This window comes from Haliotis rufescens, unplaced genomic scaffold (genome assembly GCF_023055435.1).
Source record: "Haliotis rufescens isolate VD_foot unplaced genomic scaffold, xgHalRufe1.0.p SCAF_5, whole genome shotgun sequence".
NCBI classification, from domain to species: Eukaryota; Metazoa; Mollusca; class Gastropoda; order Lepetellida; family Haliotidae; genus Haliotis; species Haliotis rufescens.
Genome location: NW_025964223.1, coordinates 26297336 through 26585693, shown reverse-complemented (window position 1 = coordinate 26585693; position 288358 = coordinate 26297336). Strand labels below are relative to the sequence as shown.

The window sequence follows — 288358 nt, the reverse complement described above, 5'->3', positions numbered from 1 at the left end:
GAACCGGATTTCCAGAATCGGGAGACGGAAGGTTATTAATGTGCACTCCCAGGTACAATGAATAGTTTTGTTTATTCTTTCTAGTGTTTTATCATTCTTAAACAAGCTATATTAGATTTCAATAAAGGACAGAGTTTCGGAGTATAATATATTGTTCCTGGGTCTTTCTGTGCAAACGGCTACATAGGTTATAAATGAAACTATCAATTGAGAGCATTGTGACTTGCACGGAACGAAAAGGTCGATATTCATGAATGTGATGTGTTTGGCATCATTTAAGGAAAACAATGCATCTATGTCCCTTATGCAGCAAAACATATCAAAATTGAGTTAGAAACTGTTTTTATATGAAAAATGACAACGTTCAGGAATGTTTTTTCATGCCTTTAAGGATTTGCATCTCTAATAAAGTATTACTTGCCACGTAGAAGAATCTTTTCTTTTTATTTATTGATGTGTATCACATGTGGACTATATAACAGCAATACATCAATCATCTCTTTTGGGTGCCATTGGAATATTTGCAGAAATGTTGTAACACCCATTGAATGTTATGGTGTGCACAATATGAAACGATTGACGTTGAAGGTAAGTGAATTCAGGCCTACATGGCTGTTTACTTGGGGTGTCAGGGGACAAGCTTTGTCCCGCTAAAGGATGAGACTCTGCATTAGATTACCAACATCTGTGTTCTGTATAACTTCCTGAAACATGCAATCAATCTCCCTACGGTCACTTATCAAAACAAACGTTGAAAAGATGGAATGCGTAAATATCCAAATAAGGAGCGAGAGAGTATTGTTTACGCCGCCATTTGTACTTTTCCAGCCTGGCACGACATGAGACATCAAGGTTAAACTTCACGTTTCGGACTCGCGTATTTGGCTTGACAAGTGAGCGCTGTAACAAGTAGACTTATGGTAACCGTAAAGATCCGGGGTAGAATAGGTCTTCAGCAACCCATGCTTGCCGTAAAAGCCAACTGTTCTTGTCGTAAAAGGGGACTAACGGGATCGGGTGGTCATGCTCGCTGACTTGTAGATGTATGTCATCGTATCTCAATTGCGTAGATCGATGCTCGTGATGTCAATCACTGGACTGTCTCGTCCAGACTCGATTATTTACAGACCGCCGTCATATAGCTGGAATCTTGCTCAGTGCGGTGTTAAACAACACACAAACAAACAAACAAACAAAATAGGCTTATTACTGTTACTATACATTTCCATAGGGAATGAACACAATGGTCACTTATATAACACGGATGAACCTGTATGTGAACTGAATGTGACATGTTGACAATTTTCAGTGAAATTTGTTATATAACCTCAGGACATTACTGATATTATTCTATTTTACTTCTCTTTTCTACCCATACTGTTTGGAATTTCATGTATATCGTTTGTCCTTTCAATTCTTTTCACATTGCATAGATGCCAGAATACAAATCCAGGTGACAAATGCCAGTACAGAATATTCAGTTAAATGGGTGAATCAATGTTGTTTAACGCCGCAGTCGACAATGTTTCAGCCTTGCTACGGATATCCGTAAATGAGTGAATGAGTATGGTTTTACGCCCCTTTTATTAATATTCCAGCAATATCGCGGCGAGGGACACCAGAAATGGGCTTCACACATTGTACCCATGTCAGGAATCGAACCCGGGTCTTCGGCGTGACGAGCGAAGGCTTTAACCACTAGGCTACCTGACCGCCCCTCCGTAAATAAGAGATAATGTATCGTGCTGGGAAGAATGAGAAACGTAGACGACTATATATGTTCGAATATAAAGGATATATCGCTCTTCTTGTTAAATAAACCTCATTGAGTTGCTTGACACAATTGATATTTTCATGAGTGAGGCAGTCCAAGCGGAACTGTCACATTTTAGGTCACAAGATAAAAAAACTAATGTCATGCTATTCGACAAGAAGAGCTAAATGTTCTGACTGACCTTTATCGTAAATCATTTTGACAATTTCAATGTATTTTACTCGAGCTAGATATCGATTATGTATTTTCAGATGATTATAGAATTTTTTCATTAAATACATATGGAATGTATGTAGTGGCAGTTCATATGCCGGTGCCCTAAGAAGATAATCCACATTTCCGCTTAAATGCAAATTCAAGACTCTCGTCACAACGCAAAAACAAGTGCTTCTACCATTGTAACCAGCGGATGTAGCCGTGTATAGATCTTTGCGAGGGCACGCCCTTACTTAAAATATCCTAATGAACACACAGCTATTTACGCTCACAAATGATAAGATTAGCTAAGATACGGCATAATATGATCGTTCTCTGACACACAAGGAGCGTCAAAGCAAGGTTATTGTGTTCCAGCCTGAACTGATGACACTGGGTTGGCATTGAGACGGTTATCTGTGCATTTGTAACATTTTTATACGTCAACAAAAACAAGTGCATTCTGGAACCAGCCCGAATACAAGAAATATATATTAAAATAGGTATAACAAAATATTCTTGAGATACAGAAACCATCAAGAAAGGTCATTGTTACCAAGCATGGGAATTGTTCAAGAAAGTATTGCATACCAGATTCAACATGCATAACCTGTTCATTCCATTAATACCGCACAACTGCATAAATGGCAAGGGCTGCCAAATCTGCAGTAGCTACTTCAAATAAAACAAAGTTGTTCATTTACATCAGGCTTTTATGACCTCAACATCTCATTCACTTAAAATAACTTCATCGTGTGTGTTCTGGATTAGCACAGACAGGCATGCACACACAGCTATAGGTTTGCGGCGTGCATTATGATTGGTTAATCGTGGCCATCGATTCTCCACAAGTATAATATCTTATCTACCCGCCTGTTTTTAAAGTACTATATGATTTCAAAACTTCTTATCCACGGTGATTTTCTATTTTAATTCTGGTGCCCAATCTCAAAAGTAAACAAAAAACGATTCAACTTGTGATCTTGTCTTATAGGTCATGAATGGCCAGTAAAGTGAATATCCTAATCTTAAGTCTCAAATAACGTATTAGGGTTATAAACTGTGCGTTTGTTTTGAAAGTTGAGATACTGGATTACAATGCCAATCGCACGCCAAAGGGAACCCTTTTGTAGATATACAGCTGAATCCGAAGTACTAACCTCTGTCTGTCTATTTTGATTTTCCAAAATTAAAACCCTTACTTCATTGCCACGACGAGTCTTATGAATAATATCTTAACATTTGAAATTATGTTTTTAGGCGAAGGTATTAATCTTGGGATTGCGGGCTAATTTCAAAATGGTTGCAACCAGAGACACGTAGGACCTGTTCATATTACCTCACCAACAAGTGAGGGGAATCGATATAATTGTGTGGGAGATATTTAACTTTAAGGATACAAAAGTAATTCTTGATTTACCACTCTAATGGTATTATGATGTTCTTGATCCAACACACATCCACCGTATGAAATCTTGATGAAAGAATGCTATACAACTCAATTGTTAAAAGTAGTGGCTGTACTTAAGATCAAACGGGAATGAAAACCAAATTTCGACTGTTTCAACAAATGTAGTACGCAAATGCGAGCAATTTACAGGTTATATGAGCCTAAGATAGCCCGGGCGTGTCATTATATGTAGTGAGGAGAAAAGATAAAACACATTGTATTGATTTAATTGACAAAACTTCCAACATGGATCCCATTACCCCTGTTACCTGGCAGGTGAACACGACAGGCGGACAAAAGGTTTAAACAAGTACTACTCCAACTCTGATACCAACTGATGATCAGTTTTCTCCTTGAATGCCTTTTGGCAAAAAATCTTTGATTACTGGATTTTGGTGTTAAGACCATTTTGTGCAAGTACTTCATCACTGCACATTCCTCAACTTTGTCCATTTTCCAAAGGTCACAGACGCCTGCTTATTTCACTGACGTGTGACAACGAAACACTTTTTTTCAAATGACTCAAGTTTTTGTGGATGTACCTCAATGACATCGTGTAATGACTACACTAAAAGATTTCACTGTTAAGCAATAATTCCTTCTATGTGAGGCTCCCTCGTAGATTATAATAAGGTGCCAATAATCCTCCCACACTTTTTATCCATACAGGTAACCTAGGTTACTGAAGCTGGAACAGATTCCTTGCAGGAATCGACGCACTAAATTCTTTGCTTTTTCTTGAAGTGATCAGAGTATGTCTTAAAAAAAATTTAAACAGTAGGGTTTCATTCAACGAAGTTTATCATTTCAGTATCCTACTTAGAAACTGTTAGAAATATTGCAAACTTTAGGCTTTCTCGGCACATGTGCGTCATTAAAGTGGCTAATATTTTCTTATTCTTATTGCACCGATTAAATTGAGCCGATTCAATGTCCGATTAACACTTAAACCACGTTTAAATTTGTTGTTTAACACATATCAATTATGCGTTAAACTAAATAATAGAACCCAAATAATCTATCGAAAACGTACGAAGTACATGTTCATACAGCATCTAATGCGTTATACTTCCCTTTGTGACAGTTTTGAAACAAGCATTTTATTCTCGGCAGATGGTCAATTTGATATTCTGTGTAAGCTGTTTGTCTGTAAATTCCGTCTCCTTACTTCCCCTCGAGTCAACGCAGCAGATATTGTTCCTATAACACAAGATCAGTTTACATTGCTGGATCTTAGTAACAGCTGAACAAAGATTTGAGCTCAATGTATTGGAATGCTTTATTGCCAATTAAATGGTAGACACGATAACTAAACGGTATTGTTTCTTGATTTATTTGTTAAAAGTGTGATTTCAGATGGCAGTTATAGATGTTTGAGATAATATATATTTAGATAGATCCCCAACTTTTATAATTGCCGATTATCTAAGTTTGTAGTTATTTCAAAATCAAAATATAAAGCACACTTTTAGGACATTAAGTTCCTGGATACACGAAACAATGATTAAACACATATGTTTCCTACAATTTCCAAACATATAAATTAAATTTTCGTTTGGTGTTTGTGGTACCTTATGTATTACCAGTAACATGTTATTTGAAGACCATGTTTGTTTGTTTGTTTGTTTGTTTGCTTGTTTGTTAATTGTTTATTGCTACAATCTAGTAACAGAATCGACTCTGGACCAGACTAACCAATGATTGATATGATTGCAACGTTCCATGCCGTCGCATTACGAGCATATACAATCATCAAAGCCTGACCACCCAATCCTTGGTTTGCTTGGGACCTATACTTACCTGACGGGGTAACGGACAATGGACAAAGATAATAATGCTTACGATATGTGATTTACATGATGAAAGAATGAACATATTGTGATATTGCTCTGTAATTAAAGCCTTCCTCGTTATGTTACCATGCATGTTAGTGTGGAATGTCAAGGATGAGGCAAAGGACGTTACTCCTCTGGTGAAGTGAGTGGACGTACATAAAGAAAACAGTAACTTTTACCAACCATATAGAGTACTTGAACTACAAACGGTCGTCTTATTTTACCCACGGTTCGTCAAGAATGTCAAGGATGACACCTGTAAATTAGTTTAATGCCGCACACAGCAATATTCCTGAGATGGCCTGTAAAGAACCGAGTCTGGACCAGACAGGCCAGGTAATGAAAGCATGCCCTACACTATCGGGGCGCAAACATACACAGGTCACAAAGCTTGGCTATTCGATCCTTTCACTCGACTCCTACAACGAGCGGGGGATCCTGGGGAACTGTTCTTCCCCTGGGTCTCCACGGGGCCATCACACACAAAAGGTTGGTTCACTAATAACACTGATGCCAACTAAATAACCGTAGACTATACAAGAAGATCATAATGTCTGGATGAGCATGTTATTTACTGTGCTATCGGTACCTTCGCAACTGTGTTCTTATCGTTGTTTGAGGTAAAGTTTTGCTTACTGTACACCTACTGTATATATTTTACTGCTATCCATATTAAAAGGAAGCTATATCGAACCGCTCCACTTTACATTGCTTATGAGGTGAAACCACTTTACCTGTGACCATATGGCGAGTGAATAGCCATGAGCTGCAAACACCGTCTAAAACATCAATACTGAATTCGGTGAATTGGACAACACTACGAAGTTGTTTGTTAACAAATTGAGATTTATGGTTTCAAAATAAGCACCGCACCAATTTCCTGCTCATACAAATACTCAACGAAGCCATGTCACCACTGTCCATGGTATAGCCCCAGGTCCGAACTGTGGGTTCCGGTTGGGCTTTTTTTGCATTTTCTTTGTTCCTTCTGGAACTGATTGGTTCTGAGAATAAACCGCTGAAAGTACTTAATTAATGGGACTGTTCTGGCAACAAACTTAATATTACCCAGTTATATTATACATAATTCCATTATATACACGAAAGGGGTATACAGAAGTAAAGTGCATTTTCCTAAGAGGGCATATAGGTTATGCTTGGCAGCAATTAAAGATTAATTGATATTTTCACTGCAACATCTATCGGAATTTCTTGATGCTTGAACTTGATTAATTGAATTTGTGACTGGGGGTATTATTTCAGTTGGTGAAATATAAATCGCTTTCAGCAAGTATCTATTCCAAACGCAGCGTTGTGATGCAAAGGTTGCTATAAATGAAATCACTTCCCGAAACATAAAATATTTAAGGTGAGGAAATTCAGCGGTTGTATCGCTATTTTGAGCTCTGTTTTATGTAAATCACTACGTATCAGTATAATGTGGTAGTGATGCAGGTCATAGGTGAAACCCACGAGTTTGGTGTTGACTAATCAAAGATTATAACAAAAATGGATATCAATTATTTCCTTGTTCTCATTCATACTAATAACGCATTAGTAAACAAGATAAAACATTGTAATTTCAACACATAATCACAATTTATGAAACACATAATGTTTTACAGATATTTTAAAATCAGATGCCCGCTTACACTGGTAAACAGATCTCTCAACTGTACTTCTTTATAGTACGAACCCTTTCGACTGCAATGTTATAATGTTATTTTAACGTATTGATTATGGTTTTATATGTAAGGACAACCAATAAGAATATTTCAGGTCATATTTCCAAAGTAATAATTGAACCTTTCTTCTGCTCCTTTTCAATTACGGAAACTATGCATTGTATTCACACACACACACACACACACACACACACACACACACACACACACACACACACACACACACACACACACACACATCATATATATATATACATATATATATATATATATATATATATATATATATATATATATATATATATATATATATATACAAAAGCGGCGTTAAACCCAACCCACTCACTATGGTATATAGCATCGATAATTAAATTATTAAAAGCTCACAAAGGGTTGTGGTCATATTGGTTGTTTGATCAGGCCTCAGTAAATCGTTCAAAAGATCAATGGTAGAAATATGGAGGACATTTCAAAAGTGTATGCATCTGATGAGAGAAGAGAGAGGTTGGGTGATCCTGGCACAGTCAGGCCGGTAAAGGCTTATCATTAGCTCTGGGCCCTTACCCTCTCTCCACACAGCCCAGACAGCGAATGGGAATACCTCCCGGGAAGCGCTGCCTAGTCGAACCCACCAAGAACTTTCCAGAGAATATGGAACATATTCTCCAACATAGCAGCCTGATTATCAGAAGAGCTGTGGTCTCGGAGGAGAACCCGGGCACACACCCCTTATCTGATTTACCGAATCTTGTCAAGGGGTAGTAGTAGTAGTAGTAGTAGTAGTAGTAGTAGTAGTAGTAGTAGTAGTAGCAGCAGAAGAGTGTTTTGGCAGTAATACAATGTCGTGCCGGCTGATTGTGGAAGAAAAGCCCCAGGTGACGGAGGTTGTTGATGTTCACTCTTGTGAAACCCAGTAGAACGCGTATATCGCTGAAAAACCAAGTATAATGATTATCTAAAGTACACTTGAAAGAGTAATTCTTTTTGTATCATATATATTCATTGACGTTGGATTTCTTTAACTCCCCGGTAATAGTTCAATTTTTGACTGGTACTTTCAAGAAACTTTGGGTTTGGGGGTGGCATATTTTAGCAGGTAGTACTAGTAGGCATCTTATGGGCACCAGTTGTACTCTCCTCTTTTCTGATCTCTTTCTTTATGCATTTGTGAATACGAATTTCTGCTTAAATTTGAAAAAAACATGGTAATTTGGCCAAGAATAACTTAAGCGTCAGGTATATTGATGATCTTGATGATCCACAAGACTGTCTGACAACTGGGTTTTCTTTAACTTTCCAATAGTCAACTTCCCTTAATGTCGAGCAATATTCCAGCAGCCCCTGCCTTTGGTGTCTACATTTCACAATTTTTGAGGTACGATCGTGCATTCTACAAAGATTACAAAAAGCGTCAAAAGTTCTTGTTCAAAACTGGTTTCATCAAGTCCTTAGAAAAGCTTTCAAAAATGTTTTATGATTGACATGTGCATGATATTTCCAAATTTGACCAAATTGTCTAATGCACTTCTCTATTTGACTTGTTCCATATGTTCCCGTGGTTTTTATGTGAATAACTGACTTTCCTTTGCATGTGTTTGGGACGGTTGCCGGTGGTGGGGCAGGTAACGCTCACCTATCATCATTATTTGTTCGTGATTCGTAAACATGTACTTAAGATATGATCGGCATGCTATAAAACTGAGATTTCTTAAGGCCCCAGTCAAACAGTCAGGATATTTACTGCTGTCCTTGATAAGACCCTTCCCGATTAAAATTTGTCAAAAGTCTGATCAAGATCCTGTGATTCGTGGCGGGAAATTCACAAACAATCAGATATTGTTCAGCAAGTGTCCCGATTCAGCCGTTTCAAGCCGAATTCGTCCCGATTCACCCGTTCTCAATCCGAATGCGATCCAACCGCGATCAGACAGTGACCGGACAGTGAACCGACAAAGACAGTTCGTATTAGGCAAGATCTGGACGCAATCTAGACTCAGTCGACAAGAAACGGCAATGAACAATTCATGCCCGTTCATCACGACAGCGTCCCGATCCACAGGACACCGTTCAGACAACACAGGACATTGTTACGATTTTGATCCGATACAGCAGAATCTGTCCCGACATAGTCACGATTGTAATCCGACAAGACAAAATCGGCTGAGTTTCCCGAATGTTACGGGACGCACCATACTGTCGGGAGTGCTTGGCCGACCTCTCTGGACCTTTCCCGATCCGTAGGACTCTGTTGCGAACGAATACGACTGCGTTTAGACAATGATAGGACATTCAAAATCACTGAGGATAGTAACCCGACTTTTTCACTTTTCGTGTGGTAGCGCTGTCTGATCTCAAACGGGCGCCATAATCGGCACTGTGTGAACCTGGTCTAAAGAAATGTTGTTTTTTCGCTTTTTTAGCGAGACGAAGCCAACGAAAGATGAACGATCATTGTAATTTGGGTCGAGGGTGATGAGACTATGAACATTAATTGTAGTCCGCACCCTGAGGATCAATGACAGGATGTCAGACATCGTAACCTAGGACTTGGCGACACAGAGTGGGGACGCTAAGGAGAAAAATGTCTCCTAAATTAAAAAAAATGCTCAGCTGATGAATGATAAAAGGGAATATCAAAATCAGACAAGCATAGGCTATTACAACTCGGTGCAAAAATAGCGCCGCCAGTTAGCATTACGGATAAAACATTCAATACCCCTCGGATGACCAAGCCAGAACTAACCATGGCATTTGTCAATTTGGAAAAAGATATCGCAAAAATAACCTCCATGGGACCTGCTATTACAGTTCATTTAGCTTGCGGCGCCGGGACACGAATGCGCAATCTACAAATGAAAAGTAGCCATTCAATTGGCGGGTGGTGAGCGGGCACGGACCTCTTTCAGTCTCGCACGCGCCACACGCCCCGACAGAGTGACATAACCACAAAAGGAGGGCGTGTGTCCTAAGTCCGATTGGAATCGCAGCAGAGGCGACTAGATCCACTCCATAAATGCCATGATAACGCTATATATCTCAATGCCAAAGAAATTTAGCTTTATTTCCCTGAAGATTAGAAAGTGAAGATTACATTTAAGTCGTGACTTTTAGATTTCCACTGAGACCTCCTCTCACAACTTCTGAGCTTGTGCGTCCTCTTTTTGTTCGCCCTTTTGGCTTGACAATCCTTATTTTATTGTTCCATCATTACAGCTAATGGCAAACGGTCGAGTACATAGCGGTGAAAAGGGACTGCCCATGTTGCAAGCTTTTCTACTTACAATCAAATCTCAAAGGTGAGATTGAACGTGATTCCAAAATCCTCATCTAATTCATTGTATCAGACATACATTTCTCTGACGCTGCTGGTAATGCATTTCTTTACTAGTCTCAAGGGATTCCCCACCTGTCGACAGAGTGACAACTCTCAGTATTTGTTCGCTTTGAATGTAAAGTACATCGATTGTATTAACAGTGCCGTGTGTCTGAAACCTTCGCTGCCTTGAACACATCACCCAAAGGATAACTATTACTGTTTGCTTGAAATCTTTGTCCCCGCGGAAGACATCGACCACAGGTAAAAGTGACTACTGTTTATCCGCGACATGCTGTTTTAAAGACGCCAAATCACACTTATGTGCACATGACGGATTGTCCAAGACTGCCGCTGTATTCAAGACACCAGCCACAGATAAATACACTAATGATTGTCTAAGACGCACTCTGTATTCAAGACACCAACCACTGGTGAGTACAATAGTGATTGTCCAAGACTGCCGCTGTATTCAAGACACCAGCCACTGGTGAGTACACTAGTGATTGTCCAAGACGCCCGCTGTATTCAAGACACCAAACAGTGGTGAGTAAACTACCATTTGGCCAAGACGCCTGCTGTATTCAAGACACCAGCCACTGGTGAGTACACTAGTGATTGTCTAAGACGCACTCTGTATTCAAGACACCAACCACTGGTGAGTACACTAGTGATTGTCCAAGACGCCCGCTGTATTCAAGACACCAACCACTGGTGAGTACACTACCATTTGGCCAAGACGCCTTCTGACACCAACCACTGGTGAATACACAAATGATTGTCCAAGACGCTCGCTGTATTTAAGACACCAACCACTAATGAATGCACTACTACCATTTGGCCAAGAGGCCCGCTGTGTTCAGGACACCAACCATTGGTGAGTACACTTATGATTGTCCAAGACGCCCGTTGTATTCAAGACACAAACCACTGGTGAATACATTAATGATTGTCCAAGACGCCGTTGTATTCAGGACACCAACCACTGGTGAATACATTAATGATTGTCCAAGACGCCCGTTGTATTCAGGACACCAACGACTGGTGAATACACTACCATTTGTCCAAGACGTCCGCTATTGTAAAGAACCAATCACATGGACCCATTAATGATTGACCAAGACATCTGCTGCCTTCAAGACATCAACCACATGTGAATACACTACTGTTGTCCAAGAGGCCCGCTGTATTATCCCAGACGCCAACACTACTGATTCTAGAGAGTATAACTCATCCACTCAACGTACGACTAAATGCGACAAAACCATTTCAATATTCCTAAAAATCTCTTATAGAGTCCATTCATGAAATGGGAAATTTAACGTATTTTGTACATGTACATGCACGTATGTTAGGTCCAAAACCAGTGGGCCAAAACTGTCTAAAATATAATCCAGGAAAGCGTCCGTGTATGTATGAATGTGTTCAGGACAAAATCCGAATTGACTCGAATTAAACGTCTGTCTAGATCGATTAAAAATTCTTTGATTAGGGTTACAAAAGTCAAAGAATTGGAAAAACTTTCAACTTGAGTTAACCCCAACTCACTCATTCACTGTCTACAAAGATTTCAAAGAGAGTCATTTGCTCAAAACATATTTGATCAGGTTTACAAACTTCAAGGTCCTAGTAAAGTTTTCCAAATGCTTCACGGTGGACAAATGGTATACATTTCCAGATGTAACGCATCAATGACAAGAATGATGTCTGATGCAAGTTCCCATCTGGACCTGTACCATATGTTCCTGTGTTTTTTCCAAATGAACTATAGACTTGCATGTGCACGGGGAAGGTGGGGAAAGATATGCTCATCTTTTCGCGAACACCAGGTTTCATAACCTTTTGATGGATTCATAAACACGTGCTTACGATGTAATAGGAATCGTACAATGGACGTTTTAAACAAACGCATGCAGTTATATTCATATATGTATTGTTGTTCATTAAAACACAATCAGGGACAACCATATCAACATGAAACTGTAAACTACCACGAGTGGTGTTACCCTACAAAGACATCACATTAGCAGTGATCGATATTGAACCATTACGGTTATAAATTGTCGACAATATAAGTCATGATACCGGAGAATACTGTTTTCACAAAGTGGCATTTATGAGGTTTGCCAGACATTTCTAATGATCATAACTTCGTTTTCCTTTTCATTTGACAGGGCCTTTTGGTGTAAAAACAATATAGAAATCACAAATTGTTATCAATATACGGATAGCCATTAACTTCACAGTCCTGTCAAGGGTTGACATTCGTCAATTTTACAAATGACAAATTGGACAAATGCGTTTCTGTTTTTTACATACCACTGCCCATAATGGTGTCCTTGTTGTCTCATTTTTACCGAAATGCGCTTTTCAGGGTATTGACAAAAAGCTCAACAGAAGAAACTTTATGACCATTTTAATCACCAGCTCGTAAAAGCTGAGTTTGTGGAAGACATAATGTGGCTAAAGAGATGGCGCAATGAAAGGTAATATGATTTAGCTATTTGGTCTTTGAGCGCACATGGTTTGGGTCAGTCGTGATAGTCATTAGTCGTTTTGCTGTTTCGTTCCACATGCGCCTTTCGCTTAGCAATTACTTGAAGGTCACATTTGCCTCAGTCGAGCCTTTGCTGATCTGATGCTGCTGTTTTGGCATCCGGGAATTTATATTATAAACACTGGACGACATTTAAATCTTTGCTGAATGACAAACTAGGCAACGGCCGACGTTTGCTGATTCTCGAAAGATCAACATCGTTTCAGTCCCTAAGGGAATGTAAAGTTGAAATCATACTGACAAATTCAGCAATATATATTCATGTTGCCTCCTATCAAAGAAAGGGTAATATGGACAGTGCATGTACCCTGGGAAGACACTGATTCGATCGGTCCTGTTTCTTCTCGAACGTGACAGGAATGAACGTTTGGGAAATGTCCTGATTCCTAAAATGTGCAACAGTTTAAAGTTTACAGAGAATTAAACTTAATAGTGTTCGTTCTCGTTAGATTTAAGGGCAAACGTAACAGTCTTATCTAACTCTGCAACATTAAAGGCCTGCCTGTATCATACTTCCATCAGTTGCCGGTAATCACGGATGCTCTGTCACTGTCTGTTACATGGCGGTTTAGCAGTTACAAAAAAAGCGATATCTCTGATTCAATTTGGTCTTGCAAATCGTTAAAACAAAATTCTTTCGAAAAAATGACAAATTTACTTTAGTTCAGAAAAAGCATGAAGTAAAACAAACTTCGAGCAAGAATAAAACAATGATCAATTTACACGTTTTGAATAAACTGTTTATCACAGTTATATAAAATAACAGCAATGCAATATTCCTAAACACAATTACTGGCGTGAATATGCCAGGACGATTCTAAATTGACGCGTCTATGCAAAAGTTGCAAACACGAGCATTAATCACTGTGGTAACAAGCATTGTGGAGCTTTTCATAGCAATTTGTCCTTTTAAGTCATTTGGGCATTTTGTGCTCATTGTGGTGTTTGCAGCTGAACATTTAGCCGCTTAAAAGCTCAGGCGAAAATACAGTGACCGGGTCAAACGGCAATAAACATTAGCTTTATTGGTGTCTTCGCGAAGACATGACACTTTTTTATGGATAACAACATCTAAGCCCTGAAACACGAAGGGCCAAATAGTAGCCCTGAAACGTCGTGACAAACAATAGAGAAGATGTTTTCCATAGAGTTCAACTAACTTCCAAGTGCTAATCAAAGATTTGTATTTTCTCTCTTGACATTCAACGGTACGAAACTCTTTGTCAATTCATTGTTTTCAAATTAGGTGGATTTGTGTTGTGCTTTGTGCCTTTTTTTCTTAGAGAACAAGAAATATTGTGTTAATAATTGTAATCACATCATAATTTAAATATAGATAGCTTTCCATGTATGGGGAACAAAAATAAATCACATAGTTGTCTTGGCATTTTGCGAGCCGATACATACGAATATGCCTACGCACTTCGGTATTAATAATTCAGTCGTGAATACAGTTCCAAACTCATTTCCTCTGGGCCAGTCCGTATTTACATGTCGGTGTTGCTTAGGTCTGAGTAGGAACGTCTCACCGTCTCACCACACGTGTACGTCATGGAGGGATGCTGGGGAAATACCACGCTGACCTTTAACGCAATTTAAGTTAAAAGTATTGAAGTCCATATTGTGTCTATGCTGGTGCATAATTCCGATGGCAGAGACACAGGTGTGGGGTATCGATGAGCTTGGGAAGTGTTATGGTTGCTAGCATTGGTGATGTTAAATAGTTTACGATAGTTCTTCCAGTGGTATAAGCTTGCTTGTCACGCCAACGAACATGGTTCGATTCCCAGCCTGGGTATAATTTGTAAAGATCAAGCTTCATGTTAGTTCACCCGCCGTAATATGGCAGGAATATTGCTGAAAGTAATATATACCATATTCCTGCCCTCGTTACCCTCGAGGCAGACGGGCGGGTGGGTGGGTAACCTAGTGGTGAAAGCGTTCGCTCGTCACGCCGAAGACCGGGGTTCGATTACCGACATTGGTACAATGTGTGAAACCCATTTCTCGTGTCCCCTGCCGTGATATTGCTTGAATGTTGCTAAAAGCGGCGTTAAACTATACTCACTCACCGATGGCAGACAAAATGGCAGAAACGTCGTATGTTCTATGGTGCATTATGATTCTAGGTATTGTACTATTTATCTGGATAAAGTTATTATTTTTAAATCCAAATTAACTGTCTTTCTGTAGTCTGTACCAACAAAACACAGCCTGTAAATTATCACTCAATTACCACAAAGATGCAAGTGACCTTCAATAGGTCAAAGCAGGGCTACGACCCAAGCTCTTGGCATCGTGTATCTGTGAAATGATTTCTCTCAACCTGAATTGATGAACTGAACTCTACAATCCTTTCAACACTCATGGCAGCTTCCGAAACAGAATTATTTCTAGTAAATTAATTTCCTCGTCTCCTCTTATTGTACATCGCGTGCTATTGTCTTATATCTTGGAGTGAACAGCCTTGAAAGACATGATAGCAGGTCTCTATGTAGTCAGGACTTCCTTGGGGAACCTGGCCTTAGAAGCTGCCAGATTGGAGTAGTTTTCAGGACCTTCCCAGTAATGGCAAAACAATATTGTGAAAGGTTATTGCCAAAGTTGTGTTTTTTTCTATCGCTTACTGCTGCCACGAGACACATTTATTCCCGTGATAACAAGAAAAACAAACGAGGAGTTAGAGAGGTTCAACTTCTAATTATCTCACATTCGCTTCATGAATACTGTTCTATGTCGTTATCCTGTTGGTTAGAAATATACGAAACAACTTCATTTGTGCCTTTTACGGCCAGGAAGTTAATTACAAGTTCCTGCTTTGTCATTTTTTTGTAAAATTAATTGTTCTTGTGATTCGTACTAAGCCCTTTTACGAATAAATTGATATTGAAGTGCAGCTTAACTGGGCGTGAGTGGCAAACAGACAAGACTGTTGGTGAACACGAGGTGAGGTGAGGTGAGGTGAAATGGGGTTTAGACGTCACGTTCAAGATTATTGAAATAGAGTGTGTGTGTGTGTGTGATTGTACTATTTTAGCGTTAGGGTTACAACAAGTACCATCTCATGACGTCTTTTTGTATGACGCGGCCGGGGATCGAACGATCTACCACAAGACCACGGAGGCGGTCGGAACAACAAGAATAACACGTGAACGCATATTGGAGAACGGGTGAAAATACACTTACAAAACAGTAATAGCCACTTTTTTTCCATAAGACAAATTAACAGTTTGCATTATTCCTGAGTTCTTGTATATTTTCACCATTGTTTCTCATTGACATTGTCCCTCAACGGCTAGAGGCAGACAGTTCACCTACAGAAACAGTGAAGGTAATTATCCTAATCAAGTTGTTGAAGCTGTAATGAGGTCATTAAGACAGTATCGGGTCTGAGATGGTAGTCTACAGTTCCCTAGGTACAGATCACACTACGAAAGGCCGACCAATTAGTCTGACCTGATTACCATAGTGATTAATACAATAAAGTCTCAAAGGTCAACGTCTTAAATAAATCATTTACAGTCGATCGAGTATCCGTGGTTCAATTTTCTTTGACAAAACGTTAACTATCGCTCAATTATGCTCTTACCCATATATTAGTTATTTAAATGAAATTAGTTTCATTTGACGTTCTAATGATTTTGGATCTCAATTAGAATAACATGTACTGGGAAAATCATTAAACGTTACGCTACGTGTATATTGGTGTTTGGGTCCTGAACTAACTACTGTAATACTTCAAGCCACGGAAGCAATCAGGATGCTTCACATGGTAATGTTAAAGATGCTGATTTAAATTATACTTATTAAATTATATCTGTTGGAGTATCAGTTGTAACGTTGCGTGAGTCTGTAATTTAATTACTAGTATCAATATGACAAATGCATAATTTAGAGGCTATGTATTCTGCATACATATGCAGTCAAATTATCAATAGGCAACAGCAAAAAGTTAATTCGTTCTTCAGATCTCCCCATCTCTTTTTATTTCAGTGGATAATTTTTAGTTGTGTCTCTCTTTTCAGGTAATTAACAATTCCCCTTTTTTTAATGAATATGGTTTAATTCCGCTTTTAGCATTATAATGGACTTCACACATTGTTTCCATTGCGGGTTGTCAAGAAGACACACCGTGGTTCTCTTCAATGTTGATTTGAGACAACAATTAGATTCTCAGGCAACAACACCTGACCAAGACAACACACGTGTCTGAATGTGATCAGTCTGTGTTGAGATATCCCTTGACCTATGACCTGAAAGAGATAATCTGGCCAGTCTGGGTCCCTAAGTACCTCTGTACCAAGAGGAAGGTAATTGTAAAAGAATGTTGATGTCCCAAGGGGTCTGTCGTCATGTCCGCCACATGCCTGCGATGACAGAAGGGGAGCACTGTGAGGGCGGTTCAGGTGTAGAGCTGCTGGGGGTCTTCTTGTTATTGAGAACGAGAAAAGTCGTCACAGGAAATTAGATATTTCCTATTTCCTGTGGAGAATAAATGGCTGTTGTAATGCTGCATATGATGCTATGGGCATCTATTGTTATTGGTATTGTTGTCGGCATTGAGTGTTGTGGTGATTACAGACCTCTTACTGTAATATTTCAAGGTTACATTATGCATAACACCCATTCAGTTCATCTGTAGTGTGTAAATCGGACCGTCAGCACCAGAGATTGAATATCATATAAGGCTATTACACATGAATTCAGAGAAAGGAATAACACCAGCCATGCCATCGACCCAAGGCTGATAAACCCTTTCAGAGGGCTAATCCAATCTGGAAGGTCGCTACGCCTGTGGCTCGAGCTCGCACATTCCCACAGTGAACCTATAGAGAACTTGTTACCAACAGTCTCAAACGTGACAGATCTGATGGACTCGGCTGTTTCGAATTAATTATCTTTTGAGTACGTAGTTTATTCCTTTATTTTAGGATTTTTAAACTGTATTTGATAAACTGGGGTTTTCCATCTGGAAGTCCTCGGCATCTTTTGTACCTTTCTTAAAGGGAGACGCGAACTCAAACCCCAAACGCGGAATAAGTATTGTGAGGTGATTTGTAAACTCTTTACATTTATTTTTCATCAAAGAAAAAGTCATTTGAAAATAATGATATACCTGACTCTCAGTTCAGCTTTCAAATACCTTTAAACAGAACGTGTGCATTTTGACATCCATTTAATAGATAATTCATTTTGTTCAAAGAGCGGCGTTTTTGTTCATTTATGTATTTCAATTCTGTTAATCAATATAAACTATGATATAAATATAATATATAGAGATAAAAGGTAGCATCTGGGTAACCATTCTTTCAAGTAAAGGTGTAAATAGCAATGGCTTCTAAGTACTTCAAGAACAGTCATGGTTTGATTCAAGGAGAAGTCTCATCTCCGATGTTTTTATTGTATGTTAACATGATTAATGCAATGAGCCTAGAAATTTTGAAAATACCACTTCAAGAGAAATGGTTTAATAATAGGAAACATATCAAGGGAGTTGAAAAACTCTAATATTTCGTAATCTTATGTGAAATATTCATGCTTAATAATGTTCAATCAGTATTGAGAATTTAATTGACACCTTTGGGGATTCCAGGTTAGAATTAGTCCCCGGCAACCTAATATGCTTGTCGTACCAGTCGACTTACTGTATCGGGTTTTCAAGCTCGCTGACTTGATTGACTGCGTGCACCGTTGCTCATAATATTAATCACTGATCTGGTCCAGTCAGAACATTGCCGCGTGTTGCGTAAAACAACAAACATATTTATATTAATAATTGAGTAGAATATTTATGCATTGCAGTTCCATTTCTCTGAATCCCATTTTATGTGTGAACTAAACGCTATGACAGATCCTGTTACCATTTATGTCTTCACGTTACACACCACTGACATTCAGGCTCGGTTTCAAATAACCAGGTCCACAACATATTTTCAAAACCATAGGGTCAGTGGGCATGTTTAGTATCTGATCAGAATTTTGGGCACGCCTTAGCTGAGATCGCTGAAACTCTTCAAAGGCCTTGTAGTAGTTTCAGATGGGATGTCGAAAATGTGAAAGTTAAAGATGGATGGACGGACGGACTGACGGATGGACGACGGACAAATCGCCGCAACATAAAGGGAGAACTGTTAGCCAATTAAATATAAGTGACAAAACCATTTCCATAATCATGAGAAATATCTGCTTAAAGCAGAGTCAGTTGTAGGATTCCCTACGTATCACAAACATGTGTTCGTGAATCGTTATCAAGTAGTGTTTCTACAAGGTGTTCTCGAAAAGGTGCAAACGCATGCAAAGGCAAGTCAAGAGTTTATGTTAACAAGTCAAACTAGGGAATTGCATCGGACATAGTTTTTTTGGCCACTAGTGCGTCAGATTTGGAAATGTTCTCCACATGTCTACGTTTTGAAAGGACTTGAATCCTGTAAATAAATGCGACAAAACCCTTTCCATATTCATAAGAAATCTCTTCTCAAGACATGAGCATGTGTTTATGAATCACTATCAGATAGTGATGATAGCAGGTTTTCGAAAAAAGGTGCGCGTATCCCGCCCCACCCTAGGCACCCGTCACAAACAAACACAAAGGAAATAAACTGTCCACCTGATAAAACATGGATATGGTACGAATCAAAAGGAGGAATTGCGTCGGGCGACAAATTTAGAAATGTCTTGATAAAACGTTTTGAAAGCGTTACTGAGGCCTTGACTATTAATAACCCTAGTCAAACACCTTCTGAGCAAGAGTCGTATGACCCCTTGAAAGTTTCTATAGCATTTACGATAGTAAACACCGAAGGTTAGAGCTGTTGGAATATTGTTCGACATAAAGAGAAAGCTGAAGTCATTCCTCTAGTCACGCACTATTGTTGAGAGGGTTGTGCAAGTCTGCATCTTTATACACAGATGTAAATATGAACCAGACGAGGCGGTCTGCTTCATTTCAAGTTCAGGTGAGTAAATCAGTGAAAGGGAATTATTTGATGATTATTTGAACGATATCAGATCATCGATAAACCTGAATCTTAAGTTAAACCTCTTCGTCAGATCCCTTACTTTTGACTTCACTAATCCGAGCAGAAATTCCGATTCTTATGCATAAAGAAACAAATCAGCAAGAAGAGGGGTACAACTGGTGCCAATGGGGATGCATACTTCTTGCCTAGATTCACACACACACACACACACACACACACACACACACACACACACACACACACACACACACACACACACACACACACACACACACACACACAAATTTGACATACATGGCTTATCATTGACGAAGTCTCAGTCAACTCAGATGGCATTTGCTATAATTTTGTCCTGAAGCTCTGAAGATAGATATGTAACTGTATCGGAGATCACCCCGGTTTGTAACAAAAGCAACATGGATCAAGAAACGAAGGTTTTTCCTTAGGTTTGTCAAGTGAGACAGTTGTGTACAAAGTTGAAAAATCAAATGTGTTGACAGAATTGAACTTGGTTCTTTTTCTGGGATTGCAAGAAGCAAATCCTTTGAGTTTGTGAGAATCCACATGGTATTGTCTCCGGTACTTTTTGAACCCTGATCAAACAACTTTTGAGCAAGAGGCGTATGGCGCTCTCTGAAATCTCGCTTGTACCCATAACGCCGTACGTTGTTGCTGCAGTACAAGCGTCTTCCAAGACTGCCCTTCGTTTTTGGCCCTGCAACTGTTGTTGCATGTACATAGTATGCATAACAGTCACGCGCTTACATTCCTCTGTCTACGAAGGGAAGAATGTTTTTTTTCCAATTCTTGCTGCATTCACCATATAAAAAAATCGAGATTATCAAACTTTGTTTATGTTTCTGACACACGCATATAAAAGAACGTGATGTTCCCGGTACTGATACAAGCATTTATATCATGCATACATTATATGTACAGAAACGTCACACAGGTGGAAACAATGAGTGAGTGAATACAGCTGAATGCCGTTTTATAACGGACGTCAGGTACATCAGGGCTTGTGCAAGCTTTAGGATGGATGGAAGACGACATGTACCAGACTGCTGAAGTTTACCACGCGACAATCATTGAACCACAAATAGGACGAGAATCGAACCACAACCAGCGTATCGCCCCACTTCAACCACAACCAGCGTATCACCACAGCAAAGTTTGTTTGTTTGTTTGTTTGTTTATCGCCGCACTCAGCAATATTCCAGCTATATGGCTGCGGTCCACACATGTAAATAATCGAGTCTGGACCAGACAATCCAGTGATAATGAGCATCGATCTGCGCAATTTGGATGAGATGACATGCATCAACCAAGTCAGCGAGCCTGACCACCCGATCCAGTTGCCTTTTACAGCAAGCATGGGTTGCTGAAGACCTCTTCTATCCCGGATCTTCACGGGCCACCACAGCAAAGTGCGGTCCTTTAAACTCATGGGACGCGAGTGCCTGTCATCAAGAATGATGCAACGTAAGCTTCAATGCCTCTTAAATTTATACTCAAAATGTGATTGGTCGGTTGTTGAATATTGTATGTCAGGATGAGGTGCGTTGGCTATGCTTCATAACAACACCTCCACTGATTGGCCCAGTGTGTCTTCACCTTTCCTTTGAATGGGCATATTAAACAGAATGCTCCCCTTGCATTTATCAGTCTGTTGTCTGTTTCTATATAAAGCGATCAAATGCTAACCTACCTAATTGTCTCAGCGCTGATATCAAAATAACTGCCTAATACAATTGAGTCTGGAGTCGCGGTTGATCTGAACACTAAAGGCAGATTATGTGTTGCAAGCCGAGGTTCAGACAGTAGAATGTAAGGGCGACACAGCTTGATATACAACCTAATTGGTCTACGATGTGCTAATAACGCACATCTGACTGAGGAGAACACCTCAGGAGAAAGCAATATGTATTTGTGATAAATATATCGATCCAGTTTGCTGCTGAACGCCATGGGTGACAGGATGTGTAAGCGAAACCTTGTCATTGTGATTGGCACACTGGAAACACTATTAACTGACTATTTAAGGACCTCCACTTGACTTCATCCAATTCGTGGCGACCATTACAGGTCACTACATAAAACGCTGCCAACAGGCTAGGTTCATAATTTGCTTGTTTTCTGGGGCCTCACATCCTCCATGACACCCTGGTGACGTTACTTCGATAGTGGACAAAAGTGCAAATTCTAGAATTATCAAATTAGTTCTGTTCACTTTACGAAAGCTTGTTGAAGTGATCGTTACCTTATGACTGACAAATACCCAAGTTATTTCCGTCATGGTCAGGTTTTGTACTCACAGCATCCAAGCGAACTATACCCGAGCTCGTGGGTTTCACCAAAGTGGTTCACTGTGAAACCTGCATCAACTATCACAGTAAGCTCATATAACTGCAATACTGTTCAAAGCGACGTTAAACACAACTCACCTACGCACCAACAAGAGTACATGTATGGCTGAATATGTTGTAAAACATCTGGAAGACATCTTGTTTCTCTGAGCAAATGTGTGACTCAAGAAAAACGTTTCTCCATACAGTTACACTGTCATTACCTACGTCCATTGAAACAATGCCTTTGTTTCAAGTGTTTCTTTGATTGGCATTCTAGAAGCCTGTGAGTAAATAAGAACACATACAACCTTATGGATAACACGTTTCTGGTTTATTGCATATAGTGACGTATCCATGCAGATTCTGACACCATGATCTAGCTTGGTAACGGTGTAAGCATCCTCGTCGAAACGTCGCTATATGCAATAAACCAGACGTTGTTATCCATAAAGTTGTACGTTTTTCTTATTCAAGTATAATTTTGCTATAAATCTTTGAAAAAATGTGTCCGGGAGCATCTGAAATAAAGTCTTTTTGACACATTGTAATCACGCGTCGTGTAAAACAGGAAATCAATGGTGGAGTTCCAGTAGAACTGTATCACTCTGTAACGTAGTACATCGGCCGTGTTTATGTGCAACATTCTGGAGACATTAGAGCACGTGTTACATCACAAGAATGTGGTATTTTACCTTGGGCCTGAAGTAACGGGCAAGTTGCTGGGTGCAGGGAGGCTCGCATTGTTTCCCTGGGCAGTATAAACACGAAGACACGCTCACTCCTGTAGCCGGATATTTTAAACACAATATCTGAAGGTTTCAGTAAGATTAATTCACACATACATTTGAATTGAAATAGACATTATCGTAGGACATTTTTACATTTTCTCATTAAAAACTCGTGGAACTGTGTAACGTCGGATATGTATCAGTTGTATCCAATTATCCGTAGTTCGAGACAGGCACTGTGCTAATATATGGTAATGTGTCTATTTGGGTTGAATTAAAACCATAAACTCAGATCGACTTAAAGGATACATCGACTTAATTGAGTTCCAGTTCATGAAGTGTCATGGCATGATACAAATCATTCTGATAACGTACGTAGGTAAAATGCTAATGGTAAAATGGAAAATTTAAAACTTCCATATTCTGGGAGGTACATGTAGCTGAATCCCACGTCTTTAGACTATTATATTCATCGATGATGTTGCTGTGTTGCTGTCACTGATACACCGTTGGTGACACCCATCCCTCAATTGTTATGACTCTTTAAAATAGTTCAGGGGGTTATCTATCGCATACCTTTGTAAGTTAGACCATACTGTTTGAGCCAATTGTCATTGTTGACGTTGACGCTATATGGATAGATTCACATCAGATATTCACTAAATACCGTCAGATGTCAAACACTGAAAATGACTAGAGTATGGCCGAATAGATTTATCAGACAGTCATCCATACTTTCTTCGTACTTACTCCTTCAATTCCTCAACTACTAGATACTACATGCCTTCAGTTGTTATCTTAATCTCAACAAACATACACAAATTTCTAAAATATATATCCCTTGTACAGTCAGTCTAGGCAGAGTCACCGGACATCCCCTCACCATCCCACACATGGACGTCACGTGACTTAAAGTGCTGCCCTCTATCGGACTCCTCATGATAATCACATGCTTTCAAAGACATTGATACGCATCCTCCTGGTGCCAATTAGTAGTGGTATTTCTCCCACATTTTCACCAGAACGCCACCTACTGGTGAGATTCCCACTGTGGTGTTCCTACTGACCTCATCAGGCGGTCTTGGTGATCCCGATTACTGCTTACAATCATTCAAGTCCTTCTTGAGTTTTTTCTTTGCCCGTTTTACTTCAATCCAAGATGCAATTATTATTTTAAACATATGCCCAGGCTGTTTGTTTCCCATGTGTAACTTTCACCCAGTCTTTTTATAGCAGAAATTGTGTGCTTCACATTTTTACCTGTCTCTTGTTCTGTATCAGGTTTTTGCCAAGGTTACATAATCGAGATCACTTATGCCTTTCCTTTTTGCGTAGGGAGATCTTAATAAACTAAGATTAACTTTAACACTTCAACTGTTTTATAGTACAGAGACATGCTCGGTAGGATGAGGAAAAAGTATAATTGCACATTCTCTATTTTTCATTTGGCTTTTAAGTGAGTTAACTGTTTATATGGGAACAAAGCCACACACTGCTTCCAAGTACCAGCAAAGTAAGGTATAAAATTCGTATTGGCTAAATCTTTTGAACGAACAGTTGCGGGTCATTGAGCATATTTCTCTTGTCTGGGTCAGGCAGGAATAAAATTTGTGATTCTTTTCTTTATGAGTGTGATCATCAGGCTAGGCGATTCTTGGAATTCTATTTTTTCTCATCGTGTATATTTTGATGGGTGGTTCCGTAAACTAAGTAATAGAACATAGGCGCCTAGGTACCTGACTTTAACGCTCCAGTACTTCGCTACAACTGTGTAGGAATACGTCTCTTCCATTCTACTTGTGCTCATGCACAATTTAGGACCGCCTCCGTGGTCTAGTGGTAGAATGTCTGCCCGGAGAACGAAAGGTGGTCGGTTCGATCCCCGGCCGCATCATACAAAAAGACGTTAAAATATGGCACTTGTTGTTGCCCTGCCTGGCGCTCAGCATTAAGGGACTCTAACAAGGACTGGTCGGCTCGGAGTCCGTACACTGTGTCTGATTGGGGTATTCGTGTTGAACTGCGGCATGATATCTTACAGATCCTAATACAAATATATATCAAATACAGCCCATGCAAGTCTATAATGTTTGGCAAGTCTAGATTACTGCAGTATCAGAAAATTTCTGAAAATGAAGAGAGTCTCTGGGCTCCCTTTTATCATATTTTCATTAAGATAATTGAACAACTGTTTTGTTTCTGTACGATATGTTCATTTCAGAGACTATATGTTAGTCTAGGTATCTCAGTGGGCTAGCACTATAAAATCAGCATTCGTCCGGACCAGTACAAGCAGCCGAACACACACACACACACACACACACACACACACACACACACACACGTGCATGCAAGACGTTATATAAGTGCAATTATCTTGAACGCGGCGTTAAACCCCATTTCACCTCACCTCGTTAATTTTGAGTGTAAATGTAAGTTTAGAAACGACTCACAGTCGATTGCGGTGTAGGTGTAGAATATGGATAAAATTTAAGAATAAATATGCAATATGTTAATTAAAAATCGTTTCAAAGACATTTCAAATATATTCCTGATAGAACATACCCACGGTAGGATTTACCTATATTTACATTTGCTGCTGTCTTGAATAGCTCTTATTGTGACGTGAGGGCATCAAAATGTCTTGCCTCCTACATTCCGGAAGTTGCCGCTAGATGGCGCAACAGATGGCATGTAAACACTTCCGGTGTAAACAGTCTGTATCTCCTGAGGTTCCTTGTAAGCTGGCGGGCGTTGAAATTTACCCTGCCAAGAAAAACGTCCCTGTGTTTACTTGTTTATTTATGGAGATTCTCCTTTTCTTTCAGAACTATAAACCCAGGTAGCTTTCAAACAAGATTCTAGTTTATGAAAATAAGCCTGTCTATATTTTTTATCTGTCATATATGTGCCTGTTCTCTGAACAAATGAAGCCCGTGTCGTCCACATGAGCTGATCTATCGCATAGAGCCTACACTGGATATGCAAACAAACACAGCTTAGCAACGGATAAAAATGCTGGTATATATACTTGGGCTACATGCGCGTCTTCTATAGCACCAACATCTACCTCCCTCTGAGATGCTCCAAAGCTTTGCTGTCTATCAAAACATGCTTTGGAACTTTACCTTGAACAAAGTTTACTTCCAAGATAAAATATGAAAATATATCTCATGAGACGTATGGAATATAGAAAAATTCACATATTTACCCATTTTTTCTGTTTCCTGCCAAGACGACGGCCATTTCAATACACGAAGGAGATTTCTCACAATCCCGGTCTCCGCTGATCTTGTCTTCACGCCTGTGGGTAATTTAGTTTTATTAAACTGACTAATCTGCGAGTGTCTCAAACTCTGCCAAATGTTTGCACTCTGTAATTAAATCACGTTCTGGCGAGCGTTTTATTTTCAATTTAAGTGTTTTCAGTATATTATAACATTAGGACCTCGATGCAAAAACAAACAAATTAATAAGCGTTCTTTTCCATCCCGTGAATGTATTGAGTAACACAGATGTTTCAGTTGCTTGCCGAGTTTACTTTGCTGTCTGACACTGTCATTCAATATGTGTATTTTATACATGCCTTCATCACTGCTGTAACAGCTATGGTAAGATCATCTATTTATGTTCTTGAAAGTAGGGATGGTTAGAAACTGGGACGTGTAACAACCAAAGCAAGGGTTATTTTTTATAGATGTTATTGAGGTTTTCACTAGCATTATCAGGGAGTATTCTGTTATCTTTTATCACTATCATCGAGGGGTAAACAAAAACGATTTAATTAAATGTGCGTCAGGCATGCGCCTGGCATAAGCAGTGAAGATTGTGGTTGCTTTTGAGTAGTGAGACACCTAGGGATCTAACTGTCTTCAGTCATTCTTAGAGAAGGGGGTAGCATGGCAGGCGATGAATCAGTGGGTGAGTAGGTTGGGTTTAACGCCGCTTTGAACAGCATTCCAGTTATATCACGGCGTGGCAGCTTCATGTGCAAAGAAAGCCCGAAGTGATGCAGATCTCAGACGTTTACCACTTCGGTGAAACCAATGTGTATAACGCAGACAAACCTGGAAACATAATCGGGGCGGAGCGGGAATCGAACCCACGATCATAAGTTTCTGGCGTGCCCAAGGGACACAACCCTGCAGTGCGAATTGCGGCGTCGTTGACGTCTGTGCCAACCGTGCCCCTGCAGGCGAGAAAACAAGACCCATTTGTTCCAAGGACAGAATAGTAATGAGGTCACGTGATGACTGCGGAGAGATGTTTTTCTTTTCTGATCACTGATTGGGAAATTATCAGCGGTGGTTAATTATGACGTCAAGTTTCATGTCTTCTACTTTAAGGTCTGACCGTTTCGTGCAGGATTGATAAAGAGGAGAAGATCATTCGAGCCACACGCAACCGTTGGCTTTATTATACTTGCCTTGCACATTTCTGACAGTTTTGTAACACTTCTAGTTAACTATATCAAGGGAAAAAAATTAAAAAAACAATCACTAAACATCAGTGAAAATATGCATACAGATACTGGGGAATGGGGGAACCTGCAAAAAACAGTTTTATTGCCTTTACGTCATCGCCAACTCTTGTTTAATTGCATTTTTAGTGGAATAAAAATTCATAATTGTGTTGTTGATCAACTTCATTTCCAACAAGGGGACACGGGTGGCCCAGTCGTCTAAAGCGCCGCGATTCGCTGTGCAGAGTTGCGTCCCTTTGGCACGCCAGAAACCTACGATTGTGGGTTCGAATCCCGGTTCATCCAGATTATATTTCTAGGTTTGTCAGCACCATACCCGTGCTCGTGGGTTTGACCGAAGTGGTAAACGTCTGAGACCTACATCACTTCGGGCTTTCCTCCCACATTAAGCTGACACGCGATATAACTAGAATACTATTAAAAGCGGCGTTAAACCCAACTCACTCACTCACCGATTTCTAGCATTGTTCATTATCTGACTCCGATATATAACTGACAAGGACAGATTTCTCCAAAGTACCCATTTAAACGGCCACATGAAGCATGGTGGTCTTGAATCAAGTTTGTGTGGGATGTTTTGGAGCGGATGGAGCGCTGCCTTGTTGGAAAGTCCACTACTGACTATGAACATACTCTTCGTCCTTTTGGACACAAAGAAATCAACTAGGTTTACCTGTGTTGAAACATCCCCAACAACATAATACAGATAAAGCCGTACGCAACAGAGTAGACAAAATGCCAACGCGTCTCCTTGTACAAGGTCTTTATCGTAGAAGAATTTTTGAAAAGGCCGTAGATTGTTTCAGTACCGATGGCAGACTAGATGAGACATGTTCATTCCAGTTTGGTCTGCCTTCATCCAAAGCAAACAAGTGGTTGTAGACTGGGGGAATTCAGATGAAGAGGCGGGGCGCCGAGGGATGCTTCAAACATCTGCCACATTCGAGCAATGCAAGACACGCACATGAAAGGTTTGTGAAAGGTGTGTTCCTCAGTCAGGGGGGTAACTCCCGCGGTGATGAGATGGGATGAATGTCGGGTGTACTAGCAGGAATGGGTTGTCCGTCTTGTACACTCATGTCTAAAGGGAATAACCTCATGTGTGGCTTGATCAGACATATTAATGAACGTTTTAGGATATGTTAGGATATGTATCATGGTGGTTATGTAAGACACGCATGTTTTCGTTTGTACAAACCCAAACAAGCACACATTGGCTGTTAGTCTTCGCAGATTAGCATACAGTAAACTTTGAGAAACAATGTCAGACACATAGACGGAAAAAACCCAGTTGGAGCGCTCCAGCATTCACATAAACTGGCATGTTTGTGTGGATAGCTAATTTAAGATGGAAAGATTAAAATGTGTTTGGGGTCCATTCTTTATCCAAAATTGACATGATTTACAGACTTGCCACCATGGTTGTATCCGAGAGTTATGGGTCGTTTATACTAATGCCAATATGTAGATAACGGTTGTCACCCGAAAATGTATCGGCTTTTTGGCAATATTCAATTTGGGGAATATTCAGTTAAGTCATATCGTTAACTAGAGTCTGTTTCATGCCAAACAAAGCGGTTTGGAACTTTCGCACGAGAAGGCAATCCATCCCTATTTTTTCGTAACTTGTAAAGTAATGTCCAAAGATTTCATCTGAAGATCATTGTTTTGTTAATGCATTAAAAAAAAGAGGCCCAAACAAGCATGAAACTTTCATATGTTAACAAGAGGCTGTTTACATCGGTGCCTGTTTCAAATGTTAACAAGAGGGTGTTTACATCGGTGCCTGTTTCATATGTTAACAAGAGGGTGTTTACATCGGTGCCTGTTTCAAATGTTAAGAAGAGGGTAGTTTACATCAATGCCTAGTTCAAATGTTAACAAGAGGGTGTTTACATCAATGCCTAGTTCAAATGTTAGCAAGAGGGTGTTTACATAATGCCTAGTTCAAATGTAAACAAGAGGGTGTTTACATCAATGCCTAGTTCAAATGTAAACAAGAGGGTGTTTACATCAATGCCTAGTTCAAATGTTAACAAGAGGGTGTTTACATCGGCGCCTGTTTCAAATGCTAACAAGAAGGTATGTACATCAGTGGTCTGGTTCAAATGTAAACAAGAAGGCGTGTATTATCAGTGGTCTAGTTCAAATGTTAACATCGGTACCTTGTTCACATGCTAACAAGAAGGTGTACACATCAGTGGTCTAATTCAAATGTTACCAGGAAGGTGTATACATCTGTGGTCTGTTACAAATGTTAACAATAGGGTGTTGACATCGGTGCCAAGTTCAAATGTTAGCAAGAAGGTGTGTGTATCAGTGATTTATTTCAAATGTTGACAACAGTGGATGTATCGGTGCCTAGTTCAAATGTTAACAGGATGATGTGTGTATATAGCTGCCAAGTTCAAATGTTAAGAAAGGGTGTGTGTATATTGATGCTAAGTTCAAATGTTAACAAGATGCTATGTATATCGGTGCCTGGACCACAACAGCAGACACCTCGATCAATGTTGTCTTCATTGGAACAGAAGGAAAATGGAAACATATTTTTAACAAATATCTATCTTCAAAAAGTTAAATAAATGTATAATATATCAACGGACCCCTCCCTCATAATACAGCATAACATAATGTGTTATTTGGATCTACAGATATGTCTACTTTAAAGGTCAACAAATTGGAGCGGAAGGGTTTTTATCATAACAGAATTTATATACAATGCACCATATAAGTGAGATGATTATGTGAAAATGTGGCATAACTCAAGACTCTGGTATCCTCTTGGTCAACTATAAACACTGCACTGATTCACGGTTCTACTCTGTATTGAAAGATGGTGAGGAAGAGGAAGCACACAAAGAGACACGTGTCAGATACCCGGCGAATCTGTGTATGGAAGCAGACTAGTTTCCATTTTTATGCAAGTATGTCAGGCCAACATTGTCACTATCAATACCATGTCTTAATGTTATCACAAAACGTATGATTGCAGGTGCTACTCGTTCAAACTTTCTACATCAATTTGAGAACTAGAGTTGATGTTCTGTACTTGTACAAGATCCAATTCCCACATTAATCAAATCAAACGTTATAAAAAATGAATATAGCTTCATACATAAGGTTTATCTCACATCTAAACATCATCCGGAAAGTTCAATATGCAACTCACGTTGTAAGACATTCGTAATAGTGGTCTCAAACATACATTCATCTTCTGCTGAAAACTATCTTTACGAACGAATTCTCTTTGATGGTCCACAAGGGACCAAACTCCAATATTTACCAAAAAACTGATGATATTTATCTCATCCAATAGTGTGGTGATAAATTATTGCCATTCAGTAGCAGTAGGCATCTAGCCTTCAGAAACATCAGGGCTTTTCGTCATACTGTGCTTGAAAGAAGTCGAAAGGGAAATTAAGAATGGATGCCTTCTACAGTAGTAGATCAACCTCCGGCATTAAATGTCAACGCATATATGATAAACTGTCCATGAAACGTATCTTTTTATCAAATTAAAAAAACTAGATAATAAATGTTCAGGCATTGTTCCAATAACTGAATGGCATCGTCGCTCAGAGCACCAAGTTTATGTTCTCCAACTACGGCGGTTCAGCAGCCAGGGGCTAGGATAATAAGCAATACAATTTGTTCGGAAAATGTATAGTGCTTTGAGACTTAGATAGCATCAAATTTGACATGATTACACACACTGGTTAGTATGGGCGGCAATCAAGTGCATCATCCACTCTACAGTACCAGGGGGCACTGTAGCTCACCTTCAATCAACGGAAACAGATCAGCCTCAAGAGACCCCTGAATCTGGGCTTTGTTATATAGGGCCCTGTGTAAGCTTGATATCTCGACATCGATTTTATTTGTTATGAAAATCGGATCACGAATTATCAGTTAACGCAATATTCTTTCTTTCCATTCGAGCACAAATTCCAGATTGATTTTTTTAAATGTCTATGTATACGCTTTTACAGGATATGTTCTTAAACATGTGTCGAATCTGTTGACTAGGATGTAGGTTTTATGTTCGTGAAAATATGGACACTTCATGAAGACGTCAGTTTGTTCTATGACACCAAAATCTTCATCTTCATCATTTGTTTGTTTGTTTGTTTGTTTGTTAACTATGCTCTATGACGGTGGTCTGTAAATAATCGAGTCTGGACCTGACAATCAAGTTATTGACATCAGGAGCATCGATCTACGCAATTGGGATAATATGACATGAATCAACCATGTCAGCGAGCCTATCTATTCCAATCCCGAACTTCATGGGGTTAGATGTGAGTGGAAAGTCAACACTGTTGACTGTTCACCAATATCAGTATTCACTTATATCTTACTACTTCAGCCCCACACTCCCTCCTTGTCTGTGGGCCATTTTCTCTTTTTCCCAATGACCACATGCTGCTGCCTGTTCATCATTAATCCGGGGCGGTCGGGTAGCCTAGTGGTTAAAGCGTTCGCTCGTCACGCTGAAGACCCGGGTTCGATTCCCGACATGGGAACAATGTGTGAAGACCATTTCTGGTGTCCCCCGCGGTGATATTGGTGGAATATTGCTAAAAGCGGCGGAAAACCATACTCACTCACTCATCATTAATCCATTAAGTAGTCATCCTACCAGATAGTCGCCCCTTACGGCAAGCACGGGTTGCTGAAGACCTATTCTAACCTGGAATCTCCAACGTGTAATGTCATGTTGTTGACATATGATGCAATAATGACACTGTTATTATAGAGTTGATAGTATTATGCTGATGATAAAAACATACAATGATGAAAACTGTCAATTTTATATTGTACATTTATGAATTCATATCCGCATTACATGAAATGTAATTTATGTTTTAACTTACGTTAATTATCCTTTCATTTAACACAGTAGTATTGTTATTACTATAGCAGCTATTTCGTAAGCTTTCGGAAAATATATTTTGTCTGGTTTTACAGCCCAAACCAATGCCATTTAGTATTCGAATTTGCATATCGAAGAGAAATCATCCAAACAATACTGAAACAACAACACATAGAAACTGACAGTCACAAATCACTGTGAAGTGATAACACCAGGTGTTCGTGAATTGCATAACCATATCCTGCCCTTCCAAAAGTACCCGTCAAGGTGAAAGAAGGTCAAGGTCACGATACAGATAGCTAAAGGAAATAGTGTTCCCTCAAATTATTTGAGAATGATAACATATAACATCGATCAATTGCTAATCTTAAAGTGTGACAGAGCATCGATATGTGTTGCAGGAGGTTTGATGAACTGTTTCCCCATGAATAGGTTCATCCGATCTTCAAACCTGGAATTGATAGCCTTGTCGAAGTATTTGGAAAATAAATTGTACTTTATCCAACACGGTATTACAAAAAAAACACGGAAAAAATCACGAATTGGATGTATTGTGAAACGCTCTTGGTATTTGGTGAATACATAATTTAGTAAATGGTTCGATTCAGATACAATACTTGCATGTTTATGCCCTTGCATACTATTTCCATGTGCATGAATAGTTAAGAAATCAGTTTGGTGTATCATGTGCATGGTATAATATATTAAGTAATATAGATGGATGGATTTGGGTGGATGGATGATAGATGGATGGATGGGTTGTGCGGGTGGGCAGATGTCTGGTTGGGAGGGTGGATGATGGATGGGAGGGTTGATGATGGATGGGAGGGTGGATGGGAAAGTGATGGATGATGGGAGTGTGGATTGGTGGATGGGTGGCTGGATTGGTGGATGGATGGATGGATGGATGGATGGATGGGAAGGTTGATTGATGATGGAAGGATGGGTGGGCGGATGGATGATGGACGGATTGGAGGTAGGGTGGATAAATGGATGGGAAGTCGGTGAATGATGAGAGGGCGGATTGATGGATGGATGATGGATAGGAAGGTGGATTGATGATGGAAGGATGGGTGGGCGGGTGGATGGATGGGAGGTAGGATCGATGGATGATGGAAGGACGGGTGGGCGGATGGATGATGGACGGATGGATGAGGGACGGATTGGAGGTAGGATGGATGATGGGTGGATGAATGGATGGGAAGGTGGATGAATGATGGGAGGGTGGATGGATGGATGGATGGGTGGTGGATTAATGGATTGATGGATGGGTGGATTAATAGATGGATGGATGGATGGGAAGGTTGATTGATGCTGGAAGGATGGGTGGGCGGGTGGATGATGGAAGGGTGGATGGATGGATGATGGAAGGATTGATTGGTGGGTGGGTGGATGGGAGGGTGGATTGGTGGATGGATGGATGGATGGGAAGGTTGATTGATGATGGAAGGATGGGTGGGCGGATGGATGATGGACGGATTGGAGGTTGGGTGGATAAATGGATGGGAAGGTGGGTGAATGATGGGAGGGCGGATTGATGGATCGATGATGGATGGGAAGGTGGATTGATGATGGAAGGATGGGTGGGCGGGTGGATGGATGGGAGGTAGGATCGATGGATGATGGAAGGACGGGTGGGCGGATGGATGATGGACGGATGGATGATGGACGGATTGGAGGTAGGATGGATGATGGGTGGATGAATGGATGGGAAGGTGGATGAATGATGGGAGGGTGGATGGATGGATGGATGGGTGGTGGATTAATGGATTGATGGATGGGTGGATTAATAGATGGATGGATGGATGGATGGGAAGGTGGATTGATGCTGGAAGGATGGGTGGGTGGATGATGGAAGGGTGGATGGATGGATGATGGAAGGATGGGTGGGCGGGTGGATGGTTGTGTGGGTCAACGAATGGATGATTGGTAGGTAGGTGGATGGATGGCGGATTGGTGAGTGGGTGGGTGGGTGGAATGGTGAACGGACAGATAGTCAGACAGATATATAAGTTAAATAACTGACCCACAAGGTGACGCTATTACTCAGTTCAATCAAACACGTCTTTCTTTACGGGTCAAAGGTGCGTTGACGTTCAAGATAACTGAATGGAAAAGCCGTGCGCCAAAGATTAATCTTTAAATTACATCTTTGAGGATAAACAGTTTTGAGTGTATTACATGAATATTGATTCGATGCTTCCATTCATTCTCTTGAGATTTTAAAATTGTACATTAGATTGTAGTTGTAAGGTCTGATACCGCAAGATATAGTATTCAAGAAAGCAACAGAAGGCCACTTTCAAGCGATAGACACTGTTTAAGTTTATGCATTACTATATGCGTTTACAGATCGTTGTCTAGCCCAATGATTAAAGCGTTGGCCCGTCGACGTCATGCCGAAGTTCCGCGTTCAAATCCTGATATTGGCACCGCATGTACGGCCAATTATTGGTGTCTTCCGCCTTGATATGGCCTGAATAATGTCACTCACTCAGTCACTCACCCAATCACTCACTCACTCACTCTCTCACCCAGTCACTCACCACCACCCTACCATCCCACCACCCATCCCACACACACATCTCACTCACCCACATTACCCCACACACCAAACCAAATCACTCTCACCCACATACCTACCCACTCACTCACTACTCACTATCAGTACGAATAATATAGATGTTGCAGATACAGATCCATACAATTACACAGTCTTAGATGCTCTATCGAGTTAATGGAGCTAACATGTACGTAGCGTCATTGTATACATCCCTGTTGACCTATGGGTACTTCGAGTATTGGGCACTTCCAGCTATAGGACCAGTGCCAGGTTCTGAGCCAGCTTTTGTGTGCTAATGGCAGTTGCATGTGTTCACGCCCGTTATGCAAACCAGGGAGGTCCTCCGGTGGGTGGATGTGCTAGCCGACCCCGGGGTCTATGCAGGGCCATGCCCCACATCCCTGCTCGCGTGCTTGGGAAGCCACTGGCCCCTGGTATTGATTGGCTTTATTGGTATACAGTTGGAGGATTTACCCTCCCTCGGTTGACTGACCGACAGATTAACAATTATTTGAGGAACAATTTGCCTGAACGTTGCTGTATGGATTGTGGCAGGGATAGTCCTGAGATGTGAGCTCGCTGTCTTCTCCACTTTGTTCTGATGGCAGCCAGGAAGAAATCAGGAGAGGCTCATCAGGATATTACCTGTTGGTATTTATCTTGGAGTGATTTAAATGATTAGTATGTATGGTGCTGTTCGAGACAACCAATAGTAGGTGCTGGTCCATCTTCCCGAGGCAAGTGAGTTTTAAAGTCCAGTTCCCACCCTTGCCGAACTAGGCTGGTATTATGGAGTTAGATTTTGGCTGGCCTAACGAGTCTATGCATAGTTCAATCAAATCGAGCAACGAAATCGAAATCCTGTTCCTAAACTGTCATGCAGATTTCGGTCGATTGAAAGATTTGCAAAACATGTGTACCACCAACTCGTTGTCAACAGATATTATCTAAATCTTTTCATGTTTTTAATCAAGGTGCTCACGTGATTTGATGCACTTCGTGATGTAAGACTCATTTTATCACAATATAGATCTTGATTATCGATTAGATCGTCTTGACTGGGCGTCGCCATTTGTTTGAAGAAATGCAAGTGATACGAGAGGTGGAATCTGATTGGTCCATAGGAGAGGCATGGAAGGGACATAGCTCGTAATAGCCAAAGGTAGCGCTGCGATCGAGCCGAGGAATTCAAGCCTAGCTCGGCAAGGGTGGAAACTGTACTTTTTAAGTCGGTTAACTCTCTTGCCTCGGGAAGATGGTGCTGGTTAGGGTTACGGAAAACTTATGATTATAATTGTAGTTGTTGGTGATGTTATTGAAAGTGTCAAAACGTCAAAATTAACATTCGAACTTACATTCAATGCACCCAACATAAATGTGTCAGTGTTAGTGAGTGAAGGACATGGGGGTTGACGACGTTTGTGTAAGTGAGTGAAAATGGGTTTATACCGCTTTTAACATTCCAATATTCTAGTAATATCACAGCAGGGGACATCAGAATGATGACGTCTGTACAATGATGTCTGTATTGCAGTAAAATCATGCCATTACTCTTTAGGAAAGCCACGTTTAGGAGACCCAAGAGCATGGATAATGTGCTGATAAACCAAGGATAACAATCGGGACAAATATGGGATTGGAACCACGATCAGCGGATCTTCACAGCTGTGAAAAAGTAGATGTCATTTTACTGTTGTGGGTGTGTCTACCAAAAGAAGCACTTTATAAGGTTCATTATAGACGGAATAGTTCTATCTTTGTTATAAGTTTTCGAAATAACCATTATTGATGACGCATTTAGGTAGTTTCACAGTCAACAGGTTATCATAAAAATCCTACATGTTGTTTACACTGACACAAACAGTGCCATGCACACGAAGACACACACAACTACCTGACCACTCAGACGTACAGACATTCACAATTCCACGTACACATACACAATTCCACGCACACATACACAATTCAACGTAGACATGCACAAGTCCATGTACACATACACAAGTCCACGCACACATACACAATTCAACGTAGACATACACAACTCCACGCACACATACACAAGTCCACACACACATACACAGGTCAACGTACACACACACGTCCAAGCACACACACACAAGCCTACGTACACATACACAAGCCCACGCACACATACACAAGTCCACGCGCACACACACAAGCCTACGTACACATACACAAGTCCACGTACACACACACACACAAGTCCACGCGCACACACACAAGCCTACGTACACATACACAAGTCCACGTACACACACACACACAAGTACACCTACACATACACAAGTCCACGCACACATACACAAGTCCACGTACATATACACAAGTCCAAGTACACATACACAACTCCACGAACACACACACACAAGTCCACGCACACATACACAAGTCCACGTACACACACACAAGTCCACGTACACACACACAAGTCCACGTACACATACACAAGCCTACGTACACATACACAAGCCCACGTACACATACACAAGTCCACTACACACACACAAGTCCACGTACACATACACAAGTCCACGTACATATACACAAGTCCACGTACACACACACAAGTCCACGTACACACACACAAGTCCACGTACACACATACAAGTCCACGTACACACACACAAGTCCACGTACACATACACAAGCCTACGCACACATACACAAGTCCACGCACACACACAAGTCCACGCACACACACACACACAAACAAGCCCACGCACACATACACTAGTCCACGCACACACACACACACAAACAAGCCCACGCACACACACACAAGTCCACGCACACACACACACACAAACAAGCCCACGCACACACGCACACACACACAAGTCCACGCACACACACACACACAAACAAGCCCACGCACACATACACTAGTCCACGCACACATACATAAGTCCACGCACACACACAAGTCCATGCACACATACACAAGTCTACGCACACATACATAAGTCCACGCACACATACACAAGTTCACGCACACATACACAAGTCTACGCACACACACACAAGTCCACGCACACACACACAAGCCCACGCACACATACATAAGTTCACACACACATACACAACCCACGTACACACACACACAAGTCCACGTACACATACACAAGTCCACGCACACATACCCAAGTCTACGTACACATACACAAACCCACGCACACATACACACAAGTCCACGTACACATACACAAGTCTACGCACACATACACAAGTCTACGCACACATACACAAACCCACGTACACACACACAAGTCCACGTACACATACACAAGTCTACGCACACATACACATGTCCACGTACACATACGCAAGTCCACGTACACATACACAAGTCCGAACACACATACACAAGTCCACGTACACAAACACAAGTCCATGCACACATACACAAGTCCACCTACACATATACAAGTCCACGCACACATACACAAACCAACGCACACACACAAGTCCACGCACACATACACAAGTCCACGCACACATACCCAAGTCAACGCACACACACACAAGTCCACGCACACACACACAAGCCCACGCACACATACACACAAGTCCACGTACACACACAAGTCCACGCACACATACACAAACCCACGTACACACACACAAGTCCACGTAAACATACACAACTCCACGCACACATACCAAGTCTACGCACACATGCACAAGTCCACGTACACACACACAAGTCCACGCCCACATACACAAGTCCACGTACACACACACAAGTCCACGCACACACACACAAGCCCACGCACACACACACACAAGTCCACACACACAAGCCCAGGCACACATACACAAGTCCACGTACACATACACAAGTGCACACACACACACAAGCCCACGCACACACACACACACACACACACACACACACAAGTCCACGCACACACACACACAAGCCCAGGCACACATACACAAGTCCACGCACACACACACACACACACACAAGCCCAAGCACACACACACACACACACAAGTCCACGCACACACACACACAAGCCCAGGCACACATACACAAGTCCACGTACACATACACAAGTGCACACACACACACAAGCCCACGCACACACACACACACACACACACACATACACAAGTCCACGTACACATGCACAAGTCCACGCACACACACACAAGTCCACGTACACACACACAAGCCCACGCACAAAGAAATGTACCCCCCATTCCCGTTCAAACATAAGCACAAGCGCACAGTTATACCCCTACGCCTACAAGCATACATACAGACACGTCCGAAATTTATTCGGATAAACTAAACGCAAATATAGTCATCATACAACAGTTTCTGTAGCAACAGAACTCATTTTGTTCCGATACCACCCATGGCATGTCGATCCAAGGCTCGTAAATACTAAATCGGTTTCTATTTCCAATACTTAAAAATACACTAATGTCAAACCCACGATGCATTTCACGTTATGGAATTATTATCTCGTAATCAGTCCAATATGAAATATTACTTACAACACCTAACACCACATATATATCAATATCCCAGCAAATGCCTAAAACGATCTTGCCCCAAGCTTGATTTGATGCAAATGATGTGGACATACGCAGTTAAAGCAACCTCTTTAATTGTTTATGCGAAAATGATATGATCGTGATTTATACCTTTCATTTTGTAGTAATTATGGCCTGGCTTGTTATCTGGTCATCAGGAAGATGCAGCTGATGTTTCCGTCAGCAAACACGTTTAATAACTTGAGCAGTAATTGACTGACCTCTGGGGGGAGGTTTTATTATGTAAACTGACTCTTTTATATCTGTTTGAACACAGCTGATGCAAACACATGAGACATCTGGTTATCGATCCATACATTGATGTCCCCCGTGGTAACGTGGCCTGCATACAGACTACACCGACACAACTGGGCCAGCACGACACACAGCAGTTGTACATGGCCTTCCGGCAAAACACTAAGTAAATGTTCGTCAGCTTTATTTAATTTTCACATTATACATGTTATAGTTCTTGGAGTTTTCCCGTGGTATTAAACCCCATAGCCGAGTATAATCAGGATTAGGATTAGGTTTCCAAATTTGAAATAAAAAATTAATATCGAAAATGATGTCAGTTGTAATTTCTTATTTTGACTGGAACATGTGATTGTGATTGGTGACAGCAGTGGGGCAGAATACGCTGATAGTGACAGATAAACACACGATTGGGATTGGGAGTCGTACAATGAACTCTACGTATTTGTAAAGATTTCTAAAATGATGGGAATGGTTTTTTTTGTTTTTATGTAGGACCTGGCAGGGTGTGTCACCACCCTACAGCGGTGTGGATCGATGCTCGATGCTCCTACTGGTGACAATTGACTTGTCTGGTCCAGACTTGATCAATTGAGTGTTACAGTTGACATATTTTGCGGCTCAAAATTCATACATTCACTCTTCCGATTGATAAACCTTGCTCAATAGTGATGGAAGACAAGGGGGCAGCAAGTTCTGTCTCAGCCGGACAGCTGTGTATCAAAGGACTGATATACCGTAGTTGTGTTGACGTGTATGCTTTAAGAACGTACTGTTTTGGATAATATGCATCTTTACACCCCCTGCAGCTCTACAGTAAACCTGCTCTACATCAAGGATAGACGATACCCATATAGGAACTGCATCTCTGATTGTAGTCTTGAGGAGCCAGCCTGGTGCCTTGGTGGTTACAGTGTTCGTTCGCCACGCAGAAGACCTAGTTCGTTTCCCCACTTTGATACAATGGGTGACGCCCTTTTATTGTGTATATTGCTGAAATACAGCGAGGCTTGTTACGGCCACCCACGGTCACTGACCAAATAGTACATTCTTGACCTTGGCAATGCTGATGTGTCTTTGTGATTGATAAACTACCAAATTAGCCGAACCATACTCTAATAAGGAGGTCATGGGCCTAACTGTACCAGCCCAGGCCTGATGTCGCCTATTGCACTTGTCCCAGTGATTGAACCAATTGAATAAAAAGATGCACGAACTAACCTATAAAAAAAACCCATCTAGTGTTGTTTGTTAATCTTCTTAATACCAATGCTTTCTAAATTGTGTAGTTAAAAACGTTGCTATGGAAACATAAACTACCAGCATTATTTGCAATGTTGTAAGGACTTTCCAAAATTTCCATTAAGGTACTGTAGCATTAATAACCTTATCAAATAAAAAGTGAATACAGAACCTTTGAGTGTAAAGATCTAACGCATGCAGCATGGCGTGTTGCCCCCGTCGCATCAAGTCCCGCGACAGCCGGTTTAACCCTGATATGCCGCCAGTGTCCATGCTGCTTGTCTTCATGTGGCTGTTACTGACTTATCGCTGGAACGAGACACATCTGGAAGTTTTCTGGTACGCGAAAAGACGTTTTCTGCTATAGTGCTAGGTTTGTTGGACAGATTGACTGCTGCAGCTCCTGATAACTTTCCGTTGGCTAAGTGATATTCATTCCTAATAGGTCAGAACAGCCCTCCTGGGAGGTTCCGGGACGAGCAACCACCGGGTAATGGGGGAAAATATCACAATGACTTGCTCAACATTGCATAGATAGGTGCGCTAACATTTACATGCAGGTAGAACCAGGTCGCTGCCAGATACAGGCCAAGACAAACGTAAGTGACAGTATGTCGGAATGACTTGCTCAACGTTGCATAGATAGGTGCGCTAACATTTACATGCAGTTGGGACCAGGTCGCTGCCAGATACAGACGAAGACAAACGTAAGTGACACTGTAGAGCTATAACATGCTATAAATCCAAGTTCATATCACAAAGAAATTACTAAATTACAGTTAAATGATATTAGACAATAGTAGCACCATCTCAAAAGTTATTAAACAACCTTGCAGTACATTGAAAACACAATCAAAGTGTCAACTGTCCTCTGTCGAAAATGTATTGAAACAAGACTTTGAAGGAATATTGAAGGAACCACAGTTTTTATTACCTACATTTCTTGTTTGTTTGTTTTCTGTTATTAAAAAGTGACCGTGACTGAGAGAGAAAAAAAAACTGTTTCAATCAGCGGTTGCAATTGTGATTTGAAATTCCTGACTGACCAATCAGAAGTGAGTATTTTCCTTATTCCAAAACCCATTTCATACAAGAATACTGAGATGTAACAAGCACAGCATCAAAGATTTATTGCCCTTGTTCTCATACCCAACATTGTTCTGAGCAAGCCACGTGTCTAGTGAAGTATTCCATGTTTCTGATAGTTAAGTTTAAAAAAATATGCATCTCTGTATGGTGTGCGCTTGATTCATTGTTTTCAATTTACAGAACGGCAATTCTCACACGTGAGCGTTTGCTCCAGGGAAATTATTTTCTTTGAAAAGGAATAGTAAATGTATCTAAAAACAGGTAGAACGTGATATATGACAGTTTTTTCAATTAGTGCTATTTTCTCCCCTGGAGTGTAGAACAATGATTTTTTACTCAATGGCGAACTATGTGTCTCGCGGCTGCGTTTTAACCTGTATCTGTTATGAAACTCCATCTGCGTTGTCTATTAAAGATAAAACGGGGAGGAAGCATTATGGGTGTAAGATGTACAATATACCAGTACATACTAAGACATTTTTAGGGGCTTTCTCATTTATTGTGTCATAAACATTTTGGAACTTCATGCAAATATGACATTAATCCGGATAGCAGACTTCGTGTGTAAGCATCTAAACAATTCCCTGAAATGTAATGAGTTTCAGTGATCATGAAAGGCAGTCGGCCCGTTTGGGAATTTGTCCTTTAAATGTTAAAGAGTGCGTTGTGGCCCAGTAGTAGAAGGCCACGCAATTCGCTTGTGCAGAGTTGCGTTTCTTATTTTTGCTAAAACATGCTGATCGTTCGATCATACATGCTTCCCGTTTCTCGAAAGTATGCCTCGTATATAAGGACACTGTTAGGGTGACCTGTCCATAGAGTTTTCATTTCCTCAAGAACACTAACACTTTCAGGCTTAATTAGTGTGTTTCGTAACGTTTGACCTAGCTTGTCAGTTTTTAGCCGGGAAAGGGAAAGGTTTATGTTTGAAATGACACCGAGTGTAACAAACGGTTTTTTTTATTACCAATAAATACCGCAGAAAACGCCCCCGAATCTAATTTCTGTCAGCGATCGAAATTTGCCCAATTTGACCGTGCGGTTCGTTTACAAGCGACACTAGCTTTGCACATATTCAACAAGAAATATATTAAAGTTAATCAGCTTTGAATTAAATTGGCTGCCACCTCCTACTTCAAAGGGGTTTTATTTGGCCGAGTACGATGTATTGACTTACCATGGATACGTGGCATCTTCAATTGAGATCCGGAATAGGAGAGAAATACTGCTGGCGGGCATTGTTACGGAAACCCAATACTGGAGCTGAATCAAAATACCCAAAGATAATGTGTCTACCTTTCCTTGTGTTAATGTTGGGACGTATTGCTGGTGGTGAGCATTTCACCATCGCTCTTGAGCATATTGGTGCTGCCGGGGAGCATAGTTGTTGTGACGATGATCCTTGTCTGTCTGCATCATACTCATGATCGTTGGTTTCATCAAAGAAATAAAGTTTGTGGCTTGTGTCACCCTGGTTTCCCTCGTATTTAAGCTGGTACGCCGGGATATAACTGAAATACAGTTCAAAGCTGTTAAAACCGAATTCACTCCTTGGTATAAGAAACTCATTAACATGAATGTGCCCAGTATTTTGAAGGAGGTGAAATATGTGGATTCCTGTAAATAAAAGTGTGAAAACAATTTCCTTATCATAAGAAGTTTATTGTACGATTCCGACTATATCACAAGCATGTGTTTATTAAATCATTATGAACTAGTGATGATGTTGGGTGTTCGCGGAAAGGTTGGCATATCGTTCCCCACCGGTAGTACCCATCACAAACACATGCAAAGGCAAGGCAAGAGTTCACTAGAACAAACACGAAAACATTTATGGTACAAGTCAAAATAGGGCATTGCTTCGGACATCATTTTGGTCAATGATGCGTCAAATTGTGAAATGTCCTCCTCCAACTTTCTGATAGCTTGGCCGAGGCCATTGTGCAACCTTATTAAAACAACCTTTGTGCAAGAGTATGACGATATTTGAAATCTTCGCAGAAAGAGCAGGCTTAAGTGCTGGAATATTGGTGGACATAAATTGAAAGTTGCCGATTGGAAGGTTGAAGTCATCCCTCTTGTCATACAGTCTTGTGGAGAGTCTTTTGTCTAAATATGAAACAGATCAGGCGATTTCTAGTTCTGGTGGGTAAATCAGTGGAAGGGTATTGGCCATTTGATCATTTGTGATATATACTTGAAGCTTAGGTTAACCTTGGCCAAATTACCTTGTTTTTAATTTGCCACTCGGTACAAATATTCTGATTCAAATGCATTAAAGAAACAGTTCAAACAAGGAGGGGAGCAGAATTGGTGCCCATGGGGATGCCTTCTTCTTGCCTAAATGTATTTTCCCAAATTTCATATAGATGGTATCAAAAAGAAAATACATAATTGTTTTCTGAGTAAACTTCAGATGACATTTGCTTCCATTTTTATCAAATTGTCCTGAACCTCTGAAGATATGTAACTATATCTATGGTCACCACGTTAAGATATGTAACTATATCTATGGTCACCACGTTAAGATATGTAACTATATCTATGGTCACCACGTTAAGATATGTAACTATATCTATGGCCAAGGATCAAGGAATGAAGCTGTTAAGTTTATCGCGTGTGGTAGCGATGTACAAAGTAGATAAATCAAATTATTTGACATAATTGAACTTGTTTCTTTTCTGATACTGTAAATTCAAACGAATTCTTTGAGTTTTTTAGGATCCACATGGTATTAATGTCACTTGTTTCAAATACGTTCTTATTTGAGGCCTTGTCATTTGGAATACGTACAAACCGTTCATGTAGGGCAGCCAGACTTTGGATGACAGCTCGCTGGATGGGTTTATTCCAGTTTTGTTTCCTCTGTTTTACTTTGTGCATGTTACCATGACAACATCACGCTCCGACGTCTTCCACTCTAAAAGACATTCAACAGGTTCATCTTCTCTTTTGGCGCATTGTTTTTGCATATCTTCGACGGTAGCGGTAGCCATAATGATTTAACACTTTTGGTTATATGAACAACAGATTGGTAAGATGAATCTTGGCAGTATAATTTACATCATGACAAGTCCACGTTCTGCAATACGTTTCTGTAACTGAACAACTTGGATGAAATTCTGTTCGTATAGGACAATGACACGGTTGGTGGTTCCTGAAATTTGAAATATTGTGGGACATTTAGGGAAAACTTTTTTCTGAGATTGTTACCTTAATTTAAAGCTTCAGTTCAAATTTTTAATTCTGTTTTCTGAACGGAGTGATTTTCTGATTTGGCCAAACGTTTGAAGCAATATTAAGAACTATACTTTCTAGACGACACTGGGCTCTTCCTATGTGTACGTGTGTCGATTCATTTCTTTCAACAGCACAAAGTATAGTCTTGTTCTTACTTTGTGCAGTCACAATGGTTCCTGGAGGAGAGGAAAATCTTCCAAAAGAATGGTACATTTTATCATGACATCCATAGGATATGGCTGTACACAACAGTCGAAAGACTTTCTCTGGACATCCTTTTAGGTCGACTGCATTTAAGGCTATCAGATGGTTGGTATATTTTCTCTAATATCCTAACTAAGATGCAAATGATGGAGTGACTTTCAGAATTGAAATGTTGGTCGGCACAACTGAAAACATTCCTGTTGATGCCCGATCTGTGCTGGCCAACTCGTGCCGATAATGTCTGTTGCGTCTCACAATTAATTCACAATTGCTATTGTGTCCACTCTTGTGGATTCCGGGATAGAATTGGTACAGATCCTTGGAGATTCTGGGAAAGAATTGGTACTGGCTCTTGGGGATTCTGGGTTATAATTTGTACTGACCCTTTTGGGACTCTGGGATAGAATTGGTATTGACCCTTAAGGATTCCTGGTTATAATTGTATTGACCCTTGGGGATTCCGGGTAAGAATTGGTACTGGCCCTTGGGGATTCTGAGTTAGAATTAGTACTGACCCTTGGGAAGTCTGGGTTAGTATCGACCCCCAGCAACCAGTGTTTGTCGTTCTAGGCAGCTTAATGGATCGGGTGGTCAGGCTCGGTGACTTGTTGATTGTGCGTCATCGTACCATCAAGGCGTGTATCGTTGCTCATGATATCGATTACTGGGTTGTCTGGTGCAGACCAGGTTCGATTCACAACCAATTAAACGCCCGAAGTTAATTCTTTGTATCCCCGTCGCGATATGGCTGGAATATTGCTAAAACTGTATTACTCAAAAGATTTCCCTTTTAGAAGAATATGATTTTGTCTGTGTTCTTCTTATTTCGATGACTGACCTGGGGTTTTGAAAATGAATAAACCAAAAAATAAAAAGCTTCCACAGTAACTCGGTTTAATATATGTGGTATAAACATAACATGCGTCATCACTGAGGATATGGCCTTTGAGTTGATCCCCATGATTTAGAGTCATGGTAAGAATGGGATGCAAAGCGGCCCTGTTCGACCTTCCCTCCCATTTCCATACCAGTCTGCCCTTAGAACAAGGTTAAAGCTTCCATGTACATGATTCGTCTTAACAGACACATTCATCATGACAATACCGGACCTTTGGTCTCACAGACTATACGAAGCGACGTCTTCCAGGAATTCAATTTTCACGTGGTCATAATCCATGTTATCCTTGTCCGCCATCTTGTAATTGACAGAAGCAACATGGCGGCCGTCTGCAGCATCATATGACAGATGCATGTCACAATGGGTTCGCCTCCACTGTTTATGTATAATGTCACCACCAGGAATATGTTCTTCAGAGCAGGCTGTCGCAGAGTATCGTCATGAGGATTATTGGTTCTTTCATCAGAACGGAACATATTATATTCCAATGGTAACCATGGTGATGTAGATATGTTCAAAGATTGGAGCTAAGTGGATAAATCGCTTCAAACCAAATGTTACTCATCTCGGTGTTCGGTTCTATTAAGTAAATCTTTATTTATCATGAATAACTAGAGAGTTGAATGCGGTGCGGACTATCACATCTCTTGGCTAGAACTGAAATGATCTGGAAAAAAAACTACAGTCCCATGTCCATATAGTAGCCTTAACGCTACAATGATTTTAACTTTTAGTTGCACAAAATGGTTATCATTAAGCAAGAATCTACACACAGTGTGTATTGGATCTGACCTTGTATGGCCAAGTCTGACTGAAAACACTGCAGTCCGTGGCACAAGGAACTGATGCTTTCAGGCGGTCCCGTTCACACATTTGAATGAGTGAGTGAGTATGGTTGTAACCCGCGTTTGAACAGTATTCCAGCAATATAGAGGCGGGGACACAGGAAAAGGGGTTTCACGTGATCTGGGGAATCGAGTCTAGGCTTTTAGCGTTACTACTCCGTCCAAAAAGAGAGCGGGAGGGCGGACTGAGACAGACAGAGAAGGTCGAGAGAGAAATTCACACACACAGACTACCGTACACCTTGACAGAGAGGCGTGAGAGAGAAACTCACGCACACAGACTACCACACACCTTGACAGAGAGGCGTGAGAGAGAAACTCACGCACACAGACTACCACACACCTTGACAGAGAGGGTGGAGAGAGATATTCACGCACACAGACTACCACACACCTTGACAGTGAGGGTGGGGAGAGATATTCACGCACACACCTTGACAGAGAGGGTGGAGAAAGATATTCACGCACACTACCACGCACCTTGACATAGAAGGTGGAGAGAGAAACTCACGCACACAGACTAACACACACCTCGGGAGAGAATGAAGAGAGAGAAACTTACGCACACAGACTACCGCACACTTAGAGAGAGAATGAAGAGAGAGAAACTCACGCACACACCTTGACAGAGAGGGTGGAGAGAGATATTCACGCACACAGACTACCACACACTTAGAGAGAGAATGAAGAGAGAGACACTCACGCACACACCTTGACAGAGAGGGTGGAGAGAGGTATTCACGCACACAGACTACCACACACCTTGACAGTGAGGGTGGAGAGAGATATTCACGCACACAGACTACCACGCACTTAGAGAGAAAATGTGTAGGGTGAAACTCACGCACACAGACTACCACACACTTAGAGAGAGAATGAAGAGAGAGACACTCACGCACACACCTTGACAGAGAGGATGGAGAAAGATATTCACGTACACTACCACGCACCTTGACAGAGAAGGTGGGGAGAGAAACTCACGCGCACTGACTACCACACACTTAGAGAGAGAATGAAGAGAGAGACACTCACGCACACACCTTGACAGAGAGGGTGTAGAGAGATATTCACGCACACAGACTACCACGCACCTTGACAGAGAGGGTGGAGAGAGATATTTACGCACACAGACTACCACACACCTTGACAGAGAGGGTGGAGAGAGATATTCACGCACACAGACTACCACGCACCTTGACAGAGAGGGTGGAGAGAGATATTTACGCACACAGACTACCACACACCTTGACAGAGAGGGTGGAGAGAGATATTCACGCACACAGACTACCACGCACCTTGACAGAGAGGGTGTAGAGAAATATTCACGCACACAGACTACCACGCACCTTGACAGAGCGGGTGGAGAGAGATATTCACGCACACAGACTACCACGCACCTTGACAGAGAGGATGGAGAGAGATATTCACGCACACAGACTACCACACACTTAGAGAGAGAATGAAGAGAGAGACACTCACGCACACACCTTGACAGAGAGGGTGTAGAGAGATATTCACGCACACAGACTACGACACGCCTTGGCAGAGAGGGTGGAGAGAAATATTCACGCACACAGACTACCACACACCTAGGGAGAGAATGAAGAGAGAGAAACTCACGCACACAAACACCTACACTACATACGAATGAATTGTACCGTACACTACAACGCCTCTCAAGTCAATAAAGGTTCAATAGATATGGTTACAAGTGTCCAAGAAGCTATATCACAAACACGAGAGTTAAATGAAGTATACCAAATACGCTCACTAGATTCTGTGTCGCGGTCCACGAGCGTCTAATCGTCCTCCCAACATCCGCCCCTCTCATTAGGGCTTCCACCCCACGTACCGACCTGGTGATTCCGTATTCTGACCAGCCTTCCTATCCCCCGGGGTTTTGCGTGCGAATGACCGTTGTAGACGGCGAAAGGTCGCGTCCACCTTGATTACACATTTGAACATTTCAAAGACAGACAGGAGCCAAACAAATTTTCATTACCGACTTACATGCATGTGAAAGTAAGAGACAATTACAACGAGCGGGTTATGCCATTTTGAACCTGGGTAGGCGAAGTCCCTTATTCACGGAAGCCATATCACTTAAAAGGACTAGGTAACGTAGTTTTCAGCATGATTGGAGGGGCTCATTGTGTTAGGTTGGTTGCCCATGTCATATGAAATGAGATCTAATTTGAAAGTAGTCTGGATTGAGTCAGTGATTATCGTGAAAGCAGTGCCTCTGTAATTGTCTAGGCTGGTGGGTCAGGAACACTCCGTGTACTCCAAGTTGGTGTTAATATGTCTCGGAGAAGCGCAACAACCTCTGTCAAGAGAAGAAAATTACAAGCAGAGTGTTTTGTGAGGAAACAATCTCGTCATTTTACATTAACCATGTCCGCTTTATTCTTCTACTGAAGTATTTTCACCAAACAAAGGGCAGTAATTCTTTCTGAATTTCGGTCCTCCTTGGTCACCTATAAGACCGTAAGTTCAGTATCTTCTGTGGTAACTTGCCGTCCCAAACGCGGGAAAATGTGACTGAAGTTGATAGAAGTGTTTGTTAAGTTTAGAATTTCAATGATGTATTTATAAAAAGTTATGATATATGAAAGGTCAGTGCTATTTATTGCCACTAATATCATTCACTTTTGTGAGTGAGTGAGTGAGTTCGGTTTAACGACGCTTTGAACAGTATTCCAGTTATAACAGGGCATGCAAGCTTGATGCGAGAGGAAAGGCCGAAGTCATGCAGGTATAAGACGTTTACCACATGGTTGAAACGAGCACGGGTATGGTGCTGATTAACTTGAAACATAATCAGAGCGAATCTTGATTTGAACCCACATCCATTCCTGGCACACCTAAGAGACGCAACTCTGTATAGTGAAATGTGACGATTTGGACGACTGGCCCCCGCTAGGGAAAAGATATAAAACGGGTAATGAAAAAAAGAAAGATCTAATTATCCATTTTGTTACTCCCATTAAGGTGTTCTAGTGCTTGGGCATTCGCTTCATGTTGAAAATACCATCACGTCAATGTCTCGTCCCGTCGTTACACTCAATGTCAGTTAAAACAGTGTTTACGGCCTAGCAATCCGTCGTTTCCTTATCTCTGCAGATATAAAGTCTTGATCGTGCGTCTCAATTAAAGAGACTAAAGTTACCGACCTGTCTCTCTTCTGCCGAATTAGATATCGGTCCTTTCTGACATAAGTGTGACCGGTCATTTATTATAGGGGGAGCGGGTCAGAGGGAATCAAGGGAGGGTTGCCAAATACTATAACAAAATAATACACATATTAGGAGAGCGTCATAAAAAAATATGTAATGCCCTTAAAGAAATTATGGATGAGATGAGGTGAAATCCCGTCGGGAATCCAGGGTCACCAGTACTCCATTCTTGTTGTTAGAGGCGGCTAATGTGTATCGGGTGGCCACGATGTCTCCGCTGGTTCGTTGTGCGCCACTGTAGCCTTTTGGTGTTGATCGTTGACAATGCTGTCATCCACATGCATGCCTGACTCAGACTCGACTACTTTCAGGTGATGTAACTTGAATATGGTCGACAACTTTTACTCATCATTGTAGAATGAAAAGATACCTGAGACTATCCTGAGAGTGAAACCAGAGTCTGCTGTAAGTGAGCCAGGAACAACCTGTTTATACCTGTAGTAATCAATCTACCAAAGACGTAATATGAGGCTTCTTTTAATTAAGTTTCAACGTTCCAATAACTTAAAGAGTATAGCTTATAGTTTACTTTGAAATGTGATCTTCAGACGTACACTCGTGACAATAAACAATACTTCGTGTTACCAGCGGTGCACAATGTCCACCAAACGTGACTCGTCAACTTCAGATATCATTTCAAAAGCACGCTGTTTCATGTAGCTAGGAAATTCAGTATTTCCAACCTTTAGTGACAAACACATCATGGTCTTCCTGCCATGCCATCGTTATAGCATCATGCACCCAATCCAATTCTGTTCCATTGTATCGGCCATGTATGTTTCTCAATGACGATCATTTGATTTTTTTAACAACTCTATATAATATACATCACAACATATACGGGAATGATTATAGCCGAAGACTGACTGTGGACTACCTATCTGGGCAGGTGTAATGACATAAATGGCTGATCGAATCTTAAATTGCAAGAATGTATTATGATATTGGCTAAAGTACTGTATCATTTGCCACATTAGTACAGACTGTTCCCTAGCCATGCTCCAGCTGCATTGATCATAATACTAACTGGAAGACAGGAATTTGAGTCCAGCCATCACCACAGTTAACTATATTTGTGCAGAGCTAATGTATGAAAACCCAATTAGACATAAACCATGAAATGGCTACACTGAGTTTTCACCTTACGAACTAGTCAAGTCAACACCTCGAGTAGAGGCCATATGTATCAACTTATGTTGTGACAATAGTCTCCCACTCAGTCAAAACAAGAAGCTTTCATGACACCACCTGATTGTGCTGAAGCTGATAGCATGCTTGATCCAGTCTGTGTTTTACACATTCAGATCATGTGCCTGGCTTGTCAGTGCTGTGACAGCCATTGTCATTGTTTAATAAGGACTTCTGTGCAAAATGATCTGCTCTGAACACTGTAAACAATACCAACATTCATGCATGGCATCGCTGTCAGTGCTGATGATCCCTGCACCCAGTCAAATTAGTATCAATTTAAAACGAAAACAAGCAAAGGAGAAATTATGTGACTTTGGTTCTATCTTTTTCATCAGCTGAATCATATTGACTTCCAGCATCACAGCCATCTGGTAGGATGACTTCTTAATGGATTAATGATGAACATCTGAAAGGCAGCATGTGGTCCTTGGGAAAAAGAGATAGTGGCCCACAGACAAGGTGGGAGTGTGGGGCTGAAGTAGTAAGACATAAGTGAATACTGATATTGGTGAACAGTCAACAGTGTTGACTTTCCACACACATCTAACCATAACCCCATGAAGATTTGGGTTAGAATAGAACTTCAGCAACCCATGCTTGCAAGAAAAGGTGACTAAAGGGATCGGGTTGTCAGGCTCGCTGACTTGGTAGATGCATGTCACTGTATCCCAACTGCATGGATCAATGCTCATGATGTCAATCACTGGATTGTCTGGGCCAGACTCGATTATTTACAAACCGCCATCCTACAGCAGGAAAATTGCTGAGTGCGGCGTTAAACAAACAAACCAACAAACAAAACATCTAACCATAAGTAACTTCAAAAACACTTCTCAACTACAAGCAATTCTAAAAGTAATTTATTGTACATTTATTTACATTTCATTTTACATCACCATAGCACTATGATGTTTTGCAATTAAGCAAAATAAGAATGTGCTTTGATAAAACAAAGAATATTAAAAGACAGTTCATGTGGTAGCTTCTGGTACAGCAATGGTCATTTCTCCATGTCCTACAGTGGACAGTAAAACCTGTCCTGTTGAGGATTTGCGTAGCACCATCAAAGGTAAAGCGTGACAAAGACCAACCAAAACAAGAACACTTTGTCAAGTAATCTGACAGTGACAGCTAATTACTTGTCCATACCAGTGTTAGTGTTTTAATCAAGTAATGTTTATCTCCAGGTGTATGACAAGGACCCCTTGACTTTGATTTATCATTCCTTGCACTCCATACCATCAGAAGATAGTTCATGTGATGCCATATTAAAAATAACAATATTCCAATATATCCATGTATCCTTCTATACCAACAGTAACATCAACAATAGAGAAGTTTCCTGGTGCCACATGGAAATTTCTTTTTATTTCCTCTTCAGAAAAATATATGCCTACATAGGACATTCTATCTCCTATATAATACATTCAAGACTACTCCTACAAAGGTCTTTAATCTCCTACATTGGTCTCCTACTTAGGACGTTTTATCTCCTACATGGGTCTTTTTGATGACACCCTGAAGATTAGGTCTTCAGGTTTTCAGCAACCCATGCTTGCCGTTAAAGGCGACTAACAGGATCCGGTGGTCAGGCTCGGTGACTTGGTTGATCATATCCCAATTGTGTGGATCGATGCTCATGATGTCAATCACTGGACTGTCTGGTCCAGACCCGATTATTTACAGACCAGTGTCATGTAGCTGGAATATTGCTGAGTGAGGGGTCAAACAACAAGCAAACCAACTTTTGGATCAAGCTGAGGATCTCTTAATGGTGTTTTATCAGTAAAACACATGCTCATACTGAAGTGAAGTGGTATATACCAGTGTACATTGGTCATTGAGCAATGTTTCCTTTTTGTTCCAAAAGTATCCAAAAGATCAAAAGTCCTTCGAATGAGGTAAAACTATTTCTACATATGGCATTAGGGTGCTTTCATACTACAGCCCTAGCATCACAAAGTATTTGGGTTGTAGATGAAGAAGTTAGTGTCAAAGTGTCAGTCACATGATCCACAAAACAGAACATTGTCTCTGGGGGTGATAAAATTACATCAGAGCGATTTACCTGTAACATTCTGCTGATATTTCTCAAGACAAAATACTATCTGTGTGCAAAATTAAGATATTCCTACAAAGATCTACAGTGACAACAACAAGGAAAGATGAAGATGTTAACCATCCCGGGTAGATGAACTTCAAGCCTGGTAGTGTGGTCATGGTCACAAACAGACAAGCCTACAGATAATAGTAAGAATTCTCATATTTTTTAATATTTTATACAAATTTGATTTTGAGGGAGTTGATATCAGGTAGGCATGGAGCTAAGCTGTCAGGAAATATCAAATGTCTTGAAATAAAGGACATCATTCAACACGAAAAAGTTTAGATCACATCAAGCGGAAATCACACAACATTATGTATATGTAATTCCCACTGTAAGAGTCAGGTTTTCTGTTAGGTCATCATCTACAGTCGGCAACACTGTCATACTGTCTGGTTGCTGTGACAACATGCACACAGGTAGCTCTACAAAATGGCTGCACTGTCTCTCAGGAACAGCCTTCAAAAAGCTGTCAGTTACAGCTGACTTTCTCAACATCATACAACAAACAAATGCATGAACAATTCATCCACCACTAGTCTTTTAAAGTTACTCTCTGTTTCTGCATATTCCTGCAGGTTAGCACACACACACACACACACGCAAGATCATTCCATATCCTTAGAGCAGCTAAGTAGGTGGTACAAATCTTCTGGCTTGATTTTGACGTATTTCTTCCACTTGTTGCTTTAGACTTCTGTGAGCAGCCAGTAGACTCTCCTGAAAAGGGAACAGAAATGTCACAATATTCACTCTACTTTATACTCTGTCCAAAATACCATACTCTACCCTAGAGATACATTTGTTGTAGCACTAAGATTGCTATCTTGCCTTTTATGACCAACAGAATCTGTTTAGCAGATCATTGAGACTGAATATTCTGTGGTGTTGAGGTTTCATATTTTTTAAAAGTGAGTGAGTGAATATGGTTTGTTGAAGCTTTTTTAGCAATATTCCAGTGATATCACGGCTGGGGACATCAAAATTGGCTTCACACATTGTACCCATGTTGGGAATTGAACCTAGGTCTTCAGCATGACTAGCAAATGCTTTCACCACTAGGATACCCCACCGCCCCTTAGTTGTAGTGAGGATTTCGGTTCCATTCAAAGCATTTAACACGTGTTTTTTTAATTCCTACCAAGGCAGCCTGTAAATTAATCTGGACAACACAAACCAGTGACTGAAAACATGAGCAACTACATTAAACTTATACACATTAAAAAAATTGTTCTCCGACTTCATGGTAACTATTACTTCAGAATGAAACAACATTAACAAAAAAAACTTAGGGATTGGTAATTCAATATCAAATGACTTTATCAAGGGAATATTTTTGTCACTTAATAATGTCAATTGAAATATTGGCAACATTTGGAAATCCTTTTCTCTCCTTGAAAAGATTGAGGAAGGAGAAAAAACATAATAATTGCATAACAGCCGACAAAGGTGAAGTTGTTGGAAAAGGCCTTTGGAGAGAAAAGTCCATTATTTAAAGCTGAAGACAGCTTTTCTTTTTACAACGAGCAAGCCCAGCCATTGATTAAATTCTTATGGTGATATCTAAGTTGTCATCATTCACGTTACAATGAAAACATCATGACACCATATTCCCCCAAGGAATGAAAGGTTATCACCAAGACATGAGAACGTAATTTACCACTGATTAAATCAGAAAATAAAAGAGTTTGTTAAACTATGGACAATATAAAGTTTGAATTACACCATCCTTCCTGCATTTGTAATACACCCGCATTTTACATCATACAAATAGACCAAAAAGAATTCTTGTCTGTTAAAAGAACAAAAATATTTTACATAAACACAACAATCACAGCATGTAATAGGCTGCCACTGTTTTCAACAGAATGCATATGTTAGGAGAAAGTACCACATAAAAACTTCAAATCAACAATTTCATTGTAATTTTCCCCAAAAAGAAAGATTCAACACAATTCGTTACTGAATTGATTTGTTTTAGATGTTGTTGTTTGAAAACTATTTTCCTAAAACAAATCAGAAAATGTTAATATACTTCAGACTTCTTCCATGCTACACTGGAGTGTTGACACAGCAAACATTCCATTATAAATGCTTCTGCTATCTGTACACTAACATTTTCTTTGTTTTCTGTCACACCAGTGTGCCGCTGCTGTTTGTGTTGGGCAAGCTAGAAGCACTACAACATGTTTACATACATAACAGTTTGTGTGTCTTGAGCTGTTATCTATTTACTGTTAATTGCGTATGATATATTTCTGACAAGATGTATGACAGGAACTGTTCCTAAAAAAACCAAATAGTTAAGAAGGAAAGAAGCCTCCAAAATGATGATGTTCAGAGAAATGAGATGGTTACTACTGAGGGCAGACTAAGGAGAACACCTCCTTCCTAACAGCACCTATTGATAGAGAACACTTTGTACCTAGTAACACCTATTGATAAAGAATACCTCCTTCCTAACAGCACCTATTGATAAAGAACACCTCCTTCCTAACAGCACCTATTGATAGATAACACCTCCTTCCTAACAGCACCTATTGATAGATAACACCACCTTCCTAACAGCACCTATTGATAGATAACACCTCCTTCCTAATAGCACCTATTCATAGATAACACCTCCTTCCTAATAGAACCTATTGATAGATAACACCTCCTTCCTAATAGCACCTATTCATAGATAACACCTCCTTCCTAATAGAGCCTATTGATAGATAACACCTCCTTCCTAATAGCACCTATTGATAGATAACACCTCCTATGTAGTAACACCTATTGATAGAGAACACCTCCTATGTAGTAACACCTATTGATAGAGAACACCTTGTACCTAGTAACACCTATTGATAGAGAACACCTCCTTCCTAACAGCACCATTTGATAGAAAACACCTCCTACCTAGTAACACCTATTGATAGAGAACACCTCCTACCTAGTAGCACCTATTGAAAGATAACACCTGCTACCTAGAAACACCTATTGATAGAGAACACCTCCTATGTAGTAACACCTATTGATAGAGAACACCTTGTACCTAGTAACACCTATTGATAGAGAACACCTCCTTCCTAACAGCACCTATTGATAGGTAACACCTCGTACCTAGTAACACCTATTGATAGCAAACACCTCCTTCCTAACAGCACCTATTGATAGTTAACACCTCGTACCTAATAACACCTATTGATAGCGAACACCTCCTTCCTAACAGCACCTATTGATAGATAACACCCCGTACCTAGTAACACCTATTGATAGCGAACACCTGCTACCTAGTAACACCTATTGATAGAGAACACCTCCTACCTAGTTACACCTATTGATAGAGAACACCTTGTACCTAGTAACACCTATTGATAGAGAACACCTTGTACCTAGTAACACTATTGATAGAGAACACCTCCTATGTAGTAACACCTATTGATAGAGAACACCTCCTACCTAGTAGCACCTATTGATAGAGAACACCTCCTACCTAGTAACACCTATTGATAGAGAACACCTCCTACCTAGTAACACCTATTGATAGAGAACACCTCCTATGTAGTAACACCTATTGATAGAGAACACCTCCTATGTAGTAACACCTATTGATAGAGAACACCTCCTACCTAGTAACACCTATTGATAGAGAACACATCATATGAAGTAACACCTATTGATAGAGAACATCTATCTGGTAACCTCTATTGATGGAGAGTCTAAGCCTAACTGAACGGACAAAATTACCTGGCACACTATTTTTTAGTTTTCTGGTACATTTGCAATCTCTTGTCCAAAAGCCAATTCAAGATACACACAATTTACTTGATCATTTCAGGAAATAAAATTCCCATCATATTCATATTTTTTTTCTTAAATAAATAAATGCATATTGAATAGTTAAATTTCTTAAAAAAACAATAGGTGGATATTCTGTACCTGATTTTAAAAGTCTTGAGTGAGTGAGTGAGTGAGTGAGTGAGTTGGGCCTAACACCACTTTTAACAGTATTCCAATTATATCATGGCATATCAGCTTAATGTGGGAGGAAAGCCCGAAGTGATGCAGGTCTCTGACGTTTACCACTTCGCTGAACCCACAAGCATGGGTATGGTGCTGACGAACCTAGAAACATAATCGGGGCGAACTGGGATTCGAACCCATAATCACAGGTTTCTGGCGTGCCCAAGGGACACAACTCTGCACAGCGAATCACAGAGCCTTGGACGACTGGGCCACCCGTGCCCCCTTAAAAGTCTTAGGACATAAGCACGATATTTTTCACAGATATAACAATTATTAGGGATGGTTGCAAAAGAAACAAAAGCACAAAATTGTAAACAATTGTATACTTTGATGAGATAATCCAAATTTTAAAAATTAAGAAATGGTAGGATGAAGAAAAAATTATACAGGTTCATAGAGAAGCATCCCATAACTTAGGAATTTAAAAGAAATTCCATAAAACGCCAGAAGAGAACTATTTTAATGAACTCTTGTTCTCCACCTTATGACACTGCAAAGTACTTCAGCAGTCTAAGGGTTAAGTGGTAAAGGAGGCTGTAAATTTCGTCAATTCAATGAAAACAGACATTCATGCCTGAAACTAATCAAAATCATCACCACAATAGATAGGTCGGGCAAAATCTCAAGTTAATCTTCCAACTTTCTTCATTAGTGGCCCCACAACGGGTAATTACAAAGTGACAATTTGTCTTGGGGGAGGGGGAGTGTTGGTTCAGACCCAGTTACAATGAGGGATGGCCGCACCAACACATGAATATCAATTTCAACAACTGGAGCTCAAGATGTTCACAGATTGGCCAGAGCAGACACCTTTATTGACTTGAGGACTACTGGTGCTAATTTACCTACTTCCTCTGTCTTGCCAGCTAATTAATGGTCTTTGATGAAGGAGATGGAAGCAGACCTACAATTGTATATGGCTTTACCATGATGATGCAGGCCATTTCTGTTCATGTATCTACTGGACCATGTGGTTCTAGTTCACACCTTGGGGCACAGCTAAGTTAGAAAACATGATTCCCATCAACTCGGCAGGCATACATATCCATCAATCACATGTGATGTTTAATTCAATGAGGAGGAAAACAATCTGTTTTTTGCCTATTACACATTGCACTTAAACTTTCAGATATGTATGGGTCATTGAAAGGACTTTTGATGTTAACATATACAAACAATCTAAACTCAAATGATGTGAGAAAAATGAAGTCACCACCTCTTCATGTCTCATCTAAAATAGTAAAACATCTTGTATACTTTTTGTTCACTAGAAATGTTTGAAAGTGTTTTTTTTAAAGTGGTACAAGAAACTGTGTTGGTTGCTCCTTAACAATGAAATGAAATAAAACTTCATTTTAATCAAACAGAATTGCAAATATTAACTTAATAAAAAATTAAGAAGTTAATGGTCTTCATGAAGATAACCATCTTCCGTAGGCAAGGGAGTTTACAGACTATTAAAGTCCAGTTTCCACCTAGGCTGGAATTATGGAGTTTTGTTTTGGCTAGACTAATGAATCTATGCCATAGTCCAATACAAAAACGTGTATCAAAATCAACATCCGGTGCAGGATTTGCACAGCATGTGTTCCACCAACTCGGCGTCAACAGATATTTCCCAAATCCTTTCATGTTTCTAATTTGATGCACTTCATGAAGTAAGACCCATTTTATCACAATACAGATTTTGATTAATGATCAGATCGTCTTCACTGGGTGCTACCATTTTGTTTGAAGCAAATGCAAGTGATATGAGAGGTGGAGTGATATCTAATTGGTCAAGAGGAGGGACACAGGAGGGACATAACTCATAATAGCCACTGGTGGCACTACGATCGAGCCCAGAAATCCCAGCCTCGTTTGGCAAGGGTTAAAATTGGACTTTTGGAGTCAATTAACTCCTTTGCCTCGGGAAGATGGCAGAACAACAAAATTTCATGCAGTAAAACGTAATGTAAACTGATATCCATAATTCAAACTATGTATCAACAACAGTGTTATCATTGTATCATGTAATGATGAGATAGGGTCACACAACACGGGTTTTAGTTGTGTGTCTGAATGTCACATTATGGAAACATAACACAGGTTCACTGATGACCAACTCCTGAAGGCACAGACCAACACTCACATTCTCCGAAGACAGTTGCGTGAACTCCTCCACCATCTTCGACCGCGTCACCGACTGCTGTTCCTTCTCCTCCTGTTCGAACTCTTTGATGAGCTCATGTCTGCAAAACAAACACACTAACACTACAATAACAGTTTCAACTGCCTAATAACCCCTCTCCTGTTGACATTTGTCCTAGTCCCCAATCAAGTTAATATTAATTCTCCCACGGTTCTTATCCCCTTCACAGATCATGTGCATCCTTCAAGCTATTTTGCAACACACGTCTAATCTCCTTTGACTTCAAACAACATTTAAATGATTAAATTTAACCTCATGCCTTGTTAGAGTAGTTTCACAAAGGTTTCACCCAAATCCCTGCATCAAGGCTGCATTCCAGCTCTAGTCTTGCCGACTTCAGAGGATGGAATTGATTTGGCTAATGTCCTTAGTTTGACTTTGCGATTTATGATTCTTTGCAAGATTTGAATCAGAAGCTTTATCAAAACTCAAATCAAAACCAATTCGAACTTGTACAAACCTCCAAACCAAACCAGTCGGGGAAACTGCAGGATATTTACACAAACTCCTTGGCTTTGTTAATGAAAGAAACTTGAATGCAATGGTTCAAACAGTTCCCAATAAAGTCCTAATAGTTTGGTAAGGACACAATATCAGATTTAGCCAATATATTATTCATTCAACCTGACTGGCAATGTAAAAAATGAATGAGATGAGTGTGATGAGTTTTGATGCTTTTAGCATTTTTCAAGCCATATCACAGCCAAGGATAGCAAGAAAGGTCTTCACACATTGTACCTATTTGGTGAATCGAACCCAGCACTTGTGCCTGATGTTACAATGCTTTAACCACAAGGTTACCCTTACACCTAAGAAATCAAAGAAATGAAGGTACATGTATATTGATTGCCTTACTTAAGGTGTACAGTCTACAACCCAGGCACTTCATAAGGTTCAGATGCCACAACACCTGTCTGGATCTCAGGATGATAAAAAGTAACCTCATTCTACTCTCAGCAGAGGCAACAAAAAAAATCCAATAAAAATAGGGAAATACATGTTTCACAGTTCCTCAAGCTCTAAGTCATCCACATCAGAAAAAGGTTTATTATTACCATGCTCAGAGAGACAAACATGTCAATTTTAGTAACCGCACAAAAACAATCTCTCTTCAATATTTATGAACACTTTACATGAGTTGGCGCAGGCTAGCATCAACAGCATCTGATAAGGAGTCACTAATTTAGACTATTTGTTTGCACAGCTGTAATTGTCGGTTGTATCAGAAATGGTTTTTTCTCCTTTTTCTGTTTAAAAAAAGTGGAATTGGTGGGGAGTTTTTTCACATTCAGTGTGTGATATATTTCCAGCCCCAAGACAATCATGTATCTAGCCCAAGTTGAATGTCACTCCGACCTTCATGAAATACAAGGGGCTTTCAAGTGCACTGAATGATCATATGTGTGATTTATTATGGCAGAATTTTAAATAAATTCTTAAATTCTTTAATTCTTTGCCAGGTCTCTTTACATTTTAAGTGCATTCAATGACCATATGTGTGACTTTTTATGACAGAATTCTTAACAAATTCCCCAATTGTTGAATTCTTTGTCAAGTCTCTTGGCACTGCTCCATAACAACTCCATCAAGGTCCAAACCAAGTTGTTTATTGAATGATGTCCTGAGATGTTTGGTTTATGTTCACACCAAAAAATGAAGACGAAGGAAATGAATATTTTTCAACTAACTTGTCCTCATAATGATCATGAGGTTAATTTTCAGCAGCCAAACACAGTTTATGACTGTGTATCAACTTAATGTGGGGGAAAGTCCAAAGTGCCTCAAGCCATCGAAGTTTGCCACTTTGATAAACCCCACCAGCATGTGTATGGTGCTGGCAGATCAAGAATAAGTGAGTGAGTGAGTGAGTTGGGTTTAACGCCACTTTTAACAGTATTCCAGTTATATCACGGCGTGTCAGCTTAATGTGGAAGGAAAGCCCCAAGTGATGCAGGTCTTAGACGTTTACCACTTCGGTGAAACCCACGAGCACGGGTATGGTGCTGACAAACCTAGAAACATAATCGGGGCGAACCAGTATTCGAACCCACAATCATAGGTTTCTGGCCTGTCCAAGGGATGCAACTCTGCACAGCGAATTGTGGCGCCTTAGACAACTGGGCCACCCGTGCCCCTTCAAGAATAAGTAATAAGGGAAAATCTGGTGAGGATCCTGCAATAATTAGGAGACACAACTCTACACAGCAATTGCCGTTATTCAGAAGACTGTGCCACCCATGCCTTGTGATTTTACAGAGACAAAATGAATAAAATGGCTTTGAACAAAAGCTCAGGACAATGAAACACCATAAAAAAACATCAATGCTGGAGGACAATCAGTTTCTATCATCTCCCGAAACAGATTCCTTTGGGTGTAAAAGACTCAAGAGTGGTGAAAAGTATATTAATGGATCACTGAATATCAATGACACCAGGTGTTCGTGAAAGGGAAAGCATGTGCTGCTCTACAAGTAGGACCTTCCTGTCCCAGTGTTTGTGATTGTGTTTGTTTGACTTGTGATAGTGGACCAGACAATCCAGTGATACGACAGCATGTTTACTGATTTTGCGGAAATTAAAGCGATATGTTAATTTTGAATTACGCCCACTGCATAAAAGTGCAGCGAATCTGCTGCTTACAAGAAAAGAGAAAAACTTAAGAAATCTGAAAGGTTCAACTACAAGCCGTAATTCCAACACCGGTACCATTATTAATGCTTCTGTTCTCAGAACACATACATACTCTCCTTGTCTTCATCATGGACCTCAAATAAAGTGCCCATGGCAGGCAAATTGCCATATATTCTGTATTTCAACATCACATGCAATAGAAATGGAAACAAAGTAGTAATACTTTTTTATATTGGTCTGTTATTAATTAATTAGGTACATGAGACCTTTGCAAAGCAAGTTATGAGTTTCATATAGATAATATAATCTGAATTCAATTTCTGTTTAATTCTAATTTTGGCACTTGTACCATCATCCGGTGTATGCTGGGCTGAATATCAGTCTGTGAAAATGTCTGCAGGGAAGTCCATGACAATACACACAACACATCTGAGATGCCGGTGCCAGTAATTCAGGACAGAATATTTCCAATCAATAATTTCTACATTTTTTATATTTCCTCCTTCCTACGTACCTTCCGTGATTCAATGCTGACCAAAAAAAGAGAGCGCTTCTGTGTGTTAATTTGATACAGACACAAGAAGTCAATGTTTTGATTAATAGTTTTCGTCTCTACAAAAAGAGAGAAATCTGATGGCTCTAACATATATATATCAAGCTAAAAAATATCATGTCCCCCAAAGGAATCTTGACAACACTTGATATTAGAGAATAAATAGAGGATATTTCATGTGTCGAGTAAAATATCATTTTTAGCTCGTCAAGTGACGAGGGGAAAGGAGATATTTCCACAAGTGGCGTAGAGAGAAACATGATACATGGAATATCACATTTATTATATACTGTTTGTGTAGTTGTCTACCGGAAAACTAGATTATTTTATTACAAATGTAAAACCTTGAAACATAAATTCTCCCTACCCATGGTAATACACAGGGATGGTTCACCACCCCTTGTATTTGACACTAAAGAAGTAGTCTCAAAAAAATATTAAGGGTCACGCAAATTCTGTATCATACATATAGATATGATTATATACAAAATCAATTTTAACAAAACATATTCCTGGGCCACGTTCCACAAAGCGATCTTAGGGCTAAGTTGATTTTAACTCACTAAGTATGCGATCTTAAATTTTTGTTACGATAAGCCGCCCGTTCCACAAAGCAATCTTAACTAAGAGAGTTGTAAGTTAAGATCAAAATGCTAAAATGCTCCGGACCAACTTAGGATTGCTGCTAAAATCGATCTTAAATATTGTACCATAACAACAAAGATGGCGACTTTTATTATGGTGTGCAAGGAAATGCGCCATCTGCTAAACATGACCAAGGGAAAATTTCGTATCTTTATGGCTGAAGATTCCGATCTTTGTTAAGATCGGCTACTTAAGAACTTGTAATGTTACAATCGCCCTAAGATCGCTTTGTGGAACGGTTGTAAACTTTAGCTAAGACAATTTTAGAATCGACGTAAGTCTCTAAGATTGATTGTAGTTACGATAGCTTTGTGGAACAGGGCCCTGGAAACTAGGAGACTGCCAGGGAAGGGAAAGAATACACGCTGGTCAAGCAAACAAAAATGGCCCTTTGCGAAACAAAATTTATCAAGGGTTATGTTCAGAGCAATAATAATATCACTTTTCTCAACTTCAGAAAACTCAGTCTTTCACACTTAAGTATGTAATAAAACACATAGAAAAATGTTCCACAATCAGATTTTTCATGTTGTGAATAACTGGATAAATCAGTATACCCCAGATATTGGGCAAATCAAAAAGAAGAACAGTATGTTTATTGTTTTGTGTGTTTGCTGTTTAACACTGCAAACAACATTGCTCAGCAATATTCAGGCCATTAAACAGTGGCTTGTAAATAATCAAGTCTGGATATGAGAAATCAGTGATTGATATGCTGAGCAAGAATTCACGCTATCGGGGTACGATGACACACAATCAAACAAGTCAATGAGCCTGATCACCCCATCCATAAAGTCACCACATTCGACAAGTATTGATTGCTGGTGACCAATTCAAACCTGTAATCACCAAGGGGCATATTTCCATTTACAGTCTACCATAAAGATATTGGAACCAATGACACTGCTTTAGTATTTGTGTGATATTACGTCCATCATCAGAATGACCATATTGCCACTTCCAAGCAAACTGCATGAAAAAAAATTCAGATCAAATAGTGATGACACCAGTTGTTCACAAAAAGGTGAGCGTATCCTGCCCCACTGATGACACCCATCACAAACACATGCAAAGGAAAGTAAATAGTTCTCCTAAACATGAGAACATATGTACAAGTCAAATAGGGAATTGCATCAGACATCATTTTTTGTCACTGATGTATCAAATTTGGAAATGTCCTCCGAATGTCTACCATGTATCTTTTTGAAAGCTTCACTGACGCCTTGAATGTTGTAACATTGATCATACAACTTCTGAGCAAGAGTCGTATGACGCTCTTTGAAATCTTGGTGGAAAGAGCATGCCCGATTGTATTTCAAAAGTTGTGAAATGTAAACACCAAAGGCTGGAGCTGCAGGACTACTGCTGGAAATGATGGGAAAGTTGACTATTGGAAAATTGAAGTCATCCCTCGTGTCATACAGTCTTGTGGAGAGTGTTTTGTCATTCCCAATCTTTATGCATAGATCTAAATATGAAACAGATGAGGTGATCTCACTGGTCTCCTTTATTTCTAGTTCAAGTGAGTAAATCAGTGAGGGGAAGAGGCAAAATCCTGATGGTTATTGATGGTGATATTAGATTATGGATATACCTGAAGCTTAAGTTAAAATTCTTGCCCAAATTACCTTGATCACTGAATGAAGGAACTTTATTGATTTCCTCCTTCTTAGTTTTCATAATGTTTTGTTTTTTAGTTTCATGAAAAAAATTGGACATTTTAGTAAAAAAAAATTATTTATATACTTATCCTATCCCACACTATACATATCTTCTTTCTTCTTCGATCGTATGTGGAAACATGTTTGAATGACGAGAATGAGATGGTAGAGAGACGTACATGGTCAAAGTGTGGCAGGTTACCATATACGAGAGCATGTATTGAACCCTAGAGATGCTGGGGTGTGTTCAGGTGAATGTTTTTGTTTTAGAAGCTGGAAACACGGTTCAAGCACATTTCATCATAGGAATGAAGAAGAAAGAAGATATGCATAGTGAGATTCAAAATTCAAAATTTAAATACTGCAACTCTGTTACAGAGGCTCCTGCTTAAGATGCAAAATGAGGCAATACATTGAGATGAAAAGCAAAACGGACTGATCCACTTCAATCTCTAAACATATTCCAATTAGTGTCAAACCAGTTTACCTCACCATGAATATTCAAGACACAGTGTAATTAAGTCATTCCATTTGCAAACTGCCATGTTTTCTACAGTTCCATTATTCCTCCCTGTGCCCTCGTACAGGTCCTTGTGTTAGGCCCCAAACTTCTGATGGCTTTTCCAACCCTCACTCTTCAACATTGACTTTTTGTCAATGGAAACGTCCTGTACTCGAAGATAGTTGTGCACAACATGCAATTTAATGGCTGGATTTCTTTCTTGTTTCAACGCCTTGCATTACACCTTCATACAAGGAAGAACCCATTTCCGTATTTACAGACCCACATCTGTTTTCTTTCAATTCTGTGCAAGAAAACGAATGCAATCATCATGGCAATGTTACGGTTGAAGGATTAGACGATGCTTCCTACACAACTATCTGTTCTTCAACTCTCTTGTACTGCAGATACCTCAAGTGTGGTCTTGAGGTTATACCATCTTCATCTATAGACCTCCTTAGTCCTAACGTTACTAAAATGATCTTATGACCTTGAGGATCATCCATAATTTTGAACCCTGTTGGGAGTCTTAATTAAAATATAGGTCCCCAGTAACCTATGCTTACCGTAAGGGGTGACTAAATGGATCAGGTGGTCACTTTGGTTGACAATCACTGGACTGTCTGGCCAGGACAGCTATAATACTGCTGAGTTTGGTGTTAAACAACAAACAATCCATATTTTTCAACATTGCCCTAATGTTGTAAACAGAATTAAACAATATCACCCATCAGGTCTTTCAATGAGTTGAGGTTAAGCACGTTCACCAGCCTCTAGTAACATCAGGGTGTGTCAGATTGATGTAGGGGGATAGCCCGACACTGACACAAGTCATGGTGCTTACTGCTTCTGGTGAAACCCCAGAGTATGGGTATGATGCTGATATGATAAGAGACCGGGCATCATGATCAATGTGAATGGTTCGAACCAAGACCTTGATGCAGCTCTGTATAGCAAGTAGCCCTTTAATACATACATGGAATAACCCACTCACAACTATGTTGAAATTGAGAGCGTACATATGATTGCTTGTAAACAGTTTTTAGGAGTTGGAAACTCAACCTCAAATCACGGTGTGAGAGGTGAATGTGGACGTTATCCGCTGTATATTATGTGTATAAAATACTTATAAATACTGGTGTAATATTTTGAAAATGCCAGACTCATGATATGTCAAAAAAAATTATAACATGCAACTTCAGGCATTCAAAAATGGTAAAATTAATTGGGCTTCAAAAATTAGAAGTATTATTCAGCTTACAGGTTTTGGCCTTGTGTGCGAGCACAAATGTATTACGAATATCCCCATGTTTATAAATGAATTTCTATGTAGATATAAATCTTCATATGAACAAGACTGGCATGCAACTCTTTCAGAAAGCTCAAAATCATATAACTATTCATTGTGTAAGCAAACATTTGGCCTGGAAATATATATTAGTATGTTACCACAAGAGAAATTTAGACATGCTCTGGGTAGATAATGGTGTAGTTCCCATCATCTTTGGATCGAATCAGGTAGACACAAAACGGAACCTAGAGTGGAACGAGTTTGCAAAGCATGTTAATACAATTATGTTGAAGATGAGTACCATTTTATTCTAAAATGCAAATGTAACCAGATTCTGAGGGCAGAATTTATACCAAGAAAATATCATGAATTCCCAACAAGGCAAAAGTTCAACATCCGAATGTCATCTGTCCATCGAGCAACCGAACAAAGTCTTTCTTAGTTTATTGTTAAAGCCATATATCTTAGACAATCATTGTAAAATACATAAATGTGATCCTCGAACTTCCACTGTACATTTTACCGTTTGTATCATGGGCCTACGGCCTACAATACACTTGAATAAAGACTACAGTACATACATGAAATAACCCACTCACAACTCTACATTTGTGATTCACAGTCCCTTGTGAATTAATGTTGAATCATTAAAAGAATTCACAATGGAAAGGCAATCCACATATTATCTGGTAGCCTGAAAGTTCTTCTCTAATTATCCCACCTAATTTGTTTCACTTCTCTAATTCATTTTCATAATAAAAGTACATTCTCTTCCTCAACATTTCATGGAACAAAGACGTACTATAACCCTGCTTGAGACAGACAGAAATTGATACAACAAACGATTTAACCTCCTTGGGCTACAATGTCTTAATGATATTTTCAACTCAGATACAACACTACCTTATATTCTCTTTTCTTTGTTCAAAGGGTTGGAAAATAGCATAGTCTGTTTGGGTGAAATGCAGAGATTCCTGTCTACTAAAAGCAGTTCTGATATTAACCATGAAAGTCAGACCAGACATATATTACATGTCAAGGGGTGTGTTGAAAGATGATCAATTACACAGAAATAAAAATATTAATATATAAACACATAGGATCATAATTTTAAGATTGCTGTCCATTAAAATACTTCACGTCTTATTTACATCAAAACATTAAGGATTTCAAAATGTGAACACAATTCCAGGTACAAGGTTGCATGTCTTAGGGAAGGCTCATGCGTAAAACAGAGAAACAAACTGATCTTGTCGTGATTGTAAAAGAATCATATTAATGTCAAGGCGACAATTATCAACTTAATCCGTGTATAGTTATGCATATAACATTCAGTCAACAAAAACCTCCATCATCTCGTTGTCTTGGCAATCAATACAGGTACTGAATAACACATGTACAAAAACATAACTTGAACTTGTCAGAAGGATGTGTTGCATGGCATCTCGAGTAACGGTTCACCTTGAGCACTGTTATCAATCTACAGCAACATAAGATATATGAAGACACTTAGGAACCTTAAAAGTGTTGTGTCTATCACAAACAGGCCTCCCCACCACATACATCTAATTAGGCACTGGCAGCTAGCACATATCACCAGTAAAGTTAGCCTGACATCAGCCAACATTCAAGAAGACTTCAAAGCCATGTTGCTAAGGGATTCCCTGCTGGAGGTGGCTGATTATGCCTCAATTAAGTTCAAGTTGAAATCAGAAGCCCAAACCAAGATATATACTCATGGAAGGGTTTACCTTATCAGAGGCTGTGATTATTCACTTAGTAGGAAAGTCTGCAATTAAATTACACTTTTATCATGTTTACTTTCAAACATTCCTGTAACAATGTACTAGTAGTCTAAACTCTACCTATAATTTTAGCTTCTATTAAACTCAAATTCTTCCTTGAAATCCATTTTGAAAATTTAACATCAAAGGCTGGTTTTGGAAAACTTCAAAGGATTTCTTAGGCTTGTTATTCTGTTATTAATATAGTCTTAATTAATGTGGAATAATTCTCGTTATCTTTTGAGGCACTGTGTACTCAAGTAATGTATTGTTTCGTATTTTTTCCATGAAATATTGTGTCAGGGATTAGGAGTGTTTGGAAATCTCCAGCTATCTTCTATTTCACCCCCCCGTTATTCACAAAACCAAATGAACCTAAAGAATACCAAGCTTGATGCTATAAAAGGATAAAGCAGAGGTCAACAAGGAAACAATTTTGACCTATAAATTGGCTAAGAAATTGTCAAGAAATTGTCATGAAAATAAACAATAATAATCAGAAAACTGTTTTGACGTAATGTGTGCCCCAAGTTCAGAGATGGCCAAAATGTGGGAAAAGACAAACTTAAACTTTTTGAAGTAAAACCCTCTGAGCTAGGCCATCTATAGTGATAGATGTCAGCAGAGGTCAGATACTTAATCATGTCACAAAAGTAAAACAAACACTTTGCAAAATTCTATTAAATAATCCTTTTTCACACTTGCTGGTTCTACCTCCGGTTCTTATGTGGTTACAGGCTCACAATGTGGAAGTGTTAAAAGGAAAAACCTCCAGCTGTCAGTCATATGCACACTTTCAAAGATCGTGAAACGATTCTAAAAAGTTTTACCAAGTCTAAAATCTGGCATTGCCAAAAAAGGCCTTTATCAAGTCAATATGGTTACTGTTGCAATCACCATGCCCTTTATCTTCATACAGAATTAAAAACATGACTGATTTTCCCAGCCACAAGTTGACAGAGAGAATTCTGTGCAGCAATTAGTAAATTTGCAGCCATGAAAATACACACTGAAGAACATTTACCTAAAACACACACCACAGTGTTCTTACAAGAACAGGTATCGGACCATACACAAATTACTTGATAACACATTGCAGATGTGTCTTGACTCATGGGAAGTCCATCTTTTTTTCACATACAAAAGATAAATAATTTGTTCCCCCAAAGTCTTCAGTGTCTTATCATACTCATGAAGAAAGTGGTAGACGGATAGGTGTCCACGATGTTGAAATGTTTTTGTTGTGTGAAAAGTTGAATGAAAATCCACAAATAAAAACAATGTACTCACTTTCTCTGGATGAGGAGGGCGATCTCTGCCTGCACATGTACATACTGTTCAGCCAGCTGAAAAAAACAACACCAAATGTTCAGAAAAGTTGCTGAAACACTTTTCAAGATCAATTGACAGTAAGACAATGGCTAAAGTGAAAAGAAAACATGAAGTAAGATGGCAACGGGAGCCTAGCCTTGCTCCAACACTGTACTAAACAAACAAACAATGCCAAGGCACTGTAGCTCACCTGGATATGTAGTCAATAGTTTAAAACGACAACACCTGACAAGCAGACCAGTCCCATGTCATTCAGTTAATGCGTTTTGGTAATTAGCAAGTCAAGATAGGCCTAGATCTTTTGCTGGCACTCTTTTATGGGAACAAAACAATTTCTGTTTTGTTTAATCTAAATCAGGCACAAGTGAAACATTATAATGTATTCTTCATGTATCTGGTTATATCACATAAAAAAACAGTGGACTAGTAGTATTTGGTGGATCAGTGTTTCAAACTCCTTGTATTAGAATGGCAATGTCCCATCCTGAAGATCACACTCAGTACATATGTTGTAACAAACACATATGTGATGTGTACTACAGGAATCCAGCAATAATGACTCATGCACTAGTAGACTGGGCAACCACTCGGATAATGACAACCACAAGATGAGGTAAGGTGAAATGGAGTTTAACATTGTGTCCAAGATTATTGCACTATTATGGTGATGTGCATGCATGTGTGTGTTTGTGTGGCTGCTTGTACTAGTCCGGACTGATGCCAATTTTATAGTTCTAGCCCACTGACATACCATGCCTCAGTTTAACATGTATATCCCACTCAGACACAGTATACTGAGTCTGGAGCCCACCAGTCCTTGTTTTAGCCTCCTGTGCCAATCACAAAGCAGGGCAACAACAAGTACCATCTTTTACCATCTCTTGGGATGAAGCGGCCAGGGATCATACCCCCGACTTTCCTCTCTCCGGGCGGACTCTCTACCACTAGACCACGGACCATTTACAAAATTTACCTGGGAATTCAGAAATTGAAAGGGCCATCAATGACAATGAAAAGGATGGTGGCAATCTTTCTAAATTACATTTGCTTATATCCAAGTTAGAAGACAAATGAAAAGTATTCTTCTTGTTGGCACACTAAAAGTCTAAATTTTAATATCTTTGAGAGCGCCCTGTGCAAAAATGCCATGGCAGACTTTCATATATTTCCATCCCTGTACATGTTGCCTACCCCTGCCATGGTTAGAAACAAAGGGGTGCTTAATAGTCTTTTAGATGCTGAGTAGCAGCACCTTAATACCATGACCTCTTAAACTTTAACAATCACATGAGGATTATGACAAGGGACACTGTACTTAAAACAGCCAAGACATGATTAAGAAAATAGCCAGACTCAGACATATTTTCTGCAGAAAAAAACCCTCTCTATGAAAAATGACAAGTTTCAAACGGTGCCTGACAGCTTTAGTGATGACAAATGTCTCCTTCATGTAAGCCTCTCTTGGCATCAGCACCAGCACCTTGGGCTGGGACAACACAAACATGGCTTTTTCAAATAGCCATGTCAATTTTCAAAGAGGATGAACAATCGTGATGGAAGGAAATAAATCCAATGCCATAAATTGCTTCAGTCCCATAGATATGTATTCTAGAAATTAATATTATTTGTGCCAGAGTATGTGATTTCTATTTTTGTAACATCACCTTTTCATTTCAGCGTACTCAACACAGATTCATATGATTCCCCACCTCATAAACTCTCCAACTCTCATAACAATGTTTCAAATTACATGGACAATGTAATAACAGACTATTTCCAGTATATTCTTCATTATAATCTCCTGCATCGTATGTCATGAAGCAAGTCCCATGTCCACTTCATTGTATGAAATGTAATCTCTTGAATTCCCAGCTAAATCCCACAAACATGTATTCCTGAAAACTAGCACAACAGATTCATGAAAGCCTATCTTGTGACTCTTCTTAGTCTAACACAACACTCTACCATGACTTCGGAAAAAATGATTCTGACTAGTCAAATCACAATAACCAGTTCTGATTTAAACAGTGATTTGACAGCAGAATCACCAAAGACACTAATATTGTCAGAAAAGTACTTCTTTCTCAATCATTGTCAGTAGGCATTTTGAAACAAAGACATGTACAAGTCCCAACTACAAGTGTGTGTGTCAATACATTCTGGGAAGAAAACACAATAGTCATCAACTCAGAGAGTTAAAAGACATTGGAGAAAGAGCTTCAAAATTGGTGCTTTTCTATATGCAAATGTGTCATAATATATGAACATTCAGTTCTAAATTCAGTTTAGCAAGGTATAATCTACAGTGTGCTTATTTCCCTAGTTTAGAATAAAGAGCAAGAGGACACTGAATGAATTGATATTTTCTTCATTTCATACCACCTAATACAGGTTAGTGAGTGACCAGATAGACAGTTTCTGGCATGAGATTCACTAATACAGGTTAGTGAGTGACCAGATAGACAGTTTCTGGCATGAGATTCACCAATACAGGTTAGTGAGTGACCAGATAGACAGTTTCTGGCATGAGATTCACCAATACAGGTTAGTGAGTGACCAGATAGACAGTTTCTGGCATGAGATTCACCAATACAGGTTAGTGAGTGACCAGATAGACAGTTTCTGGCATGAGATTCACCAATACAGGTTAGTGAGTGACCAGATAGACAGTTTCTGGCATGAGATTCACCAATACAGGTTAGTGAGTGACCAGATAGACAGTTTCTGGCATGAGATTCACCAATACAGGTTAGTGAGTGACCAGATAGACAGTTTCTGGCATGAGATTCACCAATACAGGTTAGTGAGTGACCAGATAGACAGTTTCTGGCATGAGATTCACCAATACAGGTTAGTGAGTGACCAGATAGACAGTTTCTGGCATGAGATTCACCAATACAGGTTAGTGAGTGACCAGATAGACAGTTTCTGGCATGAGATTCACCAATACAGGTTAGTGAGTGACCAGATAGACAGTTTCTGGCATGAGATTCACCAATACAGGTTAGTGAGTGACCAGATAGACAGTTTCTGGCATGAGATTCACCAATACAGGTTAGTGAGTGACCAGATAGACAGTTTCTGGCATGAGATTCACCAATACAGGTTAGTGAGTGACCAGATAGACAGTTTCTGGCATGAGATTCACAGCATGTGTGTTGTTGACAATCTTTGTATTAAATATATAATAATATGTACAACAGTTTCATTTCAGCTTCAAGAATTGTTCATCTATTTGCCTGAGGACATTTTCAGAACTCTTTTACTGTCTTTGATCAAGTTTTGATTGGAAAATCTACTTCACATTATAAATTACTAAAATAAATTGAAAACAATCTGCCTATGTCCTAAATTATGGACTAATTTGAAACTATGACTGTTTGCAAAAGAAATTCTTTCAGCATCCATGAAGGAAAAATGTCAGTGAACCAATCTTGAGATATTCATCTTTCAAGATATTCATATCTTATAATTTTGTATTAGCTAGCTTACTGAATGACAAAAAATGATATTAGAACAAAAATAAAAAGGTAAATCAGGCACTGACTGTTGTAATTAGTAATTCTAAGAACGTGATAGAATTCATAACCGAGGATAAAACACGAATTGATGGCTCCAGGAATTAATTGTTGACAAAAGAAACCCCCCTAAATTAGTATTGTAACTGGATATTGATAAACCAGTGTATGTCAACTCAGGCGACTAGGCCTCCATTACTGAATGAACCCGTCTTTCACCACCACCTGGGTGTCCCATGATGCATCATCACTAACAGAGTGAGTGAGTGAAAGTGGACACCAGTAGTTGCTACTTCAGTCCTTTTTTCAGCTGTTCACCACAGGCATATTACTCCCAGAAAGACAAACTCCTTTCCAAATTTTCATCCAAGATCTAGCAGACGGATGTTAACATCCCAAACAGCATAGCAATGATGACCCCGGAACAGGCCTCCGCATAGCTAATTGTGTTCTGATGGGAAATGCAGTGTTCCATGATGTATGAGGCTTTTGACTTAATCTGTCCAGCATTTCTGTTTGGCTTCCCCTGCTGGCTGCAATGCCATGGTATGATGGCAACAACTCACACGGAAACATGGGCATGGTGGGAGTGACATACACCACCACTACACTCTCCTCCATGCTACTGTGTCTTACACACTACTCTTGTCTTACACATCTAGCTGCCTGTCTGTACACAAGTCCAGGACAGTGGGGGTAAACAGATCTTTGAAATGACACAAATTATTCTTATTTGAAAGCAAAGAAAAAATGACTAAATACCAAATTTAAGATTATTGTTCTTAAAATATATGTTAAATTCATATTGATTAGTAAATGAACATCAATTAATCTTTTTATATGAGGCAGTTAAAATTCAGTTACCATAAAGCAGAATATTATAAAAAATATATATATATATTTTGTATAATTTTCAAAATATTTTATTTCTTAACGATTTACTCAAAGATGGGCAAGGGGACCCATTTTATTGCCATTATTTTATTAGTTAAATCACTCAAAGGTACAAGGAAATGAAATCATTTTGCATATGGTCTGTCACTAAACAGTACTTTGAAAAGTATTTGACATTAAGTGCCAGCTTAATGTGGGAGGAAAGTGGGACATGGTATGAGAAGTACTCAATTGCAAGAGCACTAGTGGATGCCAACAGACAAAGTATCATAATCTTGGATTCAAACCCACAACCAGTGGATCCTGGCACAGTTAAGGGATGCAATTCTGAATACAGTGCCTAAGACCACAAGTGCCTCCATTTTATGTTATGCCATATATTTTTTAAATGTATGAATAACTTTTATTGTGAAGTTCTTATTTATGTATGTACAATATTCAACTTATAAGATCAGTATATTCAATAATCCATCAGGCTCATTTATATTTTGGCCACACATTTTTTATTTTTCACTTCACAGGACTGCCGCCCCTGCCAAAAAACAACTGGAAAAGAAATAAATTAAACAATAAAACTATTGATTTTATTATGTCTCCCAATAGTAATATAGCCCCTCTAATACAATATAAAATGTTGTGTATAAATTCCATGTCTACATCACTATTAGTGATTTAAGAAGTCAGGTGCAGTTTTAACTCCACAGCAGAATGGTTTTCACTAAAATAGATAAATGATTGACATAGCTATTTATTTTATATTTTATTTCGCTCGACCTAGATTGGAACAAATCTGTAAAACATAAACTTAAAAGAAAGTGTGGCCTTAATGCCAGCTCAGCAATGTATCTACAGTCTAAATAATGTAGATAATGAAGTCCAGATCTGACAAACCAGTGGTTGACAGCATGAGCAACAATCTACGCCATAAGGGGGGCAATGATCATCACAAGCAGTCTAGTAACATAATACTACAAAGCTGCAATATTGCTGACCGAATTATGAAACAAGATTCACCCACTCACACACTACACCCTCCACTCTGCAATGTGTCCTACACAAATCATGCTTTCATGGCTTCAACTTTCAAAGACAAAAATCATCAATGCCACATAAAAGCTGGAGCTGAAAACAGGAACTATGGATCGTATACTCTCCCTTAATTGACACCGTTCTGCATAGTTACAGACGAAAATAATATCTGTTACCATCTTGGATGAGGTACGGATACTTCAGATGATAGATATCAGCTGTGTCAGTCAGGTTTGTTTCTCTAGGGATTTAAACAAACCTAAGTAGGCAGTGTTCTCTAAAATACACAGAGCACTGAACTATAAAAGCTTCAAACGAAAGTTATTGAGTGCTGCCTAACACTGCAATAATGCAAGCTGTGCCACAGCAGACTGTAAATACAGGAAATACTAGAACTGGCTGGGCAACAAGCGGTTGATAGCATGAGCAAGGATACAGAGTGTCGGGGCACAATGTCACACCATCAACCAGGTCATATCACCATCCTATCCTTGCTGCAGTTGGCTCTTCAGACAATATGGGTACTTTCACAGCACAGCATTGTTGCATTTGATAGCCAACATCTGACTCACTACATCACCCAATAGGAATATCCGTTCGTCTGGATGGAAGCATTTACAATGAAGATATCCAGACTAAGGAATCCTGATGACGGAGTAATGTAGATTGTACACATGGAGGAGTCCCTGCTGCAACATGGGATTTCAGCATTCAGACAGATGGTTTCACTACTTTCTGAACCTGAAGTATCCATCTTAATCCTGGCTTCATTTATCAACATGATTGTACATCAGATGCTCCTATTGGAAAGAGAGATAACTCTGTATTTCTATAATGAAATGTTAAGTTAGGAAAAAATAATGTTATCCCTTTATGATGCAGTAAAAATCAAAATTTAAAGTTGCTTGGTTGGTGATGCAGTAATAATCAAATTTTCGAGTTGCTTGTTTGGTTGGTTTGTTGTTTTACTCCGCACTCAGCAATATTACAACTATATGACGACGGTCTGTAAATAATCGAGGCTAGACCAGACAATCCAGGGATTAATGTCATGAGCATCGATCCACGCAATTGGTTACATGCATCAGCCAAGTCAGCAAGCCTGACCACCCTATCCTGTTAGTCGCCGCTTACGACAAGCATAGACCGGAGATTCAGGGTCATCACCGACTTGTTCATATTAACATACTGTACATATGCTTTCTCATCTAAATCAGTCTTCCTTGCTTTTTTCAATCATGCCAGAAGAATTAATGTTAACTTTAAACTTTCAAAAGAAAAACAGTAGTTGTCAATTATAGGAATGCTTTCCACAACTTTCAGAACATGTCTAATGTTTTCATCTAAAATTTAGTAGTTCTGGTTTTCCAATACCGACTATGTCCTTTATGAAAGAACCCAAGCATGTTCATCACGCCGGTAAACTGATTACTTTGGAAGTGATGGTTTCCCCACTGATGTGAGATTACAACGCTACACATCCACCAGTTGAAGAAACAAGCCCAATGTGATGTCACAACTGCCGAGAGGTTCATCAGTCACTAGGTCCATACTTCACTCTGGTCAGTCAGCTTCACAGCAGTCAGAAACTGGGGAATTCATCAGGTTTACATTTGGAAATATTCAAGTCAGTCTAAGTCTGTGCAATGTAGTGTGATTTGATGTATGACAAGACATATTCAATTGTCGATGAAACTTGAGCCATCCCCTGAGAATGTAATGTCTGTAACAATGCTAGCCCCTACCATAATGCAGACAAATTGTTCCACGTTTTGAGCTGGTACATTATGAGACCAGAAATGTTAGAGATCCCCTAAGTCATTGTGAATGTCTTGGGTGAATGGTATCTTACATTAAGCGCCATTTGCTTTGTGTCAGAACACTATGGGAGGTGATCATTTGAAACATATGGAGGAACTAATCTGTATTGCATGTTCATGAGTTCCATATGACACATGGAGATGTCAGTTTGATGGTGTGAGTGAGTGAGTGAGTGAGTGAGTTTGGGAGGGAGGGTTTGAAGGAGGTAGGGGCGGACGGAAGGACGAAAGGATGGAGAGTGAGTGAGTGAGGTTTGGTGGGTTGGTGAGAGAGGGAGGTAGGGTTTGTGGAAGCGTTTGAGGGATGGACGGAAGGACGGAGTGTGAGTGAGTGAGTGAGTGAATGAGGGAGTATGATTGGGTTGGTGGGTAGACATACAGACAGGCGGACAAACGGTGAGAGTGAGTGAGTGAGTGAGTGTATTACTATATTCCACTGAATATGGTTACAAAGTTCACTGAAGGCCACACCACTGCACACAAAGCAGCCGAAATGGCTCACATTCCAACTACTAATGGGGCATGGGGGTTGGGAAAAGTCCCTGCCAATTCTGAAATAATAAATACATTGCACAAACATTCCACAAAAACATACCTCCAAATCATGCATCTATTATTGATGACCCATTACAACCTCCTGATGGGGCCCAGTTCCTCAAAGCAATCTTAGTGCTAAAGTGATCACAACTCCCCTACTTTAACATGGCGCTAAGATCGCTTTGTTTGCTGCTAATCTAAAATGTACAACAAATGAAAAACAATCTGTTCCTCAGAATGTTTTTACATAAAAAACCCTTCAATTAAAGGTTAATAAAACAGAATATTATTTTATCTATAATGTGTTAAAAGTAATAGTGCCTGATACCCCCAACGTACCACCGTGACACAATCCACAACTGTTTTTAAGCCATGTGCACTGGCATAATGAATTTATTCACTGAAAGTAACAAATTAAACACACTGCATGACTAATTAGATTCCATTGTCTCCACTCAACCCAACACCATAGCTGATTATAACTGCATTATGAAGCTGACGTGTTGGTAGAAACACTTTATACACTGCATACCGGTGTATCTCAGGGACAGAGAGCGCAGTGCTGCCACCAATCCTACAAGATAACATCAGCCAGAGGAAGTGCGGTGATATCTTTATTAGTTTGCAGCTTGTGTGTGAATACTATCTGAGACCCTGTGTGACAGTTGCTTGCAAAGGGCACCTTTCAGACACCAGGGAGCCTGGGCAACAATGTTCAATAAACTCCTGCACTCACAGGATGCCATGGCGTCCTGAAGGTTGATCATCCCTGCCTGATATATTCACAGCAAAACAAGGATTCCCTTAAATGCATCACAGGATGCAATCATTGGTTTGCAACAAATCCCTGAGAACATCTAACAAAAACTGAGTGAGTGAGTGAGTGAGTGAGTGAGTGAGTGAGTGAGTGAGTGAGTGAGTGAGTGAGTGAGTGAGTTAGTTTAACACTGCTTTGAAAACTATTCCAGTTATATCATGGCATGTCAGCTTCATATGGGAGGAAGGGACAAAACTGAGACCTCTTGTCTACTTTATGATTTTGTTAATAACAGTAAGGTTTTTGTTTACAATCCAATAACCCTAGGACTCAGAAATGTTGCGAAAAAATATTCCAGTTTTTTACTGACCCTGATGACCTACTTATCAAACTGGTTTTTTTTAATTCCTTGCTTAAAAAAGACAAATGATACTTTCTTGAAGACATAAATGTTAGGTCAACGTTTGAGATGCAGTCACCATGAATACCATATATAGCTTCACTGGTACTCCAAGACATGTGATACTTTCTCTAAGACCCATCATTTTTAGGATTAAGCTTGAGATGCAGCCACCAAGAATACCAATGACAGCTTCACTGGTACTCCAAGACATGTGATACTTTCTCTAAGACCCATCATTTTTAGGATTAAGCTTGAGATGCAGCCACCATGAATACCAATGACAGCTTCACTGGTACTCCAAGACATGTGATACTTTCTCTAAGACCCATCATTGTTAGGACAAAGCTTGAGATACAGCCACCACGAATACCATTGACAGCTTCACTGGTCCTCCAAGCAGCAGTGTGTCTTTGTTCCAATGTAAATGCTAAAAAACTAAAACGACAAACGAAAAATGAATAATTTGAATTTATTCGTTTTGCACCCTACCAACTTTATTCCTTTACAAAATAATGTTTTACTAGGTTTAATTTCATCAATGTTTTAGTGTGTGATATAAAATTATGCATGCCAAATGAACTTTCTGGTAAATTTGTAAAATTCCCAGTTCCAAATTAACTTTTTCGTGTGGTGTAAAACTTATGGTATCAACTTTTTGGTATGTAGTGTAAAATTCCCTATAGCAAATTTAGTTTCTGGTATGTTGTAAAATTTTCTATGCAAAATTAACTTTTTGATGTTTACATGAAATTGCCTATGCCAAATTAACCTTTCAGTGTCTTGTGTAAAATTCTCTATACCAAATAAACATTTTTTAGGTGTGGTTAATATTCCCTATCCCCAATTAACTTTCAGGTGTGATGTGTCTATTCTCAAAGCCAATACAACTTTGGGGAGTGTTGCATGTGGTCCCTGGTGCCTGTGTCAATGAAGTGTAGTGTTTCCAACCCCATGTACCAATGTTAACTTTGGGGAGTGTTGCATGTGGTCCCTGGTGCCAGTGTTAATGAAGTGTAGTGTTTCCAACCCCATGTACCAATGTTAACTTTGGGGAGTGTTGCATGTGGTCCCTGGTGCCTGTGTTAATGAAGTGTAGTGTTTCCAACCCCATGTACCAATGTTAACTTTGGGGAGTGTTGCATGTGGTCCCTGGTGCCAGTGTTAATGAAGTGTAGTGTTTCCAACCCCATGTACCAATGTTAACTTTGGGGAGTGTTGCATGTGGTCCCTGGTGCCTGTGTCAATGAAGTGTAGTGTTTCCAACCCCATGTACCAATGTTAACTTTGGGGAGTGTTGCATGTGGTCCCTGGTGCCAGTGTTAATGAAGTGTAGTGTTTCCAACCCCATGTACCAATGTTAACTTTGGGGAGTGTTGCATGTGGTCCCTGGTGCCTGTGTCAATGAAGTGTAGTGTTTCCAACCCCATGTACCAATGTTTACTTTGGGGAGTATTGCATGTGGTCCCTGGTGCCTGTGTTAATGAAGTGTAGTGTTTCCAACCCCATGTACCAATGTTAACTTTGGGGAGTGTTGCATGTGGTCCCTGGTGCCAGTGTTAATGAAGTGTAGTGTTTCCAACCCCATGTACCAATGTTTACTTTGGGGAGTGTTGCATGTGGTCCCTGGTGCCTGTGTTAATGAAGTGTAGTGTTTCCAACCCCATGTACCAATGTTAACTTTGGGGTGAAATGTCACATCCATCATCTAATGTTTGCCTACAAATCAAAGAAAGACAAAGTTCTAATTCAGTAATTGGGACTCAATGCTCCATTATACCAAAGGGATCTGATAACTTGTCGCTGCGGTAATCCACTGCTTATAAGCTGATGTATGCAAATTGTGCCCCTTTCCCCAGCACTGTGAACACCAGCATGACAACTGACAGCTGCCAAATTCATCTCTCGAATACAAAATACTCAACTCGAATGGTCTTGAGCATGTTGAGTGGCAGGGCATAGCTAACCGTTTTATCAACCAGAATAAAACCTTTCAAATCAATCTCAACTTTAAATGAGGTTTATGGAAATCTGAGTGAGAAAAGAACAATTCTGATTTTTGTGGGAAAAGAATAAAGAGAAGAGGTTATCTTATTTTCAGTTTCAGCTTCTCAGTTTCAGCAAGCTGACAAATAACTTTCTTTCCTTCGATGTCAGATTTCAGAGCCAATATCAGAAACAATCCACCATTTTGAGGGGAGATGCACATCAGTATGATGCAGGATATTGCAGTGTATACTGTTGCTGTCACAACAATGATTGGTAGCATCCCAGAAGTGCAGATTTTTGGGCAATTAGGAACCCTAACAGTGTGAATCTCAGGTCATGGCAATATATCCCACAGCATGCTCATCAAAACAGCCAAAAATCCCTTTCCTTGAAAGTAAACCCAAGTGACAGTTTTTCCAATGATCCATCAATTCTTGAATTTCATGAAAAACAATTCTCAACAGACCCATAGCTTAAAGTCTGCTCTTGCTGGAGGCCAATAACAAATTGTTTGTCGATGAACTACTATAATTTTTGCTATTACAGTCCGTTTTTTACTCTGTAGCTCTAGACAGTGCCGACAAATGTTGGTTAAAAAAAGGGTTCAACAGCAACAACCAGTTTCAAGGTTAAATGAGTGTTGAAGACAAACGAAAACCAGTAGCCTCTCTCTTCCCGCAGTGATAGACTTGATGGATTAGGTAAAAACCATTTACAACAGATAGGAGGTTCTTTGTTGCCGATCCCTGTCAGGTTTCATTTGGGTTTCCTTGTGATTTCGCAGGATTACTCATTGAGAAACATCTGCTGACTGTTTCCAACTGCCCCTGCTACCTTCAGCCCAGACACACACCAACTCTTCCAGGGTTGTAACTCAGACATTGGAACATTTTAGGGCAAATCAATACCTTACAAATTAAAGACTTCCAGTGAACGTTCACATTTCATCAATTCCAATCAGGGAATGGAGAGGTAAAAGTATGTTTATTCACACTGCTGAAAGCTGGAGTTGATCCAAGCTACTATGACAGTTACTGCAAGGGTACAAAGTTGATGCAAGCTACTATGACAGTTACTGCAAGGGGACCAAGTTGATACAAGCTACTATGACAGTTACCACAATGGGACCAAGTTGATCCAAGCTACTATGACAGTTACCACAAGGGGACCAAGTTGATCCAAGCTACTATGACAGTTGCCACAAGGGGACCAAGTTGATCCAAGCTACTATGACAGTTACCACAAGGGGACCAAGTTGATCCAAACTACTATGACAGTTACCACAAGGGGACCAAGTTGATCCAAGCTACTATGACAGTTACCACAATGGAACCAAGTTAATACAAGCTACTATGACAGTTACCACAAGGGGACCAAGTTGATCCAAGCTACTATGACAGTTACTGCAAGGGTACAAAGTTGATCCAAACTACTATGACAGTTACCACAAGGGGACCAAGTTGATCCAAACTACTATGACAGTTACCACAAGGGGACCAAGTTGATCCAAGCTACTATGACAGTTACCACAATGGAACCAAGTTAATACAAGCTACTATGACAGTTACCACAAGGGGACCAAGTTGATCCAAGCTACTATGACAGTTACTGCAAGGGTACAAAGTTGATCCAAACTACTATGACAGTTACCACAAGGGGACCAAGTTGATCCAAGTTACTATGACAGTTACCACAAGGGGACCAAGTTGATCCAAGCTACTATGACAGTTACTGCAAGGGTACAAAGTTGATCCAAACTACTATGACAGTTACCACAAGGGGACCAAGTTGATCCAAGCTACTATGACAGTTACTGCAAGGGTACAAAGTTGATCCAAACTACTATGACAGTTACCACAAGGGGACCAAGTTGATCCAAGCTACTATGACAGTTACCACAAGGGGACAAAGTTGATCCAAACTACTATGACAGTTACCACAAGGGGGCCAAGTTGATCCAAACTACTATGACAGTTACCACAAGGGGACCAAGTTGATCCAAGCTACTATGACAGTTACCACAAGGGGACCAAGTTGATCCAAACTACTGTGACAGTTACCACAAGGGGACCAAGTTGATCCAAACTACTATGACAGTTACCACAAGGGGACCAAGTTGATCCAAACTACTATGACAGTTACCACAAGGGGACCAAGTTGATCCAAACTACTATGACAGTTACCACAAGGGGACCAAGTTGATCCAAGTTACTATGACAGTTACCACAAGGGGACCAAGTTGATCCAAGCTACTATGACAGTTACCACAAGGGGACCAAGTTGTTCCAAACTACTGTGACAGTTACCACAAGGGGACCAAGTTGATCCAAACTACTATGACAGTTACCACAAGGGGACCAAGTTGATCCAAACTACTATGACAGTTACTGCAAGGGGACCAAGTTGATCCAACCTACTATGACAGTTACCACAAGGGGACCAAGTTGATCCAACCTACTATGACAGTTACCACAAGGGGACCAAGTTGATCCAACCTACTATGACAGTTACCACAAGGGGACCAAGTTGATCCAAGCTACTATGACAGATACCACAAGGGGACCAAGTTGATCCAAGCTACTATGACAGTTACTGAAAGCAGACTTCATTCAGGCTACTTCTCCAGCTACAATGCAAGTGTTACTAAAAGTGGACCATGTTGATTCAAGCTACAATCAAGCCAGACTTACTAAATGAGGAACAAGTTGATAAGCGACTATTAAAGCTACCATGCCAGAGTTATTGAACATATGAGGCAGATCAAGTGAAACATCAAATTTCTTTAAATGTCTACAAAGCATAACTACTGCATAACACCCTCCAAAAATACGCAAGTCTGTCCAAGCTAATCTATCATTAGTCATTCCTAGTTTTGTATGCCTGTATTTGATTGGTTGAAATTGGTAACCCCAGTCTTTCAGTGTGTAATCAAGTATCACAGATCTTGCCACATCCTTGATTCTGCAGGGTATTAAATCTCCATTCTCTTATAACAAATACCCTGGGTCGATTTGCCACCATGGCTTCATTTGACCTAATTAGAATGTCACGATGCTAAAATAGCCATCCAATCATATTACTCACACGAGCGAGAGAAAGTCCGTACTATGACATCACATCTGGAAAGGAGCTATACTGGCAAATGAATCCAGGGTTTTTATCATAATAGAATAGAAACATAATACACTGGTTAATGGAGGTAGGTTCTCTTGACAGAGTGAGCATCACCTGAACCAACTGAGGAAATATAAGTGATAAGTAATCTGTCCTATCAGGGGCAGACCAGAAAAAAACACCTATCAATGTTTTATGTCAGTGACTGCATACTGGTTTACTTTCCATCAATTACAAAAAGTCCCAAGTGACATGAACACAGATAGATCTGAGCAGATGCGTAACAGGCTAAAGTTCTATTCTGATAGCAGTGTGCAGAAAGCACAGACATCCTCATCATTAAAACATAAACTACTGACTGACTTCACAACCATGAGCATCAGTTCTCCCCAGCACTGTAACCTGGTGGGATTCTTTAAAAAAGCACACTTGAGTAGTGGAAGGTAAGATGCTCGGTTCTGTTGGATCTCCTCGCAAATTCTCTTGGAAGACCTGACTCTGACTTGGAACATCGCAAAAAAACATCTTCTTAAATTACAAATTTAGGTAATATTGCAGCTGCCTTTATATCCTCAAAATCAAATTCAAAATCTATCTAACTGTGATAAAAAAAAACTCTTTCGGTATTTTCTTAGCTTATGGTACTAATCTGGTGGCAGACTAAACAATAATGACTTTTTTTAAATATAAAGGATTAAAAACAGAATCTGTTTGACTTCAATGTAATTAATGATGTAGATTTAAACACAAAGGTCACACAAACATTAATCAAACTCAGTATTTATAAATTGTCTCCACTTATATTTGCAAACTTTCAATCATCTCAGGCAGTCTCTCCTAACAAATTACATTTAATAATCCATGATATGAATAAAAAATAATTAAAAAATAATCTAATTTAAATGTTCTGTCAAATGAGATTGGCCACCTGACACATAATCTTAACAAGAATGACAGAACTTAAGTTTCAGACAAAACTGCTCCAGATGAGCTTGAGAAACCTGAACAAATCAATCTACATGAGACAGGAAACAATACATCAGGACACTTCAAGTAACTCAGAAGAAAGCCCCACCAGCCCTTACACAACAGGTGACCTGGTTCGGGAGAAAGACCCAGGAACACAGCAATGGTATCAGTATCTGCTCATGGTCCATCCTTCTGTCCGTCAGCTTCGGTAAGCAGCATTTCCGCGACAGACATTTATTTCCTACCACAGGACCAGCAGTAGCCTGGGGGTTGGATCGGAAGCGGCCTTATGTCTAATTTGTAGAAGCAACAATTGACTGTAGGGTGTTCTGAGACTGCTGAGGGGCCAGTTAGCCTCCTTCTGCCCTCTATGGACGGCGGTCAAGGGAAATCACCAACGACAACGTTCTGGACACGACTTCCACAAATCTAGCAATCGCGGCGACATTTTACCACAAACTGCTGGAAGCAAGGACCTAATCAATAGGCAATCATGTATCGCTTCAGTTTGGAAGTTGTGGGATAAAGGAACTCACAAAGACATTCAGAACTTTGTTGTTGAAAAAACTGAGCCAGGGCTCTAAAACCAATCATGTAGTGATTCAGCTTGCGTTGCCCTAAGTTAGATGAATTGCTGCTTCACGACCAAGACTTTTTAGGACCAACATTTTGAAAGGTTTCTTCCTTTTTTTCTGCAGTGATACATATCAATTTTAAAATCAATTATAGTAAAGTGCTGGTAAAGTTTCAATTGAAATCTAACTGTAAAAAGTCATCATGCAAAGGAGATACGATTTGTTAATGGAACATTGTCAGTGACCATGTATGTGAGAATATTTTGACATGTAGGCTTCAAAAGATAAGTAAGTACAAGCACAATGATGTATGTGTGAGGACCCTAATTAGACCTGTAGGAATATCAAGGTTTTATCATATTACCCATAATTCATCAATCTTTCATACTTCTATGCTGTAAATACCACTGCTGCAGTTTCAACATATTCATCAGCATGTCACAGAAAGAAATCATCGTCACTCTTCCTCATGTGAACTGTATAAGTGAGTGAATGTTGTAGCAGCAATACTCTACCGGTATCATGGTAGTTTGTAAATTCTCCTTGGCCCATTTCAAAAAGCGATCTTAGCGCCATAACTGTCATAAATCTGTGTCAAAGTATGGCATTACGGTTATCTTGGCCCCAAGACTGCTTTGTGGGACAGGGCCTCGGCCAGGCAAACCAGTGTTTGCTATAATGAGCAATGATCTACAACATCCACACACAAAGACACAATAAGACCAGTTACATTTATCTTGACTCTTAAAAAAACACTCAACTTGTAAAAGGATTATCTGTTCCAAATCAAAAAGTGGGTTCTTACAGTGCAGCAGCCCCTCTACCCTTGAAGCTCATTAGAATATTTATTAAATAGTGACTCCCTACCAATCTCTACCTGAGAATGCCATCAGGGGATCCTGTGAATTGCTTGAAGAAAACATTAACCGATAACCATAAGCACTACTAAATTTCAACCTTACTGGATACAACCGAGTGTAAAGGAGAAGAACAACAACCACATCCTACCCATCTGAACTGGTCCATTTCCATGTATCCTGCAGGAAAGCCAGTTCACCCAATCTCATTCACAATGCAGCTTACCCCAGTAATTCACAAACTAACATGTTTCTGTTTGCATAATCCATTACAAGAGTGCAAATCACAGCACCCAAACCTTAACAACAGTCCAACTTCTTTATGCCCCTGCCTAAACAGTTATGTAAATTAAAGCTGTTTGGGTATCTCACCATGTGGGCATGGTGCAGTCGTTGGCAGCCATGAGATAATTGATTTCTTGTGCAGACCCAGTTGGGATAACTCCCTGCGATAGATCTGACACAATCAACAACATATTCACAAATCAATGAGTGAGTGAATGTTGTTTAACGATGCAGTCATATTCCTGCAACATTGCAGCAGCCAGTAAATAATCAGATCTGGGTCTGAAAGCAGGAACGAGAAACTATGCCATGATGACAAGCAATCCCCCAAGACAACAAGCTTGGTCATCTAATCCTCATCTTCCTGAGGCAAGGGAGTTAACTCACTATTAAAGTCCAGGTTCCACCCATGCCGACTAGACTGGAAGACTGGAGTTACATTTTGGCTGGAATAACGAGTGTATGCATAGTCCAATCAAAATCGTGTAACGAACTAGACATCCAGTTCATAAACAACATGGATTTCAACACGCAGATTTCTGTCAACTGCAGGAATTACAAAACATGGGTACCGTCCAAGGGGCTTCGACAGATATTTTCCAAATGTTTTCATGTTTTTAATCAAGATGCTCAAGTGATTTGATGCAATTTGGGAGGTAAGACCCGTCTTATTACAATATAGATCTTGATTAGTGATCAAATTGTCTTAACTGGGTGCCGCCATTTTGTTTGAAGCAAATGCAAGTGATGTGAGTGATGCAATCTGATTGGTCAATAGAAGGGACATAGAAGGGACGTAACTTGTAATAGCCTGTGGTGGCACAACGATCGAACCACAAAATTCCAGCCTAGTTAGGCAAGGGTGGAAACTCGACTTCTATAGTCAGATAACGCCATTGCCTCAGGAAGATATTCAATCCTCCTAAGCGTTGATGAGAAGCCTAAGATATTGGAGATCTATTCTTCATCTTTCATATTCCAATCTTAACCATGTTGAGTTTTCAGTTACAAAACCATATCAAAAATGATTTTTTCAGAGATATCACTATGTTAAGCAATCTGTGAAGACCCCACACAATATGTAGGAATATTCCTCTCAAAAGTGAAGGTGTACAAATACAACTACTAATACATTCAATAAGAGTTGCCTCAAACTAACCAACCTGCTTCTGTGAAGTCTTTCAGTACATTGACACTGTTACCATGGTTACAGGAAACAAACATCCCAGATAGTCTGATTACATGTCATTTCTTCAACAGGAAGGGAATTGACTGAGATTCAGCCTGGAAGACCAGCCTATCTAACCTATGAGAACAGCCCAATATAGGATCCACACATGCCAACATACCAAGTGTCATCTGGATTTCATAAAGGCAGATTTTTTATTGGTTATTGTCCAAAATTCCTGTAAAAAGTCTCTTTATCTGTGCATTTGAAAACAAGGATCCCATCTGATGGCAAATGCTACAATAGTTTACCTTGGCCCCAAGCTCTGCACACTGGCATATCTTAGGACACAGTGGTCCTGCTTGGAGGGAGGAGCCACATGCTTACCTGGTGGCGATGAGCTTTAATGTCGACTGATGTTACGACCAGTGCAGCTCTACAGCATAACAAGGGCTCTTTCTTGATAAGAAATAAATTGTCAGCATCTGACTGAAAGACATACCAAATTATTTTTCATCCTTCACAGGATTCCAGATGAAATTGATCATGATATAGAAAAGCCAGAACCCCTTGCAGACCATGGACCCAGGTGCATCAAGAGCCAGAGACCCAGCCATGCTTGTAATAGCCGTGCTGCCTTTGTCAGAACACACTCAAACTTCAAAGGTCTTTCACCTGAGAGATACTAGGTTTTGTTAATCACGACCAGTGTTTTTTATTTTATTTTAATTTAAACACTCTCATCTTACTTGCATATCTGACTTTTGAATGTTGCACATTGATACTGACAATAATATGAAGCATTCACATTTGAATGTGGAATGACATTGAAGCACACATTCTGACATGATATTGAAGCATACCTAACCCCTTGATACCAATAGGATACTAAATCATACTGAACACCTTGAAACCCACACGACTATGACTAATATCGAACACCTTATAATATAATTGTATAAAATACACCCATCTACATGTCCCGCTGAAAGTAAATATCATACTCAATCGATAACATATTGCGAGAATCCTGCGAGGCTGCTGACTCGGCAGAACACAGCACCTTAATACTGACATAACATTAAATCATACTGAACACCTTGATACTGACATAACATTAAATCATACTGAACACCTTGATACTGACATAACATTAAATCATACTGAACACCATAATACTGACATAGCATTAAATCATACTGAACACTTTGGTACTGACCTGACATTGAAGCATACTGAACACCTTGATACTGTCATAACATTAAATCATACAGAACACCTTGATACTGTCATAACATTAAATCATACTGAACACCTTGATACTGTCATAACAGTAAATCATACAGAACACCTTGATACTGAACTGACATTGAAGCAGACTGAATACCTTGATACTGACATAACATTAAATAATACTGAACATCTTCATACTGACATGACATTGAAGCATACAGACCACCTTGATACTGACCTGGCATTGAAGCAGACTGAAAACCATAATACTGACATAACATTAAATAATACTGAACATCTTCATACTGATATGACATTGAAGCATACAGACCACCTTGATACTGACCTGGCATTGAAGCAGACTGAACACCTTGATACTGACATGACATTAAATCATACTGAACACCTTGATACTGACCTGGGATTGAAGCAGACTGAACACCTTGATACTGACGTGACATTGAAGCATACTGAACACCTTGATACTGACCTGACATTGAAGCATACTGAACACCTTGATACTGAACTGACATTGAAGCAGACTGAACACCTTGATACTGAACTGACATTGAAGCATACTAAACACCTTGATACTGACATAACATTAAATCATACTGAACACCATAATACTGACATAACATTGAAGCATACTGTACACCATAATACTGACATAACATTAAATCATACTGAACACCTTGATACTGAACTGGCATTGAAGCAGACTGAACACCTTGATACTGACCTGACATTGAAGCATACTGAACACCTTGATACTGACCTGACATTGAAGCATACTGAACACCTTGATACTGACACAACAATAAATCATACTGAACACCTTGATACTGAACAGACATTGAAGCATACTGAACACCTTGATACTGACATAACATTAAATCATACTGAACACCTTGATACTGACCTGACATTGAAGCAGACTGAACACCTGGATACTGACCTGACATTGAAGCATACTGAACACCTTGATACTGTCATAACATTAAATCATACAGAACACCTTGATACTGACCTGACATTGAAGCAGACTGAACACCTTGATACTGAGCTGACATTGAAGCATACTGAACACCTTGATACTGTCATAACATTAAATCATACTGAACACCTTGATTCTGAACTGACATTGAAGCATACTGAACACCTTGATACTGACCTGACATTGAAGCATACTGAACACCTTGATACTGACCAGGCACTGAAGCATACTGAACACCTTGATACTGAACTGACATTGAAGCAGACTGAACACCTTGATACTGAACTGACATTGAAGCATACTAAACTCCTTGATACTGACATAACATTAAATCATACTGATCACCATAATACTGACATAACATTGAAGCATACTGTACACCATAATACTGACATAACATTAAATCATACTGAACACCTTGATACTGAACTGGCATTGAAGCAGACTGAACACCTTGATTCTGAACTGACATTGAAGCATACTGAACACCTTGATACTGACCTGACATTGAAGCATACTGAACATCTTGATACTGACCTGACATTGAAGCATACTGAACACCTTGATACTGACACAACAATAAATCATACTGAACACCTTGATACTGAACTGACATTGAAGCATACTGAACACCTTGATACTGACACAACAATAAATCATACTGAACACCTTGATACTGAACTGACATTGAAGCATACTGAACACCTTGATACTGACCTGACATTGAAGCAGATTGAACACCTGGATACTGACCTGACATTGAAGCATACTGAACACCTTGATACTGTCATAACATTAAATCATACAGACCACCTTGATACTGACATGACATTGAAGCAGACTGAACACCTTGATACTGAGCTGACATTGAAGCATACTGAACACCTTGATACTGACATAACATTAAATAATACTGAACACCTTGATACTGACCTGACATTGAAGCATACTGAACACCTTGATACTGACCTGGCACTGAAGCAGACTGAACACCTTGATACTGACATGACATTGAAGAATACTGAACACCTTGATACTGACATAACATTAAATCATACTGAACACCTTGATACTGAACTGACATTGAAGCATACTGAACACCTTGATACTGACCTGACATTGAAGCATACTGAACACCTTGATACTGTCATAACATTTAATCATACTGAACACCTTGATACTGAACTGACATTGAAGCATACTGAACACCATAATACTGACATAACATTAAATCATTCTGAACACCTTGATACTGACATGACATTGAAGCATAATGAACACCTTGATACTGACATGACATTGAAGCATACAGACCACCTTGATACTGACCTGACATTGAAGCATACAGAACACCTTGCTACTGACCTGGCATTGAAGCATACTGAACACCATAATACTGACATAACATTAAATCATACTGATCACCTTGATACTGACATGACATTGAAGCATACAGACCACCTTGATACTGACATGACATTGAAGCATAATGAACACCTTGATACTGACAAAACATTGAAGCATACTGAACACCTTGATACTGACATGACATTGAAGCATACTGAACACCCTGATATATTGTTTACAAAACAAATCACAACAAATACCAAGTTCTGACAAGAAGAAAGATGACCAATTAATATGAACATGTATTTTTGCCATTGGCATAATTATGAGAAATGAATTAAATTATTACAAAACATCTCACACAACACAGAGAACTTTGACAACAGACGTAGTTGCCATGGCATGACAGTACAAAGAAATTCTCTACACCTTTATGTTTAAAACATCCCATTGTTCATTAATTCAACATTACCCTACTTTCCTCAAAAAGAGCACACAAAACATAATTCAAGATATTGCTGCAACTTCTTTATGCCTATTCATGACTACCTCTTCAGAATGTGTGTCAAATCACTTCCCATGTGACAATCATGATTGAAAGCATGTGGCCTTGTGTGCGCCAACCAGTCCTGTTGACTGGGGCAGTTGTGAACTGAGGCTTTAAATGAGGAATCACTATCAACAGCTGTTTGCTTCACATTACGCTAACAACAGCTTTGTTGATGAGTCTTCAAACAAAGCTTGACACCACATCCATTTCATTATAGGTGTGATAGTTTGTTACCTCATAAACTAACACTGGCACAGGACAGTGTCCGAAGCAGTGAAAGGGAGACAACTCTGTCTTACTATGTTCAGCATTATCAAATGGTGTGAATGTGTTTCAAGCTACAGTAAAATATTGCAAGGGGTCCACACCATGAGCACATCATCCAATCAGTTTACAGTTCATGTCACACAGGTTGGTATGTATCATTACGACATCTCAAGGGAAGACTATAGTCTAACTAGAGTACTTGTGACCATGAAGAACTTTGACAGGAATTCCATGCCTGTCTACTACATTTAATGTCTGTTGCTTTTAGCCAATGTGTGTATTTGCTGAACAGAATTTTAAAAAATTAAAATAGTGATGGCTCTTTATATGGTTGAAATGAGTGAGTATGCTTTTATGTCACTTTTACCAATATTCCAGCAATATCATGGCAGAGTACACCAGAAAATGGGCTTCACATGTTGGACTCATGTGAGGAACTGAACCCGGATCTTTGGCATGACAAGCAAACGGTTTAACCACAAGGCTACCACACCGACCATACATGGTTGAAGACCAATTGCTTATGAATGTTCATAAACACACATGTTTGTGCAACTCCTTGAGGGATTTTTGAAATGGTTGAATTCTCCCATACAGCGCATTGTAATCCGTTGCAGTCTGGTTTACAATAATTGTAAACCCTCCTTTGAGGGCTTACAATGATTGAATGTAAACCCTCCTACAAGGGTTACAATCATTGTAAACTCTCCTATGAGGAGTTAATATAACTTCTATACTTAAAAATTTGTGTTTCAAACGTCCGATGTTCTAAAATAGAAGATAAGAAATGGAGGTTTCATTATGGATGATGGGAATCGAAACTGCAACCTCAGGGCAGAAGATGAAAAGTTGTTCAATTTTACATGTCATGAATCAAGTTGGTCCATCTTGAACGTGTTTTTTCTCTCGCACGCTTTGATTGAATAGCTTTTATACCACGACACCCTGTATTGTTTCACTGTAAGGTCTCTTGATGTTTTCTTATTATCTATGTGATGAGTCGCTTCAAAAACCCTGACAGGAGGGAAGCATACCAAGGAGGCCAAGGTATGCTCCCAAATGTCAGGGTTTACAATCTCAAACAATCCCTAGGCGAAGTGGGTTACAAAGGCACTGAAAAAGGAAAATATGACAAAACCAACAACAATAAAATATGTTCATAAACTTGTCATTCCTAATATGATAATGACTGATGATCCATTAAATCCCAAGCCAAACAATATTGCTGCTGCTGCTCTAAACAATATTTCAGTCATATCACAGTGTTTCAGCTTGATGTGGGAGGAAAGCCTGAAGTGATGCAGGTCTTAGACTTTTACCATTTTGGTGATACCAACAAGCATCTTTTTGGCTCTGACAAACATAAAAACATTAGCAGGGTGAATCATGGAATTAAACCCCAAATCATAGATGTCTGGCATGACGTGGGGACCAACCCTGCACAGCCATCTGCACCACCTTCGTCAATAGGGCCACCCGTGCCTAATTGCTGTGAACACAATGACGTACATACAAATACAACTGATGGAGTGATAAAGCTCCAACAATCAACACCCTTATCATTTGTGATGATGTATTCACTCCACTCCTCCATATATCATCCATGCTTCCTAACCATTTGACAGCTAGATAACCAGCCAACAAATGAACGCCTGAGGTAAAAGAATCAGGGAATAACATTCCCATCAATTCATTGCCAGTTTTCAAACCTGGTATTCAAAAGGACTCATAAATGTTTTCATCCTTGTCTATTTGCTGCCACTGTGAGGGTAAACACATTCCCCTATATATTCAGGTCATATTCATACATTCTTTAAAATCAGTTCCCATGGAAGATATATTTGGTCTTTACATTCTAGGCCTTGTATTGCTGCTCCTGATGGATAGTTAGGGGTCTCCAAGCTCTCCTCATCCCTGTGATGAAAGCTGATACAAGGATTCACTATATGCTACTCAAAATAAATTAAGGTCCATCCGATTCTTTCATACTACTGCCATGACCGATTAACTATAGTAATATGACAGAATCTGGTAGGCATTAACTTGTTTTAGTAGTATATATGCCCATGTGATATGTTTACGAGCTTCACCTATTTTCAAGCCCCTAAAGAATACGTAACCACGCAGTTAATGCTGTAATCAAAGGAGACAGTTCAGAGCCCACTGAACACATCAAAGTGTTTGCCACTTGCCCCTGAAGTCATGTTATATATTAAGCTACATGAGGTAAGATATTCAGTAATGAAAACATACCTCAAAACATACTTTTTCACAAATGCACATTTCAATCAAACTTGATCTGATGATAATTTTGCTTCTGAACAATCGTATGCACCGATGATGTATCAGCTGCTGTTTGTAAACGTCCTGTGTGTAATGTCATGTGATCATGTTGTGCATCTATGTTCAACTTGACTGTCATGGAGGGGCTGAAAATCAGGTGATGGTAACAAGATGGTGCCTGATCGACTCGTCGCACTCGACGAGGCATTATCGCAATAAAATCAAGACATGGTCATTTGACTATCCAAGTGCTAACAGTGATAAATGTTCTCAAAGGTAAGACCTAATTTTAATGTATGGGTATTGTTATTGGACATGTAATCAAAAATACTTCTTAGGGGCTCGAAAACCTATAACACGAAGATATATATGCACTCAGTTGGGAACATGCTACTTCCTCAGCAGAGTGTCAGTGGCTGGACATTCTATGGAGTGAATCATGACACTGACTAAGAAGCATAATGGTACATGGAGGAAGGTAGTGTACAATGAGAGAAAAGCATCAGTGTCCTACCTTGCAGTGTTGTTCATACATGGCCATAGAGTCAGAGTTAGCAACACATGGGGCCAGAGGCTGCAAACACAACACAGTCATATACATAGTGAGGTACAGTGAGGTACATTCATGTAGTTCCTCGACAGCAACATACGATACAATCCTAAAACCAATATCACCCAATAATAAATTACCAGTCGCTAATACAAATCTTGTATTCTCCAATGCTTACATTACCTTTGTGATACAAACCTGCTGTTCCCACATATACCAAGTTTGTGCCCCCACATTAATAGTTCCTATGCCATACAAACCTTGAATCTCTTCATGCTTAAACCAACTACGGGGTAAATTATCTGATTGTAATGAGACTGACAGTACCTTCGTCTGACTAAAGCATTTCATCACTCTCAAAAGGAAATATTCCGTTTGTCTGATATTGAGGTGAAGCTCACATCTACATGTACCATATTTGACGTAATAAACGCCCACGATGATAATGGCTAATATATAGGCTGGTGAACAATCCCAATTAGCACCCCATCCCATTGATCAATGTACACAAGACTTCTTTATTCGTGTATAATACACTCGTGTGTTATATGCACCCTTAATTACGGGCAATTAAATTCTGGAAAAATATATCTATCGTGTTGTATCATTTCAGGCTGTAAGAATAAACTACGAAATTTACAATCTTTCAACTCACCAAATTATATTCGAATAAGAGCCCCTTATTTCTAATTTTGAAACCGCCCTGGGCGCTTATTACGTAGAATACGGTAGTATGAAATAAACTGTCCAAATCTGGGACAGAATAAGCACTGACAAAGAAAGAGTGTATGTAGCTGTTGTATGACAAAAAGGCTTGAACAGAAATTTCCAGAAATGAAGTATGGTGTGTGTATTGCAGGTCTGGATAGACATGAAGCTGCTGTTTGTTCAGTCTGGACCCCAGGGGCTGTCGTCCATGGTCTGTAGGCCAGTTACTAAACTTTCATTTGGATGCACGGCACACATTAATCAACACAGGACGTCTTACATTTGAAACTATTATATCAACATTCATGTAACAAAAGGTCCTGGTGACATCTAAAGAGGATTTGATGTCTTAATATTTACCTGTTGATCAGTAGGGTTTGTGTAAGGATTGATTTCTTAATATTTACCTGTTGATCAGTAGGGTTTGTGTAAGGATTGATGTCTTAATATTTACCTGTTGATCAGTAGGGTTTGTGTAAGGATTGATTTCTTAATATTTACCTGTTGATCAGTAGGGTTTGTGTAAGGATTGATTTCTTAATATTTACCTGTTGATCAGTAGGGTTTGTGTAAGGATTGATGTCTTAATATTTACCTGTTGATCAGTAGGGTTTGTGTAAGGATTGATTTCTTAATATTTACCTGTTGATCAGTAGGGTTTGTGTAAGGATTGATGTCTTAATATTTACCTGTTGATCAGTAGGGTTTGTGTAAGGATTGATTTCTTAATATTTACCTGTTGATCAGTAGGGTTTGTGGAAGGATTGGTTTCTTAAAACATGACTTTGTTGATCAGCAAATTGTTTTTTCCTCAAGTCTTCCCATGACATACATGAACAAATAGCTTAGATATGTAAAATACATTTTGAAAACATTACATCAATATCATACTTTAAAGAAACCAAATGGTGGGAATCAATTAGGATATAATCATTGATCATGTGCCATCAATGAACAGCTCAAACTGCTCAAGTACTGATCATAATTACATTGACATAACACAGGTAATACCTAACACAGCCATAGTGTCTGGAAATAACACAGCCATAGTGTCTGGAAATTACACAGCCATAGTGTCTGGAAATAACACAGCCACAGTGTCTGGAAATAACACAGCCATAGTGTCTGGAAATTACACAGCCATAGTGTCTGGAAATTACACAGCCATAGTGTCTGGAAATAACACAGCCATAGTGTCTGGAAATAACACAGCCATAGTGTCTGGAAATTACACAGCCATAGTGTCTGGAAATAACACAGCCATAGTGTCTGGAAATTACACAGCCATAGTGTCTGGAAATTACACAGCCAAAGTGTGTCTGATACTAACACAGCCATTGTGTCTGGTACTAACACAGCCACAGAGTCTGGTACTAACACAGCCACAGTGTCTGGTACTAACACAGCCACAGTGTCTGGAAATAACACAGCCACAGTGTCTGGTACTAACACAGCCACAGTGTCTGAAAACAACACAGCCATTGTGTCTGGAAATACCACAGCCATAGTGTCTGGAAATAACACAGCCACAGTGTCTGGTACTAACACAGCCACAGTGTCTGGAAATACCACAGCCACAGTGTCTGGAAATAACACAGCCACAGTGTCTGGTACTAACACAGCCACAGTGTCTGGAAATAACACAGCCATAGTGTCTGGAAATAACACAGCCACAGTGTCTGGTACTAACACAGCCACAGTGTCTGAAAATAACACAGCCATTGTGTCTGGAAATACCACAGCCATAGTGTCTCGAAATACCACAGCCATAGAGTCTCGAAATAACACAGCCATAATATCTGGAAATAACCAGCCATAATGTGTCTGGAAATAACACAGGCAAAAGGCATCTAGAAATAACACAGCCACAGTGTGTCTGGAAATCACAGAGCCAAAGTGTCTGGAAATAACACAGCCATTGTGTGTCTGGAAAAAACACAGCCACAGTGTGTCTGGAAATAACACAGCCACATTGTGTCTGGAAATAACACAGCCATAGTGTCTGGAAATAACACAGCCACAGTGTCTGGAAATAACACAGCCACAGTGTGTCTGGAAATAACACAGCCATAGTGTGTCTGGAAATAACACAGCCACAGTGTCTGGAAATAACACAGCCACAGTGTGTCTGGACCATAGTGTGTCTGGATATAACAAAGCCACAGTGTGTCGAGAAATAACACAGCCACAGTGTGTCTAGAAAAATAAAGCCACAGTGTATCTGGAAGTAACACAGCCACTGTGTGTCTGGAAATAACACAGCCACAGTGTGTCTGGAAATAACACAGCCACAGTGTCTGGTACTAACACAGACATAGTGTCTGGAAATAACACAGCCACAGTGTCTGGAAATAACACAGCCATAGTGTCTGGAAATAACACAGCCATAGTGTCTGGAAATAACACAGACACAGTGTCTGGTACTAACACAGACATAGTGTCTGGTACTAACACAGACATAGTGTCTGGAAATAACACAGCCACAGTGTCTGGAAATAACACAGCCATAGTGTCTGGAAATAACACAGCCATAGTGTCTGGAAATAACACAGCCACAGTGTCTGGAAATTACACAGCCATAGTGTCTGGAAATAACACAGCCATAGTGTCTGGAAATAACACAGCCACAGTGTCTGGAAATAACACAGCCACAGTGTCTGGAAATAACACAGCAATAGTGTCTGGAAATAACACAGCCATAGTGTCTGGAAATAACACAGCCACAGTGTCTGGTACTAACACAGACATAGTGTCTGGTACTAACACAGACATAGTGTCTGGAAATAACACAGCCACAGTGTCTGGAAATAACACAGCCATAGTGTCTGGAAATAACACAGCCATAGTGTCTGGTACTAACACAGACATAGTGTCTGGAAATAACACAGCCATAGCGTCTGGTACTAACACAGCCATAGTGTCTGGTACTTACACAGACATAGTGTCTGGAAATAACACAGCCACAGTGTGTCTAGAAGGAACTTCAAACAGGAAAATCTACCAATCACAACAACAACAAAGAGATAAAATATATTTAAGAAAAGAACCAAAATGAAAATCGCTTTTGCATTTAAATAGGAAAGGAAAGGGAAAATGCATGTTCCATGTAAATGACTTGATGCGACAGTAACAACTACAACTACACATGGTGGACAGTGACAAATGGATCTATGGGTCAAGGCGAAAGAACCTTAAGTATTATTTGTACTCAAACTTGTGTTTGTACCAATACCTTAAGTCAGTTTTTCATCTAGAATGTGTTATGGGTGGGCCATGTAACCCTTCCAATGGGGTATACAATAAAATAAAAGTCAAACATCATAACACCGAACATGAAAATGGAGGTTTAATCTTATGGAAACAATGTAAAAAATAATCATATTAAAACTAAATACTAATCTAACCAATTTCTAGAAAATAATGGAGACATTTTGGGTTTTTATACTTTTTTACCATGATCTGATTTATCTGCAATTTTGTTTTCAACATCAGAATCTGAATTGATAAGTGCAGATTCACCGCCATTTTCTCTGTCAGTACCACCAATCACATTCATCTTATTACATGCAAAACCAGGTTGCACTTGTCCCATAAATTTATCAAAGTTAAAACATATACAAATAATCTTGAAGTGCCCACAGTTTGATGACGTCAAGCCCCCAAAAGTATGACAAAAATTACACAGGCATTACTGATGTAGTATGGTATATGAAGCTTAGAGGTAATGAATGTGTTCAAAGATTGATGTTGTGTGGACAAGTAAGACACAAATTTGAGACTTTTTGACATAAATATTAATATGCATTTTTCAATAAAATGTTTTATATGTTTCATATTGCTAAATCAAGCCCTGCATCTACATGTGACAGTCGGTCATGAAAGGATGCTGGTACTATCTATCGCTCTATCAAGCTCATCTATGTGAGCTCATCTGAAAGGCAAGAGGCAACATTAAGACAAACTGCAATAATGATCTTCAATTATCTGTGTTCCCTAGAAAATCAAGAAGATAGGTCTATGATAGCAAGTGTTATTATGACTGGCATATCTTGTTAATGGCATCAGCTTACTTTACTAGATGGTCTAAATAACAATCTACAGTATATTTTCTTAGTAATGACTACACACTTTACACACGTAAAGATCCCATTCCCTTCTTTTTATCCATCACCACATCTGAAATTATATACATTAGTACTTCAACCTTTCATGATGTTACACCTTAGCCTGTATCAATAATACTAGCAGCATGAATATATCATCTCATAATAATCAATATTGACATTTTCAGAACATGAAGATCTGCCCTGGTGACCATTTAAGAAAATTGACAAGTCAAGCACAGTTCAAATAATGCTTCACTTTTAATGTTTTACGTACTTAGGATAAATGTTTGTTGTTTGGAGAGCTGCTCAGATATAGGGGAGTCACAATGTGCCTTCCTTGCATATGCCTTAACAGGGATTTATCTGGACAAGCAAAGAGGCAGATATTTGACCCCAAGTCTGCAGCAAATGTCAGCAAAAATTACCAATTTGAATAAGAAATGTCCCCATACCTCAGAATTTACGAAATTAAAAACAGAAAATAAAAATCTAATTTTGAAGAATATCCTGATTGTTTCACCAATTAGGGCACTAAGATTGGAATCCTAGATAACTTCCTGCTTAGTGTTTACTATAATCCCCTTAATGGTCACCAGGTCATATTAATAATATACACAGAATAGATCTGTACAGTCAACTCATGGTCTATTTCTCAATTAATACCATTATCCTGATTAGAATCCTTTTAAAACTATATAATAAGGGTAGACTGATAATCTGAGAGTTTGTTGTACAGTGTGATCGAGATCACAGGGAGCGGGGTCATGAAAGGTGGAACTGTTGTCATAGTCTGAGATAACATGAGTTGACTGTACAACATATGAATGGCAATCACACTGTGCATAACATGCAGATGTATGAGCTTGTAACATTCCCTTCCAGCTGCCATGTTAGTCTACAACCGATGAAGGACTGGGGCGGACAAACTTCCCATGTAGCCTTGCTAGCAGGGAGACGTGGTCCAGTACACCAACACCACAGAAAATTCAAAATTTGTTCAAATAATTTCCATTTCCTTCTTGTCATGGATGGAAGGATGCTATGCTTTATGATGAAGCTTCAGTCACCATATTTAGCTACATTAGCAAATCCCAGTCAAAATATACTCCCTATCAAGGTTCTGAGAAATTAACAATCAGAACTTTATTACCCCTTAATGTTTACAATAATTGTACAATACTTACATAAAGATGAAATTTGTGTACCGTATTTGACGCAATAAGCGCCCCACTCTAATAAGCGCCCACAGCGATATTTGCTAATATATTGGCTATTGAACAATCCCAATTAGCACCCCTTCCGATTGATCAATGTGCAAAAGACTTATTTATTCGTGTATAATACACACTCATGTGGTATATGCACCCTTAAATGTGGGCAAATAAATTCTGGAAAAAATATCTGTCGTATGAAAACATTTTCTTTTCTTTTTTCAGCAAAATAATAATCTAATGAGAGTCCCCTTATTTATGATTTTGAGAGCACCCTGGGCACTTATTACGTCGAATACGGAATCTTATTTTCATGAGGAATTTGTTGTCTGACTACTCAAGTTCGAAATAGATCAGTTTGAGTTTAAGATCCAACAATTTATACTACACTTTTGAAACAGTTGCTCATTATCATACATCTTGACTACTCATGCAATACGACTTTATTACAAGCAAGCAGTGCCATAGTGATGATGAGACAGAGATGGCAACAATGCTACTGTTGACATGGTTAATGAACCTGGAAGACCAAGTACATGGAAGGAATGAGATCTAATGATAAAAAAGTTCTTTCTAATAAAAGAAACAATGTGTGGCAAACAAACATGGAGAGTTGTATGCATATGTGGTAGATGATAGATGTACCATGCGTTTATGTACCAAACATACTCTCACTTCTACATGTGTTAAAAATGGAACAAGAAATCTAATAATTTGAAACAAGGCTTTGCAAAATCCCTTCCCCATAATCACTACAATCAAATAAATCATAGAGTAAAAAGTAAGGCAAAAATAACATGCATGGAGAAAATATTCCTCAATAACCAAAACTATTTTGTCAAGAACTCCAGAAAATCAGAAATGTTTGGCTTCCTACAAAAGTTGGCAGAACAACGTTAGCTAAAACACAACGCGTTTAACTTGTCAAAACAAAATTTAAATGTGTTGTTTCTGCCCAAACCAACTCAACCACCAGTTTGCATATGATTTCATTCTTTTTGTCTGCAGAATTATTATTTTTCTATTTTCTTTTCTTCATAACATAATCTGTGATGTTCAGCCATGTTCAGTGGATGTCAAGGTACAACAGGAATCCAGGGATAGTGACTCCCATGTTTTTCCTCACCCAAATTATGACAACATAAAGAAAGCTATCAAAAGATATTTCACTTTTCAAAAGGACGCTTTAAATGAGGAGCAGATTGTTCAAGTGAGTAGGCAATTTTCTGCCAGTTAATTAGTTATTGAATTGAATATTTTACTTGTGCATTCAAAAAACCCAACCAAACTGACCCAGGACAGAAGCCCACATGCAAGGTGTGCATGCACATGCATGGAGACATCAAATTGAAGTAGTACCCGGCATAACTCTGGTATTTTGTCTGGGTCAAAGCCGGAGGGGGTTGTATTCAACCAACGCTCCACTGATGGATTGCCAGTGGTGTCTGATCTCACCTGTAACTGGTGGTCCAGAGATAGATAGACCATGTTCATAGCAGAGGCAGGGATGTTTACATCAGGAGCCACTGGAAACACAGCAATGAAATACACATTAGTACATCGTGTTGACGTCAGGTGATACTGGAAACACAGCAATGAAAATACACATTAGTACATCGTGTTGACGTCAGGTGATACTGGAAACACAGCGATGAAAATACACATAAGTACTTCTTGTTGACGTCAGGTGATACTGGAAACACAGCAATGAAAATACACATTAGTACATCGTGTTGACGTCAGGTAATACTGGAAACAAGCAATGAAAATACACTTTAGTACATCTTGTTGACGTAAGGTGATACTGGAAACACAGCAATGAAAATACACCTTAGTACATCATGTTGACGTCAGGTGACACTGGAACCACAGCAATGAAAATATATGTTAGTACATCATGTTGACGTCAGCAGCCACTGGAATCATGGCATAAAAATACATGTCTGTAAATCATGTTGACGTACGAGAACAATATTAGTACATTGTGCTGACATCAGGTGATATTGGAAATTCCTTTAAAAAATAACTTTTTATTTTGTTGTTAGTACATCATGTTGAAATCAGGTGACACTGGAAACACAGCATAAAAATGCATGTTAGTACATTGTGTTGACATTAAGTGAGTATACAAAATAAAATCACATTTGTGTAACATTTTTTTCATCAGATACCACAGGAAATAAAGCAATGACATATATTTTTAAATATAGAAGTACATCATGTTGACATCAGGTGATACTGGAAATACATAATAAAAATAAACATAAGTGTTTATGTTAGGTGTCACAAATACACAGACACAAGGATTTCTGCAGAGACTCAACTCTAGCTGAATATTTTTATCAGTAAAACAGTATGACAAAATATGTTACAGACTCAAGTTTCCACATTCAAACATACATAAAATGTGACTGGAAGTACACAAACACAGAAGCAATTAGCAATCACTGACAGAGTTCAACTTTCATGGCTGCAGCTCAGAGAGAAAGAGTTATGCACAGAAGGTTAATGTCATAACCAAACAAGTTCTCTCAACAGACATACCCCCTCCCACGCCACTGTGTAATGATTGCCCAGGACAAGACAGTGGACAGCAGCCATCACATCAGTGTCATAGTCCTCAGTCAATTCACATTAATGGTCCCGAACAGCTCCGTGTATATGTCACTTAAGTCACAGCCATTCCAGTATCAGCTACCGTATTCACTGTATTAAACACTCTGCTCCAATAAGCTCCCCATGACCAACTTCTAGACCAATCTGTAAGCAATTGCCCAGAACTAAACCTGAAAATTTACATGATAGTCTGAATTTTCCTGTGTATATTAAATATTTTTTACAGAAAACAGCAGGGCAGAAGGGGTATGTATATAATTGCCGTGCAATATTATTATCTAAAAACATTTTAGTTTAGTTTTGGTGACGTTTAAACCATGGAAGCCCATCTTGTTCACTACCGATCGATTTCTGAAACAAACTTTATTTCATGTATTGTTTTGATAAGCACTCCCCATTTCCATTTTCTGAGCCCAGGGTGCTTATTACGGTGAATACAGTAACTCATATGATGTAAACAGAATCATTCCAAACTTTGTCATGTATATGCCAAGCTTTCAGAAAATTCAACATCTTCGAAGCTTCTTGCAACTTTTACCATGCTTCTCAATGTTGAGCATGCCCCGAAGCTTCCTCAATGAGCTCCCAATCAAAGCTTACACACATAACATACCAACTTGCAGCAGAACCACCGTTGTGTTCAGAAGTCTGACTTATCGCAGTAAGTACTAACATGAGAAGGACCTTTCCTATAACTGTCTGTAATCTGACGATGGATTTTCACAGACATGTTCGCTGATAAAAAGTATAAAAAAAATGCACGAGAAATTTGTGGAATGAAAGTTGTACCAGACAAACAAGAAAATACTATCTTATCACTATTCCCTGCCACGGGGCACATTAGAATTATGTTTGTTCATATAGTAGAGAATATAAACAGTGACTATATATAAGAGTCCTATATAGGCTGAAGTGTGAGTGAGTGAGTGAGTGAGTTTGATTTTATGCTACTTTTAGCAATATTCAAGCAATATCACTGCGGGGAACACCAGAAATGGGCTTCACACATTGTACCAATGTTGGGAATCGAACCCGGGTCTTCGGCGTGACGGGCGAATGCTTCAACCACAAGGCTACCCGACCGCCGCATAAAGCCTTAAGAAGAGAAAACTTGGGCCGCTTTATGTCATCAGAAAAATGATTCAATGTGAAAGTAATACACACAAAAGGCTCCTTTACTCAGTCATGATAAGTAAAATTACCATAACTCTGTAAAAACATAATTTACGTGACCAATTTTAGAACTCAGTCTTGACAAATATCTCTCACATAAGCATGCAAACTCTCATTTATGCAACTTCAGTAGTTTCTGAGGACACTTGTCCCCATTGCGCACACTATGCACCAAGTAAAATAACATGGACCAAGGGCCATAACTCTGTAAGATCAGAGTGTAAAATTTCATGTCTATGACTTAAATAGTTTTTGAGAAAATTTGTCCACTTTGAGAAGTGAAATGAGAGATGGATGGAAGGACAGATGGACAGACAGACATATGTACTCCGTTCCTATATCCTCTGCCCCAGTTCATGGCAGGGGATAATAACTCCTACTGTAATATGAGAATAGTTGTTTTAATACGAGTGCCTTGTATCTCGTAAAATATTCAACAAATGGCACAATTCACTTCTCTAATGATGTTTAGACGAACATTAAGTTTTCGAAATACAGTTACGTATAAGTTTAAGAAAAACAATTCTATATAGGAATCCTAGAGTATTCCAGGACCTGATGAGGGTGGAAAGTGAGTGAATGGATTATTAAATATTCATTCTTGGGTCTCTGAGGACTAAATAATGTCATATTGTTGCACATACTCTGAAGCCTTACACTCAGCATTGAAGGGTGTTTCATTCTTCAACACAACTTTGAGTGAAGGAAGTCAGCCCCGGACAGTGAGAACTAGGATTGTATAATATTTATTTCCAGAAAAGACATGTCATGTGCAACAGGCATCTTTTTCAAATGGATTAGTTTTATATGATTCAAAGCAACACAATTTTGCATTCCATACACAATGCAAATTATCTATTCTCGGTTTATATGATCTTAGAGCACAATGTTTTGTGACGTTTCACTAGGTCGAGACAGACAAGGCTGTTGCTCAGTGTGTCATAACACATGAAACATGTCAAGACATCTGAAGGAAAGGAAGTTAGCAGTAGTAGGAGATAAATATTGCTATATCTGGATTAACTCCAACAGACTAGGACTTTTACTGATTCCAACCAGCCTCAGGAAAGTGTTGGGGGTCATATGCTGACTTACACCTGTCCAAAAGGTTTTCCAAATGTTTTTAGTTTCAAAGTTTTTCAATTTTGCCCTTCACTCACACCTAAATACTGTATAGGTGAAATCATTATGCCTTTTTCCTTTAAATGAGGAGGGACTGCTTGTCCCTTAACTACGTTGGTGTAGCGAGTGGTCAGGTACCCAAACATGCACTTAAGATGCAACAATGTTAAAGTTAAAAATGAACTTACCTCAGTATTTGTCAAGAACAAGAAAATGTCAGAACATCATCAAATTTCTGTAGTCTTTTTACTGCTTTACAAGCTCATTTGCTATCATAAATAACTTTGTCAATTAATCCCAAATGAACAAACATTGTACTTGTAGTAAGTCTGATCACGTTCCAGAAGAAAGGTATTCTCGTGCTCAATGGACAAGTGAAGGTACTGGCAACACAGGAAGAACACAATGTCCTATGACTATCTCAAACAGTGAACTCTGCCTGATTATTTTACTGGCCTATTTCAGTGTGGGAATATTACAGTGAAAAGTACTACAACTTAAAGTACTGTTATAAGTTTACTATATTATTAGTGGTATGCAATAAGGGCTACAAGAGTTATGTCCCTTTGTAAACAGACAGTTTGTTCCATCTGACAAAGGGTAGAATGTATGATCATGTATCCTTAGTTATTGTATGTAGATATGTTCTTCTTGATTGTGATGTCCTGTACATGTGTTTAATGTTGTGCTGGGAATGCCAGTGAGGACTTAGTTGTGACTGAGGATTTAGAAAAGATACCAGGTTATGACTACAGTCATAAGTGTCATTATTGACTAATGATTTAAGACGAGGTGTAACAGTACTATACTATAAGGCCGGAAGGTACAATGGTCTGGTGCAGATAAACCAGTGCCTGTGGGCACAGATCCTAGTTGCCATACAGCAGGAAGATCACTGGCTTCAGACATTAAAGAGTGAGAAAGTTCATCACTGCATTGATGTAGCTTAATGTAGAAGGAACGCCCAAAGTGGCACAGATCATAGAAGTCTGCTACTTTGGTGACCCAAGTGTGGTGCAAGTGAGGCAGAAATGTGAGATTCAAACCCTCAACCACTTGATCCCAGCAGCTCAGGAGCAGCTTAGACCACTGGGCCACTGGATCCCCTCCAGAACATAGTCTGCATGTTACACTGACAACCAATCAGCTTTTGTTATAAATGAATAAGTGAATTCTGATTATTGACCCATCTTCTAAATACCAACCAATCATCAAGGAAGAGTCAGTCTACATGAGAGAGCTACCCCTCGGAGGGACAAGGACACATAAAATGGAGAACATTGTGACTCTCCGTCACCAAAACATGACCATGATAAAGTTCCAGTACCTGATGTAGGCATCTGCCCTGGTGTTTCTGACGCCGTCCATGACGAGCTCTGCGGGGGCTGGTGTGAGATGGAGCGTGTGGGTGGGGACATGCTCTGCCCCACCTGGTTCAGTTGGCCGGGGTAGGTGCTGCAGTGGGTCACCCCTGTGGCCGGCATACGGGCGGGGCTGGCTGTGCGGGGAGTGGAGGATGCACTGGATGTCCCCGTGATGTGTGTGTACTCGTCCGATCCTATTCTTCGGTGTCCTCGGCCTGGGTGGAAGGTGGGGGGTTTCATTATAATCAAGGATCATGTTCAGTGTTGAGAAGGGACTTGAAATGTTACTTGTAAGCGTGGAAGGGAAAGGTGTCAACTGACACAAGGATCTATAACTATTACAATCCATGCAGGCAAAAATTTGTCATGTGAAGTTGTTATACAGCCTAGCATGCAGTAGACCGATGAAGACAGACAATGAGAAATTATGTTCAGAAAATGCCAATCATGTGATGACAGCTGCCACTCCTGTGACAACCACAATACAACATAAAACTCTGCACTTTGGGCCATGCAAATAAATAGCTTTAGTATGTTATAATCTTGCAGCTTCATTGGAAATATTATAATTTATCAGTTGCATCACTGAATTATTTTGACTTGGAGCAAAGTTTCACAAACTGACAATCTGTCTCATGATTTTATGCTTATGGAAAGGTGTTTACTGAGGCTTCAACAAGAGTGTGTGAGTTGGATTTAACGCCACTTTGAACAGTATTCCAGTTATATCATGGCATGTCAGCTTAATGTGAGAGGAAAGCCTGAAGTGATGCAGGTCTCAGAAATTTACCACTTTGGTGAAACCCATGAGCATAGGTATGGTGCTGACAAACCTAGAAAAAATCGTGGCGAATCGGGATTCGAACCCAAATTGGCTTCTTGAGTGCCCAAGGGACGCAACTCTGCACAGCAAATTGTGACCCCTTAGAAGCCATTCATGCCACCACTTCAGCAAGAGTGTATGAGAGATTAACACTTTTATGTCTACTTCATACACCATAACAGCACAAGCATTAAGCTTCTGTAACCAGCAGCTCCTTTTCACATTCTGTCCTAACATCCTAACATCTAACAGACCCACACTTACTGCTTATACATTAGGAACTATTAAAAACTGTTTCAGTGCAGGATCTCACAAGAGATGAATATTCCATCCCAAGTAACTTTAGTGTAAGCTCTGATATTTGAAAGTTACATAAAATATATTTACCGATTGGATTCCATTTATGACATTATGTTCGAAACACTTTCAAGTTATTCAAGTAACAATTACCAATATAATGAACAGGATTAAGCATGAACGTCCATCAAGCTCCATGTTGGAGGACCTGATTGGCTGAGGTACATAACTGGAGGGAAAAGTGTGCAACGCAAGTGAATGATAAACAAAACTGAAAATATATGATTTGAAAATGATTATGGATACATATCGTAATAATATTCACCAATGATAAAACAAGAAGTCAATTTCTCCTTGGTACAGACTGAGGAGTGAGAAGTGCAAGACGTGCCCACATTGCATGCAGCTGAAAGTGTCCTGTATGTCCAAAGCATGATACCCCACCAAGCATTCACACTATGTGATGAATTGTTTCATAATATGCAAAAATGATGACCGTAAACACATACTTTTCGTATTCTATATATTTTCCCTGTGGAAAATTCAAATCTCTTTCTTTCCCATAATTAATTTGTGGTGAGAATATTTTATGATGCTTTTTAGAAATATTCCAGCACCATTGCAGAGAGACACCAAGTTTTAGGTGTGACTTTAACAGTGAGGCTACCCCTGCACCCCTGCAATGATAACTTGACATATAGAAACTATCACCTGTACTCTCCCCACCCCCCCTTCACGGCACTACATAATCTAGGTGTGTCATAATCATCACTGAACAAGATGGTTTACAATTTAAACTTTATGTTAATATATCCATTGAAAAAAAATGTGATGAAAAAGGAGACAAAAGTGAAGTATAAAAAATTGCCAGCACCAACTGATACCTTGAGAGAGCAAGAAACTAGGTTTTGGTGGCCGAGCTGGAGGAAGGAGAGCATCAAATGAGCCAAACCTTCCCAGTGCTATAGTCCCAGCAGCATGGAGAGAGAGGAGGAAATCACACACATTAAATCACAGTTCTCCTACAATCTTACTTCAACATGTTCAAATGCTTACCTCCTAATTTCACAAACTGTTAAAATATTTTGCGTGTATGTTTTAACCATTGCAATCTGGATTCTTTTGAAACTTACGTGACAAAGCATACGAATATATACAGCATTATCCTCTTGTTTGTTTTAATATTTACCTGCTGTAATTTAGGCTATGGCTTATCTAAAGACTTTTCATTCATTTTTAACAATTTCACTAAAGTTTCGAAAATTAAACCTTCACATTCTGAAATGAGTACAAGTGTCTGAAGTTTGAGAGGAAATTACGATCCCAAAACTAATATAAGTTCAGCTTGAATCTCTGTAATTGTATGACTGGATGGTTTGAGTCTACAGTAAATACAGTACGCTAGGACCAACACAATCATAACATATCAGCAACGTCATGCCAAACACATGCATAAACAAAAGGGACACAGATACTTAGGGTAATAACAAGACTGTGCACTGAAAACACTGTCAGGACTGTGGGTTGACAGGGACTGAGGAACTACTTTGTAGGCAGTGTTCTACTGACTGTATTAGTAGGAATAGTTAGTGCCTGTATACTGACAGAAGTGGCATGCCAAATAAGAGCATAACAGTGTTTCCTTACACAGGTACATAAAAGGAAAATCAAATGTTCAACCCGTCAAAGGTTCCCCATTATCTTACATCTGTTGTATCAAATTTAATGGGACTGGAGAAACCTTTCACCTCCTAAAGTTGTTTCGTCAAAATTACTCGAGCAACTTGTTTATTAGGCTACTGAGGTAGGACAAATACACCAGGCCCTTGTTGTGACTGATGGCACAATCAGTCCTGAAACATCTCTGTGATTTATCTCAATAAAGGTTTCAAGGTCAACCTAATATCCGCTGATGGAAAAAGTTCACCTCGTAACCAGACTCCCAGAAGACTGGTGACGCAAAGCTTGAGGGGTCTAACCAACAGCTTGGGCTGTGAACTCTCAAGGGATCTGAGCAGGTAGTCTGACAAGGCACAGGACAGGGGCATAAATAACACTGTGTTGCAGTATGAGGGGGTTTGAGTGCTATCATCTCCTAGCGTAGATGTTGTTGGACAAGCCTGCTACCATGACAATCAATGCTTCAGTATCCTCACCTGCTTGGTTTGTCTGATTAAAGGTGATGCCAGCTGTGGCGAAGTTGGCAGGGGTGCCATGTGACCCCGATCGTCGGTGACCTAGCACTGGTAGTACGAGATGCATGGGAATTAAACGATGATGTCAACAACAACACATGCTACACACTCGCACACATCACACAGCGAGAGGGAAGTAAGTGCCAGATGCAAGTATGTATTGGAAACTCTGCAACGTCTAGATTTGAATTCCATTAAGAATGAATGTATTTAGCTGATTAAGTGTTTTCAAGGCATAAAAGAACTCTAATAGTAAAATGTTCATGAACCACACATCAACATTTTAGCACAGTAGTGATTTCTACAACATACTGTAACTAGTGTAGTTTGATGTTTCCAGCACCTCCATGCTCTGGCACATACCTTGAGAGCAGCAAGCATTACTTAGTGCGAATACAGACATCATAATGTGTACACATGTGTATAAGCAGCCAGACATTTCTTGATACTCTGTCGTCAACCCATAACACTGACTGACTGACTTTCTCAACCAAGGAACATGTGTTACTAGTGTCAGGTCCAGGTTCATCATAGCCTAAGCTTGTAGTTGTCGTGAAAAGTTGGGGTATTTATTAGGCTCCTTTTAAACAATGTCATTCACATACAACTTGCATATTCAGACACTTTCTATTCTATATCCCAAACCCTTTTTGGGATGTTTAGTATTTCATGAATGTGATAATTTCTTTTTCCAAATGTCACCAATTGTTGATTTTCAAACTGGTTGCCCAAGTGTTTACACAAAAATGCAAGGCTATCATTATAAATACGAAATGCTTGGATACATCTATATATATCTTTCCTTATCCATACATGAGATAATATCTTTTACAAGAGCCACTTATTGCAGCATCAGCCCCAACTGTTCCACCTGAGTCCATGACATCACAAGGGAAAGGGGCTGCCTGTGAACACCACCTACTTGGTCTTAACCTTCAAGGTTACAATTGTGAACAAGACCATATATATTCCCAGACTTTCACATTTCAAGTGCTATATTAGTACTCTACACTTTCCCTGGGGCTCTGTGATGTGACCACAAATTAGTCATGCAGGTGTGGTTATCTTGAGGATTATTGTGGTCTACAACATAAGTAATTTGTGTCCAAATAAAACACGTAAACAAACAAGCAGACACAAGTAATCAACTGAAAAACGTTTGAAATACTGAGGTGAAAAGAGATGATATTGTGAAGGGTTTCATATTACCTCCTTCACAAGAATGCAGAAGTATTAAATAACAGTTGGAAAGCTTGTTGCAGCATATATAGACATCTAGCTTTCAGCAAGGCTAACTTAACACGTTTGTGGCTTCCACTGCCATGATTACAGGCCTAACATCATAAGGCTACATCCGAATATTATAACATTTGTTTCTCTTCTCAACTATTTTTATTGATATCCTAAACATTTCTGTCCTACAACAGTCTTGTACGAGGCTAGGAACCGGGAAAACTAACCCAAAGACCATTTAAAGTCAAAATTAAGAAACTTCTTGTGAAATAAAAAGGTTTGAGAAAACATATTTGATTCATTTTTCAAATAAGTGGTTGAAACAGGTCAGAAAAAATATAGTTGAAAATAGTATAAAATTCTTTAGCCACCTCTCTGTGGGTTGCTGGCCTGGTTCCGCTGTTGAGATGAGATGTCGTATTCATCCAGTTTGCTCAGATCAGCTGAATATCGTTTGTAATGGTCAACAGGTGTCCCTGACCTTGACCCTCGGGGGTCATGGAGACTTTCTCGACTGGCAGCAAGGGATGGAGGTGCACTCTGCTGGCCTCTGTGTCTCTCCTCCTGAAATTGGTTTACGTGAACAAGCTGTGAGTGAAGGATGTTTAAAGCAAAAATTAAAGGAGCATTACACATATCATATATAATATACAAAGCCTGCTACTATAGTGTGCAATATCAATAACACAGAGTGAAAACAGCTTCCACAGATACACTCCAGAACTTGAACTTCCTCTTGCTTTAAGTGGACTGGGAAGACAGTGGAAGGCAGGAGGGGAGATTGGGGGTGCCTTTCTCCTGTCATGCAGGCTAAGTATACAATTCACTGAATACTCCGATTATTACTATCCTGCAATGATTGTGTGCAGTTATTACACAGAAGAGCAGCAGGGCTATAGACTGCTATGACACTGTTGTATCAGATCCGAGCACATACAAGGATATATCTGATCAATTCATTGATGATTGTCACTGTGTGATTTGTCACACAGTGCATTTCAACTACCATGACTACAGTATATTATAAGATAATGGCCAAGTTCTAAAGTAAACATTCTGTCGGACAATATCCTATACCAGCATTCTTTGAAAGTATTTTCTAGCTACACCAGTCCACAGTAGTTTAGCAACAGAAATTTGCAAATGAATATTTTTACTATCTATTGCCTGTATATATAAAACATTTATACAAAACTTGCACAAAATATCAATCCAAACATATAGTGTATACGGTTTATTGTGGGGTCAACCTTTTTCATAGGCATATCATTTTGGCAGTGGTTCCAAGGATCATGCCGGGGTTGGCCAATACCCAATAACCTAAATATACTGTAGATTATCAGTCGGAAAACGGTAAAAATGAAGTCAATATGGTTGTAGTACCTCCACAACGATGGGGGCATGTCTGGCCATGCTGGGCAGGAAGAGAGGCACGTGGTCCGGCCGGTCAGCACCATACTTGACAGTATCACTATTGGTGACAGCTCTGGACTCGCTGGTAGGGGGCGACACTGAATGGGAGTGTACCGTGCTGGGAGGTGTGTTGGAGAACGTGATTGGTGGTGTCATAGGAGCTGCAACAAAATATCATTCTAATGTCTCTAATCGTTGTACACAAAATCATTCAAATTAGAGGCGTCACTATATGGTGGATTGCAACACAATACATATCTCGACACTAAAGGTGCAATACAATTTTCATCCCTATACAATACTTTTATTTCTGAAGTTAATATTCTTCATTCTGCAGGTGAATCACAACCCTGAATCATTTGTTAATAAATTTCAGAGATAAAAGATGGGATGTTGTAGGAAAGAATTGGTAGAAGGCACTGTGAATGTTATGCTATATTTGTCCAACCATGAAATGCTAGACAATCTGCATAAGCTGGTGGTTGAACAGTTTGTTATTATTCACATATTTTAAACCAATATAACTTGAAATGAAATGTATCACATGTATCGCAATACAGGGTCATAAATCGATGTATTGTATCGTGGCCCTTGTTTCGGGATATGATACTGTATCGGAGTATTGTTACACCACTAATTTAAAGCATACAAACAATGAGGTCTTATGATGATGTAAATGAGCATGTGTGACGATCACAAAGATACTTGTACATGTATTTATATTATTCAGTCTTTTGTCCAAAGCCCTCCAAGAAAAATGTGTTTGGCTGGAAAGTTCAGTTTACAATACTTCATATATCCACATACAAGTCAACAAAAATGATATATATCCACATAAATGTCAACAAAAATGATATATATCCACATAAATGTCAAAAAAATGATATCAAGCTGTTATGGCACAGTAGTGATTTTGTATATATATGTTCCCCTCAAAACACAACAGTTGCATCCACAAATCTCCCATTCTTATGAATATCACTTCTATATGCCTATTCAATATGTAATCATTCAACGTGAACACTTCTTGTTTCTGTATTTAGGCAACACCTTATCTAAGACATCTGACCGGTCCGTCTGCACACAACAAGAATGTAAGCAGAGGGGCCTACTTGTACAAAACACATCAGATATGTACATACTTGTACCCAAATGTGTACCCAGTGTTAAAATAGCTGCTGGCCCTCTAGACAAATGCAAGTGACTTATAAATTGGGCAAGTAACATTTCCGTAAAGCTGGCCTGACTGTCCATTTGAAAAATACATACTTATTTATACAAATGATCAACTAAGTTAGGGCAAAGTCAGACATCATTTTGTTTTCATTTTGTATTTTATCAGAAACCCATGTGAACTAGAAAACTGGGTTTTCGCTGTTCACTGATTATGACTGACATACATGTAGGTGCATTATTAGTATGTATGTGAAAGTCTAAGAACCACAAACGACAGACAAAAGTATTGTACAAAGCAGCCAATCAGCTTTGCTGTTGTTTAACACAATGGTCTCAAAACACACAACATACATTTAGGTTAACGCATGGTATGTAGGCTGTAGCCACGAAGTTGGGCTAGTAAGATATATTTGTTTGTTTGTTTTGTTTGTTTGTTGTTTTACGCCGCACTCAGCAATATTCCAGTTATATGACGGCGGTCTCTTAATAATCGAGTCTGGACCAGACAGTCCAGTGATTGAAATCATGAGCATCGATCCACGCAATTGGGATACGATGACATGCATCAATGGGGCCCTGGGGACGTATTGTGACACCTTCAGTTCATGCACCTACCACTGCTAGGGTACAGCTCCTCGTCCGAGTCACTGGCTGGCGGATACACCAAGGGTTCCTCAGCACCTCGGAAAAACTAAAACAACAATATGCGAGGGAACAATGTTTTAATGTGTTAAATTGCTAACATGGTTAAGAAACAATACATCATTTCATGAATTTACTCTCACCATGGTTAGTGTCCGTGATAAACGTGATGAGTGTCACCAAATTTGAATTAATTCCTACTACTACAGCAGGGATATATGCAGGCCATTCTATCTATGAGTTCTGGGGACTCATGCTTTTGGGGGTCCCAGGCATTATAATGGGGGTCCCATGCAGGGATTAGACTACTTAGACCTACCAGTACACAGAGGCCGATGTTCAGCCCCAAGGAAATGTCACTCAACATACCCAAATTGGGATTAAAAGTTACCACTTCATGTTAACGAAGTTAGAACTAAAGTTATGGCTTTGTAGAGGTGACTTGTATTTCACTGATAACAGGACCAATGAACAGGAACAGGTTGGAATGCTTAATTTTACAATGTTCAAATACCTCTGAATTTTGTAAAATAGGAACTTTTCAAAATGTAAATTTTGAATAAAATTATGATGTTTTTTCCCAAATTGCCTGCCAAGGGCACTTAGTTTAGAATCCTACATTAATCCCTGCAAGGTGACCACTACTAGCAACAAATGGAATATGAAGTACCTGTGGAGCCAAACACTAAATACAGGTGTGACTTTTCTTGTTTGAAACCAAACATTTTGATTTAGCAAGAAAAATTGGCCATCGACAGTAAAATTTCACATGCATGCTACTTTCCATGGCCATAGTTAAATTGCCTATAGAGATATCTCTGCATCCCATTGAATCCCATATAGAAATTATTTGCTGTTTTGAGTATAGGTTGCAATGTTTTGCATCCAGTATAGATGGTATAACCCTGCAACAGCAAGTTAATACAAAGGGTTAGAGTTGTAAGACCTTTGATAACTTGAGCAAAAATAAACACTGTTGGGGTAGATACATAAAACCAGCCTTGTACCCGCTCCACAAAGCAATCTTTGAGCTAAGACTGTCTTAAGTCTAAGTTAAAGTATGAGCATGACTATTGTCTTAGCACTACGACTGTCTTAAGTCTATGTTAAAGTATGGGTGTTACTATCGTCTCACCGCTATGACTGTCTTATGTCTTTATTATAGTATGGGAGTTACTATCGTCTCACCGCTATGACTGTCTTATGTCTTTATTATAGTATGGGAGTTACTATCATCTAACCGCTATGACTGTCTTACGTCTTTATTATAGTATGGGAGTTACTATTGTCTCACCGCTATGACTGTCTTACGTCTTTAGTATAGTATGGGAGTTACTATCGTCTCACCACTATGACTGTCTTACGTCTTTATTATAGTATGGGAGTTACTATCACCTCACCGCTTTGATTGTCTTACGTCTTTATTAAACTATGGAAGTTACTATTGTCTTAGCACTACGACTGTCTTAAGTCTTTATTATAGTATGGGAGTTACTATCGTCTCACCGCTATGACTGTCTTACGTCTTTATTATAGTATGGGAGTTACTATCGTCTCACCGCTATGACTGTCTTACGTCTTTAGTATAGTATGGGAGTTACTATCGTCTCACCACTATGACTGTCTTACGTCTTTATTATAGTATGGGAGTTACTATCACCTCACCGCTTTGATTGTCTTACGTCTTTATTAAACTATGGAAGTTACTATTGTCTTAGCGCTACAACTGTCTTAAGTTTATGTTAAAGAATGGGAGTTACTATCATCTTAGCACTAAGATCGCTTTGTGACAAGGGTCCCAGCTCATGTACTGTGCCCATCTATTCCCCCTGTTTGTGATTTCTCACGGCAAGCAAGGGCTGCTGGGTACATAGCTCCTCGGAATCCAGAACTAGTTCTCTATACATCAAGGTTGAAACAACACCATTAAACCACACCCATTCCTTCCCCTCATACTGAATATTCCTTCTCTTCATCTTTCATATCATCAGCATCTGTTCTGGATCCAGCAGACACTTACCTGAAACAGGTGAGTCATCACTCGGTCCACCTCCGCCATCGACGGCCTCTCAGTGGGGTTCCCGGACCAGCACCTGAGTTCAACATGTGTAGATGAAGCAACAATACCATCGTTAGGGGAAAGAGGGAACGGTGGCCAATTCCACTAAGGCGCTGGTAATCACTGTGCATAGTTGCGTCTCTTAATTTAATTAGGCGTGTCAAAAATCTGTGATCGTGTTTAAATCCTGATTTTTCCTGATTATATTCCTAGGTTTGTCAGCATCATACCAGTAACATAACCGAAACGCTCTTCAAAGCAGAGTTAACTTTCACTCTCACTCACTCACTTACTCACTGTGTGGGAAACAGAGGGGCACATTCAGCTCATACCTTGTTAATACAATAGCGGTTATATTCATACAGATTTATACACTACTCAAAAAAGTAAAGGACCACCCTAATCTTACATTTAACTTTAGTTAATCTGCCAGAATCAGGTGGTCCACAACCCTTTTCAGTAGTATATGTATTAAAGGGCAAGTTCACACGGAAATGAACATAATTTTCTTGTACTTTTTCCACAATAAAAGTGTTAACCTAGAAGTGTCATAGACAAAAATATAAAAATATCACAATTAATTAACATATGTTTTGCATTAAAACGATTTATATTTTTCACATTTACCAAGTGTTCTATTTCCATAACAAAAACACCATGGCTTATGCCCCTTGCAATATGACGTCATTGGTGCCAATTGATAAACATTATGACGTCATCATGCTTTGTTAGAGCCGCTTCACGTGGTGTAGGTACAGGTGTGTGATTCTAGCGTCTCAGATGCCAGCCAGCATAGTGTTATGCTGAGTCACCACTGCGTCGGAGTGTGTCGTAGGCCATGTCGTTTTTACCGAAAACTTGTACTTGATATCTTTTACGTTCAGAATAGACAGGGACCCAGTTGAATTGGCACCAATTACGTCATAATCTAAGGGGGATAACTCAGGCCTGTTTAGCTCGAAAAACGAAGGCCTCATAACGGCATATCATTTTCACACTATTGTGAGCTTCCTACTTTCACTGTGAAAAAAATGAGTGTATATTTTCAAACACAGATACCAACTTATTCTAAAATTGCGTTTTGTTAAGAAAAAGAAAGACAGTAATTTTTGTACACTTCCCCTTTAAATGAGGACATGATATGAGTGAGGTTTAACAATGCCTTGGCAATTGTGAAAAATTGGCAAAGTTTCAAAGATGAAACTCCAAGGGTATAAGTAGGGAGATCACACAATATCCTTAACAACACATTCTTTGAAAGTATTATGCAGGTTCACCAATCTACTGAGCGACAGAAATCTGCCTCTGGATATCTTAACAGTATGTTGCCTGTATATGTAATAATAGCTATGTAACATACATTGATTTATAGGAGTGCAGTAACTGTTAACCACAAGGCTACTCCCAAATGGCTTGCATTACAAGCCAATGCAGTAACTGTGTTAACCACAAGGCTACTCCAACTGGCTTGCATTACAAGCCAATGCAGTAACTGTGTTGACCACAAGGCTACTCTAACTGGCTTGCATTACAAGCCAATGCAGTAACTGTGTTACCCACAAGGCTACTCTAACTGGCTTGCACTACAAGCCAATACAGTAACTGTGTTACCCACAAGGCTACTCCAACTGGCTTGCACTACAAGCCAATGCAGTAACTGTGTTACCCACAAGGCTACTCCAACTGGCTTGCATTACAAGCCAATGCAGTAACTGTGTTAACCACAAGGCTACTCCAACTGGCTTGCACTACAAGCCAATACAGTAACTGTGTTAACCACAAGGCTACTCCAACTGGCTTGCACTACAAGCCAATACAGTAACTGTGTTGACCACAAGGCTACTCCAACTGGCTTGCACTACAAGCCAATGCAGTAACTGTGTTAACCACAAGGCTACTCCAACTGGCTTGCACTACAAGCCAATACAGTAACTGTGTTACCCACAAGGCTACTCCAACTGGCTTGCACTACAAGCCAATACAGTAACTGTGTTGACCACAAGGCTACTCCAACTGGCTTGCACTACAAGCCAATGCAGTAACTGTGTTAACCACAAGGCTACTCCAACTGGCTTGCACTACAAGCCAATACAGTAACTGTGTTGACCACAAGGCTACTCCAACTGGCTTGCACTACAAGCCAATACAGTAACTGTGTTAACCACAAGGCTACTCCAACTGGCTTGCACTACAAGCCAATACAGTAACTGTGTTGACCACAAGGCTACTCCAACTGGCTTGCACTACAAGCCAATGCAGTAACTGTGTTAACCACAAGGCTACTCCAACTGGCTTGCACTACAAGCCAATACAGTAACTGTGTTGACCACAAGGCTACTCCAACTGGCTTGCACTACAAGCCAATGCAGTAACTGTGTTAACCACAAGGCTACTCCAACTGGCTTGCACTACAAGCCAATGCAGTAACTGTGTTACCCACAAGGCTACTCCAACTGGCTTGCACTACAAGCCAATACAGTAACTGTGTTGACCACAAGGCTACTCCAACTGGCTTGCACTACAAGCCAATGCAGTAACTGTGTTAACCACAAGGCTACTCCAACTGGCTTGCACTACAAGCCAATACAGTAACTGTGTTGACCACAAGGCTACTCCAACTGGCTTGCACTACAAGCCAATACAGTAACTGTGTTAACCACAAGGCTACTCCAACTGGCTTGCACTACAAGCCAATACAGTAACTGTGTTGACCACAAGGCTACTCCAACTGGCTTGCACTACAAGCCAATGCAGTAACTGTGTTACCCACAAGGCTACTCCAACTGGCTTGCACTACAAGCCAATGCAGTAACTGTGTTGACCACAAGGCTACTCCAACTGGCTTGCACTACAAGCCAATGCAGTAACTGTGTTAACCACAAGGCTATTCCAACTGGCTTGCACTACAAGCCAATACAGTAACTGTGTTAACCACAAGGCTACTCCAACTGGCTTGGACTACAAGCCAATGCAGTAACTGTGTTAACCACAAGGCTATTCCAACTGGTTTGCACTACAAGCCAATGCAGTGACTGTGTTACCCACAAGGCTACTCCAACTGGTTTGCACTACAAGCCAATGCAGTGACTGTGTTGACCACAAGGCTACTCCAACTGGCTTGCACTACAAGTCAATACAGTAACTGTGTTAACCACAAGGCTACTCCTACTGGCTTGCACTACAAGCCAATGCAGTAACTGTGTTACCCACAAGGCTACTCCAACTGGCTTGCACTACAAGCCAATGCAGTAACTGTGTTACCCACAAGGCTACTCCAACTGGCTTGCACTACAAGCCAATGCAGTAACTGTGTTAACCACAAGGCTACTCCAACTGGCTTGCACTACAAGCCAATGCAGTAACTGTGTTGACCACAAGGCTACTCCCAACTGGCTTGCACTACAAGCCAATGCAGTAACTGTGTTAACCACAAGGCTACTCCAACTGGCTTGCACTACAAGCCAATGCAGTAACTGTGTTGACCACAAGGCTACTCCAACTGGCTTGCACTACAAGCCAATACAGTAACTGTGTTAACCACAAGGCTACTCCAACTGGCTTGCACTACAAGCCAATGCAGTAACTGTGTTGACCACAAGGCTACTCCAACTGGCTTGCACTACAAGCCAATGCAGTAACTGTGTTACCCACAAGGCTACTCCAACTGGCTTGCACTACAAGCCAATGCAGTGACTGTGTTAACCACAAGGCTATTCCCAACTGGCTTGCACTACAAGCCAATACAGTAACTGTGTTGACCACGAGGATACTCCAACTGGCTTGCACTACAAGCCAATGCAGTAACTGTGTTACCCACAAGGCTACTCCAACTGGCTTGCACTACAAGCCAATGCAGTGACTGTGTTAACCACAAGGCTATTCCCAACTGGCTTGCACTACAAGCCAATACAGTAACTGTGTTGACCACGAGGATACTCCAACTGGCTTGCACTACAAGCCAATGCAGTAACTGTGTTGACCACAAGGCTACTCCAACTGGCTTGCACTACAAGCCAATACAGTAACTGTGTTGACCACAAGGCTACTCCAACTGGCTTGCACTACAAGCCAATGCAGTAACTGTGATGACCACAAGGCTACTCCAACTGGCTTGCACTACAAGCCAATACAGTAACTGTGTTAACCACAAGGCTACTCCAACTGGCTTGCACTACAAGCCAATGCAGTAACTGTGTTGACCACAAGGCTACTCCCAACTGGCTTGCACTACAAGCCAATGCAGTAACTGTGTTAACCACAAGGCTACTCCAACTGGCTTGCACTACAAGCCAATGCAGTAACTGTGTTGACCACAAGGCTACTCCTACTGGCTTGCACTACAAGCCAATGCAGTAACTGTGTTGACCACAAGGCTACTCCTACTGGCTTGCACTACAAGCCAATGCAGTAACTGTGTTGACCACAAGGCTACTCCTACTGGCTTGCACTACAAGCCAATGCAGTAACTGTGTTACCCACAAGGCTACTCCTACTGGCTTGCACTACAAGCCAATACAGTAACTGTGATGACCACAAGGATACTCCAACTGCTTTGCACTACAAGCCAATGCAGTAACTGTGATGACCACAAGGCTACTCCAACTGGCTTGCACTACAAGCCAATGCAGTGACTGTGTTACCCACAAGGCTACTCCAACTGGCTTGCACTACAAGCCAATGCAGTAACTGTGTTAACCACAAGGCTACTCTAACTGGTTTGCACTACAAGCCAATGCAGTAACTGTGTTAACCACAAGGCTACTCTAACTGGTTTGCACTACAAGCCAATGCAGTAACTGTGTTAACCACAAGGCTACTCCAACTGGCTTGCACTACAAGCCAATACAGTAACTGTGTTACCCACAAGGCTACTCCAACTGGCTTGCACTACAAGCCAATGCAGTAACTGTGTTACCCACAAGGCTACTCCAACTGGTTTGGACTACAAGCCAATGCAGTAACTGTGTTGACCACAAGGCTACTCCAACTGGCTTGCACTACAAGCCAATACAGTCACTGTGTTGACCACAAGGCTACTCCAACTGGCTTGCACTACAAGCCAATACAGTAACTGTGTTAACCACAAGGATACTCTAACTGGCTTGGACTACAAGCCAATGCAGTAACTGTGTTAACCACAAGGCTACTCCAACTGGCTTGCACTACAAGCCAATACAGTAACTGTGTTAACCACAAGGCTACTCCAACTGGCTTGCACTACAAGCCAATGCAGTAACTGTGTTACCCACAAGGCTACTCCAACTGGCTTGCACTACAAGCCAATGCAGTAACTGTGTTACCCACAAGGCTACTCCAACTGGCTTGCACTACAAGCCAATACAGTAACTGTGTTGACCACAAGGCTACTCCAACTGGCTTGCACTACAAGCCAATGCAGTAACTGTGTTGACCACAAGGCTACTCCAACTGGCTTGCACTACAAGCCAATGCAGTAACTGTGTTAACCACAAGGCTACTCCAACTGGCTTGCACTACAAGCCAATGCAGTAACTGTGTTACCCACAAGGCTACTCCAACTGGCTTGCACTACAAGCCAATACAGTAACTGTGTTGACCACAAGGCTACTCCAACTGGCTTGCACTACAAGCCAATGCAGTAACTGTGTTGACCACAAGGCTACTCCAACTGGCTTGCACTACAAGCCAATGCAGTAACTGTGTTACCCACAAGGCTACTCCAACTGGCTTGCACTACAAGTCAATACAGTAACTGTGTTAACCACAAGGATACTCCAACTGGCTTGCACTACAAGCCAATACAGTAACTGTGTTGACCACAAGGCTACTCCAACTGGCTTGCACTACAAGCCAATGCAGTAACTGTGTTGACCACAAGGCTACTCCAACTGGCTTGCACTACAAGCCAATGCAGTAACTGTGTTACCCACAAGGCTACTCCAACTGGCTTGCACTACAAGCCAATGCAGTAACTGTGTTACCCACAAGGCTACTCCAACTGGCTTGCACTACAAGCCAATGCAGTAACTGTGTTACCCACAAGGCTACTCCAACTGGCTTGCACTACAAGCCAATGCAGTAACTGTGTTGACCACAAGGCTACTCCAACTGGCTTGCACTACAAGCCAATGCAGTAACTGTGTTACCCACAAGGCTACTCCAACTGGCTTGCACTACAAGCCAATGCAGTAACTGTGTTACCCACAAGGCTACTCCAACTGGCTTGCACTACAAGCCAATGCAGTAACTGTGTTGACCACGAGGCTACTCCAACTGGCTTGCACTACAAGCCAATGCAGTAACTGTGTTGACCACAAGGCTACTCCAACTGGCTTGCACTACAAGCCAATGCAGTAACTGTGTTGACCACAAGGCTACTCCAACTGGCTTGCACTACAAGCCAATACAGTCACTGTGTTGACCACAAGGCTACTCCAACTGGCTTGCACTACAAGCCAATACAGTAACTGTGTTGACCACAAGGCTACTCCTACTGGCTTGGACTACAAGCCAATGCAGTAACTGTGTTAACCACAAGGCTACTCTAACTGGCTTGCACTACAAGCCAATGCAGTAACTGTGTTGACCACAAGGCTACTCCAACTGGCTTGCACTACAAGCCAATACAGTAACTGTGTTAACCACAAGGCTATTCCCAACTGGCTTGCACTACAAGCCAATGCAGTAACTGTGTTACCCACAAGGCTACTCCAACTGGCTTGCACTACAAGCCAATGCCGTAACTGTGTTGACCACAAGGCTACTCCCAACTGGCTTGCACTACAAGCCAATGCAGTAACTGTGTTAACCACAAGGCTACTCTAACTGGCTTGCACTACAAGCCAATGCAGTAACTGTGTTACCCACAAGGCTACTCCAACTGTCTTGGACTACAAGCCAATGCAGTAACTGTGTTACCCACAAGGCTACTCCAACTGTCTTGGACTACAAGCCAATACAGTAACTGTGTTGACCACAAGGCTACTCCAACTGGCTTGGACTACAAGCCAATGCAGTAACTGTGTTGACCACAAGGCTACTCCAACTGGCTTGCATTACAAGCCAATGCAGTAACTGTGTTACCCACAAGGCTACTCCAACTGGCTTGCACTACAAGCCAATGCAGTAACTGTGTTGACCACAAGGCTACTCCAACTGGCTTGCACTACAAGCCAATGCAGTAACTGTGTTAACCACAAGGCTACTCCAACTGGCTTGCACTACAAGCCAATGCAGTAACTGTGTTGACCACAAGGCTACTCCAACTGGCTTGCACTACAAGCCAATACAGTAACTGTGTTAACCACAAGGCTATTCCCAACTGGCTTGCATTACAAGCCAATGCAGTAACTGTGTTAACCACAAGGCTACTCCAACTGGCTTGCACTACAAGCCAATGCAGTCACTGTGTTGACCACAAGGCTACTCCCAACTGGCTTGCACTACAAGCCAATACAGTAACTGTGTTAACCACAAGGCTATTCCCAACTGGCTTGCACTACAAGCCAATACAGTAACTGTGTTAACCACAAGGCTACTCCAACTGGCTTGGACTACAAGCCAATACAGTAACTGTGTTGACCACAAGGCTACTCCAACTGGCTTGCACTACAAGCCAATGCAGTCACTGTGTTGACCACAAGGCTACTCCCTGCAGAGATAAGGTGTTTACTTTACAGTATTATTCATATGTAAACCAGTCCCCTGTGTCCCTGTTTTATGGTCACGGACCTACTGCTATCTGTTCAGGAACAATAGTGATGCATCTATAGTAGGTTCAATCAATGGCTACACCTGGACAATCTTGTTATATCAATATATAGCTGGTTCCATTCATGATTTGGATGTTCTGTCAATGCCCATTCCTGGTGTTCCCCTGCTATGAGAGTGCTTAACGCAGCTTAAACCCCAATCTGACTCACTCATTAACTCACTCAGCGACATGAAGGATAGATTTCTGTCCAACACAAAAGTGGCATTGACACATACCTCTGCATGAGTATATCCAATGGTTTGGGTATATTCCTTATCGGTGGTGGCCTTTTACCTGGAACATAAAAGTTAGCAATATGACAGCAGCAGTAGAAACAGACATTTTTTAGTCCACAGGTCCTTAAAATGATAAACATACAGCAAAACCCTACTCGTCCTTATGATACCTTAACTATTGGGCAGTTTGGCAAGGACTACAGGACCAGTGCCAGTTTCTAATGCTGTCCAGTTATAATACTTTGCCAACCAATCATTCAAATCTGGATCAGACGAGTGGTCAGTCATGTGCATCAGTTCCCAGTGTTGGATTGATGACACACAGTTAGCCACATGGCAGTTTGTCTTCCCTGGAGTTTGTCAGCCACTACCATGTGTAGTCCACAGTCATTACAGACAGCTAATCCCCAGTTTAGTCGCCTCTTACCACCATTCGGATGTGGGGAGCTGTTCAGTCACATACCTTCCCACAGAGTAACACTGAGGTAACCAAGATGACGAACTAGCATACAGGTTCTACAACAAAACCTCTTTTGTTTTGTAGCGCAACGCAAAAGTCATCTTCTTGAGACAAGGGTGTTAACTCACTATAAAAGTCTGGTTTCCACCCTTGCCAAACTAGGCTGGTATTTTGTGGCTCGATCATAGCACCACCAGTGGCCATTACGTGTTATGTCCCTTGTATGTCCCTCCTATTTAAAAATCAGATTCCACCTCTCCTATTAAGCATTGGCTTCAAACAAAATGGTGACACCTAGTCAATACGATCTGATCGGAAACAAAGATCTATATTGCAATAAAACACGGGTCTTGCCTCATGAAGTGCATGAAATCACTTGTGCACCTTGATTAAATAATGAAAAGATTTGTAATTGATGGTAAACATGCTTTTCAAATCCTGCAATCGACCGAAATCTGAACGGCAGTAATACTGTTTACAACCCGGATGTTGGTTTTGTTGCCCGTATTTTTGATTGGACTACACATAGACTTGTTAGGCCAGGCAAATAATGTTCCATCTGTCCCTGCCCACAAAGCCCAGCAAATTGCTCCATCTGCAGTCAGCTATTTTACATCAGTATCCTCCATAGTAGCTCTTCATTTCTTAAAGTTGTTGCCAAGCTTCACATCAGCTTAACCTGTTATGTTATGTTTACAAAAGGATTTAACTTCATGAAATTCACTTGTTGAAGAAATACATTAACAATTGCTCAATATCTAGAAGCTAATGAACTGTCTAGTGCCCAGTCCAGTCTGTTCCGGTTCTGGTTGACAGATGGACACATTGCTTTACTCACCATTGTGAACAGCCCACATGATCCTGAATGCTGGCCCACCGATCTCGTCAAACGGTTTCCGCCTGGTGATCACCTCCCACAGAATGATACCCCAGCTGAACACATCACACTTCTCGCTGTAGTTGCACCCTGGATAAAAGCAACTTTTCATGTCTAATGCTGAAGCCATTGATCAAATAAAAGGGCAAGGCAGACAGTCAAAATAGTTTGTTTCGGAACTGGTTAATTATCATAGGGGTGGGGTGAGATTGGTCTTATGACCATATCATATCTTGCTGCCCTCCACCCATCCCCCATTTTATGTTTCAGTTTCGCATGGCCCTCCTAAAAATATTTTTTCATGACCAGCAATAAATGAACAGTCCCTAAATAGTGTTCAAATTCATTACTTATTTATTATCATTATTATTTATCACCTGTGTTCATATAAACATGATAAATATTAATCATAGTTTCCTCATATTGAGACTCGAACTTGAACAACAACAAATGTACAGCCAAAGCTGAATAAAACCAGGTAATTTTTATGCTTTTTTTTATTTGCTAAGAGTTGGGACTGACAAAATTTATTTAGGGACTGGTAATTTTTAGAGTTGCTAGTCCTGGTGGACTGGTAGTTTCAAAAGTCAATGGGAACACTGACACATTATAGGTTATTATCTGTGAATATTTCTGGGAGTGAAAAATATCACAAGTGTCACCTGACAAATGACGTGACTGATGCCAGGAACTAGTCCCCACTTGATCCAACTAGAACCTGGAACGCTACAAATACCATGTTGAAAGATGCTACATGACTGACTGACTGACTGAGTATGGTTTTACGCCGCTTTTAGCGATATTCCAGCAATATCACGGCGGGGGACACCAGATGCTACATGAAAGGGAGGTCCACTCGTCATCACCAGCTCACCTTCAAACACCTCTGGCGCCATCCAAGCGGCGCTCCCCTTGTTGTTGGTCATATGAGTCTGGATATCACAGGCCGTGCCAAAATCACAAATTTTCAGCACAGTGCCACCCAAAATCAACAAGAGACTGCAGACAGAAATGGTATTACTTGATTAGATTTCTATCAAACATGACAAATACAGATGACAAATATAGTTTATCCCAATTATTTAATACAGTCTAACCCTGTTAATCAAGACACTGAAATTGTGCAGAATAACAAATTTCTGAATTAACAAATTCTTATTAGGATATGTAAGAAGCAATGTCTTGTGAACATTTGGAGAGGTTCTTTACAGTTATCATACAGGTGGGTCTTCTGGTTTAGCATGAATTCCAGATTAGCAGGTTTTCCACAATAGCAGGTTTTCCACAATAGCAGGATTTCCACATAAGGTATGTAAGTGTGTTTTCCACATTAGCTCGTTTTCTGGATCAACATGATTAAAGGGATCTGGAGTTACAGGTTTCACTGTTTCACTAAATGACACATCATATAATCTTTAAACATGGTAAATAACTGCATACTATCACATGTAAAATATTTGTCATTTGTCTGAAGAACTAATAATACCCAAGATATCATGCTGATTATTCCCAGATGTAAAATATGTAAGCAGGCTATGGGTCCTGAACATGGGGAAAGTTCTGATTACATTTACTCAACCGCACAGAAACACAAGTCAAATTTGTTTTTTTGTGAAATGCACAAAATAGTAATTTGTGAAAAGAAATGTAAACAAAAGTAAAGAGACGCATTGAAGAAACACTGTTCACTATATACAGCATTCATTTTGAGTACACTGCAGGAGCGCAGTCGACGGCTCGTTTGACGTTTTTTGCACGTGAAGCACACATCAAATGCAAAAATATGTGCCAGCATATAAAAAAGACACCAAGCATTTCACACTCGCCTTTGAAAAAGGACAGAAAACAAGGTTTGATTAACTGAACTCCAGAGAGGCGTTGTCACTGGATGCTACAGGCCGGATCAACATCAACTGCAGTGGCGAGGCACTTTGAAAGTCATCTGTCTACCATCACCAGATTGGTCGCATCAACTACAGGCAGTGTCCAAGAGGCCTCATGGACGGCCGATGGCCGACTAATCCTGCACGGGACCATAACATCCGGGTGACACATCTGTATGACCGACAGTGACGAGCAACACAGACAGCTGCAACCAATCATGGCCCACGTCATCCCGTGTCAGCTGACACAGAGCAACGGGAATCAGAAGTTCTTACGTCAGGGCTGACTCAACATCACAGCCAACAACGTCTGCAGTGGGCCCAACAGCACCTACATTGATGAGGTCAACAGAGGCAACAAGTTCAACCTTTCTCACGCCGACGGACGCATCAGAGTGTTGAGACGAAGTAATAAGCGCTACGCTAACTCCTGTGTCTTACAGGCCGACCGGTGGGGAGGAGGAAGCATCATGGTGTGGGGAGGCTTCAGTTATCATCACATGACCCCTCTACACATGTTTTGTCAGCTTGTGACTGCTGTCGTGCACAGGGATGATGTTCTTCGTAATCACATCAGACCTCTCTTCCTGGTTCAACCTCAACTCCAGGTCTTTCCGCCGGACAAGCTCGTCCCCATACAGCACGGGTCTCTATGGATCTTCTCAGAGTGAATAACATTCCTGTAATGCCCTGGCCTTCTTTGTAACTGGACATGGCCCCAAATGAGCATGTCTGGGACAAGATTGGGAGACGTCTTGAGGCTGCATGGCAGCAACATATACTTCAGGAACTGGAAGACTTTATGGTGCGGCAATTGAACAGGATTCTTCAAGCCTCCTTCCAAAGACTAGTCTACTCAAAGAGACGTTGATGTGCGGCCTGCATCGCACCTAACGGAGGCCACACAGGCTACTGATAGTCACAACCAATACCAATTTTCTGTTTCGGGGGTACCCTGTTTTCGGGGGGATTTTTCAATAAACACAGATGGTTATTATCAAACAAATGTTTTTCTCTGTTATCATTTCTTTATATTATCTACATATCTTTTATGGTCTTAATGATATCCGCATGTTATGTACAACTTGAGTACATATTTCCATCTGGCCTCGTCACTTACTTCGGTGGTTTGAGATCTCTGTGAATGAGAGCCTTGGGTCTCATGTTGTGTAAGTACGCTACTCCACGGGCACACTGCAGGGCCCAACTCATGGCATGGGCACTCGTATAGCTCGGCTGGCGACCAGAGCCATGTAGCACTGAAATAGGAGATACATTCAGTACAATACATTCTTCAGCTTGTCTCATTGATCACTGGATATAATCCATTTGTTCCGACTGATCAATCATTGATCATAATCAGAAGCAACCTATTAGCAGAATATGGGTCGGGAAGGAAAACTAAAATATCAGGTTGACCAAAACCATGATAAATAAAAAAAAGTATGTGGTGTTGTTAATCTCACCATTCAGAATGGCTAAACAGAGCTAGTGGTGTTGTTAATCTCACCATTCAGAATGGCTAAACTGAGCTGGTGGTGTTATTAATCTCACCCTTCAGAATGGCTAAACAGAGCTGGTGGTTTTGTTAATCTCACCATTCAGAATGGCTAAACTGAGCTCATGGTATTGTTAATCTCACCATTCAGAATGGCTAAACTGAGCTGGTGGTGTTATTAATCTCACCCTTCAGAATGGCTAAACAGAGCTGGTGGTTTTGTTAATCTCACCATTCAGAATGGCTAAATTGAGCTCATGGTATTGTTAATCTCACCATTCAGAATGGCTAAACTGAGCTGGTGGTGTTATTAATCTCACCATTCAGAATGGCTAAAAAGAGCTGGTGGTTTTGTTAATCTCACCATTCAGAATGGCTAAACTGAGCTGGTGGTGTTATTAATCTCACCATTCAGAATGGCTAAACTGAGCTCATGGTATTGTGAATCTCACCATTCAGAATGGTTAAACTTGGTATCTTACCAAATTGAGGTTAAAAATGTTTCTCTATTTTACCAATTATCATTTGGGCTGGATCATAAACATGGTATCTGTTACTAAAACAACATAATTATTGCATACTTCACTGTTATGTATAATACTGAAGCTTGTGAGGTGTGCTAATTAGTATTAACATCTCTCCTGTAACCACCATTTCAGTGTGGTAACCCAAAACACAGGAACAGCATCAAGCGACTTCACGCCAAACATGATGATGTCATGATATCCTCCATACAGGCCATCAAGCCATCTTTTTTAAAAGACTGTGACTGGCTGATCAGACAGTTAGATTATTTAATGATGAAACGTAGTATATGTGACATACCATTGTAGAGAGAGCCACCCTCTGCATACTCCATAACAAGACAAACCTGCAAAATAACGGCCATCTTTCAAAACCATTTCTTGTTATTCCACAACTATCAACCAGGTGAAACTGTGGTGACAGCATACATTACTTCAGAACAGATGCCCCACAACCGAAGAGAAATGGAGATATGTGACTATAATACACACACCAGGACTTCAAGACGACACACTGATAATCTGCTGTTCTCAGGAGAATGATTTCAGTTGCTTTCAGTGTAAGTGGACATGAAGGAAATGTTCATGTAGTATATCCTACAATAGCATCATGGACCTACTACACAACTGTCAGAAAACTAGGGAATGCTGAAGTCTTTTTTCTATGAATGTTTTATGGCAAAATCTTCAATTTTTTCATTTCAATACTGTGTTTTCCACTCAAATAAAAAAAGCCTTTTGATCCAAATTTGTTTTTGTGTTTTAAAACAAGGCACTAAATCAAAAATAATACATTACCCATTTTTCAAAGAATCGGTCATAGAAATCTGATAACATTAAATCCCCTCCAACACAGCAACATCAAAGTCTGTGGGAAAGCACTGACAATGTCTGGTTGCTGCTCTATGCATATCCATTTCAAGGAGGACTGTGAGGATTCAAAATTCTGCAGACTTGACTGAAAAACACACCTGTTACCATGGTCAAGCATATTACCCACTCAAAGGGACAAAAGAAAATTCTGTAATATTCTGAGTGAGTGAGTTGGGTTTAAGGCCGCTTTAAACAGTATTCCAGTCATATTGCGGTGTCAGCTTAACTTGGGAGGAATCCAAATAAGAAACAACAATGGTGTACTGGGGCCTATACTGCACCGGAATCCTCACAAGGGAGACAACCATGGTATACTGGGGCCTATACTGCACCAGAATCCTCACAAGGGAGACAACCATGGTATACAGGGGCCTATACTGCACCAGAATCCTCACAAGGGAGAAAACCATGGTATACTGGGGCCTATACTGCACCAGAATCCTCACAAGGGAGACAACCATGGTATACTGGGGCCTATACTGCACCAGAATCCTCACAAGGGAGACAACCATGGTATACAGGGGCCTATACTGCACCAGAATCCAAGCTCCTTCCCAGCGCGTGACACCTTCGTTACACTCTCGGTAACATCGCTGCCACCAGTGTGGGCGCAGCCATTACAAGAATCTTGAAATTTGCCCTCTAACCCCAAATGTAGTAACGTTTATACTTTTGTTTATGTCTTTGGGAATGCCATCATATTTCAATTTGAAAAGATTTGCGACTGACCATGTTTTCCAGATGAATTTACTTTGTTGTTTTGATAATCAGATTGGTTCGAGATTGCAGACTAACGGAAAATCAACCAACTTCTCCCTTACATTCTTACTATATCAATAACACGATAGTTGTAATGAAACAGAAATTCAAATTGACAAACGAAGAAAGTAATTTAGCAGCTATAAGTGTATTCGGCGTCACGACAGTCGTCACTTGTTTGTAAACAAAACGGTCATTCGGTTGCGAGTTCAACTCCAAGCATGGTTGTGGCCACCTATTCACAGTGGGGAGTTTTGACTGGTGGCAGCGATAGTATAGAGAGCTCCGGGAACGTACTATCGCTGTGAGGAGCTTGCACCAGAATCCTCACAAGGGAGACAACCATGGTATACTGGGGCCTATACTGCACCGGAATTCTCACAGGGGAGACAACCATGGTATAGAGGGGCCAAAACTGCACCAGAATCCTCACAGGGGAGACAACCATGGTATACTGGGGCCTATACTGCACCAGAATCCTCACAGGGGAGACAACCATGGTGTACAGGGGCCTATACTGCACCAGAATCCTAACAGGGGAGACAACCATGGTATAGAGGGGTCTTTACTGCACCGGAATCCTCACAGGGTAGACAACCATGGTATAGAGGGGCCAAAATTGCACCAGAATCCTCACAGGGGAGACAACCATGGTGTACGGGAGGCCTATATTGCACCAGAATCCTCACAGGGGAGACAACCATGGTGTACGGGAGGCCTATATTGCACAGGAATCCTCACAGGGGATACAACCATGGTGTACGGGAGGCCTATACTGCACTGGGATCCTCACAGGGGAGACAACCATGGTGTATGGGAGGCCTATATTGCACCAGAATCCTCACAGGGGAGACAACCATGGTGTACGGGAGGCCTATATTGCACAGGAATCCTCACAGGGGAGACAACCATGGTGTACTGGGAGCCTGCTCTGTCTTGGAACCCTCAGAGGGGACTTGTATTGCATGAGCAATTTGAATACTTACTGGTGACTTCGTACATGCTCCATACAGCTTGACGATATTGGGATGGCTGACCCTGGAAAGTTGTTTAAGCTCTGTAATGAAGGCCTTCCTTTCAGATTCTGTTTCTATTATCTTGACAGCAACATCAGTCCCTCTAAAGTTCGCTCTACTCACAACCCCAAATGCTCCTTTACCGACAATCTAAAAGAGATATATAATCATGATAATACATGGCAACAAAAGACATCCTTTCTCTGTCAGAGAACCATTTGAGATCAATATTATTCACAGTCTCTGCTGAATACTTTTGAGTCTTTCAGACCAAATGTGACTCTTAGCATCATTTTCAGTAGATTTTAGTGTCATAATATGGACAACCGGATTTATCAGTTGTGCTTTCTAGACGAAAGAGATTCTTACGAACTTGTTTTAACATGTTTAAGATGGGTATTTCTAAAATTTTCATTTATTAATGTAACTGTTCAAATGAAAAGAAATGGTATATTCAGAGTTCCACATAAGATAAAAGCATGATTAATGGTATATTTTAACCACATATGGATAAAATGGTTTTTGTGTAAACAACACCAAAGCAGTGTGCAAAACAGCCGCTGGCTCGATAGCTGGAGCTAGCAATAAAAGATTCTGAAATGTCCCTAGCCTGACTGGCTAATTCAATTTTAAGAGTGATATTTTTATGCACACTTCTTTATAGTAGATCAAACTTCTTAAAAGGTTGGCTGTAGAAAACTATGACCTTCCAAAATATATAATATAATAAATATTTGTAAGGATTTAAGGATGTGAGATCAGAGTTTCCCCATTCCCTTTTATGATTTAAACATATTTATTTTCACAAAAATGTGAAAATGGATTGGTAAACAAGCATAGCACTTATGTTAATACCGCTCCATTACACAGAAGACATGATGCAATAAATACACCAACAAAGGTTAGATGTAACAAATGAATTGTACACGCCAAGTTAGATGTGTATATATATAATAAATATATTTGCAGTTTATATTAAACAATTTATTTACTTTATTGAAAATCTGCCAGTTTTTAATATGAAGTTTTGAATAAAATCCAATGTTTGGATTTGCTCTTCCTTACTCAAATGCAAATTCCATAGCACATAGCACTGTTTGCAAAGAATAACCATGCTGTAAAAAAACATTTCATTTTGAAAAGAAAATAATAATTTGTACACACAAAAAAGAAGTGTAAAGCATCTTCGGTATGATATTCACAGGAACTAGTTTTTGTATCCAAAATATATCTATCATACTGATCTGCAATAAGATCTCTGCAGCCAAGCCTGACGCGACAGTGAATAACTTGACATAACCTGTTTCCAAAATTTAAATCCAAGTTACATGAAGCAAATTCTTTAAAAGGGCTCTGCCCTCAATAGGGTTTTCTGGTAACATATTCCAAAGTTGTGTTGTAGCTGGTATAAATGAATCTGTATAAGCTTTTGTTTTACACTTCACTGTTTGAAGATTAGTTTTATCCCTTAAGTTATAATTTGTGCTTTCCGAAACTGTATTAGGAATAAGCCTACGAAGATATTCTGAAGAGAAATGATTATTCATTTCATAAAACATTACCAATTTTGAATTGTATCTTCTGTCATTTAATGACTTCAAATTTGTTTCATTCTAAATCTTCTGATGACTTGTATCCCGTACAGCACCACATATGGTTCTAAGGGCATCTAACTTCTAAGTTTATTTTTTCTTGTAAATTATCTTGTTCATTAGTACAGTTGTCCCAAATATGACAACAATAATCAAAAATTGGTGAGATAAATGATTTGTACATAGTTTCTAAGGTAGTTCGAGATAGACTATATTTATAACTTCTTAAAGAATTAACCAGAGGCCAACATTTCCTTGCAATATCATCAATGTGCATTTTCCATGTACAATTACTTCGTCAAGTAATACCTTGGTGCTTATGACTTTGAACATCTTTGATTTCTGTACCATTCATATATAAGTTAGGTTTGCAACAAGGGTTTACTAAGGTAAACTCAATAGATTCTGATTTTTCAGGAATAAATTCAACTTGGAATCTTGCAGCCTATTCTGAAATTCTGTCTACGTCATTATTGAGAGAAGCCAGTGTTTATCAAAGCCATGACAACAAGTACAACATTAATGTCTCTGTCGTATGAAGCTAGAGACTAGGCAGGAATATTCACCAGAATTAAGCACTTCCTGACCTGCTAATGAATACTACTTCTGCAGTGTGGTCACTGGAGCAGACACTTCTCTCGCAGAATGAGGAGAGCTGAGGTGAGAAAGCTGGGGGGTTATCAGCTATTTTTGCTGGCGTCCTGGTGCTTTAAATACACCAAATATTCCAATAAAAAGTTTTAAAATTGCAAAAACAACTAAGTTGAGTTCACAACATCAGTCGCTGTGTAACTCAAATAATAAAACATTTCCAAAGGAAAGGTTTGGCTTGATAATATTTATGGAAAGATAAATGGTAAACCAGAGACCATATAATAGATCTATTATATGGTCTCTGGGTAAACATTGCAACATAGTTATGAATTTGCATTGTCAGTTGATTGTCAGTAAAACGTCATGAAGACGTAAATAGTATATATGTCATGGATTTCATGTAGTAAGGCGGAGGGGCGAATAGTTACGATTTCACAGCTGACAAGTTCCTATATTCACAGAACTGGAAAGGGTGTGTCCAGACCAAAGATCACGTGACCCTACAGAGCACGTGTAGAACACGGAACTGATTGACCTCTGTGTCCATACATGACAGGCTAGCATGTCTAACAGCAAGTGTACAGAGTGCCGCGGGTGTTACAGTCTATTGAAACCGTCATCAGGCTGTCCTGCCTTGCATACTTCATCATTTAAAAAGTAGGAAGAACATGTTTCTCACCTCATGAAATGTCAGTTCGTTGAACTCGATCTCTTCCACAAAAGTTGGAGGGGATTCCATTTCGCCGCTCAACACTCTGTGATTAAGTCAAAGTAAAATACATTTGCGTTGCCTATTTGAGCAGAGTTTACTAAGTTAAACATTTCTGTCAAACCTCCATGCTAAAAACGTAAACATGGGCGATATCATACTATTTGCACAACTAACAATAACAGCACTCAACTTTAATATGTTTTAAAGTGAAAATGCAAATGAAGAAACATATATTTGCATATGTTTGATATTAAGCTGAATACAAGTAAAATATAATGGGTTATATTTGCAATACAATTATGTTTTTATATGTAAAATATACACTATCTGTTAAATGTAGATATGATAAGTTTTACTGAAGATACTCCACGGAAGCCGAAGATAAATCACACCGCTTCAATAATGTGTAAAATATAAGTGGATGGGAAGGACGGAGAGATGTGCGGTAATATTTTTGTTATTTTCATGTCGCAAAATTAAGCGTTTACAGAAATTACTTGTGATAACAAAAACATTGAAAGTATTCTGCTTAACGAGCAGTTCTTTCCCTTCTACTGCTCATCACAGCGATAACTTGTTCCTGTGCTCCATAGTTTGAAGTGATTCTTAGGTGTCACACGCTGATACAGAGCTTGCACGCAAGGCACGTTTCACATAGCTCCTTACAGAGATGATATTGCGAATGGTACATTTCGTACAGCGTAAACAGCAATGCAGAGAGCTTTCGCGGACCTGCTTTCGTATAATAAACTCCACTTACACGGGTTATTTAGTTCGGCATACGATTTGCAAATGGCGACAATGTTCAAGAAACCTAAACGAAATTTCCGTAGAAAAGTTGTTGCTGATAGTGATTCTGATCAGGAAAATGAAAATAAACTCGCAGAAGCAGGGAATGAAGAAAATGGAAATTTCATGGACATTGACGATGATTGCCCAGATATTTTGCGTGCACCACCGCCACTGCCATTGCCACCACCACCACCACCACCGATTCCGGAGTTAAAGAAAGTTAAAAAAAAGAAACGTGAAAAAGAATTAGACTCTTCGAAAGTCAAACCGCTTAGTTTTGACACGGAGGAAGATGGTATGGGTTGCGTTTTCTTTGTACATAAACTTTGAATGGCTTAATATTTTAATTAGATAAGCCATTTGTCGACAAAGCCTAACATTGATCTGTAGCATGTCAATCGGCGTTCACTCCGGTGTGGTGTAAACGGTTTTCTTGCTCTTATTGTGGGTGTACTGTACGTTATCATTTTATTGGGTGCACCTCATCATACTGCGATTGTTGAATGAAATTTGCGTTGCTAAGTTAATACTCTACTAGGTTCGGCCACTACATCGAACATTCTGAAGCATTGTTTACTAACGATACCTGATAATCCCCGAGCTTACTCGGCTATGACCAAACCGCGTCTGTTGGCTTATCATGTGACCAGACTTTTTTTCTAATCCGAACATAATTAAGCCTTTCATTGCACTTTACATATTGTTTTGCATAATTATATAGATATGCTGCTATATCTGCGACAGGTGCATGACAATACAGCAAAGTGACCATGTTGCTAGATTTCCGTAGGGCTATGATCGAGAAACATATAAGCTTTCCTTTCAATTAGCCTCTAATAAAACTATGTCCGAAGCCAGTTATTCTGCGCAGAGCTTTTGTTGTCAGCTTTGCTCTGCAGAGCTCTATTGTTTTGATTTGAGAATTGAATCGTGCATGAACTAAATGTGTGACGCCACTCTTGGAAATTATTTCATGCATGATTTAAAAACACCCAGGATCATCAACATACTGGCCTTGTAAGGTGTTAATTGCTAATAATTTACACAACGATGTGCATATGAAACCTCTAGTCCCTCTTCCTGAGAATCTTCAAATTTGGTAATAAGAAAATATGTTATTATTTTTGATTACATTGGACATGTTGGAATATGTTTGGAAACATTTCTTAAGTTGAGATATGCCAACCCACACACAGCAAACCCTAAGGATCGGAAAATGGTGCCTATCCCTTATGGCAATAAATGAGTATTTTGTTGGAATGGGAGTCCAAGGGCTTAAGAATAGTTTTTGGGGGAACCTAGCAAACTCAAGGATCAAATGAGCATGCAAGATCCATGAAGCTTGATGTTGCAAATGTTACTGCTTCTGAATATTGCTGCACCCGCAAAGTTGCAGTTTTGCCCACTTGTTTTGCAGTTAGTGTACATGGTGTAGGGGGGTAAAGTAAGTAAGATCATACATGTTGTAGAGTGCTGAAAATGCTAGCTTGAGTCAGATAATGGTAAAGGAATCAAGATGTCAATGGAAACTAGTGCATGTGTAAAACATTTAAAGTTAATCACAGAAGCAGTGCGCTATATTACTGATATTTCATGCAAGCCTGCAAAACATTGTTCCTCTGCATTGCACACAAATGATTTATGATGTTGATTTGACAAGCCATCACCCAGATCACATAACATTTATAACACAATAACAATTTTGGCTATTAGGACATGCATAAGATTTTTTGGACGTATAATACCATGAGTACTACAAATAAAATATCTTCATGCACTGCTTTTATCTGAAATTATTGTGTAAAATGCAGCATGTTTAGATGAAAGTATCTTGTTATGTTCAGCAGTGATTATTCATTGTTTATCTGATATATCAATATATACATAATCATTTCATATTATGTCAGAAATTTCAAAAGATTAAAATCAACATTTCCAGGTGACACTGAAGTGTTTAAGGTCAAGAAATCTAGTCACAGTAAACGGATTGCCAAACAGCTGAAGAAGGAGAGCCTGAAGGAGAAGAAGGAGGAAGATCCAGATAGCCCAAAGAAAGAAGAGAAGGAAACTAAGGAAGAGCCCCAGGAAATAGCTGAAGAAAAACTGAAGGTAAACAGCTGCTACATTAGCTTGACCGTCATCATATAGCTGGAATATTGCTGAGTGTGGCGTAAAACAACAAACAAACAAAAAATATTTGTTAGTTTATGCAAAAAGCATACACTGGTGCAGCTTGAACATGTTGACAGAATAAAATTGAAGTAACAACTCAATCTACCCTTATTTTGTGCATCATTCAAGGTTAAAATAAGTGCTTGTCATAACCATGAAAACCCTAATCATGAAAATGTTAGAATTAAAATATTGAGGGGATCCCTAGGTTGAGCAGGGATTATAAAGCTAGACCTGCCCAGAGAATGATATTCCGCCCCATGTGTGCAGCAAATGACCGCACAATTTCCCAATTTGAATTTTAAAATTCCCAATTCCTCATAATTTACATTAAAAAGATAATACAAAAAAGAAACAAGACACTTTTACTGTCCTAGCATTTCTTGGTTATTTTATCATTTTCAAGTAAAAACATGGTGAAATCAGGTTTAACATGACTGTCCTCACTTCTTATTCAGGACCAAGAAGTGGTCTAGGGTCCAACAAAATGGGCAATCCTAGCTAGTTCATTTCAAATATTCCCCACATCAGATCATTATCATTATTTGTGATATTCCATGGTAACTTAAGTTTTCCCAAGGGTGATTTTATTTCACTGATGATTTACTTTGATTCACACTTGTGTACAGAATGCAATGAGAGGTAGACACCAATGGTCATATATATCTAACTAGTCCGCAGCTCTAATCGGAAATTGGTTTTGTGAACTTCTATTTTGGATGAAGAGAACCAGTCCCCCTAAATTTTCACATGTCTAGGACTTGCAGACTGGTGGCCATGTCTATCCTAAAGTACTTCTTCATTTGATATTATAAGTTTGTCCTGATTTGGGACAAAAGGAAGCTTATTTTCCCAATGCCCCAGCCATTGCCACAATACTTAGTTAATAAGCCTACATGTCATTCAATCATAACTTCGTTTGACATGTTTGATGTATCCAATTTTAAGATGTCTCGATCAATACAAACGTTAATAATAACCGAAGTTGCACAGAGATTATCAATCGTCTTCACTCATGGCACAGATTGCAATGCTCTATGTTCATCTTTCTGTAGAGTTTTCTTACTGAGATGTCACTATGAACATGGGATGTACAATTTGACTGCTGTCTAAACATGCTAAATTCAGTTTAGAATTTGGTCCAAATCATATCAAAATGTGACAGCATCCACTGGAGTACATGGTAGTATGTTATGAATGTTCAACTGCTTTATCAATTTTCAGAAACTTCGAGAAGAGATCAGAACTTTGAATGGCGATGAGGATGAGGATGACGACAGTGATGAGGATGGAAAAATGGTCTTTAGGTCAATGTTGGCAAGTAAGTGCATCGGGTTTCGTTGGTTTTAATTGTTAGCTGCTGCTACTGTTTTAGGGGCTTGGCAAACAATCAAAGCCTTGTTTATGTTTTGGACCAAAGATGATTTGAGACCAACATCAAACTTCACAATCAAGCAAACATTTGCTGACTGAATAAGAACACGTACCATTTCGAGACCTAGGCAATATGAAGACTTATTTGTAAGATTCTGTATTCATGTTCTTTAAAAACAAATCCCACAGATGACAGATTTCCAGGCAGGTGGGTCCCAGAACCCCCATGCTTGCCATAAGAAACTACTCAAATGAGGATTGGGTGGTGGATCATTGATCATGCTATCAACCAATGGTTGCATGTCCTAGATTTCTTTTCTCCACTGTTGAATTATTGTGGACTGCAGCACACAACTCTCCTCATGATTATGAAGCAAAAGAGTCAGTGTGTAATTTTGTTTTCTATTATTTGTATTGGCCAAGTGCATGATGTACGGTATTTGTTGTATATTTTGTTTACTTGTGTGCACAAACATGCACTGGCTTCATTCAGATTTACTCCTTTCTGGTATGAATAGAATCATAATGTATTTTATGAATGGTATTGATGACTGAACCAATTGAATTTTCTTCCTTTCACAGGAGGTGAGATTCCAGATGCGCGGACCATTCACATGATACGAAAACAACGGCAGATGGCTCGAGAACTGGGAGATGAAATTCCTCTTGAAGAACCAGAAGCTCCTAACAAAACAACTGCTAGACTTGTCAGGTATGTCATGATAAACATCAGCTTGAAAGTTGTTCTCTTCTTGATGTAATCATGTATTAACTCAGCTTGTGTGGTGAAAAACATTCATCTGTTTGTCTTTTATACCTCCTTCCTAAATTATTTGCACTTAGGTTTTCCTGTGACATCACCAAGGTGAATTATACCTATGTTTTGTCTTTCCCTGCTAGTTGTGCATGCCAGATAATTATGTTCATGGTTATCAGATCAACGGGTTCAAATTGTACTCTTAACATGATTAATCATGTTAATAGTCTACAGTTTATTTTGACTTTTGGTAGGATTGGCCTCTTTGATTTTGGGCTGATCACAAGCAACCTATGCTGATTGCAAGAGTCGACTAAATCTATTGCATGTTTGATTGCGTGTCATTGTACCCTGACAGTGTGGGTCATTGCTCACACTATCAATCACTTGACTGTCTGGTCCAGACTTGATTACAGACCCTAATTTTTAAACTTATCCTCTCTCACACTGTGCATAGCTCCTCTTTCTTCCTCGATCCTATGTGGAAATGTGCTTGAACCCTGTTTCCAGCTTCTAAATATAAATCATTTGCCCAAACACCCCTATATTTTCATGGTTACGGCCCCAACTTGGTCAGTTACGTGCCTCTCGTGCATGGTAACCTTCCATGCGTGACCATGTGTCTCTCTACCAACTCATTCTCTATCTAATTGCCACCTTGTGTTCATGTATTGCATGGACCAAAAGAATACTTTTTTTTCTTTTTTTGTGAGACTTATTGTGGTTGGAGACTCTTTCATCACAGGGAAGAAGGATAAGCTTCATCCGGCCTGTGCTAAATACTGACATACCTTTTGCCGTGTAGTTATTGCCGTGGCCAGTGTACTTTGGAATCTAGATGTGCTAAATGCCATTCTTTAGATGATTCTTCTTTCCATATCTATATCCAGAGATGCCATAGACTGATGCTATAGCATAAATCTAAATCAAAAGATTCAAGAACATCGTCAAAACGAAAGTCACGTCATCAATTTAATCTGAGATCGATAGTGACATTGGCACGCTTTCCCAAAATGTTCATCTTACGTCATCGAGGATCGTGATCTTGTGCATCTCGACACAACAGTTCGCCGTACACTACCACTTGAGTCTATGTTCTTATCGGGAACAGATGCACACTCCACCTCACTTTCAATATGATGCCTTCGCCAGAGGAGTGGTACTTCTTATGCAAGATAAACTTACCAACATCATAGACCGGCTCTCCCATCAAGCCAGTTCTGTGACAGCCTATCGCCAACGCAGTATTCTCCAGCATTGGTCTTGGGATGATTAGTTTAAGGCTATCAACTGCCATGAGGTCCGGTCCCTTCATCCGTTCGTAGAAGCATCAACAGTAGGTTGGGGAGGGCATTTTCCCCATCTTCAGGTAGCAGGACGTTGATCCACCGAGGATTGTTGCCTACACATCAACAATCTTGAGTTTCAAGGCAGTCATTCTAGCAGTGACGCACTGCGCAGAGCTCCCATGCTCCTCTCACCTCACGATACAGTCCGACATCACTGCAGTTGTGTGGTACATAAACCGAATGGTATCCACAATGGGGTCCTGCCTATTATATCATTCCCCAGAGACAGATCTGTAAGCCACCCGTTTCAAAACTCAGCTATCCTGATTCACTTCACCCATCCCCGACCCACAGGCTTGGGATCATGATGCGTTGTCAATTCCATTGGAGGGCCAACAGACAATTCCATCGTCTACCATTTTGGGAAGACCTTCTACTTCAGCCACACTCTCAGTGGCTCCATCCGGCATCTATGCTGGCGCATTTGTAGAAGTCCCTTATCACAAAAGGCTACTCCGAACGAGTAGCAAAGACTATCACTGCATCTACCTCGTGCCTTTACGACCACAAGTGGATAGCGTTCAAGAAATTTCTCATGCTCGTGACAATGACATTTCTTCTCCTACCTCAGCTTCACCCCAACAGATTGCTGAGTACTTACACCATCTGCGATCAACACATAAGCTTAAGGGCTCAACTCAGCCACCTACAGCAGCGATTAACTTCATCATCGCTACTACATCCTGTGCTAAAGTCTCAACTGTGGCAGATCTCTGATCACTCATCCACTCCTTCAAGCTAGTGGATCAATCTTCACGATTTTGACCCCCAGCGTGGGACCTTAATTTGGTACTACAACACTTGACTTCCAGTGATTAAGCCTTTGGCATTTAAGAGATGATCCATATTTCTACTAACCCTGGTTATAGCAGCTTGCGTTACGAGATAGATGCTCTAGGTGACACCGGGATCCAGTTCGAATGATCCAGAAGCAGAAGGGCGTTCCTAGGTCTTCGTTGGCATTTTCTAGCAAAGAATTAACTTCCTGGCCAGCCTGATCAGGTATTTACAATTTCCCGACTCTCGTCGATCTTGGGATCAGGTGCCCAGGAAAATCTCTCCCTGTGTCCAGTTCAAGCGCTTTGTATTTAAGTGACTGCATCTATTCAGCGCAGAAAGTCATGGAAGAGACTCTTCATCCTGCTATCCACCACTTCTGTCTTCGAGCTTTCCCGAACTACGCTCTCTTTTTGGCTTCACTCCATCATCCTTTGAGTGTATACTTTTGCTGGGGTGCATCCACCCGCAATGGCCAACCGAAACGAGACCCAAGCAGTTGCATCCACCATTGCCTCAAACAGTAATTGCACCCTTGTAATTGTGTTCGGGCGATTGTTTTTTATTTAGACGCTAGAAATAGGGTTTAAACATGTTTCCACATAGGACCAAAGTAGAAAGAAGATATGCATATAAATGTTAAATTTATATTTCAAATTTCCAATATTCCATACAGCTGGAATATTGCTGAGTGCGGCGTTTAACTTGTTAAACAACAAATCAAATTGTTGAGGCGTAATGCATGATAACCAACTGTGATTGTTATGGTGTCATGTCTGACCAAGTAGGGTGTATGTTGCAGAGATGATGAGCATGACCGCAGTGATGAGGAAGACAGGATAGACTTCACCATCGACACAGCTGCTCGTGATCTTCAGCGGATGAGAGACGACTTTTTAGCAGCAGAGCATGGTATGTACAGTATGCCAGAGAGAACTCTCCTGATCCCTCTAATCTTGAAGGGGCTCAGTCTTATGTGGTGTAACACACTTTCTTGTGGATGGTTATGTCCCTTACCTGTACCTGGATATATGTTTGAATCCCAGATGCTCAACAATCATTATCTTTGTAGGGTCAGTACCAAAATAATTTGGAAAAATTACTTTCTCCTCAGGTTTTATCCCCAAAATTACAATCATTCCTAGAACATGCCGGATCTTTTGAAAACTGGAGTATTCTTAGGAGAGAAAAATCGCTTGTCTTCACCAAATAGAACAACATTTTATGTTATGAAACTCTGACTGAAAATTTGTTGTTGTTGGCAAAAATGTCAGCCCTACCCCCTTCAACAAAGTATGATATGGTTGACCCCTAAAATGTATCTGCTGCTGTTTTGTAGGGAGTGACAACGAAGGAAGTGACCGAGAGATCCAGGAGTGGGAAGCCCAGCAGATCAGGAAGGCAGTGACCGCAGCCAACATACAGCAGGTACTGTGTTCAGCAGCATCTACAGGCGTGGGGTAGCCTAGTGGTTAGTGTTTACTCCCCATCCCCAAAGTCTGGGTTTGATTCCCAATTCCCATTACATGCCATTACATTAAGAGGGTTTTGAGCAATGGCCTCAGTGTTTTACCTTACACACAATATTGCATTCTTTATATGAGAATTAATGCAAAACATGCATTGCGAGTCCTCATTGACAACTAAAGATGTGACTGTTTGAATAATTAATACTTATCAAATTATAGCATGCACACTACAAGTAACATGCCAGTATAAATCCCAAATAGTACTGTCCCTCAATGACAAGTGTTTGTGCTTCAGGTGTCATCTAGCCAGGATGAGTATGAAGCAAAGACAAGTTCCCCACAGAACTACTCTATATTCAGCAATGGGGATTCCCAGAAGACCAAATTTGAGCCGTTCCAGGCCTTGTCCAAGACAGCTGACGCCTCCCAGCTGACAATTGAAGCCATCAGGAGGCGAATGCAAGAGAGGTAGCTGTGAACTAATGAAGTCGATGTCAACTGTGTCTCCACACTCATATGAGAATTATTTGTTTTGGTCTTTGTGTTAATCTGTTTTTTAATCATTATTTTAACAATAATCATGGAAACAGAATTTTTTAAACAGTATTTACAAGTAATCTCATTTAATTAGATCTTTTAATTCCAATTCCAATATCTGGGTTTTCTGAGCCAGTTAGATGTCCTTTTTCAAGACATTCAACTTTATTACATTGCTCATAGTGCAATTTTGTTTGGGTTGACTTGGCCTATCGAGGGTTTGTCAAATCTTTACAGAGAGTATTGAGTACATGAAAAGATGCTCAAGTTGTATTCTTCTGGAAAAGCCAACTGATAAATCCTGTGGTGTCAGATCATACACTTATGGGCAGAAATAAGGGAACATTATCAGAAAAATGGTGACTTCTTTACATGTCCATCTGCCCCAAGGGGATTCCGGGTTAGAATTGGTCTCCAGCACACTTTGCTGGTCATGTGAAGCGACTGAATGGGTTCAGATGAATCACACCCCAACAACATGGAATGTTGCTCATTATATCAAGCACTGGATTTTTGGTTCCAGATTTGATATTTTACGCGCAGTCATAAAGCTGGAATATTGCAGAGTGTGATAGCATTAAACAACATGTAAACACTTCCAACAACATCTCAGTGCAATGTTAGTATCCGCTTTGTTCACAACCTTGTCAGACAACCTCTGGAATTACAGCCTCTGTGGTAGACTGTCTGCCCAGAGAGTGGATTGTCTGGGGTTTGATCCCTGGCTGTGTCAAACCAAAAGAAGTTAAAAGATGGTGCATGTTCTAACCCTGCCTGGCGCTAGGCATTAAGGGGTTAAACAAGGACTGGTTGGCTCAGAGTCAGTAGACTGTGTCTGAGTGAGTTGGGTATTCATGTTAAACTGCGGCAAAGTATCGGTATTAGTCCCTACTAGTACAATCAGCCACAAACAATGTGGCAAGTCATGAATGCAAAATGTTTAAGTGCAATAATAGTGGACGCGACGTTACACCCCATTTAACTTCACCTCACCTCTGGAATTACAGGAGGACATTTCATGAGAAACACATGCTTCCCTCAAGAACTGTTTCCATTTTTCTCTACATCAGTAGATCCAATATGGTTATAAACGAGCGAGTGTCCGAGAGGCTACTGACATTTTCTTTTGTTTAGGCTCCACATAATGGATGAGGTTTACAGGAGTCATAAGATGGAACGAGACAGATTGGCAACTGAGTTTGTGGACACCCAAACTTGCATAGACGAGTGTGAAGGGAAATGCAGCAGTTTGGGGGAACGCTATAAGTTCTTCCAAGAAATGAGGGGGTATGTGAGAGACTTGGTTGAGTGTCTAAACGAGAAGGTGGGTCAATATACTATCTTTTGGGCGGGTCAGTAGGACGCAGCGGAAGTCACTGCTTTAGTTGGAACTGTTTGACTTAACATGCTGGTTTATATATGCCATTAAACAGTTCAGTCAAAAAAGCATGAGCAAATGAAATCTTGAGTGCTAAAAACTACTTAAGATGTTAACTGAAGTCTTGGTTTTATTTATAGCTTTCATAACATACAACTAATCATGACAAAAAGTTACTTGTTTTTCAAACTGTTCGGTTAGTATTGTATGCCAAGTTGTCTTGTATGTTTTCGATGTTGTATTAGCCAAATAAAGCAGTGACTTCAAGCTTGTTTCATTGCACAATATGACTTGCCTTCACAAACTTTCTTAATGTACTTGTCTCGAACTAGGCAGTCATATTGCAGCAGTGAGACGAACTTTGTGTGAGAGGGAAGGGTTCTAGAATGGCTACCCCTGTAGATGTAATCATCCAAAACACCGGCTGATCAATTCCTCAGTGTCTGACATTACTGACACACTGATTATTTTAAAGCAAATCAACTGTACAGAGGGGCCATGCTGTTTGTGGGTGGGATTGCTTGTCATCCTTGCACAGTTGTGTTTTTGTTGATGTTTAGTGATATTGACTAGAGTAAATTGTTGGAAATATTTATGGACCTACATTCAAGTTCATCGTTTTTGTTTCATCAATGTCTTATGCACTTCCATCTTAGATCAGTCATTGTTCAATGTAAAACCTAATGAAGATGTTTTTTTCAGAATACTATGCTTCTTATCCACACATGTGTGGTTCTATAGGAACACAAGCTGTTGGCAAATAACCATCACGTTATTCTTATGCATTTTTGAAGATGATAGAAAAGCAGGAAATATGCTGACATTATCCACATACAGTTTATGTCAAGATATCTAAAAATCAAATTGGCATTAACTTGTGGAAGTGATAATCATTGAATTATTTAACTCTTTTCCTGTTTTCAAAATGGACAAACCATTTTACCATTATCAGATTGAGAAGAATTCAGTTGCCAATTGCAATGATTTCTGTGTTTGACACTGTATTCTCTCCCAAATAAACCAAATGTGAAATGTCCAGTGAGCAGCCTCTTGCTATACCATTGTTTCCTGCCACCCATGAACAGAATATGTCAAGAGGTTTTATTTGAAAGAGGATTGTTGTTTAGAAATGTGAAATAATTATGTTTACATCATCTAATGAAAATTGTCAATGGAGAATATTTAGCTTTCCTTTTTAAGTATGGAGAAGTGTGGAACTCATGTGAGATGACTTGATCACAATCAGTGTTCAGCTGTTACTGAGTTGTGTTTAGCTGTGCTGAGAAGTGTTCAGCTGTTATTCAGTTGTGTTCAGCTGTCATGATGGAGTGTTCCGCTCGCTTGCAGTAGTGTTCAGCTGTTACTGACGTGTGTTGAGCTGTCCTGAGAAGTGTTCAGCTCTCTTGCAGTAGTCATTTGTTACTGACTTGGGTTGGGCTGTCCTGAGAAGTATTCAGCTGTCCTGAAGGAGTGTTCAGCTGTCATGATGGAGTGTTCAGCTCGCTTGCAGTAGTGTTCAGCTGTTACTGACTTGTTTTGAGCTGTCCTGAGAAGTGTTCAGCTCGCTTGCAGTAGTGTTCAGCTGTTACTGACTCGTGTTGAGCTGTCCTGAGAAGTGTTCAGCTTTCCTGAAGGAGTGTTCAGCTGTTATGCAGTTGTGTACAGTTGTGTTCAGCTGCCGTGAAGGAGTGTTCAGCTCTCATGCGTTTGCGATCAGCGGTAATGCAGGCTATTGTGGAGGAAGTTCATTTGCTATATGGGAGTGTGACGACGTCATGTAGGGAGGTTAAGTTATCATGCAGTGATGGGAATTTGTTCTTAAGGAGCGTTTAAGTATCATATAGGGGTTTTGTCATTCAGCTGTCTTGCAAGGGTAGTGAGTTTTTGTGTAGGGATGAATGATGTAAAGAGTTCAACTGTCATGCAGGGCAGTCATGTAGGGATGTGTTGTGCAGGGCTTTGAGTTTCTATGCAGTGGTGTATAATGTAGGGAGTTTGGCTGCCATACAAAGATTTTAAGCTGTCATGTACAGGTGTTTGGGTCTCATCTAGGGCTATGAAGTTGACATGTAGAAGTGTTAAATTGTCATGCAGGGAATTTTGTTGCCGTGGAGGGGTGATACGTTGCCATGGAGGGGTGTTATACTGGCATGGAGAGATATTGAATTGTCATGCAAGGGTGTTAGCTGGCCTGGAGGGATGTCCAGCTGGGATGCATGAGGTTGCCTGTTTTCTCCCAGTTAATACTACAGTGTGTAGGAGAAGCTGCTCCACTGTACAGATGTCATGTGCCTGTGTTGACCTGTCTCCTCACATTGCAGGTGCCCCTGATTAACGACCTGGAGACTCGCATGCTTCACTTACTGAAACTGCGAGCTGAGAATCTGCTGCAGCGGCGGCAGCAGGATGTCCGAGACCAGTGTCAGGACTACATGACAAGTCGGTATTTACCTCTCATATTAGTGTACTTTGTACACACATCACACATACAGTCTCCCTTCCTTTCATACTTCTAGATAGGATTCTATGCTCTTCATACCAGTTTTGTCTTATTTCCAACTTGCCACGTGTTTTAAATGTCATTCTGACAAATGTATCTTGTGAATTCTTCTCTGTCAAACCACTATAGAAACCTACTTAAGTGTTATCATTTGCAAGTGAACATGCTTTGTTTTCTTTTAATACTTAAACATGTTTCATTTCAACATTTCTGTGTTTTTGAGTATTGATATTCTTCCCAGTGAGAAATTTGTAACTAAAATAGACAACATTGTCAGTAGGTCTTGTACAAAACTCTCACCAGTATTGCCCCTATGTGCCAACCTTTTGAGTGCCTCCCATGGCAGTGGTAATTTCCTGGTAGGTCCTGTTACCATGGTGATGAGGCCTAAAATATAACTGTTCCTATTAAAGGGATATCAATATTCATCATTTCATCCTAAATGTATGTTCGTCACTATATGGCTGAGATACTGCCGATGTGACGTAAAACTTTAACTCACTCACACACCCTAAAAGTATGTTTATTTTTGTGTATTTATTTTAGAAAATCCAACTATTTGTCATTTCTGTCATGAACTTGATATAAATGACAATGAAATGCAAAGGCCTACTTAAAATATAGTTTGGTTCAGATGATCCAATTAACCTCTGTTAACCATTGTTAACACTGACTGACTATTGCTTTGTAGGTAAGGCAGCATCCAAGGTTATAATGGCTGGAAATGAGGAACAGGCGAGACAGCGGCGTGTAGCTGAGCGGGAAGCACGGAGGTTAGTGCCAGGTTTAGTTTAATCATTGATATTATTAATAGGAGCATTTATGTACAAGGCATCTGTGGAAATTAGAGTTTATATTAAATTTTAGTTCAAATAGCTGAGTCTAGTAGACAGAAAGAAATTTTGGAGCCTCTGGCTTTGGACTAGTGGCTCAATTCTCAGACTGGTGCAGGTTTTCCAAAAGAATATGCCCTGTGAGGGCAGGAGAGTTACCCTGTACCGTTTGTCATAAGAGACAACTTGTGAGGATAGATGGTGTGTCATTGTGCTCTGACGGTGCTCATGCTGTCAACCACTGGTGTTTGGTCCCAGATGCAGACTACTATCAGCCTGCCATCATACTTTTTGGTGGGATATTGTTCACTGTGGTGTTACACAAAATTCAATCTCGCTCACACCCTTGAGATTTATGTAATCACAACTATTATTATTATTATTATTATTATTATTATTATTATTATTTGTAGAAATGCTGTCTCAACTTTTGATGCATAAGGTGCAGCAAAAAGAGTAAAAAAACACTGTTCTCTATTCCAGATCGCGTCGGCGCCGTGCTCGAGAAGCCAAAAACATTCGCGGTCACCATGATGGTCTCTCTTCTGATGATGAAGAAAGTCAAACTGATATCTCTAAGTTCACTATGGAGAAAGGTGGATTTTATCTTTACAGTCTCTCTTAGTGCGGTCATCTAAGTTTGATATCACAGTTTCATCACTGTTGAAATACAATACCATACACACACATATAGAATTTATCAGGAGAAAGTTTACGCTGTATAATATATAAACTATACAGAACGTTTGTCACAGTGTATGTCCCCTTGATGAACTGCCCTTATCACTTCAGTAGAGATTCTTATATTTAACTGAATATACATGATGCATATGAACTTAGCTTTAGTCAGTTAGGCCCAAAATGTAAGTATGAAAATTTGTTGATTTTTTTTTTTCTTGGGGGCGGAGATATTTTTAATTCAATGGTTATTCGACCTCTTAGAAACTAACGATATATAGTGCATTGTTGCAGTGTTCCTTTACTCAGCTGAAGTTGTGTTGGAATCATTTCACTTAGCTTCAGTAGGTTTAATACATGGACTATATTAGCTGAGCTTTTTATGAGAATGAAATTAATTGACCCTGCCTTGGAACAAGTAATTATGTCAAAGACATTACTGATAGTTCTAATGTAACCACGTTAAGAAAGGAGCTTGATTGAAAACTGTAAGTTTCTAGAATTAACATAGATTGAGCAAAAAGTACACAAGTGACAGGGGTAGAACCAGGGCGTAACTTCATCCCGACTGTTCTATTTCCTCCCCAGACTCCATTGTGACAAGTGCTAGGACCTTGTTTGAAGACGTGGTGGAAGATTTCAGTGAGGTTGACTGTATCCGCAGTCAGTTCGAACAATGGAAGTTCAGCTATGGGGACTCCTACAGGGAGGCTTACATCGGACTGTGTCTCCCTAAACTGTTCAACCCTCTCATCAGATTGCACACTTTAAAGTGGAATCCAATCGAGGTAATACTTGTCTCTGATCCAGAGTAGGGTGGTACTTTTGCCAACCATTGACAATCCTTGATCATACCGTGAATTTTCTCTCCATTCTATAATAATATGTAACCTGGACCTCTTTGTCATAGCTTCTTCAACTGTTTTATCACCAACTTAGCACAAAATTTCTCTTGTTCATGGGGGGGCACGGGTGGCCCAGTCGTCTAAGGTGCCACTATTCGCAGTGCGGAGTTGAGTCCCTTGGACACACCAGAAATCCATGATTGTGGGTTCGAATCCCGGTTTGCCCCAATTATGTTTCTAGGTCAGCACCATACCCGTGCTCGTGGGTTTCACTGAAGTGGTAAACGTCAGAGACCTGCATCACTTCGGACTTTCCTCCCACATTAAGCTGACACGCAGTGATATAACTGGAATACTGTTAAAAGCGGCATTAAACCCAACTAACTCACTCACTCTATTGTTCATGAGCTTGACATCAACTAGTCAAAATGCCTCTTCTGAACAAGAGTTCGAGATAGATCAACATTTTATATGCAGCCTTGCAAGCCATCAATATGTTTAACAGAATCAGAAGACGGCATATATGAACCTTAGCTGGACATTATGTTTTTATGAGTGAGTAAGACAGGGAAGGGAAATCCATCTTCTACAAGACATGCCTGTTGTATCAGGGATGGCATGCAAATAGGCATCTGGTACTGGGGATATTGCCATGAAAATGAAGAAAATCGATTGTACAGTTATCTCAGTGTTGTCATTTGAACTAGACTCAACGCTGTAGTGGCAAATAGGTCCAGGCTATTCAACAAAGTGGAATGGAGATAGAATACACTGGATTATCAAGGATGCTGACTGATCTGATTATTACTGTTAATATTCGTAGTGACCCATTCATCTGAGGAGCAGCGACTCCATAGTTGGGTTAGACATGCCCACAAGTCTCTTCTTCCCAAGACTAGTGAAAATCTGGAAGGACGAGTCTTCTTGCTAAATCACAAATCTAATTTATTTCATGAACCTCAAGTTGAATTAACTGATGGTCTACCCTTGTTAGTGGTGGGATGTTCAAATGATTGTGAGTTCTAATTTTACCGGTTTCTGATCCTCGTCTTGTCAGCCCCCTTGTTGGAGAGTTTTAATAGTAAATGTCTCGGACTGCCTCTATTTTGGACTAGTAGCTGACTCATCGTGATAACATCTGAAATACTGATCAAGGCAGTGTAAAACAAAACTACCCTGAATTAGAAGGCCAAAAATTTGAAACTTTTGAAATCAGGAATATTGTCAGAACTAAGGATGGTACAGCATGTGATTAAATACAATGTGTGTTAAACTCTCAGTACTAAAATTGTCTCATTGTTTTCAGGAGAACTGTGGTGACTTTGAAGAGAGTCAGTGGTACGCTTGTCTGGTTTTTCTGGGTCTCCATAATGAAGAGGATGAGGCATCCATAGAAGATGATGACGTTAAATTATTACCAGCAATTGTGGATAAAATAATTTTACCAAAACTCACAAGTAAGACTATCTCATCCCTGTGTTACCTTGGATCTAGTGTGATTCTTTAGTCTCTCTGCTTCCAGCTTGTCAAAGTTTTAGACATGTTTCTGAACATAGATGTCAGCATTGTTACAAAGTTAAGGATGAAAGGGTCTGTTAAGTTTGAATATGACCAAATGTTTTTACTTTCATGAAGCTGAATCATTTTTCTGAGTATTCATATGATTTAATCTGGATAAGAAAACCAGGGCATTGGGTCCAATCTCTCCAGAACTGAGGGTGCACACATGGATCCTACGTCTGATGGGCATGGGGTCCAGTGTCTCCACAGCTAAGGGTGCACACATGGATCCTGCGTCTGATGGGCATGGGGTCCAGTGTCTCCACAACTAATGGTGCACACATGGATCCTGCGTCTGATGGGCATGGGGTCCAGTGTCTCCACAGCTAAGGGTGCACACATGGATCCTACGTCTGATGGGCATGGGGTCCAATCTCTCCACAACTAAGGGTGCACACATGGATCCTGCGTTTGATGGGCATGGGGTCCAGTGTCAACACAACTAAGGGTGCACACATGGATCCTATGTCTGTTGGGCATGGGGTCCAGTGTCAGGGTCCAGATTTGCCCTAGTTATGAACATTGGTTTGTCAGCAACAACAAACCCACCTGTGGTAGACATCAACAGCAGTGTTCGAAATTAAGAGGTGTTTGAGGATGGCTCCAATGGGGATTTTTAATGTTAGCTCTATTATACTCTATGACAAGGACCTGTTCACTTGCGTGTTCAAATTCGAACACTGCATTACCTACATCACTTTGGGCTTTGTTCTCCACAAGCTGACATTTCATGATCTGCTGATGTTCTGTTGAAAGCAGCAAGACCCAACTCATTTAATGTGAATGGGTTAGGTTTTTCACTGCTTTATGAAAACTTACTCCGCCAATCACTAGAAAAAGGCTTCACACATGGGAAATCAAACCCAGGCCTTCAGCATAGGGACCAAACACTTTAACCTCTTGGCTACTCCACCATCCCGATCGAATATGAAATCACGTTTTTTGGGAGTGATGCAGTACTCAAATGCTGAAGACTATGTTTGTTTTACAGGGCTTGTAGAAACAGTTTGGGACCCAATGTCAACAATACAGACCTCAAGACTAGTGAACCTCATACAGCGACTGATCCGCGACTACCCCACTGTCAGTGGAGAGGCCAAGAATACTCAGGCATTACTGAAGGCCATTTCTAACAGGATGAAGAAAACACTGGATGACGATGTCTTTATGCCTATGTATCCAAAAAAGTAAGATCACTTGTTGAGTTGGTTGACAGCAACCTTAAAAAGCATCTCAAATTCCAAAAAGTCAAAACCTTACTAAAACAGTGTCCTTGGCATATTTGATTTCTCCTATTTTTTAAATTTTTCTTAACCAGGGTTAATTTGTTTTGAGGATTCACAGAACTCATTTGCCATCTCATGAGTGTTAACTTCCAGTGTTGTGATTGGGTATCTAAGTGTGAATAGGCTATGGATGGGGAATAACTGAAAACATCAATTCCTGGGACATCACCTGTAGGTAACTGGGACTGACACTATCGACCACAGATTTTCCTCCCCAAGGTCTTTTTGCAATTTGCCAGTTATCTGATGTGAGATCTTAAAACCTGTGTAGACACATAGTAGGGTATCAAAGTGGTTAAGTAAGATGTTGGCTTGTCATACCAAAAGGAGTGTGGAAATATCAACATGATCGAACTGTGAACCTGTAGCTGGATGAGTAATCAGTTAGAATTCCCTTGTCCTGAGACAAGGTGTGCTTGTTCAGACACTTGACCCCAAATGGTGTTTTGTCTCAAAATAGTACATGTAAATGTTAAAGCTAGTGTTTGAAATTCCTGTTTGCGTTTATTTTCATACTCTCTTCATCTTGTCATACCTTTTCTCAGCTTTCGTATCTCCATAACTTCATCCCCCACCAATAATGATTTGTCCCTTGCTTGGCCATAAACAGACAAACACTATAAGTCTTGGTTATGCAACCTGCCATGACTTTTTACAATATGCGGCAGATTTGGCTATGTGTTACTCTGATCAACTAATCAGAGAGTGTCGGAGCGGATTGAAATAAGAACAAGGAAGTACACAATACACTGCCATCAGTTGGATTGGTCATACTTGCAATGTTAAGACATTTTCAATTCTATGTTTAGTACTTGTAATGAATATTTGATGAAACTTGACTGAAAGTCTTCTTAATTTTAAAGTCTTCCATGGGTAACATGCTCATTCTTTGGTTTGTCCAGCAGTCCCGTAACGAATCAGGCAAGTTGGAGATTGGTTTTCCACACCTCTGACCAAAGACCCTGATTCAACTTCCATCATAAGCAACCCTACTTACTTACTCAAAGCTTGTGTTGTGACTGTGCAGTTTCACTTGTTTGTGTTTCAGTGTTCTGGAGAACAGATCTGCCGGCCCAGCTGTCTTCTTCCACAGACAGTCCTGGACGTGTATCAAGGTGGGTTCACTTATCTAGCATGTGTATCAAGGTGTCTATCTAGACTTATCTAGGCTGCTGTTAGTTTTGTTTATCCTTCTTACATACCCACAGAATATGTCATGGTCACCCACAAGACATACCCACCAAACATGTCTGACATTGACAATGATTCACATGAGGTGTGTGACTATAGTTATTCTGTCACGACCACATTTTTCAGAGGATTTTAGCTAAACTGTCATGCCATATGATAAAAAATCTGGTATTCTTTAACTTTAAGTAGTATTTAATAGATCACCCATAATAATGCATAGTGTACAACATGTTCAGTATGTGCTGCTGGGATACCAAAAAATAATGAATTTGTTTTCATTATTACAGTTGCTAGGCAACATCCTGTCATGGTATGGAATCCTGGCGGATCAAGTGTTACAACAGATAGCCTTTGATGGGCTGCTCAACAGATACATCATCCTCAGTCTACACACCGGCTTCTGTAACAAGGATGCACTGGAGAAGACGAACGCAGTGAGTAGATCCACCTGCAAGCAGATTAGGTCCCAGTAATTACCTCATGTTGTCAAAGTGCCCTCTCTGGCAATGTGGTTACGATGTAGCACCTGGCTGATTCTGTTGTCGTGCACCGAATAGTTTGCCTATTACTATTGTCATCATGGCCTGTGATTGTAACTGTGCAACCAGCAACCGTCCCTTGTCAGTATGACCCAATTCAGGGTTCTTTACTCATACTATCGACCACTGCTTTGTCTTGCTGTTGTGATACAGCTGGGTTATTGCTACATTACTACATGGAAGACACCACATTTTGGGTTGGTGTCTGACAAGAGTCTGAGACTTTGGGCATGTGAACCTAGTGTACACATGATGGGTCTGCTTTGTAACATACATGAGTCTCCTATCTCAAATGGAATAGCTACAATATGTTTAGACCATTCTTGATGTTGCTGAAATGTTGCTTCCCGCTGTAGAAAACTCTTTACTAAATACATGTGTTCCTCTTTGTACAGATCATCTCCACACTACCCAAGGCCTGGTTCACCAGTGCAGACACGGACAAGACGATGCCCCAGTTGGAGCCTCTATGTCGCTACCTCATGCTGTTTGCTGACACCATGCACAAGTCCACGATGTTGGCAGCCGATACAGAGAGGCACGAGGGCAGGTGAGGGAGGATGGTGTCTTACCTGTCAGTTTATACGACAGGATTAGGAAACAACAGGATTCACAAGTCAAAGGAACTGGTGATGAATTGAGAAAACAGAAACGATCTTTAGATACAATTTTTACAAATGTGCAGATTTGAAGTTTATTTATGCTTTGAACCATTTTATTTTTGAAAAGAATAGTGGCCAGTGGCCTTTTAATTCTATGCCTTTGACTTTCAAACTATGATTTTATGGGATCTTCTAATGATTTCCATTGTTGTGTAACTAGTAGTACTGATAGTAAGTACTAGTGATTCAAACTGGAATAGAATTATTGGCAGGATACAATCTGAAATAATGATGAATTTGAAAAATTAATATATGGTATCTTTAGCATGTTGATCGCAACACTTGAAATCCGAATATTACAAAGATATACTGTTTTACATTGGATGGAAGGGTTGACTGAATTTCATCTGATTGTCTTTCTATTTACAGAGAAAATATTAAACAAGTGAGCAAGATGTTTGTGAACATCCATGCTCTGGATCATGCTATATTCCTCTCAAATGAGTACAGCTTCAAGATCTCATAGTTGAGTGCCCTGTGGAGTGTAAATCATAGCTGCAACATGACAACAGAGACGAATTTCTCACCAAAAACCTCAAGCCTCACTACTTCATGACCAGTCATCCTGTTCGGCTGGGTGGAAAAGGGATTGGAGTGTCCATTAAGTCATTGTTATGGGCTCCTTTCTGTGTTTTAGTTACAAGTTTTATGTAAGTGTTAGTGTTAGAAACCGAGACACATCTCAGTGAAAACACTTGCATGGAATGGTCTCCTTTGTATCTGTCTGTATTCTTGCTTCTTGGACAGTGACAGTTAGCTTCATACCCCTGATGTAAATGGAAGATTCTGGCACATATAAAACACCTTTGACCATCACAAACAGAAAACAACCAAACAGTCCTCACGACTTTCCCAACTTTGAATAAGCTAAATGTTACTTTTTAAAGCCAAATATGTTGCAATGTGAAATTTGAAAACGATAGTCTAGTATTCCTGTGGGCCCTGATGTGGTGTGTGCCCAATGTGGTCCCTGTCCACAACCGATGGGAACTGTCTTCATCCTTGTTTGAATTGGTGCGTGTGGAGAAGGATCTTCATGGTAGTTAAATAATCACTTCCAATATTGACTACAAGTCTGTTATCACATGAATATAGCCACTGCAGATCTGACGAGAGATTACAGCAGCACATACAGGTAGCTTTGGCAGATTTACAGATGAGAAGAAGAAATAACTGTTAATTACAACCACAATAATTATAACATGCTATGATTGCAAATGTTCATCTATGTTATCACATGTCATTGTCTTGATGTGGGGATTACAAGTACATACAGTATGCCTAAGATTAGCCCTTCACTCTGTGGGTATACGGGAGGTTTGGAATTTCATTAAGGTCCGCTGAACCAGGAAAGTAGATTACTGAAATCCAATCATATTCTTGTCTTTGTTGTCCTATTGAAAGCTGTGTCTTCCCTGTCACTTGTTGCTATAGTCGCAGCATCAGGAGTCAGCAAGGATGATGGTTCCGAAACCTGATGAAACAAACATTTCAGACTTAGAATTACAGATGTTCACATATCAAAACATGACCCTAAGATATAGTACTGCTGTTTTGGGACAGAGTACCTCCATGTACAGATATTGTGTTTTCTGACAGTGTTTTGAGGGGATAACCATTGTTAAACTGACTTGATTTTACTCAATATCTTTGGTCGGGTATTAGCTTGCGCTTTGATGAAATCCAGCTTCTTCAACATGTCCAGTTTTCATGTCTCATGTTATGACCTTACTATTGAGATGGCTGTTATAAGTGAACAAAATATATCTTTACAGCCTGTCATTTAGAGTAAAACATATTAAAATGGAAATTGTTCTGAATGATTGACTTGTGATGTGTTACTTATGTGTATTATCTAACAATCACTTCAGTGATATTTATTAATGTTGAATCAAAGGTTTGTGAGCAGGTTTTCCTCCAGTGAGGACCAACAGTTAGCTGTGATGTAAATGCTTTGTCTGTACAGCCAACTGTGATGTAAGTTGTGGTGAAAGAGTGACACAAGTAAGAAATGGTCTCACCTGTTTGCATTTCCACTTGAAGTAAACATTGTTTTCATACTTATTGTTATTGTTGTTTGTTACATCCTCAATTATCCATGTGTAATATGGTGGAATAGGTGTGTAGATTACCCTGAATGGTTAAGGAGCAATTAATAAGCAAATATAATAAGCATTCATTTGATTTTTTAAGTAAAGTGCATGTTGGCTGACAAAGACACCAGTCTGAGCTACAATTTGTGTCGCGGTACACATGAATTACCACCCATTATCATCCACTAGTTTGTGTGGATTGTGTTAAGGTACACATGAATCAGCGCTCTCATTATCATCCACTAGTTTGTGTAGATTGTGTCAAGGTACACATGAATCAGCGCTCTCATTATCAACCACTAGTTTGTGTGACCTGGTTGATGGTGTCTCGATACACACGAATCAGCGCTCTCATTATCATCCACTAGTTTGTGTGGCCTGGTTGATGGTGTCTCGATACACACGAATCAGTGCTCTCATTATCATCCACTAGTTTGTGTGGCCTGGTTGATGGTGTCTCGATACACACGAATCAGTGCTCTCATTATCAACCACTAGTTTGTGTGGCCTGGTGGATTGTGTCACGGTACACACGAATCAGTGCTCTCATTATCAACCACTAGTTTGTGTGGCCTGGTTGATGGTGTCTCGATACACATGAATCAGCGCTCTCATTATCAACCACTAGTTTGTGTGGCCTGGTTGATGGTGTCTCGATACACACGAATCAGTGCTCTCATTATCATCCACTAGTTTGTGTGGCCTGGTTGATGGTGTCTCGATACACACGAATCAGTGCTCTCATTATCATCCACTAGTTTGTGTGGCCTGGTTGATGGTGTCTCGATACACACGAATCAGTGCTCTCATTATCAACCACTAGTTTGTGTGGCCTGGTTGATGGTGTCTCGATACACACGAATCAGTGCTCTCATTATCATCCACTAGTTTGTGTGGCCTGGTTGATGGTGTCTCGATACACACGAATCAGTGCTCTCATTATCATCCACTAGTTTGTGTGGCCTGGTTGATGGTGTCTGATACACACGAATCAGTGCTCTCATTATCAACCACTAGTTTGTGTGGCCTGGTGGATTGTGTCACGGTACACACGAATCAGTGCTCTCATTATCAACCACTAGTTTGTGTGGCCTGGTGGATTGTGTCACGGTACACACGAATCAGTGCTCTCATTATCAACCACTAGTTTGTGTGACCTGGTTGATCGTGTCACGGTACACACGAATCAGTGCTCTCATTATCAACCACTAGTTTTTGTGACCTGGTTGATCGTGTCACAGTACACACGAATCAGTGCGCTCATTATCATCCATTACTTTTTGTGTTCCATGCTGCATTACTTCACAGGACACCATAACGGCCAATGCTTACTGAAATTATGATTCAAATTGTTGACATGATGTAAGCAGTTGGATGAGATAACAGTAAATGCAGTACTGTTTCTTGTGCAGCCAATCTTATCCATACACCTTAACTATACTCAACCCACAAACAAATTACTTAAAATAAAGGACAGCATAGAAGTATGGAAATGAACTGAAACTGTCTATCAAAATAATTAGCAAAGATATCCCCAAATGTAAAAAAATTATAACAATGTCATCTGGGAGGGGCACTCATGTCAAGCATTTTTTTATATGTAAAAATCAACTTGATATCCATAAATCATGTTTTGACATCTCAAATTCGGATTTGTGAGAAATGAATCTTTAATAAGACTGAATTGAATTTATGATATCAGAAATACTTCAGGGACACTTCGCTATGTACGCCAGAAACATGACTGTGGGTTCGAATCCTGGTCCGCCCTTATATGTTCCTAGGTTTGTCAGCACCATACCTGTGATGGTTGGTTTTACCGAAGTGGTAAAGGTCTGAGACCTGCATCTCTTCCGGCTTTTCCCCCACATTAAGCTGACACGTCGTGATACAACCGGAATGCCGTAAACCGCGTCGTTCAACCCAACTCAACCATGCGTAGATCGATGCTCATGATGTCAATCACTGGATTGTCTGGTCCAGACTCGACTATTCACATATGTAACTGGAATATTGCTGAGTGTGACGTCAAACAATAAACAAACATAAAAAATACTTCAATAATTATTTAATATCATAAGTTACATTTTGTGATATCAATAAGTGAAATACTGATACTGTAAAGTCAGGAATAAATGGTAAATAGCCTCGTACTTCTGGATGTAACTCGTGCATGCTTCTGGGTGGCAGCCATGATCTGCATGTGGCCCGGATCCTCTAAAATGGCCATATGGTTCTTTTCGTTCTTCTCCGAGGTTCGGCGGACAAGCTGAGTGGTTAAAGTCGAAAACCCAGTTCAATTCACAGATGTATGAAGCCGATTCTATGTGTTCTCCATCGTGACATAAGTGACCTATTGTTAAAAACTATCTGATAAGGGCCGGTGTTGAGCGGAAATGACTAAGGACAGGCGCACGCAGGTGTCAAACAAAACGAAACTAAGGTAGACAGGAAATTGGAAAGACTGATTACGTAAGTAACCCAGGTAGGATCCACTGAAGTTAATTACATACGATAGTTTTGATTATACCAGATCGTAACATGCCTAGGTTGGTGAGGACAGATCGTTGATGTTCAACCCATTGTAACCAGCAGAATGTAAATGGTTGATTAATGTCTGTTGAAGACTACTGCCTGTTAATTACCCATCATGCAATCGGAGATTATTTTATGCGACTGGTTGTATCTTTCATTGGGCGTATTTCATACAACTATCAAAAGAACAAGTCAGAGGAAAAGTGACACCCCCTTGCAGAATCGGGGTATGTACATCTGTTGATGCCCTGTGAAGATCCGGGGAAGAATAGGTCCTCAGGAGCCCATGCTTGCCGTAAAAGGCGACTATGCTTGTCAATGAACATTTGTGTGTTCTGAATGAGTTCTGTATGTGTATCTGATGTTCCACCTCAGGAACATTTTTGGTTAATTCAAAGAAATGATGGTGTGTTGTTGAATGTATGGAAAGAATGGACCCTATTAATAGAACCGCCGTCACCTCTATTAATAGGCTGTGGCGTCATTAGCAGATTGGGTTTTCCAGCGGTTTATTCTCAGCCAGCTTTAAATCTACCCGCTGCACCTCAAAGCTAGTCGTGTGTGACGAAGCGCTTGATTGTCATGTTTATGGCCAATTCAGCTGTAGTCCATATCAGACTACGTACTAGTATCTGTTGCTGCTAAGATAGCTGAGAATAGTTCAACCCCGGCCCTAACCCCTTCAACTCCCTGATTTCCATTTTGGCGAATCTCTCTGAACTATAATCATGTCAGTTGTAAATCAATTCAAAGTCCCTGACCGACGCATCGGAAGATATAAATACGCGAGCGTCCAGGGTGAAGTAGACCGATACTCTCTTATGATCGAGGTAAAATTCTCCTCACCAGAGAGTGTCCAGCCCTATGTGGCTGACTTTCTGATTTATGTTTATTTTAGATATGTTCACATAATCGTGAGTGTTGTGGTGTGCACACTGAATTCTTCGAGCTCCCTGTATCGATATATTGTTTTCTTCTTAGAGCGCAACATGTGTCTTTTCGAGCACACGTTAGTATGTACCATCCTGTGTATTGATGTATTGATATGTTTTTCAGACCTTTGTTTAGGGAATGGCGCGTGCTTCCACTGATGCACACCAATTAAAGGTGGCATCTGAAAAGAAAGGGCGTTCAAAAGTAAAGATATGTCTGCTGGGACCAAGTGAGAGTGGGAAATCAGAACTTGTGAAATACCTGATCAAAGGCAACTCTTACATGCATCTTGGTGTCCGTGGTGCCTGCTTTGTTTATGGCCTGCGTCTGGGGTATAATCCCCCTGTGATGCTTGATGTCACAGAGTGCAGAGGAACCAAAACATCACAACTCCAGCAGGCAACTGAACACAAGCCTGACGTCTACTTTCTGTTGTATGACGTGAATTCTAACACAAGCCTGGAAAAAATGGAATACTTGTGGATAAACGATCTATACTACAAGAACATTGTTACTATTATCATCGGCAACAAGTCCGACCTGCCTTCAGATACTCAGGATGCGAAGTTCCTGGGGGTATCGGACAAAGCTTGGTTGTCAGGACATATGGAGATTTCATCGATAACTGGTCAAAACATTGACCGCTTGATACAAAGAATGGTAGAAATATTTACAGGTTTTGATATTCAAGACCAAATAGAAACAGTAGCTCGTCCTATGACTGCATGGTCGCTGTCTACTCAATCGTCTACAATTCCCAATAATGTGTACAAGATGGACGCCATTCCCAAAGGTGTATGTCTCATCATCAGTATGAGATCATTTCAAGATGGAAGCGACTACAGATATGGCACTGAAAAAGATGAAGTCGGTTTGGAAGAAGTGTTTAAGCAGTTTGGTTTCAAAGTAGCGGTTAGAAAAGATTTGGAGGGTTCTATTCTTCTAAATACATTGAAAACAATGGCTTCACAGGATCACTCACGCTATAGCTGTTTTGTCTGCGTTGTGATGTCTCACGGGTCGTCAAAAAGCATCAAAGCATCAGATGGTTTAGATGTAAACGTTGACCAGATTACCAAACAGTTCACAGCTGAGAATTGTCCTTCACTTCGGGGCAAGCCCAAGGTGTTTCTGTTCCAGGCCTGTCGGGGTAAGCATGGACAAGCATCTCTTCCTCACGAGACTGACTCGTGTTGTGGCGACATGGAGGACGATGCCACGGCCTTTGTTCCAAACGAGGCTGATTTCCTGATCGCCCGGTCAACCGTTGACGGCTACGTGTCATATCGTGACAGTTACAGGGGATCTTTCTATATTTCCAATCTCGTGGAGATACCGAGAGCCAACCCTGAACTCAGTCTTGTGACGTGTCTCACCTTGCTGAATGCACGCGTTGCTGACCTCAATCTTTCGGGGGGAAGATCTCAGATGCCATGTTTTCACACCACGCTCAGGAAGGATCTCGTTCTTGGACTTTGAATATAAAAAAACCGAAAGAAAGAAACAAGAATTGGTGTATGTCCATGGTTTGATTTGGCTCTTGCAATGATTACATGTCTCAAATAGGACAAGGTACTGATCATGGTGAACCCTTCAAACATCGGCGTCGGCGTCTGTAACATCTTCTTTGTTACTATTAGACCAAGGTAGTGGACACTTGGCATAATGGTTCCTGCCAATGATGAAAGTTCAATTTGTTCAAGTGGTTCCAATCTGATTTTCAAAATGGCGGCTACGGCAGAAACATTTTGTATAAATCATAATTGCTATAGTGAGTGAGTATTGTTTCATTCCGCTTTTAGGAATATTCCAGAAATATCACGGCGGGGGACAGCAGAAATGGGCTTCACACATTGTCCCCATGTAGGGATCGAACCGGGTCTTAGGCGTGACGAGCGAACACTTTAACCACTCGACCACCCCTACGCCCCCGTAATGGCTATAACAGATTCAAATTTCTTCACGGCACAATGATCGGCATTTGGCTTTGGAGGTTCTAGACAATGCAAATATATATATATTTCTTATTTTTCCTCAGAATATGTTGTATTAAATATGCTATAACTTGGATATTTGACACGATTATATGTCACTTGAGGAGAAGGACACTGGTCAAGATCATAGAGGTCATAGAGAAGATTATAATTTTGCTTTCTTAACTAATATTGTTTTCACCAATCTGAAACATGATGATTATTTTCGTCATCTTTAAGTTACTGAGATACGTGAAGATACGTGTTCAAACGTCAGGAAACTATCAATAAGAAACTGAAACTTCCAATTTGCTAAAAAAAACGTCAGGAACAGTTCTAACATTATTAATAAACTACGGCTGTGGAATATTTGGACCTTTCATCCAATAATCTCATATATTTTCCGGTTTTGCCTAATTCTGGTATAATTGTTCATGTAAGCCTTCTTATAAATCATCGGGGTTCGATCCCCGGCCGCGCCATACCAAAAGACGTTAAAAGATGGTACTTGTTGTTACCCTGTCTGGCGCTCGGCGTTAAGGGGCTAAAACAAGGACTGGTCGGCTCGGAGTCGGTATACTGTGTCTGAGTGGGGTATTCATGTTAAACTGCGGCATGGTATCTAAGTGAGCTAGTACTATAAATCGGCATCAGCCCGGACTAGTACAAGCAGCCACACACACACACACACACACACACACACACACACACACACACACACACACACACACACACGTGCATGCACGTCGCTATATAAGTGCAATAATCTTGGACGCGACGTTAAACCCAATTTCACCTCACCTCATCTTATAAATCAACTGACATAGAATCCATAGGAGAAAATAATTTTGAGAAATGTACAATTGGGTAAAGAGCCACATCAATCCTCGACATGGGTTCTGAAAGAATCAGTCTCAAACTTTCAAGTTTCAAGGAAAACCTGACATATGGATGCGAAATCCTGGACTTTATTCTATGGTTCATGGATACTATTACTGCATATTATGTATGAATTGTGGGGGGCACTTTATGGACAACTGCTGCTGAATTGTAACAGGTTCAGTTTCTGTTTGTAACAACTTCATGTATCATTGTACTTATGGCTTCTTGAAGGAGGACATGTTGTCTATTCCCTCGGTATGCATTATTAAGTTGTTACAGTATCATGATGGCATGTACATAATGTAGTAAACCATGAATACCAGACCGCAGGCATGAGCAATGATCCACGCCATTATTATATACATATATAAAAAAAGTTTCAGCCATCAAAGGGGACGTGTTGAAAATCATCAGAAAATTATGGTTTTCACTATTACCATCTCACAGAACACATTGGTGAGAGTATGTCACAGTCTCAGAAGACATTGTGAGAGCATGTCACAGTCATAGAACACATTGGTGAGAGCATGTCACAGTCTCAGAAGACAGTGAGAGCATGTCACAGTCATAGAACACATTGGTGAGAGCATGTCACAGTCACAGAACACATTGGTGAGAGCACGCCACAGTCATAGAACACATTGGTGAGAGCATATCACAGTCATAGAACACAGTGGTGAGAGCATGTCACAGTCTTAGAACACATTGGTGAGAGCATGTCACAGTCATAGAACACATTGGTGAGAGCAAGTCTCCGTCTCAGAACACACTGGTGATAGCATGTCACAGTCATAGAACACATTGGTGAGAGCAAGTCACAGTCATAGAACACATTGGTGAGAGCATGTCACAGTCATAGAACACATTGGTGAGAGCATGTCACGGTCATAGAGCACATTGGTGAGAGCATGTCACAGTCTCAGAACACATTGGTGAGAGCATGTCACAGTCATAGAACACATTGGTGAGAGCATATCACAGTCATAGAACACAGTGGTGAGAGCATGTCACAGTCTTAGAACACATTGGTGAGAGCATGTCACAGTCATAGAACACATTGGTGAGAGCAAGTCTCCGTCTCAGAACACACTGGTGATAGCATGTCACAGTCATAGAACACATTGGTGAGAGCAAGTCACAGTCATAGAACACATTGGTGAGAGCATGTCACAGTCATAGAACACATTGGTGAGAGCATGTCACGGTCATAGAGCACATTGGTGAGAGCATGTCACAGTCTCAGAACACATTGGTGAGAGCATGTCACAGTCATAGAACACATTGGTGAGAGCATGTCACAGTCATAGAACACATTGGTGAGAGCATGTCACAGTCATAGAACACATTGGTGAGAGCATGTCACAGTCTCAGAACACATTGGTGAGAGCATGTCTCCGTCTTAGAACACATTGGTGATAGCATGTCACAGTCATAGAACACATTGGTGAGAGCATGTCACAGTCATAGTACACATTGGTGAGAGCATGTCACAGTCATAGAACTCATTGGTGAGAGCATGTCACAGTCATAGAACACATTGCAGAGAGCATGTCACAGTCTCAGAACACATTGGTGAGAGCATGTCACAGTCATAGAACACATTGGTGAGAGCATGTCACAGTCATAGAACACATTGGTGAGAGCATGTCACAGTCTCAGAACACATTGGTGAGAGCATGTCACAGTCATAGAACACATTGGTGTGATCATGTCTCCGTCACAGTCGTATATAGAAAAGCGCCAAAATTCCAAGCTCTCTGTTGTCTCGAAAACGTAAATACATTACCTTTGTAGATTTCTATCGTGTTTTTCTGCACGAAATGTATTGCCACACATCCTTTGAATATTGTAGTAACCGAATCTGTGCATTTTGTAACCTGTAATTGTAGATATAATTATTTAAATATGCCTACCGACCTTGACTGAAAATAATACTATTCTATGAATATTAGCTTCCGCGGCGATGCGGCCGTCAAACCAGCTGTTTCAATCAGAGGGGGTTTATTATAAGGGTAACGCTATTTTTCAGGGCATTGTCATTTGCAGAAGCCCGAGGTCTTCCATTAACTGCCCGACGAAGGAGGGCAGTTGAAAAGACCGAGGGCTTCTGCAAATGATAATGCCTTGAAATATAGCGTTACCGTTATTATAGCTAAAATGGCTGGAATTTGTTATAAAATAAAAAGAAACAACAATATCGGTTTCGAAACATTTACTACAATCGACACCAATGTCACTGACGAACTTTTACAAATATGGAAACGTCATAGAACAAACCAGATGCCGTCACTATTGAACGGGACGTCACCTATCCCTATCCTATGACGTCACCTAACAACAGGCGTGATAATGGCCCGTCGTCAAGCAATATGAGGGCATTATCAAGTTACAGTGGCCCGCTCATTTTTGATAACATGCGGGCGGTTTATGATAATTCTATCCATTTTAGCTATAATGTGATTTAAAAGCCTCTGATTGACAAATCAGAATCGAGTAAATTCCAAATTCATGTTGGAATTTCTATTTACATGCTGAAACTACGCAAATGTTAGAAATAATTTATATTTTTAAATCCATGGAAAACAGTTTTAAACGGCAGCTCTTCCTCCAGTGACGCAATCAACATGGGCATTTTTAAATCAGTCCACGATTTTATTGTCAAAAGTAAAAGATTCGAATAGTAGTGATAATAATCTAACTACACTTTGGATAAAATATTTGAAATTAAGATACTACATTCGTGTAGTTCGGTCACCACTAGCTCCAGCTTACGGTTACAGGTTAGCTTTATGTATTGTACATATATAGTCAACATGAACAGGTTTGTATAAAGTGATGTACGTAATGTTTTGCTTGTTTATCAATCCAGATTTCATTTAAGAAATAAAAATATGTTTAAACCATAAAATTCCCAATTAAAAATCTTTGCATGTGAAAATCAACGATCACAGTATTTTACAGGGTTACGACAATCCAGGTGACACCGTACATATTGCACTGGGCCGAGGTATGCATATATCCTTGCTGGGTGGATTATGATTATTGGTCGCATGCACACGTGGTTGTAGGACACCAGTTACCTTCTCGTAGCCCCATTTGCGAAATGACATATATTTTGATTCATTGAAAAATTAAGTTCAGAAAGCTGCTAAACAAGGATTTTTACTGCATCAGGTTTAATGGTGATAAAGTTGAAAATATTCACTACGACCACTGAGACCACAGCCATTTACGATAATATTTAAAATTGAGCAATGGGGTGGGTGACAAAGGACAGGCGCGCGCAGGTGACATAGAAAACGAAAGTAAGTCAAACAGGAAGTCGGGCAACTAGTTCGTGATGAATACTTTTTGATAACGTTTGTTACCCAGGTAGGCTCTGAATTTAACAACACACAACATTGTTTGTTTAGATATTCAGCCTCACTAGATAATACAACCGTGCCTTGATTGGTAAGACAGATCGCCTCTGATCAGTTCATTCTAGATAACACCTATCATGTAATTAGTTGCTATAATATGTATGTTGTTGGCCATGTCACTGGCCATCATGCAGTGGTGAATGAGACTAGTTGTTTCCCTAGGACCGATCGATAATAATGGGTCTAGGATGCTATCCCAAAAAATATTTAGGTTCATAGTTTAAATATTTTTTTGAACATCTGGTCTCCATCTCATGCTTTGAAACACCCAATCAAGAATTCATTTGACGTGATTCTTCATGCAGCCTCAGTCAGGTTAGGATTGATCAATCTAGGTCATTCATTCTGTTGATTGTTAACATACAAACTCGAGCGTAGTGGTATATGTGTGTATGTGTATGTGTATCTGTGTACATATATATTGTGTGTATACGTGTGTCTGAATACCACTTTATCGACGTTGTTTTTAGACAAAATATATTGATGGTTGCCTGTTCGATTTATTTATTGCACGTTTTCTGTTTGTCGGCTGTAAGCGTTATAAATAGATGGGGGTTCCCAGGATTACCTGTGACCTTTGTCAGTGTTAGCCAGATTGGTGTCACGTGACATACTATGGCTCCACCTTACACCTTGACCCCTATTAACACCCTCAATTAACAACAGCAAAACGGTGATTAGGCTATAGCTTTTGAAGTGGATCAATTATGTGTTTAAATGCGACTACAGAGGATATTCAGTCGAAATGCTTATATCGAACTACGGTTATAACGAACTAAAATTAGTTGTCCCCTTGAGTTCGTTATAACCCTAGTTTACTATATTTTGAGATGGAAGATAACTATTTTATTAGGTTAATTTTGTCCTCAACCCAAGGGTTTCAGGATATCCCAATGAATAAAAATTACATGCACTTTGTAACTATAAGACCGAAAGAGTGTCTCTAAACTCTGAACACACACACATATTCTCTCTCTCTCTCACACACACACACACACACACTCACACATACACATTCTTTCTCTCACTCTCACACACTCACTCACACATTCACATTCTCTCTCACTCTCACACACACTCACTCTAACATACACATTCTCTCTCTCACTCACACAAACACATTCCCTCTCTCACACACACACTCACACATACACATTATCTCTCTCACAGATACATTCTCACACACACAAACACACATTCGCACGTACACATTATCTCTCACACACACAATCTCTCTCTCTCGTTCTCTCTCTCTCTCACACACACACACTCACATACACATTATCTCTCTCTCACACATTCTCTCTCTCACACACACACCCACAAACACATTATCTCACACACACATTCTCTCTCACGCACACACACACACACACACTCACAAACACATTATCTCTCTCACACACACAATCTCTTTCTCTCTCACACACACACTCACAAACACATTATCTCTCTCACACACACAATCTCTCTCTCTCTTTCTTTCTCTCTCACACACACACACTCACAAACACATTATCTCTCTCACACTTTCTATCTCTCTCACACACACACTCACAAACACATTATCTCTCTCACACACACAATCTCTCTTTCTCTTCCTCTCTCTCACACACACACACACACACTCACATACACATTATCTCTCTCTCACACATTCTTTCTCTCACACACACCCACAAACACATTATCTCTCACACACATTCTCTCTCACGCACACACACTCACATACACATTATCTCTCTAACACACATTCTCTCTCTCTTTCTCTCTCACACACACACACTCACAAACACATTTTCTCTCTCACACACATTCTATCTCTCTCTCACACACACAAACACATTATCTCTCTCACACACATTCTCTCTCTCACACACACACACACTCACATACACATTATCTCTCTCACACACATTCTATCTCTCTCTCACACACACACAAACACACACACAAACACATTATCTCTCTCACACACATTCTCTCTCTCACACACACACACACACACAAACACATTATCTCTCTCACACACATTCTCTCTCTCACACACACACTCACAAACACATTATCTCTCTCACACACACAATCTATCTCTCTTTCTCTCTCTCACACACACACACTCACAAACACATTATCTCTCTCAAAAACATTCTATCTCTCTCTTACACACACAAACACATTATCTCTCTCACACGCATTCTCTCTCACACACACACACTCACATACACATTATCTCTCTCACACACATTCTATCTCTCTCACACACACACTCACATACACATTATCTCTCTCACACACACAATCTCTCTCTTTCTCTATCTCACACACACACTCACAAACACATTATCTCTCTCACACACACTCTATCTCTCTCACACACACACTCACATACACATTATCTCTCACACACACACACACACACTTACAAACATATTATCTCTCACGCACATTCTCTCTCTCACACACACACACACTCACAAACACATTATCTCTCTCACACACATTCTCTCACACACTCACATGCCCATTATCTCTCTCACACACATTCTCTCGCTCTCTCTCACACATAGACATTATCTCTCACGCACATTCTCTCTCACGCACGCACACACACACACACATTCTCACTCACAAACACATTATCTCTCTCACACACATTCTCTCTCACACACACACACACACATACACATTATCTCTCTCACACATTCTCTCTCTCACACACACATACACATTATCTCTCTCACACACATTCTCTCTCTCTCACACACGCTCACACACACTCACATACACATTATCTCTCTCACACACATTCTCTCTCTCTCACACACACTCACACACACTCACCTACACATTATCTCTCTCTCACACACACACACTCACATACACATTATCTCTCTCACACACACACACACACACACACACGCACACTCGCATACACATTATCTCTCTCACACACATTCTCTCTCTCAATCTCATTAAAATCACATCTTAGTTCACGCTATCGCTAAACAAAGATCTGAGGATATCCCATTGCGGGTCATGTCAGAACGACCTTTTATCCGACCAATCAAAGAGTCGCTTACCAGATCATGAAAGTGACAGTATATTGTCATCACCTGTACACAAGCATTAATCAAAATGGTATATTGTTCAGATAGTATACAAAATGTAAGATGGGGCATATGCAGTAGAGATTTTATTTTATTTCAGACAGCCATGGCCATGTCTCGCCCCGAGTTGGACCATTCTGCGCTCATGCCTAAGAAGAAAAGTACTAACTGTGTGACGATATGTATGCTCGGGCCAAGTGAAAGTGGCAAATCCGAATTAGTGAAATATCTCATCAAAGGCAACCCTCACATGAAAATGGGTGTGAAGGGAGCATGTTTTGTGTATGGACTGCGCATTGAGGACGCAACTCCAGTCTATCTCAACGTCGTAGAATGTCGAGGGGACAGAAGCTCCCAACTTCAGCAAGCCTCGAAACTGAAACCCGACGTCTTTTTTGTGCTGTATGACGTAAATGCCACACCAAGTTTTAAGGAGATGAGAAACAAGTGGCTTCCCGAATTGTATCCAAAAGATGTCCCTACCATCGTCATTGGAAACAAGCTAGATATGCCCTCAGAAACTGTCAATGTAAAGCTACCAGGCGTCGCAAATAAAGGATGGTTGTCAGGACATATGGAGATTTCTTCCATTACTGGTCAAAACATTGATCGCTTGATACAAATCACAGTTGAGGTCGTAACAGGTTTGAAAATTCAAAGCCAAACAGACACCATTTCTCAGAGGATGTCCGCATGTTCATTATCTGACCAGCCACAGACTTTGTCTTCTTACGCAATGAACAAATCTCCCAAAGGTGTCTGCCTCATAATCAGCATCAGATCTTTCCAAAATGGTAATTCCTACCGACATGGCACTGAGACTGACGAAAGCGGCTTAAAGGAAGTGCTTCAACAATTTGATTTCATAATTGAGGTAAAGACAGACTTGCAGCAAGCCGAAATACTACAAACTTTGAAACAAATGTCCCAGTTTGACCATGCGAACTACAATTGTTTTATCTGTGTTGTAATGTCTCACGGGTCGTCAAAAAACATTACTGCATCAGATGGTTTAGATGTAAACGTTGACCAGATTACCAAACAGTTCACAGCTGAGAATTGTCCTTCACTTCGGGGCAAGCCCAAGGTGTTTCTGTTCCAGGCCTGTCGGGGTAAGCATGGACAAGCATCTCTTCCTCACGAGACTGACTCGTGTTGTGGCGACATGGAGGACGATGCCACGGTCTTTGTTCCAAACGAGGCTGATTTCCTGATCGCCCGGTCAACCGTTGACGGCTACGTGTCATATCGTGACAGTACCAAGGGATCTTACTTCATTTCAAATCTCGTGGAGATACTGAGAGCCAACCCTGAACTCAGTCTTGTGACGTGTCTCACCTTGCTGAATGCACGAGTTGCTGACCTAAAATCTCCGTCGGGGATAACTCAGATGCCATGTTTCCACACCACTCTCAGGAAGGATCTCGTTCTGGGACGTTAAGTCTGAAAACAGAAAGCCTGAACGGGTACAGAAGGCAACACGAAGAGTGACAGAGGTTCCTACTGACCATTTTTAAAGTACGTTCCTGCACTCAAATCTTCCAGCATCGACCTAGGTGTCGCGGCGTCAGCGTCTGCAAACACCTAAGAAACCAAATTACCACTCGACCAAAGAAGTTGACACTTGCCATAATATTATTACAATCATGTCACTCCAGTCGTTGAAGAGGATGCAATCCGATGTTCAACATGGACAACACGAGAGACTGGTGTGATTCAAAATGGCTATACGTAGATTCACGTTTTTCAAGGCAGTGCCCTCAGCATTCAACTTCAGTAATCTTAGATGGTGTTGCCAAATGTTTTCTCCTTTGTTCTCGGGATCTTGTGCATCAAATGTACTATTGTACTACCAAAGAGCATTTGTGCTTTGTTGCATAGTTTGTCCATGTATTTGCAATAACACGGTAAAATGTAATAAACTGGTGAATTGAATTAAAGCTGCAGTAAAATGAAATAATGCGACAACTTGTAATAACGCTGCTGTAAAATAAAATACTGCTACGAAATGTAATAAGGGTGTAAAATAAAATACTGCTGGTATGTGCAACAGATAAGTGTCTCTGGTCCAAGCAATGATATCTCTAAATTCTGAATGACGCTGTCAATATAAGGATTTTATAGCTTATATAGCAGTATCCAACATGGTATATATGTTTATAAGATTTCCCATGTACATTTGCAGGTTTTGCGAGATCAGTTTTTTCATTTAACGTTTAATCAAAGACATTTACCTTTACAAACCTGACCACATTAAATGTAAGTGTCATACCGGTCAAAGGTAACGATTAGTCTTGATTATATTATAACACTCTCAACCACATCCATCCTCCATTACATCCTCCCTCCACCACACCCAACACCCACCACATCCACCCTCCATCACTTCCACCCACCACACCCACCCTCCATCACATCCACTCTCCACCTCATCCACCCTCCTAGACCGCCTCCGTGGTCTAGTGGTAGTGCGTCCGCCCGGAGAGCGGAAGGTCCGGGTTCGATCCCCGGCCGTCATACGAAAAGACGTTAAAAGATTGTACTTGTTGTTACCCTGTCTGGCGCTCGGCATAAAGGGGCTAAAACAAGGACTGGTCGACAAGTCATTGTTGAGAGGACATCACGTTTAGTGAAGTCATTGTTCAGAATGTCAGGTTTAGTTACGTCATTGATGAGAGGTCGCCCGTTTAGCGATGTCATTGTTGAGAGGATACCTCGTTTAGTGAAGTCATTGCTGAGAGGAAATCACGTTTAGATAAGTCATTGTTGAGAGGACATCACGTTTAGAGAAGTTATTGTTGAGAGGACATCACGTTTAGAGAAGTCATTGTCGAGAGGACATCACGTTTAGAGAAGTTATTGTTGAGAGGATGACATGCTTAGTGAAGTTTCTCTATGTTTGTAAATGTATATGATTTATACAATACAAACCCAGTCCCGTCTATCGTTTCAGACGCGGGTAGATAATAATCGAAATCATTGTAACTGAAGGCGACTATTCAGCATCAAATTCCACAGCTCAAAGCGCACGATATTATTAGCCCAGGCAAAGGATCAGTGTGCATTCCACAATGGCATTCCCAGTTCCCTTGGGGGGTATAAAACCCAAGGATATTGTAAGGCGCTAGATATGCTTTGCATTCTCAATACCATCCCAAACGGATACCATTCGCTGACGGGTTAACAATGACAAACTGCGACCTAGAGGACACAAGTCTGTTTTTTTATACATATAATGGCATTCCAAAAAAAGAGCTTTATACATACGTTGAATTATTTATGGGCGAATATTTTTTCAGATATAAACAAAGATTAACTGTTCACTTGTCATTGTTGTCATTTTAGACTCGGTATATTTTACCGTGCAATGGGTGCATAGGACATAACAAAAATAAACTGAACCTTCGAAGGTGTGGTAACATGACTACAGGGCCTAGGAGTGCGGAGTTGCATTATTCATATCATGATCAAACTTGAGGAAGTTTAAATTTGTGAGGCCTGGTGGTTCATTTGAATCCCAGATTCCCTACGGTTGTGATTCTTGGTCTATGAGAAAGAGACATCCCGTGCATTCCGGGGTAGAACTGGTCTTCAGCAACTCATGCTTGTCATAAGAGGCGACTAACGGAATCCGGTGGTCAGTCTCACTGACTTGGTTGATGCATATGATCGTACCCCCAATCAGGTAGATTGATGCTCATGATGTCAATCACTGGATTGTCTGGACCAGACTCGATTAGTTACAGACCAACGTCATATTGTTGGAATATTGCTGAGTTTGGCGTTAAACAACAAACGAACTAATCAGAAACACTCAAAATCGTAAATGTGTTTTAGCAATATCACGATGGAGGACATCAGAAATGGGCTTCACACATTATACCCATAGAGGGAATCGAACCCGGGTCTTCGCCGTGACGAACGAACACTTTAAACTCAGGTCTACCCCATTGCCCCATATACTAAACTAAAGATCAAAAGAAAGTTTACATTTTGAATAACCAAAAAACGCATGCGGTCAAATGATTGTAACATGATGCATACAATTGTCCCAACGCAGCACACTCAATTCCAAAACACCAAGACCATGCCGCCGTACACGTGCTGCGTGAGAAAATACCGTAAACAGGTTTTTCGGTGCTGCATTGAGCATCCATGCAGGGACCTGTACATACTTTGACCAAAAGTGTCACACAGAATCACATAAACCAAAAACACACCGAACAAATGCCTCATTTAAATACAGAACAGAGAGAGGGCCATTGATATGGCCATGGTGGGGACTCAACAAGGTCAGATTACCAGAACACTCGGTTGCCCAAGTTGATTGATATGGCCATGGTGGGGACTCAACAAGGTCAGATTACCAGAACACTCGGTTGCCCAAGTTGATTGATATGGCCATGGTGGGGACTCAACAAGGTCAGATTACCAGAACACTCGGTTGCTCAAGTTGATTGATATGGCCATGGTGGGTACTCAACAAGGTCAGATTACCAGAACACTCGGTTGCTCAAGTTGATTGATATGGCCATGGTGGGGACTCAACAAGGTCAGATTACCAGAACACTCGGTTGCCCAAGTTGATTGATATGGCCATGGTGGGGACTCAACAAGGTCAGATTACCAGAACACTCGGTTGCTCAAGTTGATTGATATGGCCATGGTGGGTACTCAACAAGGTCAGATTACCAGAACACTCGGTTGCTCAAGTTGATTGATATGGCCATGGTGGGGACTCAACAAGGTCAGATTACCAGAACACTCGGTTGCTCAAGTTGATTGATATGGCCATGGTGGGTACTCAACAAGGTCAGATTACCAGAACACTCGGTTGCTCAAGTTGATTGATATGGCCATGGTGGGTACTCAACAAGGTCAGATTACTAGAACACTCGGTTGCCCAAGTTGATTGATATGGCCATGGTGGGTACTCAACAAGGTCAGATTACTAGAACACTCGGTTGCTCAAGTTGATTGATATGGCCATGGTGGGTACTCAACAAGGTCAGATTACTAAAACACTCGGTTGCTCAAGTTGATTGATATGGCCATGGTGGGTACTCAACAAGGTCAGATTACCAGAACACTCGGTTGCCCAAGTTGATTGATATGGCCATGGTGGGGACTCAACAAGGTCAGATTACCAGAACACTCGGTTGCTCAAGTTGATTGATATGGCCATGGTGGGGACTCAACAAGGTCAGATTACTAGAACACTCGGTTGCTCAAGTTGATTGATATGGCCATGGTGGGGACTCAACAAGGTCAGATTACCAGAACACTCGGTTGCTCAAGTTGATTGATATGGCCATGGTGGGTACTCAACAAGGTCAGATTACTAGAACACTCGGTTGCTCAAGTTGATTGATATGGCCATGGTGGGTACTTAACAAGGTCAGATTACTAGAACACTCGGTTGCTCAAGTTGATTGATATGGCCATGGTGGGTACTCAACAAGGTCAGATTACCAGAACACTCGGTTGCCCAAGTTGATTGATATGGCCATGGTGGGTACTCAACAAGGTCAGATTACCAGAACACTCGGTTGCTCAAGTTGATTGATATGGCCATGGTGGGTACTCAACAAGGTCAGATTACCAGAACACTCGGTTGCTCAAGTTGGTTGATATGGCCATGGTGGGTACTCAACAAGGTCAGATTACCAGAACACTCGGTTGCCCAAGTTGATTGATATGGCCATGGTGGGTACTCAACAAGGTCAGATTACCAGAACACTCGGTTGCCCAAGTTGATTGATATGGCCATGGTGGGTACTCAACAAGGTCAGATTACTAGAACACTCGGTTGCCCAAGTTGATTGATATGGCCATGGTGGGTACTCAACAAGGTCAGATTACTAGAACACTCGGTTGCTCAAGTTGATTGATATGGCCATGGTGGGGACTTAACAAGGTCAGATTACTAGAACACTCGGTTGCTCAAGTTGATTGATATGGCCATGGTGGGTACTCAACAAGGTCAGATTACTAGAACACTCGGTTGCCCAAGTTGATTGATATGGCCATGGTGGGTACTCAACAAGGTCAGATTACTAGAACACTCGGTTGCCCAAGTTGATTGATATGGCCATGGTGGGTACTCAACAAGGTCAGATTACTAGAACACTCGGTTGCCCAAGTTGATTGATATGGCCATGGTGGGTACTCAACAAGGTCAGATTACTAGAACACTCGGTTGCTCAAGTTGATTGATATTGCCATGGTGGGTACTCAACAAGGTCAGATTACTAGAACACTCGGTTGCTCAAGTTGATTGATATGGCCATGGTGGGTACTCAACAAGGTCAGATTACCAGAACACTCGGTTGCCCAAGTTGATTGATATGGCCATGGTGGGGACTCAACAAGGTCAGATTACCAGAACACTCGGTTGCTCAAGTTGATTGATATGGCCATGGTGGGGACTCAACAAGGTCAGATTACTAGAACACTCGGTTGCTCAAGTTGATTAATATGGCCATGGTGGGGACTCAACAAGGTCAGATTACCAGAACACTCGGTTGCTCAAGTTGATTGATATGGCCATGGTGGGTACTCAACAAGGTCAGATTACTAGAACACTCGGTTGCTCAAGTTGATTGATATGGCCATGGTGGGGACTTAACAAGGTCAGATTACTAGAACACTCGGTTGCTCAAGTTGATTGATATGGCCATGGTGGGTACTCAACAAGGTCAGATTACTAGAACACTCGGTTGCCCAAGTTGATTGATATGGCCATGGTGGGTACTCAACAAGGTCAGATTACCAGAACACTCGGTTGCTCAAGTTGATTGATATGGCCATGGTGGGTACTCAACAAGGTCAGATTACCAGAACACTCGGTTGCTCAAGTTGATTGATATGGCCATGGTGGGTACTCAACAAGGTCAGATTACCAGAACACTCGGTTGCCCAAGTTGATTGATATGGCCATGGTGGGTACTCAACAAGGTCAGATTACCAGAACACTCGGTTGCCCAAGTTGATTGATATGGCCATGGTGGGTACTCAACAAGGTCAGATTACTAGAACACTCGGTTGCCCAAGTTGATTGATATGGCCATGGTGGGTACTCAACAAGGTCAGATTACCAGAACACTCGGTTGCCTAAGTTGATTGATATGGCCATGGTGGGTACTCAACAAGGTCAGATTACTAGAACACTCGGTTGCCCAAGTTGATTGATATGGCCATGGTGGGTACTCAACAAGGTCAGATTACTAGAACACTCGGTTGCCCAAGTTGATTGATATGGCCATGGTGGGTACTCAACAAGGTCAGATTACCAGAACACTCGGTTGCTCAAGTTGATTGATATTGCCATGGTGGGTACTCAACAAGGTCAGATTACCAGAACACTCGGTTGCCCAAGTTGATTGATATGGCCATGGTGGGTACTCAACAAGGTCAGATTACTAGAACACTCGGTTGCTCAAGTTGATTGATATGGCCATGGTGGGTACTCAACAAGGTCAGATTACTAGAACACTCGGTTGCTCAAGTTGGTTGATATGGCCATGGTGGGTACTCAACAAGGTCAGATTACCAGAACACTCGGTTGCCCAAGTTGATTGATATGGCCATGGTGGGGACTCAACAAGGTCAGATTACTAGAACACTCGGTTGCTCAAGTTGATTGATATGGCCATGGTGGGGACTCTAGTCTCTCTTACAGACCCTGATACAAATATATATCAAATACAGCCCATGCAAGTCTATAATGTTTGGCAAGTCTAGATCACTGCAGTATCAGGCTGAAAATGAAGAGAGTCACTGGGCTCCTTTTTATTATATTTTTATTAAGATAACTGAACAACTGGGTTTTTTTATGTACGATATGTTCATTTCAGAGACTAGATGTTAGTCTATGGGGACTCAACAAGGTCAGATTACCAGAACACTCGGTTGCTCAAGTCACACCATCAGCAAACTGACCATACCTCACAACAGGACTGGCCACACCATTGGCAGACCTCGGAGTGGCAGATCACGTATAACCACCCCCTAAGTAGATATATATCTGCGAATCTTGCATCTACTCAACCGGTTCCTGACAGTCACGGAATCGGCAGCAACGGCGTTGGGTCACCGTGTTAGCCTTTACACAGTGAGAAGACGACTGCGTGCTGTTGCCTTTGGGGCATATAGACCGCTCCGTGGGATGGTGTTTGGTTCACGACATCGCCAAGACGGGCTAAGGTGGGCTTGAGGTGTACGACGTTGCCAGCGGCGCGAATGACAACGTGTCTTGTTCACCGATGAGAGCAGGTTCAACCTATTCCATGCAGACAGGAGTGTCCGTGTTTATCGCCGTAGGGGGGAAAGAATGGCGATGCCATTTCTGCAGCGTTGAGCACTTGTTGAATCATATGGGTAGAGAGCTGAGGAGATAACCCAGCCACCAAAACAACTTGCAGGATCTGGAACACGCCTGGCAGGATGTTTGGCAACACAATCCGGCAATCGTCATCAGGCGTTTGTCGTCATCAATGAGACGGCGCATTAAGGCGTGCACCCTTGCCAGGGGAGGTCATACGCGGCATTGATGACGTCGCCCCATTGCCACCTTAGTGTCCGCTGAAGCTTCCACCCACTTATTGGCGACAGCCTTTGTCATGAACTTTGTGAGAACTGACTTTTTGGTACCCCCAGTGATATACACTGACCGCCAATGGTCACCGTTTGATTGTTTGCATGATTGACACCAAGTGAATTGAATACACAGAATCAATTGCATCAACATCTTTTGGGTCTTTGTCCATGTCAACTTTCTTTTGATCTTCAGTTTACATATAACACAAACATGCAAACTGTTAACAATAAACTGTTTAATAAAACAATCCAAAGTAATCGATAATTGTATATTTCATAGGATTTAGGTATCTTGCATGGGAGACCAGTGACGCTAAGATAATGAAGATCGGTACTTGCGTACTTTGCATCTCCGGGATCTATTCCTGGTAGTGACGTTAACAGCGACGAATGCATGTGGTTAGTCGACAGACAGTGGACATTAAGCCATACAGACTTTACAGAGGACAGTTGTTGACATCGCACTTTCGTCGTCAAGAGTTTCAAATGGGACCGGACTGTGCGTCGTTGGGAGAACAAACGACGGCCTGTTGCGTTCCAGAGGTGGCCGTATGGTGGAAGGGGTGTTGTGGTGTGGGGAGGAGAGAACACCACTGGTTTTCGTTAACGGTAATTCGACAGCTCAGCGTTACATGAATGACATTCTTCGTCCGATTGACCTACCATTTCTACAACAGCTGTCACGTGGTGTCGTGCACGACAACGCCAGACCCATACAGCCCGAGTCGTACAGAACTTCCGTGAAGCCAACAACGTCAACATGTTGCCATAGCATGCACGCTCCCCAGACATGTCCCCCATAGAACACCTCTGGTGTGTCAAGGATCGTGGTGTTCGGCAACAACCACATCCTCAAGTCAGCTGACTAGAACTGATCCAGGCCCTCCAAGAAGAATGTCGACGTACCCAAAGTGACGTCATCAGACAGCTGACTTTTCTGTGCGCCGGAGAGTTTTTTCGTGTCTTGTACACGCTACTAATGTGCCATGTCATTGACCTTGGGCGACTTTAGACCTGTGTGCCCTTTGTCCATTAGTTGAAAGCAATTCGGGCAACTGTCATGCCAATATCGAATGCTGTAATGTTAAATTATAAGTAGTGAATTTTGAAAGCTCAGATGATAAAATAACGTCCATGGAAGGCGTCAATGAATAGCACAGTTACTCCATACCAAACGACGTACATGTAGCTAGGCGTTAGTTGATGAATTTAATAAATGAAAGTTCAAAAGAAAGAAATGACCAGTAACCAAATATAACAAAACAAAGATTTAGAGAATACTAGTAATCAAGGAGCGTGGAGGATTTACAGGTCACCTTTCCCGAGTAGATACATTTTGTAAGTTTCCAAACCCTTGGCGAGCGACTTTCAACATTATTTCAGGGCGACAGATAATCGGTAAATCCATGTTGTGTGGGAGTTATTCTACATAGTACCCAGTCTTTTTTTCTGAGATACTGTAGAAATATATGGGTTTCACGATCCAACGTGGAAACATCAACTCACTCAGTCTATTATTGGAACGACATCACACAAACCGACTGTGACGTCACGAACAATGGCGTCATTTGTAATTATTTGTTACAATATATAATCACGTTCATATAATATTTTAATTTGAAGTTTACACCATATACGACTTTTCCAGTCACATTACCACGAAAGTGGCGCCTAAAAGCATTTTGATATGACGTAAACACGAATGGACTACGCTGTCAGTGCAGGACGTCACGTCACGAATGAAATGGTGTCTACATTCTTCGATGTTATAATTATAAGAAACAAGCTCCGACGTTCCTACATTTTTACCCTTACTCCATACTCAAGTCAACACGTTGGCTGTGGGCCGCTTCGCAGACAATGCAAACATAGGCGGAGCAAAACTTTAAACTGGGCTAGCACCATGTTACCAGCATTAGTCCGAACTAGTAGAACACACACACACACACACACACACACACACACACACACACACACACACACACACACATAAGTGCACTAATCTAGAACGCGACGTTAAAACCCACCTCACCTCACCCATGTCATGCTGGTGTCTTGCTGTGACTTTGGATAGCTCTACGTCTGTCTCCTTTCATTATGCTTCAGCTCTGTTGACAAAGTCTGAAGTTGTGATCATACCTCTGTTAGAATGTTCTGGGACATGGGTGGCTATAACGGGTAGCCTAGCCGTCTAAGATCATGCGTTAGTTTCCTCATTGTAGAATTCATGGTGTTTTTAATGCAGATCAAGGTTACCCTTACTTTAAACCTGCAACATTTAATGCTGTGTTCGGTTCCATAGCCAAGTGATTATGTATTGTCGGTAAGAGGAAATATATAATAGGGAGATATATAATGTTTTTGGAATGACAAGTCAAAAAGTTATTTCACCCTTTCTAGTGAATTAAATTAGGTTTTACATTTGGTTAAAGTTTGATTCCATATTAGTGAAATTATGGACTGCAGATCTGTTAACCAAGTGTTTCAAAATCTTACATAAACCTCTTGCATTTGGGTCTGGCTATCTTTGTCAGTAAGTTTCCCCTCTGCTCCTCGAATCAAATGACAGAGCATATCATCTTTATTCCAACTCTTCAAAGGCGCCGCGATTCGCTGTGCAGAGTTGCGTCCCTTGGGCACGCCAGAAACCTATGATTGTGGGTTCGAATCCCGGTTCTCCCCAATTATGTTTCTAGGTTTGTCAGCACCATACCCGTGCCCGTGGGTTTCACCGAAGTGGTAAACGTCTGAGACCTGCATCACTTCGGGCTTTCCTCCCACATTAAGCTGACACGCCGTGATATAAATGGAATACTGTTAAAAGCGGCGTTAAACCAAACTCACTCACTCACTCACTCCAACTCTTCATTCTGTGAGATGTCAACAGATGTCAGCATCTCCACACGCATTCAGGTTGACAAATGCTCTACATTCCTAAATGTGGTACAGAGTACACATTCGCCTGGATAATCCATGATATATTAAACAGCATAAAAAAAACAAATGTTGAAGCAATGTTTACTTCAAGTGAATTTACAAGCAGACTGCTGAGAACTCATTCACTGCAACTAGCTGTACAAACAAAGCATTCAAGTCCGGGATTACTTCTTGAAAGTCTTTTCCTGTCCTCATTTTGTTCAATCTCTGCACTTACTGACAGCCCTCCTGCCCTCCTGCCATGGAATTGTGTCAAAATGAGGACAGAGAGGGTCTTTATTCAGGCTATAATCTATGTTTGATCATTACAAATACTTACCCCACTTTATTCTCAGGAAGTACCCGCCCCTCCTTCACCGTAGTACCTCAGTTCTGTATGGGTTCGAGTTCTTAATTACGATTTTGAAGAGAGTGACGCCACACGTAGTGGCGAAATGTGGCAAGAATGGCAGATAATTTCGACTGGACTGTTTGGAATTTTAAAAAATGATATTTTCCCCTTTATCTAAGGGAAATTACGAGAATCAGGCTATGAGGACAGTGAGGTAAGGATTGATTATAATCAAACACCATGATACTATTGTTAATTATTTACCACTCACTCACAAGCAGTGGCTGTACAAACAAACATTTAGCTTACTGTTTGTCCTCATTGGAGGCTTGTGTAACCACAAACCTTTGATGCAACATTTGATTCTACATTTGAGTCAACCTTTGATTAGTGGTGGTGCCATTTATATATACTCCCTGGCTTAGCTGCATCTATAAACTTACAATTACCATAAAGCAATACTGTTCAAAGCAGCGTTAACTTCAACTCACTAACTGATAAGATGAATTTGTCTGTCAGTTATACCTACCTATCTCCTGACTTGTCAGGAAATGCTCTTGAATAATGCAGTTTTGTAGTGACGGAATACAACTGGGAATAAACATAATTTAAACTTATATTATAAACAGGATAACATCAATTCTTGGGTCCTGTCCAACCTCAATCATTTGTTAATGATCAAATTCCTTTTCTTTGATTTTGATTAAGACTCTACGCAATAGTTGACAATTTATACCAATATCTATGTATGAACAGTACATATACTTTGTACTGTTACGTGTCGATTCCCAAATTGAAACAATATGTTAACCCAGAAATCTGTATGTAAAAGAACTTAGTGTGAAACCATCAAACAACCAACAAGGGGTATGCAATCAACAAATGTATTACAAAATTCAGTAAGTTTACAAATTGATATAAATTACTGCACAGCAGTTACAGTGGCAGTAAACAATACAGTGGTAGTACAATATTCAATGGCAATATATAATATAATGGCAGTGGTCTGTATCACAGTACAAAATTACAGTGGTGATAGCAAAAGTCAGTGATAATAATTTATATTCCCCCAGGGGCGACAGTGGTTCAGCTTCAGTGATGGGCTAGGCAGAGAATCAGGGACGATGAGCGATCCTCGCATGAAATTTGGTCTTGACGTGATGAAAATGTTTGAGAGATATGTGAACACGCTCTTGTCCCTATATATACAACCTACCCTGCCACTGTAGATGTTCAAAACAGTGCCCTCACTCGTCAATCGGCAGTAGAACATTAAAGAAGTTTCCATAACATACTATCATCTTCTGTGGTAAACCAACCGGAAGTTTACACACCATACTAGCATCAAATTAGAGTAACTTACTGACGACTGATCACTGTTCAAATATAATGCAATGAGCATCCACCAAATCACCAAATTACTGATAAACAATAAAATACACAAAATCTGATAACCCACCTCCAGCATGTATAAGATGACAAGTTATTGTCACCGATATGACCTCAAATGACTATATTTTATACATTTGATGGCCATTTACAATCCAGCAACATTTCTCAGAAGTCCACACAACGTCCCCTCCTCCTCCCCCTCCTCCTCCATGTAATCTTTCACACGAAGGATGCAGTCCTCCTCTACCATATTCAGGAGACAATCCGGTAGGTCCTTTACGAGGACGTCTCCCACAAGGAGGACAATTATGCGCTTAGGAATCACATCCGACATGGCATACACAGCTGAGGTTATTGTGAAGTGTGTCCAAGAGTCTTTCAGGAAGTCAGGTGATATGACCAGGATTGTCTTCCAGCTACCGTTCACGCCTTCAATGATACCTTCAGCAATGTCTTTACCCGGAAGTACTTCTCTGTCTTTCAGAAAGAGGCGCACAGGTCGAAAACAAAGTTCCAGTCCTGGTCTCAGTATCCGGTATACAAAAGGAACATCATTACCACAGTATCCAACATAGAAGGTGAATTCAAATTGTTTGGGGGTAACATATTCTACACCAAACCCAAACATTCTGATGACAATGTTCCGATACCTTGTAGGATTCTTTGATATGACATAGGCTATGAAGATAGAAGTCAACACCACAATCATACATGTGACAGTTAGGCTAAGGAGTAACTTGCCAGTACAGTGGCGATGAATATTTAATTGATTCTTGGCCACTTCAATTGTTCCTGTCATTGTGCCATTGTCCTGAATGCAAGGGAAGTCTCTGTCAGATTCGTAAATAGCTGACGTATCCATCAACCACAGAATGAAGTCCAGATTTTCACATCCACACGAAAAGATATTTCCTTCAACTTTAAGTTTAAGGCTGGTCCTTATAGAAGCAATGTCCAGTTGGGATCGAGTTTCTTTACTCAGTTGTCCTATTAAATTGAACGACATGTCCAGAAGAGCAAGGCTTTTGTAAGTATTTTCTCCAATGGATACAGTGTCAATTGAGTTGTGAGATAAGTTTACATGAACAATTTTACCAGCATTGGGCAACACCGGAAAATATCTGAGATTATTTGAAGAAAGGTCCAAGTACTCCACAGCCCGTAGACCATTCAGTATGTTAGAAGAACTGTTCCCAGATCTTTTAACAAATTGTAAGTTGCAGTTTCCTAATGATAGCTTCCGGGCGTTTAAGAAGGAATAGAAAAAGGAGTCAGTGACTGTGCCAAATTCGCTTCCTGACAGATAGACATTTTTGACATTTTCCAACCCCCTAATATGGTTCAAGCCGTTTAAGTTGTTATAACCTATTCGGAAGGTCTCCAGATTGTTTGTATTTAACAAAGTGATAACAGGGGAAGAAAAATGGGCATATGCTATCAATGTTGCGTCGAAATATGTGAAATTATGTGGAAAATTAATTGTCACATTATTTGGTCGACTTAAAAGTTGAGATTCTGGTAAGGCATATTCTTGGCGCTGGTAGCTGATATCCAGATATCTGAGCCTTTGAAATATCGGAAACATTAAAAAAATACTACCGTCGCCAACTATATTGTTTTTGGACATGTCAAGAACTTCAATACAATCTCGTAAAGGTTGTTTATTAATGGAACCGGACTCTACCAAGATAATCTGATTGTGCCTCAATGATAACTCCTCTACACATATTTTAGTCAAATATTCTGTGCTTTTAGCAGTAAGTATACGATCATCGATGTCTTGCTTATAGTGGCTGTGGGGGGAAACTGTCCTATTGAACCAAATTCGACTCATGTTTCTGCCGACAAGGGGATGGAGAAGTTGCAAACTATTTTGAAGACCTATCCTATTACTTGACATTTCCAAATGTTTCAGGAACATCAAAGGCTCGAGTACTCCCTTTTCACAGTCGTTTAAACCATAACAATAATTCAAAATTAAAACCTCCAGCTCGATCCCCTTTAAACTTTGAAATGTTTGATTTGTAAGCTTATTTATGGAACAATCACCCCCATAAAGAAAAGTTGAATCCATTTGCAGTACTCTCAGATTTGCTAGTGAGGAGAAGCCAGGACCAAACACAGGAACCGGAACTGAGTCCATGTACAAGCTGTGGAGCTTGGTCAAAGGAGGAAACGCCCAATCCGGATAGGACCTCATTTCATTTTGTTCAAGGTTTAATGTTTGCAAATTTCCGAGGTCACTGAAAATGCCTTTTGGGAAGGCATGTTTCAGCTTGTTCTTGGCAAGAAGCAGAGTGGTCAGATTATACAAACCCTTGAACACACCAGATTCTAGGTTTGTTAGCAAGTTTGCATTCAGATTCACATACGTAAGATTTGGAAAATTGTTAAACGTTCCATTAATCAGACTCTCCAGTTTATTTTCACTAATGTCAAGAGCAGTTATGTTATATGGGAGGTCGTTTGCAAAATGGCGGAGTTGTCTCCCTTTGCAATCGGCAAACATGCCGTCATGTTGTTTGTCAAAATACACATTACAAACATGCTGCTTCCCTCGGCAAAAACTCGCAACCACCAAGATGACTATTATCTTCATCACGATGTCTGAAAGGTATATCTGAAAGGAAAAAGGTATATGTTGACAGCAAATACATTAGGTCGCGACGATCTAGGAGAACCACACACACACCTCACCCTATATTTCCTAAAATTGAAATAGGCCTTTTCAAACTTATTAAGAAACTGTTCTGACCTGGTAAGTATTTACCACCCTCTATTGCCAGAGAAGTAAGTTAAACCAATTCTAATTGGCTTGAGTCCACACACATGTGAGGTAAGAAACATAGATAAGGACTAAAACCTGTCTTCCTCCATTTACATCACTTGTAGGATCCATGTGAGAAATATTATTTCAAGGTCGTTAAATAAGGTCGTCGAATCAATAGAGATAATAATTTTGTTTGCTGTTCAAGTCAAAACATGTCTCCTAGAACAATCTCTACAGGCAGCTTTGGGATGTGTGCTCTCCAAGTGAGCTGTGAATGCAAAAGTCGAATGCTCACTGTTCCATTGACCGGGGTTTTAATGGTGTAGCACTTTGAGCATGCACTGCTAGCGCCTTATAAGTGCACATTGTTATTATGAAGTGGTCACTGGGGGTTGTAAGGCTTGAAGACAATGCTATTTTTAGCTACATGTATGTGCATGAGTGAGCGAGTGAGTGTATATACTGTACCATAATGAGGTAAAGATGAGACAAGGTTTTATCTCAGGTAAAAGTTTATTTCAGTGAAAAGAATGCCACCATACATGGAGTTGTTGCAAAATGCATTGATTCCGGTTGATATCCATATGCCTTTTGATATAAAGACCTGATCTTTATCTTTAGTTATTTAGCTTATAAATCTTTCAAGCAAACTATTTCTTAAACACTTCCTCAAAGCCTCCATGATAGAATTAATTAACTTTTTATTGGTAGACATCGTTTTGTGAAACCTTCCACTGGTAGACATCGTTTTGTGAAACCTTCCATTGGTAGACATCGTTTTGTGAAACATTCCATTGGTAAACATCGTTTTGTGAAGGTTTCCTTTGGTATACATCGTTTTGTGAAACCTTTCATTGGTAGACATCGTTTTGTGAAACTTTCCATTGGAAGACATCGTTTTGTGAAACCTTCCATTGGTAGACATCGTTTTGTGAAACCTTTCATTGGTAGACATCGTTTTGTGAAACTCTCCATTGGAAGACATCGTTTTGTGAAACCTTCCATTGGCAGACATCGTTTAGTGAAACCTTCCATTGGTAGACATCGTTTTGTGAAACTTTCCATTAGTAGACATCGTTTTGTGAAACTTTCCATTAGTAGACATCGATTTGTGAAACTTTACATTAGTAGACATCGTTTTGTGAAACTTTACATTAGTAGACATCGTGCTGTGAAACCTTCCATTGGTTGACATCGTTTTGTGAAACCTTCCATTGGTAGACATCGTTTTGTGAAACTTTCCATTGGTAGACATCGTGCTGTGAAACCTTCCATTGGAAGACATCGTTTTGTGAAACTTTCCATTAGTAAACATCGTTTTGTGAAACCTTCCATTGGAAGACATCGTTTTGTGAAACTTTCCATTAGTAGACATCGTTTTGTGAAACTTTACATTAGTAGACATCGTGCTGTGAAACCTTCCATTGGTAGACATCGTTTTGTGAAACTTTACATTAGTAGACATCGTTTTGTGAAACTTTCCATTGGTAGACATCGTTTTGTGAAACTTTACATTAGTAGACATCGTGCTGTGAAACCTTCCATTGGTAGACATCGTTTTGTGAAACTTTACATTAGTAAACATCGTTTTGTAAAACCTTTCATTTGGTAGACATCGTTTGTGAAGCTTTCCACTGGTAGATCTCGTTATGCGAACTCTTTCATTGGTAGACGCCCTTTTATGAAACCTAACACCGGTAGGCCATGTAAAAGGAAACCTTCCAAGGGAAGATCCCGTTATGTGAAACCGTTCATGGTGGACTCTTTTATGTGCAACCTTCCAAAAGTAGACATCGTGAAAACGTCCATGGGCAGAAATCATAACGTGAATATCGGGATGGCAAAGCAAGGTTATGTGATCGCTGAAACTGCTACATCGTATTTCAGACCTGCAGTGACTAATGATCATTAACCCACCGTGACAATCGTCCTCTGAGCACACGTGGTGTACCTATATTGTGTGCGATGCAGGGAAACAATGATCCGCCTCTCGTCGTTCACACAGGAATGATGTACTACACACAAGAAGTAAGAAATAGGCGACATGTATGAACATTGCGGTCATAAATCATATCATGTTTTTTATTTGTCTTTCGTAAATTCCAAAAGACCAGACATAGTCTAGAGGGGAACGTCAGAGTAGCTCTCCATTCCTTACAAATAAGGGGGCACGGGTGACCCAGTCTGTGGAGAGTTACGTCCCTTGGGCACGCCAGAAACCTATGCTTGGTTCGAATGCTCGAATGCCGGTTCGCCCCGATTATGTTTCTAGGTTTGTCAGCACCACACTCGTACTCCTGGGTTTCACCAAAGTGGTTAACGTCTGAGACCTGCATCACGTCGGGCTTTCCTCCCACATTAAGCTGACACGCCGTGATATAACTGGAATACTGTTAAAAGCGGCGTTAAACCCAACTCACTCACTCACCTTAAAAATAATGGAGCAGAGGCCCCATTATTTTAAAGGAATGGAGAGTTACGAAGATATCCGCACTGCAAAATGTGTTTAGAATGCAAACACATACAAGACTTGTTTAGATGGAATGTGTTTAAATCCACAACTGAAGACACATTTGGTATTTTTTATAAAGACATGTTTAGCTAAATCCTCAAAGCATAAACAGAATCATTTAGAATTTTAAAAAACCATTTAAACGTGTAGAATTTACACATGTTGATAAATAAAGGCGACAAAACCCTTTCCATATTCATAAGACATCTCTGCCAAAATCTTGTAAGATTCCGACTATCATAACGCCACACTATTCCAGCTAATGACGTCTGTGAATAATCCAGTATAGACCAGACAATCCAGTGATCGACCTACGTAATTGGGATTTGAAGGCATGCATCAACCAAGTCAGCGACCCCGACCACCCGATCCCGTTAGTCGCCTCTCTTTTCGGTAATACTTTGGATTGTAAAACCTTGAGAGGGAGCCTCCCCCTCGCGTTTTCCTTCCTCTCTCCTCTCTCCATTCCCGCCTTACCACCCCCAGCCTAAGATTGTAACTTACCTTACTGACGAAGCCTCACAGTGTGTGGTGAATGAACATTGTAGATCGTTCAGTTGGACTTTTGGACACGCCTGGAGAGTTGAAGTAATTCTCTCGCTTCACCGAGTCGCCTATTCTGCTGCATATACGTGTGTTGAAGGGAGGCTCAAGTTCACCCCGTTTTGTGCTATGCTTTGTACTCGAGCTATACCAAGAAGTTAACTACACCCTATAATAGATTGTATAAAGCGACGTGTTTGTTCACCAAGAGAAGGTCGGGTTCACATGTATATCAAAATGCACGGTAGTGCTTATTTCATTCTGCATTTTTTCGCAGTTGGTTTTAGAGACAATGAACAACTAGCTCGGACAGCGTTTATATTGTCGATAACTATAGTCATGTGAAGTTTGACATTCATATTTTTTTGGGTTCAGAAATATCATTTGAAATATAGCCGCGACGTTAATATTTTCGCCTGTGCGTATCTTTTTTTTCTGTGTTTGTGTGTGTGTGTGGGGGGGCGAATGGACTTGCGGCGGCGGGTGGGCTTGTAACGGCGTCGGTATGCTATGTTTATTTCTCTCCTGTGTCGTAACATGACATCTCTCCTTGAAAACATTTTTTCACAGTCCGGACAGCGATCCAATACGGTGTGCGATTAGAGGGTATGAAGCTTTCTTTTATACCCTTGACTCTGTTGACGCTTCAAGGCAGCAAGTGCCCGTTCCACCACAGCCTTCACCTCCGACACATGTTGTATTTTCACGGGTTGGGGTGTTGTCTTCGATCCCTGTTTGGTTGTCATAGTTTTCATTTTAGGTGTTACCTGTCTCTTCTTTGTCTTCAGCGTCGACTTCTTGGCTGCTTGTGGTGTCTTTCTCTGTTGTGATTTTCTCAACGTAGTCTTCCTAAATATATCTCTAGGGTCAAGTCTAATCTCTGATGCTTTCTTCTTGTTGTTCACGTCCAATCCGTTTGCTTGCGAGAGTAAAACTGTTTGTCGGGCTACACTACTGTAGAGTTTATACTGTCTTACACGTGCAGGGAATCTTGGAGGACACTCTTTTCTTCACAGCACACTTGTGAGTATGTTAAAAAAGCGATCATATTAGTATATAGTCTTCGTCATACTACACCCGTGAAGGTCCGGGTTATAGAATCGACCTTCAGTAACCCATGCTTATCGGCGACTGACGGGGATCGGTTGGTCAGTCTCGCCGACTCGGATGACACGTGCCATCGGTTCCTAGTTGCACAGATCGCTGCTCATGCTGTTGATCAACTGGATTGTCTGGTCCAAGCTCGTTTATTGACAGACCACCGTCCTAGAGCTGGAATAATGCCGAGTGTGGCGTAAAACTAAATTCACTCACTCACTGATACCAATACATCTAAAAAGTAATGTCATCATCATTTAAATGGTGAGTTTAAACGCGTATTTTACCCTTACAAGGACGAGTGCATTCCACACACCCTTCCTGTTATCCAATGTGTCACTGTTTACAGTTCGGGCGAACATAACCCTATAGACATGTGTGCGGGCGAGTTCATTCATCAGAAATCTGTCATTTACGATGTGTTTATAAATATGAACTGCTAACCACGCTCATAGTCATGTTGCGTGTCGTGGTTAGATCCGTAATTGATCTATTGAAAGGTGTCATACATTCGTGTTCGGATATAGGTACAACATCTACACGCACATACTTTCCTACATCATTCAAATGTATTAAATACCGGATACGTTTAATAGACACCAACGAAAGAAAGGTTTAATGAGGGGAATACCCATATATATCCTCTCTGAAATAACTCCCTTTTAAAATAACAAATGTACAACACATCTTCCCTAACATATCATAAATACGGGACACTGGTCACACAATTTATGAATGGGAAGCTTCAGGCGAGGCTGGTATGTTGACATTAATTGTAAGGCCGGGGTATGTTGACATTGTTATGGGCGGTCGGTCGCTTAGTTCCCGATCGTCTAACTTCTTCAATCTCAGGAAGACACTTACAACAACCATCCTTAGTCGCAAAAACCAACAGACGACTATCCTAAAGCAGACGAACTTTTTTCTTATGCGCATCTAACCCGTTGAAGACGGGGGAACCAGTAGCAGACGACGAACGGGAAACCGCTAGCAGTCGACGAGCACCTGTGTCAACACCTTCACTCCGCTTGTATCAATACCATCCTTTGCCCCCATTGTTACCACATCTTTAGGGAGGTTGCAACGGTCTAACGCACATTCAAGTACCCCCCTCCATTGTCCACTCGCTCGCGCTTCATGGCTTTCCTTTGAAATTGGGAGGTAAATGCTATTGTTGTCATGAACTACTAAGTTTTCCTCTACTGACTAGTATTCGCTTATGAGGACACTGGTGGCCCAATCATCTTAGGCGCCGGAATTCGCTGCGCAGAATTCGGTGTCCCTTGGGCGTGCCAGAAACCTAGGACCGTGTGTTCGAGCCCCTGATTATGTTTCCTAGTTTGCACCAGTTTCGTGCTCGTAGTTTCACCAAGGTGGTAAACGTCTGAGACCTGCATCACTTCGGGCTTTCCTCCCACATGAGGCTGACATGCAAAGATGGAACTAAAATAATGTTCAAAGCGGCGTTAAACCCAACTCACTAACTCACTCTATATAAACGCTTATATAGAATCCTGGGTTTAAATGGATCAGGTGGACATATGCGTTCTCATATAAAACGCATTGCCTGTCAATGGTTTCTGTTACTTAGAGGGGGCACGGGTGGCCTAGTCGACTCAGGCGCTGTGTTTCGATGTGCAGAGCTGCGTCCCCTGGGCACGCCAGAAACCTATGATTGTGGGTTCGAATACCGGTTCGACCCGATTATGTTTCTAGGTTTGTCAGCACCATACCCGTGCTCGTGGGTTTCACCGAAGTGGTAAACGTCTGAGACCTGCATCACTTCGGGCTTTCCTCCCACATTAAGCTGACACGCCGTGTTATAACTGGAATACTGTTAAAAGCGGCGTTAAACCCAACTCACTCACTCACTATCACTTAGAATGTTGGTTGTTGCGTGTTTCTATTAGTCTGTCATTTGTATATCGCATTGTTTCAAGGAATGTGTCTCCAAAGGAGTTCTAGTGTCATCTTACAAATAGACACACTTTGTTCAGCCACTTGGTTAATACACCACAGACCACACACTGATAAGGTCAAACACCACTAACGTGTGACGACCATTAATATAGCCTAGAACAACGCGATTAATCTCATACTGTTCACTAACCCAATATAGGGCCGCAGTGAATGCATGGGTTCACGGTAGAGTGTCTAGTCAGTATTTCTGTACGTTTTCTGAATGGACACAATTAAAGGCAACATGACCAGTCCATGTTAGAGACACGGCGACACTCACATATAGACCTTCGGGGCCGCGGTATCTTTTGATCATGCGGTTAACATTCAAACGCTGCCATTCAGAGTTCTTCGTGAAATGATTTATCAGTGATCGATTATCGAAAATTACCCCCTGATCGACACAGCGGGTTGTACATGCAGAATCAGAACACACAAGACCCTTCATGGACGGAGGGGGAGGAAGGTAAGAAATGAATTAAAATTATATATATTTGTGTTAAATTGGCTCATAATACTTTATTCGGTGATCAAGAATTAGTTAATGTACCACCATTTATAATGTTTTCATAGTAATGACTGTATTTGTCTGAAAATATCAAAATCGATATCTCACTTGAGTGAAGCAACACTCAACGTTCAGTATAACTTAGTGACGCCATGGTTTACAGAGAAAGATCACGAAGATCAGTAAGAAAGTACATAATAGATAGACTATTAGTTTTTCTGATCAAACATCACTTTGATCTGGCCTCGGTTCATGTCACTCGATGATATTAAAATGTCATTTGACAAGGAAATACAAATAGCCTCTAATTATTAAATGTGTTTACGAAAATATATATGTTGTGGATTTAAAATAAAACGACCCCACTTTTCAGTTTAACATTTTACATCTCTGAGTAATGTTACAGTCTGAGGTAGACCCGGTGTTGAGTTATTTGTTTATGTACTTCTTTGTATTAGCAGATTTAAATGTCGGGTTTTACTGCAAGTGGTATATTTACTGAAACAAACACTTTTACGTTTTCCTTTGATAATATTATTATATCATTTGTTTGTTTTACACTAAAAGGTCCTATTTGACAGAATGTATACCAATAGGGGAAACCGTATACTTCATGATGTTCATTCAAAGGGGGGGGGGGGGGGGGGGGGGGGGTCGGGTAGCCTAGTGGTTAAAGCGTTCGCTCGTCACGCCAAAGACCCGGGTTCGATTTCCGACATGGGTACAATGTGTGAAGCCCATTTCTGGTGTCCCCCGCCGTGGTATTGCTGGAATATTGCTAAAAGCGGCGTAAAACCATACTCACTCACTCACACACTCATTCACTCAACATCGGGGTAAGACAAGGGTGCATTTTGTCTCCAACATTATTTAATATATATATTCCTAAATGATCTTCCACATTATTAAAAATCTTATAGTAATAATATAACAGTTAATAGTTTAAACATTTGTCATTTATTGTTTGCCGATGACCTATTTCTATTTGCCGATTCCCCAAAATCCTACTAGTATTACTTGATAGTCTAAGTGTATTTTGTGCAACAAATAACCAAATATTGAGGGTGACAAAACAAATGTTGTAGAGTTTGAAAATCAAGTAAAATAGAAGAAAAGTATACCTGGGCTGTGTGTGATACAAAAATACTAGTTACGGATAGATATAATTACTTAGTATTTACATTTGAAGCAAATATTAAACTTAAAAATAGTTCTAAACCTCTCCTGAAAAAGGCCCTAAGGCCTACAACAAGCTTCAGTCTCCATTCTTAACCAAGATATAATTGAGCCAGTAATCCTACATAACAGTGAAATCTGGGGTATAGAATCAATCCTCCTGGACAACTCTGATTCATTCATCCTCGAGAAACTGCAGCTCAGATTTTTTAAATCAATGACTGAAGGATTAGCAAACGGGGCGTCGACAGATATTTTGCAAATGTTTTCATGTTCTTAATCACTTCGCGAAGTAAGGCCCATATACCCATACACGTAAAATAACAGCATACGTGGTGAGTAATTGACACTGCTCATAAACTGACATGCATGGCTTGCTCCCTCTTGCGTCGGTATGTCGCTGACAGTTCTCACGGTTCTTTTTCAATGTTTCGTCGTGCATCCCGCATCTCCAATACAATAAACACCTCCTGCCTTTAGATTCCCGATTGCATACATGAAACCACCACCCGGGTGTGGGGAGAAGTCTCAGATGTGATGCACATAACGTAAGCAAATCATATATCTAACTTAAGATGTAGCTGTAAGCAGCAATGGTGGGTTCCAAGTGACGCGCGTACAAACGTACGCAAAAATATTCAAATCCTCAAATGGTTTGCTTGTACCTACGCCGTCAAAAGTAAGGCACTGCTACGAAATTGGAGTATGCCGGAGTGTCCCAGGGTGTCTATATCCCTTTCCGACCTCTTCAATAATCGAGGGGGCACGGATGGCCCAGTCGTCTAAGGCGCCGCGATTCGCTGTGCAGAGTTGCGTCCCTTGGGCACGCCAGAAACCTATGGCTGTGGGTTCGAATCCCGGTTCGCCCCGATAATGTTTCTAGGTTTGTCAGCACCATACCCGTGCTGGTGGGTTTCACCGAAGTGGTAAACGTCAGAGACCTGCATCACTTCGGGCTTTCCTCCCACATTAAGCTGACACGCCGTGATATAACTGGAATACTGTTAAAAGCGGCGCTAAACCCAACTTACTCACTACTTCAATAATCGAATCCTCAAATGGTTTGCTTTTACCGACGCCGTCGCCATGAAATTGGCGTGTTCCGGGCCATCCTTCTTTGAGACCTCGTCCATATTCAGGAAACTTCAAAATGCCACAGGCTTATTTGCATATCTTGTTTGTATACAAACGCGTTTTTTTTCAGAAATAAGAATAGAACGGACTAATGCAAGTATTTGGGGGCGCTTTACGTATTGATTTGCATAATTATATAGATACGCTACTACAACTGCTACAACCAATGTAAACAGGATAACTACGCAAATAGTTTTTCGCGATTTAGGATATTTTATCAACCATTTTATGACATATTTTTTATCTAGATATGCAGACACTGCAATATCTTGAATGGACTGTGTATCGTCACCTGGCGCCGGCCAGTGGCAGAGGTACTATGCTGGTCGCATGGAACTCTGGGTAGGAGAGTGCAGATCGTCTTCACTTGGCGCCGCCATTTTTTTTAAACAATTGCAAGTGATATGAGAGGTGGAACCTGATTGGTCAATAGGAGGGACATAGAAGAGACATAACTCGTAATAGCCATTGGTGGCGCTACGATCGAGTCTGGAAATTCCAGCCTTGTTCGGCAAGGGTGGAAACTGGACTTTTATAGTCAGTTAACGCCCTTGCCTCTGGAGGGGCGGTCGGGTAGCCTAGTGGTTAAAGCATTCGCTCGTCACGCCGAAGACCCGGGTTCGATTCCCGACATGGGTGCAATGTGTGAAGCCCATTTCTGGTGTCCCCCGCCGTGATATTGCTGGAATATTGCTAAAAGCGGCGTAAAACCATACTCACTCACTCACACCTTGCCTCTGGAAAATGTCCAAAAAAATAATAGTTCAGAATGATTTTGCTGAAATTACATCTTTGGTGAATAAACGAATGGGATGGGTATACCAACTCAATCTATTCTTAGAAAAACTCAATATTATCAGTAATTCAGATTTCCTACCACCAACACTCAAAGAGACAATAAAGTCTCTCTCTTCACGGACACTCTTCAGATGCTAATACAACACAGGCACAGGAAACAACCTTAGGGCATACAGAGTAGTTCAAAATGAAATAAAATTAGAACCTTATCTCAGTCACTGTAAAATAAGAAATATCGAGCGCACTTTTCTAAACTAAGATTATGTAACCATAAATCAACTACAGCGCATGGAAGACAAACAAAACCACCCACCCCACTTCATCAGAGACTGTGCTCTACATGTTCTACCAACGGACTGTCTGGGTCAAGCAATGGGGGAAACCTTGTTTGTTTATTCCTGTAACCTGATACATTCTGTGGCTGGTTCCATACTGACAGGAATGTCTGGAGGCTGGGAGGTGTCATACGAATTACTGGATAACACTTTTCTGCTTCTGTTAGATCACTTTTCTTGCCTTTGGCCTAGGACTATGTATGGCGGCGGTCTGTAAATAATCGAGTCGGACCAGAAAATCCAGTTATTGACATCATGATCATCCATCTACGCAATTGAGATCGATGACATGCATCAACCAAGTCAGCGAGCCTAACCACCGTTTCCCGTTAGTCGCCTCTTACGACAAACATGGGTTGCTGAAGACCAATTCTCTTCCGGCGGATCTTCACGGACTTGCTAGCCATTGCATTCTGGTGATGAAAGTCAGTTACGATAGCCTATGTGCACGCTTGACACGAGCGTTATCGTCTTGAATGACAAAACATAGACCAGCATGGCGCGCAAACGGCACAAACTATCGGCGCCAGTATGTTGTCTCGGTAGCACGGTCCAGTGACCTTTCCATGGACAATATGCAGTTGTGTTCTCGCATCCATAGTGATCCCGCCCCATCATTTTATAGACCCACTTCCAAATCTGTCATGTTGCCGTACGATGACGTCCGCATGGCGTTCGTTGGAACGCCTCCAGAGTCCTAGCAAATCCAGAAAGTCCAGAGTTAAACGCGTCTCATCTTAGCAGATATTAAAAGTGTACCTTTTTTAAGGTGACTCCTGACTCTGCATGCGCGTCATCAACTTGCGTTGTTGTGAAGAGACGGGGCCCAGCTTATTGCCCTCACTTACCATGTATGACGTCACAATAGTAACAATGCGCCACGTGACATAATGACATCATAAACGTGCTCACAGACGATACAATAAACTGCAGTGGACGGGAAGGTTGTGGCAGGCGACTGTATCGTGGTAGGCAAATATATTAGACGGTATTATTTGCCCTGCACTTTTTATGATTTCGTATTGTGATTGATATCACCAGTTGATGATTGGTGATGAGGAAACAAGGCTTAAATGTTGAAAGAAATGTGATGATTGTTGTTGTTGTTGTTGTTGTTGTTGTTGTTGTTGTTGTTGCTGCTGCATGAAATGAGTGTAAATGTAACAGAAAAGAAATAATCGAAAGAAACTCGATAACATTTGAGATTTATTTCCTAATAAAAAGATAAATCATTTAAAACTTGTTTCCTAATCTCAAATTTACCCCCTTTGGGCGTTGGGATTTCGTGTTAGAAATGGTCCCCATCAACCTAAGAGGCGGTCAGCACGGATCGACCGGGCGTCAGGCTCGGTGATTTAGATGATAGCGTGTCAACGTAAGTACTCGTACGTGCTCGTAATATCAATCACTGGAATTTCTGGTGAATAGTCGATGGTTGTTGTTGTTACATGAAATGAAAGTAAAAATAAAACAAGAGAAAAAAATGGAAAGAAACTCGAAAATATAAAAAAAACGTGAACAATAAATATAAAAGACAAAACCTCAATAACAACTAAATGCGAATCGGTGAATGAATCTATCTAAAGGTAATTCAACCGCGGTGGCACTTGGATTACATGTACCACCGTGGACAATATGTTCAGTTGTTTTATTTTACTTTCCACGTTTTAAATTTTGTTTTCAATACAACTGTATTTCCACAGGGATGGAAAAATAGTTTTCGGTAGCTTTTCTTCACATTTATTTATAGATTTGAACTTACGTGGTTCTCATTAGACTAACATCTAGTCTCTGAAATGAATATATTTTACAGAAAAAAACAGTTGTTAAATTATAGTTATAAACTATAATAAAAAGGAGCCCAGAGACTTTCTTCATTTTCAGATACTGCAGTTATCTTGACTTGCCAAACATTATAGACTTGCATGGGTTGTATTGGATATATTCGTTTCAGGGTCTGTATGATACTAGGTTCTTATGTGAGACTGCGTGCATGCGTGCGTGCGTGATTGTGTTTGCGAGTGTGTGTGTGTGTGTGTGTGTCCCAATTAAGTTACTCTTAAAGAGTTATTTTTTATACTTTTTAGGCATTTTATGCTAGGTTTTAAAGATAACATTGGATACTCGCAGTTATTGAAGGACATTAAGTAATACCGGAATTCACATTCAGACACTGTACATACAGTAATCGTGGTCAAAGAAAGTTGTTTTTCTTCGAACGGGCACCCTACCACATGACACTGCCACTAACTTTGCTAAGGGGAGTAACTCTATTTTACGGGCAGTTCAAAATTATTCAAGATAGATCTATACTTTTTCTACTAGCATTTCATTTTTATTTATTTTAAATCAGAAAAGTCATAACCTGCACCCCAAACAGCATATTACAGTCATATATGTAAATACTCCAAGCCATATTGCCAGAGCAACCGCGTGATCACGTGACCATTATGGCGGCTCCCAGCTGACAAGTTGACGACTTGATGTAAACAAACCGGCTTCCGGGCTGAAACTTTTAGTGTAACTGTGATATTGTCACACAGCTGCCACGATGTTGCATGTAACAACAGAAATTGGAATACCAGGAAAACAAGGTTGGTTAAACCCTGATTCCTCTCTAAATCCTCAACTCTCGATATCAACTTCTCAACAGCGGGCACCTGCTACAAATCTATAGGCCCCTGAATCACTGTCTAGATTTTGTGTTATTTTTCTAGGTATTTTGTTTTGCAAAAGTGATGATTGGAAAAGTATTTCACACAAGGCATGGTTTGCTTTTTCGAGAAGGCTGTAGGAAACCATTTACAATTGTTTTGTTTTTTTCTACTTGAATTTTTTGCCTTTTTTAAAAAAACATCGCTTGTTATGAGAATTTCCAATACTTGAGTTTCTTAAAAAATGAGTTTGTTCTCCACTTATTATCCACTCATAATGTTAACTATGGGCGGCCATTCAGTCAAAAATACAAAGTCAAAATAAAGGACAAAAGTACACAATAATAGTCAAATGTTACGAATAAAGAATGAATTTTACAAATAAAGGTCATTACTTACATACAAATTATGAATTCAAAATACAAAACAATACCAAAGAACAGCTATTAAACAAAAGACATGATATGTAAAGAAAGAACAATGTGTACTAAAGAGAACGTCTGTGCACAAAACGGACACTTGGTCTCTTGGTAGATGCATGTCATTGGGTTATAGCTAAAACGGCACCTCAGCAAAACGTCACCAGGCGCAAATGTCACCGACTGGTGAAAATGGCTGCTATTGCCTGGCGAAAACAGCCCCTTATTTTTTTTTACCTTGGTCAGATAAATGAAATTAAACTTACATGGTAACTTGCAAACACCAATAATTGTGAAATGTTAAAGCAAGTTTACATTAGAAATTAGCATCTACTCCAACTATATTCCAACTTAGCCTATATGCAACTCAACCTATTGTGAAAACATATCATAATTTGAAGTAAAATAAATGACATTAAACTCACATCATCTCTTACAAACACTACAAACACAAATAATTGTGAAATGTTAAACAAGTTTACCTCAGAAATTAGCCCCCTACTCCAATTTACTCGCCGACTCTGATTGGGAGGTGCAGCTGACGTATTGTGAAAACACTATACGCTTTGAAGTCTAAGTACCTTTACTCAATTTAACTCATGTCAAGCTGAAACTGTATTTAAGAGGCCTAACATGGTGATATCAGACCACAATTATTCACAATGGCCTTTCGATGTGCTGTATCATGCGACCAGTAGACCCATCGTGTATGTGGTACTTTCTGTGCCTCGTTATGGAGTCAGCTACTATCACAATGTTCAGTGGTACATGGGCTGATATTGTTAACAAGTGATGAAGATATAATACCACATAAATCGTTCATATCATTATTAGAAATAGAAGTGCCGTTTTGCCCAACACATAGTAGCCGTTTTCACCATTTTCGCCAGAGAAATCGGTGACATTTTGCTGAGTTGCCATTTTAGCCTGCACCTATGTCATCGTATCCCAACTGCGTTGATCAATGCTCATGATGTCAATCACTAAATTGTCAGACTCAGTTTACAGACTGTCGTCATATAGCTGGAATATTGCTGCGTTAAACAAAAAGAAAGAAACAAACAATCTTTTGCAGTTTTGTATTGACAAGGATGGATACAATTGAAGGCTTTACAGGCTGCGAAGTGGATCTAAGGTTGTCGTACCCCCTTCTAATGCCTTTTCGGGGGCGGTCAGGTAGCCTAGTGGTTAAAACGTTCACTCGTCACACCAAAGACCCAGGTTCGATTCCCAACAGGGGTACAATGTGTGAAGTCCATTTCTGGTGTCCCTGCCATGATATTGATGGAATATTGCTAAAAGTGGCGTAAAACCGTACTCACTCACTCTAATGCCTTTTCAGGCACTGGACCTGAGACACGAAGCGTGCAAATAAATGTACTTGTCAGGGAATTCTTGTTAAGTTTATTTTTCACATTTTCAATTGCATTTATTCTTCTCATAGAAACGTCACAAAGACACTTTGTCAAAAGTCAACTTGACCTTCATGCCGTCTGTAGCCATGCCTATGCCTTCCTCATTCCTTACTGTGACCAATGTTATCCTTACTGAGCTCCCTCTCGCACTTTTCAGTTACAAAATCACCACACGAATTATTAAAACCCTGTTATTTAGGATCACTTATAAGTGTCTGTAGACTAAAGTCACGAGACACTTGCCTACCTGTAATTTTCATAAGTGTCTGTAACCTATTGGATCTTTTCTGTTCAGTTATGTAATGTCTTAGGCATGAATAGGTAAATTTCTACAAAGTTTAAGAGTGTGGACATGGGGCAGTCATTGTACCCATGTGGGGAATTGAACCCGGAATTTTGTCGTGATGAGCGGACGCATAACCAATGGACTACCCCATTGCCCCTTGTATTTGACTACACATACACTTAACACTATACAGCAGGTGATGGAGAAACGTAGTGTATACAAACCCGTGAAGTATTGACAGTTTTGAAATGTTGGAAGTCTTAGAATTTAAGTTAAGCAAATATCTAGGGTTCTTCCATATGGATACAGTTTTGGAGCTTGCACCTGCTTTTGAAATTTCCATTGACATGTGAAACATTCATTCAGATCTGTGGATCCCTGTGTCATTGTTGTGCAGACTCCTGAATGGTTTGAAGGATCTGCTAAAACGTCTTTTCATCAGTGAAAACTTGGATGAAAGTGAAAGAGCCAATGACATGGAATGCTCTTGTCCAGTGTGTCATGTGATACATGTTCTCAAAGATGTGCTTATGACTGTTTAATATCGGAATGTTTCAGAGCGTGAAAGACGCCACTTCCCAGACATACACAATCGCCCTGGACACACAGCGTACACAGAAAGAGGCCGAAGATACATCCCACACAACTATGGCCGGTTTGAAGAATGGCGGCCTCATGGAACTTTTGTTGACGTAGAGTACACAAAGTAAGTACAACATGTTATGATTCTCATTTCTGATTGGGTACAGAATGGGCACTTTTTTCCCCCTGTATCCCACTGACAGATAAGGTACAAATTTCATATACCTCTAGGGAATTGCCAAACTTCTTACTGGTGTGAATACAATGATATGAGGATATAATTCCGTGGCCTGACACTGCAGTGCATTTTAGTGAACTTCACCAAGTTTGTCCGATTATAATGCAAGGGCAATAGTTCTGGATGTGTTTATTGTTCAGTAAATGTGAATTAACTACCGATATAGCAGATACTGAGGGTGGTAGCCTGGATTGCCTAGTCAATATGTCACGTTTGAACATGAGAACACAGAGTGCCAGAGGTTGGGGGATGGCTGGGATTTTATTGGAAAATGTAAATTGTCCCCGAAAATTCTTGAAAAAAATAATTATGCTTCAGACTGTTGAAAAAAAAATTGCCTGCCATTAAAATTACATTATTGCAAGGTGTTATTCTTTTTAAAAAATAAGGCTTATTGTTATAAATACAAAAACATGTGTTTTTAGCCGTAGGTGAAAAAATATCTTATCTCGATATGTGGTTGAGATGCGGCATGAATGCTTGGTACCACAACATACATGGTGTACTTGATGAAGTTATTTCTTCATCTGTGGGTACTTGGGGGCAATAAAATGTGCCCTTAGGCAGGGTGTTTGGCAATCAAGCGGTAGGGATGAAAATCTGATCATTAATGCATTATGGATAATAGATATTATATTACCCATGAAGTATTTTTCTTCAATTCAGCGCCGGTCCAGACTGGGAGTCAAGGTTACGGTACCTGCCCCACCCGAAGAACCCACACTATCCTGCTGCTGAAATATGGCCCAATAACTGGTGGTCTATGAGACCATACCCATGTAAGCAAAACATTGGTTACCATGGTTACTATTGTATTACAAATGAGGCTATACCAATTTTATGTTTGGCTTTATCCAGTCATAAGTACATGTTACCTCTATAGCAGTCGATACATTTGACTCTAAATCTTTTACAGTAGATTTTTGGGTTAATTTATGCACTATTATTACAAGTTTACAAGACCAAAAGAAATTTGATTTGACCCTAGTGTTTGAAATAATTTTAAAACCCAACAAGACAGTCGGGCAGGTGACCCATAAATGTTGCCTGCCCATCTTCAAAGTTACCTGCCCGCATTCAATCATTATTAATATTGGAAAATCGCAAAAAATTAAGAAACAAATTCAATCATGATTCAGTTGAAATAATACTAACAATTACATGAGAATCTACGAGGAGGAATAAAACTGAATATGTAAGTTGAATTACAAATTATCTGCCAGACAGTCAGCCAGGTTGAGGAAAATTTCATGCAGCCCGACAGAAAAATTATATCAGCCACGGGCAGGTGGGCTGACAGACAGGCTGACATTTTGGACACTCCTTGACCCAGGCTTCTGACAAGTGGCTGAAGTCACATCTGCTGAAGTCTATTGAATGTCATGTCAAGGATAAGTTCCGGCCATGTTAAGTATAAGTTTGGGCTGTAAACTCAAAACGTTTATGAACAGACTGTTCATTTATTTTCTTGCAAAATATGTAGCAGTTGAAAAGAATAAACTATGAGAGTCATTGTTGACTTAAATCATGTATCACCTGTACACCAGGATAGTGCCCCAGTTTGACATGAATTTATTCTGTTTCATCTGTACTGTAAGAAGACACATACAGATTAAATGATTTCAGTTTACGTGGAAAACCTACTGAAATGTAATGATTTGTTGCCTTTCAGACACTTATATGAGAAGTAATACTGAGTGGCTTTTGGACCCCGACCACACAAAGATTGGAATGAGGTGTATCTTTAACGGCCAGCATTCAGCCACCAAGACCTCCCATGATGAGATCACCCATAACATGAGGTTTGGGAAAAGCAGGAATGGTAGGACTTTGTTTGTATAATTCATTTTAAATGCCATGCTCAGCAACATTCCATCTATTCGTAAATAATCAAGTCTGGACTAGACAGTCCAGTGATAGACATCGTGAGCATCAGTCTCACAATTGCGATACTTGATCCAAGTGGTCGCCTCTTTTGACGAGGATAATTTGCTAAAGACCTATGTTCTTAACCCAGAATCCCAATAATTACCAATCAGTGCTGCTCCTGTTGATCAATTTCTTCCAGGATTGATTTGTTTCAGTGTCTGAATGTTCTCCATGTGTCATATTTGTATTCTCATTCATGATTGGTGAATGAATGGTTCTGAAGTTGGTTTTCAAACAATGATCAATCTTTAAAATTGAACCAATTCTCAGTTCTTCTACCAGTGGGTCAATGGTTAAAGTGTTGGGTCATCATGCCAATCACCTGGGTTTAATTTCCTACAACAGTGCATGAAGCCCATTGCTGGCCTCCCCCACCGTGATATTGCTGGGGTATAACTAAAAGTGGCAAAAGACCCAACTCGCTCAGTGTCCAGATGCCCCAATGAAATAATTATCCCAAGGAGGTGGCATGTGCATGCAAGCACAATGGTCACAATTTAACACACACATCAAGTTGACAAGTTCCTGGTCTGCCAGGTCTGCCAGGTCTGCCAGGTCTGGCCCTATTGAAACTCTAGTTGCTACATGTATTGTCCTGGGACACAGCAGCAGCAAATGGGTACCCGGTAGGATAAGATACTGAATGCAACTTTTCAAGCAGGCATCTCCAACTGATGACTTTATACATTTGGATATATCTGAAGATGGGTTTAGTATGCCAGGTGCCTGAACATGTGCCCTCTGTACATGATCATAAGGCCATAATGACATTTTTAGATTATTGCCTGCTAAACTACAAAAGACCCCTCCTCACACCACATTACTGTCCCCATCTAATTACAGACAAAGAATGTTTCTATAAGTTCCCTTCTTTCTCTACTTTGGGAGAGGGGAAGGTCCAGGGTTTGATCCCCAGCTGTGTCTTACAAAATTCGTCAAAAGATGGGAGTTGTTGTTTCCCTGCCCAGCACTCGGCATTAAGGGGCTAAAACAAGGACTGGTCAGCTCGGTGTCAGTATACTGTGTCTGAATGGGGTATTCATATTAAACTGCGGCATGGTATCTCAGTGGGCTAGCACAATAAATCGGCATCAGTCCGGACTAGCATAAGGGGACAGACACACACACATGCATGCACATCGCTATATAAATGCATCAATCTTGAATGCGAGATTAAATCCCATTTCACCTCACCTTCTTAACTTTGACAATATGCAGTAAAAGAAATACATCAAAATTAAAACCTACCATTTATAAGAATGTGAATTGAATAATTAATTTATTGTGGCTTTATCGTGACATCACATAGCAGCCTTCCTAAGCTTCACCTGGTTCCAACTCCCGATCCTTGGTGTGTCAGCACCATGTCCCCACTCATCAGAGACACCCCAGTGGTACACATCTACCATCTCCGCCCTTTCCTTCCACATCAAACTCAGTTTACCTGAAATACTATTCAAAGCATTTAGTTGTGTTTGACAAAGCTGATTGAACCACCTCTTCATGTTATTCCAGTGAACGATATTCAAATGCGTAACTGTATCCCGGAGGCATCGCCCGGTGACAAGTCCTACCAGGCACCCGAGTTCTCCAGCTCCTTCCACAAACTCGGCTCCACCAGACCCATCGTCAGCTTCAGGTGAGCTTCATTACCTCCCTGAGAGTGCCAGCCCCAACCTCTCCTGACTCCTGAATACCATCTTTTTTTTATGAGGCTCATTATTTATACAAATCTCAAAAGCAAAAGGGGTGCAATTTAAGTTATATCACTTGCACTGGTAATATTATTCACTGTTGAGCAATGCTAGTAGAATGGTCAGGTACCTGTTGGAAGTATTCACAGGTGAACATCTTTCGATAATTGTAAAAATAATTCAGATAAATATCATTCAAAGCTGGGCATAGTAATGAAAAAAGCCAAATATAATTAATGTATATTGTAACATAAAGTTTAGCATTCCACATCGTCAATACACATTGTTCCTCCATCGCCTATGAATACACAGGGCCAATGTGCGGTGTAGTGATGAATTGTATCTGATTTTGGCAGCCAGTGAAATAATGCCGTGTGTAGCTCACAGAAGTCTAATCAGTGCTACTTCATGCAATTATTTACTGCAAACCCTGCTGTTGCCTGAAACTGAAGCAGTAATGAATGTACCACAGTGCTACACCACATGGTGCACAAGATGTCAAACTAGAAAGTGTGTTTGTGAGATGTTAACCGAATGCTCATTGGTCGGAGTACTCATTAGATCCATTGTTTAAAAATGGCAACCACTCCGCAAAGCAGCGTTATTATATACATACCCAAGAAGTATTGACGATGACAGTAACTACCAGTAGGACCCTGTTTCCCTAACTTAGGCAGATGAATGGCTGCTGGTTGGATGACCTTGACATTTCATTTTTGTTTGGTCGTGTTGCTAACATTTGTCACTGCACAACGGTGAACAAACAAATGGGATATGCACCATGTATATGTTGTGTTGTGTTGTGTTGTGTTGTGTACTAACTATTGGTGTCTCACGCATGTCTTTTTTCAGTACACCTGTGTCTGTGAGTCGTAAACCCGACACATTTGTTCCACTGCACACAATGCCTGCATTCTCCAGGTAGGTGAAGGTCATTAGAAGTCAGGTGTTCTCGTACAGACAAGAAGGTTATTGAAGGGTCACATCATTTGGTTTCCCAAAGCATGTGTAGACAAGGAAACTCTGTTCTGAAAATGTGTTCTTTCTTTACTGATACAGATACACACTCCACATTATTCACCAACAGCTAATGTACACAGGACCTGTGGAGATCCGGGGTATAATAGGTCTTCAGCAAACCATGCTTGCTGTAACAGGCGACTATGCTTGTCTTAAGAGGCGACTAACAGGATCAGATGGTCAGGCTCACTGACTTATGTGGATCAATGCTCATGATGTCAGTCACTTGATTGTCTGGTCCAGACTCGATTATTTACAGACTGCCGTCATATAGCTGGAATATTGCTAAGTGTGGCGTTAAACAACAAACAAACAAATAATGAACACAGATGCCAAGAAATGAAATGCCTCCTGCCTCATGTTTTTATTATGGTAATAAAATTTGGATGAAAATCTAATGATTAACATATTGGAACCACAAGGGCCCCTTTCCACAAAGCTATCCTAGAGGTATGACTATAGTAAGCCTGTTGTAAGATTGGAGTCATGATTCTTTTAGAGGTAATATCACTGTGTGGGACAGGAACTCTGGCTCTACCGGTGGACACGGAAGTGGTTGATCAGCTGCATGTGCACTGCTGACCCACCAGATTCTGTGCACCTATCGCATGCCAACCTCACCACCACTCCCATTCTGCTCTTTCCTCTTCATAATTGTGGGTTTTCTATTCTATGTAGCCCTGAAGGGATGAAATGAGTTTTGAAATCCTAGTACAGCAAGTATCTTCAAGTAGCATGCATCGATTAGCACAACAATGGTACCCCAGATGCACTGCACTCTTCACCCCATGTCCCGGCACAGGTGGCCTAGTTGTTAAGGCGCTACAATTCCCTGTGCAATTTCCTCCCGCATCAAGCGGACACGCCGTGATATAACTGGAATACTGTTCATAGAAGAGTTAACCCCAATTCACTCACTCACTCTCGGCCCCAAGTCAGCACCATGCACCTGGTCATGTTGTTTGTTTTCATTGACTAGAAATATCAGGAGGATATCGTGTTACTGTGTATGTGACAAATTATATACAGACTATTATATCAGCAGACTATTTCTTATACAATGTGAAATACTTGATTTTGAATGGTTTAATATAATTCAAAGACTGAACTGAAAATTTGAATGAATAACAAAACACTGAGAAGAACTTGTTTTTTTTAAGTGAAACCTAGCACTGCAAAAATAACACTTTAAAATAGTTTGATTTTGAAATATACTCTACAACATTTTCTCAGGACCAAAATAGTCATATTTAGTGAAAGGTATGATCTTAACATATGTTAAGCAGTGTATATTACGAAAGTGTTCAACTCCTAACTAATGGCTAGACACGTTGGTCCATGTTCAGGGAGACTTACAAGCAAAAGGAGCGGAAGCGGTCGGTGGACGAGGAGGTGATGCTGGTGCGGAAGCTGGACGACTGGAAGCCTGCCACGCCCCTCCCTCTCACCCTCCCCCAGGAGGAGAAGGACAACAAGAAGGAGCGATAAACAACAACAAACAACCACTTCAGTGAGGGTCTCACATCCTTGATTGCTGTCATTGCTGTCATCGTCTGAACAAAGGAGGATTCCCATTGTGCTATTCATCCTCATTACTTAAACACAGTATCCATGAGCGAACAATTCCTTTTTCTGTGAATCTTCAATGAATTATTTACTAAGAGGTTTCGATATATACTTGGTATTTATCAGTTGTTTCATTATTTAATGTTGATAAACATTTATTTTTACAATAGATCATGTTTATCTGAAATAAGTGTGAATACTTTAAGCCAATGTCTCATCAGGCACTAAGCCAGTACTTATGTTGTAGACTTCAAGTCCAGTTTTCATTAATTCTTTGTTTGGGTAATATAAAGTAAGAACAAGCAGTTGTATAGCTGGCAACACTTCGAGTGTTTGTTAAGGTTTATGCACCAAAAACACAAGACAGTGTCAGTAAACAAGGTGTCATTCCTTATCAAAATGTTCACTTTCATTGCAGTGATTATTTCCATCAACCACACTTTCTGTTTGTTGAGTGCCACAGTGTAAGTGTTAATGTAACGGTGGTGTGTATTGTAGTAACTTGTCCAGTGAACAGACCTTATCTCACAAACACCCTGCCACTTTCAGTGTGATTACAAAATATTTATCTGTGTTTTCCTTTTTATTGTTCATCTGTTAGAAGACATTGTTACTGTTGTTAGTTTGTTGTATTTGTTGAACAATTCAATACATTTAAAGTCCCAAATTAATTGGTTACAAAATGTTATTTCATTTGAAAAATTATCATATATTAAGTTTTCAAATTTAAATGCCTTTTATTTAGTCATTACTTAAAATTGCCAGGGTGCAGTTTTTTGACGTTTGAAAATGGTTTTAATAAGTCTATGACCCATTTCTTTGTAATACCCAGACTACTTAAAAAACAGACCTAAAATTCTCTGCCATAATTTGTACTGCTGCAAAATATTGGCTGTATGCAGTGTGCTCCCCCTGCACACGTGTAAGGGAGGCAACTCCTCCAACATTTATAACACACTTTATACCAACTTCAGAAATCTGACTTGGATACAATTGATTCAAATCAGCTCAATGTCTCCTTGCAATATTGTACTCTGTATAGAGGCAAATGTTGAATGAAAAAAGTTGGTTGACAAATTACACCAATAATGACTCATTTAAATATTTTCCTTGGATTTTGGGGAAAATATTCTTATTGCTCTTCAATTATATCATAATTACCGACTTGATTTACATACTTTTATATGTAATGACTGTTTTTACTGTTTGTTTTAATGATTGTATACTAAACCACAAAGTCACCACATACTATATGTAAATTTCATATACCCGGTACTTCAATATTTATTCTTCCACTGTATTGGGTTTGATTGCCAGTATAATAAATAATATATATGCTTGATTGCTCATAACTATTCTTCCATGACATTTTACCGCTTTTAAGAAAAATATATTGAATAATTTTTGGGAAAGATATATTCTGATCTCAGCCTTGTTACACATTGCATAGGATGTACAGTATATATTTTATATATGTTTGTACTATTCAATATTAATGTATGATTATTTAGATGTATTTTATGAATTGTGAAAAATGTACAAGGCACCATTGTGCCTTAAACCAACCGCCGCTGACTATTTGACCGTGATTTTGATACATAACACAATAAGCCAAGTATTATATTTCTGCATCACTTATATATATATATATATATATATATATATATATATATATATAAATATATAAAATATTTGATTTTTTATAAAATATTTGATTTTTTTTGTATATTATGTTATGAAGTCAGTATTAACCCCAGTTGTACATGTAAAAGTGTTTGTGATATTTATTTGCTCAAATTTCTCAGTATTATTGTACAACTTTCACTCAAGTACAGACCAAAAACCTCGTTCCGAGTAACCCAGCTTTTTGAAGAAGATATTATGACTACTTCTTATTCACAGGGAGTCTGGATTAATGAGGTTTTACTGTACATGGATCCTGTTCCACAAAGCGATCTTAGCACTACGATTGTTGTAGATCACCTTGTGGAACAGGTTGCATGTTCAACTCAGATCAAATGTCTGCCTTGTCATAATGTAAATCATGTTAACTCTGCATGTATTTGTGAAAAAGTTCTTTGTGTTTTTGTGTGAAAATTGCTGAAGATGTATTTTATTGCTATAGCTTACCTTCTTTAAATAACCTTAAATATTTTTCATATATTCTCATTAGCTACCTAATACAAAATTATTGTTGAATATTTTGCATAAACTAATTTCCTATGTGATATTCTCAAACTTCTTTCAGAATTTATGAAATTTTATAAAACAAAATGCCTTGTGTTATTTGTTTACACACTGAAATTGACCACCTGATCAACAATCTCCTCCTCAGACCAAATATGGATTTGACATGTTACAAAAAATGTTGTGTGTGGGAGCAAGTGTGATATTTGTACAGATCTCAAGAATGTTTCATGTCAAACTAATTTGTCATCCCTCTGAAATAGCATGTATGTAAAGAAAACACAGACAAGCCAAAATGCAATAATGTATTTTCTGGGTATAAATGGTATAATACACACAATAAAACATTCTCTTCACACAGCATTGTCAAATGTTCTCATTCCTGAAGACAAGATAACAAATGTTCACATATCAGCCCACAAAATAACAGCAAAGTTTCAGCAATTTGGATATAGTTTGACCAGAATTTATCATGTGGAACCTATTCTGACTTTGATTCATGTATTAGTAAAGTTGCAGATGGCAAACCAGACCACTAAACAGTTATTTCTGAATTGAATCAACACACAGGGAACAGACAAAACTGTTTTGAGAATGGAGATGGAATTAAGCACAAAAAGGAGCAGTTAGGCCAAAGAAATTAACTGTTGGTGACTTTGCATAAATATGAGATATTTTAGGCATGAAATAGAGGAACAGGTCATATTTCTAAAGAATGCATTTGCCTGAAAAAGACTGGCAGAAATCCTGAGGAATTCGATCACCACTCCTAAAACCTGAACAGCAAGAACGTTTGAACTGGTGTTTGGAGCATACACATGTAAATTAGGACAATGTTATGTCCTTATGCATAAGGCTAAATAAAATAACAGTCTTGGTTAAAAAAGAAAAGAAAAAATGTCTCCGAAATTATTGTGAACAGAATTTGCTTACATACTAGCTTACACTGATACACTGATATACTAAGTTTTGTGTGGTGACAGGTGGGTATTCTAAGGAGCAAAATGTTACACTCCTGGAATGGCCCAGCAACAGTCTAGACCTGAACCCAATATTAATCAAAACTACAGGTGATAGCAGAGTTCGTGAGATACTGGGACAGTATAACTCATGATTTTCTAACTTCTTTGAAAGGCAGTATGCCTCGCTGCATTGAAGCATGTACCGGTATTAGGAAAGAGGTGGTCTAAAGAGGATGAAATATTGACGTCTGCTGTTTTGTAGCTGTAGGTAAGCACTGTTTGTTGGACCAACGTATCTCTTGTTTTGTGACTTAATAAATCTATTACAATGTTCTCATCAATGTTTCTGGTCAGACTTTACGTATGACTAACGTCACTGTAACAAGCTACCGAAATCTTTTTGTTGCTTTCCTTTTGTACTCCTTGCTGTTTAAAAGCCAGACCCCAATTTGCAATAAGGCTTCAAAATGAATTAGCAATGAACAGCCAGGATGTCCCATCAAGCAGCTTGAAAGCTGCCATTAAACTTGTGTTCAGTGTTCCTGATGTGTTATCAAAGGATGCAGTTCAACTAACTCCCTGATTAAGGCATTCACCTAAAGATCCGGGCTACATGTAATCTTACATCCAAGAAGAATGTGTAACACAAGGGACTCGCGTTTTACATGGAATGTCTTAAACATGTGCAACAAGTCTTTCATCATTGAGATCAATGATTGATTTTTCATTATTACCATAGTCATCCTCCTTAAATATTTGTCTGTTGGTTTGTAGACCCTTACAGTAACACCAGAGCAGTCCGCTCTCATGAAAATCACGCAAATCACCGGTTAACGTTGTAAAAGTAGATCATTTTCTTTGATCACCCTCCACTGGAATGTGGCATGTGTTTCAGTGATTCTCTCTGCCCAACCACTCTCCTATAAACATGATAAAAAATGGTCCCTCAACCACCCTCCAATAAATTACTGGTCCCTCAAACACCCGCCTATAAATGACTGGTCCCTATTTTTCAATATTCAGTAAACACCAAGTGATACAGAGCTCTTTATCTGGAAGGTGCCATGGAGGACATTGGAGTCAGCAGACGTCGTCTGGTTGGGTTGTTGGCCACCGACATAGAGGTCCATTTTGCCTGAAGCCCAAGAGAAAAGAGTTGACAGTTTGAGCACAAGTGAACATCTATCTTAAACTTCACTTCTTACATGCCGCTGTGATAAAGTGGAAATATTGCTGACTTTGGTAATATTCACTGAAGCCTCAATCACCTATCCCTGACTGCTGTCCACCGAACCCACAAGCCTCCACTTCCACCCAACTCACCAGTCTCCACCTGCTGTCCACACAACTCAGCAGCCTCCACCACCCTCCACCTGCAGTCCACCCAACTCACCAGTCTCCACCTGCTGTCCACACAACTCACCAGTCTCCACCTGCTGTCTACCCAACTCACCAGTCTCCACCTGCTGTCCACCCAACTCAGCAGCCTCCACCACCCTCCACCTGCAGTCCACCCAATTCACCACCCTCCACCTGCAGTCCACCCAACTCACCAGTCTCCACCTGCTGTCCACACAACTCAGCAGCCTCCACCACCCTCCACCTGCAGTCCACCCAATTCACCACCCTCCACCTGTTGTCCACCCAATTCACCACCCTCGAACACGCTCCACCTGTTGTCTACCCAACTCACCGACCTCCACCACCCTCCACCTGTTGTCCACCCAATTCACCACCCTCCACCTGTTGTCCACCCAATTCACCACCCTCGAACACGCTCCACCTGTTGTCCACCCAATTCACCACCCTCCACCTGTTGTCCACCCAATTCACCACCCTCCACCTGTTGTCCACCCAATTCACCAACCTCCACCTGTTGTCCACCCAATTCACCAACCTCCATCTGTTGTCCACCCAATTCACCACCCTCCACCATGCCCAACCTGTTGTCTACCCGACTCACCAGCCTTCACCACCCTCCACCTGTTGTCCACCCTCCATCTGTTGTCCACCCAATTCACCACCCTCCACCTGTTGTCCACCCAATTCACCACCCTCCACCTGTTGTCCACCAAATTCACCACCCTCCACCTGTTGTCCACCCAATTCACCAACCTCCACATGTTGTCCACCAAATTCACCACTCTCCACCTGTTGTCCACCCAATTCACCACCCTTCACCACGCCCAACCTGTTGTCCACCCGACTCACCGGCCTCCACCACCTTCCACCTGCAGTCCACCCAATTCACCCAATTCACCACCACGCTCCACCTGTTGTCCACCCGACTCACTGGCCTCCACCACGCTCCACCTATTGTCCACCCGACTCACCACCCTCCACCTGCTGTCCACCCAATTCACCACCCTCCACCACGCCCAACCTGTTGTCCACCCGACTCACCGGCCTCCACCACCCTCCACCTGCAGTCCACCCAATTCACCCAATTCACCACCCTCCACCTGTTGTCCAACCAACTCACCAGCCTCCACCTGCTGTCCACCCAACTCACCAGCCTTCACTACGCTCAACCTGATGTCCAACCGACTCACCAGCCACCACCACCCTCTACCTGTTGTCCAACCAACTCACCGGCCTCCACCACCCTCCACCTGTTGTCCACCTGACTCACCGGCCACCACCACCCTCTACCTGTTGTCCACCCAACTCACCCAATCCGATCACCAATCCCCGACTGCTGTCCACACAACTCACCTGGCTCAATCACCGATCCCCGACTGCTGTCCACACAACTCACCGGGCTCAATCACCCATCCCTGACTGCTGTCCACACAACTCACCAGGCTCGATCACCCACCCCTGACTGCTGTCCACACAACTCACCTGGATTGATCACCCACCCCCGACTGCTGTCCACACAACTCACCGGGATCGATCACCCATCCCCGACTGCTGTCCACACAACTCACCAGGCTCGATCACCCACCCCCGACTGCTGTCCACACAACTCACCAGGCTCGATCACCCATCCCCGACTGCTGTCCACACAACTCACCCGGCTCGATCACCCATTCCCGACTGCTGTCCACACAACTCACCAGGCTCGATCACCCATCCCCGACTGCTGTCCACACAACTCACTAGGCTCGATCACCCACCCCCGACTGCTGTCCACACAACTCACCAGGCTCGATCACCCACCCCCGACTGCTGTCCACACAACTCACCAGGCTCGATCACCCATCCCCGACTGCTGTCCACCCACACTGCCATGGCCTCCGCTGTCACTGTGAAGTTCACCTGCACCATCTTGGCACTGGGGATGAAGACTCGGTGGAAGTCCACCAGCTGTAGCCTCGGAGTGACGACCGTGGCATTCTCCCAGGAGATGTAGACTTGCACCACCTGGAGAGGAAAGTCAGGAGGCCCACCAGTCAGTCAGTAGTAGATCTCGGGCAGGACTATTTAAGGGTCAAACCCTTTTTTTAAGATTATCTGCCAAAACGCTTACACTTTCGTCCTCAGGCCCTTAGAGGTTTCACAAACAAACCTTAGAGTTTTGCTAGACTGAGCTGTATAGCAAGTTTCAACAAAAAACATTTTGAAGTTCTGCTACAGAAACAGAAAACAACTTGTTTTCAACATGAAATATCATAAAAACAAAACAAACAAAAAAAAAGAATAAAAATCCCAAATCATCAAAAGGCACCATTTCCCCACTAGACTGTTTCAATAAGAAACATTTAACAGTTTTGGAGTTCTGCTACAGAAATGAAAAACAGACAGCTGATGGATGGACATGGTGATTGCTGTATCACTGTTTTTTAAAACCGGGAGGAAAAAAACAACATTGAAAAAGATATTTCTTTCAAGACTTGTAATAAGGCGAAATTCTATGGAGCCACGATGCTGTATCATTAACTTTTCGAAAAATAGGAGCAGCTTTCACTTTAATTTAGTTTTACACTATAGAATTTAATGTCTGAGACCATGTACCTTCCTGCACTGCAATATAACATATAAGCTTTAATAGTTTCTGCATACATGATATACGCAGTATATTTGTATTATTAGAGTAATCGTGTGACTATGTAACAGGTACTTTTTTTTTTAAAATGCAAGAAAAAAAAAACATTCCTAAACCACCATTAGTTTTCAAATGCTTCTTCCTCCACTCAACCCATTGCCTTGACTTCTGTTTCAAATGACGACTGGAACTGCAGGACTCCAATATACTAAACATGGAACTAAAGAAAAGCTATGTACATGTCCACAAAACTAGAGCTGTCAGATATCATTAGGGTTTCTGGGACAGCACCACTGTCACGAGGCAGCATCTCACCTCATCAGCATCATACTGTCCTGTGTTGTGCACGACGATGCTGCCAGTGAGGTTCTGCCCGGCCTGTATGACTGCAGGGTAGGTGAGACTGGTGTAGTTGAAGGTGGTGTAGGACAGGCCGTAGCCGAAGGGGAACAGGGGATCAGTCTGGGAGTAGCGGTACGTCCTGCCATGCATGGTGTAGTCCGTCATCTTGCCAACCTGCAGCCAAAGCCACACTGAGAAACAGCCACAGGAGCAGGATGTACAAGGGCACATTGTCACCACATTGAGGTATTTGTGGGAACAAGTATTTTCATGTTGAGAATAACGAGCTCTATTTTGGGGGTAAACCTCTTTCTACTGACCAAAACCAAAGGAACTCTTAGCAATACTTCAAACAAAAAGCCAAAGTCATCGATATCCCATCTTTCTATGTTCATAAAATCAAAATATGATATACACTGAAGCCTGCGGTGTGACCTAGACCTTGGGAGCACAACTGATGGCAGATGAACCCTGGCAGAATCAAACGTTCATCATAAAACAAAACAAAGTGATTCCTTATATTCTTTAAATGCTTTCTGGACCTTCCTTCAATTCAACACTCTACTGTTATACTAATGTTACATGGTATATTGTCAAGTATCTAGTAGTCAATGATTTATTTCAATAATAAAGGTAATATTCCACCTACACTACGGCAGCCTGTAACCAGGGATTGATGTGATAGTCTCCCAAGCTGTAGGGTATGATGGCACACAATCAACCAAGTCATCAAGCTTTGACCAACCAATCCATGACTCACTTCATACAACAAGCACAGGCTCTAGCTCAGGATCCCCATCAAGGTGTATCATGTTTCTGATGTGCATATAAAGCTTCAAGCAAACACATTGAACAGTTGAGTAACAAACTCTACAATCATTTGAATTGTTTCCTTGAAACACACTCACAAAAAATGTCAAATTTATTATTTTAGTTTGTGCACAAACAACTACTACCTTAGCCGCAGCATCTTGTGCTTCATGTATCCTACAACGTCGTATATTTTATTATGAACTGTCATCACTTGTACATCGTACTCCGTTTTTCAGCTATGGATCAGGTTACACCTTACCTATCCCACAATCCAATACTTTGTCTGCAACGCATGCGCAAACCTATTCTTCTGATGTCACACACTAAAGCCTATTTAACCCTTCACTCAGCATCCGCTTGTTCTCGTTTCTCTCAAAGCCATCTTGTTTATGCTTCTCCCACCATCCATCCCCTTCATACCACCTTGTGAGGCTGCCTTGGTTGCTCCATCAGGCGGGTGTCTGTAGCCCCCTACTCATACCATATACCTCTCCCTAACCTAACACCCGGGGCTTTACGACCTCCAAGGGTACATCTTTACTAATACTGGGATCCTAGACCCAAGATTAATCCACAACAATACTCGGGTTGACGACCCACTAACAAGCTATCAATCCAGGATCCACGATCCTCGGGGTACTCTTTCTCTATATCCTACGACTCGGGTTTACGCCCCACTAGCACCAGCAACCTAGGTAGCCCCCCATTTTCTCCAATGTAAATACATTATGTTATTATATTCCATTGTCTGTTGTTGTTTGCTGCACAAAAGAAGTATATTCTTGAATAGCAAAATCCCCAATACTGTCAGTCAATCTGTATGTAACTCTCACCTCTGTACTGTACCTAGGCCAGGTGTAGGGCAGTGTAACTATGGTAACTCACCTCTGTACTGTACCCAGGCCAGGTGTAGGGCAGTGTAACTATGGTAACTCTCACCTCTGTACTGTACCTAGGCCAGGTGTAGGGCAGTGTAACTATGGTAACTCTCACCTCTGTACTGTACCTAGGCCAGGTGTAGGGCCGTCTGTAACTATGGTAACTCTCACCTCTGTACTGTACCTAGGCCAGGTGTAGGGCAGTGTAACTATGGTAACTCTCACCTCTGTACTGTACCTAGACAAGGTGTAGGGCAGTCTGTCACTATGGTAACTCTCACCTCTGTACTGTACCTAGGCCAGGTGTAGGGCAGTGTAACTATGGTAACTCTCACCTCTGTACTGTACCTAGGCCAGGTGTAGGGCAGTGTAACTATGGTTACTCTAACCTCTGTATTGTACCTAGGCCAGGTGTAGAGCAGTGTAACTATGGTAACTCTCACCTCTGTACTGTACCTAGGCCAGGTGTAGGGCAGTGTAACTATGGTTACTCTCACCTCTGTACTGTACCTAGGCCAGGTGTAGGGCAGTGTAACTATGGTAACTCTCACCTCTGTACTGTACCTAGGCCAGGTGTAGGGCAGTCTGTCACTATGGTAACTCTCACCTCTGTACTGTACCTAGGCCAGGTGTAGGGCAGTGTAACTATGGTTACTCTCACCTCTGTACTGTACCTAGGCCAGGTGTAGGGCAGTGTAACTATGGTAACTCTCACCTCTGTACTGTACCTAGGCCAGGTGTAGGGCAGTCTGTAACTATGGTAACTCTCACCTCTATACTGTACCTAGGCCAGGTGTAGGGCAGTCTGTCACTATGGTAACTCTCACCTCTGTACTGTACCTAGGCCAGGTGTAGGGCAGTCTGTCACTATGGTAACTCTCACCTCTGTACTGTACCTAGGCCAGGTGTAGGGCAGTGTAACTATGGTAACACTCACCTCTGTACTGTACCTAGGCCAGGTGTAGGGCAGTCTGTCACAATGGTAACTCTTACCTCTGTACTGTACCTAGGCCAGGTGTAGGGCAGTCTGTCACTATGGTAACTCTCACCTCTGTACTGTACCTAGGCCAGGTGTAGGGCAGTCTGTCACTATGGTAACTCTCACCTCTGTACTGTACCTAGGCCAGGTGTAGGGCTGTCTGTAACTATGGTAACTCTCACCTCTGTACTCTACCTAGGCCAGGTGTAGAGCAGTCTGTAACTATGGTAACTCTCACCTCTGTACTGTACCTAGGCCAGGTGTAGGGCAGTGTAACTATGGTAACTCTCACCTCTGTACTGTACCTAGGCCAGGTGTAGGGCAGTGTAACTATGGTTACTCTAACCTCTGTACTGTACCTAGGCCAGGTGTAGGGCAGTGTAACTATGGTAACTCTCACCTCTGTACTGTACCTAGGCCAGGTGTAGGGCAGTGTAACTATGGTTACTCTCACCTCTGTACTGTACCTAGGCCAGGTGTAGGGCAGTGTAACTATGGTAACTCTCACCTCTGTACTGTACCTAGGCCAGGTGTAGGGCAGTCTGTCACTATGGTAACTCTCACCTCTGTACTGTACCTAGGCCAGGTGTAGGGCAGTGTAACTATGGTTACTCTCACCTCTGTACTGTACCTAGGCCAGGTGTAGGGCAGTGTAACTATGGTAACTCTCACCTCTGTACTGTACCTAGGCCAGGTGTAGGGAAGTCTGTAACTATGGTAACTCTCACCTCTATACTGTACCTAGGCCAGGTGTAGGGCAGTCTGTCACTATGGTAACTCTCACCTCTGTACTGTACCTAGGCCAGGTGTAGGGCAGTCTGTCACTATGGTAACTCTCACCTCTGTACTGTACCTAGGCCAGGTGTAGGGCAGTGTAACTATGGTAACACTCACCTCTGTACTGTACCTAGGCCAGGTGTAGGGCAGTCTGTCACTATGGTAACTCTTACCTCTGTACTGTACCTAGGCCAGGTGTAGGGCAGTCTGTCACTATGGTAACTCTTACCTCTGTACTGTACCTAGGCCAGGTGTAGGGCAGTCTGTCACTATGGTAACTCTCACCTCTGTACTGTACCTAGGCCAGGTGTAGGGCTGTCTGTAACTATGGTAACTCTCACCTCTGTACTGTACCTAGGCCAGGTGTAGAGCAGTCTGTAACTATGGTAACTCTCACCTCTGTACTGTACCTAGGCCAGATGTAGGGCAGTCTGTAACTATGGTAACTCACCTCTGTACTGTACCTAGGCCAGGTGTAGAGCAGTCTGTAACTATGGTAACTCTCACCTCTGTACTGTACCTAGGCCAGGTGTAGGGCAGTCTGTAACTATGGTAACTCACCTCTGTACTGTACCTAGGCCAGGTGTAGGGCAGTCTGGCAGCAGGGACAGAGTTGGCACTGTCTGCGGTCAACACCCTGATCAGTGCCTGACCCGTCTCCTGAGCAGGGAAGAAACATTGCAGGATGGCCAGAACCTTGGAGGACTCCATGGCCCATGTTATGTTGACCGGCCCAGCACTGAACACCAGCACAACCACCGGTGCATCACCTGCAACCATTAAAGATATTCTGTATCCTAACATCTGAGTGATATAGGTAGAGACTCACTGTAACAGTGATATAGACAGTAAAACTGTTACTCACTGTAATTGACTGCATCAGGTGATATAGACAGTAAAACTGTTACTCACTGTAATTGACTGCATCAGGTGATATAGACAGTTACTCACTGTATTTGACTGCATCAGGTGATATAGACACTTAAACTGTTACTCACTGTAATTGACTGCATCAGGTGATATAGACAGTTACTCACTGTATTTGACTGCATCAGGTGATATAGACAGTTACTCACTGTATTTGACTGCATCAGGTGATATAGACAGTTACTCACTGTATTTGACTGCATCAGGTGATATAGACAGTTACACACTGTATTTGACTGCATCAGGTGATATAGACAGTTACTCACTGTATTTCACTGCATCAGGTGATATAGACAGTTACTCACTGTATTTCACTGCATCAGGTGATATAGACAGTTACTGTATTTGACTGCATCAGGTGATATAGACAGTTACTCAATGTATTTCACTGCATCAGGTGATATAGACAGTAACACACTGTATTTCACTGCATCAGGTGATATAGACAGTAACACACTGTATTTCACCGCATCAGGTGATATAGACAGTTACTCACTGTATTTGACTGCATCAGGTGATATACACAGTTACTGTAGTTGACTGCATCAGGTGATATACACAGTTACTGTAGTTGACTGCATCAGGTGATATATACAGTTTCTTTATTTGACTGCATCAGGTGATATAGACAGTTACTCAACAGTTGCTCACTGTATTTAACTGCATCAGGTGATATAGACAGTTACTGTAGTTGACTGCATCAGGTGATATACACAGTTACTGTAGTTGACTGCATCAGGTGATATATACAGTTTCTTTATTTGACTGCATCAGGTGATATAGACAGTTACTCAACAGTTGCTCACTGTATTTAACTGCATCAGGTGATATAGACAGTTACTCACTGTATTTGACTGCATCCTACATCAGCTGATATAGATAGTTACTCTATTTGACTGCATTGGGTGATATAGACAGTTACTCACTGTATTTGACTGCATCCTACATCAGCTGATATAGACAGTTACTCTATTTGACTGCATTGGGTGATATAGACAGTTACTCACTGTATTGGACTGCATCCTGCATCAGCTGATATAGACAGTTACTCACTGTATTGGACTGCATCCTGCATCAGCTGATATAGACAGTTACTCACTGTATTGGACTGCATCCTACATCAGCTGATATAGACAGTTACTCTATTTGACTGCATTGGGTGATATAGACAGTTACTCACTGTATTGGACTGCATCCTGCACCAATTTCTGCTGTTGTCCTGGAAGCTGAATGTCTTGTCGGTCATTGCCTTCACTCTCCACAACTTGACCTGAAACAAGACACTTACTTCACAGTGTATCTATCAAGGCCATGACCACTATATATTGGAAGATGCACACCTTGACATCACAACACAACCCTCCCGACACACACAAAGTGTGATTGTCACCTGTCACTGGAAGATGCACACCTTGACATCACAACACAACCCTCCCGACACACACAAAGTGTGATTGTCACCTGTCACTGGAAGATGCACACCTTGACGTCACAACACAACCCTCCCGACACACACAAAGTGTGATTGTCACCTGTCATTGGAAGATGCACACCCTGACATCACAACACACCTGTCCCGACACACACAAAGTGTGATTGTCACCTGTCACTGGAAGATGCACACCCTGACATCACAACACACCTGTCCCGACACACACAAAGTGTGATTGTCACCTGTCACTGGAAGATGCACGCCCTGACATCACAACACACCTGTCCCGACACACACAAAGTGTGATTGTCACCTGTCACTGGAAGATGCACACCCTGACATCACAACACAACTGTCCCAACACAAAGTCACAACACACCTGTCCCGACACACACAAAGTGTGATTGTCACCTGTCACTGGACACCTCAACTCACCTGTCCCGACACACACAAACACCACCTGGCTGTTGCGGACTGCCTGCCTGACCTCCGCACTCGAGTACTTGGAGCACTTGTTGTCGTTACACCCAGGAGTGTAGGCGATGTTGGTGGCCAACTTCTGCAGGCCTGCCAGCGGGGACGTCACATACTGCGGCATCACAGTGGCAGAGTAGTCGCCAAACAACTGCTTGATGTTGTCAGCCATTGGTCCTAACACCTGAAACAGAGTACCATACAACATTCAACGTAGCATTTTGCCACCTACAGGTACTGATAACCCTTTTACCCTTTAAGCATTCAATTTCAATCATTAGAAACAGAAAAATGAGATTCAGTTTAAATATTATTTTTGAATCGACATTTTTAACTGTAAATCCTGACATTTTTTAATTGCCAGTATTAGTTACATGGATTCAGATAAAAACAAGGCCTTTGTAGCTCACCTGGCCAATACTGTTTTTGTACACTGCAGAAGGAATAGAACTGTAACTGTTCACAGACATGCTATTTATGTTGTAATACAAATAACAAGAGGCCCATAGGGCCTGTATCTCTCACCTGGATATTTACGCAATCATGACAGAATATACATTTGCATTGTACACATTTATAATACTGCAAATATTTCATTATTTTGACTCTGTCACCATTTATAATGGGTGGATGGCAAATCTGACAGCATGAACGTGTATTTCTCTACATACAAGTGTAGCATAAAGATCTGAACCGTTTCCATGTTATGATCCAGGATAAACCATATCAAATGTATTACTCTCTTCATAACAAACAAATGTATACAATATATCTGTTTATTATAGGGTGGGGATAATATCGGTTTGCATGTTATGGTCAAGGTTCTAACTCCTTAGGGAGTGTCGGACAGATGAACAGAAGGGCCAGTCCTGGTAGCAAATGTGCTTTCCTCCCATTTTACTCTCAATTGTACATATGGTTATAGACCTGTGAAGATCCGGGGTAGAATAGGTCTTCAGCAACCCATGCTTGCCGTAAAAGGCGACTATGCTTGTCATAAGAGGCGACTACAGGATCGGGTGGTCAGACTCGCTGACTTGGTTGCTGCATGTCATCGATCCCAATTGAGTGGATCGATGCTCATGATATCAATCACTGAATTGTCTGGTCCAGACTTGATTATTTATAGACCGCCGTCATATAGCTAGAATATTGCTGAGTGCGGCATTCAACAACAAACCAACCAATCAACATATGGTTCTACGGTGGGGATCTTAATTTTGTCCAAGTTATAAACTCTTTTTAGCCCTGTCCCTTAGTCCCCGCGGGTGGGGGAAGGGTTCAGCCCCTCCATATCTCCAATTGGAATCCCCACCATTTGAAAATGCTTCCAACCAAATAAGTTTGATAGCTATCTCTAAGTTCCAGAGAGGAAGTCGTTAAAAGCAATAACGCCAAATTACCACTATTTCGTCCCGCCCCTCAGCCCCTTGGGGGTTGAACAGCCTTTCCATTTGTACAATATTGAATTCTCAAAACCGGAGAATGCTTCCAACCAAATATGGTTGATATTTATCTCTTAGTTCCAGAGAAGAAGTCGTTTAAAGCAATATAGCCAAATTATCCCTATTTGGCCCCGGCCACGCCCCTCAGCCTCTTGGGGGGTCAGACCCACCATTTGTACAATTTTGAATCCCCACCACCTAGGGATGGTTCCAACCAAATATGGTTGATATCTATCTCTTAGTTCCAGAGAAGAAGTCGTTTAAAGCAATATAGCCAAATTACCCCTATTTGACCCTGCCCCTCAGCCCCTTGGGGGGGTCAGCCCCACCATTTGTACATTTTTGAATACCCACCACCTAGGGATGCTTCCAACCAAATATGGTTGATATCTATCTCTTAGTTACAGAGAAGAAGTCGTTTAAAGCAATATAGCCAAATTACCCCTATTTGGCCCCGGCCCTATTACCTAGGGATGCTTCCAGTCAAATTTCATTAATTTCCTATCAGTGGTTCCAAAGAAGAAGTCGTTTAAATGAATTGTTGACGAATAGACGACGGATGGACACCAGATGCCACAGTATCCCTTAAGCTCACCTTGGTAGCTAACAAGCCATATTTCAGGATTTAAATACTTTAGTAGGGCACATTTGATTCTTAAAAGTGACTTGTAAGCAATTTGTCAGACTTTAGTCTCAAAGGTCATAAGGTCATAGGAACTAGGAGTATCCACTGTAATCATTGTTTTGGCAGAATCTGTTACTCATCTACAAGTACATACAACTACTGACACAACAGAGAAGTCCAATTTGCATATCAATATGATTTCTCACAGCAATGTTGTCGAATCCGCTGGTCTTGAATGGTAGGAAGCCCCCTGTGTTTTTCAGCAAGACAAATGACTTCATGGCAGCATCTAGAGACAGCTGTCTGTGAGCTGCACCTTGGATAGACGTCATGTCGATACTTGCATACGGATTCATGGTCAGAGGGTCGAACTCGCCTAGCCTCATTCTGGTGTAGAACAGAGGCTTCGCCCGTTCTCGGACCAAGCTTTCATCCAATTTGTGTTCCTTTATTGCTGTCACTGAAGAAAACATTTGAAACTTCAGCCCCATAGGTTCCTTTTTTAGTGGGGGAGCCAAACCTAACATTTTAGGAGCCAACAGATATCTTAAACAGATATAGTCACTAGTTATGTTTACTTTTAGGTAGCCAAGTGGCAAGCAGTGTGAGGTAGAGGTAGATAAGCGATGTGCATACATATGTGTGTGTGTGTTGCTGCTTGTACTAGTCAGGGCTAGTCATGTTATAGTGCTATCCCACTGAGATACTATGCCACAGTTTAACAAGAATACCCCACTCGGACCAGAATACTGACACCGAGCCGACCAGTTCTTGTTTTAGCCCCTTAATGCTAAGCGCCAGGCAGGGTAACAACTAGTACCATCTTGTAACGTCAATTGGTATGATGTAGCTGGGGATCAAACCCTGGACCTTCCACCCTCTGGGCAGAGACTCTACCACGAGACAATGGAGGCAGACCCTTTGGATTTAGAAGACAAGTATTAATGAACTGAACAGACAACTATTCACCGATAGAAGTGTAGACACTGTTCCTGTCATTCCCGGAGAGCTCCAGGTTACAGCCGGCCTTGACACAGGCCGCGACAGCTTCCACATGGTTAGGCTTGTAGAAGTGTGTCCAGATGACATTTTCGATGGCACCTTCGTCACTCACCACGTACCCAGTGAAGTTCCACTGTTTCCGAAGTACCTCATTCAGAATGTATTCATTGGCACAAGCAGGCACACCATTCACACTGCAAGGGAGGATAAACACGTCATATATTGGTGTATCTTTACATGTGTTCCTATATACTCTCCATACCACATCATTTACACTGCAAGGATAAACACGTCATATATTGGTGTATCTTTACATGTGTTCCTATATACTCTCCATACCACATCATTTACACTGCAAGGATAAACACGTCATATATTGGTGTATCTTTACATGTGTTCCTATATACTCTCCATACCACATCATTTACACTGCAAGGGAGGATAAACACGTCATATATTGGTGTATCTTTACATGTGTTCCTATATACTCTCCATACCACATCATTTACACTGCAAGGATAAACACGTCATATATTGGTGTATCTTTACATGTGTTCCTATATACTCTCCATACCACATCATTTACACTGCAAGGTAGGATAAACACGTCATATATTGGTGTATCTTTACATGTGTTCCTATATACTCTCCATACCACATCATTTACACTGCAAGGATAAACACGTCATATATTGGTGTATCTTTACATGTGTTCCTATATACTCTCCATACCACATCATTTACACTGCAAGGATAAACACGTCATATATTGGTGTATCTTTACATGTATTCCTATGTCATGATTACTAAAGACAGGACATACCTGTTGTAGCTGCACATAATACTACGAGAGCCGGCCTTCACACAGGCTCGGAACGCTGGCAGGTACGTTGTACGCAGATCTCTCTCTGCCACCTGCATAGAAACAAACAACCAGAGTCATCAGAACACACAGGCTCGGAACGCGGGCAGGTACGTTGTACGCAGATCTCTCTCTGCCACCTGCATAGAAACAAACAACCAGAGTCATCAGAACACACAGGCTCGGAACGCGGGCAGGTACGTTGTACGCAGATCTCTCTCTGCCACCTGCATAGAAACAAACAACCACAGTCATCAGAACACACAGGCTCGGAACGCGGGCAGGTACGTTGTACGCAGATCTCTCTCTGCCACCTGCATAGAAACAAACAACCACAGTCATCAGAACACACAGGCTCGGAACGCGGGCAGGTACGTTGTACGCAGATCTCTCTTTGCCACCTGCATAGAAACAAACAACCACAGTCATCAGAACACACAGGCTCGGAACGCGGGCAGGTTCGTTGTACGCAGATCTCTCTCTGCCACCTGCATAGAAACAAACAACCACAGTCATCAGAACACACAGGCTCGGAACGCGGGCAGGTACGTTGTACGCAGATCTCTCTCTGCCACCTGCATAGAAACAAACAACCACAGTCATCAGAACACACAGGCTCGGAACGCGGGCAGGTACGTTGTACGCAGATCTCTCTCTGCCACCTGCATAGAAACAAACAACCACAGTCATCAGAACACACAGGCTCGGAACGCGGGCAGGTAGTGGAGTGGAGTGGAGTGGAGTGGAGCGGAGTGTTCAACTGCGCAATGGAAATGAAGGGCACTCTGCTATATGTTTCATGCAATGCAAAACAATGATTTTTTTAAAAACTATACCACTTACTCAATAAGTTTCATGAATATTAATCCTTAGGAAAACATAAGAGTATCACAATACCATGTTTTCTGTTTGAAACATGTCATTTGGTTGGTACAATTACATTCTCCATTGTCACACCTCTACATCTATATGAGTGTCAAGTGTCACACTTGAAACACGTACATTTCTAGCCCTGCAGGCAGAGTCTACGTACAATTGCATCAAATGACAGTCTGGATGATGGGATGTTCTCTGGACCGTCGTAGGCGGCGAAGTGTTTACATCCAGCACTGGCTCGGATGTAGCGGTAGTGGGGGCCCTGCAAGCCGGTCACGAAACTCGCAGCCATGACGCCTGACAAATACGGGTCTTCACCATATGTCTCCTGTCACAATAAGACATCATATGTCACATGAAACTACAAATTCCATGTTTCACACTCACTCACACTCACACTCACACGCACGTACCCGCTCATGAACTTGCAGCACTAGATCTACAGATTCATCAGGATAGTTCTCCAAAATTCCACAACTCATACTGGACAGTTTCAAATGACGCATCAGGTGTCTAGGACTTAAATTCATCACCCATTTCCATTTGTCACACCAGACCTTTCCAAACATGACAGTTTCCACAATCCCACCAGGTCTTTCCAAACATGACTGTTTCCACAATCCCACCAGACCTTTCCAAACACGACAGTTTCCACAAGCCCACCAGGTCTTTCCAAACACGACAGTTTCCACAATCCCACCAGGTCTTTCCAAACATGACAGTTTCCACAATCCCACCAGGTCTTTCCAAACATGACAGTTTCCACAATCCCACCAGACCTCCAAACATGACAGTTTCCACAATCCCACCTGACCTTTCCAAACATGACAGTTTCCACAATCCAACCAGGCCTTTCTAAACATGACAGTTTCCACAATCCCACCAGGTCTTCCCAAACATGACAGTTTCCACAATCCCACCAGGTCTTTCCAAACATGAGAGCTTCCACAATCCCACCAGGTCTTTCCAAACACAACAGTTTCCAAAATCCCACCAGGTCTTTCCAAACATGACAGCTTCCACAATCCCACCAGAACTTTCCAAACATGACAGTTTCCACAATCCCACCAGGTCTTTCCAAACATGACAGCTTCCACAATCCCACCAGACCTTTCCAAACATGACAGTTTCCACAATCCCACCAGGTCTTTCCAAACACAACAGTTTCCACAATCCCACCAGGTCTTTGTAAGTGGGTTAAGAAACCTGACCAATGTAAATGAAACCTTTTGTGGGGAAGCCATGTTTTTTGTTTTATTTTACAAACAACTGTTGTCCCAGGAACAAAACCAGAACCGTTTACAAACAGATGACTCCTTGAACTACCATAGAGTCAGCAGTAATAAAACAAAATTGACACACCAGCTGAAGTTTTGGCAGAAGTATTGATGGTGTATATGAAGATGCTGAAGTCTGCTGAAGCTAGTATCAAACCATCGATCACTAGCACTAATCACAATGCTGCCAAGGTAAAATGTGTCTGTTTACATAGTTAATCCAATAGCTCAATAAAAGTTGAACTGATATGTAGGCATATGGTGTATCCTATCATTGTTTAAATTTGTAACACATCAACACATCAGCATAGCATGACATCCCAGGGCCAATGATGAAGTAGCTGCTTAATGTTACTGTACTCAACAAGCCCTGATATAAGAACATATATTCTACAGAATGACGTCCAAGTTATCCAAGCTAAATATATCATTTGAAACCTGACTCAGAGCATATGGTTCCAAATTCAATAAGCTCTGCTAAATTGACAGGTAACCTTGCTCTACATTGAAAACAGTTTGTGTATCTGTGTAGTGTTATACACTGACAAAATTGATTGTGAACTTTTTTATGTTAGTGTAGATATTGAGTCAAGTAGCATTGTCCAGTGGTTTGAGAGGAATGTGGATCTGCACTAAGAAAAAGTGGTGAGGTGATATGGTGGTTTGACTTTATGTTAAAGATTATTGCACTTACATAGCAGTGTGTGTGTCTGTGTGTCTGTGTGTCTGTGTGCATGTTGTTTTTTAACTAGTCCAGACGAACGCCAATTTTATAGTGCTAGCCCATTGATATACCATGCCACAGTTTAACATGAATACCCCACTCAGACACAGTACACAGACTCCGTGCCCACCAGTCCTTGTTTTACACTTTTTAATGCCGAGCACCAAGGGTAACAACAAGCACCACCTCTTAACGTCTTTGAGTATGACATGGCCAGGGATCAAACCCCGACCTTCCGTTCTCCGGGCAGACGCTCTACCACTAGACTATGGATGCGGTCTGGATAAACTGGAGCTGTATTGGAACACTGGTCACAATACTTTATACCTGACAGCCAATGAAGGTGGGTAGCACAAGCCAACATGAAGTGGGCACCCCTAAAGTAAATACACAAGCCTTGCAAGGAACAGTTCTATACCGTACATCACTGTTATGACATAAACGATATGACTCAGTCAGATATAGAAAAGTGACAAAATTCAAGCTCACTATATAAAGTCCCTAAATTTTAGAAATGTGCTTTCTTAAACTATTTCTCTTAAGTTTTAGAATCGCCAGTATTTTTTCAGTATTTTGAATACTCAAGTAACTCAAATATGCATTTTGTAATATTTAACAGTATGTGTCATTATTTCAAAATGCCTACCTACAAAATAGCTTTAAACAATTTTCTGTTAACAAAATGATGTGATGTGTCTGTTAAATTGGCTGATTCAATCCGAAGTGGTCACTGTCACCTCTTACTGACCAACCAGAATTGAACATTTTCCTAGTTCATGAAAATCATCAAATATACTGTAATTTATCAGTTAGCAGAGGGATCTTGCACTGAGAGTTCAGCTCAACATCTGGCTGTGATCTGTGTTGTATACCTGGTTTCTTCCCCATCTTGGATCGCGGACGATGTTGATGACGGGGCTGAAGCAGCTGAGACCTCTGTGATCCCCGTACTGCTTGTTGACCGTGTAGTAACGGAACTTCCCTCGCACCTCCACGCTTGTTGCCTCAGCGATGTCATACACCAGTTGACGACTTGATCAAATATACCAGTACATTTAACATATTAAAACTCCGAACTAAATGCCCTTGCAAGGCAAATTGTTCAATATTTTAAGTTCATATAATCCTCATTTCCGAAGTATTTTAACATTGTATTCAATGTGATAGCGTAAAACATTAAAGCCTCTTGCTCTTTATCAGTGAAATTCAGGTCACCTCTAATAATGGCTTGGCATTAGTAAACACTTTAATAACCTCCTTCTCTCCCTGAATGAAGCAGCCAACCTACTCCCTCTCTCTCACCTGAATGAAGCAGCCAGCCTACTCCCTCTCTCTCACCTGAATGAAGCAGCCAACCTACTCCCCCTCTCTCATCTGAATGAGGCAGCCAACCTACTCCCTCTCCCTCACCTGAATGAGACAGCCAGCCCACTCCCTCTCTCTCACCTGAATGAGACAGCCAGCCTACTCCCATTCTCTCTCACCTGAATGAAGCAGCCAGCCTACTCCCCCTCTCTCACCTGAATGAAGCAGCCAACCTACTCCCCCTCTCTCACCTGAATGAAGCAGCCAACCTACTCCCCCTCTCTCACCTGGATGAAGCAGCCAGCCTACTCCCCCTCTCTCACCTGGATGAGGCAGCCAGCCTACTCCCCCTCTCTCACCTGGATGAAGCAGCCAACCTACTCCCCCTCTCTCACCTGAATGAAGCAGCCAACCTACTCCCTCTCCCTCACCTGGATGAAGCAGCCAACCTACTCCCCCTCTCTCATCTGAATGAGACAGCCAGCCTACTCCCCCTCCCTCACCTGGATGAAGCAGCCAGCCTACTCCCCCTCCCTCACCTGGATGAAGCAGCCAGCCTACTCTCCCTCTCTCACCCGAATGAAGCAGCCAGCCTACTCCCTCTCTCTCACCTGAATGAAGCAGCCAGCCTACTCTCCCTCTCTCACCTGAATGAAGCAGCCAGCCTACTCCCCCTCCCTCACCTGAATGAAGAAGCCAGCCCACTCCCTCTCTCTCACCTGAATGAAGCAGCCAGCCTACTCCCCCTCTTTCACCCGAATGAAGCAGCCAGCCCACTCCCTCTCTCTCACCTGAATGAAGCAGCCAGCCTACTCTCCCTCTTTCACCCGAATGAAGCAGCCAGCCTACTCCCCCTCTCTCACCCGAATGAAGCAGCCAGCCCACTCCCTCTCTCTCACCTGAATGAAGCAGCCAGCCTACTCTCCCTCTCTCACCTGAATGAAGCAGCCAGCCTACTCCCCCTCCCTCACCTGAATGAAGAAGCCAGCCCACTCCCTCTCTCTCACCTGAATGAAGCAGCCAGCCTACTCCCCCTCTTTCACCCGAATGAAGCAGCCAGCCCACTCCCTCTCTCTCACCTGAATGAAGCAGCCAGCCTACTCCCCCTCTTTCACCCGAATGAAGCAGCCAGCCTACTCCCCCTCTCTCACCCGAATGAAGCAGCCAGCCCACTCCCTCTCTCTCACCTGGATGAAGCAGCCAGCCTACTCTCCCTCTCTCACCTGAATGAAGCAGCCAGCCTACTCCCCCTCTCTCACCTGAATGAGACAGCCAGCCTACTCCCCCTCTCTCACCTGAATGAAGCAGCCAGCCCACTCCCTCTCTCTCACCTGAATGAGGCAGCCAGCCTACTCCCCCTCTCTCACCTGAATGAAGCAGCCAGCCCACTCCCTCTCTCTCACCTGAATGAGGCAGCCAGCCCAATGGCCTGTGGGAAGCTGGTGGCGTTCCCTGCATCCACGTCGCCCCTCAGGCACTCAGTGTTCCAGGAGTAGGGGCCGATACCAAGACGGGGGATGGCAGGGGCGGGGCCTCCAGAGGGACCTGCTTACATTAGGAAATCTTCAGGAACTTGTCGACACTGAAGTCTGAAGCAATCAACAAGTTTCTGATGCTAGGTCATAGATCAAAACCACAGATAATGCCGAATGTCTGCATGCAGCACTTTGGGATAAGTACCTAATTGGATATTATTCTGATTATCAACCAGGTGATGTCTCCACTATATGACATCAGTCTGTTAATGATAGAGACTGTTCCAGTCATCGACATCATGAGCATCAATCTACGCAAATAGGATAAGATGACATGCATCAACCAAGTCAGTGAATCTGAACAACCGACTCTAACGACAAGCATGGGTTGCTGAAGACCAATTCTAACCCCGATCTTCACAGATAAAGGCATTTTTATAACGTTAGGAATACACAGTAGCAATTTCAATCTTAGGAACCAGTTGTTACAGCAGATGGCACAAACAATATCTTGCACAGATGACCATATATTTAATATGTTGATGTTGTTAGTGTGTATCAACATAATAATATTTTCTTCTATAACCAATTGTGAAAGTATGAATATCATACATGACTTGTTTTGTTTAGATAGTGATCAGTATAAATGTTGAAGCTCTACAAGTGACAAGAGTCGTTTGTGCAACATGTGAAGGTTTCGATTGAACAAAATAGCAGTGTAGAAACAATGTGACAGCTGCTTTTCAAGACAGGAACAGTATGATATATAGCTTGTATTAACTTAGGGTATGGGGATGAGTGTTAAGAAAGGTATTGGGTGTAGATAATGTTACCAGGGTCATGTTGACAGTAGTATGTATGTGTGGGTTGACAATGGTATGGAGGTGTGGGTTGACAATAGCATGTATGTGTGGATTGACAATGGTATGGAGGTGTGGGTTTATAATGGTATGGATGTTGGTTGACAGTGGTATGGATGTTGATTGACAATGGTATGGAGGTGTGGGTTTATAATGGTATGGATGTTGGTTGACAGTGGTATGGATGTTGATTGACAATGGTATGGAGGTGTGGGTTTATAATGGTATGGAGGTTGTGGGTTGACAGTGGTATGGATGTTGATTGACAATGGTATGGAGGTGTGGGTTTATAATGGTATGGAGGTGTGGGTTTATAATGGTATGGAGGTGTGGGTTTATAATGGTATGGAGGTGTGGGTTTATAATGGTATGGAGGTGTGGGTTTATAATGGTATGGAGGTGTGGGTTTATAATGGTATGGAGGTGTGGGTTTATAATGGTATGGAGGTTGTGGGTTTATAATGGTATGGAGGTTGTGGGTTGACAATGGAATGGAGGTTGTGGGTTTATAATGGTATAAATGTGTGTTGACAATGGTATGGAGGTGTGGGTTTATAATGGTATGGAGGTGTGGGTTGACAATGGAATGGAGGTTGTGGGTTGACAATGGAATGGAGGTTGTGGGTTGACAATGGTATAAATGTGTGTTGACAATGGTATGGAGGTTGTGGGTTGGTAATGGTATAAATGTGTGTTGACAATGGTATGGAGGTTGTTGGTTGACAATGGTATAAATGTGTGTTGACAATGGTATGGAGGTTGTGGGTTGACAATGGTATAGATGTGTTGGTTGACAGTGGTATTGAGTGAAGGGGTGTGGGTTGATAGTGGATAGTAGTGTGTTTGACAATTGTATTGGGAGTTGTCAACAGAACTGAACATTTTGACACTTAGACCACAGTCAGCAGATGGATGTCATAAGTATGTACACATTATTCATTCATGCATAGATGTGTATGTACAGACTGTACACATATATATAAAATATTTTCAGAAGGATGCATACCAGTATATAAATAGAACACATTGGGTATGAATGGGTTTGGCAGGATTTAAAATTTCTTAAAATTCTGTCTTAACTGTTCATTGCTGAATTAACTGTTTGTGCTGAATAAGTTATACATTTTAAAAGAGCACTAATTTCTGGCTTCTTCCCGGCTGTCTAACACTGGCCACTAGGCCTCACGGGCTGCTGTGAGTCGATTTGCTGGCTAATGCAACTGAGAGTGACAAGAGACTGGGCTACCGTCTGTTAGGACAGCGTAAACAAACTTTGAGTTATCTATATGCATTTATCAACACTGATTTGTTTAACACATGTGGTCTATGAAGATTTCAATATTACAAAGGGCACATGTTAATTTATTTCTTCAACATTAACAAACAGACAAAAAAAACGGTGGAAGCTCATCAGATGTTGATTATATGAAATACTCCTGATGGCTATAGTTTAATAAAATAAAAAAGTATCCCTGCAGTGAAAGCATCTTCAGATTCCAGATTGCATGGATATTACAATGACTGAGTTTGACTTGGATCCCATTTCTGTGTTTCATAGCTTGATATTTCATCATGTCATGTTAAGAGACCTATAATATTTAAATTAAGCATTTGATTTATTTGAGGTCGTAAATGAAAAAAACCCAATTTGCCTTGCATATGGTTATTTTACACTATCAACATATCGGCTGTAAACTGAACAAGGAGATATATTCATCAATATCCCCCACCCTTCTAAATATGTGCATACATCAAACAATGTATTTCATCTAACTCATTATACCAAAAACTGGTTTGTGAATACAACTGACATCATTACAGATGATTAAACCGCAGACTGAAACTCTTATTTGAACTTTAGTTCAACTTTGTAACCCAAAATCTAATGAAGCACATCAATAGCAAAACCCATCAGCTTATAAACAAAGAAATGAGAAATATTGTTTGAGTTATTCTCTTGAAACGACCCTATCCTAGTTTGAAGTCCAACTTGTTGCCATAGAAACACAAAACAAAAATCCTGAATAGCACAAGGCCCCAGTTCAGTGTAAATGCATGACCTGCATACAAAGTGGTGTGATTAATATAAAATGTTTAATGACTTATACTCCAGAAATGAAACATGGCGGACAGACTACACATTTCTACATCCCGTGTGTAACTTAATTTGAGCGGGGCATAATAAAACAAACCATTGAAGTAAATGAGTATGTACAATTATTTACTTTAGTATAATGGAAATAAGTGACCCAAATGTTTTGCAACAATGAAGTTCAGTGCATTTACTCAAAACAGCAATGACCCTTATTTTTCAAGCAATTAAATTGCATATAACACAACAATTACTCCTCTTGTTTCCAACCTTACACTGGTGTACTTTTCGTCATTCACTTGACGCTCAGTTGAATTAATTTAGTACAGGTATAATAAGTGGATTACCTGATAAAGGTTCCCATTTGGCATTTCTTGTGTCTGGGCTAATTATTCAATCCCAGATTGGCTCATATATCCTGGCTTGAAGTGGTGAATGTTTACATGTTATGTAATATGCAAATGACAGCGCAGCAAGAGACGAATGATCAGTTGAGTTGCAAAAAAATATCCATCAAAGGATTAACCAATTCTTACACGGAATCTGAACACGAGACACCATTTATGTGGGATCTGGGTTGACAGCCCAGAGCGACGATGGAGGACCACATCGCGGCTCTCGGCCAGGGTTGACAACGGAGTCAGGGTGTTGGTTAACAGTGGTATGAATCACATTCGGTGGAAATATTGCACTGATTGATTTAAATGAGACAAAACAAGAGTTGAATTGGTGGAATGACGAGAAAGTTATAGAACTTTTAGTCTTTACCTACCTGCCCCTCCTCTAGCCATTTGTTCCTGGATCTCCTCGATAGTCAGACGACCCACTAAATCATCAACACGGACCTCCCAGGACAGACTCGGGTCCTGGAACGGGTAATCATAGCCAAACACACGACAACCGACGACTGTCATCAACAGAACAATCACAGAAACTCGGCGGGTCACTAAATCGCACCACATTATTGTACCCTGTCTGACCAAACTCCCCGCCATGTTTAGGTCATGTGGTTGATCATGTGACTATCAGTCCAGACGGTGTTCAAGATTATATGACTCTGTGATAAGCAGCGCTAAGTTTGCGGTATCTTTGAGCTTTGGGGTTTGCTCCAAAAATCACAAACGGCTGATGAACGTTCATTCAGAATATTAATATTCAGTGTATGTCAGCCTGAAACAATGTCAATAACAACATAAGTAAATATAAAACAGAATCTAACCAGTAAGTACAAACTACACAATCACTCTGCATTTGTTGAAATAAATTTATCACTTACATTAATAATAATAAAAAACAAAAAAACATATATTACATCAATCCAGAAATAAATCTGAACAACAGATGAAAATGCACACATATTCTATCGCATGTTTTGGTAAATATTTTAAACATCCAATACAATAGATCCGGGTAGAGAGCTGGTCTTCCGCAACCCACGCTTGCCGTAAGAGGCGACTGACAGGATCGGATGGTCAGGCCCGCTGACTTTGTTCATGTCAACATTTGCATACATCGATGCTCATGATGTCAATAACTTGATTGTCTGGTCCAGATTTGATTATTTACAGACCGCCGTCATATAGCTGTAATATTGCTGAGTGTGGCGTTAAACAACAAACAAACAAATCCAATAATATAGCTTTATAAACCTCCAACGACGTCATATGATACTTTTCTTCTCCAATGGGGTTACATCTCATATACGGGGATGTTATAATATCCCTGGTATAGATAGATAGACAGACATAATATAACATCTAATATATTAATATATTTTATCAATATGATCGGATTATATATATACAAGCTTCACGCGTCAAAGGTGTTAACTGCCTTTTTATATAAATAAATAAGTCCAGTAAACTGGCAAAGGTGTTAACAGCCTTTATAATAAAAAAAAAGTCCAGTAGACTTTGTCGCGGGAAGATGATATACGCACGTTCCAGTGACAGTGCAACATGTGAATGTCCCTCGCTATAGATTTATGTTGCATTTAAACACAAGGAAATATGTGCGGAATCATGTAAAATCGAGTGACAAATGAATTCTTCATATTTCAGTGGAACGACGTTGCAACCTTCGTATCTCGCTGCTTAAGAATCTCTTTTTCAAGTACGTGTACCTCCTGCAAGAGGTTTTTTACGCCCGTTTCTAAAGGTTCACGGAAAGAATGGTTGAAACATAGACTTGATGATACATGTTGTTTCGGGTTGTTCTTTTCGGGTTATAAGTTAGAAAATACACTTCCCCGCGGGATTGTATGATATTTAAGACCGTCGGATTCGGGTTTTAAATCTCATAAAAACCCTCGGACGTGTTGATCTTCACGTGAAGCAAAACTATGCAGCGTTAGGAATACGTGAATAATTACTAAAATTACATGGTACATAGGATACAAATACATCTGATATACTACGGTAAGCATTGCCAGTGACACATCCACAAAAATAAATATGAATGCAGAAAACTGTATAATATGGTAAAACAAAGTATAACATAAAGCTACGATAGCCATTATCAAACACAAAACGTCCAGACACCTGCACTTACCCCGCTTCACCACTCCTTCATATCAAACAGACATTCACATTCACCTGCCATCACTGTACAGATAGGTTCTAACAAAAGACAACTAGTGGATAACACTTAGTTTAGAGTTTAAAACATAAGTTGGAAAAAATTTCTTTTGTTCCCCCTCATGTTTTGATTTTTTCATTATAAACCTGTTGAATGCATAATGGGGAAAACAGGTGGGGGGGGGGGGGGGGGGGGGGGCAAAAGAAACTCTTACTCATTATATTTCGAATAAATTAGAAATAAACAACACAGTACAACCTAATTTAATCATAATAAACTAGAAATCATCCATTCCACATACAATACGTGATCAACTAAAAGTAGTCATTAATATCTCACAAGTTCCTTCAAATCCTCATATTAGAAACAACGGCAAAAGAACTCGGCAATATATTCTGTGCTTCTTAACTTTTCACAAGTATATAATGATTTTTGTTTACTAACCTTACCAACTAAAGAACTAACCTTAATTAAAGGATATATACATGTACATATTAATAAATACTTGACACTGACACATATTGTCAAGTGGACATCAATCGATAAGTATATACTGATATCACTATATGTCTGTACAAGCGACACAGGCCACACTCGTATACCTCATGTAGAGGGTAGTTTGTTCCTTTATTATAGCTATTTACACCATTATTCATACATCATCATACATCATCATCATCATCATCATCATCATCTAAATGTTCATTGTGTCTTGTCTACAGTTGCATGTCAGTAACTAACTCTTTAAAGTACTTAACGCCCTTATTTTCAGTCTCTGGGAATCACTCACCAGATCTTCCCCTTCAACCTTGTGTCTATATTTAGACATTTGTTCACACCTGTAGGGTTTCCCTCAGTCTATTTATATCTTGCATTAAGTACTTCCTTTGATGCTTAATGCAATCTGTCTTCTAATTGGCCACCCTGGTCCTCTACAGGTAGCTTCCTTCCATACCTGACTTCCTCCTCACTTCATGTGCTGCTGTTGAGGAGGGAGGATGTGTTCTTTTCTTCAGGTATGGAATGGCCACTTTTCAATCTGTTTTCATCTGCCTCTGTCAGAAATTAATAAATATATTAGGGCTCTGAATTAAATTGATTAACATATATAATATCATTTAAATTAATATTTAATTAATAAATGAAAAATTTATATTATAAAACTAATTTGTAAAATAATTAACCACATGGTCCATTTTGGCCCATGTGCTTTTTCAAGTATTATGTAACTTTAATGTTAAATTACTACTAGTTTTATTATGCTTACAAAATGGCTTTGTACTTATAAATACCTGCAAATTATTCTGCAAATACTTGACTTCATGTGCTGCTGTTGAGGAGGAAGGATGTGTTCTTTTCTTCAGGTTATTTCTTCAACAGCAGTCACATCCATTCTTATAAAGCATAATCATCATCTGCCTATGTCTGTGTTCTCCAGCGGCCTGAGCCGGATAAAATACACCACCCCGGCTGCACTCACATATGTGCACACCAGCGTACGAGTTACAATAATAATTTTGTTCATAATCATAGTAAGTTAGTAACTAACGTTTGGTTCAGTAATCTTCAAAGGTGTCGCGATTCACTTGCCGTGGGTTCGAATCTCATTTTTACCTAGATGATTACCCTTGGCCATTGTTAGCTCGTCCCCAAAATGAGGATGGCCCAGTCCTCTAAGGTGCCACAATTCTCTGTGCAGAGTTGCCTCCCTTGGACACGCAAGAAACCTATCATTATGGGTTCGAATCCGGGTTCGACCCGATTATATTTCTAAGTTCGTCAGCACCATACCCGTGCTCGTGGGTTTCATCAAAGAGACCTGCATCTTCAGCTGACACGCGAGATATAACTGGAATACTGTTCAAAGCGGTGTTAAAACCAACTCACCCACTCACATATCATACATAGCTCCTGTGTTCACGAGTTTCAACAGTACAGTGTTAACTGTTAAGTGTATATGCGACCTAGCTGCGCCATAATCGCCTTCCTCCCTGAAAAAAATCTTGTGCATCGTGATGGAACTAATTTTCCGTTCAAAGCGGCGTTTAGCCCAACTCACTCATCGAACACGTAGGGAATATCGGCCACCAGCACCCAAGCGACTTGATCGATGCTCATGATGTCAACCCCTGGATTGTCTCATCCAGATCTGATTATGTGCAGACCGGCGTCATGTCGTTGGACTATTGATCATTGCGGTGTTGAAGAAACAAACTCTCATCCAACCATTTGCAACGTCGTCCCGATTTACAACAGTGCAGTCATTACATTCTATCATAGGGACATCTGGCAGGGGCTGACGATACGGTGTTGTGCATTCTGCCAGTGAACTTACAGCCAGTGAATGACAAAAATAAAAATGTCTAAAATTCCTGAATATAAATGGCATCAATTCAGCGCTTTCGTATTGGCCAAATGATGTTTATTGCTTGCACAAGTCACGTTTGATGGACAAGGAATATCGTATTTTGTCTGTTTGGAAGGAGCATAAACTTTAATGTTCAAAAACACCCGTCATTTGGGTCGTGCAATGTTATGTATTGAGGGTATATTATTGTTTCTATGCGCTTCCGGTTGATAAGGGGTGAATGTTTCTTGCATTCTGATTGGCTAAATTACATCAAAGTCCATTAAAGTGTGATGAGAAATAGAATCGGTTTCTATTCCATGAAATACTGTTTCATAGGTTTTCACGGTATGTTACACTATCAAAAGCCATTACATAGTTGACACAGGATTTCACCACCACATGATTAAGTGTGTTCAAGTATTCAGTACCATATACACCTTTATTAAGAAACAGGGTTGGTTACATATTCGCCAAATTCACTAGCCAATTGGACACTGCGGACGTTCGCCGACCTGTCCCCAACAGGCCTGGTCCCGGGTTTGGAGCTTGGTCACGGCGTACGCCATGTACTGACGGTAGGTGTCGGGGACAACTCTCAGGTGTCTCAGGCCGACCAGGGAGAGATTGTTCTTGCGGATGAAATCTCCAGCCCTGAACTTGCATCTGCAGCATATATAAGTCGTTACATTATCGTAATAGGTACAGCTATACAGCGTCCCTTCGCTGTACTTTCTGGGCGTCTATATTGGGCTCTTTGTGTATAGTCTCCCTGGTACTATATAGTTTCTCGTGTGGATCAAGCAAGGGCGCTGCACAAGAACAAGACGGACAATCAGTGTTATATTGTTGATACCATATTGACTACAACATTTTTTGTATCTATAGACGTGATCGAGTTACTTATGATTAAAGTTTGAGACATTTAGGTTGCCCTAGTTTCGTGGGTCATTCCTATTTGTACATTGTTAACTGGAGTTACACGATTCAGAAAATCGACACTTTATATGGAAACGTATATAATACCATATGAGTCTGTGCGGTGAAGCTTTGATTGAACATTACTGCCACATGTAGGATTTCATCTAGAAGATATAATGTTTGACATCTTCTTTTGAATAATGCTGAATTTATTATACAGACCTGTTCACACTCGCACGTTTGCCCAAAACTATATTGAAGCGATGAATCATTGTAAACCTACACAAGGACACAAGGTGTTGGGAACCATGTCCTTCTTCTGGTGACGACGATTGGAGAAATTCATTTTTTTTTCAAATTGCTAGGACGTTATGTATCTGTGTTGAATTTAGGAATATTTATGAAATATAACACTACTACAAAGATAACACTCGCCATAGCGTCGTGTCCTTGCAAGTAACACTCTCAAACTTGAAGGAGCGCTTGTGTCTGATCCACATGCTGTGCCATTATGACATTTTGGCCAGGATACGCGGTACTATAGCGAAGGAACCCGATAACAGCGAGGGAACGCAATATATATAATATATTTACTATGGCAGATAGACCCGTGAAGATCCAGGGAAGGATAGGTCTTAAGCAACCCACGTGCGCCGTACGAGGTGACTATGTTTGTCGTAACAGGCGACTAACGGGATCGGGTAGTCAGGCTCGCTGACTTGGTTGATGCATGTCATCGTAGCCCAATTGCCTGGATCGATACTCATGATGTCAAACACTAGATTGTCTGGCCCAGACTCGATTATTAACAGACCGCCGTCATATAGTTGTACTATTGCTGAGTACGGCGTTAAACAACAAACAATGACCATAGGAGTTTCTGTACCACCAAAACAAAGTATACTGACTCCGAGCCAGTCCTGTTGTATCCCCTTTATGCTAGGCGCCAGACAGGGCAACCATCTTTTCGCTTCTTTTAGTAAGACGCGGCTAGTGATCGAACAACCGACCTTCCGCCCTCCGGGCAAACGCTCTATCCACTAGACCACGGAGACGATCAACAAGAACATGTAGTGAACTGGGATGTTTTGTACCTCCTGGGTATATATGGATGGCAGTCTGTTCCTCCGAAGGATCCAGCTCTTCTGGTTCTGATAGACGCCCTCTGCTCGAACAAGGCAAACAGGTAGAGCTGATTCAACGTTGACGTCATTGGCAGTAGCCAGTCATACACCTCGTCACCGGAAGTGATGTCAGTACCCCGGATGTTGACCACCATCCAATGGACGTAGGCGTTCTGGTCAGTTTGTCCCAGCTCCTCGGTGGGGTCGTACATCAACAGGGTGTACAGCTTGTCTGAAGACAGAAGCATATCTCGAGATGTGAATATACTGAGGTATAAAATAAAATCCTAGACAAACTGAACATCCATGCTTCCTGTGAATACAATCCGTCGATATTACAAGGCAACAAATGCCTTGATCAGTTTGATAAGAAAGCAAGCACATATAAAACATCGGGCAAAAGGAAGTTATACACCCATGTTTCATGGTGCTAATAATGAAATAAACAAAAAATGGTTATTCGATGGCGACGTATATGATACAGGTATCATAGTAGTGTTTTGGACCTTAAGTTTGCAGTGCTTCAGCGACTGTTTTCAGCCTAGTAATGTTTTTATAACGTTTGTTCTGTGTTTGGTCACATCCAATTTGTTTTGTCCGGCAGCTTATTATATACACTGATTTTTTTGTTAGATTTCTTTGGTCACATTTTTGTGTGTGCAAAACCTATCATAATATTCCAGACAGCATCCCCGCCACCACCGAATGGGAGGTGGTGTGAGTTCACTTACCTCTCAGTGTGACCGAGGGGGGTTGACCTCTGATCGCCAGGGGAACCAGACTGACCTGGGGGGAGTTCCGAGTCTCCACGGCGCCTAATAGGTCCATGTTCCGATAATCTACAGTGACGTTTACTGGGCTGGAACAGAGAAATTCGTTATCTGCAACCCAAGGCCGAAAACCTACATGATATTAAGACTAACATTGCAAAAGGTAGGAAAGGATATTTCTCTGTAATATACTGTTAAGCACGATGTGTACGTGAAAGCGGAGACATGAGAGTATCATCGTCTGTAAAACACTGTAACGTACGACGTGTACGTTATACAGGGGACATGAGAGTATCATCGTCTGTAAAACACTGTAACGTACGACGTGTACGTTATACAGGGGACATGAGGGTATCATCGTCTGTAAAACACTGTAACGTACGACGTGGACGTTATAGCGGAGACAGAGTATCATCGTCTGTAATATAATGTTACGCACGACGTGTACGTTATAGAGGGGACATGACAGTATCATCGTCTGTAAAACACTGTAACGTACGACGTGGACGTTATAGCGGAGACAGAGTATCATCGTCTGTAATATAATGTTACGCACGACGTGTACGTTATAGAGGGGACACGACAGTATCATCGTCTGTAAAACACTGTTACGCACGACGTGGACGTTATAGCGGAGACATGAGAGTATCATCGTCTGTAATATAATGTTACGCACGACGTGGACGTTATAGCGGAGCCATGAGAGTATCATCGTCTGTAATATAATGTTACGCACGACGTGGACGTTATAGCGGAGATGTGAGGGTATCATCGTCTGTAATATAATGTTACGCACGACGTGGACGTTATGGAGGGACATGACGGTATCAACGTCTGTTATACACTGTTACGCACGACGTGGACGTTATAGAGGGGACATGACAGTATCATCGTCTTTAATATAATGTTACGTACGATGTGTACGTTATAGCGGAGACATGAGGGTATCATCGTCTGTAATATAATGTTACGCACGACGTGGACGTTATAGAGGGGACATGACAGTATCATCGTCTGTAATATACTGTTACGCACGACGTGGACGGTATAGAAGGGACATGACAGTATCATCGTCTGTAATACACTGTATCGCACGACGTGGACGTTATAGAGGGGACATGACAGTATCATCGTCTGTAATATACTGTTACGCACGACGTGGACGGTATAGAAGGGACATGACAGTATCATCGTCTGTAAAACACTGTAACGCACGACGTGGACGTTATAGAGGGGACATGAGAGTATCATCGTCTGTAAAACACTATCGCACGACGAGGACGTTATAGAGGAGACATGACAGTATCATCGTCTGTAAAACACTGTATCGCACGACGTGGACGTTATAGTGGGGACATGACAGTATTATCATTTGTGATACACTGTAACTCACGGTGCGTACGTTATAGAGGGGACATGAGGTGAGGTGAGGTGAAATTGGGTTTAACGTCGCGTCCAAGATTATTGCACTTATATAGCGACGTGCATGCACGTGTGTGTCTGTGGCTGCTTGTACTAGTCCGGACTGATGCCGATTTATAGTGCTAGCTCACTGAGATACCATGCCGCAGTTTAACATGAATACCCCACTCAGACACAGTATACTGACTCCGAGCCGACCAGTCCTTGTTTTAGCCCCTTAATGTCGAGCGCCAGACAGGGTAACAACAAGTACCATCTTTTAACGTCTTTTGGTATGACGCGGCCGGGGATCGAACCCCGGACCTTCCGCTCTCCGGGCGGACGCTCTACCACAAGACCACGGAGGCGGCGAGGGGACATGAGAGTATCATCGTCTGTAAAACACTGTTACGCACGACGTGGACGTTATAGAGAGGACATGAAAGAAGAAAAAAGAAACGCATGGGTGTTTTGAGAATTCCAATTAGATTTTTTTTCCCCAGCAATCGTCATCAAGACAATTCTTATGTTTGATTCCCGTTAATTATGCCATGTTTGTTGTGCATTGCGCGCAAACACATCTCAAAATGTTTTTTTTGTAAACGTTTATCAGCAAAAATGCAAAGGATGCAGGAAATTGCTGTCAGAAAAAGTTTTCAGCACAATGCACGTGCAAAATGTTGGAAACAAGAGTAGAGACACTGACTATTAAAGACCGTACAAAATTTATCAGTTCGTTACGAATTTTCTTGCGTGAACGGAGATCGAAAAATGCCTAGATTAACTGCAGCTGACCGAAATATCGCCATTGGCCGTTTGGAAGCAGGAGAGTCCCAGTCTGCCGTTGCAAGACACTTCAACGTTCACCAAAGCACCATATCTCGACTATGGGATCGATTTACCCGCACTGATTCGACTCAAGATCATCCCAGAAGTGGAAGACCAAGAGTGACCACCCCTGCTCAGGATCGGTACATCCGGTTGTATCACCTTCGGAATCGATTTGCTACAGCAACGGACACTGCAGGACAAGTGCCTGGTATGCGAAGAATTTCCGACCAAACCATCAGAAATCGTCTGAGGGAAGTGGGAATTCGAGCGAGACGACCAAAAGTTGGACCTGTCTTGAGACGTCTACACCGTCAACGACGTGTCCGGTGGTGCAACAGAGTACAGGCATGGAATTTCAGGAACTGGCGACGCGTTTGGTCCAGCGATGAGTCACGTTTTCTTCTTCAACTCCGGGATGGAAGACAACGTGTATACCGATGTCGACATGAACGTTTTGCGCCGAACTGCGTTCGACAGATGAACCGATTTGGTGGAGGGAGTGTCATGGTGTGGGTAGCCATATCCTACACGGGTAGATCATAGTTAGTGGTTGTCCAGGGCAATCTATTCTTACAGCAAACCGATACATAGACCAAATTCTGCGTCCTCACCTCCTCCCAACTTTGGACCGCCAGAGGGAGCTGTTCCAACATGACAACGCTCGGCCCCACACAGCACGTGCAACAGTTAATTTCCTTGTTAATGAGAACATCAATGTCCTTCCATGGCCGTCCAAATCACCTGATCACAACCCGATTGAACATTTGTGGGACGAACTTGATCGACGCGTCCGTCACCAGCGTCCCCACACACTGACACAACTCGCCACCGCCTCACAGGAGGAATGGCGAAGAATTCCCCACGAAAAAATCCGACGACTTGTGCAATCTGTGCCAAGGAGGTGTCGAGCAGTGACGGCTGCAAGAGGTGGTGTGACCAGGTACTGACCATGACGCCCCCTTGTGGCTACACAAGTGCAGTGACTGAACTGAATTAATGCTGACAATGACGACAATGCTTTTGTCGATCACTGTGTCTAATTTCATTTGATTGTGTTCATTTGATTGTGAGCGTACCCACCTTCTACAATATATTATTCCTGACGATATGGACGTTATAGCGGGGTCATATGAGCACCCACCTTTTCTGATACACTGTTCCGCACGATGTGTACGTTATAGCGGGGGCCGTGAAGCCGACGTCAATGGATACACTAAGATCAAGACACGCGGGAAGGGATGGGAGTCCACCTCTTTCCTGAATGTAGTTGCTCAACCCTAGATGATAAACATGTTGTTAACATTTGATCATTTTATTTTTCAGTGAATTTGTTAAGAAATGTGAACCCATCTTTGATATGATAACACGAATGTATACCGCAAGTGATAAAACGCTCGTATCATCTAATATCGGTAATATTTCATCTGCGTTACTAAACTTACAAAGAGGGGTTTTGCCTATTCCCAGTCCATATATATCGGACCGCCTCCGTGGTCTAGTGGTAGAGCGTCCGCCCGGAGAGCGGAAGGTCCGGGGTTCTATCCCCGGCCGCGTCATACCAAAAGACGTTAAAAGATGGTACTTGTTGTTACCCTGTCTGGCGCTCGGCATTAAGGGGCTAAAACAAGGACTGGTCGGCTCGGAGTCAGTATACTGTGTCTGAGTGGGGTATTCATGTTAAACTGCGGCATGGTATCTCAGTGTGCTAGCACTATAAATCGGCATCAGTCCACACAAACACACACGTACATGCACGTCACTATATAAGTGCAATAATCTTGGACGCGACGTTAAACCCAATTTCACCTCACCTCACCATATATCTCGACAGTGTTATTAGTGCCTTGTGTGTGAAGTTAACAAATCAATTTGTCATACCTCCATGTCAAAATGATGAGATCTGATTGGTTCACATGATCTTGATAAAATACTATGTATACAGCCTGGGAGGAAAATAAATACATCCCTCGGGAAAATACATCCCTTATACCCTGCCACGGAGAAGACAGGCTGCACTTGGATTTCTGAGAGGAAGAATAAGTCCCTTATAACTTGCGCCCTAACAGAGCCGCACACTTTTTCCGAGTCGATGAAAGTCACATGGCACAGCCCAAGTTAACATCAGCTCAACCGAGCAGTTTTCAATCAATTTTGAATTTGTTTTAATACTTTAATATTGCTAAATATGTGGAATCTTGTTAAAATAACTTAGTAAAAAAGACATAGGCTTAAAATTGGGAACAACCTTCAGCAACATATGTTTACAGAGATTGTCTGAAAGGCGAATGTCGTTTTGGAAAAATAAGCTCTTCCTCAAGCTTTTTTAATGGCCTTTAGAAGTGAAACACATAAGGTGGAGTATTTATGGATGTCAACATCTTTATAATGAGAAACACAACCATTGCTAATCACCTATCACCTCTAGTTAACCGTTGGCTTTGTTATATTACTCATTTTGTCGTTCATACAGGTACAGATATATGTTCTCTGCCTCATAGCATGTATTCACCTGATGGAGGAGTAAGCATATACGTTATGTTCCTCATGATAAAGAAGTTGATATCCATTAATTCTGTCCCATTAGTTCTTCGTCTTTGAAATGTTGGCATTTCCCAGCTGACAACGTTGCTTGCTAATTAAAAGCATTAAAGCATAATCTTTAAGTACAGACCAATGCAACTCATACTACTGTTGTCTGACGCCTGGGGGTACGACTGCTGAAGAGCTACTGGCCCGTCATGGTGGGCTGCAGATTTCAGATAACTTCCCACACTGCGGGTATCATTCCATAATGCAACGATACAATTAAACACAATAGAATATTTACCTTTTACAATTTGGAGTAATTATGACCATAATTTAACCTATTTAACGGTAGATGTTTGGACAACTTACACTGTCCATAATACGCTGGACATCTGTTCAGAAAACCAACTGAGCGGAGGAAGACAGCGGCGTACTCATCCGTTTTAGTCATGGCCACGTTGATGCCATACGACTGCGCTGAAACCAAGGATAAAGAGTATATACTAAGTACTTCACTAGCCTTTACGAAGTCGGGATTGGTGCACAACAGAGAATCCATGTGTCCTGGGCAGGTAAAGATTTGAACTAATGAGTTGTACTCACATTTTGTCATTCACTTTGGGTATTGACAGTTTTCTTTTAAGCATGGACGTCTGGGTATTGGGTTATTTATTAAACCAATGAGTGACCCTTTGTAACCAGTGCTTACAAATCTGTTTCGGGTGACTTCTAATTTGCACCTGTCCATGTGATGACAAGGTGTGCCGCATGTCATATATGCACTGATACATGTTTAAGTTAAATAAAGCGAGACCTAGCACTCTTTCACACGTGATCGCGATGCCTGCATCCGATCAGTATGCCCCGATCTGTGAAGACATGCAGGCACGCAAGCTGAAAAGGCTACATGGGGTAAATCTCGTACAGCGTTGTCATATTTGTCGGGGTTTATTGTCATTCCTATTTGTACGCAAACAACTCAAAATTAGGTTGCTTAATACAGTTTATCTGAAGTGAGTATAGTTTTACGACGCTTTTAGCAACATTACAGCCATGTCACGGAGAAGATCTTCAGAAACGGGTTCAAACATTGTAGCTCTGTGGGGCATCGAACCCGGGATTACGATGCGATGAGCGAAATCTTGAACCACCAAGCGATATCGGCGGGGGAGTGAGTAATCATATTTATTGCTGCTTCAAATAAATACTTACGTTTTATCCCGAGAAAATATTAATACAACCTTTACATATGAGGCGAAAATCATTAAGTTACGTGTGCAAAATACATTTTTTCCACTCCTCCTTTGAAAATAAGCATCTGATTTTGGAGAATAAAAGTTAATTGTCACTGTATCCAAACGAATTCAGTAAATAACAGCTTGGGAAGAGTTTCGCTACCACAAATGTTTCGCAAAATTCGATTCATACGAAGTTTACTGTAAAATCACCCATCTTTGTGTATCAACTGAAGACACGGGACAGTGGCATATGCTGAAAGATTCAGCTTAGGTCGTGATGTTTCAAATGATACAAATGAAGAATAAAGAGTAAATAATCTTAGTAAATAAAGTGTAGTTCTTACTCGAGAGCCCAAGTTGCGATATAAGCTCCTCCAAGTAGATCTCGTTCCGGACGCTGGGGATCAGTGAGACGTCCAGTGGCCTCTGTTGTTTGAACACGAGCCACAAGTAAGGGTTGACCCGGTCAAAGGGGTTTCCAGGCCCAATGTAGGGAAATATAGTCTGGAAGGAAGGAGATATCTACGTTATTAATAAAGAAGGTCATCGTGCGATGACAAAGGCTGAAGACCTAAAGTAACATGTGACCTTAATACGACAACAAGGGAATTCCACTGTGACGTATTTAGGTTTTTCTACGCACACGTTCTAATTATTGGAACACTTAATGGATACCTTTAATGCTAGTTATGTGTGTTTTAATGACCTGGTCAAAGCGAAAACGCCTTCAGAAAATTCAATGTTTGGAGTTGTGAGAGCGAGTGAGTACTGTAAGGTGCCGCACGCTGTCAGCTGTACCCAGTGGTTGATGACATCAACAAGGGTCAACGCTATGGGGCAGGAAGAGACATTTCTTCTAGGTCACCCCATCTGAGCCCCGCTTCACGAAGCAATCTTAGGGCAACGACTGTTGTAAGCCACTGTTAAGGGTGTATGGTATGGTAGTGACGACTGCCTCAAGGATACGATCGTTTAGTGGAACAGGACCCTGTACTTTCATTTGTAGGCTCTAAATACAAGCGATGGACGGCTCATTCTGCCATTGGATGTCTGAAAAAGAGTAGTACTTTCCCTTTACTTTGTTCAGTTTGTGAATTTTCCATCTTACCGAGGCAAGAGAGTTAACTGACTTTATAAGTCCAGTTTCCACCCTTGCCGAACTAGGCTGGAATTACTGGGCTCGATCGTAGCGCCACCAGTGGCTATTACCAGTTATGTCCCTTCTAAGCCTCTCCTATGGACCAATCAGATGCCACCTCTCGTATCACTTGCGTTTGCTTCACAAACAATGGTGGCGCCCGGTCAGGACGATCTGATTGATAATCAAGATCTATACGGGTCTTACATAGCGAAATGCATCAAATCACGTGAGTACCTTGATTAAAAACATGAAAAGGTTTGGAAAATATATGCTGACAACGAGTTGGCGGTGCACATGCTCAGCAAATCCTGCAATCGACTGCACGACAGTACATGAACCGGATTTCGATTTCGGTGCGCGATTTTGATTGGACTATGCATAGAGTCGTTAGTCCAGCCAAAATGTAACTCCATAATACAAGCCTATTTCGGCAAGGATTGAAACTGGACTTTTATAGTCAGTTAACTCTCTTGCCTCGGGAAGATGGAATTTTCCTGATTAACTATGTTATATGTAATACGGACGAAAGACAGCATCAGACTATAACCGCTCTATACTAATTACACTGTATTTTCGCAAGTAATGTGTAACAGTAGTACTACATGTAACGGTGTGTTAAGAAATACAGCCATTTTGATTTCATTTTTCAAACTGGCCTCAAGAACTGAACCCTGTTTGGAATCGGCCAGGGTGCGAACTGACCTGGGGTGAAAGATACACCGAAGTACGAAAGCATCCATCCTCGATTATCTAGAGCCCATTTGCCAAACACCTTTGTTTTCAATCCGGTTAGAATGAAATTGTTATATCTATATTGAGAATTTTGCAATTCCATTGGTTAATCTGCACCACCACCACCACCACCACCACCACCACCCCCACCCCCTAGCCGGACCGAGGACGCTTGCAGGCGAACAAAGATATCATAAATTCCTCATGTGTTTCCGTATTCCTCAGTCGGGATAGAATCCGTTGACCCATGGTTCGGATCCTAGATTCGACCTAATTATGTTGAAAGGTGTTAAAGTCAATCTTGTCTACCCCTACGTCACGTGACTGACACTGACCTTGAATACTGATTCGTCACATGATCTGTATAAACCTGTCACGGGATGAATAATGACTCTCATCTGCTAGAAAACAAGATGGCGTTTGGTAATAGTAATATTTAACGTTTCGCACGTTTCAGTAATGAACAGAGGCCAGTTTAGGCCTCGGTCAGGTCAGACCACATCAGGTCCAAGCAATTATTTGCATACTGTTGACGTTCTTGAAATCATGTTTCAAACTGCTAGGCTCGACGTTTGCGTGTCGTTTCAAATACAACAGGACGATGTAGAACTGTGCCGAATTTGCGTTCAAAAGAGGTTATCTGACTGGTTGTTTATATCAGGGAGTCTATATTAGCTTCGTATACGCTAGTTTTTGTTTGTTTGTTGTTTAACGCCGCACTCAGCAATATTCCAGCTATATGACGGCGATCTGTAATTAATCGAGTCTGGACCAGACAATCCAGTGATTGACAACATAGGCTAGTCTCCCTGTTTATATCGAAGTTAATGAGCTAATGAAATTCTGTGCTAAGTTAATAATAAGGGGGATTGAGCTGGTGACGTCACTTCCGACACGAAGCTATGCAGTGTATGTGTCTAGGGTGTATTTATCACAGTATGGCTGGGGTGAATAGCGATTACTTTTGCAATAGTTAGTTCAATTGATTTATTTTTACTTTTTCTTTTTTCTTTTTTTTTACGGGGGGGGGGGGGGGCTGGACTAATGAGTCTATGCATAGTCCAATCGAAATCGCGCACCGAAATAGAAATCCGGTTCGTAAACTGTCGTGCAGAATTCGGTCGGTTGCAGGATTTACAAAGCATGTGCACCGCCAACTCGTCAGCATTTATATTTCCAAATCTTTTCATGTTTGTAATCAAGGTGCTCACATGATTTGATGCATTTCGCGATGTAAGACGTGTTTTATCACGATATAGATCTTGATTATCGATCAGATCGTCCTGACCGGGCGCCACCATTTTGTGTGAAGCAAACGCAAGTGATACGAGAGGTGGCATCTGGTTGGTCTATAGGAGAAGCTTAGTAGGGACATAACTGGTAATAGCCACTGGTGCCGCCACGATCGAGCCCAGTAATTCCAGCCTAGTTCGGCAAGGGTGGAAACCGGACTTTTAAAGTCAGTTAACTCTCTTGCCTCGGGAAGATGGGATGTACCACGTGCAGGTTAGAATAGGTCCCCAGTTACCTAAGCTTGAAAAGGTGCTTTAAATAGGATCAGGTGGTTCGACTCCGATTGGTTGGTTGCATGTCGTGGGACGTGGCACATCATGTGACCTTGTGTCAACCACTGATTTGTCTGTGGGGATATTAGGGGATATAGATGGCCCATCCATCAGAAGAATCTGCTGAATGGGCCATCTATATCCCCTCATCGCTTAAACTGGAGCTTTTTCATTATTTTATTTAAAAAAGAAATAAGTTCAACGTGTTAAAATCAAACCACATGTTATATTTGGGCGAAACCATATGATGGATTCTTGGCTTTTTAGTGAAGTATATACACTGCCGGGCACAGAAAGTATACCCCATGTTTGATGGTGACTAGATATGAAACAAACAAGAAATGGTTATTCAATGGAGAAATGGACCTTTAGTTTGCAGTGTTTCGGCAACTTTTTGTCAGCCAAGTATCGTTTTGATAACGTTTGGAATTTTAAGGTGAAATCCATTTTTCAGGTGTATGTACATGTACTTTCTTTTCCTGACAGTTTATCTTGTATAGAGTGATTGAGTTGTGTTTAACGCAGCTTTTAACAGTATTCCATTTAAATCACGGCGTGTCAGCTTAATGTGGGAGGAAAACCCGAAGTGATGCAGCTTTCATACGTTTACCACTTCGGTGAAACCCACGAGCACGGGTATGGTGCAAACCTAGAAACATGATCGGGGCGAACCGGGATTAGATCCCACAACCATAGGTTTCTGTCGTATCAAAGGGACGCCACTCTGAACAGCGCCTTAGACGACTGGGCCACCCATGGCCCCGATCTGGTATTGAGGAAACGTCACCCACGTCTCCATTCTGTAGTCTGCCGCCGGTGACGTTGACGTAGAGCGCATGCATGAAGAACGGACCGGGGTCATACATCATAACAGTGTAGAGGGCGTTCTGCTCCGCTGGCCACGTCACTCCCGGTTCCTCGCGCAGGTCGAAAGGGGAATACACGGAGTTGCAGAGGGGGTTGATGCAGAAATGTTCTGGTCTTTTCAAAGGTGCTTCCACTATCCTCCCACAGCCAGGGTATGTACCTGGCGTTCAACAAAGAAACGCGTGTTCTTATGATGAAAGATGAAATATGAAACGTCATATGAAAGAATGTGAAAGAGCCATTACGTAACGAGAGTCAGCTCTCACAATGATTTGCATATTTCATATTACATATTTATCAGAAGGTGAACTATAAGACAACATAAAATGAATTATTGACATCACTACATCGATTTTATTATTTTTAAAATAACTTCTGATTTTGTAATATAATAAAATACATTTTAAGATACTAAAACATTGTTAAGATATAAATTCATTTATTGATGAATTAATGATATAATAAAATAGCTAAACATTAGGAAAACGGCGTCTCATATGTGAATGAATGAGTATAGGAGTAGGGAAGGAGGGATGTACTCACGGTCAGATCCATCCACTAAAAATAAAATAAATCACATACAAATATGTGTAAAGGGTAGTGTGATCTAACACTATGGGAGCACGAAATAAAAAATAAATAAAAAATAAAAGTGCTTTTGTTAACTAGCGCTTGCTATAAAATGCGCCGCCGCAGGCTCTATTTAGTCAACAAATATTCAAAACTCGTAACACCGCTGGGCGTATTCAATAACGTAGAGACGAAATGTTTAAACAAATCATTTTCTCAAGATATGTTATTCAAATTACAAAATTGTGTTTCTATCTTCATGACTTAGTAAAATGAAAGGAAAAACGCCATCATAGTTTAAGGGTCGTTTACCTGGAGTGAGTGAGTGAGGTTTTACGGTTCTTTTAGTAATATTCCAGCAATATCACGGCGGGGGACACCATAAATGGGCTTCACACATTGTACACATGTGGGGAATCGAACCCGGTTGACGAGCGAACGCATTAAACACAAGGCTACCCCACCGCCTCTCGCTTACCTGGAAGTGTATTAGGGTACCTGACGTTGATGACGAAGGCTAGACCGCTGGGGTCGGTGGCGCCATCTCCCATCAGTCGAGTGAGGAGGGAGGTTCTGGATGGTTCACGATTACTTCTACACCAAAGGCCAACGTTGCCAGGTGGGCAGTCCGTCTCGTACCGCGTCCCAAACCAGTAGGCCGAGGTGTTGGTGAGGAGGGACCTCATGCCCGCCACACACGCCGTCTGGGCGGTAACATCTGCAGGGCGTTTGGTTAAAAAGAAGAATATTAGAGATGACATCACAACTACTTTTATCATTTAGTTTTACAGTTATTCATGCGATAAACCCGTTCAAAGACTGAATAACTTCACACTAACAATATGACATCTCCCCGAGGCAACGGAGTTAACTAATTATAAAAGTCCAGTTTCCACCCTTGCCGAACTATAGACTGGAATTATGAGTTATATTTTGGCTGGACTAATTCGTCTATGCATAGTCCAATCAAAATCGCGTAACGAAATCAACATCCGGTTCGTAAACTACCGTGCAGATTTCGATCGATTGCAGGATTTGCAATGTATGTGTACAAGCAACTTAGCCTAAAACATATATTTAATGAAGGTGCTCATGTGATTTGATGCACTTCGTTTCATTAGAATATAGATCTTGATTATCAATCAGATCGTTTTCACTCGGCGCCGCAATTTTGTTTGAAGCAAATAAAATTGATATCAGAGGTAAAATCTGATTGGTCAGTAGGAGGGACATAGTTCGTTATAGCCACTGGTTGCGCAACGATTGAGCCCAGAAATTCCCGTCGACTTCGGTAAGGGTAGAAACTGGGCTTTTAGAGTCAGTTAACTCCCTTGCTTCGGGAAGATGACAATACGAAGAAAGTTGCGGAATATAACAGTGCACCATGATCGGATCGAATGAGCAAATATCATTTGTCCACATTCTTATGGTGGGTCTCTCTTTACCAATCACCCTGAAAAGATTGAGTTTTATTCATGCACACGAAAGAAATAACAGCAACAACAACTCAAAACAACTGTCTTGCGGTATCAACTATACGAAGGTATTTCCGAAATAAAACATTTACATTTTTGTAAATTGACATTAAAACGCCTGCCTTAATTACTAATACATGCACGTATAAGGATGATCAGCTATTCAAATGCTTAAAGTGGTGTTGCTCGAACGAATGAACGTGTTACTTTTTTCGGAATTTTTTCAATTTGTTTGTTAATGGTTAAACTGAAAAGACATGTAGACTCACCCGATGTACGGCTTTTATGTACAGTATAATCTTGGTGCACGGTCTCTCAAATATGTCAGACTTAGCCGAGCTCCTTGAAGAACAAACTTAAAACGTCCGAGTCACGCTGAATGACTCATGCGCAGGTGTTTCGCAAAGTTTGTTGAACTTCAGTTGTTATATAAGAACATATTCCTCAGTAATTAGGTTTCTTTAAACTCAGTCACATGTGTGCTTAAAGGCCCTAACACATACCTTTCAACGAACGTAACTGTGTAGCGCACGCGCAAAGGGAACGTCGATAAAGACTAGATTCTGTCTATAAGAAAACGAATAAAACCTATCGTTCCAATCCCGATGTGTATTTACGTTTTAATACATACGACAGCGACACTTCAAGAGATCAGATTCACATGGCATTTCAACAACATATGCATGAAGAAGATTATATTTTCACAGTGTTTCATTCAAGTGCTAGATGTCTAAGACCCGCATCACTTCGAACTGTCCTCCCACCTCAAGATGAAACGCTGTGATATGACTGATTTATGCGTTAAACCACACTCACTTCCTCTAGGCTAACTGATTTTCTCCAGATCCAGGTATAAGGTTCGATTCCCCGCATGCATGAGTTGTGTTACTATGAACTACGTTATGAGTGATCACTGGACCCGTGAAGATCCGGGTTAGAATTAGTCTCCAGCAACCCATGCTTGGCAGAAGAGGAGACTATGCTTGTCTTACGATTGTCAAACCGAACCAACTCATCCGTGCACTCACTCACTCACTCACTCACTCACTCACTCACTCAACCATTAACGCACTCGACTCCAATCCTCACCACATACACAGCAAATTATAATGCATGTGTTGATCCATGTAAACGAAACCCCAAAATCCCATTCTCGATTACCAAAGACCCTGGACCTATCTGTGACGTCACCATATATCTTTCACAAGATATCTCTATCAATAATTTGATTGGACGGCTTTTCGCGATTGACACATAAACATCGGCAAAGTGGTGAGGAAAAGGTCGTCAAGGTCCGTTTGGCATGGTGTTTGACGCGTTGTTTGTCATGGTGTTTGACTTATTCGGTTTTTTGTTTGACGTGTTGTTTGGCATGGTGTTTGACGTGTTGTTTGGCATGGTGTTTGACTTGTTGTTCGGCATGGTGTTTGACTTGTTGTTTGGCATGGTGTTTGACTTGTTGTTTGGCATGGTGTTTGACGTTATCTTTGGCATGGTGTTTGACGTGTTATTTGGCATGGTGTTTGACGTGTTGTTTGGCATGGTGTTTGACTTGTTGTTCGGCATGGTGTTTGGTGTGGTCTTTGGCATGGTGTTTGACGTGTTGTTTGACGTGTTGTTTGGTGTGTTGTTCGGCATGGTGTTTGACGTTATGTTTGGCATGGTGTTTGACGTGTTATTTGGCATGGTGTTTGACGTGTTGTTTGGCATGTTGTTTGACTTGTTGTTCGGCATGGTGTTTGACGTGTTGTTTGACCTGTTGTTTGGTGTGTTGTTCGGCATGGTGTTTGACGTATTGTTTGGCATGGTGTTTGACGTGGTTGGAACCTGAGGACATGGAGGAACATGCACTGGTTGGATGAGAGCAGGTTCTTCGGTGTCTCAGACGGTGTAGTCGGGTCTGGGTGCAAAGAAACACAGCCTACACCCATGGACATTCGTCCCATAATCCCCTTTGGAGGATATGGGGTTCGGCGTGTTGCCTCTCCTATGACTGCATGCTGGACATGGGTGATAGGTACCGCCGTCAAATCCTGGATCCAAACCCATGTAACCACCCTCTGGCTACCAGACCCGTCTACATGGATGACAACGCAAGACCACACAGTTCTCGACAGTTAACAGAGTTAATCCAGTAGAAAGCCATCTTCCCGTGGCAAGAGAGTTAACTGACTATAAATGTCCAGTTTCCACCCTTGCCGAACTAGGCTGGTATTATGGAGTTACATTTTGGCTGGACTAACGACTCTTTGCATAGTCGAATCAAAATCGCGCACCGAAATCGAAATCCGGTTCATGAACTGTCGTGCAGATTTCGCGGTCGATTGCAGGATTTGCTAATCATTGCACCGCAACTCGTTGTCGGCAGATATTTTCCAAATCTTTTCATGTTTTTAATCAAGGTGCTAACGTGATTTGATGCATTTCGCGATGTAAGACCCGTTTTATCACAATATAGATTTTGATTATCGATCAGATCGTCCTGACCGGGCGCCACCATTTTGTGTGAAGCAAACGCAAGTGATACGAGAGGTGGCATCTGATTGGTCCATAGGAGAGGCTTAGTAGGGACATAACTGGTAATAGCCACTGGTGGCGCAACGATCGAGCCCAGTAATTCCAGCCCAGTTCGGCAAGGGTGGAAACTGGACTTTTAAAGTCAGTTAACTCTCTTGCCTCGGGAATATGGTAGAAAGCCTTCACGACAATCCTTTGGCCCGTCAAAAGTCAGGCCTGAAACATTTCGGAGATCATAGGGCGGAAGCGGGACCCACCAGTAGACAATCTACTGGAACTGGCACAAGCGTTGCACCGAGAATGGCAAAACCCTAGCATCAGGCGTCTCACTAAAGTAGAAAATCTGCGATCTATCCCTGATTAGTTGCGCCGTGTTATTATAATGGAAAACAGTAACTGTTGCAATCAACACACTCATCCAATTGGAGAATAGCCGACAAAACTTACATGATGCGGCCGTCAACAGCAGTCCCAGCAGCGCGGGTACATACACCATGGTCGTCTCTTGATGGGAGTCAGTCTCATTAAAATCAGATCTACCGCTACCGCTACACATAGATCTGAGGACATCCCATTACAGGTCACGTCAGAACGACCTTTCATTCGACCAATCAGAGAGTCGTTTAACAGATCGGGTACGTGACAGTTGGAATGTGTTTTCTAATCATGCAATCTCGAAAAGGTTAACACGGGGTATTCTGAACGACACTTACGGAATGAACGACTGATACCGTCGAAATCATCATCTATCTCTCGTTTCAGTAGGATAAACATTTCAAACGAAAGAGACTTTCCATATGCCGTGGAAAGTACAGACATACAATCTCGGCCATCTATTAGTTACATTTTCAGTTTTGGAATTGAGAACTATATTTTGAAGCGTAGTCTGGAATGGTCGCCAGTTTGAAACTCGTGCTAATGTCAGCGTCTTGTTAGTCCTTTCATTGGTTGGTCAAAGTTCGCGAAAGGTCGTTCTGACGTGACCTGTCATGAGATTCCCTCAGATCTTTGTTCAGCCGTAGCGAGAACTAAGATCTGATTTTAATCGATTGATGTGCGTGAGATGACAATGCAAACTGCCTATCGGGGAAGTAAATATACCCTACTAATAAAGTAATATCCAGTCAGCCTCCAGTGTTGCGCCAGTGAAATCCACGCCCATGCATAAGCGTCAAGACTGTCGCTTCGAAGAAGTGCTGTTTTTGTTTAATATATTGTTTGTTTGTCGTTTAACGCTACACTCAGCAATATTCCAGCTATATGACGCCGGTCTGTAAATAATCGACTCTGGACCAGTCAATCCAGTGATTTACATGAGCATCGACCTGTGCAATTCGAAGACGATGATACATGCTGAGTATATGTGACTGATTGTGCATGACGTTTCAATATGTCATAAGGAAATGGTTGTCCCCGTGAAACGACAGGATTATTCTTTCCGATTCACACACTAGTCAGTTCTGAACCATAATGTACCTTCTGCCCAGCCCGCTCTGTGGTGCAAAAGCCCTAAATGAAGCAAGTCTAGATTTTCCACAGGTTCTGGATCTCCCATCTCACGAGGACTCCTTTTCAATTTGAATCAGTTGTTTGTTTCATTCAAAGTTATCTACGTGTGTTCCGATGTACACACCATCCCTTAATTGTACCGACTTACACACTAGCGCCTAAGTGTGTTCCGAAACTTAAGTCGAACTGAAGTATCTGTTTTCGGCTTTTTTCGAATCTGGTCCCTTGACAGACAGTGAACGAGGTCGTTATTCCCAAAGGGCTTTGGCATTTTTCAGTATTAAGACTGTTCCCTTATTTATGGCACGCAATACAGGTCAAAACCTTCTTTTAAATTCACAATATCGTTTTTAATTTCGCTAGACAGTTTAAATATACAAATATATTTTCTTAAACTTTTAAAATTTCATAAGATACATTTATGGTTCGCAATTTCGTTTTTGCACCTCGAGAGACATTTCTAAAACTTCTTAATACTTCGTGTAATTCTTGGGGGGGGGGGGGGTAAAGAACGTTGCATTAGCTGTGAGGACATTAAAGAACTTTGCTCTCACTGTGAGGACACTAAAGAACGTTGCCTTAGCTGTGCGGACATTAAAGAACGTTGTCCACGCTGTGAGGACATTAAAGAACGTTGTCCATGCTGTGAGGACACTAAAGAACGTTGCCTTACCTGTGAGGACATTAAAGAACGTTGTCCACGCTGTGAGGACACTAAAGAACGTTGTCCACGCTGTGAGGACATTAAAGAACGTTGCCTTAGCTGCGAGGACATTAAAGAACGTTGTCCACGCTGTGAGGACACTAAAGAACGTTGTCCACGCTGTGAGGACATTAAAAAACGTTGTCCACGCTGTGAGAACACTTAAGAACGTTCCCTTAGCTGTGAGGACATTAAAGAACATTGCCTTAGCTGTGAGGACATTAAAGAACATTGTCCATGATGTGAGGGCACTAAAGAACGTTGCCTTACCTGTGAGGACATTAAAGAACGTTGTCCACGCTGTGATGACACTAAAGAACGTTGTCCACGCTGTGAGGACATTAAAGATCGTTGTCCACGCTGTGAGGACACTAAAGAACGTTGTCCACGCTGTGAGGACATTAAAGAACGTTGTCCACGCTGTGAGAACACTTAAGAACGTTCCCTTAGCTGTGAGGACATTAAAGAACATTGCCTTAGCTGTGAGGACATTAAAGAACGTTTTCCACGCTGTGAGAACACTTAAGAACGTTCCCTTAGCTGTGAGGACATTAAAGAACGTTGTCCACGCTGTGAGGACATTAAAGAACATTGCCTTAGCTGTGAGGACATTAAAGAACGTTGTCCACGCTGTGAGAACACTTAAGAACGTTCCCTTAGCTGTGAGGACATTAAAGAACATTGCCTTAGCTGTGAGGACATTAAAGAACGTTGCCTTAGCTGTGAGGACATTAAAGAACGTTGTCCACGCTGTGAGGACACTAAAGAACGTTCCCTTAGCTGTGAGGACATTTAAGAACGTTGTCCACGCTGTGAGGACACTAAAGAACGTTGCCTTAGCTGTGAGGACATTAAAGAACGTTGTCCACGCTGTGAGAACACTTAAGAACGTTCCCTTAGCTGTGAGGACATTAAAGAACATTGCCTTAGCTGTGAGGACATTAAAGAACGTTTTCCACGCTGTGAGAACACTTAAGAACGTTCCCTTAGCTGTGAGGACATTAAAGAACGTTGTCCACGCTGTGAGGACATTAAAGAACATTGCCTTAGCTGTGAGGACATTAAAGAACGTTGTCCACGCTGTGAGAACACTTAAGAACGTTCCCTTAGCTGTGAGGACATGAAAGAACATTGCCTTAGCTGTGAGGACATTAAAGAACGTTGCCTTAGCTGTGAGGACATTAAAGAACGTTGTCCACGCTGTGAGGACACTAAAGAACGTTCCCTTAGCTGTGAGGACATTTAAGAACGTTGTCCACGCTGTGAGGACACTAAAGAACGTTCCCTTAGCTGTGAGGACATTTAAGAACGTTGTCCACGCTGTGAGGACATTAAAGAACGTTGTCCACGCTGTGAAGACATTAAAGAACGTTGCCTCAGCTGTGAGGACATTAAAGAACGTTGCCTTACCTGTGACGACATTAAAGAACGTTGCCTCAGCTGTGAGGACATTAAAGAACGTTGTCCACGATGTGAGGACACTAAAGAACGTTGTCCATGCTGTGAGGACATTAAAGAACGTTGTCCACGCTGTGAGGACATTAAGGAACGTTGCCTCAGCTGTGAGGACATTAAAGAACGTTGCCTCAGCTGTGAAGACATTAAAGAACGTTGCCTCAGCTGTGAGGACATTAAAGAACGTTGCCTTAGCTGTGAGGACATTTAGTTGATTGTGTAAAACAGACGAGAAAATACACAATTCAAATTAAGTTGATGTTGAGTTAACAACTTACTGCAAGTATCGTGTATGGACCTTGGATCTAACTGCTTGTGGGTGTATTGTCTAAGTTACGTGGATTATAACGTTAGGAGTAACTATTGTGTTGTGTGGGCCTAACAGTGTACTATCACTGGAAGATACTAGAGCCTAAGTATTGTGACAAGGCAATTGCGTGGCAGTAATCAGTTTCAAACCCACCTTAAAATTCCAATAATAAATTACTTAATAAAATACACAAGAGGAATCTCAGCACACATGGATTTATTCACACACCAGGTTGACAGTGGTATGAATGTGTGGGTTGACAGTGGTATGAATGTGTGGGTTGACAGTGGTATGAAGGTTAAGGGTTGACAGTTGTATGAATGTGTGGGTTGACAGTGGTATGAATGTGTGGGTTGACAGTGGTATGGATGTTGGTTGACAGTGGTATGGATGTTGGTTGACAGTGGTATGAATGTGTCGGTTGACAGTGGTATGAATGTGTGGGTTGACAGTGGTATGAATGTGTGGGTTGACAGTGGTATGAATGTGTGGGTTGACAGTGGTATGGATGTTGGTTGACAGTGGTATGAATGTGTGGGTTGACAGTGGTATGAATGTGTGGGTTGACAGTGGTATGGATGTGGGTTTACAGTGGTATGGATGTTGGTTGACAGTGGTATGAAGGTTAAGGGTTGACAGTGGTATGAATGTGTGGGTTGACAGTGGTATGAATGTGTGGGTTGACAGTGGTATGGATGTTGGTTGACAGTGGTATGGATGTTGGTTGACAGTGGTATGAATGTGTGGGTTGACAGTGGTATGAATGTGTGGGTTGACAGTGGTATGAATGTGTGGGTTGACAGTGGTATGAATGTGTGGGTTGACAGTGGTATGGATGTTGGTTGACAGTGGTATGGATGTTGGTTGACAGTGGTATGAATGTGTGGGTTGACAGTGGTATGAATGTGTGGGTTGACAGTGGTATGAAGGTTAAGGGTTGAAACAGTCAGCGGTATAAGAGGTACATATGGACGTTATAAGTGTGTACATAATATTCATGCATAGATGTAAAATATGTAGACATATATCAAAATGGTTCTCAGATTTTCAGAATATTGGTATTCTGTGTAGCCATGTCAAACTGGAACAATGTCAATAACAACATGCAAAAAAACAACAGAATCTAATAAGTAAGTACAACCTGTAACAATTACACTTTAATTTTTCTAAATAAAGACATTTCTTACATTAATAAATAACACTTACATTTACATACATCTGAACAAGGTATCTCAACAATACTTCAAAGTACACATCTACCCCCTCGCGTGTATCTATATGTAAATTACCAAACATCTTATACAATAACAGAACTTTATAAACCTCCAATAACGTCGTACTTTTCTTCTCCAATGGGTTGAATTTCATTAACGGGGATGTTATAATATCCCTGTGATTTTATATATATACCAGTTCCGGTGTAACTGTATTGTCCCTCGCTAGAGATTTATTTTGCCTTTAAACACCATCTACATAAGGAAATGGGCGGAATGATGTCAAATAAAATGACAAATGCTGTCTTCCTATGTCAGTGGATACAACTTGAAACTTTCGTATCTGTAGCCCAGTGCTTCACTCAAGCGCTACACCAACATGCGTTTTAGAGCCTGTCTCAACCACAGGTACGCCAGTTAGAACCTGTCTCAACCACAGTTACGCCAGTTAGAACCTGTCTCAACCACATGTACGCCAGTTAGAACCTGTCTCAACCACATGTACGCCAGTTAGAACCTGTCTCAACCACATGAACGTCAGTTAGAGACATTTTACGCCCGTTTCCGAAGGTTCATGGAAACTATGTTTGAAAAAAATTATTGTTGATGAATGTTGTTTTTTGGAAAAAACACTTCCCCTCAGGTTTGCATGAGACTGAAAACCCTCATCCTCGGACTGACGACGCCCCTCTGTTTTATTCGTCCGATTCGGGTTTTAAATCTCATAAGAACATAAGGCGTGTTTTATCCTATTCATAAAGCAAGACTGTAACTTTAGGAATACATGAATACCTACTACAGTTATATATTGCCTGGGATATGGAACACCGATGACCGCATGATATACTGCTGTAAGGATTGTCAGTGACATATCTTCATAATACACAATGTGTATGCAGAAATCTCTAGTCCTCGCCACTTGAAATAGAATCACTAAACGCTTAATAAATGAAGACAGCTGCACGTGCATGTGCTTATACAAATAAAGAGATGACTGTAAAGTAATATGACTTACAGTAATGACAATAATTCAAAGTGCGCTTTTAAAAAAAATATCCCTTCTCTTAGCGATACACATCATCATTGAGTTTTGATCGCGAGGTTATAATCCGGATAACAATCGAAAGTCAGGTGACTGCGAGCGGTTATGTTGAGGTCATTCGTGACCAACTCGTGTTATTCCGGGACAAGCTGCAGGTTACGGAAAGGGGCGAGTGGTGACGAATGATGTTGAGGTGAGACATTGGTCAATAGCGATTTAAAGACTACATCTGCACGTGCTTTGCTTTCAGTTCGTGCTGGCAATGTACGTACACTGCGCATTCTACTAAATGTCGCCGTTCGCAGTCACCAATGATGATTTTTATGGCTGGCAAAAATGGATATTTCTTGAAAAACGCACTTTTAATTTTCGTCATTACTGCGAGTAATATTCTTTATGAGCGGGATACCCTGTCACTTTATAAGTATCAGAACACATGCAGCTACCTTCGTTTATAAATCATGCCTTGATTCTGTTTCAAGAGACGAAGTCAAGTGAGTGAGTGAGAGAGTGAGTATGGTTTTACGCCGCTTTTAGCAATACTCCAGCAATATCACGGCGGGGGACACCATAAATTGGGCTTCACACATTCTACCCATGTCGGGAATCGAACCCGGGTCTTCTGCGTGACGAGCGAACGCTTTAACCACTAGGCTACCTGACCGCCTTTGAAGTCTCGATGTTTATACAAGTTTATACAAGTTTATACAAGTGGTAAAACAATGTATAAACATGGGAGATACACTAGGCATCAATCACTCCTATCAAACAGACATACATTCACATTTACTTAAGAGAGCGAATTTTCTAAATGAATAGTTTGTTCATAAATATGCCCCAAATTAATAGTTTGTTAGCAGCGGTGAAAAAAATAAACACCCCACTCCACCCCAACCCATTGAAAAGAGTGCTAAATAATATTGTGAAATAACATTTACGGGAGGAAATGACAGACAGATGTTAAGCAGAAATAACGGAAGAGGTCACGTGACGCCCCGCGTGTCTATTCTAAATTTAGCAAAGTGTTTATAGGTGTATTCTTGATAACTGGTGTCATGTCCTAGTAGCTCTACACTTTGTGCAGCATAACTTGCGCAGCGCAACTAGGACATGGTATCAGTCTATTAGGAGCTATATATAACACTTGGAAATCCCCTGCTATTTATAACAATGATAGCGTTATTCGAGTCCTGACGTGGTGTAGACATTGATTGCAGCAGGAAAAGGACATCTCACCCGCCTGTTCAGTAAGTGACATCTCACTGTAACATCCATGCCGAGTAAGAGTATCAAAACTAACCTCACTTTTACCTTTTATTATTGTACAACAGGGGTGTGTTATGTCCATAAGTACATTGTTAGGATATGGCTTTAGTATTGCCGATGTACGTTAAATCTTTGCATACTTACTCTGCAAGTACTACCCTGATGTTATGTGGTCAGGTTAGAAATACCGTCAATACTTCACAAATGTTGTAAACTGTTTGTACCACCACCGAGAGCCGTCATGTAGGGTCATGGCTTGACTTCCCGACCCCATCGCGGCTCTCGGTTACACCCCGTGTGGACCCGGGGTAGAATATCTACCCAGCGCCCCATTGCTAATCTGGAGATTAGATATCGTTTTCAGTCACACCTACAAAATCATATATTTCTTTAATGAAAGTATCGCAACAAGGTATTTTTGTGGCAAATATAAGTATAAGATATATTTTTATTTATCAGGGCATTTATGTAGAGCATACATTAACCCTTGCATTTTCAGTTGCCACTGTTAATTTCTTTTAAACTTGCAGAATTTTATTCCGATCGTATTGTTATTGTTGTTGGTTATCATCTTCCCGAGGCAAGGGAGTTAACTTAAAACTCAACTCTTAAAGTCAGTTAATTTTTAACTTCCTTGCCTCGGGAAGATGTTTATTTAAAGATCCGCGTCAGTCTATTTTGAGCGATGTATATCCTACAAAATATGATGCTTTCCAGTTTGTTCAGAATGCCCAACGGGAAGCCCTCTGATCTATTTGGAGCGACAGAAAAATCATTTATGAACTGAATATATGTGTTTTTAAGGAATACACCCACTGGTAATATTTCCTTAAATATTTCCAATGGTAAATTTCATAACCATGGAGATTTCGTGTATTGTGACATCAGACATTTCACTGTGTCCTATCGTTTCCACTGGGGGCTAAAGTAGTAAAGTGTAATTGGGTTTAACTAAAGTTAAAAATATCTAAACCTGCATCACTTCGGTCTTTCCTCCCATATCAAGTTGACACACCGTGATATAACTTAAATACGGTTCAAAACGCAAAACTCGGTTATTCACTCACTCATTTGAAGGGCTTACATTGTGTTGTGTTAGATCTGAAGGCGTGAGTATGATGGGTAAAGTGGGAGATATCTTGCAGCCCGCCTACGTATGGTATAGAGTATGTCGTATGTCCTTCATTTGGGAGGACCCGTGAAGATTCGGGGTAGGTTTTTAGCAACCCATGCTTGTCGTAAGAGGCGACTGAAGGGACCGGGTGGTCAGACTCGCTGACTTGGTTGATGCAGGTCATCGTATCTCCATTGCGTAGATCGATGCTCATGATGTCAACCACTGGATTGTTAGGTCCAGACTGGATTATTTACAGACCGCTGCCATATAGCTGGAATAGTTTTGAGTGCGGCGTTAAACAACAAACAAACAAATCATAAGGGAGATAGGTCACTACTGGCAAGTGACTTATTCAGTGATTTATCGTAGCATATTATAGTGCAAGTACCGTAGTACAGTATGCTTATTCTGATGTTTATCTGTTTATCTAGACTAACATCTAGTCTCTGAATAGAACCTAATTTACAGAAAAAATCAGTTGTTAAATTATAGTTATAAAATATAACAAAAAGGAGCCCAGAGATTTTCTTCATTCCTGATACTGCAGTAATCTAGACTTGCCAAAAATTATAGACTTGCATGGGCTGTATTGGATATATTTGTTTCAGGGTCTGTATGACAGACTACTATTTATCCTGCAGAGCGTGATAACACACAACAGGCCTTCGATATTCCACACAGACGAAGCAGATATGATCACACACAACGATTCTTGAAATCACATCATGTTATTTCTTCTCCATACCTGCTCGCCCGGTAGCCTGTGCGTAATTGTTGTAATTGTCCGTGACAAGGACCATCTTCAAACTGAGGAAACATCCGAAAAAGTTGAATACGACCTTGGTGTAGGTAGACCGAACTTCCTCTCAAGGACAAAGATCTCTGTGAGTAGGACATCAACCTGGAGAAGGCCTAGCACGAATCGGACTCATTTGTCTGGCAGTGAATCAGACAAGGTAGTTTTTTCTCGGACTGAACGTCGTGGCTATAAATCTAAATCGAAAACGCATCCAATTGTTCCCCCAAATGTCCATGAGGATCACTTGGTAAGATATATGGAAGTTCGACAGGTGATAAATGACACTTGGTGTACACCAGAAGAGGCGGGATCCTGCACAAGCAAACGAAAAGAAATGCTTTTAGATTTAGTTAAATCGTTTTTCGATGGTCTCTACAAATCAGCAATAGGTATTTTGAAGAAAACACGACCCTTTTGGTTAGAATACCATACTGATAGGTTCGTGCAACCTCCTAGGTTTACAGTCAATATGCTGCACTCGTCAACACATCACATCCAGCCAGGTCCACACAAACCCGTGGTGTCTGCTCCCCCTAGGGTAGATAACATAGACATGGTCAGTGAACTCGTCAGGTATGGGACATTCCACTCATGGTCCAACCCGGCCGCGTGGCCCAACAGGTTAGCAGCGGCCGGATTCTACTACCGTAACCAGGGAGACGAAGTCGTCTGCTTCAGTTGCGGTTGCACGTGTAGTGATTGGCAGCAAGGGGTGGAACCTATGGTTGTTCACAGGAGACTGGCCCCGTCATGCAGGTTCGTCAATGGCCATGCTGAAAATATCCCAGTCATAGAAAGTCAAGAAGCTAAGAATTACTTGATCCAGGTCAGCGGATGTCGCCCTACACAAATTCCTCCAGCTATTGTACACACCACCCCCATGACACAGCAGTCGCAGCCACGGCACCCACAAACAACTACAGTTGCAAATACCGCGGGCTTCCTTTCTTTGCCCCCACCGTCTAGACATCCGGGGGAGGCGACGTCTGTTCCACTGTCGTTGTCACCAGCCCAAATAGCAACGCCAACTACACCAGCGGTTGCGGTGCCACCATCCCATGTCAAGACACACTCATCACCGCCACAGCCTACTCGCCAAACAGTAAAACGTGATGGCAGCACCCTGGGTATAAACACTGACCGACCCCAGCATCCTACGTATGCCGTCACCTCCACCAGGGTCAAGTCCTTCACGTCTTGGCCCCACACAAGTCACACACCTGTCCAGCTTGCAGAAGCAGGCTTCTTTCACACTGGTAAGTATACTCTCAAACTAAAACTGCTTCCACTAACAGCTATGCATTCCGTTCTTAGGGTTACCGATCCGCGAAGAGCCAGGATGGAATAGGTCTTCAAAATCACATGCTTGCCGTAAGATGCGACTATGCTTGTCGTAAGAGGCGACTAACGGGATCGGGTGGTCAGACTCGCTGACTTGGTTGATGCATGTCAGCGTATCCCAATTGCGTGGGTCGATGCTCATGATGTCAGTCACTGGATTGTCTGGTCCAGACTCGATTGTTTACAGACCGCCGTCATATAACAATACAATAATCTTAGAATAACCAAGATACATTGTGCACCATTCTTCGGTGATCATTACAGGACAAGGAGACAGCGTTCGGTGTTTTTTCTGTGGAACTGGTCTTCGCAATTGGGACAGCGGTGACAACCCGTGGGTGGAGCATGCCCGCTGGTCGCCCCAGTGTGTGTACCTCGTGCAGCACCAGGGCAGGGACTTCGTGGACCTTGTGCAGAGTCTGACGTCCGGCGGCAACCAGGTAACGGGGATAACCTTTAATATGAGATAGCATATTGTATCACATGGAAGCATGTGTTACAAATAGAAGATTGAATGGCATGGTTTATGTGAAGAGGTGCAGAGTCTGACGTCCGGCGGCAACCAGATAGCTGGGATAACGTGTAATGTGAGAAATAGCATATTGTATCACATGGAAGCATGTGTTACAAATAGAAGATTGTATGGCATGGTTTATGTGATAGATAATAGATAATGTGTTGCTCATCACTCTTGGCTATCTTGCAGGTGGAATATAGCCAAGTGCAGGACATTCTCCGAGACACGCGTCCCGCAGCCGCCCCCCAGAAACAGCTAGGTACACATCGCCAGATACAATAGACCTAAATGGATTTGGTTTCAGAGCCACATCCATAACAATGTCGTGGATTTGGACCAAATCCAGTTTGTTGATGATTACTAGTATTATGCTGCCGTCATCACCCAGGAGTAACGGCATTGGTGAACTTATTTATTCAAGTATTCAATGTATGAATTCGCTTGATGTACTACTTTGCACGGTTACACTAGTTGTTCGTATGCAATGACATATATGTAATGAACCTGTCCGTAGATGCACTACAAAACAACACATTATGATCGTGCGGAATACATGGGTTATTAGAGTTCTTCTCCAAATGGCTTACAGGTCTCTGTGTATATGTTGTAGGTGTAGGTGCAGGTACAGTGGCTCCAGTGGCTCAAGCCGTTGGGGACGTACCAGGGGAAGTACCAGGGGATGCCTTGGGTGAAGAACACGAAGGTGAGTTGTTCAGACTGTGCTTTCTACTGACCATCACAGAAAACATAAGTTGTCAACCTATCTGGAGGGGCATACGGTAGGATGTACCCTGTGGGCTAACACGATGGGTACATCACACCATATGCCCCGAGGGATATGCTGACAACGAATTTATCTAACTTTTTCATTGAGTAAGACGCTTTGATTCAGCCATTTCAAAGAGCAGATGACGCAAACGAACTGAGTTATTTCCCTTTAACCCATGCATTCGAATAAACTTCGGTTCATATCAGCTCAACAAAACTTATGCGAGATAAGCAAGTTACCTAAGGCGTGTTACGACTGATTTCTGAGCGGGGTACAGGAGGAGCGGACTACGTGGAAAATAATTGCCCGCTCCTAACCAATGAGAAGCTCGTATTTTAATGTAAAGTAAGAAAATGGGCGTTTGTGTTACAAACAGATGAGTGGGCTATTGAGAGTACGCGTTTGTGTTGTTGTAGACTTGACGTGGAGTGGGGAGACAGAGAATACACGTTTGTGTTGTTGTACACTGTGTGGTGGAGTGGGGAGACTGAGAGTACACGTTTGTGTTGTTGTACACTGTGTGGTGGAGTGGGGAGACAGAGAATACACGTTTGTGGTGTTGTAGACTGTGTGGTGGAGTGGGAAGACTGAGGATACACGTTTGTGTTGTTGTAGACTGTGTGGTGGAGTGGGGAGACTGAGAATACGCGTTTGTGTTGTTGTAGACTGTGTGGTGGAGTGGGAAGACTGAGGATACACGTTTGTGTTGTTGTAGACTGTGTGATGGAGTGGGAAGACTGAGAATACATGTTTGTGTTGTTGTAGACTGTGTGATGGAGTGGGAAGACTGAGGATACACGTTTGTGTTGTTGTAGACTGTGTGATGGAGTGGGAAGACTGAGAATACACGTTTGTGTTGTTGTAGACTGTGTGATGGAGTGGGAAGACTGAGAATACACGTTTGTGTTGTTGTAGACTGTGTGGTGGAGTGGGGAGACTGAGAATACACGTTTGTGTTGTTGTACACTGTGTGGTGGAGTGGGGAGACAGAGAATACACGTTTGTGGTGTTGTAGACTGTGTGGTGGAGTGGGGAGACTGAGAGTACACGTTTGTGTTGTTGTAGACTGTGTAGTGGAGTGGGGAGACAGAGAATACACGTTTGTGGTGTTGTACACTGTGTGGTGGAGTGGGGAGACTGAGAATACACGTTTGTGGTGTTGTACACTGTGTGGTGGAGTGGGAAGACTGAGGATACACGTTTGTGGTGTTGTAGACTGTGTGGTGGAGTGGGAAGACAGAGAATACACGTTTGTGGTGTTGTACACTGTGTGGTGGAGTGGGAAGACAGAGAATACACGTTTGTGGTGTTGTACACTGTGTGGTGGAGTGGGGAGACTGAGAATACACGTTTGTGGTGTTGTACACTGTGTGGTGGAGTGGGAAGACAGAGGATACACGTTTGTGGTGTTGTAGACTGTGTGGTGGAGTGGGAAGACAGAGAATACACGTTTGTGGTGTTGTACACTGTGTGGTGGAGTGGGAAGACTGAGGATACACGTTTGTGGTGTTGTAGACTGTGTGGTGGAGTGGGGTGACTGAGGATACACGTTTGTGGTGTTGTAGACTGTGGTGGAGTGGGGAGACTGAGAGTACACGTTTGTGTTGTTGTACACTGTGTGGTGGAGTGGGGAGACTGAGGATACACGTTTGTGGTGTTGTACACTGTGTGGTGGAGTGGGGAGACAGAGAATACACGTTTGTGTTGTTGTAGACTGTGTGGTGGAGTGGGAAGACTGAGGATACACGTTTGTGTTGTTGTACACTGTGTGGTGGAGTGGGGAGACTGAGAGTACCCGTTTGTGTTGTTGTACACTGTGTGGTGGAGTGGGGAGACTAAGAGTACACGTTTGTGTTGTTGTAGACTGTGTGGTGGAGTGGGGAGACTGAGGATACACGTTTGTGTTGTTGTAGACTGTGTGGTGGAGTGGGGAGACTGAGGATACACGTTTGTGGTGTTGTAGACTGTGGTGGAGTGGGGAGACTGAGAGTACCCGTTTGTGTTGTTGTACACTGTGTGGTGGAGTGGGGAGACTGAGAGTACACGTTTGTGTTGTTGTAGACTTGACGTGGAGTGGGGAGACAGAGAATACACGTTTGTGGTGTTGTAGACTGTGTGGTGGAATGGGGAGACTGAGAGTACACGTTTGTGTTGTTGTACACTGTGTGGTGGAGTGGGGAGACAGAGAATACACGTTTGTGTTGTTGTAGACTGTGGTGGAGTGGGGAGACTGAGAATACATGTTTGTGTTGTTGTAGACTGTGTGGTGGAGTGGGGAGACTGAGAATACACGTTTGTGTTGTTGTACACTGTGTGGTGGAGTGGGGAGACTGAGAATACACGTTTGTGGTGTTGTAGACTGTGTGGTGGAGCGGGGAGACTGAGAGTACACGTTTGTGTTGTTGTACACTGTGTGGTGGAGTGGGGAGACTGAGGATACACGTTTGTGTTGTTGTAGACTGTGTGGTGGAGTGGGAAGATTGAGGATACACGTTTGTGTTGTTGTACACTGTGTGGTGGAGTGGGAAGACTGAGGATACACGTTTGTGGTGTTGTAGACTGTGTGGTGGAGAGGGGAGACAGAGAATACACGTTTGTGGTGTTGTAGACTGTGTGGTGGAGTGGGGAGACTGAGAGTACACGTTTGTGTTGTTGTAGACTGTGTGGTGGAGTGGGGAGACTGAGGATACACGTTTGTGTTGTTGTAGACTGTGGTGGAGTGGGGAGACTGAGAGTACACGTTTGTGTTGTTGTAGACTGTGTGGTGGAGTGGGAAGACTGAGAGTACACGTTTGTGTTGTTGTACACTGTGTGGTGGAGTGGGGAGACTGAGAGTACACGTTTGTGTTGTTGTACACTGTGTGGTGGAGTGGGGAGACTGAGAGTACACGTTTGTGTTGTTGTAGACTGTGTGGTGGAGTGGGAAGACTGAGAGTACACGTTTGTGTTGTTGTACACTGTGTGGTGGAGTGGGGAGACTGAGGATACACGTTTGTGTTGTTGTAGACTGTGGTGGAGTGGGGAGACTGAGAGTACACGTTTGTGTTGTTGTAGACTGTGTGGTGGAGTGGGAAGACTGAGGATACACGTTTGTGTTGTTGTAGACTGTGTGGTGGAGTGGGAAGACTGAGGATACACGTTTGTGTTGTTGTAGACTGTGTGGTGGAGTGGGAAGACTGAGGATACACGTTTGTGTTGTTGTAGACTGTGTGGTGGAGTGGGGAGACTGAGAATACACGTTTGTGTTGTTGTAGACTGTGTGGTGGAGTGGGGAGACTGAGAATACATGTTTGTGTTGTTGTAGACTGTGTGGTGGAGTGGGGAGACAGAGAATACACGTTTGTGTTGTTGTAGACTGTGTGGTGGAGTGGGGAGACTGAGAATACACGTTTGTGTTGTTGTAGACTGTGTGGTGGAGTGGGGAGACTGAGAATACACGTTTGTGTTGTTGTACACTGTGTGGTGGAGTGGGGAGACTGACAGTACACGTTTGTGTTGTTGTACACTGTGTGGTGGAGTGGGGAGACAGAGAATACACGTTTGTGTTGTTGTAGACTGTGTGGTGGAGTGGGGAGACTGAGAATACACGTTTGTGGTGTCGTAGACTGTGTGGTGGAGTGGGGAGACAGAGAATACACGTTTGTGTTGTTGTAGACTGTGTGGTGGAGTGGGGAGACTGAGAATACACGTTTGTGGTGTTGTAGACTGTGTGGTGGAGTGGGGAGACTGAGAGTACACGTTTGTGTTGTTGTACACTGTGTGGTGGAGTGGGGAGACTGAGGATACACGTTTGTGTTGTTGTAGACTGTGGTGGAGTGGGGAGACTGAGAGTACACGTTTGTGTTGTTGTTCACTGTGTGGTGGAGTGGGAAGACTGAGGATACACGTTTGTGTTGTTGTAGACTGTGTGGTGGAGTGGGAAGACTGAGGATACACGTTTGTGTTGTTGTAGACTGTGTGGTGGAGTGGGGAGACTGAGGATACACGTTTGTGGTGTTGTAGACTGTGTGGTGGAGTGGGGTGACTGAGGATACACGTTTGTGGTGTTGTAGACTGTGGTGGAGTGGGGAGACTGAGAGTACACGTTTGTGTTGTTGTACACTGTGTGGTGGAGTGGGGAGACTGAGAGTACACGTTTGTGTTGTTGTAGACTTGACGTGGAGTGGGGAGACAGAGAATACACGTTTGTGGTGTTGTAGACTGTATGGTGGAGTGGGGAGACTGAGAGTACACGTTTGTGTTGTTGTACACTGTGTGGTGGAGTGGGGAGACAGAGAATACACGTTTGTGTTGTTGTAGACTGTGTGGTGGAGTGGGGAGACTGAGAATACACGTTTGTGGTGTTGTAGACTGTGTGGTGGAGCGGGGAGACTGAGAGTACACGTTTGTGTTGTTGTACACTGTGTGGTGGAGTGGGGAGACTGAGGATACACGTTTGTGTTGTTGTACACTGTGTGGTGGAGTGGGAAGACTGAGGATACACGTTTGTGTTGTTGTAGACTGTGTGGTGGAGTGGGAAGACTGAGGATACACGTTTGTGTTGTTGTAGACTGTGTGATGGAGTGGGAAGACTGAGGATACACGTTTGTGTTGTTGTACACTGTGTGGTGGAGTGGGAAGACTGAGGATACACGTTTGTGGTGTTGTAGACTGTGTGGTGGAGAGGGGAGACAGAGAATACACGTTTGTGGTGTTGTAGACTGTGTGGTGGAGTGGGGAGACTGAGAGTACACGTTTGTGTTGTTGTAGACTGTGTGGTGGAGTGGGGAGACTGAGGATACACGTTTGTGTTGTTGTAGACTGTGGTGGAGTGGTGAGACTGAGAGTACACGTTTGTGTTGTTGTACACTGTGTGGTGGAGTGGGAAGACTGAGGATACACGTTTGTGTTGTTGTACACTGTGTGGTGGAGTGGGGAGACTGAGGATACACGTTTGTGTTGTTGTAGACTGTGTGGTGGAGTGGGGAGACTGAGAGTACACGTTTGTGTTGTTGTACACTGTGTGGTGGAGTGGGGAGACTGAGGATACACGTTTGTGTTGTTGTACACTGTGTGGTGGAGTGGGAAGACTGAGGATACACGTTTGTGTTGTTGTAGACTGTGTGGTGGAGTGGGAAGACTGAGGATACACGTTTGTGGTGTTGTAGACTGTGTGGTGGAGTGGGGAGACAGAGAATACACGTTTGTGGTGTTGTAGACTGTGTGGTGGAGTGGGGAGACTGAGAGTACACGTTTGTGTTGTTGTAGACTGTGTGGTGGAGTGGGAAGACTGAGGATACACGTTTGTGTTGTTGTAGACTGTGTGGTGGAGTGGGAAGACTGAGGATACACGTTTGTGTTGTTGTAGACTGTGTGGTGGAGTGGGAAGACTGAGGATACACGTTTGTGGTGTTGTAGACTGTGTGGTGGAGTGGGGAGACAGAGAATACACGTTTGTGGTGTTGTAGACTGTGTGGTGGAGTGGGGAGACTGAGAGTACACGTTTGTGTTGTTGTAGACTGTGTGGTGGAGTGGGGACACTGAGGATACACGTTTGTGTTGTTGTACACTGTGTGGTGGAGTGGGAAGACTGAGGATACACGTTTGTGTTGTTGTAGACTGTGTGGTGGAGTGGGAAGACTGAGGATACACGTTTGTGTTGTTGTAGACTGTGTGGTGGAGTGGGGAGACTGAGAGTACACGTTTGTGTTGTTGTAGACTGTGTGGTGGAGTGGGGAGACTGAGAGTACACGTTTGTGTTGTTGTACACTGTGTGGTGGAGTGGGGAGACTGAGAGTACACGTTTGTGTTGTTGTACACTGTGTGGTGGAGTGGGGAGACTGAGAGTACACGTTTGTGTTGTTGTAGACTGTGTGGTGGAGTGGGAAGACTGAGAGTACACGTTTGTGTTGTTGTACACTGTGTGGTGGAGTGGGGAGACTGAGGATACACGTTTGTGTTGTTGTAGACTGTGGTGGAGTGGGGAGACTGAGAGTACACGTTTGTGTTGTTGTAGACTGTGTGGTGGAGTGGGAAGACTGAGGATACACGTTTGTGTTGTTGTAGACTGTGTGGTGGAGTGGGAAGACTGAGGATACACGTTTGTGTTGTTGTAGACTGTGTGGTGGAGTGGGAAGACTGAGAATACACGTTTGTGTTGTTGTAGACTGTGTGGTGGAGTGGGGAGACTGAGAATACACGTTTGTGTTGTTGTAGACTGTGTGGTGGAGTGGGGAGACTGAGAATACATGTTTGTGTTGTTGTAGACTGTGTGGTGAAGTGGGGAGACAGAGAATACACGTTTGTGTTGTTGTAGACTGTGTGGTGGAGTGGGGAGACTGAGAATACGCGTTTGTGTTGTTGTAGACTGTGTGGTGGAGTGGGGAGACTGAGAATACACGTTTGTGTTGTTGTACACTGTGTGGTGGAGTGGGGAGGCTGAGAGTACACGTTTGTGTTGTTGTAGACTGTGTGGTGGAGTGGGGAGACAGAGAATACACGTTTGTGTTGTTGTACACTGTGTGGTGGAGTGGGGAGACTGAGGATACACGTTTGTGTTGTTGTAGACTGTGTGATGGAGTGGGAAGACTGAGGATACACGTTTGTGTTGTTGTAGACTGTGTGGTGGAGTGGGAAGACTGAGGATACACGTTTGTGGTGTTGTAGACTGTGTGGTGGAGAGGGGAGACAGAGAATACACGTTTGTGGTGTTGTAGACTGTGTGGTGGAGTGGGGAGACTGAGAGTACACGTTTGTGTTGTTGTAGACTGTGTGGTGTAGTGGGGAGACTGAGGATACACGTTTGTGTTGTTGTAGACTGTGGTGGAGTGGGGAGACTGAGAGTACACGTTTGTGTTGTTGTACACTGTGTGGTGGAGTGGGAAGACTGAGGATACACGTTTGTGTTGTTGTACACTGTGTGGTGGAGTGGGGAGACTGAGGATACACGTTTGTGTTGTTGTAGACTGTGGTGGAGTGGGGAGACTGAGAGTACACGTTTGTGTTGTTGTACACTGTGTGGTGGAGTGGGAAGACTGAGGATACACGTTTGTGTTGTTGTAGACTGTGTGGTGGAGTGGGAAGACTGAGGATACACGTTTGTGTTGTTGTACACTGTGTGGTGGAGTGGGAAGACTGAGGATACACGTTTGTGGTGTTGTAGACTGTGTGGTGGAGTGGGGAGACAGAGAATACACGTTTGTGGTGTTGTAGACTGTGTGGTGGATTTGGGAGACTGAGAGTACACGTTTGTGTTGTTGTAGACTGTGTGGTGGAGTGGGGAGACTGAGGATACACGTTTGTGTTGTTGTACACTGTGTGGTGGAGTGGGAAGACTGAGGATACACGTTTGTGTTGTTGTAGACTGTGTGGTGGAGTGGGAAGACTGAGGATACACGTTTGTGTTGTTGTAGACTGTGTGGTGGAGTGGGGAGACTGAGAGTACACGTTTGTGTTGTTGTAGACTGTGTGGTGGAGTGGGAAGACTGAGAGTACATGTTTGTGTTGTTGTACACTGTGTGGTGGAGTGGGGAGACTGAGAGTACACGTTTGTGTTGTTGTACACTGTGTGGTGGATTTGGGAGACTGAGAGTACACGTTTGTGTTGTTGTAGACTGTGTGGTGGAGTGGGAAGACTGAGAGTACACGTTTGTGTTGTTGTACACTGTGTGGTGGAGTGGGGAGACTGAGGATACACGTTTGTGTTGTTGTAGACTGTGGTGGAGTGGGGAGACAGAGTACACGTTTGTGTTGTTGTAGACTGTGTGGTGGAGTGGTAAGACTGAGGATACACGTTTGTGTTGTTGTAGACTGTGTGGTGGAGTGGGAAGACTGAGGATACACGTTTGTGTTGTTGTAGACTGTGTGGTGGAGTGGGAAGACTGAGGATACACGTTTGTGTTGTTGTAGACTGTGTGGTGGAGTGGGGAGACTGAGAATACACGTTTGTGTTGTTGTAGACTGTGTGGTGGAGTGGGGAGACTGAGAATACATGTTTGTGTTGTTGTAGACTGTGTGGTGGAGTGGGGAGACAGAGAATACACGTTTGTGTTGTTGTAGACTGTGTGGTGGAGTGGGGAGACTGAGAATGCACGTTTGTGTTGTTGTAGACTGTGTTGTGGAGTGGGGAGACAGAGAATACACGTTTGTGTTGTTGTACACTGTGTGGTGGAGTGGGGAGACTGAGAATACATGTTTGTGTTGTTGTAGACTGTGTGGTGGAGTGGGGAGACAGAGAATACACGTTTGTGTTGTTGTAGACTGTGTGGTGGAGTGGGGAGACTGAGAATACACGTTTGTGTTGTTGTAGACTGTGTGGTGGAGTGGGGAGACTGAGAATACACGTTTGTGTTGTTGTACACTGTGTGGTGGAGTGGGGAGACTGAGAGTACACGTTTGTGTTGTTGTACACTGTGTGGTGGAGTGGGGAGACAGAGAATACACGTTTGTGTTGTTGTACACTGTGTGGTGGAGTGGGGAGACTGAGAATACACGTTTGTGTTGTTGTAGACTGTGTGGTGGAGTGGGGAGACTGAGAATACACGTTTGTGTTGTTGTACACTGTGTGGTGGAGTGGGGAGACTGAGAATACACGTTTGTGTTGTTGTAGACTGTGTGGTGGAGTGGGGAGACTGAGAATACACGTTTGTGGTGTTGTACACTGTGTGGTGGAGTGGGGAGACTGAGAATACACGTTTGTGGTATTGTAGACTGTGGTGGAGTGGCGAGACTGAGAGTACACGTTTGTGTTGTTGTACACTGTGTGGTGGAGTGGGGAGACTGAGAGTACACGTTTGTGTTGTTGTACACTGTGTGGTGGAGTGGGGAGACTGAGAGTACACGTTTGTGTTGTTGTAGACTGTGTGGTGGAGTGGGGAGACTGAGAATACACGTTTGTGTTGTTGTACACTGTGTGGTGGAGTGGGGAGACTGAGAATACACGTTTGTGGTATTGTAGACTGTGGTGGAGTGGCGAGACTGAGAGTACACGTTTGTGTTGTTGTAGACTGTGTGGTGGAGTGGGGAGACTGAGAGTACACGTTTGTGTTGTTGTACACTGTGTGGTGGAGTGGGGAGACTGAGAATACACGTTTGTGTTGTTGTACACTGTGTGGTGGAGTGGGGAGACTGAGAGTACACGTTTGTGTTGTTGTAGACTGTGTGGTGGAGTGGGGAGACAGAGAATACACGTTTGTGTTGTTGTAGACTGTGTGGTGGAGTGGGGAGACTGAGAGCACACGTTTGTGTTGTTGTAGACTGTGTGGTGGAGTGGGGAGACAGAGAATACATGTTTGTGTTGTTGTAGACTGTGTTGTGAAGTGGGGAGACTGAGAGTACACGTTTGTGTTGTTGTACACTGTGTGGTGGAGTGGGGAGACTGAGAGTACACGTTTGTGTTGTTGTAGACTGTGTGGTGGAGTGGGGAGACAGAGAATACACGTTTGTGTTGTTGTAGACTGTGTAGTGGAGTGGGGAGACTGAGGATACACGTTTGTGTTGTTGTAGACTGTGTTGTGGAGTGGGGAGACTGAGAATACACGTTTGTGGTTTTGTAGACTGTGGTGGAGTGGCGAGACTGAGAATACACGTTTGTGTTGTTGTACACTGTGTGGTGGAGTGGGGAGACTGAGAATACATGTTTGTGTTGTTGTAGACTGTGTGGTGGAGTGGGGAGACTGAGAATACACGTTTGTGTTGTTGTAGACTGTGTGGTGGAGTGGGGAGACTGAGAATACACGTTTGTGTTGTTGTAGACTGTGTGGTGGAGTGGGGAGACTGAGAATACACGTTTGTGTTGTTGTACACTGTGTGGTGGAGTGGGGAGACAGAGAATACACGTTTGTGTTGTTGTACACTGTGTGGTGGAGTGGGGAGACTGAGAATACACGTTTGTGTTGTTGTAGACTGTGTGGTGGAGTGGGGAGACTGAGAATACATGTTTGTGTTGTTGTAGACTGTGTGGTGGAGTGGGGAGACAGAGAATACACGTTTGTGTTGTTGTAGACTGTGTGGTGGAGTGGGGAGACTGAGAATACACGTTTGTGTTGTTGTAGACTGTGTGGTGGAGTGGGGAGACTGAGAATACACGTTTGTGTTGTTGTACACTGTGTGGTGGAGTGGGGAGACTGAGAGTACACGTTTGTGTTGTTGTACACTGTGTGGTGGAGTGGGGAGACAGAGAATACACGTTTGTGTTGTTGTACACTGTGTGGTGGAGTGGGGAGACTGAGAATACACGTTTGTGTTGTTGTAGACTGTGTGGTGGAGTGGGGAGACTGAGAATACACGTTTGTGTTGTTGTACACTGTGTGGTGGAGTGGGGAGACTGAGAATACACGTTTGTGTTGTTGTAGACTGTGTGGTGGAGTGGGGAGACTGAGAATACACGTTTGTGGTGTTGTACACTGTGTGGTGGAGTGGGGAGACTGAGAATACACGTTTGTGGTATTGTAGATTGTGGTGGAGTGGCGAGACTGAGAGTACACGTTTGTGTTGTTGTACACTGTGTGGTGGAGTGGGGAGACTGAGAGTACACGTTTGTGTTGTTGTACACTGTGTGGTGGAGTGGGGAGACTGAGAATACACGTTTGTGTTGTTGTAGACTGTGTGGTGGAGTGGGGAGACAGAGTACACGTTTGTGTTGTTGTAGACTGTGTGGTGGAGTGGGGAGACAGAGAATACACGTTTGTGTTGTTGTAGACTGTGTGGTGGAGTGGGGAGACTGAGAGTACACGTTTGTGTTGTTGTAGACTGTGTGGTGGAGTGGGGAGACTGAGAATACACGTTTGTGGTGTTGTACACTGTGTGGTGGAGTGGGGAGACTGAGAATACACGTTTGTGGTATTGTAGACTGTGGTGGAGTGGCGAGACTGAGGATACACGTTTGTGTTGTTGTACACTGTGTGGTGGAGTGGGGAGACTGAGAGTACACGTTTGTGTTGTTGTACACTGTGTGGTGGAGTGGGGAGACTGAGAATACACGTTTGTGTTGTTGTAGACTGTGTGGTGGAGTGGGGAGACTGAGAGTACACGTTTGTGTTGTTGTAGACTGTGTGGTGGAGTGGGGAGACAGAGAATACATGTTTGTTTTGTTGTAGACTGTGTTGTGAAGTGGGGAGACTGAGAGTACACGTTTGTGTTGTTGTACACTGTGTGGTGGAGTGGGGAGACTGAGAGTACACGTTTGTGTTGTTGTAGACTGTGTGGTGGAGTGGGGAGACAGAGAATACACGTTTGTGTTGTTGTAGACTGTGTAGTGGAGTGGGGAGACTGAGGATACACGTTTGTGTTGTTGTAGACTGTGTTGTGGAGTGGGGAGACTGAGAATACACGTTTGTGGTTTTGTAGACTGTGGTGGAGTGGCGAGACTGAGAATACACGTTTGTGTTGTTGTAGACTGTGTTGTGAAGTGGGGAGACTGAGAATACACGTTTGTGTTGTTGTAGACTTGACGTGGAGTGGGGAGACTGAGAGGACACGTTTTATGTTTCAGATGATTCTTTGGTTGAGGAGAACGAGCGGTTGAAGCAGCAGACGATGTGTAAAATCTGCCTGGACAAGGAGGTCAGCATCGTCTTCCTGCCTTGTGGTCATCTCGTCTGCTGCGTGGAATGTGCCCCTGCTCTCAGAAAGTGTCCCATGTGCCGTGGAAATATCAGGGGGACCGTTAGAGCTTTCATGAGTTAGTGTGCTGGATAAACACTCTGATGGCTCTAGCCTTGGGTTCTGTTTGGTTGAAATTTGATGAGCCAAACGTTTCATAATAATTTCATATAATTTCATGTGTTTTTTGTGTTCACACAAGCACACCATCGGTGTGACATTTAGGAGTCATAAGTGGGAAACTCTCGTTGTTATTAGTTGTCTAAATTCACTGTGTTAAGGGTTCAAAGATTCCCGAGACGATGGTTAGACACTAGACCCAGATGTCCTATTGAAAACAATACAGGTTGTTGGGTGTCTCTGGGTGATGAACAAGATGTTGATGATCAGATGTCCGAAGTCTCTAGTTTTAGATCGGACACCTGTGAATCAGGCAACTCCACATCCTGTGGTACAACAGTCGTTCCAGGGGTGATGTGCTTCTTGTGTGTCTAATTCATTTTTAAGGAGAGGTCATAGAAACAATTACATAATAGTTGATGGCGCTCTAATGTCAAATTGAACATCATTTTCAACGTTGCCGAAACCCTTTATCATAGCCCATTTGGTGAATTGTGTACGAGCATAGATATATTGAACTTCCATGTGAAGAAAGGAATAGTTTCATACTGTTGTAGAAATATTGAAATTTCCTCTGATTATGTAGGATAGATGGTAGCATTTACGTGGTTAATAGCTCCTTACCGATATGAAGATCGCTTTGGGACAGCACGTTTCAGATCTTGCCCAACGTGCGAGCACGTGCGTTTGTCGGCTGCATGCCGATTTAGTGTTTTCAGTCGTGGGTCGTATGGTAAGAGCGCCCCGATTGGTTGGTGACAGACGGGATTAGCCAGTGGCTGCACCGTTCTGACGTGTTGACCCAGAGGTGTAGGATAGATGTTAGTATTTTCGGCATCAATATCTCCTTAATAAAAGAATCACAACGCAAAGTCATAAAAATAGTAGGTGTCTAAATGTGCCCAAAGTCTGTCCTTTTACACTGTATATACTAGTCTCTGCTGCATAAATTTGCGTATGTTTTAAGCTGTTTAAAATGTACCTGTACCTAAGGTTAGACTTAAGTAAACCATCTGTTGGTCTGCCCAAGTAACAGCTTAAAACAACAAAATGGTCCATTACACAATTAATCCCTTGCCACTTCTACTCAATGAATTTAATGTATTAATGTATTTTCATTATCATTAAATCTTAACCTTAACCACATAACTCTTCCAACTTCTTTCTCTCGGAGAAGAAACACATAACCCTGATCACGCGTAACCGTGGTTAATGTGTCACATCCCCAAGTGATACTGAATGAATAAAGACTGAATTTACAGCAATAAAGTATGCTGTTATTTGTGCAGTTTGCAAGCATCTCTCACAGACAATTGAACATGTTCAGTGAGGACAAACATGACAAATGATTTAAAGTATTGTTAAAGTTACGGTTTTAAGCGCCATGTTGACCTGAAAACATAATACATTATTCATAACACATTTGCCAACATGGACTTTTTACCCACATGTAACATATACTCACACGCAAAAGAAACGCAAGTGGTTTTAAGCAAATAGGTAACAAACACGAAACCATAAATTGATACGAGTTTCAGCATGTAGTGAAGCCTGGTGTTATCAATATTTTTTGTTGCATTTTGGAAGCCCCGAGTAAAAACGCAACATAAAAAACGAATCGCCAAAACGCACCATTTCAACAAATATGTGGGTATCATGCACCCATTTCTCGCGAAATCGAAAATGCACGAGTGAGTGAGTGAGTTAAAATTTAACGTCGCATCGGCATTATTTCAGCCATATAGCGACTAATGCACGAACTGTAGTGGGTATAAAACTGTGGCCGATTCTTGGACCTACCACTCCTTGGTCAACAATGCCACGCCTAACTCAAATTCAGAGAAACCAGGCTATCGGACGTTTGGAAGCTGGAGAGTCTGTCCAAGATGTTGCCCGTCATTTCAACGTTAACATAACCACAATTTACCGTCTCCATCATCGATACAATGCTACACAGACCACAGATGACCCTCCTCGGAGCGGTCGTCCTAGGGTCACCACACTCGACAAGATCGGCAGATTAACCGTCAACACCAGCGACATCCGTTCCTAACTGCAAGTGAAAGTGCTCGACAGACCATAGGAACACATAATGGACACATTAGCCGGGACACTGTGATCCGACGTCTCCGTTCCAACAACCTCAGATGTCGCCGACCAGCACGTCGTCCTGTTCTCCAACCACGGCATCGACAAGCACGACCGTCAGTGGGCACAGGGTCATCACAGTTGGCGTCATCGTGAGTGGAGGCGTGTCATCTTTTCATCTGTGTCATCTGAGTCGCTTTTGTGTCTCCCATGCAGACGGAAGAGACAGAATTTGGCGGCGTCGAGGTGATCGTTCCGCTGACAGAAACGTTGTGGAAAGGGATCCATGGGGTGGACCTAGCGTCATGATATGGTTGGTTGGTTGGTTTGTTGTTTAACGCCGCACTCAGCAATATTCCAGCTATATGACGGCGGTCTGTAAATAATCGAGTCTGGACCAGACAATCCAGTGATTAATATCATGAGCATCGATCCACGCACTTTGGATCGATGACATGCATCAACCAAGTCAGCGAGCCTGACCACCCGATCCCGTTAGTCGCCTTTTACGACAAGCGTAGTCACCTTTTACGGCAAGCATGGGTTGCTGAAGACCTATTCTACCCCGGAATCGTCATGATATTGGCAGGGATTGGACTTACTGCGAGACTTGGACCCATGTGCTTTCTGAATGTTGGTCAAGGTCGGGGACACGGCGTCACTGCTCAGCGGTATATCGACCAAGTTATCAGACCCCACGTTGTTCGATTTTTTGCACAACATCAACAACACATTTTCCAGCAGGACAACGCTCGTCCCCATGTTGCCAGAGCTACCATGGCCTTCCTGCAAAAACACAACATCCGTGTTCTACCGTGGCCAGCCCTCAGCCCTGATCTGAACCCAATCGAACACTTGTGGGATGAGGTTCAAAGGCGTCTGCACAATGTGCGACCAGTCCCTACAACTGCCGATGAACTACGCACAGCTGCTCTGGATGTGTGCAGGAGGATCCCTAGGGCCTTCACAAATCGTCTGATCCACTCAATGTACAGGAGATGTGTGGCAGTGATCAACGCTAATGGTGGTCACACCAGGTATTGACTGACATTTTGGGTATTGACCCGAAACTGTGTAAGCCCTTAACATTTGAAAAAAACAATTATGTCATCTGCCTTTTAATCCATTAAACTGTCTTCAGTCTAATTTTTGTCAATCTTGCCCTATTAGTATTTCTTGTCTTTACTGTTGAAAATAAATAACATGTATACCGCATACTCGACTTGCGTTTCTGTTGCGTGTGAGTATATAATATAACAAATTGATATTAGTTTTATTAAAATTTGACAAACTGATTCTGTGAAAATAAAACTTCATTATAAGTTGCTAAGTTCACTTAAATTTGACCAGGTGCAATTTGTCACAGATACACACATATTCTTACCAAATTTGGGCCCGTGAAGATGTAGTTAGAAAATATGTTTTCACCAACCCATGGTTAGTGTAAGAGGCGACAAACGGATCGGGTTGTCAGGCTCGCTGACTTGGTTGATGCATGTCATCGTATCCCAATTGCATAGGTCGATGCTTATGATGTCAATCATTGGATTGTTTGGTGCACACTCGATTATTTACAGACTGCCGTCCTATAGCTGGAATACTGCTGAGTGCGGCGTTAAACAACAAACACAATCAAGTCTCAATCAACATAGAATGAATGAACTGGCTGAGTGACTTCCAACCGAGAAAGAAAGCCCAAAGACATTCTGTCTACATGATATTCACAAGTATTCACCCCTAATTTCCTCTAATAGTCATGAAAACTGATATAGGTCAACCAAGCAGCCCCTGAGACATATACAATTTGGCAAGGGGAAAGCTGAAAATTTTGGAAAGTTGACTCTTTGAACCGTTAAACAATGCTTGGCCAAGCACTTGTCTCAGTGAAGGAGGCTGCTGTCTCGATTATCTAACGTCTCCCTTGGGCGTAAAAGGCAAAATAGTGATGACAGTTATATGAATGGATCACTTAAAAACAGTGATGGCACCAAGTTTTTGTGAAAAGGTTAAGCATGTTCTGCCCTACCGGTAAAACAACCACCACTCCCACAGTTTGCATGAAAAAGTATGTGTTTTAAAGGTCCTGTTTAAAGATGCACAACCTTTACCAAGATGAGTGTCTTGATGCATTAGCCCGTTCAACATTGTTTAATTGCATGGATCTAAACACTGCTTTCTGGCTGCTGGGTATTGGAGTAGGCGATAAATCCAAGACTGCACTTGCAACTAGCACTGTTCTGTGTTATAACATATGAAAGATTGAAGAAACATGTCTTTGTTGGCATGCATTGGGTTGAATGCCTAATGGTGTACCCCGGTGCCTTTAGCTGCTCAAGGAGTGGAAACAGATCCCAAGAAGACTCTGGCAGTGAAAGACACTCAGATAGTAGCAAGCACCGACTCCTGTTAAGCGGTCAGAAGCTTCTTGAAACTGTGTTCTCATTTCTGTAAGGTTGGTTAAAGGGTTTGCTGACACTGCCAGATATCTTCTGACTTCATACGTAGAATGATAAGATCGATAAGCACAGTTCAAGTGGACAAGTGTCACAGAGCTTTTGAAACCCTTGAGCTTTCTTTGATTTCATTTCCCATACTTCTTTATCCCATTCTAGGCAAGAGGTTCATTCAGGACACCAATGAACCACAGATGAAGAGCCTCAAGAGTCCAAAATATACAGGTAAAAAGATAAAGACAAATTATCCCACTTTACCTCCTCCTTGAAGAGGAACCAGTGGGAAAGATCTAGGGTTCACATGGGGCTACTGTATCGCAGATGAGGAAGTGAAGATGAAGATCTGAGAAGTTTTGCAGCTCATTGTACTTGATTTAAAGAAATACACTGTCTTGAAATACTGTCATTATGTTCCTTCCTCTTGGCAGTTGGCCTCTGAAAAGACTTGAGGGGAAATCAGACAATCTTTTTATTGGTCAGCAATGAAAGATGATATATATGTACGTATCGTTTTGTCTGTGACTGGTGCCTTTTGCCAGAAAGGCCACTACCCTCCTGAGGTCTCAACTGTGTTCCTACCAGGGTGGTGAACTAATGGAACATGCAAACTAGGACCTCTCCCAAAATCGTGGAATGGTATCAGAAACATTTTGATGCTGGTTTAATCGTTACCTGAAACAGACCTTGACAAAGCATGCATAATCAGACCAATGATCTCGGATGAATTCGTAACTCAGATCTGGATGGCGTACCGAGCTTCTAAACATTAAACAACTAGTGAGGCACCAAACATGGTCTAAGGCGTAGAGATTACTCTCCAAGTGCAAGCTCTGATAAACATTATGAGCATGAAACTCTTTACACTTAAATCAGCCATCTGAAGGAACAACTGGCCGACATCTACAACATTAGCAGAGAAGGTATGAAGAAGAGAACTAGTTGCCAGGGATAGCATGTTCTCACCACTGAACAACCTGTTTGGCTTCTAAATTAATAGACCCGTGGAGATTCGGGGTACAATAGGTCTTCAGCAACCCATGCATGCCGTAAAAGGCTATGCTTGTCGTAAGAGGGGACTGGTTGATGCATGTCATCGTAATCCAATTGCGTAGATCGATGCTCATGATGTCAATCACTGTAATGTCTGGTCCAGACTCGATTATTTACAGACCGCCGTCACATAGCTGGAATATTTCTGAGCGCGGCGTTAAAACCAACAAACAAACAAACGAATCTTACGTTTATATCTCCATAAACGCTAAAAACATATTGAAGTCTATGTTCTGAAATGATCTTGTATGTTATACGATATAGGTTAAAGTCTATACGAGAACCT

The 288358-nt window shown here is 41.3% G+C and overlaps 9 protein-coding genes and 1 long non-coding RNA gene across 22 annotated transcripts; 6 read left to right on the top strand and 4 right to left on the bottom strand.

The window, feature by feature from the left end:
* Positions 1–35302: 35302 nt before the first annotated feature.
* Positions 35303–40773, top strand: LOC124112876. The gene is made up of 3 exons (XR_006857684.1): positions 35303–35434; positions 39634–39783; positions 40107–40773. It is a non-coding gene; the product is annotated as an uncharacterized LOC124112876 (long non-coding RNA).
* Positions 40774–52401: 11628 nt separating this feature from the next.
* Positions 52402–136466, bottom strand: LOC124110672 (mitogen-activated protein kinase kinase kinase 7-like). Of its 5 annotated transcripts, none has more exons than XM_046470013.2 (19): positions 136262–136466; positions 133367–133546; positions 131050–131095; positions 129847–129985; positions 127718–127842; positions 126805–126933; positions 125507–125564; positions 117500–117572; positions 115453–115528; positions 113632–113822; positions 112620–112812; positions 110977–111063; positions 109705–109782; positions 107664–107915; positions 102785–102951; positions 95365–95424; positions 70220–70275; positions 59803–59902; positions 52402–54380 (listed from the first exon to the last, which is right to left on the bottom strand). In XM_046470013.2, the coding sequence occupies exons 1-19, from the start codon at positions 136319–136321 to the stop codon at positions 54291–54293; spliced, it is 2160 nt and encodes a 719-aa protein (XP_046325969.2). In that variant the 5' UTR covers positions 136322–136466; the 3' UTR covers positions 52402–54290. The 5 variants fall into 5 exon arrangements, with proteins under 5 accessions (XP_046325969.2, XP_046325982.2, XP_046325974.2 ...); XM_046470026.2 differs by having other exon boundaries at positions 102881–102951; XM_046470018.2 differs by lacking the exon at positions 109705–109782.
* A 586-nt stretch (positions 136467–137052) lies between these two features.
* Positions 137053–159053, top strand: LOC124110706 (PAX3- and PAX7-binding protein 1-like). The gene is made up of 18 exons (XM_046470048.2): positions 137053–137381; positions 139026–139195; positions 140483–140579; positions 141215–141344; positions 144318–144427; positions 144855–144943; positions 145280–145452; positions 146656–146845; positions 149221–149338; positions 150091–150172; positions 150716–150828; positions 151499–151698; positions 153062–153212; positions 154307–154502; positions 155650–155716; positions 156080–156226; positions 156727–156881; positions 157363–159053. The coding sequence occupies exons 1-18, from the start codon at positions 137087–137089 to the stop codon at positions 157457–157459; spliced, it is 2580 nt and encodes an 859-aa protein (XP_046326004.2). The 5' UTR covers positions 137053–137086; the 3' UTR covers positions 157460–159053.
* Positions 159054–161505: 2452 nt separating this feature from the next.
* LOC124110711 (caspase-3-like) lies at positions 161506–164624 on the top strand. 3 transcript variants are annotated; one of them, XM_046470061.2, is made up of 2 exons: positions 161506–161558; positions 162678–164624. In XM_046470061.2, exon 2 carries the CDS (start codon positions 162693–162695, stop codon positions 164031–164033), a length of 1341 nt encoding a protein of 446 aa, XP_046326017.2. In that variant the 5' UTR covers positions 161506–161558; positions 162678–162692; the 3' UTR covers positions 164034–164624. The 3 variants fall into 3 exon arrangements, with proteins under 3 accessions (XP_046326017.2, XP_046326024.2, XP_046326034.2); XM_046470068.2 differs by having other exon boundaries at positions 161506–161571; XM_046470078.2 differs by lacking the exon at positions 161506–161558 and adding an exon at positions 161578–161848.
* Positions 164625–167833: 3209 nt separating this feature from the next.
* Positions 167834–175262, top strand: LOC124110723 (caspase-3-like). 2 transcript variants are annotated; one of them, XM_046470090.2, is made up of 2 exons: positions 167834–168781; positions 172042–175262. In XM_046470090.2, exon 2 carries the CDS (start codon positions 172048–172050, stop codon positions 173380–173382), a length of 1335 nt encoding a protein of 444 aa, XP_046326046.2. In that variant the 5' UTR covers positions 167834–168781; positions 172042–172047; the 3' UTR covers positions 173383–175262. The 2 variants fall into 2 exon arrangements, with proteins under 2 accessions (XP_046326046.2, XP_048239883.1); XM_048383926.1 differs by having other exon boundaries at positions 167834–168862.
* Positions 175263–184715: 9453 nt separating this feature from the next.
* On the bottom strand, positions 184716–191074 carry LOC124112884 (toll-like receptor 4). The gene is made up of 2 exons (XM_046473059.2): positions 190986–191074; positions 184716–187819 (listed from the first exon to the last, which is right to left on the bottom strand). The coding sequence occupies exon 2, from the start codon at positions 187796–187798 to the stop codon at positions 185345–185347; it is 2454 nt and encodes an 817-aa protein (XP_046329015.2). The 5' UTR covers positions 187799–187819; positions 190986–191074; the 3' UTR covers positions 184716–185344.
* Positions 191075–194473: 3399 nt separating this feature from the next.
* Positions 194474–210662, top strand: LOC124110746 (spermatogenesis-associated serine-rich protein 1-like). Of its 4 annotated transcripts, none has more exons than XM_046470117.2 (7): positions 194477–194547; positions 203365–203512; positions 204293–204405; positions 205299–205448; positions 207071–207194; positions 208102–208170; positions 209616–210662. In XM_046470117.2, the coding sequence occupies exons 1-7, from the start codon at positions 194499–194501 to the stop codon at positions 209755–209757; spliced, it is 795 nt and encodes a 264-aa protein (XP_046326073.2). In that variant the 5' UTR covers positions 194477–194498; the 3' UTR covers positions 209758–210662. The 4 variants fall into 4 exon arrangements, with proteins under 4 accessions (XP_046326103.2, XP_046326073.2, XP_046326093.2 ...); XM_046470137.2 differs by lacking the exon at positions 194477–194547 and adding an exon at positions 199365–199407; XM_046470128.2 differs by lacking the exon at positions 194477–194547 and adding an exon at positions 200468–200626.
* Positions 210663–212313: 1651 nt separating this feature from the next.
* Positions 212314–237166, bottom strand: LOC124110734 (probable beta-D-xylosidase 5). 2 transcript variants are annotated; one of them, XM_048383697.1, is made up of 14 exons: positions 236910–237166; positions 233114–233255; positions 231278–231437; positions 228562–228732; positions 227490–227581; positions 226634–226860; positions 225871–226124; positions 223575–223778; positions 223260–223278; positions 222869–222958; positions 221323–221531; positions 217288–217488; positions 216173–216350; positions 212314–214119 (listed from the first exon to the last, which is right to left on the bottom strand). In XM_048383697.1, the coding sequence occupies exons 1-14, from the start codon at positions 237130–237132 to the stop codon at positions 214004–214006; spliced, it is 2286 nt and encodes a 761-aa protein (XP_048239654.1). In that variant the 5' UTR covers positions 237133–237166; the 3' UTR covers positions 212314–214003. The 2 variants fall into 2 exon arrangements, with proteins under 2 accessions (XP_048239654.1, XP_048239653.1); XM_048383696.1 differs by lacking the exon at positions 223260–223278 and having other exon boundaries at positions 223556–223778.
* A 4330-nt stretch (positions 237167–241496) lies between these two features.
* On the bottom strand, positions 241497–259246 carry LOC124112892. The gene is made up of 10 exons (XM_046473072.2): positions 259187–259246; positions 255226–255465; positions 254721–254735; positions 254102–254337; positions 250217–250376; positions 249004–249111; positions 247250–247385; positions 243838–243965; positions 243077–243338; positions 241497–241727 (listed from the first exon to the last, which is right to left on the bottom strand). The coding sequence occupies exons 1-10, from the start codon at positions 259233–259235 to the stop codon at positions 241544–241546; spliced, it is 1518 nt and encodes a 505-aa protein (XP_046329028.2). The 5' UTR covers positions 259236–259246; the 3' UTR covers positions 241497–241543.
* A 6886-nt stretch (positions 259247–266132) lies between these two features.
* On the top strand, positions 266133–283763 carry LOC124110775 (baculoviral IAP repeat-containing protein 3-like). Of its 2 annotated transcripts, none has more exons than XM_046470177.2 (6): positions 266133–266219; positions 267964–269410; positions 269760–269935; positions 270202–270271; positions 270623–270715; positions 282252–283763. In XM_046470177.2, exons 2-6 carry the CDS (start codon positions 268081–268083, stop codon positions 282443–282445), a joined length of 1863 nt encoding a protein of 620 aa, XP_046326133.2. In that variant the 5' UTR covers positions 266133–266219; positions 267964–268080; the 3' UTR covers positions 282446–283763. The 2 variants fall into 2 exon arrangements, with proteins under 2 accessions (XP_046326133.2, XP_046326143.2); XM_046470187.2 differs by having other exon boundaries at positions 266141–266219; positions 267997–269410.
* The last annotated feature ends 4595 nt before the right edge of the window (positions 283764–288358 follow it).

Coding starts and splice junctions, on each gene's coding strand:
- LOC124110672 (XM_046470013.2), bottom strand. CDS start 136,321: ATGGAATCCCCTCCAACTTTTGTGGAAGAGATCGAGTTCAACGAACTG. Junction 129,986..131,049: donor GGGTGGCTCTCTCTACAATG/GTATGTCACATA, acceptor CTCCTATTTCAG/TGCTACATGGCTCTGGTCGC. Junction 54,381..59,802: donor CGCAACTGTCTTCGGAGAAT/GTGAGTGTTGGT, acceptor TTCCCTTTTCAG/GAGAGTCTACTGGCTGCTCA.
- LOC124110706 (XM_046470048.2), top strand. CDS start 137,087: ATGGCGACAATGTTCAAGAAACCTAAACGAAATTTCCGTAGAAAAGTT. Junction 146,846..149,220: donor TTGAGTGTCTAAACGAGAAG/GTGGGTCAATAT, acceptor CTCACATTGCAG/GTGCCCCTGATTAACGACCT. Junction 150,829..151,498: donor TAAGTTCACTATGGAGAAAG/GTGGATTTTATC, acceptor TTTCCTCCCCAG/ACTCCATTGTGACAAGTGCT.
- LOC124110711 (XM_046470061.2), top strand. CDS start 162,693: ATGGCGCGTGCTTCCACTGATGCACACCAATTAAAGGTGGCATCTGAA.
- LOC124110723 (XM_046470090.2), top strand. CDS start 172,048: ATGGCCATGTCTCGCCCCGAGTTGGACCATTCTGCGCTCATGCCTAAG.
- LOC124112884 (XM_046473059.2), bottom strand. CDS start 187,798: ATGAAGATAATAGTCATCTTGGTGGTTGCGAGTTTTTGCCGAGGGAAG.
- LOC124110746 (XM_046470117.2), top strand. CDS start 194,499: ATGCAGAATCAGAACACACAAGACCCTTCATGGACGGAGGGGGAGGAA. Junction 194,548..203,364: donor ATGGACGGAGGGGGAGGAAG/GTAAGAAATGAA, acceptor GGAATGTTTCAG/AGCGTGAAAGACGCCACTTC. Junction 204,406..205,298: donor GTCTATGAGACCATACCCAT/GTAAGCAAAACA, acceptor GTTGCCTTTCAG/ACACTTATATGAGAAGTAAT.
- LOC124110734 (XM_048383696.1), bottom strand. CDS start 237,132: ATGGCGGGGAGTTTGGTCAGACAGGGTACAATAATGTGGTGCGATTTA. Junction 222,959..223,555: donor GTTTGTGTGTGTCGGGACAG/GTGAGTTGAGGT, acceptor GTCTTGTTTCAG/GTCAAGTTGTGGAGAGTGAA. Junction 217,489..221,322: donor GGCCTAGGTACAGTACAGAG/GTGAGTTACCAT, acceptor CTTTGGCTGCAG/GTTGGCAAGATGACGGACTA.
- LOC124112892 (XM_046473072.2), bottom strand. CDS start 259,235: ATGGTGTATGTACCCGCGCTGCTGGGACTGCTGTTGACGGCCGCATCA. Junction 250,377..254,101: donor GCAGACTACAGAATGGAGAC/GTGGGTGACGTT, acceptor CCTTCCTTCCAG/ACTATATTTCCCTACATTGG. Junction 247,386..249,003: donor TCCAGCGTATTATGGACAGT/GTAAGTTGTCCA, acceptor TTTATCATCTAG/GGTTGAGCAACTACATTCAG.
- LOC124110775 (XM_046470177.2), top strand. CDS start 268,081: ATGTTATTTCTTCTCCATACCTGCTCGCCCGGTAGCCTGTGCGTAATT. Junction 269,936..270,201: donor TGACGTCCGGCGGCAACCAG/GTAACGGGGATA, acceptor GCTATCTTGCAG/GTGGAATATAGCCAAGTGCA. Junction 270,716..282,251: donor CTTGGGTGAAGAACACGAAG/GTGAGTTGTTCA, acceptor TTTATGTTTCAG/ATGATTCTTTGGTTGAGGAG.